The sequence below is a fragment of the Natator depressus genome, chromosome 7, assembly GCF_965152275.1.
Source record: "Natator depressus isolate rNatDep1 chromosome 7, rNatDep2.hap1, whole genome shotgun sequence".
NCBI classification, from domain to species: domain Eukaryota; kingdom Metazoa; phylum Chordata; order Testudines; family Cheloniidae; genus Natator; species Natator depressus.
Genome location: NC_134240.1, coordinates 53,118,456 through 53,406,813, shown reverse-complemented (window position 1 = coordinate 53,406,813; position 288,358 = coordinate 53,118,456). Strand labels below are relative to the sequence as shown.

Here is a 288,358-nt window from a genome sequence, read left to right as displayed (position 1 = left end):
AATGCTCTAAGTGCATTAAGTGCATTAACTCGGCGGAGTGCTTCCACAGTACCGAGGCTAGAGTCGACTTCCGGAGCGTTGCACTGTGGGTAGCTATCCCACAGTTCCCACAGTCTCTGCTGCCCATTGGAATTTTGGGTTGAGATCCCGATGCCTGATGGGGCTAAAACATTGTTGCGGGTGGTTCTGGGTACATATCGTATGGCCCCCGTTCCCTCCCTCTCTCCGTGAAAGCAAGGGCAGACAATCGTTTCCTGCCTTTTTTCCTGAGTTACCTGTGCAGACGCCATACCACAGCAAGCATGGAGCCCGCTCAGCTCACTGTCACCGTATGTCTCCTGGGTGCTGGCAAACACGGTACTGCATTGCTACACAGTAGCAGCAACCCATTGCCTTGTGGCAGCAGATGGTGCAATAGGACTGGTAGCCGTCATCGTCATGTCCGAGGTGCTCCTTGTCGCCTGTGTGAGGTCAATCAGGAGTGCCTGGGCAGGCATGGGCGCAGGGACTAAATTTGGAGTGACTTGATCAAGTCATTCTCTTTAGTCCTGCAGTCAGTCCTATTGAACCATCTTATGGTGAGCAGGCAGGCGATATGGATTGCTAGCAGTCCTATTGCATCATCTTCTGCCGGGCAGGCAAGAGATGAGGATGGCTTGCAGTCGTATTGTACCATCTTCTGCCGAGCAGCCCTGAGATGTGGATGGCATGCAGTCCTTCTGCACCGTCTGCTGCCAGCCAAAGATGTAAAAGCTAGATGGAGTGGATCAAAACAAGAAATAGACCAGGTTTGTTTTGTACTCATTTGCTTCCCCCCCCCGCCCCGTCTAGGGGACTCATTTCTCTAGGTCACACTGCAGTCACTCACAGAGAAGGTGCAGCGAGATAAATCTAGCCATGTATCAATCAGAGGCCAGATGAACCTCCTTGTTCCAATAAGAACAATAACTTAGGTGCACCATTTCTTATTGGAACCCTCCGTGAAGTCCTGCCTGAAATACTCCTTGATGTAAAGTCACCCCCTTTGTTGATTTTAGCTCCCTGAAGCCAACCCTATAAGCCGTGTCATCAGTCGCCCCTCCCTGCGTCAGAGCAACGGCAAACAATCATGCATCTGAGTTGAGAGTGCTGTCCAGAGCAGTCACAGTGGAGCACTCTGATGGGGCTAAAACATTGTCGCGGGTGGTTCTGGGTACATATCGTCAGGCCCCCATTCCCACCCTCCCTCCGTGAAAGCAAGGGCAGACAATCGTTTCCTGCCTTTTTTCCTGAGTTACCTGTGCAGACACCATACCACGGCAAGCATGGAGCCCGCTCAGCTCACTGTCACCGTATGTCTCCTGGGTGCTGGCAGACGCGGTACTGCATTGCTACACAGTAGCAGCAACCCATTGCCTTGTGGCAGCAGACGGTACAATACGACTGGTAGCCGTCATCGTCATGTCCGAGGTGCTCCTGGCCGACGTGGGGAGACATGGGCGCAGGGACTAAATTTGGAGTGACTTGACCAGGTCATTCTCTTTAGTCCTGCAGTCAATCCTATTGAACCATCTTATGGTGAGCAGGCAGGCGATACAGATTGCTAGCAGTCCTACTGTACCATCTTCTGCTAGGCAGGCAAGAGATGAGGATGGCTAGCAGTCCTACTGCACCGTCTTCTGCCGAGCAGCCATGAGATGTGGATGGCATGCAGTCCTTCTGCACCGTCTGCTGCCAGCCAAAGATGTAAAAGATAGATGGAGTGGATCAAAACAAGAAATAGACCAGATTTGTTTTGTACTCATTTGCTTCCCCCTCTCCCCCGTCTAGGGGACTCATTCCTCTAGATCACACTGCAGTCACTCATAGAGAAGGTGCAGCGAGGTAAATCTAGCCATGTATCAATCAGAGGCCAGACTAACCTCCTTGTTCCAATAAGAACAATAACTTAGGTGCACCATTTCTTATTGGAACCCTCCGTGAAGTCCTGCCTGAAATACTCCTTGATGTAAAGCCACCCCCTTTGTTGATTTTAGCTCCCTGAAGCCAACCCTGTAAGCCGTGTCATCAGTCGCCCTCCCTCCATCAGAGCAACGGCAGCCAATCGTTCCGCGCCTTTTTTCTGTGCGGATGCCATACCACGGCAAGCATGGAGGCCGCTCAGCTCACTCTGGCAATTAGGAGCACATTAAACACCACACGCATTATCCAGCAGTATATGCAGCACCAGAACCTGGCAGAGCAATACCGGGCGAGGAAGCGATGTCAGCGCGGTCACATGAGTGATCAGGACATGGACACAGATTTCTCTGAAAGCATGGGCCCTGCCAATGCATGCATCATGGTGCTAATGGGGCAGGTTCATGCTGTGGAACGCCGATTCTGAGCTCGGGAAACAAGCACAGACTGGTGGGATCGCGTAGTGTTGCAGGTCTGGGACTATTCCCAGTGGCTGCGAAACTTTCGCATGTGTAAGTGCACTTTCATGGAACTTTGTGACTTGCTTTCCCCTGCCCTGAAGCGAATGAATACCAAGATGAGAACAGCCCTCACAGTTGAGAAGGGAGTGGCGATAGCCCTGTGGAAGCTTGCAACGCTAGACAGCTACCGGTCAGTTGGGAATCAATTTGGAGTGGGCAAATCTGCTGTGGAGGCTGCTGTGATGCAAGTAGCCCGCGCAATCAAAGATCTGCTGATATCAAGGGTAGTGACCCTGGGAAATGTGCAGGTCATAGTGGATGGCTTTGCTGCAATGGGATTCCCTAACTGTGGTGGGGCCATAGACAGAACCCATATCCCTATCTTGGCACCAGAGCACCAAGCCGGCGAGTACATAAACTGCAAGGGGTACTTTTCAATAGTGCTGCAAGCTCTGGTGGATCACAAGGGACGTTTCACCAAAATCAACGTGGGATGGCCGGGAAAGGTACATGATGCTCACATCTTCAGGAACTCTGGTCTGTTTCAAAAGCTGCAGGAAGGGACTTTATTCCCAGACCAGAAAATAACTGTTGGGGATGTTGAAATGCCTATAGTTATCCTTGGGGACCCAGCCTACCCCTTAATGCCATGGCTCATGAAGCCGTACACAGGCAGCCTGGACAGTAGTCAGGAGCTGTTCAACTACAGGCTGAGCAAGTGCAGAATGGTGGTAGAATGTGCATTTGGACGTTTAAAGGCACGCTGGCGCAGTTTACTGACTCGCTTAGACCTCAGCGAAACCAATATTCCCACTGTTATTACTGCTTGCTGTGTGCTCCACAATATCTGTGAGAGTAAGGGGGAGATATTTATGGAGGGGTGGGAGGTTGAGGCAAATCGCCTGGCTGCTGGTTACGCGCAGCCAGACACCAGGGCGGTTAGAAGAGCACAGGAGGGCGCGGTACGCATCAGAGAAGCTTTGAAAACCAGTTTCATGACTGGCCAGGCTACGCTGTGAAAGTTCTGTTTGTTTCTCCTTGATGAAACCCCCCGCCCCTTGGTTCACTCTACTTCCCTGTAAGCTAACCACCCTCCCCTCCTCCCTTCGATCACCGCTTGCAGAGGCAATAAAGTCATTGTTGCTTCACATTCATGCATTCTTTATTCATTCATCACACAAATAGGGGGATGACTACCAAGGTAGCCCAGGAGGGGTGGTGGAAGAGGGAAGGAAAATGCCACACAGCACTTTAAAAGTTTACAACTTTAAAATTTATTGAATGCCAGCCTTCTGTTTTTTGGGCAATCCTCTGTGGTGGAGTGGCTGGTTGGCTGTGGTGGAGTGACCCACACCGCGTTCTTGGGCGTCTGGGTGTGGAGGCTATGGAACTTGGGGCGGGGGGCAGTTGGTTACACAGGAGCTGTAGTGGCAGTCTGTGCTCCAGCTGCCTTTGCTGCAGCTCAACCATACACTGGAGCATACTGGTTTGATCCTCCAGCAGCCTCAGCATTGAATCCTGCCTCCTCTCATCACGCTGCCACCACATTTGAGCTTCAGCCCTGTCTTCAGCCCGCCACTTACTCTCTTCAGCCTGCCACCTCTCCTCCCAGTCATTTTGTGCTTTCCTGCACTCTGACATTATTTGCCTTCACGCATTCGTCTGTGCTCTGTCAGTGTGGGAGGACAGCATGAGCTCAGAGAACATTTCATCACAAGTGTGTTTTTTTTTCTTTCTAATCTTCACTAGCCTCTGGGAAGGAGAAGATCCTGTGATCATTGAAACACATGCAGATGGTGGAGAAGAAAAAAGGGACAGCGGTATTTAAAAAGACACATTTTATAAAACAGTGGCTACACTCTTTCAGGGTAAACCTTGCTGTTAACATTACATACATAGCACATGTGCTTTCGTTACAAGGTCGCATTTTGCCTCCCCCCACCACGTGGCTACCCCCTCAACCCTCCCCCCTCCCCGTGGCTAACAGCGGGGAACATTTCTGTTCAGCCATAGGCAAACAGCCCAGCAGGAACGGGCTCCTCTGAGTGTCCTCTGAAGAAAAGCACCCTATTTCAACCAGGTGACCATGAATGATATCTCATTCTCCTGAGGATAACACAGAGAGATAAAGAACGGATGTTGTTTGAACGCCAGCAAACATACACTGCAATGCTTTGTTGTACAATGACTCCCGAGTACGTGTTACTGGCCTGGAGTGGTAAAGTGTTCTACCATGGAGGACGCAATAAGGCTGCCCTCCCCAGAAACCTTTTGCAAAGGCTTTGGGAGTACATCCAGGAGAGCCGCGAATGCCAGGGCAAATTAATCCTTTCACATGCTTGCTTTTAAACCATGTATAGTATTTTAAAAGGTACACTCACCGGAGGTCCCTTCTCCACCTGCCAGGTCCAGGAGGCAGCCTTGGGTGGGTTCGGGAGGTACTGGCTCCAGGTCCAGGGTGAGAAACAGTTCCTGGCTGTCGGGAAAACCGGTTTCTCCGCTTGCTTGCTGTGAGCTGTCTACAACCTCCTCCTCATTATCATCATCTTCTTCATCCCCAAAACCTGCTTCTGTGTTGCCTCCATCTCCATTGAAGGAGTCAAACAACACGGCTGGGGTAGTGGTGGCTGAACCCCCTAAAATGGCATGCAGCTCATCATAGAAGCGGCATGTTTGGGGCTCTGACCCGGAGCGGCCGTTCACCTCTCTGGTTTTCTGGTAGGCTTGCCTCAGCTCCTTAAGTTTCACGCGGCACTGCTTCGGGTCCCTGTTATGGCCTCTGTCCTTCATGCCCTGGGAGATTTTGACAAAAGTTTTGGCATTTCGAAAACTGGAACGGAGTTCTGATAGCACGGATTCCTCTCCCCATACAGCGATCAGATCCCGTACCTCCCGTTCAGTCCATGCTGGAGCTCTTTTGCGATTCTGGGACTCCATCATGGTCACCTCTGCTGATGAGCTCTGCATGGTCACCTGCAGCTTGCCATGCTGGCCAAACAGGAAATGAGATTCAAAAGTTTGCGGTTCTTTTCCTGTCTACCTGGCCAGTGCATCTGAGTTGAGAGTGCTGTCCAGAGCGGTCACAATGGAGCACTCTGGGATAGCTCCCGGAGGCCAATACCGTCGAATTGTGTCCACAGTACCCCAAATTCGACCCGGCAAGGCCGATTTAAGCGCTAATCCACTTGTCAGGGGTGGAGTAAGGAAATCGATTTTAAGAGCCCTTTAAGTCGAAATAAAGGGCTTCATCGTGTGGACGGGTGCAGGTTTACATCAATTTAACGCTGCTAAATTCGACCTAAAGTCCTAGTGTAGACCAGGGCTCAGGAAGGAACAATCCATTGCAAACATACAAAATGAGAAATGACTGCCTAGGAAGGAGTACTGCAGAAAGGGATCTGGGGGTCATAGTGGATCACAACTAAATATGAGCCAACAGTGTAACTCTGTTGCAAAAAAAGCAAACATCATTCTGGGTTGTATTAGCAGGAGTGTTGTAAGGAAACACAAGTAATTCTTCCGCTCTACTCTGCCCTGATTAGGCCTTAACTGGAGTATTGTGTCCAGTTCTGGGCACCCCATTTCAGGAAAGATGTGGAGAAATTGGAGAAAGTCCAGAGAAGAGCAACAAAAATGATTAAAGGTCTAGAAAACATCACCTACGAGGGAAGTGGGTTTGTTTAATCTGGAGAACAGAAGGATTGAGAGGAGACATAACAGTTTTCAAGTACATAAAAGTTTGTTACAAGGAGGAGGGACAAAAGTTGTTCTCCTTAACCTCTGAGGCTATCAATGGGCTTAAATTGCAGCAAGAGCAGTTTAGGTCAGGCGTTAGGAAAAATTCCTCACTGTCAGGGTGGTTAAGCACTGGAATAAATAAACTGCCAAGGGAGGTTGTGGAATCTCCATCATTGGAGATTTTTAAGAGCAGGTTGGACAAACACCTGTCGGGGATGGTCTAGATAATACTTAGTCCTGCCATGAGTGCAGGGGACTGAACTAGATGATCTCTCAAGGTCCCTTCCAGTCCTACAATTCTATGCAATACAAATAGACGAATGAATAATCAGACTAAGGGGTTACTTCAGGAACTGGCATTAAACTTAAATGACATAACATGGAATGAACTGGAGCATGGGATTATGGGTTTCCCAAAGAGGAGAAATAACACAGTAGGTGTTTTACTGATAAATTTGGACAAACATTGACTATCTCTTTTCAGTGGATTATATGCTGAGATATTTGCATGTTTCCACAATTAGAGAAAAACATTTTTTTCATGTCTTAAGAAAGAAAAGTTGAATAACATTGTTGGTATTCCACATAGAGAATCTTGCTGACTGCAAAAGAGATGAGGTGAGGAAACTGCATTTTGTTTAATGTCTGTATCGAAATAATTGTCTAAATAGACTCTAAGTAGCAGAGTAACACCTTTTACAAGGAGACTGCATTATCAATCTGTTCCCAATGGAATAATTAAATGAAGTTTCTAAACTGCAGCAGTGTTCTCGCACACAAGCTATATAGAACTGCAGAACCCAGTTACAATTAACAGGAAAAAAGATGAACTGAAGTGCTGCTTCAGGGGGCTCTTTAACACACCTTCATTATGGAACTGCTACTCATGCCTCCCTAACATCCTGCTGAGGGCAAAGCGAGCAGACTGGTTAATAAACAGCCACTATTAAAGACACACCAAACATCCAGTCATTACAGTTACCACAAAACCAGTAGTAAACTCTTAGTGGTTCCTGGCTAATTAGCAGTGATGAAAAACTAGCAAGATAGCAGATAGCCCTCTCTATGCCCTCATTATATGTCTAGGAGAGGGAGCTTTAAGTGCTATGAAATTTGCTTACTGTTTAAATAAAATCGGCCATAGCAAAATTTCCATTATGGCCCTGATCCAGCAAAGTACTTAAGCACTGAATTGGGCCCTATGTCATTCAAATCTTTTTAAACTGGACTGATGAGGAACCTGAGTTTACACTATTTTAGCACTTAGTCAGCTGTAAGGACTTCAACAGAGGGATATCAGGACAGTACAGGAAAGGAAAGGCTACTGTGAATGTTCAGGCATGGATCTATACAAAAATGATCAATAGTATTTTGAACAGGCTCTCCTAATTAGTAAAGGCTATAGCTCATAAGTGTAGGCTGCTCTCAGTTAGAGACTTCAAAGTTTAGGGTCATTATACAAACACAGAAGATGTTATCTCCAACAATTAATGAAGCTCCATATAAGCCACATGACTAATCATAAAGTATTTCCTCTTTACAAATATTGTTATTTCAAACTCATGTGAGCATTCAATTTAACAATATGTGCCTTCCCACAGTTTTTCCTGCTTTTAAGATTCAGAGATTTCAGTTCTTAAATAAAAGTTTTTGTTTAAACATGGCAGGGCTGCCGAATATATCTCAGACATCTTTCTTCCACTGTATAATGGGACAAAAACTAGTTCTCATTTTTGTTTGTTCCATGACCGAGTAAGTAGGATCTCATTCATGGTAGTCTGTAGCCTGTTTTTAAAATTATGTGGGTAATTGGAGATCAGTCTTGTTTGCTAAATTCCCTTTCCCCTGTAAATCTAGTAGCTATGATCCATTCAAGAAAAAGGCTCAGTGAATGGGAAGGGGAGGGTTCCTCTCCTTCAGGGAGATTCAGGAGTCCTAGATTTAAGTAATCTGTTTCTATTTTCAATATTTACAGCTCTCTCTAAATAGGCGGACTGTCTTCAGGAACTGAAGACAGGTGTTTGTAATTTGAACTGACTCAGTTGCTGCTAGCTGATTAGGAAATAAATCTCTCTGCTCAGTGAGTTGGGCTAAGAAGGAATGTAGTGACTTAAATTTCTGAGAACCTACCATCAATTACTATGGCTAAACTTAAGGTAACATCTTGCGTGCTTTTGGTAGGGTGAAGATCACTGGGTTCTGCAGAGAGAATGACTCCACCATTATGACAGTCTTCATGTTTTCCTCCCAGGTTTAGGTGGATGGGGGTGTGCCTTGGGGGAAGGGGTGGAATGGGGGCGGGGCCTGGGGCAGAGCTGGGGGTCGAGCACCCTCCGGCACATTGGAAAGTCAGTGCCTGTGCCAGGAGGTGTCCCACAATGCCCATTGTGACCGCTCTGGTCAGCAGTTTGAACTCCACTGCCCTGCAGCCAGGTAAACAACCTCTCCCCCTTAGAAGTCCCAGGAATTTTTGAAATTCCATTTCCTGTTTGCTCGGCATGGAGAGGTCTCATCACATCTTCCCAGGTGACCATAGCAGGTTATCGCACCAAATGCTCTCCTGCTTGGACCACGGTGGAGCTGCTGGATCTGCTCAGTATTTGGGGAGAGGAGGCTGTGCAGTCATAGAATATCAGGGTTGGAAGGGACCTCAGGAGGTCATCTAGTCCAACCCCCTGCTCAAAGCAGGACCTAATCCCCAACTAAATCATCCCAGCCAGGGCTTTGTCAAGCCTGACCTTAAAAACCTCTATGGAAGGAGATTCCACCACCTCCCTAGGTAACACATTCCAGTGCTTCACCACCCTCCTAGTGAAAAAGTTTTTCCTAATATCCAACCTAAACCTCCCCCACTGCAACTTGAGACCAGTACTCCTTGTTCTATTATCTGGTACCACTGAGAACAGTCTAGATCCATCCTCTTTGGAACCCCTTTTGAGGTAGTTGAAAGCAGCTATCAAATCCCCCCTCATTCTTCTCTTCTGCAGACTAAATAATCCCACTTCCCTCAGCCTCTCCTCATAGTTATGTGCTCCAGCCCCCTAATCATTTCTGTTGCCCTCCACTGGACTCTTTCCACTTTTTCCACATCCTTCTTGTAGTGTGGGGCCCAAAACTGGACACAGTACTCCAGACGAGGCCTCACCAATACCCAATAGAGGGGAAGGATCACGTCCCTCGATCAGCTGGCAATGTTCCTACTTTTACAGCCCCAAATTGCATTAGCATTCTTGGCAACAAGGGCACACTGTTGACTCATATCCAGCTTCTCGTCCACCGTAACCCCTAGGTCCTTTTCTGCAGAACTGCTGCCTAGCCACTCGGTCCCTAGTCTGTAACAGTGCATGGGATTCTTCCGTCCTAAGTTCAGGACTCTGCTCTTGTCCTTGTTGAACCTCATCAGATTTCTTTTGGCCCAATCCTCTAATTTGTCTAGGTCCCAATGTATACTGTCCCTACCCTCCAGTGTATCTACCACCCCTCCCAGTTTAGTGTCATCTGCAAACTTGCTGAGGGTGCAATCCACACCATCCTCCAGATCGTTAATGAAGATATTGAACAAAACCGGCCCCAGGACTGACCCTTGGGGCACTCCGCTTGATACCGGCTGCCAACTAGACATGGAGCCATTGACCCGTTAAGCCTGATGACCTAGCCAGTTTTCTATCCACCTTATAGTCCATTCATCCAGCCCATACTTCTTTAACTTGCTGGCAAGAATACTGTGGGAGACCGTGTCAAAAGCTTTGCTAAAGTCAAGGAATAACATGTCCACTGCTTTCCCTTCATCCACAGAGCCAGTTATCTCATCATAGAAGGCAATTAGGTTAGTCAGGCATGACTTGCCCTTGATGAATCCATGCTGGCTGTTCCTGATCATTTTCCTCTCCTTTAAGTGCTTGAAAATTGATTCTTTGAGGACTTGCTCCATGATTTTTCCAGGGACTGAGGTGAGGTGGACTGGCCTGTAGTCGCTTGATCCTCCTTCTTCCCTTTTTTAAAGATGGGCACTACATTAGCCTTTTTCCAGTCATCCAGGACCTTGCCCGATCACCATGAGTTTTCAAAGATAATGGCCAATGGCTCTGCAATCACATCCGCCAACTCCTTTAGAACCCTCAGATGCAGCGCATCCGGCTCCATGGACTTGGGCTCACCCAGCTTTTCTAAATAGTCCTGAACCACTTCTTTCACCTCCTCTCCATACTGTGTTGCCCAGTGCAGTAGTCTGGGAGCTGACCTTGTTCATGAAGACAGAGGCGAAAAAAGCATTGAGTACATTAGCTTTTTCCACATCCTCTGTCACTAGGTTGCCTCCCGCATTCTGTAAGGGGACCACACTTTCCCTGACCACCTTCTTGTTGTTAACATACCTGTAGAAACCCTTCTTGTTACTCTTAACATCCCTTGCTAGCTGCAACTTCAGCTGTGATTTGACCTTCCTGATTTCACTCCTGCATGCCTGAGCAATATTTTTAGACTCCTCCCTGGTCATTTGTCCAATCTTCCACTTCTTGTAAGCTTCTTTTTTGTGTTTAAGATCAGTAAGGATTTCACGGTTAAGCCAATCTGGTCGCCTGCCATATTTACTATTCTCAGTCCCAGCTGCGCTTGAGACATAGGTATTGGGATACCTACAAGCACATTTCTCGAGGCTTGTGCAAAAAGGGCTATGATCGGGACATGCCGCAGTGCAGAGCGAAGATAAAGGAGCTGAGGCAGGTGTACCGTAAGGCGAGGAAGGCGAACCATCACTCCAGTGTTTCACCTAAGACCTGCCAGTTCTATAAGGAGCTAGATGCCATCCTTGGTGGCTACCCCACCTCCTCCACCAAGAGCCCCGTGGATACTTCAGCAGGCCTGGAGGTGGCGGAAAGAGGACCTAACCCAGAGGATGAAAGAAAAGGAGTACTAGTGGCACCTTAGAGACTAACCAATTTATTTGAGCATAAGCTTTTGTGAGCTACAGCTCACTTCGTCGGATGCATTCAGTGGAAAATACAGTGAGGAGATTTAGGTACATACAGAACATGAAAAAATGGGTGTTATCATACACACTGTAAGGAGAGTGATCACTTAAGATGAGCTATTACCAGCAGGAGAGCGGGGGGGAGACAACCTTTCGTAGTGATAATCAAGGTGGGCCATTTCTAGCAGTTAACAGGAATGTCCGAGGAGCAGTGGGGGGTGGGGGAAATAAACATGGGGAAATAGTTTTACTTTGTGTAATGACACATCCACTCCCAGTCTCTATTCAAGCCTAAATTAATTGTATCCAGTTTGCAAATTAATTCCAATTCAGCAGTCTCTCGTTGGAGTCTGTTTTTGAAGTTTTTTTGTTCTAATATTGCGACCTTTAGGTCTGAAATCGAGTGACCAGAGAGATTGAAGTGTTCTCCGACTGGTTTATGAATGTTATAATTCTTGACATCTGATTTGTGTCCATTTATTCTTTTATGTAGAGACTGTCCAGTTTGACCAATATACATGGCAGAGGGGCATTGCTGGCACATGATGGCATATATCACATTGGTAGATGTGCAGGTGAACGAGCCTCTGATAGTGTGGCTGATGTGATTTTACAACCGCATTTGCTCCAACCCCTCAGACAGAGACAAACACCTATAAGATCTCTATCAAGCATTCTTACAACTACAATACCCACCTGCTGAAGTGAAGAAACAAATTGACAGAGCCAGAAGAGTACCCAGAAGTCACCTACTACAGGACAGGCCCAATAAAGATAATAACAGAACGCCACTAGCCGTCACCTTCAGCCCCCAACTAAAACCTCTCCAACGCATCATCAAGGATCTACAACCTATCCTAAAGGATGACCCATCACTCTCACAAATCTTGGGAGACAGGCCAATCCTTGCCTACAGACAGCCCCCCAACCTGAAGCAAATACTCACCAGCAACCACACACCACACAACAGAACCACTAACCCAGGAACCTATCCTTGCAACAAAGCTTGTTGCCAACTGTGTCCACAGATCTATTCAGGGGACACCATCATAGGGCCTAATCACATCAGCCACACTATCAGAGGCTCGTTCACCTGGAGGTACTCGGCAACCCTCTTCTGAAGGTTCAGTAGCAGAGCTGCTTTGTTCCTTTCCCGCGCCATTCGGCCATCACTTATGCAGGGACCAAAGCGACAAACAGGCGAGCAGCATAGGGAGCAGGGCAGAAGCCACAAGCATGGAGTAGATGTACCCTCGCTTCCATGCTTACCCTCAGCAGTGAGATGTCTGCTAGAATGAATTCTGCATGTGGAAAAGTGTGGGAGAATTTTAAAATTTTTTTCCCTAGTCTGCTGCAGCACGACCCTTGCAGAGTGTGCACTCTTTTTCCCCGTGTGGAGCACCACCCCTATGCCCACCAATGCTCACCATGCTTTGGATGTTTGCAGAGATGTGTGCCTGCCAAGGGTCAGTGAGAAAGTGATTGTTATGTTGCAAAAGGTGTATTTTACTGAAATGTTTCAATGCCGTGTGTGACTTTAATAATCCCACTTCTGTGCATTGTCCCCTGTACTTCGGCAGATGTGGCCTCCAGGAACACCCCAAACACCTTGGCCGAGCATCTCTGCCAGGTAAGAAAGAGCCCAAGATGCAGCAAAGAAGACATCTTCTGGGAGGTATTGCACTGCTCCAGTGCAGAGAAAAGGGAACACAAGGAGTGCTGGGAAGCCAAACGGCAGAACAGAAAAGAGAATCACGCGTTTGTTAAGGATGCAACTAAGCGGATGATTAAAGTAATGGAGGAGCAAATGCAGATGCTGAAGTCCTTAATAATGCTACAGACAGAATTCATGCCCGCCCTCCCCTAAAGTACATTCAGAACTCTTTTCCATGCCCCCGCAAACTCTGCCTGCACATTCCTTTCCACTTTCCAGGACTTCTCGGTTTCCCCTTCACTCTACCCCCTCGGACAACTTTCACAGTGATAGCTGGACCTACACACAGCTGTGAAAGTCTGCCCTTCCCTGGTTCCTCCTTTCCCACCAAGCATCTGTGTGTGTGCTGATTCTTGCGCAATAAAAGCAAAGTTTTCAAATGGTAACTCATCTTTATTTGTTTCCTACAAACTGAGATAGCCGGCACTACCAATACCTGCACAGGCAGTTTAATCATTTGCTTACTGGAATGTAAGGCCCCAAATGTCACCATTGCTTTCTAGGAAAACTCTATGTAATGTAACATTGCAGCACCAATCACAGAGATATACATTACTGGTTCTCATTTTCAAAGTGTTGCCTCAAATCCTCCCTGACTTGAATTGGGCCCCTCTGGGTTCCCCCACTGTAATCTTCTGGTCTGGAAAGAAAGTCCCCACTTGTAACTTTCTATACAGCCCGGTGTTCCTGAAGATGTGTGCGTCATGCACCTTCCTGGACCACCCTGTGCTGATGTCAGTGAAACACCCACGGTGATCCACAAGTGCCTGCAACCCCAGGGAGAAGTACCCCTTCCTGTTGATGTACTCCGTGGCAAGGTGGTCTAGTGCCAAAATAGGAATATGTGTGCCATCTATCGTCCCTCCACAGTTAGGGAATCCCATTTCTGCAAAGCCATCCACTATTTCATACACAATTCCAAGAGTCACGGTCCTTCATGGCCAAATGTGATTAATTGCCCTTAACACTTGCATTAACGCAGCCCCATTGGTCAACTTCCCCACTCCAAATTGCTACTGATGGGTAGCAGTCTGGAGCCGCCAGCTTCCACACAGCAATTGCCACATGCTTCTCTATCGATAGGGCAGTTCTCATTCTGGGGTCCTTGTGCTGCACCTGGAGCACGCTCTGCACACAGTTGCAGCAAGGTGGCTTTCCACATCCGAAAGTTCTGTAGCCACTGCTCATCATCCCACACCTGCATGTGGATACGATCCCACCATTCTGTGCTTGTTCCCTGAGCCCAAAAGTGACCATCTACCCTTTGCAGCTGTTCTGTGAATGCCAAAAGCAATCTAAAGTTGCTCCTACCCGGATCACACAGAATGTCAAGCACCTGGGAGTCTTCTTCAGTCAGGAATTTCATGAATAACTGCACAGCCATCCGTGATGTCCTCATGAGAGTTAACAGAGCACAGGAGAGCAGTGCAGGATCCATCCCTTCTCACAAAGATGCCGGAGTGCACAACAAACAAGGGCTGTTGCAAAAATGCCATGAAAGAAAGCTGAAAGCCCACGGAATGCTGGGACAGAAAGCAATGCATCATGGGACCTTGAGCCTGGTCCCAAGATCAGCCACGATCCGCTTCGCCTTCCCACAACACCTAGCGACAGAAGGTGTTGAACTGGACTGTGGGATAGGTACTGTGACAGGGTCGGGCCAGATGGCTGTAGGAGAGTAATAGAAGGCAGATATATTAGCCCCAGGCTAAGTAGGTCCCTTTTCCCTGGGTAAGGTAACATTGCTCTGGAACCTTCTGGAGACAATTAAGACAGGCTGATAATCACCTGCAGCCAATCAAGAAGCTGCTAGAATCAATTAAGGCAGGCTAATCAGGGCACCTGGGTTTTAAAAAGGAGCTCACTTCAGTTTGTGGTGTGCATGTGAGGAGCTGGGAGCAAGAGGCACTAGGAGCTGAGAGTGAGAATGCAGACTGTTGGAGGACTGAGGTGTACAAGCATTATCAGACACCAGGAGGAAGGTCCTATGGTGAGGATAAAGAAGGTGTTGGGAGAAGGCCATGGGGAAGTAGCCCAGAGAGTTGTAGCTGTCGCACAGCTGTTCCAGGAGGCACTCTAGACAGCTGCATTCCACAGGGCCCTGGGCTGGAACCCAGAGTAGAGGGTGGGCCCGGGTTCCCCCCAAATGCTCCCAACTCCTGGTCAGACACAGGAGGAGTTGATCTGGACTGTGGGTTCAGAAAAACGGCCAAGCTGAGGGCTGCTGTGAAGCTCCAACGCGAGCAAATCCGCCAATAAGCGCAAGACCCACCAAGGTAGAGCAGGAACTTTGTCACAGTACCCACCGTGCATTACTCACACTGTCGATGATAGTGCCCCCACTGTGGACACACTCTGCCAACAAAGGGAGTGAGTGTGAACATGATATTCTGATTTTTATTATGTCAATTTGAGTGTCAACATCACTTTTGTTGACAAAACTTTGTTGTGTAGTCAAGGCCTTAGCAATTGGAAAAGGATCTTCAGAGTTTAGAAAACTATTTGTGGTTTAACTGCTTGGGAAGCTAAAGGGACTCAGCTGACAGCTCACAGAAACTGTTCAATAGCTGGCAGCACACAAGACCTTCCCTTCCCTAGTCTGGCTGGAGGAAATGGGAAGCTCTCAGCTATTGAAAGCACTGAGTCTTTAATTAGTCTCCACATAGATGTTAAGGTCAGAAAGGACCATCATGATCACCTAGTCTGACCACCTGCACATTGCAGGCCACAGAACCTCCCCCATCCATTCCTGTCATAGACCCCTAACCTCTGGCTGAGTTACTGAAGTCCTCAAACCATGATTTAAAGACTTTAAGTTACAGAGAATCCACAATTTACAGTAGATGAGTTAAAGTAAGTTTGAATACACCCTGAGATCCATTTTTAAAGTCTCTGTGTGGAAATTGTGGCTCCTTTAGAATGTTCGGTAGTGGACACAAAGTGCTTCAGGGATTTTCTGAAAGGCTTAGTTCTATCGAGGTAGAATGCTAGTGCAGGTCTAACATCCAGGATATGTAGTACTGAGGTCTGTGTGCTCTTGTGAAGTTTGGGAAAGAATACAGGAAGGTGTTGCCTGGACTGGTGATCTGCTAGGTCACTCCTATCCTTGACTCTGGGAGTCAGCCTTACCCTGCTCTGCTCTGAGAGCCCCCACTCCTGGGCTGTTCACACACAGCCTCTGGCATGTAAGCTGCTCCCAACTACTTGCAACTGAATGACACTAGCCAATATTTCTGGTCCCAGACACAACCCTAGGAACCTCTGTCTTGCAGTGTTCAGTTATGCCCACTGGATGCTGCAAACTTGTACAAGTTCATCAATTTAACAAAGAAATTGATATGTACCAGGCTTGTTATCCCAAGGGGAGTCTGACACATTTTAAACCAAACACACTGCTTCAGATAGAATAAACAAACAAATTTATTAACTGTAAAGATAGATTTTAAGTGAGTATAAGTCATAATATAAGTCAGATTTGGTCAAATGAAATAAAAGCAAAATGTATTCTAAGCTGATCTTAACACTTTCAATGCCCTTACAAACTTAGATGCTTCTCACCACAGGCTGGCTGGTGGCTCTTCAGCCAGGCTCTCCCCTTTGATCAGCACTTCAGTCACTTGGTGTGTTGGTGTCTGTAGATGTAGGTATAGAAGAGAGAGGAAGAGCATGGAAAACGTCTCTTCCTTTTATCATCTCTGTAATGCTGTGAGACTCACCCCTGTGGCGCCTCCTGCTTGTCTCTCAGGGAATTAGCTCTTCTAGCCTCCAGAGCGCCCTCTGCAGGCCAGTGTCTCACTGCCGCTGGTCCTTGTGTTCCTCCGGGACCCTGGTGCCCCTTTCCCTGGGGTGCTGCCCCCTGGCAGTACCCCCACAGATCTGGGTCTGCCCCTCCCAGGGGAACCCCCAACCCCCTATCCCCACCTTGCCTCAGGAGATGGCTACTGCCCAGTCACCATCTAGTCCCCGTTCACTGGGGCAGACTGCAGTATATAAGACACTTATCACAGGCAAGGGGGGTTTGGACCTGCTGCCTCTGCCTACTCGTGGGCTGCCCCCTGCAACCCCAGTACCCTTTTTGGCCTTACACTAGGCCTGCAGTCTGTGGGGGTTTCCAGGCCGGAGCTCCCCAGCTCCTCTGGCCTTCCTCCAGCCCTGCTTCACCTGAGGTACCCAGGTACGCTTCCCCAGCAGCCAGACCCTGCTCCCTCTAAAGGCAGAGAGAGAGTCTGTCTGCTCCTGGCCCACTGCCCTCTTTTAAGGGCCAGCTGAGCCCTGATTGGGGCGTGGCTACAGCTGAGCCTGCTTCCCCCAATCAGCCTGGGAACTGCTTGATCCCAGCCACAGCCCTCTCCCAGGGCTGATTTCAAGCCCTTCAGGACAGGAGAGGGTGACCATCCCGCTACAATGTCCTTTCCTCCCTCTTGGCTTTGCCCCCTCCTTCAGAGTCAGGTGGATCAAACTGTGAGTGTCTGTCCAACACTGACATGGCATCTCAACGTGCCATCAGTGCTTAAAGTCTGATGAACCAGGCATAACTGAAAAGACACCAGTTCACTCCAAGGATGATCTTAGCTAGTCTCTGAAAAAGAAAAAGTGTTTTGTTTTTTTGTAACTAGGAAAGAAAATGGGGAAAAGGGTAAATAATCGAACTGATAAGCTAAAACTATGCTAAGTCAACTATTTTAATGCTAAACGAGCTAACTTCGTGACACTCCTGGGAGCTCCATCTCAGGCTGAGGATGGTTGAGAAGGAACTGAGGGGATCAAGTCACAGGCATGCTAGATGAGGCACCAATGGCTCCGTGAGACAGGGACTGTACATGTGTGACCTGGACGGGCACTGGTTTGGAAATTCTCTGATCAAATGCGCAGGGACGCACCAACCCCTGAAGTGCAGCACCCACAGGGATATCACTAGAAGAAGAAATGTAAGCTCTCTGCAGATGACTCCAGCAGGCCAATCCAGTCATCTAAAGATCCATCTTGGTAGCTGTTTTTACCTTCTTGCCACCACCCTACATCAGGGCAAGCTGCTATTGCAAATCTCTTTGCAGTGCTTGTTACCCTACCCAGAAGGGGAGGAATGCCCAACATCCAGCATGATATCTGATGCACATAAATACAGAGGAGCTGCTGTATGACCTTTATACAGCAAAGCACTTGCCAGCTACCTGCTGGCTCCTGACCCCTCCTGGGCTCGCACGGGTTTGGAGTTCCAATGTGTTCAGCAGGGATCCTTGTTTTTAAAAAAACCCAAAATTCTCCAATAAAAAGACATAAAAATCCATGTTTTTCCATGATTAAAATGAAATGCTGAACTTTAGTTTCCCTAGCCACAATATATATAGGTATCAGTTGAATGCAATGTTTGACATATTTACAATTTTTAAGCAAGTTTGAAGACTGCCAGTGCTATCAATCATTATAATACAATTAATAGAACTGCATATACCACATACTTCTGTGTCTGTCAGCCCCAGATGGGAGCCCGGCTGCCCGGGACTGACAGCCCGAGCTCTACTGCATGAGGCTTGGGCAGTCAGCCCTGGTTCGCTTAATATGGAGAGCTGGATAATGAAGGCTCAGATAAACTGGGTTCTACTCTGTATGTTTTTATTTTTTCACAAAATGTAAAAACTAAAGATTCTCTGTAAAAACACAAATTCTGTATTTTTCCACAGCAAACAGGTTTCTAGGATCCCTGGTGTTCAGCAAGGGCTTTGCAGCAGGCTTAATTTGTTGCAGTTTTAATTCAGGCCGGGGGAACCAGCTGGCAAGCTCCTTAATCTGAGTGCAGGCCTGAGTGACAGCTTCTTTCCAGCTCAGCTATTTGAGCCAAAGCCACCGTGATGCCTGTACCAGGGCACTGGCAGCTATGGACAGTAAAAGAAATAATCAGTCCTTATGCTTGGTTCACACTTTATGGTAATATAGCTTCCCTTTTGGTAAAGCTGGCAAACAGCAGCTGTTTGTTCTTCATGTCAGAAGACAGGCTACAGTCTTGCAAGGATAAAGAGGGGCCCCTTTCTCATGCTCCCTGCACACAACAGGTGGGTTTTCAAGAGGGGAGGGAGGCCAGGGAAAAGACTACACTTGTTTGGGTTTTGTCTCCCCACCCCCAGCAACTCTGAAGGCCACACACGTTTTACCAACTACTAGGATACGTAGAGGCACAACCCCATTGAGCGGATGCTCTGACACCAGTATAAAGTTGCTTATACCAGTATGTCTTCTTTTTACACAGGAAGGAGAATAAGCTAGTCTGCTATGACACCTTTACCTCAGTATAACTGTGTCCATTATAGGGGTTGGGCTGGTATTTTCTAACGGGAATAGCTATACTGCTACAAAAACTGGAGAGTCAGTGCTCCTGTTCTGCTGACTCAGGCTTTGGTTTCAACATCCACATTGAACATTCCACCAGCCATCTGCTTTGGCACTAAGCCCTGTCATAAATATAAAGGGAAGGGTAACCACCTTTCTGTATACAGTGCTATAAAATCCCTCCTGGCCAGAGGCAAAATCCTTTCACCTGTAAAGGGTTAAGAAGCTAAGGTAACCTTGCTGGCACCTGACCCAAAATGACCAATGAGGGGACAAGATACTTTCAAATCTGGAGGCTGGGGGGGAAAGGCTTTTGTCTGTCTGTGTGATACCTTTGCCGGCAACAGATCAAGGATGCAAGCCCTCCAACTCCTGTAAAGTTAGTAAGTAATCTAGCTAGAAAATGCATTAGGTTTTCTTTGTTTTGGCTTGTAAATTCACTGTGCTGGAGGGAATGTGTATTCCTGTTTTTGTGTCTTTTTGTAATTTAGGTTTTGCCTAGAAGGATTCTCTATGTTTTGAATCTGATTACCCTGTAAAGTATTTACCATCCTGATTTTACAGAGATGATTCTTTTACCTTTTCTTTAAATAAAATTCTTCTTTTAAGAACTTGATTGATTTTTCATTGTTCTTAAGATCCAAGGGTTTGGGTCTGTGTTCACCTGTACCAACTGGTGAGGATATTATTATCAAGCCTTCCCCAGGAAAGCGGGTGTAGGGTTTGGGGGAATATTTTTGGGGGAATAGGACTCCAAGTGGTCCTTTCCCTGTTCCTTGTCTAAATCACTTGGTGGTGGCAGCATACTGTTCAAGAACAAGGCAAAGTTTGTGCCTTGGGAAAGTATTTAACCTAAGATGGTAAAAATAAGCTTAGGGGGTCTTTCATGCGGGTCCCCACATCTGTACCCCAGAGTTCAGAGAGGGGAAGGAACCTTGACAAGCCCCCATTTGGTTTTGATGTATACTTTCAAAATGCTCTTGGGATGAATTTGGCAAGTTGGGAATGTACTGGAATTGAGTGTTTCCGTTAAATCAAATTACCTACCCCCTTCTCCTCCTCCCCCTCAAAAAATACAGGTCCATGGGGGAACCCTAAATTCAGATATGAAGTTGCTGAAGTGCTAACCACAAACAGGTTTATTCTCCCTTCAGTGCAAAACTCCCAATAGCAGCCTGGAGATAATAGATATGTGTAAACAGCCTGAAGCCATAACACTGTACTGTGAGTGGGACTTTGCTTAGCCCATGCAATCAAGCTGTATTGATTTGGGAAGGGGACTGTCTTTCCTGCTGAGTCACTACTGCATACGTGCCCCAGCAGGATTCTTACAGGTCTGGTGCTGATGCAGCTACTGTATTTCAAACAGAAATACTGACCCCTTGGAAGAGACCTCAGGACGTGTTTTGTAAAAATAGGAGTGTTGGCAACAGTGTCCTGGCCAAATTCAAACTGGGATCACTTCTCCCCTCCTTCCACTTCCCATGGAGCAGGGCAGTGGTTCTCCACCTGTAATACGAGTTGGTTTAAAGTATAGTATTAGAAAAAACTCAATTCTGACACTGACAGATTATGAAGGTGATTTAACCAAAACTTTCTGAGTTTTAGATGTAAGAGATTTCATTGTGAAGTGTGAGAGTAGCCTTCGCTCATTCTCAAGGGCTGCAGAGTGTGCTGCTGAAAGAGCTGTTGCATTTCATTTTGGTGGTGAATGAAGTGACACTGATCTCTTATGTTTGTAAAATGCTTTAGGTCCAAGCTGCTCTCTCAACGTAAGATTAACAGAAAAATTCAACTGGCTTAGTCTGGTGCTGATCGAAATACTGATACCCACACGTATCCAAAAAAGGCCAAAAAAAGCATTTGAAGAACAGCTAGCCAAAGACTCAAAAAGTAATAGCAGACATTTTAAAGTACATCCGAAGCAGGCAGCCTGCTAAACAACCAGTGGGGCCACTGGACAATTGAGATGCTAAAGGAGCACTCAAGGACAATAAGGCCATTGCGAAGAAACTAAATGAATTCTTTGCATCGGTCTGCATAGCTGAGGATATGAGGGAGATTCCCAAACCTGAACCATTCTTTTTAGGTGACAAATCTGAGGAACTGTCCCAGATTGAGGTGTCATTAGAGGAGGTTTTGGAACAAACTGATAAACTAAACAGCAATAAGTCACCAGGACCAGATGGTATTCACCCAAGAGTTCTGAAGGAACTCAAATATGAAATTGCAGAACTAACTGTAATTTGCAAAAAGAAAAGGAGTACTTGTGGCACCTTAGAGACTAACAAATTTATTTGACCATAAGCTTTCGTGAGCTACAGCTGAAGTGAGCTGCTTCACGACTGCTACTCTAATAACTGTAGTTTGTAACCTATCATTTAAATCAGCTTCTGTACCAAATGACTGGAGGCTAGCTAATGTGACGCCAATTTTTAAAAAGGGCTCCAGAGGTGATCCCAGCAATTACAGACTGGTAAGCCTGACTTCAGTACCGGCAAACTTGTTAAAACGATAGTAAAGAACAAAAAACTGTCAGGCACGTAGATGAACATAATTTGTTGAGGGTGAGTCAACATGGTTTTTGTAAAGGGAAATCATGCCTCACCAATCTACTAGAATTCTTTAAGGGGGTCAACAAGCACGTGGCCAAGGGGGATCCAGTGGATATAGCGTACTTAGCTTTTCAGAAAGCCTTTGACAAGATCCCTCACCAAAGGCTTTTAAGCAAAGTAAGCTGTCATGGGATAAGATGGAATCTCATGGATTGGTAACTGGTTAAAAGATAGGAAACAAAGGGTAGGAATCATAGAATATCAGGATTGGAAGGGACCTCAGGAGGTCATCTAGTCCAACCCCCTGCTTAAAGCAGGCACAATCCCCAATTTTTGCCCCAGATCCCTAAATGGCCCCCTCAAGGACTGAACTCACAACCCTGGCTTTAGCAGACCAACGGTCAAACCACTGAGCTATCCCTCCCTCCCAGAATAAATGGTCAGTTTTCAGAATGGAGAGAGGTAAATAGTGGTGTCCCCCAAGGGTCTGTACTGGGACCTGTCCTATTTAACATATTCATAAATGATCTGGAAAAAGGGGTAAACAGTGAGGTGGCAAAATTTGCACATGATATACAACTATTCAATATAGTTAAGTCACAGGCAGATTGCGAAGAGCTGCAAAAGGAGCCCTCAAAACTGGGTGACTGGGCAACAAATGGCAGATGAAATTCAATGTTGATAAATGCAAAGTAATGCATATTGTAAAACATAATCTCAAGTAGACATATAAAATGATAGCATCTAATTTAGATGCTATCAGTCAAGAAAGAGACCTTGGAATCATTGTGGATAGTTCTCTGAAAACATCCACTCAATGTGCAGTGGCAGTCAAAAAAAAGCAAACAGAAAGTTGGGACTCATTAAGAAAGGGATAGATAATAAGACAGAAAATATCATATTGCCTCTATATAAATCCATGGTACGCCCACATCTTGAATACTGCATGCAGCTGTGGTTGCCCCATCTCAAAAAAGATATACTGGAATTGGAAAAGGTCCAGAAAAGGGCAACAAAAATGATCAGGGGTATGGAACGGCTTCCATATGAGAAGAGATTAATAAGACTGGGACTTTTCAGTGTGGAAAAGAAATGACTAAGGGGGGATATGATAGAGGTCTATAAAATCATGACTGGTGTGGAGAAAGTAGATAAGGAAGTGTTATTTACTCCTTCTCATAGCACAAGAACTAGGGGTCACCCAATGAAATTAATAGGCAGCAGATTTAAAACAAACAAAAGGAAGTATTTCTTCACACAACACACAATCAACCTGTGGAACTCCTTGCCAGAGAATGTTGTGAAGGCCAAGAGTACAACAGGGTTCAAAAAAGACTAGGTAAGTGCATGGAGAATAGGTCCATCAATGGCTTTTAGCCAGGATGGACAGGGATGGTGTCCTGTTTACCAGAAGCTGGGAATGGGCGACAGGGGATGGATCACTTGATGATTACCTGTTCTGTTCATTCCCTCTGGCGCACCTGGCATTGGCCACTGTCGGAAGACAGGATACTGGGCTAGATGGACCTTTGGTCTGACCCAGGATGGCCGTTCTTATGTAGGGCTACCACCTTTGAAATGCAAAAAACCCAGCACGCCCTCCCACACGGCAAGCCCTCCATAACCCCAACCACAAGCCAACTCTGCAACCCCCCACCTTCAACAGCCACTGATAGTGTCTAGACAGAGAACACATATAGATAAGATTGATAACATTGCACGTCTCCTCACTCGTTCGTGATTCAAACCCTCTCTCACACACATGCAGTGCACTTGTGTGTCCGTGGGCAGCCAGCTGTTGTATTTTCAACAGTTTTGATCTGTTATTGTTTAAACAGTGGCAGTGGGAACACGGCAGCATCTTTAGCTGGACACAGAAGCTTTTACCATTAGCTACCCCCCGCCCCCCGCCGCCATATTGTGGTAATAATGCAAATCTTTAGACCCATGTAAACCCCTTCCCCAACTCCTGGCAGATTATATTATTTTTCTGGTCACTGGCAAATCCTTTAAAAAAACCAGCCAGGCCAGTCAAATACCAGCCAGGTGGTAACCCTACCCACATAGGAGAACTAACCACAAAATAACATACAATCCCACACAGTGACAGTGCAATCTGTTTATTAACATGTTTTGTGTGCTGTCATTGTTCATTCAGGTGGCTATAACAGTTTTAGCACTTAACTAATTTCAGAGGTACTCCATCTACTGCTGAGAGGAAGGACTCAGCCCCTGGATGGTAGAAGAGTGTTATAACAAGACCAGGTTGGCCCTTCCCCAAGTGAGAAGTTGTCCCTGCATCTGGGGATTTAAATTTTCTGTAAATGAGTAAAAACAGAGCCCACGGGGGGTGCAGTTGAGCATGTCACAACTGGACTGATTTCACAAGGAGCACCCAAGAAGCCGGGGCATTCTGTTAGCCCTGAGGCTGTTCAGTGCCTGTTCCCACTCATGTATCCACCTTCTCTGGCTGCAGGAGACTCTTGTGAACCTGTCAAAGTGGCTCAGAAAAAAAAAATCACACTGTAACCAATTGATCTTCTCAGGCTCACCCACGGAGAGAATCTCCCCCAATAGCCGCTGCATGTGAATGTAAACAGGCTGCTCCATGTTGTTACTGGGTCATAGCAGCTTCTTGTGCTGCAGCGGCTTCAACAGTACTTCAAGTAAGCCCACTCCTCTAATTTCCTTGCCCATTTCTATAGCCATGTATGTAACAGCTGTTACCCTCCAATACAAGGGTAATCATCCTCCTGCACAGGTTAATAAACAGCTACCTGATTAACTGTAGCATGGAATGTAATTCATAGAGATTATCTGCACAGCATACAGCTCAAAGGGATAGACATCTAACCCAGCACCAGCTGGTCAGAGTCTGGACTGGTTTCAAGAGAGGGCAGATAAGGACACCTGTGCAGGCATTACCGGTCAGAAAGGGACCGGATGTCAGGGCCAACCACTGACTGTGGATGGAGGTGTTGGATTCATGGAGGATTGGAACACTTCCCCCGATGAGAGGCAACTGTGCAGCATAAACTACCTCTCCTTAAACAGTCAAGCTGGCATAATTACCGCCTCCCAACTCTATCCAAGTGGGGCATGCGCTCCCATCCCAGCACCAGCTCTGTCATGCCGCAATGTGAGGTTGTTTCATGCACCATCAAAGTATAACTCCTCTTCCCATACTGCAAGCCCAGGAAATGTAGGACAGCTGCCAATCATCCAGGACAAAATAGGTATTGTTCTACTAGGCATGGAGAAGGTAAGAAGGGCCACCTAAACCACTAGAATAAACCAGCAGAAAAACAAACTTTAGTCAGTCAGGGATCTTCAAGAATTTGTATCCATCACAAAAAGAGAAATAACCTATGCAGCATCACTACCCCAAGTTTAAGGTTCAACCCAGATGACTATCGCTGGTGGTGAACCCTGACATTCCCACAGACATACTTTCTGCTCCTATAGCCATTCCCTTCAGCCCTTGTGTAAGGAGAAGCTCCTGATGGCTCTATTTTTAAAAAGGTGCTAAAAGTGCTACCTGGAATTACAGATCCGTGTGCCTCCCTTCTGTACCTGATAAACTGCTTGAAATGAATATTTAAAAACACAAATATAAACTCGTGGATGAACATCCTAGAGAAACAATGGGCACAGCTTCTGTCGTGGAAATTCCTGCCTCTCTAATCTACTAGAATTCTGTCAACCTCTGGAACTCCTTGCCAGAGGGTGTTGTGAAGGCCAGTACTATAACGGGGTTCAAAAGGGAGCCAGACAGATTCATGGAAGATAGGTCCATCAATGGCTATTAGCCAGGATGGGCAGGAATGGTGTTCCTAGCCTCTGTTTGCCAGAAGCTGGGATTGGGTGACAGGGCATGGATCACTTGATGATAACCTGTCTGTTCATTCCCTTTGGGGCACCTGCCATTGGCCACTGTCAGAGGACAGGATACTGGGCTTGATGGACCTTTGATCTGACCCAGTATGACCGTTCTTACGTTCTTATGACCATGTCCACAAGAGGGAGGATGAAGAAGAATGGGGTTGACATGGTTTAGACTTTCAAAAAGCCTTTAACAAAGTCACTAACAAGAAGCTATCAAGACAACTCATCAGTTAAGGGGTGAGAAGGTAGAGTGTTGTCATAGATTAGAAACTAGCTAAGGGATAAAAAGCAGTAGGCATAAATGGTCCATTTTCAAAAAGGAAATAAAAGGGTTCCCGCCTCCCTCCATGTGCTGTTTTGGGGGCAGTGACCAGTATTTATTTAGGATATGACAAAGGGGTGAGCAGCGAGATGGTAACATTTGCAAAAGGCAAAATTATGTAGATTAGTCAAGACTAAAGAAGGTTATGAGGGACTTCAAAGGGACCTAAGAAAGCTAGGTGTGTGGGCAACGCAGTGGCCAGTGAAACTCAATGTTGACTAATGCACATTGTCCAAGTCCATTTCTTGGGTTCTGAAAAAAGCACTGCCACTGAGACAGAGATGTGAGCCGTGGTGAGGACCCCACTATGACAAAAACCTCTGCTCAAATGCAGCAGCCATCAAAACAATGGGCAAAGTTTTAACATAGCTAAAAAGTAGGCTAGAAAATAAACTGATGATACAGCCTATCCTGGCGGACTGTTCAGTTCTGGTTACCAGAGCTCAAAGATTTAGCAGACACAGAAGGCATGAAGGAGACAGGTAACAAAAGTTACTAGAAACATGGATAGTTTTGTATGAAGACCAACTGAAAAGACGGGGACTGTTTAGAGAAGAGGCTACCCATAAAATAATGGATGGTATAGAGCAGTGGTTCTCAAAGCCCGTCCGCCGCTTGTTCAGGGAAATTCCCTGGCGCGCCGGACTGGTTTGTTTACCTGCTGCGTCCGCAGGTTCGGCTGATCGCGGCTCCCACTGGCCGCGGTTCACCGCTCCAGGCCAATGGGGGCTGCAGGAAGGGCGGCCAGTATGTCCCTTGGCCCGCGCCGCTTCCTGCAGCCCCCATTGGCCTGGAGCGGTGAACCGCAGCCAGTGGGATCTGCGATCGGCCGAACCTGTGGACGCGACAGGTAAACAAATCGGTCCAGCCCGCCAGGGGCTTTCCCTGAACAAGCGGCGGACTGGCTTTGAGAACCACTGGTATAGAGAAAACAAGCACTCCTATTTACACTAATAAGTAAGAACACAAGAACAGGAGCCATTCAATGAAACTGAAAGGCATACATTTTAAACCAATACAAGGAAATTACGTATTGTGTAGCATCAAAATTAATATGTGGAATGCATTGCCAGCAGAGGCCAAGAGCTTAGCTGAATTAAATAAAGTATTAGACATTTCCATGGGAAGAGGGGAAAGTCACCTTAGCCAGGAGTCAAAAAAAAGTTATGACCCCTCAACCACCTTCAGGCATAAACTACCCACTAACTGGGTACAAGAATCAGGCACAAGCTTCCCTAAGGAGAGGTTATTCAACTAATTGCCCAGCACAGAGTTTCTTGCACCTTCCTCTGAAGCATCTGGTACTGGCCACTCCTGGACATAGGAGACTGGACTACACCACGGGTCTGATTCAACCAGGCCATTCCATTACTCCCCTGTGACAAGGTACCTTAAGTCAACGTGGAATTATAGGCCAAATTAACTAGCAAGAGAGCTGTTCTGAAACAGGCAAGTCAGGAGAATTAAGAACGGTATTTATAGACTTGACTTGTCTCTGGGTACTGGTAAGGAGCGTGGAAAATGAATGAGATGATGTACAAGTGATACCCCCTCATTCATTCTGCTTTACGTAGCATCCAGGGACTTATTGAAAGCTTCTCACAACTTCAATGGTGACTGTGAAGAACAGGAGAAAGACCAGTGTGAATGTGGTAGGCTCAAAGAGGCGATGCTGGCCTGTGTCTGCTAAATGGTAACTTTTTACTTGGGTCACCTGCATCAGCCCTGCCTGCTAGCTGGACAAGTCCATGGAGCTAAATACAGAGACTTTTGTTCCCTTCACAAGAAAAGCTCTGCCTGGTGGGATTCTGGGCCCAGATGGTCAGCTCAGCAAGGCTGTGAAGTAGAGGTGTCAGCAGCTGGAGAAGCAGAAACTCCACGTGAGCTAAGAAGTGTATTTCGTCAGCCCCAAGTAAAAGCCAAGCCAAAGTGTGTGCCTGTTAGCCGATGGCCAGGGATGTTTGGTGAGGTGCCAGCTATGCCCGTTTATACCATCCGTGACTTTAACCGCTAGGACGCACTGTCCCTTCGCGGCGGGCAGCCCGGGCTAGGCTGACGGATGCCCCAAGGTCCTAACCACCCGTGACTTTAACTGCTAGAGCTCAGAGCTCCTTCGCAGCGGGCAGTCAGGATTGACTGACAGGTGCCCCAAGAGTTTGCCCCGTGGAGGCGGCACAACTCAACGCTAGGCTCTTAGTACTCTCACCTAATGGCCAGGCTTTATAGCCAAAACGGCTGAGGTTCTTTAATTGTGTTGGCTGCTTCACAGTAAACCAGAGAAACAAGTCAGGCTTATGCATAAATGGTTACCAAAATTTATTAAACTAGATTCTAATCATGTGGTTACAAAATTGCTAGTGCCTACTTATTTAAGTGTAGAGATGTTACACACACAAACAAGTTACAAAACTGAAGCTACAATCCCAAAGAAAGAAAACAAAGTATAGAGCTCTATTTCAAAATATGTGTACACTAAAGATAGGAGATCAGGTGTGGGTGCTTCTTACCCTCCTTGCATCTCTCGATTCCAGCGGTGCCAAGCCAGGATCGGTCACTCAATTCCGCAGAAAGACGAATAAGGGACAAGGCTCAGGGACCCTCTTAGCTGCAGAAGCCTTGGGAGGCTGTCACTTATCTGACCAGCAGATAGATAGTGAAAAGCACTCAAAAATCATGGTGCTGTAGGTCCCCTACTTATACCTCTGTACTCCTTTATTCTCTTTCTCCTTTCTATGCTAAATTGGGGCTGGTCTGTCGGGGTGACGCCAGCTCTCGCAAGAGTAGTTCACACTTGCAAGGGAGAAACAATAAGTTTCGACTACTGGACACTTCTTTTATCAGGGTAAATATTTTCCCACCTAGGATGTTGGTGTGTGTGCATCATGCTGTTTTAGTAGGGGCTAAGAGCCATGTCTGTCACAGCGCCTCTGCCTGCTGTGAGCCCAATTGTTGTATACGTTCCCAGAGGCACATTGTCGCAGCACACCTGTGCTTCTCTCAGCTTCAAAGGCTGTGCTGGAATTCATGTTAAGTGCCCTGTGGTTTTTGGCTCCCGTGTGTTTCCAGCAATGCTGGTCTGAGAGGGGGGGCTGGCTGTCTGGCTACATTCCACCCCCTGATGCACCACACTACATCCCAGATTGCAAGGTGGCGGTGATGCCAGCACCTCTTGCCCTCCTTGGGGAAATCTAGAAATACCCAACAACCAAATTAGAGGATGAGGGTTCGCAGAATTGGTTAGGATCCCTTTTTAGCTCTAGGTATCTGATTTGTGTGGAGGAAAGAGCAGTTTGAATCAAACGCTTCATAATACATAAAGTTACACAAAAAACAATTACAATAATTAAAATGGTTAAAACAGTATTTACAACCGAATGTAAAAACGGGGAGAGGGAAAATCCCAAGTGTTGAGCTAACCATTGCATCCATGAGGTTTGTCCATTCTCAGCCACTGCATGTAAAATTTTAACTGCACCTTTAATAGCAACCACATCTTGCTCTATTTGCCCTGAATGATTTACATAAACTTCTTTAGATGATCCCGTTACATATTTCACAGGCCGTCCCCAAACAGTGCGATGCCATTGTCCCACCTCCCCCAAGTCAATGCGAGGGTTGTTGGTGTACCATACTGGTCCCCACTGAAAGATGTTGCTTTTGTTCCACCAATCATTTAGGCTGAGTGGTACAAATTCAATTCCCAGTCCATTGGTTGAATCTAGCAAGGTGCACATCCAGCAATTTGTAGCACCAGCAGCTGAGGCGATGGTTTGGATTGCTCCCCGAAGAGGATGTTCTGGTATTGCCAAGGTGACTGGAGCCAACAGAAGGATCATGAGGGCTTGCAGGAACATATCTCTGGTGGGTCGTGGTCTAGCTAAAAAACTTATTTTAAAACCAAAAGCAAAAATTACACCTGCTATTATAAGTAATGGCAAATATATCAACAGTCCATAGTAGTCTCTAGTGATCAAACAGGTCAGCTGCATGGTCCATTTTGCTGACAGGTTAGCTGGCAGGTTGCTCGGAACCATGGGACCATTCCTGCAATAAATCACATGGTCAGCCGGTCTTGGATGCGATCCAAGCCTCTGTAATGGTTATTAGCCTTTTATCAGCATTTAAGGCACTCCATACACCTTTCTCTTTATAGGCGTGCAAAACGCAGGTAAAGGTTCCCAGGGCTGGGTGTTTAATCACCACAGTGTCTCCGGGAGCATACTTGGAACTGTGCAGTGGTGTTCTGGCAGGGGAGATAGCTTTCCCTGTAGGGAAGAATCCCCTGCTGATTGGACTTCCTGTAGGAGTCTGTCTGTTGTTTAATCTCTGCACCATTTCGTCCAGTCTGTCTCCCCATGTGCCGTCAGTAGGCTTCAAGTGATTCTTTAGCAACCCATTCCAGCGCTCGACCATGCCATTAGATTGAGGTCGATATGGAAGGTGGAAGGTCCATTGGACTCCATGGTTAAGGGTCCATTCCCTTACAAGTTTATTCTTAAAATGCGAACCATTATCTGATTGGATTTCTTGAGGCATTGGGACAATTGCTGTTAAGCGGTTTAGTCCCATAATTGTGGACAACCCTGTTGCCAATCGGGTTGGATATGCAAAACCAATCCCTGAAACAATTTCTACCCCAGTCAAGATGTATTTCCACCTCTGCCTTGTAGTGGGCAGCGGTCCGACATAGTCGACCTGCCAGGTTGCCCATAGTGTTTTCCCATCTCTTAGCCTGGCAAACCTTTGTCCTTCTGCTATATGTTTTCTAGTCTCAGCACAAATAGCGCAGGCTTGCACCAGGTCTCTAGCCTGTCTGTGGGTGATAGGCCACCCCCTGATATGTGCTTGCCGCACTAACTCATCACTTCCTGTGTGTTCTAAATTATCATGTAACCATGAATATAAGCGTTCCCATTCTACTTGTGTGGTAAAGAGCTGGGCAGCTGCATCGGCTAAATTGTTTAACTGTGCAGCTGGGGTATTATTCCTCTGATGAGCTGAGACATGTCCTATAGACAGGGGTTGTTGCAGGGCATGCTGATATAACCACTTCCAGTATTCCAGTCCCCATACTGGCTTACCTCCTATTTCCCAGTGGTTATTTTTCCAGTTAGTGATCCACTGAGTGGCACCTGCCCATACCGCATAGGAATCCGTATATACTGCGGTGGCTCCTGCTTCACAAGCCAGTTTAATTGCAGCCAATTCTGCAAGTTGTGCTGACTCATCAATTTCAGCAGTTAGGGGTGCTGCAGAGGTGTCTGCAGGCACTGCTGCAGCTTTTCCCTTCCATTTTCCTTTAACCAGCCTGGCACTGCCATCAGTGAACCATACTCCCTCAGGCTTAGAAGGATCAAATGGGGCAGCATCCTTAATAGGAGACTGCTGTGGAGGTAGGCGGTATTCATCAGGCATTCCTACTTTCCATAGGGATTCCTGAATCATAGTGGGGTTTTGTGCAGTGTCTGCACTACCTACCCTGTGGTGTATGTAAAGTGCCCATCTTTGGATAGTCATTTTTTGTGCTACACCAGGTGGTAACTCTTTCCCTTCCAATATAGGTTTAATGATTGGAAGAGGAGTGTGAATTGTGATGTCCTTATCCTGAGTTAATTCCTCAGTTTCTCTCAAGGCTGTGTAAGCTGCCAGAAGCACCTTCTCATAAGGCGTGTAGTTAGCCTGTGACCCTTGCCATGACTTGGAACCAAACTGAATTGGTCGTCTGGGAGCAGTGTCACTTTCTTGCCAGAGAGCATAAGACATTCCAGTGGCTCCCACAGTTATGTACAAATGGAATGGGGCTTCAGGATGTATGGGACCCAGAGCCTGATAGGTGTGTATCTCCCCTATCAGTTGCCTGAGGGCTTCCTCATGGGCAGGAGCCCATTCCCAGGCAGCACTTTTATTTAACAAATTGTACAATGGTCTGGCTATAATGGCAAAGCCAGGTACATGTTTTCTCCAAAACCCCAGGGTTCCCAAAATCTGTCTCAATTGATCTTTACTTTCAGGGGAGGGTGCCTGATTTAGCTCTTGCACAGTGTCATTAGGCACAGACCTCCTACCTCCCATCCATACAGTACCTAAGAATTTTATCTCTTGGGAGGGACCTTGGCATTTCTCAGCTGGTAACTCTAAATTAAGGGCTTCTAGTGCTTCTTTGATTTGATTCATAGCCTCCTGTACCTCTTCTGAGGTTTTCCCACCTATTAAGATGTCATCAATGTATTGCACAGTTTGTACATTGGCTGGCAGTATAAGGTCATCTAGGACCTTTGCCAGTGCCCCATGGCAAATAGTGGGTGAGTGTTTAAACCCTTGTGGCATTCGGGTAAAAGTGTATTGTACACCTCTCCAAGTAAAAGCAAATCTTTCCTGGTCAGCTGGTTGCAAAGGGACCATGAAGAACATGTCCTTTACATCTAATACTGCTAGCCAAGGTTTATCCCAGGTTTGTATGGTGTTTACAATATCTGTTATGCTAGGGACTGCTGCAGTTAATGGTCCAGTGTTACTGTTTAGCTTCCTATAGTCTATAGTGAGTCTCCATTTGCCATTTGGCTTCTTGATGGGCCACACAGGAGAATTAAAGCGAGAGTGGGTACGAATTAAAATTCCTCGCTGTTCCAAATCTTTGATCAGGTCAGTAACAGGGCTTATGGCCTCAGCTGGGACATTATACTGCTTTATGTTTGTTACTGTTGAGGGCGGGAGAGCAGGCGCGCTGCTAAGTAAGTTTACAGAATAGTGGGGAGGGCTTTCCTCTTCCAGGTGGGTGGCATGAGGAACAGAACTGACTCCAAAAGCCCATCTTTCCCCATTAATCCTTCCCTTCTTTCCTCTTAAAACGTCCATGCCCAGTATGTTGGCATTGCCCAAAATCACCTCATATTTTCGGGGCTGATGGTGGGGTTGCAATGGGATATCCAGTTTTATCTTAACTAATGGGTAAGTTATGGTACTGCCATTTACTCCTGTAACAAGTACCTGCTTTCGGCCAGTAAGTGGCAAGCCCTGAAAACTTTCTCGCTTAATCATGGACATTTGAGCCCCTGTGTCCATTAAGAAAGGAATAATGTGTTTGTCATTTACAGTTACATGTATCCGGGGGTCTTTTGCTGTTGTTTTCTCCTCTTTGGATTTAAGCTGGTTTATTAGGAGAGGAGATTGACCCCCGCAAGCTAGTTTCCCTGCTCTGGTAACTCTTGCAGTTGCTGGAGCAATGGAGTATACAGAGTGTCTGTAGGAGGGGGAGGGGGAGGAGGAGAGAGCTGCAGAGGTGCACTGGGAGTAGCATTAGTTGTCTCCCAGTCAGCTCTTTTGAAGGTGGTGAATAATTTTAGCCGCTCTGTGGGCAGTCCATTTATCACCTCTCTGGGATAACCTAAAGCCAGACATTGTCTCCACAACTTGGCTCTAAGCTCCTTTTCCTCCTGGGTTGGCTCTCGCTTGTTTTTATGTCCTTTAGATGGTGCCCCCTTGTTTCCCTGAAGGGAACGCATCTTAGCTTTGCCTGTCAGTGCTCTGATGTCTCCGAATTCTCTAAAGTATGACACCAGAAGGTTTAGCAGTGCCCGAAAGGTACTGTTATGTGCTGCAGCTTCTGTTCTAAGGGACAGTGCCATAGCCCTATGGTTACTCGGAGCTCCCTTAAGCAGGGGTCTGAGATCATCTACATTTACCTGACCCTCCCATGGACTTTCATAGTTTAACTCTTGAGGGTTTTGGCCAAGCATGCTAATGACAGCCACAGTTAATAGAGCTGCTTTTACCTCATCTATGTTGGTCCAGTGCATTACTGTGGGTTCATCTCGGTCTGCTGGGTAAATTCCTCTTGCCCATCGACAAGCCAGAGACCAAAGTGTTTTAGGGGTGTTCCCCTCTGAATGTTCCAGGAATATTCCTGCACCTAAGTTAAGGCGCTCAGTTTCTTGGGCTGTCAGGCGTATATATCCACCCCCAGTGTCCCAGAGGCGGACCAGCCACTCTATTATACCTTCCTCAGGCTTTTTAGCAAAATCTCCCTGGATTGTTTTTAACTCCATGGGAGTATATTGGCGGGTGGTAATTTTGGTAAAGTGTGTTGGAGCTTTATTCCCTTTTCCCTTTTTACCTCCCCTCTTTGTTTTTGAAGAGGTGGATGGATCATTGTCATCCCCTTCTTCATCCTGCTCTGCCCCACTCAAATTTCCCTCATGTTCTTCTGATTTGTGCTGTGTGATAGCTGGTCTTAATTTTACAGAGGGACCTTCCTCCTCAGAGGAGGGGGACTCATCTGCTGAATCCCAAATATCTCCATCCCATTCCTCAGGGTCTAGCCAGAGAGCAGTCTCAACTTTAGCCCGGTTGATTCTGCGTGTTTTAATCTCCAGCTTTTCCCTTCGTTCTATCCCTTCTTTCTCAATTAAGGGAAGTAATCTTTTCTGAAGATGTTCCATATCCCTATTCAGTGTTCTTACACTGGTATCTAAATTCTGGCATTCCTTGCGCAGTGTGTCCCTTTCCTGTTGTAGCCTATTAAATTCTATTGCCAGACTATGATAATCCTTACAGGCAGCTTGCAAAATGTTAGTAAGCAGCCATATACAAGCACCTTTTCCTTTCCCTTTCTTCATCTTGCAGGCAGTTCTCCAGTTACAGAAATGCTGCCAGATCTCTGCTGGTTTTCCCCAATATTTCTCCAGCAGTTCTTTGCTCCACAGAGGATTTCCCCATCCCTCTTGGGTCAAACTTTTCTCTAGCTCAGGGAATTCTGTGGTGTTTATCATGACTGGATTCATTGTGTTACTGTAGTGCAGCCTATATCACAATCCTGTTCGTGACGCCAAATCTGTTAGCCGATGGCCAGGGATGTTTGGTGAGGTGCCAGCTATGCCCGTTTATACCATCCGTGACTTTAACCGCTAGGACGCACTGTCCCTTCGCGGCAGGCAGCCCGGGCTAGGCTGACGGATGCCCCAAGGTCCTAACCACCCGTGACTTTAACTGCTAGAGCTCAGAGCTCCTTCGCAGCGGGCAGTCAACACTGACTGACAGGTGCCCCAATGGCAGCACTAAGAGCCTCTCCACACCCGTGACTTTAACTGCTAGAGCTCAGAGCTCCTTCGCAGCGGGCAGTCAGGATTGACTGACAGGTGCCCCAAGAGTTTGCCCCGTGGAGGCGGCACAACTCAACGCTAGGCTCTTAGTACTCTCACCTAATGGCCAGGCTTTATAGCCAAAACGGCTGAGGTTCTTTAATTGTGTTGGCTGCTTCACAGTAAACCAGAGAAACAAGTCAGGCTTATGCATAAATGGTTACCAAAATTTATTAAACTAGATTCTAATCATGTGGTTACAAAATTGCTAGTGCCTACTTATTTAAGTGTAGAGATGTTACACACACAAACAAGTTACAAAACTGAAGCTACAATCCCAAAGAAAGAAAACAAAGTATAGAGCTCTATTTCAAAATATGTGTACACTAAAGATAGGAGATCAGGTGTGGGTGCTTCTTACCCTCCTTGCATCTCTCGATTCCAGCGGTGCCAAGCCAGGATCGGTCACTCAATTCCGCAGAAAGACGAATAAGGGACAAGGCTCAGGGACCCTCTTAGCTGCAGAAGCCTTGGGAGGCTGTCACTTATCTGACCAGCAGATAGATAGTGAAAAGCACTCAAAAATCATGGTGCTGTAGGTCCCCTACTTATACCTCTGTACTCCTTTATTCTCTTTCTCCTTTCTATGCTAAATTGGGGCTGGTCTGTCGGGGTGACGCCAGCTCTCGCAAGAGTAGTTCACACTTGCAAGGGAGAAACAATAAGTTTCGACTACTGGACACTTCTTTTATCAGGGTAAATATTTTCCCACCTAGGATGTTGGTGTGTGTGCATCATGCTGTTTTAGTAGGGGCTAAGAGCCATGTCTGTCACAGCGCCTCTGCCTGCTGTGAGCCCAATTGTTGTATACGTTCCCAGAGGCACATTGTCGCAGCACACCTGTGCTTCTCTCAGCTTCAAAGGCTGTGCTGGAATTCATGTTAAGTGCCCTGTGGTTTTTGGCTCCCGTGTGTTTCCAGCAATGCTGGTCTGAGAGGGGGGGCTGGCTGTCTGGCTACAGTGCCCCAGTCAGTTACTGTCACTGCTGCTGTGGAAATCAGTGGCAGAATTCACCTCACTGTAAACACCAGAATTCTAGGAAATATTCACCCCCCATTCCCTAGGGCCTCCCCTCCCCCCAGCATGTCATTTAAATTGAGGGAGGAAGCAAGTGGATCTGTCTGATGGGGATTTTCTGCCAGCAGTTGCGGGACAGCAAACCCACAAGGAGCCGCACACCCCATTCTACACAGGTCAGGCCTGGTGGTGCAGGTCACATGGTAACAATACTGTGGATGCACTTCATATATATGGCACTGCAGACACTCAGCCCTTAACAGGGGCACTGACAAATCAGATCTGACTCAAAGTCAAGTTCTGTACGAAGTCCCATCCCCCAACCAACAGACACAGTTTAACAATCCCAGCAGAAACTTGTTTGAAACATTCTGCCGCTACAGCATTCACAACCCAACCACCATGCAAACCTGGGAGAGATTGAAAGAGAACTCACAGGTGGGGAAATCTGCTAGATTTTTAACCTGGTAGGTTCCCTTTACACTAAGGTCTCTCGGTGGAGCTAAGGCAAATGTGGTATACACAAACCTAAAACGTGTCTGGAACCCCACCACTATGTGCCTTGAGATTTACTATTGTAACACAGCGTTCATGCACTGTGACACTAGCAACACTTGTCTTGTTAATTCACCCACTATGTGCATAACCCCTGTGTCAGTCACCTATTCTTGCACTGAGGTGTGAAAATATGGACACTGCTATTGTACAACTGATAGTATATTTACATGCAACATGTGCAGACACCCTCCCAGGCGTGATGGCAGCAGGTACGTGCATGTGACCCCCGTAAATGCATACCCTCCAATGTGACACTGAACCCAAAGCATGCGCAGCTGGCACAAGAACCACAGGTCCCATCCTCTAGCCTTATGCTGAAGGCATGGATATATGGCACCATCTTCAACTCCTTGGTCAGGTATTATTGCTTACCATCTGTGGCTCTAATTTGTTCTCTTGCTCCTGGCTCTGCTGTGTGCAGCCTCAACTACGGGTACACTGAGCCCTCCTGTCTGTCTTCATTTGCTTCCACCTACTCAAAAAGCATAAGTTGACTCCAGTAAAGAAATGAAGTCCTAGGATTTTCTTACATTCGTCACCCGCCCCAGGGTGGGAGAAACAGAAAACAAGGAAGAGTTTTGGTGAGTATCACAACCCCTCTTTTCTCGTAAGATCACATTAATTCTGTTCATAATGAGACCACAGGCCAGATCCTTAGTGTGTAGCTACAGCAATACAGCTACATCAGTTTATACCAGTTGGACATCTGATTCCTGAGGGGCGTGAAAAGGGTCATGTTACAAAGGCAAGCAGAGCTGGTCCAGTGGGTAAGGTACTAGGTGGAGCTGCAGGAGACCTCAGTTCAAGTCCCTGGTCTGCTACAGATTTCCTGTCTCACTTCCCCCCCATAGGGATAACAGGCTTTCCCTACCTCACAGGGGTAAATACACCAAAGACTGTGAGGTGCTATGGGGATGGGCATTTACCTCAGGTAGACAGAGGTATTGCCAAAACATGACCCAAACATTTGAGAGAGGCTTTAACAAAAGATAGGGTGGGAAGTTGTTTACCTTCTGGGTTTTCAGCCTTTGGTGGTCACATTTTCAAGTTTCTCTTTGCAACCATGATGGCTAGATACTTTGGGGTATTTTTAAATGAGGAAGGATTCTCATGTGATCATCTGACTCCAAGAGCTGGAGCTTTAAGAAAAAACACTGAATATTGCCAGCTCTTGCAATTTTATCACGAGTCTCACAACACTGAGAGAATTTGGAACATATGGGGTCAGGGGAAGGCTTTGAGTCTCCTAGCAGGGATAGAACTGTTCCCAGGGACAATATGGGAGTGGAGCTCATATTCAGAGAGAGCAAGTCCCTCATGGGGATATGGAAAGGGAGAAAAAAACCTCTTGGGGATGGGAGGGGAGAGGAAAACATGTGCAGCCTCCTCGTCCTGCTCCTCCCAACCCAGTCCTGCTGCCCAAGAGGTAGGGTCTGGGAAGTGGCTACAAGCAATCCACTCCAAAGATCCCTGCAGCAAAGACTGGTGGCATTTCTCGTGGATCTCATCTTCTCTTGCAGTGCCATCAAAGGACTGGTCTACACTAGAACATTAGATTGACCCAGCTACATTGCTCAGGACTGTGAAAAATACACATCTGAGTGATGTAGTTAAGCCGACCTATGTCCCCGTGTAGACAGCGCTATCGCCTCTCGAGGAGGTGGATTCCTATGGCAATGGGAGAACCCCTCCCGTCGGCGTACATAGTGTCTACACAGAAGTGGTGCAACGGTGCCGCTATAGCATTCCAAGTGCAGACAAGCCCAAAGTGTGTGAGCATGCAAAAGTTGTAGGTGATATTGACAGAGCCATCCCCCCAATCCGGGAGCAGAGGGACAAGTATGATTTTTCTACAGGATTTTGATAGCTACAGGAGCAGAGCTATCTGTCTTGCCAGCTCATATCCACTTCCCTGCTTCAGAGATTAGGGCCAACGGTGAGAGGAAATACTTCCAAGAGACAGGCATAATTATTTTCCCCGGTGGTTAAGTCTCTTCTCAGTGTTCAAGGTCAAAACAAGTCTCTGTCAGGTACACACAGAAGCAGCAGCCCCCCGCGGAGGTAGAAGGAAGCTACATTTCCCAAGTGTGGGCCAAAGTTTTAATTCTGTAGGGGCAAGAGGGATTAAATGCTGAAGATCTCAATGCTCAGGGACTTGAATTATAGCTTGGTCACTTTCTTGATCCAGGGCACAAATTTGCTGACCTTAGTGTAAACTCCAGGGGAGTCCTTCCGGCCACACCCATAGCCCCAGGAAATGATCCCCAGAATGACCCAGCGTCCAGTTGATCTCTGACACATGAGTGGCCCACCGCTGTCACCCTGGCAGCTGTCCACCCGCTTATCTTCAGAGAGGTTTCCAGCACAGATCATGCGGTTAGTAAACTTGCCCCTGTAACGAGCCTCACAATCTTCTCTTGGGAGAAGGGGCACTGCCCCCTGAAGCAATGTTCTTGAATAGGACTTCCCTGAAACATAATAGAACAGAACAGCACAACTCACCGCTTGGGCTATGTCTACACAACAGACCTTACAACAGCACAGCTGTACCGCTGCAGCTGCGCCACTGTAAGGTCTCCCATGTAGCCGCTCCATGCCAGCGGGAGAAAGCTCTCCTGCCGGCAATTAAACCACCCCTAATGAGCAGCGGTAGCTCTCCCACCGACGTAGTATCTCTTGCCAACAGTGCTGTCCTCATCAGTGCTTCTGTCAGTGAAACTTATGTTGGTCTCTGTGGCTCACAGCTCCAAAGGAGGCATTCCAGCTGAGGCTCTGAGAGACCCCAGAAGAGGAGAATACAAAATGGCACTGGGCACAGAAAGCGAGTAAGAGAATCAGGGACACTGCCTTGAATTGTATCTAGAAATGAACTAGTAGCCAGTGCAGACTACTGAGTACAGGTGTGCTGGGTGAGCACGCTGCCTCCATCTCAGCGCATCCATTCTGTTCAGGTTCTTATACCACACCATGGTATCTGCCCATCCCTTCAACCGCTGTATTGTCTGGGCTCCTCCCTCACAAGTCCTTTCACCTGGGAATATCCCAGCATTTGAGCCCCCGCTCCCTTGAGGCTGCTCCCATGAGCATCATCCACCTCTGACTCACCTGTGTCTCCCCAGCCGGAGATAATGCAGGCCTGACTGTTAATGGCAGCCTTCTCCTTCCTGTCAGGGAGGCAGATGGGCAGGACGTGGCGATTGAAGGAGAGGCAGTGGCTACCCCTGCCCCGCATCCTGACCAGGGCAATATCATTGTCATTGCTGCTGGACCGGTAGTTCCTGTGAAGGATGATCCTCTCGATGGGCATCTCCCTCTCAAACGCCTCCTTCACGCCTGTGTGGTAATCGCCTACCCGCAGCCGGTAGCGGCGCACATCAGTGCCAAACCTGGCCAGGCAACAAAGAGCCACCTGAGCGCTCATGTGGTGACCGCCTGAGGCGTGAGCACTGCGCTGCTGGATCCAGGGCCATGCCACCGGCAGAAAGGCCTCAGTACCACTACAATGCCCACAAGCACACCAGGTGAGAGCACTGCTGTCTGGCCACTTCACAAGCTGCCTCAGAGCCAGCTCCTCCCAGTCCCCAGCAAGTCACTGCTAAGCAGGTTCCCATTAGCAGGGAAGGGAACATCTGCTCATGCAGCCACCAAGCACCCCAACTCTCTGTCTGACATAAACCAGGCTATGAATGATCTTCCGGACCCTCTAGATCAGCAGTCCCCAAACTTTTGAGGGTCGTGATCCCCCTTACCCCTGTACGTGCCCTTCCGCCCCCCCTGCCCCCCTCACACCGAGCCAGGGCCGAGAGCGGAGCTGTGGCTGTGGCTCTGGGGGTGGGGGGGTGGGGTGCAGGCAGTGGCCAGGGGGCCAAGGTTGGGGTCACATCTAGGGGTGGGTCTGGGTCTAGGAGCAGGGCCGCGGCTTGGGGCAGAGGCTGATGGTGGGAGCAGAGACGCAGCTGGGCTGCAGTGGGGGCCGGCAGCCAGGCCCATGGCTAGGTGCAGCTCTGCTCCCGGCCTTGACCCCAGCCTTGGCCCCAAGCCGGGAACAGAGAAGTGGCCAGCTGCCAAGACTGGGGGCTCGCATGGGGCCGGGAGCAGAGCTGTGCCGAGGCTGGGGCTGGGGTCAGGCATGGGGCTGGGGGATGTGGCTGGGGGCGGGACCGGAGTAGAGCTGGGGGTGGGGAGGGACTGGGTGGTGCTCCCTCCCTGCCCCTGTGGGGGCTATCCCAGGCCTGCTGCAGCCCCCCAAATGTTCCTCCACACCCCCCTAGGGGTGCACGCCCCACACTTTGGGGACCTTTGCTCTAGACTGAGGCAGCAGGAACATGTGACTGGACCAGAGCCACTCCAGGCTCCTGACCACCCCAGTTTACTGTTCCTCAAACTATAGGCAGGGTGCTAAAGAGCTGGTTTATTCCACATTATAGCACTTGGAAGTTACAGGCTGAGCATGAACGAATGCCAAGGGATAATGCAAAGCTGTCCTGGGGCTATCCCCTCACGTGCCCCACACAAATAGCCCAGTAACCCCTGGGTCATGGCTTCGCTCTCAGCAGGCCTCTCTAGCAGCAGCAGTGCTGGGAGTGCACAGAGCTCATGGCTCCTGCAGCTGTTTCCAGGAACCCCGCTCCTCAGAGATCTCATCCTCTTTGGATGGAACTGCTGCTATACGTGGGGGCAGGGCAGTGACTGAGTCAGACAGGATTATTTCCCCTGTCCCTTGCTCACGCCCCCCTCAACCAAAACTCCCCCCCCCATTACCTTTTGAAGCAGTGCGCTGCAGTCACGACCCAGCAGCTGTGGATCAGTGTGGCTCCACACAGCAGACGAGTGTCTCTGTGAAACCCCTTTAGCCGCAGTGAGGCCTGCCATGGCCAACCACCTCTGAAAGAGAAACAGAGGAATGATGGGCAGCACGTACACAATGGCATGCTGCTGTCCTCTCTTGCGCCACCCACACTGCCCCATCTCTCCTCAGCCACTTCTCATCTTCCCTTAGTGCGGCTCTTCAGTCAAGGTAACGTCAGGAATCACCACTGGAGGGAGGTAGTTAGTGAAGCTGTACTCACCCCTGGGAGCACAATGAAAATCAAGGAGCGATTCCAGCAGTATTGCCTCCAGCTTCTGCAGCATTGACAGCCACTGCTTTGGGGCAGACAGGAAACAAGCCTAGGATCCCTGTCCTCAGCTTTGAAAGCAGAAACCAGCATTCCAAGTGACTTGGTGGGGACAGGTAACGAGGACTGGAGTCCGTGATGGACTGTCCCACAGGCACTTTGGAATACACACAAGTGGCAAAATGCAGAAAATAGAAACCAGTATTGCAATGCCTTTCGGCTCGCAGCTAGAGTCTGGGCATCACTGTTGCTTTAACACACATAATGTGGTGGTGGGACTGAGCATGAAGAACCTTGGACTTCAGAGAAAGTCTCCAGGAGCCCTTAGGGAAAGGGGTAATAGAACAATTGCAGCCCAAAGCTGGCAAGGAAGGACAATTGTTAGTATTTTCCAGTTGCTTGTAGATGGAACAAAAGAACTGCCATACCAGATCTGACTAATGATTCAACTAGTCTGGTATGCTGACTCCAAGAGAGGCAGGCACCTGATTTGTCTGAGAAAGGTGTAAGATCCCAACCATGAACAATAGGCAATTATATGTCCATGGCTGGATGTGGGCTTAAGTGTGGTTGCTGGAAAGAAGCAAGGCTAGGTACTACTCAGTTCAACAGTTTATGTAGAGTTAAAGATCAGTGGGCATATTCTTATATACAGATAGTTTATCTCTGTTCCCCACATATGAAGGTGTATCCCTGGGTAATAGCATTCCTGCTGATTTGTAGCAATTATTCCTTAATTCAACTGAACATTAGAATACAGTAATATATTATTATTGCCCCTGTCCTTGTGACAGATGGCGCTTAGGCTAATTTCTTATATAATCCCACATAACTAACAATGATCCACTCTTGACAACTGTGATGCATGGCCAGAAAGGGTTAAACATCCTGCAAAATAAATAACCCTCAAAAAACCTGTGGAGGGATAATGTTTGTGTATTTACATATGTATGAGTAGGGTCAATGATATAATCAACAGTCCCTGTCTATGCTGTATTCTGATAATTCAGAGATCAAAAGAACATTCTAGCATTTAAATTAATTGTAAACACGGGATATCTCTGTATTCATCTCTCTTTGAGATGTATAGTAACTAACCTCTGAATGGTGGAGGAACAAGCAACTTACCTTATATTAATTCTATAGCTAAGTACCGGTGATGGACCTCCTTCAAAGTCATACTCATTACCTTTTGAACTCCAACTTCTCAAAAAGGACATGAAATTGGATAAAAGATCCTTGGGTTCTGATTCTGTCATCTCAGATCTGCTTAGGCTTCGTCACGGGAAGTTTGAGTTGCAAGACTGAGTTCCCAGTTATGCTGCTACACCCTGAATATGATATTTGGACATCGGACTATAACCTATGAACTATTTCTGAAAGAACTCTTTTTGCAACTACAAATCTATGGTATGAATCTGAATCTCAATGAATTGAACTCATGTCTGTATGTATATTGATCTTTTAACCATACTCTCTCTCTGTTGTTTTTTAATACATTTTAGTTTAGTTATTAAGAAATGGCTGTAGCGTGTATTTGGGTAAGATCTGAAACATTCATTAACCTGGGAGATAATGTGTCCTGTCCTTTGGGATTGGTGGAACCTTTTCTTTATATGATGAAATAAAATTTACAGAAATTTTCATCATATTTGACATGGGTACTGGATAGAAGCCTGAGGCTGGATCACTTTAAGTGAACTCTGTTGTTTAGACTTCTGAGTAATCAGTAAGGTAATAAAGAAGCTGTTTTAGGCTGGCTTGGTAAATCTAAGTATTGGACTATCCACCAGCTTTATGGGGATTGTCTGCCCCATTCTTTGATGTTCACCCTAATTGAGTGACCAGAGCTGGCCCCCACTGGGACCCTGGGCACAACAACATCCCCGTACTTTTACAGCTAGATACTGCATTGCGGGATAAGGGAGATTATTCCCCTGGTAATTTGTACCAACTAATTGGGCGCTGATGGCAGCTTAAACATATATCAATAACACACCTTGCTCCAGGCTGCTTTCTGTTAGGAGAAGTTGGCTGAGAGAGGCATCAGTTAAAATCTGGGCCAGATCATCAGAGACCCAGAGTCATCCTGGGTGTTTCTGGGTGGTCTGTATATAATGAGTTAGCCCAGTGGCTCTGTTCCCAGGCAGAAAGCATCCCCGTCACTGAGAGCATTATCACAACTGGCATTAATTGCCCCCCATGATAGCCTCAGCAGAGGGGCCTCAGACTGAATTGGCCATGGAGACTGAACCACTCGTACCCAGGTAGCAGGGGGAAAGCTTGCACGGCTGCAGCCCCTATCCTGTGGGTACACAGAGTTCAGTCTCCAGGGCTGTTGGGCCAGCAGCACAGAACAGAAAATAGCAGCATCCCCATTCTGGCCCCCTATGGTATGTGGCTGTCCTAGGGAAACCTGCATCCTATGGGAAGAAAATAGGGTTCTTCAAAGCACCATTGGCTCTGGCATGGCCTGACACATCCCTGCCTCCTTGCAGGCAAGTTGGTGCCAGCTCTGTTCTCCCCAGCCATCAGAGGACAGTACCTGAGGGACTTGTCTCCACCAATTATCCTTTTCTTGCGACGGTAAAGCAAGCGCCTCCCACACGTGCCAGATGCTGAACCTGCATAGCAAAACCAGAGCGGTTAGGCAGCCCCCCCTTTGCTTAACTGACAAACATCAAGCCACCCCCCCCCTTCTCCCTGGAGGCCCTCATCCTCCAGGAAGTGGACTGGTCTGATTAAGAACTTTGCTGTGAAAGCCATATGTGCAGCACGCTTGTTTCTGTGGGGATGGTGAGAATGGTATTTGACCAGTTTACCAGGTTTACAGTGGTGCCAGACCCATGCTCAGAAGGGGCCCCAGCCCGCTCCGCTTGTGCTGCACTCTGACTCTGCTGTCCCTCCAAGGGGGGGAAGCGGAATAAGCCTCCGCCTGCCTGCTGCCTCCCCTTCCACCTGCCAGCCTGTCACGGCCCGCCGGCTGAGGCCTTCTCTCCACCCCTTGGGAGACCAACAAAGTAGGAGCCAGCATGGGGCGGCGGATGCCAGAACCTGTGCGCACTGGAGAGCAGCATCTCCTCCCAGAGCTGGGTGTGCAGGGGGCCCCTGGCCAGAGCTTCCATCCCCCAGCAAGGCCGGACGCTGAGCCCTGTTTACCCCAGCACCACTCGGGCTGGGGACGGGAGTTGGATTGTGAAAGGGCTTTTGGAATGCGAGCTGCTCTGGGTCCGCTAGCCCTGGGGGTGCAGGGCACGGGGGATTGGGTCTGTAGCGGGGTGCTGGGCTCTGTGATGGGGTGGAAGGTGCTGGGCAGTGGGGGAGATTTGTGTGTTTTGGGGTGCTGGGTAGTGGGGGGGTCTGTTGGGGGTGCTGGGTGATGGGGGAGGGTTGTGTGTTTTGGGGTTCTGGGCAGTGGGGGGTCTGTGTAGGGTGCTGTGTAGTTGTGGTGGTGGGTCTGTGGGGAAGGACAGTGGGGGATGGGGGAGATCTGTGAGTGTGTTGGGGCACTAGGCAGGGGGCGTTCTGTGTGGGGTGCTTGGCAATTGTGATGGGGTTGTGCGGGGGTGCTGGGCAGTTGTGGGGCTCTGGGCAGGTGGGGGCGCTGCGCAGGGATGATGGTGTGCAAGGCACTGCATTTGTGGTAGGGAGTCTCTGGGGGGGGTCTCTGGGCGGGGGGGCACTGGGCATAGCAGGTTGAGGGCACTGGACATAGCGATCTGGGGGGGTCTCTGGATGGGGGGCACTGGGCATAGGGAGTTGGGGGCTGTTGGGCAGGTGGTGGGCTACGTGGCGTGGCATGGCATGAGCCCACCCCCGAGGGGAAAGGGCACACTGGCAGCACAGGGCTGGGTGGGGCAGTGTGCATCTGGCGGCTGCCGGTTTGTAAAGCGTGCCCTCACATTGGCCTGAGCAGAGCGAGGCCACCCCCACCATGCCCCATTGCCCCTGGCAGACCCATAGCTCCAGGGACTTGACCTCTCCACACCATGCTCCATTGCCCCCATGGGGACCCACAAATATGTTTGGCGCCAGGCCCACAAAAGGTTAATCCGGCCCTGCAATTGACTGGAGGTGGTTACTCGCTGGGATTCTAGCTCCAAGCCTGGGGCAGGAGCCATTCAGCCCTTGCTGCAGAATCCACTTCCTCAGCCTGCTAGAGACCAAAGGGAGAGCACAGTTACTGCCACTCTGCATAGGAGGGTGCACTGCAAAATGGGGCAGAAACACTGGCTGCCTGGAGTTCCTGCAGGCTCAGAGGCACTATAAGGGGTGGAGCAGCAGTGCTGGCTGTGGGCAGCGCACAGTGACTCCAGGCCACATTTCTAACAGAAGACACTGAGACAAGGAGAATAGCTGCACTAGCTGCTGGGAAGCTCACATCTGCTCAGTCCCAGCTTCTCCCAACCGGAGACACTTCAGGGCAAGGGGAAGGAGCACCTGCGTGTCTGGTGTCTTGGGCCTTCTCTTCCATATAGTCGCAGATCACACCAGCATCTTCACTGTGCCAGCAGTTGTGAATCCCACTATGGGGTTTGGAGCATTCCCCCAGTGTGCGCTCTGTGCCACTGCACTCCACGTTGTCTAGATGGATCGGGCCATGCCCCTCCCCAAAATATGCCATCGTCCTGGCTTTTGCTGCGCCGCTGCAATGAGAGAAGGGATGACCCAGCTTCACAGAGGGTACATCTACGCTGCAGCAGGGAGGCGTGGTTCCTGCTCGGGTAGACAGACTCGCGCTAAAAATAGCAGTGTAGCTGGGGTAGCAGGAGCAGTGGCTCAGGCTAGAGGCTCAAGTATGGACCCAAAGGGTTCAGGCAACTCTGTACCCAGGTGACTAGCCCAAGCTGCTGCCTGTGCAAACCCTGGCTATGTGGTTATTTTTCGCACACTAGCTTGAGTGGAGCTAGCCTGTGTCTGTCTAGTCAGGCTGGGAAGACCGGTCCCAGCTGCGCTGTAGACATACCCTGAGTATGAAGCAAAAGACTCTTGTGGCAATAATATCGGTTTCTCTGCATAGTCGTACACTATTCCAATCCAGCACCCCACAGCTGCAGGGTGTGTGTGAGAGTACAGTTCTCCTGTACACACAGCAATGCTCAAACATACAAAACAGCCCAAATCTCCGTCCTGGTGAAATGACCCCTGCTTACAAGTTACACCTACTGATCCTCTTACCTGTAACCCAGCTGCCTGCAAACCACAGCTGCATCCCTGTCTGTCCAGCCATCGTCACAGACACTGCCCCACTGCCCATTCAGGAACACCTCTACCCGCCCCTCCTTGGTGCTCTCTCCATCCGCCAGCCGCACAGGGGGCCCTGCACGAGAATAAGCCCAGTGATCATAACAAAGGGAAACGCATTGAGTGAGACTTGGGGACCTGGACAGAAAGCTGAGATCCACAGAACTGACATCAGAAACCAGGAAACACCAATAGTTCAATTTATAAAGCAGCGTCCACCCCCTCCACCCATCACCACATCCCTGCTAAATAGGTAGGGCACTGGGCATAAGAAATTAATTTACCATACATGGAATAACCATGAAGAGACTATGTTCTGAAAGCTGAATAAAGAGGGGAACATGAAAGGGCAGAGAAGGGGGGAAAGTTAATAAATATGGAGCCAACACTGGGCAAGTGCACATGCACCTTGGAAATAGAATGATGAGCTTATGTCAAGTGGGGAGAGAGGCTTCCTCCCCCTGGGAAAGGCCAGAAATCCTGCTGTAAAGCCAAATGACAAAATCCAGCTGAAGAGTCAGGGTATGCCTGCTGTAGGGAAGACCATGGGGAATCAAGCCTTGTGTACATGAGGAAATTGAACCAACTTAACTAAATTCATTTACATACCAATTTCATTAAATGGGTGTAACCCCCTTGCATGGACACTGATTTCAACTTAACAGCCCCTGATATCCATTTAGCCTAAGTCCATTTTTCTTTGAAAGCACTGATTTAACTAAGCAGTTTCTAAACTGGTTTAGTCAAAAGGGTACAATGTTCCTCTGTAAACAAGGTCTAAGCGTCCCGCTACTGAGCAATGGGATTCTGGGCAGCAGCTCCTCCTTCCGCAATTGCGGCTCCTAGGGTTTCATTTCTGTTTATAAGGTGGAGTCACTGCCAGCAGAATTCACATGGATTTGCAAAGGAAAACTGCACATAGGGAAGGGGGAGATAGGCCAGCACAGTGGGGAGGAGAGGTGTGAGGGTGGGATCAAGGGATTGGTGGGGACATGAGAAGAACAGACCAATGGCCATGCGGAACATGCGTTAGAAAATGTAACCTCTTAGCGTCAGCAGGAAATGGTCGCACTGTGCATCACGTTTAGCATGTGGGAACCATCAACTCAGTGGGATAACTGGGACTCTTCACAGCAGGTACATAATCATAGCAGGAAGGCCACTGGAATCCCTTCCCCATAAGCAACCCCCTCCATGGAGCAGTCCACAGGCTAGGAGTGCTCTTGCCCCTGCCTTAATCTCCAGAAGGGATGGAACAGTAAGCCATTCCCCGCACCCTCCACTGGAAGAGGCAGAGCAAGGTACCAGCAGTGCCTTCAATGATCTTGTTGGTTTCAGGGGAGCATCGGACCCCCACATCCTCGGCATGTGAGCAGTCATGCTGCCCCCAGTTGCTGTGTGGACAGTCCAGGAGAGAGAACTCTGTGCCTGTACAAGCCATGTCGTCCAGAAGGATAAAGCCTTGGCCAAGTGTGTACTCCCCCTCAGATGCCAGGCTGGCAGGGCCACTAGGAGAAGGAAATGGAAAAGCACGTCAAACACACCACTCCCCAGAACCCTGCACGCTGATCCAACTCCCAGATCTAGCTGGAGTCCTGTTTCCTCAAGAACCCACACAGCCAAGGAGACCAACATGAAGAAAAACTCAATGGTAAAGGAGACAAACCTTCGTAACCCATTCCATTGACTGACGGTCAGTGACATGGGAGAGAGTGAGGGAGGAGCTGGGACATCTCCATAGGCTCAGCTTCCCGGGGGACCTGATAAAACCAGTCCACTGCTTGGTGTCCATCGGTCATACAATCACACTTGCATGTGCTCTGCAATTCTCACTAGGGGTTGCTAGACTATTTTAGTTCTAAATCTCATCCAAAAGACAGCACCTCCTCACACCCCTTTGGGGCATCAGTTCAGTACTGGCTTAAAGGGAAGCACCATCTCCACAATCACAAACACCACTGCAATTTTCCTTGCAGGTCTCCCATTCAAGTACTGAGCCAGCTGAACCCATCTGAACTGAGAGCTGATGAGCCCACACAGTCCAAGGTTATATGGCTGGAAGCGTAAGGAGTATCCTTTAGAAGCACAGACCTTTCTTTCTTTAATGGGAGGAATCCATGAAGGTGGCAACAGGCATGGACACTCTAAGTGGGCCAGGGACTAGGGTGACCAGACAGCAAGTGTGAAAAATCAGGGCAGGGGATGGGGGATAATAGGAGCCTGGTCACCCTATCAGGGGCAGAGATGCTCATGCTTAGCATTGCCTGGGAAGGGGCACTGGCACTTGCCCAGCTCTCTAACCCGGAAGGTGCCCGAGAAAGGATTCACCATTTCCTGGGAAGGCTGGTAGCAGGGAGATGAGCTCTCTAACAAAGCACGGGCAGGAGATGCTAAGGCCCAGCTTTCCCAGTGAGGGGACATGGCGCCTAAACCTTGCCAATAGGGAACTTAGCCACCTGTAAAACCAGCTCCTCTATAAATACCATCATTCCAGTACCTGAAGCCCAGCTGCCTGCAGACCACCTGGGCACTGAGAGCCGTCCAGCCGTCATCACACACCGTGCCCCAGTCTCCCCTGTAATAAACCTCCACCCTCCCTTCGCTGGGGGTGCGGCCTCCTGCCAGCCTGACTGTGCCCTCTGGAGAGGATGGAAGAGGAAAAGGCAAGCAATTAGTAAAGGAGAAAGGAACCAATCCCCAGCCCCTCCTCTGCAGATGGCTGTGTGCAGTCTGAGAGCGGGAAGAGAGAGAGAGTGTGTGTCAGACTCAGCAGAGGAACACCCCATTACTTTGCACAAAAGCCTTGCAGATGTGTCGCCCACAAGGCACAGTCTAGGACTCCCCTTGGCCTCTGCTGCACCCATGCAAGACAGTGGGAAGGCTACATTGTCTGGCTCTGAGTTGCTCCTGCCTCTGCCCCACTGTCCACCCAGGCCCAGCAGGAAGGAGGTGCCTGCGCTGGAGGGAGGACAGACTATACCTGTTGAAAGGATTGTGGAATACAAGAGTGGGACAAGATGCACAGGGAGAGGTGAGGTGGATCTGTACCTGTGAAGGGGTCACAGGACACTCCTGCATCCTCAATGTGATCACAGTTTTGCTGTCCCCAGTTATTCTTCTTGCACTGGTCCAGTGACAACTCGTTCCCTGAGCACTCCACTTCATCCAGCAGGATTGGGCCGGATCCCTGCCCGTAGTGAGCCCAAGACAAGGCCTTTGGAGTGCCACTACAGAGGACACAGACACACACAGAGGGAGGGAAGATACACCCTCCCCCCACTCTAGCCTATGTGAGACACAAAGTCTTGTGCATAGGGATGCTACTTTGGTTGGGGCCCTAGCTACAGCACAGGGGCTGGGAGTCCGGGATCCTCTAGCTCATTCCACAGCTCATCTGCATTTCAGTCACAGTGACCTGCCCATTCACTAGCCCAATGTGAAACCTCAGTATCTCAAAGATGAGTTTGCAATTGGTACATGACAGTAAATAAGTAAAATCCATTTATTCATGTCTGAACAGTGGTGACATGATTACATCATATCCTGGCAATTTTCTGGCAACGTGGATGACCCAGAAACATGGCAGGTCAAGGGGATGATGACATTTCAACAACAGGGAGGGGCAAAACTCCAAAGGTTTGATGGTTCCATCAATATTACGCCTCAAACTCCCAGGGCCAAGATTTTCAAAAATCAAATCTACAGTTAGGCTCTGAAGTCCCTATTTAGGCACCTCTATGAGTGACCTGAATTTCAGGGGTGCTGAGCACCAAGCAGCTCCCATACAAAGCACTGAAAAGTCTAGAGGAAGGTGAATAGGAGCTGCCTCTACCTCTCGTGTGGCACAAGGACAAAGGGACAGTCAGTGAAATTGAAAGGCAATCCAATTAAAACTGATCAAAGACAATATGCACCTTTCACATGTGGCAGGTGAAGTGCATTTCTGAAAGGTATTACTGAGGCTAAGTGACTGGAAGGATTCATCAAAGGACTAGACATTTACATGGATGACAAGAACATCTTCCCTCTGACACAGCTGCTGCTGGCCACTGTGGGAGATGGGATCCTGAGCTGGATGGACCATGGGTCTGATTTACTCTGGCAATTCTTACGTCCCGAAGTCTCCCCGAACTCCATCACCAGCCAGAAGGGGACTTACCTGAACCCCAGTTGCCTGCAAACCACCTCGGCATCCCGGTCGTCCCATTGGTCATCACAGATGGTGCCCCACTTGCCGTCGTGGTAGACCTCCACTCGCCCCTCGAAGCTCTCCTTTCCCCCAGCCAGCCGCAGCGGGGCCCCAGCACCTGCTCTTCAGAAAAGGGAGCAAGCAGAAGAGAAAGAGTGCATCTGATGACTGGGGATGCAGACCCATTACAGGGCTTCAGGATGAACCAGCCTCTGCCCTGGCCTTTCCCAGCCACCTCTGACCACTAGTGACCGTGCTGTTAGCCCTCCCCTAGTGGTGGTGGCGGGGCTGTTTGCCAAGAGATGGCTCACCAAAGGCGAGGCAAGGCACAGACATTCAAGGGACGTCGATGAGCAGGGGCTACGCTCCCTGGGGCAGAGGCCTGGCTCAGGGAACCCCTACCGAGGGTGAGCTGCTCACTGATGACTTTTTTCATTGTTTAGGAACAGATTGTGGGAGAAGTGGGGCAGCTTCCTTCTCCCCCCACATGCCTCCCCTCTGCGTGCTCAGGGCTGGGAGGGAGTGGTTGATCCTCAGCTGGAAACTGGAGCCCATTTTTACTGCAGTAAGTAGACCAAGCCAAGCCTGCGTCATCTTGTCCATCCCCGCAACTTTGCCAGCTGAGATTTTATATCCTGGTGGCAACGCTGTGAATTGGGACACTTGGCCCTGAGGGACGGGGGTCCCAGCTCCTTTCCCTGGGGATTTACCTGCAGGAGGAACGCACTCTGCTGCTGCGATTCCCTGGTTACAGGCTCCGGACGCAGCCTCCTGGTAGCCACACTGCAGCAGGGCCTTCTCATCCCCATGGCAGTTTGCCGACTGCAGATGGAGGGGAACCGGCCCCAAGGCAGCATGGAAGTTCTTCCTAGCTGTGCCTATCTCACTGAGCACAGAGAGGAGAGCACAAGGATAATACTAGCATCTCTGGCACTATCTGAGTCACCATCCCCCCTCTCTGTCACTCCCACATTTTCACATGGTGCCTGTGACCTGAACCTACATCGGACCCCGGCCACAATGTACTGTATATGCACCAAGCCCAAAGAGGCGGGCATGCACCCAAGGCTGCCATCTGAAACCAAGTGGCAAGCCACCAACAGGCACAGAGGCCTTCCCTATTCCCAGCAGCTGCTGTGGAAGACATAAGGAAGTCACACAGAGAAGATCACGTCTCAAAGGCAGAAAGTAGTGAGAGCAGGTGGGTCTAAAGGACGGATATGCTCGTCATGCCAGCGATAAAGAACGAGGCACAGAAACAAACAGCAGGGAGAGAAGCAGGGCTGATTCTCTGCAACATGGGTTCGCAAGGAGGCACATGAGGACCCATCCTCCCCCTTTGGAGAAGATGAGTCCTGAAACTTCTACTATTAGTAAAGTGGGGCCTGGGCTGGAAGAGGATTCAAATCACTGCTCTTAGGGAAGGCTTGGCAAGCAGCTTCTCCAGAGGACACTGGCAGCTCTGTAGGACAGTGTTACAGGATCCTGACTGGTTTTGCTCTTTGTGGAGCTTGTCAGCTGTAGGCAATGTCTTAAAGTGCAGCTGCACTCATTTCCACTGGCCTCAGTTATCATAAACGCAAGGCTGGGGGTAAGTAATTAGCCAGTCATGGGCCTTCCTTTTATTTTCATGGTCACATGGACGTTAGTGGCTCCTGATTGACCCTCTTCTTTTCCTTCCTTCTTTCAGGTAGAAGCCCTACCCGCAGCTCAGGTAGACTCATACATCACCAGGGAGTGGGGCCAGCTGCTTGAAGGGAGGGCAGCAACCTTTGAGACGGGGCAAGTTCAGGAGGAGACAAGAGCATATTTCTCCTCCCCCTGGAGAATCTGGGGCAGTGCTGAAACACCACCCCGAAGGAGGCAGATCGGCGGGCATAGTGACCTTGACCTCCAAGAATCCAGGAGAGCCCCCTTCGTAGGGGGAGAACCTCCCCACTTCCAAAGCAGGGGGCAGCTCAGCAGACTGACTGTTGAGACCCCAGAGCTAAGCATGAGCTCCTGGCTCTTCCCACAGAACTGGTGGCACTGTGTCAGCACTCCCCTTCTGGGGGCCCTTTGAGCTTTTCACTGGGTCCTCCAATGTGATGAAAACTGCTTTGCCAGGTCACTAGCCAGCACCACTCCCAGGGGATACAAAATTCAGTAGAAACCTTCCAGCCCAAGGCCAAAACCGTCCTGCTACACAGGCAACCTTTGTGCCAGGTTGCTCCTTTCTCAGGAAGCCTGCAGGTTCCAGAGGGAGGGACCAGGCCGCCCTGGCAGGAAGAGGAGCCAGTCTCTCACCTGCTGTGGGAGCAGAGCCAATGGGATTTTCACCGTTATTTCATGTTGTAAGGCAGGTGCGGGTGCCAGTGTGAATTAGCAAAGCCTCTTCCTTCTCTGCAGACTCTACCCCCTCCCTGTTCCGGTGGGAGGGGAAAGGGATGGGGCTTGGGAGGGAATCTCTCAGAGAAAGTCACTGAAGTTTGGTAGTCTAGACTCTCTTCTTGCAGTGGTGACTGGGGGTCTGGACAGGGGATGGGCCATGGCCACAGAAGGAAAACAGCAGCGTACATTCAGCACTGCTCACTGGGGACAGAGCAAATTCAGACACCAAGGAGGCAGAGACTGTTCTCCTTTGTGGGTGATCCCTGGAATCTGCCTCTGAAATTCCTACCTGACTCCCAGCTGCCTGCAGACCACGCTGGCATCCCAGTCTGTCCAATGGTCAGCACAGATGGTGCCCCAGAGTCTGCTGAAGTACAGCTCCACCCTGCCACCTTCAGACAGCCGCACAGCACCTTCCGAAAGAAAGACTCTGATGCCAAAGTGCTCCCTGCTGCACTCTCAGTAGCCAATGCATGCTGCTCAGGCGCTGTGCAAGATGGCTCTGGAAACGGACTGGACACCCTGATTTCCCATGATGCGGTTGAGCTGCAGCCAGCCTCTCTCACCCCCATTTTCCAGGGCTATTCCTCAGGCAGCGCTGTATGGAGAAGCACCACACCGGCATCTTCCCCACTGGGGTGACAGCTGTTTGGGAGGCTGGCCTTTGCCACCTTCTTTTGAGAGCCAGGGCTGTACAATGGATAGAGCAGGAGACTGAGGAGCCAGGAGGCCTGGGATCTGCCTTTAGCACCATGCCTCAGTTTCCCCATCTGTGAAATAGGGATAACTCCACTTATCCATCTTTGTAATGAGCTGTGAGGTATAGACTGTAAAGGGCTTTAGGTATTATCAATCTCTGAAACTCCTACACTGAGACACTTGATTGTGTAACCAATCAGGAATTTTGAATGTGCACTAGACTGCCCCCAAGGTCAATGGCCCCACAGGAAGCGGTACGACTAGAGGGCCAGTAACAATGGGCTGTTCCTCTGCAATTGCACCAGGAAAAGGAGGAGGCAGGAATTCACTCCCTTTAAATTGCTACAATAGAACAGATCTCCATCAACACCTGGAAACCTCCTCACCCCACCGAGAGTTACTGGGAAGGGCCTTCCCCACACCTCCACCCATGCTTTGAGCACTGGAACAGAAACACACAGCTATACTCTGCTGGCCTCAAATACAAATGGCTTTGAGGAAAAAGAAAGTGACACAGGAGGGACAGGCAGGCACACAGGCCCCATGCATATGAGGCACCTCTCATCTGGAGGAAGCCATATTTGAAAGTGTTTGTGCCAGTGAGGGGAGGTGGAGCCTAGTTTTGTTGAAATGGTGTTTTTAAAAAGGGGTTGAAATACCATTTCCTAACACATTGCAAATAAGGCTGTGAGGCCAAATGTTCAAGGGATCGGCACCCACAACTGGGGCCAGATTTTCTAAAGGGCTCAGCTCTCACTGAGGCACTGAAATAAGGGGCAGATTGTCAAACAACAGTCACTTCCCTTGCCACACTAATAGCCAGCTTCTCACAGAAAGCCAGCTTCTACATATTTCTTCTATACGCTGCTATAGTTACACCGGTATAATTATAAACTGCTATAGTTATACTGGTATAGCTCCCATCTGGCCACTCAGCCCTGGTCTACGTTACGAGTTTAGGTCGAATTTAGCAGCATTAGGTCAATTTAACCCTGCACCCGTCCACATGACCAAGCCTGTTTTGTCGACTTAAAGGGCTCTTAAAATTGATTTCTGTACTCCTCCCTGGCAAGGGGAGTAACGCTAAAATCGACCTCGCTGGGTCAAATTTGGGTAGTGTGGATGCAATTCGATGGTATTGGCCTCCAGGAGCTATCCCAGAGTGCTCCATTATCATAGAATCATAGAATCATAGAATATCAGGGTTGGAAGGGACCCCAGAAGGTCATCTAGTCCAACCCCCTGCTCGAAGCAGGACCAATTCCCAGTTAAATCATCCCAGCCAGGGCTTTGTCAAGCCTGACCTTAAAAACCTCTAAGGAAGGAGATTCTACCACCTCCCTAGGTAACGCATTCCAGTGTTTCACCACCCTCTTAGTGAAAAAGTTTTTCCTAATATCCAATCTAAACCTCCCCCATTGCAACTTGAGACCATTACTCCTCGTTCTGTCATCTGCTACCATTGAGAACAGTCTAGAGCCATCCTCTTTGGAACCCCCTTTCAGGTAGTTGAAAGCAGCTATCAAATCCCCCCTCATTCTTCTCTTCTGCAGACTAAACAATCCCAGCTCCCTCAGCCTCTCCTCATAAGTCATGTGCTCTAGACCCCTAATCATTTTTGTTGCCCTTCGCTGGACTCTCTCCAATTTATCCACATCCTTCTTGTAGTGTGGGGCCCAAAACTGGACACAGTACTCCAGATGAGGCCTCACCAGTGTCGAATAGAGGGGAACGATCACGTCCCTCGATCTGTTCGCTATGCCCCTACTTATACATCCCAAAATGCCATTGGCCTTCTTGGCAACAAGGGCACACTGCTGACTCATATCCAGCTTCTCGTCCACTGTCACCCCTAGGTCTTTTTCCGCAGAACTGCTGCCTAGCCATTCGGTCCCTAGTCTGTAGCGGTGCATTGGATTCTTCTGTCCTAAGTGTAGGACCCTGCACTTATCCTTATTGAACCTCATCAGATTTCTTTTGGCCCAGTCCTCCAATCTGTCTAGGTCCTTCTGTATCCTATCCCTACCCTCCAGCGTATCTACCACTCCTCCCAGTTTAGTATCATCCGCAAATTTGCTCAGAGTGCAATCCACACCATCCTCCAGATCATTTATGAAGATATTGAACAAAACCGGCCCCAGGACCGACCCCTGGGGCACTCCACTTGACACCGGCTGCCAACTAGACATGGAGCCATTGATCACTACCCGTTGAGCCCGACAATCTAGCCAGCTTTCTACCCACCTTATAGTGCATTCATCCAGCCCATACTTCCTTAACTTGCTGACAAGAATACTGTGGGAGACCGTGTCAAAAGCTTTGCTAAAGTCAAGAAACAATACATCCACTGCTTTCCCTTCATCCACAGAACCAGTAATCTCATCATAAAAGGCGATTAGATTAGTCAGGCATGACCTTCCCTTGGTGAATCCATGCTGACTGTTCCTGATCACTTTCCTCTCATGTAAGTGCTTCAGGATTGATTCTTTGAGGACCTGCTCCATGATTTTTCCAGGGACTGAGCTGAGGCTGACTGGCCTGTAGTTCCCAGGATCCTCCTTCTTCCCTTTTTTAAAGATTGGCACTACATTAGCCTTTTTCCAGTCATCCGGGACTTCCCCCGTTCGCCACGAGTTTTCAAAGATAATGGCCAAGGGCTCTGCAATCACAGCCGCCAATTCCTTCAGCACTCTCGGATGCAACTCGTCCGGCCCCATGGACTTGTGCACGTCCAGCTTTTCTAAATAGTCCCTAACCACCTCTATCTCCACAGAGGGCTGGCCATCTCTTCCCCATTTTGTGATGCCCAGCGCAGCAGTCTGGGAGCTGACCTTGTTAGTGAAAACAGAGGCAAAAAAAGCATTGAGTACATTAGCTTTTTCCACATCCTCTGTCACTAGGTTGCCTCCCTCATTCAGTAAGGGGCCCACACTTTCCTTGGCTTTCTTCTTGTTGCCAACATACCTGAAGAAACCCTTCTTGTTACTCTTGACATCTCTTGCTAGCTGCAGCTCCAGGTGCAATTTGGCCCTCCTGATATCTTTCCTACATGCCCGAGCAATATTTTTATACTCTTCCCTGGTCATATGTCCAACCTTCCACTTCTTGTAAGCTTCTTTTTTATGTTTAAGTTCCGCTAGGATTTCACCATTAAGCCAAGCTGGTCGCCTGCCATGTTTACTATTCTTTCGACTCATCGGGATGGTTTGTCCATGTAACCTCAACAGGGATTCCTTGAAATACAGCCAGCTCTCCTGGACTCCCTTCCCCTTCATGTTAGTCCCCCAGGGGATCCTGGCCATCTGTTCCCTGAGGGAGTCGAAGTCTGCTTTCCTGAAGTCCAGGGTCCGTATCCTGCTGCTTACCTTTCTTCCCTGCGTCAGGATCCTGAACTCAACCAACTCATGGTCACTGCCTCCCAGATTCCCATCCACTTTTGCTTCCCCCACTAATTCTACCCGGTTTGTGAGCAGCAGGTCAAGAAAAGCGCCCCCCCTAGTTGGCTCCCCTAGCACTTGCGCCAGGAAATTGTCCCCTACGCTTTCCAAAAACTTCCTGGATTGTCTATGCACCGCTGTATTGCTCTCCCAGCAGATATCAGGAAAATTAAAGTCACCCATGAGAATCAGGGCATGCGATCTAGTAGCTTCCGTGAGTTGCCGGAAGAAAGCCTCATCCACCTCATCCCCCTGGTCCGGTGGTCTATAGCAGACTCCCACCACTACATCACTCTTGTTGCACACACTTCTAAACTTAATCCAGAGACACTCAGGTTTTACCACAGTTTCGTACCGGAGCTCTGAGCAGTCATACTGCTCCCTTACATACAGTGCTACTCCCCCACCTTTTCTGCCCCGCCTGTCCTTCCTGAACAGTTTATAACCATCCATGACTGTACTCCAGTCATGTGAGTTATCCCACCAAGTCTCTGTTATTCCAATCACGTCATAGTTCCTAGTTATAGTCATAGTTATGACTGCTCTGGACAGCACTCTCAACTCAGATGCACTGGCCAGGTAGACAGGAAAAGCCCCGGGAACTTTTGAATTTCATTTCCTGTTTGACCAGCATGGCGAGCTGATCAGCACAGGTGACCATGGAGTCCCAGAATCACAAAAGAGCTCCAGCATGGACCAAACAGGAGGTACTGGATCTGATCGCTGTATGGGGAGACGAATCCGTGCAGGCAGAACTCCGTTCCAAAAGACGAAGTGCCAGTATATATGCCTAAATCTCCAAAGGCATGATGGACAGAGGCTACAACAGGGACACACAGCAGTGCCATGTGAAAGTTAAGGAGCTGAGGCAAGCCTACCAAAAAACAAAGGATGCAAACGGTCGCTCCGGGTCAGAGCCCCATACATGCCACTTCTATGATGAGCGGCATGCAATTCTAGGGAGCGCCCCTACCACTACCCCACCACTGTCTGTGGACACCTGCAAGGGGGGAGCCCCACGCAACAGGGATGAGGATTTTGTGGCTGAGGAAGATGATGATGAGGAGGAGGTTTAGGATAGCGCACAGCAGGCAAGCAAAGAATCCCTTTTCCCCGGCAGCCAGGAACTGTTCATCACTCTGGAGCCAATAACCTCCCAACCCTCCCAAGGTGGATTCCCAGACCATGAAGCAGGAGAAGGCACCTCTGGTGAGTGTACCTTTGTAAATATAATACAGGGTTTAAAAGCAAGCGTGTTTAATGATTAATTTGCCCTGAAGACTTGGGATGCATTCACGTCTAGTATAGTTACTGGAAACGTCTGTTAACGTGTCTGGGGATGAAGCGGAAATCCTCCAGGGACATCTTCATGAAGCTCTCCTGGAGGTACTCCCAAAGCCTTTCCAAAAGGTTTCTGGGGAGGGCGGCCTTATTCCATCCTCCATAGTAGGACACTTTTACCACACCAAAGCAGTAGCAAGTAGTCTGGAATCATTGCAGAACAAAGCATTGCAGCGAATGGGCCTGGGCTTTGGTGGCATTCAAGCAACATCCATTCTTTATCTCTTTGATAGCCTCAGGAGAGTGATATCATTCACGGTCACCTGGTTCAAATACAGGAAATTTGTTTAAGGGGACATTCAGAGGTGCCCGTTCCTGCTGGGCTGTTTGCCTTTGGCTGAAAAGAAATCATCCACGCTGTTAGCCACATGGTGGGGGGAGACCTGATCATGCTGAGCTGTTCACCTCTGGCTGACAGGGATCTTCCCTGATACTATCCACGCAGTTGTGGGGTGTGTGTGTGAAGCGATCATCCCAGAGAGTTGGGGGGCTGGGGTTGGGTTGTGCTGCACATTCACCCCAAAACCACAGCCCCTCCTTTTAAATGGCCAACCCAACAGTCTTTGCTTGGTATGGGAAAGGAGGGCGCTGCTGTTTGAAACCATTCCCATGTTTTGAAGGTTGAAGAAGCCGAAACCCTTTGCCTTACCATGGCTGCCTGCAAGCCAAATTCTGTTGTGCAGCTGAGTGTGTGTGATGTCTCACACCAAACTGGCAGGCACTCAATATAAGAGGCAAAATGCGATCTTGTACCAAAAGCACATGTGCTATGTAATGTGAATCGCTTGCTTCAGTGTGAAATAGTCTTCCCTTTGTTCTCTAAAATGTATCTTTTTAAATACTACTCTCCCTTTTTTTCCTCCCACAGCTGCAAATGTTTCTAAGCTCCCCCTGTCATCTCCGTCCCAGAGGCTAGCGCAGATTAGAAGGTGAAAAAAACGCACTCATGACGAAATGTTCTCAGAGCTCATGCAGTCCTCCCACACTGAAAGAGTTCAGCAGAATGCATGGAGGCAACCAATGACAGAGTCCAGGAAAGCGTTAAATGAATGCGATGAGAGGAGGGAGGAACACGATGAGAGGAGGGAGGAGCGTGATGAAAGGAGGCAGGATGCAATGCAATGAGTCTAATGGGGAAGCAAACTGACATGCTCAGGCGTCTGGTGGAGCTGCAGGAAAGGCAGCAGGAGCACAGACCGCCGCTGCAGCCCCTGTATAACCACCTGTCCTCCTCCGCAAGTTCCATAACCTCCTCACCCAGATGCCCAAGAACACAGCGGGGGAGGCTATGGGCACCCAGCCACTCCACCCCAAAGGATTGCCCAAGCAACAGAAGGCTGGCATTCAATAAGTTTTTAACTGTAGTGTGGCCTGATCCTTCCCTCCTCCCCTCATCCACCACTCCACACCGTGCTTCCCTTCTCACCCACCCCTCCTGGGCTATTTTGCAAGTTTTCCCGCTATTTGTGTGAAGAATTAATAAAGAATGCATGATTTTGAAACAATAATGACTTATTGCCTCTAGAAAAGGAGTACTTGTGGCACCTTAGAGACTAATAAATTGGTTAGTCTCTAAGGTGCCACAAGTACTCCTTTTCTTTTTGCGAATACAGACTAACACGGCTGCTACTCTGAAACCTGTCTTTATTGCCTCTGAAAGTGGTGATCAAAGGAGGGGTCGGTCGGTTGACTTACAGGGAAGTAGAGTCAACCAAGGGGGCGGGTTTTCATCAAGGAGAAACAAACAGAACAAACAGAACTGTCATACTGTAGCCTGGCCAGTCATGAAACTGGTTTTCAAAGCTTCTCTGATGCGCAGGGCACCCAGCTGTGCTCTTCTAATGGCCCTGGTGTCTGTCTGCGCGTAATTGGCCACCAGGCGATTTGCCTCAACCTCCCACCCCGCCATAAACATCTCCCCCTTACTCTCACAGAGATTGGGGAGCACACAGCAAGCAGCAATAACAATGGGAATATTGGTTTCGCTGAGGTCTAATCTAGTCAATCAACTGCACCAGCAAGCTTTTAAACGTCCAAATGCACATTCTACCACCATTCTGCACTTGCTCAGCCTATAGTTGAACTGCTCCTGACTACAGTCCAGGGTGCCTGTGTATGGCTTCATAAGCCATGGCATTAAGGGGTAGGCTGAGTCCCCAAGGATAACTATAGGCATTTCAACATCCCCAACAGTTATTTTCTGGTCTGGGAAGTATGTTCCTTCCTGCAGCTGTTCAAACAGATCAGAGTTCCTGAAGATGCGAGCGTCATGCACCTTTCCTGACCATCCCATGTTGATGTTGGTGAAAAGCCCCTTGTGATCCACCAGTGCTTGCAGCACCATTGAAAAGTACCCCTTGTGATTTACATGCTGGCTGCCAAGGTGGTCCAGTCCCAAGATAGGGATATGCGTTCCATCTATCGCCCCACCACAGTTAGGGAACCCCATTGCAGCAAAGCCATCCACTATAACCTGCACATTTCCCAGAGTCACTACCCTTGATAGCAGCAGCTCAGTGATTGTGTTGGCTACTTTGATCACAGCATCCCCCACAACAGATTTACCCACTCCAAATTGATTCCCAACTGACCGGTAGCTGTCTGGCGTTGCAAGCTTCCAGAGGGCTATCACCACTCTCTTCTCAACTGTGAGGCCTGCTCTCATCTTGGCATTCTGGCGCCTCAGGGCAGGGGAAAGCAGGTCAAAAAGTTCCATGAAAAAGTGCCCTTACACATGCGAAAGCCACTGGGAATCATCCCAGACCTGCAACACTACGTAGTCCCACCAGTCTGTGCTTGTTTCCCGGGCCCAGAATCGGCATTCTACGGCCTGAACCTGCCCCATTACCACCATGATGTCCAAATTGCCAGGGCCTGTGCTTTGAGAAAAGTCTGTGTCCATGTCCTCATTACTCTCGTGATCGCGCTATCATAGCCTCCTCGCCTGCTTTTGCAGGGTCTGCACACACTGCAGGATAATGCGCGAGATGTTTGCAATGCTCACAACAGCAGTGGTGAGCTGAGCTTGCCGGAGTATGGTGTCTGCAGAAGAGCAGGAGAGCAGAGTTGCAGCGGAAGCGATGGATGATGATGGTTGCCATGAGAACAGATATTTATACAGAACGACAAGAAGACCTGCGAGGTGGATTCATGGCACCAGGAGAGCAGAGTTGCAGCGGAAATGGTGGAGGACGACGGTTAGCACCACGCACATTTCCCAAGGAAGAACACAAGTACCCGGGAGCACATGACAGACAACATGGAGAAATTTGTTATTGAGACAAGAGTAGCAGAGCAGAGTTGCAGTGGAAGCGGTGGATGGCGACAACGGTTAGCAGTTCTACTGCACCGTCTGCTGACAGCAGTATGGCGTCTGCACAGAAAAAAGGCGTGAAATGATTGTCTGCTGTTGCTTTCACAGAGGGAGGGACGACTGACGATATGTACCCAAAACCACCGCGATAATGTTTTTGCCCCATCAAGCATTGGGAGCTCAACCCAGAATTCCAATGGGCAGTGGAGACTGCGGGAACTGTGGGATAGCTACCCACAGTGCAATGCTCCGAAAGTCGATGCTAGCCACGGTACTGTGGACGCACTCCGCCGACTTAATGCACTTAGTGTGGACATATGCAATCAACTGTATAAAATCGATTTCTAAAAATCGACTTCTATAACATCGACCTAATTTCATAGTGTAGACATACCCTCAGGCTTCATCTACACTGGCACTTTTGTTGGTCAGGAGTGTGAAAAAACACACCCCTGACTGACATAAGTTTCACCAACAAAAGTGCAGGTGTGGATAGCGCTGTGTCGGCAGGAGAGGCTCTCCTGCTGACATAACTAATGCTGCTTGTTGCGGGTGGTTAAATTATGCCAGCAGAAGAGTTCTCTCCCAGGCGTGCTGGAACAATTTGTATAGTGGAGGTACTGAGAGTCATTAAACCAAACTGTAAACCCTGGATATGATGGGAACCACTTCAAGCCAGGGGATGCAGCAGCACCCCTAGTTCCAGTGCCTATGCTTTCTTCTGCTGGTGAAGAGTGGCTACAGGGGAGCTGGTACAGCTGTGCCATTGTAAGGTCCATAGTGTAGACATAGCCTCAGACTCCAGAACAAGGGCTTGTCTATACTTAAAATGCTGCAGCACCATCACTGTAGAGCTTCAGTGAAGATGCTACTTACACCAACAGGAGAGGTTTTCCCGTCGGTATCGGTAATCCACCTCCCCAAGAGGCCATAGCTAGGTTAATGAGGGAATTCTCCCATCGACCTAGCGCTGTCTACACCAGGGTATAGGTCAGTTCAACTGTGTTGTTCAAGGGCGTGGATTTTTCACACCCCTAAGCAACATATTTATAGCGACCTAACTTCCTAGTGTGGACCAGGCCTACGAGTGGCTTCTTTTGACTTTAGCTTATATCTCTTTGGAAGCAGTTTAAGATAAGCCGAGAAAGATGCTTTTATACTGGCATAAGAGTGTCCACACTGGGGTTATAAATTCACACCTTACCTTATACCAGTATAAAGGACCTAGGGGTGACAGTGGACGAGAAGCTGGATATGAGTCGGCAGTGTGCCCTTGTTGCCAAGAAGGCCAATGGCATTTTGGGATGTATAAGTAGGGGCATAGCGAGCAGATCGAGGGACGTGATCGTTCCCCTCTATTCGACACTGGTGAGGCCTCATCTGGAGTACTGTGTCCAGTTTTGGGCCCCACACTACAAGAAGGATGTGGATAAATTGGAGAGAGTCCAGCGAAGGGCAACAAAAATGATTAGGGGTCTAGAGCACATGACTTACGAGGAGAAGCTGAGGGAGCTGGGATTGTTTAGTCTGCAGAAGAGAAGAATGAGGGGGGATTTGATAGCTGCTTTCAACTACCTGAAAGGGGGTTTCAAAGAGGATGGCTCTAGACTGTTCTCAATGGTAGCAGATGACAGAACGAGGAGTAATGGTCTCAAGTTGCAATGGGGGAGGTTTAGATTGGATATTAGGAAAAACTTTTTCACTAAGAGGGTGGTGAAACACTGGAATGCGTTACCTAGGGAGGTGGTAGAATCTCCTTCCTTAGAAGTTTTTAAGGTCAGGCTTGACAAAGCCCTGGCTGGGATGATTTAACTGGGAATTGGTCCTGCTTCGAGCAGGGGGTTGGACTAGATGACCTTCTGGGGTCCCTTCCAACCCTGATATTCTATGATTCTATGATTTTCTCATCGAGACAAGTCCTTGGTTAGTGGCCTAAACAGAAGCCAAATTTTTCTGAAAATTCTGACCAACTATTGTGCTGTGCTCATCGCCCTGGGTCCAACACCAAGCTGTATGCATCTTGGCACCTCCACCTACCCTCTCCCCCCACCCGCCTATGGATAAGGTCTGAGAGCATGCAGCCAAGACCCCCAAGCCAAGCGATGCTGAGGTGTACTTACCCTGGTTACAGTCACAGCTGGCCCAGCCAATCACTCCAGAAGCAAGCCGGTAGAAGCACCAAGGCGTGGCTCCCCCGTCTGGATTTCTGCAGTAGTTGTGGTTCCCTAAGCCCCTGTCTGGGTACTGCTGGACATAATCAGGGAACTCTGCCCAGTTCAAACACTCCGACCCAGACTCAGTGACAGCCAATGAGCCATTGTAATACCCGAGGGGCCCAATGCCACACAAGCTGGACCCTGGAGACAGAAAGGAAGCTTTCAGGATGGCTTGCTGCCAAGAAGGGCTTGGATAAAGCCAGTATGTGTCACATAACAGCCCTCTTCTGCTGGCGCCTTCCATTTCTGCAACATTGAACCTTCATTTTCTTTTACAAATCAAGACTCTCTGCCCTGGGGTTGTGAAGAAAGCCTTGTAAATGTGATCTAATCAAATGTTTCCTGAAAAATAATAGCACTGAGAGTTGTGAACTCCCCCATCATCTGAAATGAGTGTTAACTCTGGACCCTAATGAAGACACCCAGCTACTCTGGGATGGTAGGCAGAACGCAAGCTCCACTAATACTACTTCTCACCCCACCCACTCTGACTCCTGAATAAGATACCCCTACATTTGGACATAAGCCTACTTGAAAGCCACACTTTATCTTTCAGCTGAGCCAGACCCAGGCCCCTGTGAAATCAGATTCTGCAAAGGAGGGGGTGAATTTATAGTCCCCCCACGTGGAGACTCTTATTCCAGCATGCACTACATGCATGTTCTTTATTTACATGAGTACATCAGCTTGTCTGTTTGAAAGCAGTGGGCTTACGGGGAGTACAGCAAACCCATTCTAAGCAGGCACAAAAATCCAGACCATTGTTTATCCAAAATTCCTGCCTGTGAAAAAAATGTCAGTAAATTAAATATGTAGTTTTTATGACAGATTGAAATCCTCCTTCATTCATCTGGAATAAGAGAGGGAAAAACAGAATTGGCTTTCTATACCAGATAGGTCTCTCCAAGTGAAACATGTGGGAGAAGACCCTGGAATGAATTTCAGTATAATAGCTCTATTCATTTAATAAACAAACAGAAGCCAATACCCTTAGCAAACCCTTCTGCAACAGCAAGGATAAATATGTCCTGTACGACAAAGAGCTGATGTGTACAGAAGAATTACACTGTGCCATTGACCTTGAAAACAACAGAGAGGTTTGCAAGCCCAGCTGGAATGGGCTGTGGTGCCATGTATATCAGCAGGTACAGATACACTGTGAAGAAAGCAACATAAATGTCTAGAGAGAGTCACTTGGAAGACGATCTGTAGCCTGACTTGGATTCACTGACAAAGCCATGATGAGGGGTCGGTAAGACCTCAATATTTATTAAAATGGATTAAAGAAGGAGACAATGTGAAAGAGACAAAGAGAGAGGAAAGGGAAAGAAAATGTGGGATGAAGAGAAAACTGCAGCAGTATTGGAGATGAAGAAAAAATGAGGCTGGAAATGTGAAGGAGGGAGAGAAACAGAAACCCAAGCATGCAACAGAGCAGAAAATGGCACGATGATGGGACAAGACAGAGGATGAGAGCAAGCCAACAGTTTCCATTCTGCTCATGGTCTCAGGGCACAGTGAGGCATCTGACTGGCGACTGAATTAATAACTTCTTGTTCTTACCTGCACTCTGCAAATGGTTTTGGCTGGGCTGCGATCCCAGGAGAGCCTGGGAAAGAAACACAAAGCAAAAGCAGAGATGATTATCCTATGAAATAAACATGGGCAAGTCATGAAAGCTGCTCAGCCTCTGGCTGCTCTGGAGAAACACACCCTAGTAACCACCTCTTCCCTGATTCCCCTATTACTCCTCTTAGAGCCCAATCACAGCTCTGCCCACGAATAACAAAATGAATAATTTGTAGGGTGCAGAGGCTTACCCTTCCTACAACAACCATGCCGCTAAAGGGCTGCTGCGTGTCATTTCCAGGCTTTTATCCAAGTTCTCTGAGAGGCATGGGGAGCTGGAGCAAGCAGAAGAGGAAGGGAGAAACAGGGGCCTGAGCAAGATGTAGCGGGGAAAAGGGGAGACTGAAAGAAATGGTCATGCCCTCTAAAAATGTATTAGTAGTCCCTCCCTCTCTCCCTGCACAAACCATGGAAGTGGCTTCCTATGGCTGTGACAGTGAACAGGTCTGAAGATAGAGCATCTACCTGATGCGGTGGTGCCCTCAGGAGTCAGTGTTCACACTCAGAGAGGGTACCCACACACAAAACAATGAGTGTCTGTAAGAGGGAACTCAACAGGGCCTTTAAGATTTTGCCTTTAATACAGTTCAGGGCTTGAAAAAGTGTAATGATACCTCACACCACACCACACCAAACAGGGCTTGACATATTAGGAACAAGCACAAGGGATATGAAACAAAGCTCTGAGGTTTCTGGGGCTGCTGCCTAGCTCCCGCTGCATACCGTAGCATGAGCAGAAGCTTTCTGATGGTATCCACACCATTGCTGGCTGGGGAAGGGCGATCTCCACTCTGACGTGACCTCGTGCTTTCACAGGATTTGCAGGCAGGTGTAAGCTCTTCCCAGACCAGTGGCAACAGACTGAGGCAAAGAGTCTGAAGTATATCTCCTAGCTCCTCACACTTGAGTTTACTTCTAAATAACCAGCAGCTTTTTACATGTGCAAGGATCACTAATTTACAGAGTGGGGGCACGTATATCTTTAGAAGTCTAGCCATCGGAAGCTGTTCTCACTCTCTCTTTTTACTGGAGCTGCCATGATTTTGTCTCTCTCAGCTTCATCTCTTGTTCTGTAAATGGGGGAGAGAACAATTTGGGATTGAAGCTAATTCTTTTCCTGTATTAAAGACTGTGGGCCACATCCATCTCTGGAGTAAACTGAGGCAATTCCCACTGGTTTCAACAGGGGTCAGACCTGCTTATGCCAGAACTGAATCTGATCAGCAGGTGCTGTCGACAATGGGACAGCACCAAGATCATCCCAGAAAAGCCAGACCTGAAATTCTAGAGCAGAAATGTATCAATGACATTTCTGGAAATGCCAGATCAGCTGGGATGAGGAGGGGCATGTGTTTCGGGCGGGTGAAAGGGGGTACATGTGTGTATGTGTGTGTAAACAGCAGTTAGATTTTTACACTCTATTGAGCAGGGAGCCCCTCTCTCTGTGTGTATCATACAGCACTGAGCCTACACAATGGAGAGTAAACCAACAATTCTTTGCACTTTTATAGCCACAGTCATCTGAAGATCTCAAAGCACTTTACAGAGACAGGAATGCCTCTCCCCTTTCAGAGCCGGGCAAGCTGAGCCACAGGAGTCCTGTGCTTGCCCAAGCTCCCACAGCAAGACAGGTGACAGAACCAGAATCCATGTCTCCCAACTCCCCACTCCCACAGGATGTGCATGCCCCAGTTTCCACAGTATGCATCCGATGAAGTGAGCTGTAGCTCATGAAAGCTTATGCTCAAATAAATTGGTTAGTCTCTAAGGTGCCAGAAGTACTCCTTTTCTTCTCACCAAAGATTGGTCCCCTTAGCCCCCTCACATTTTAGCACCAGTGCAAACAGCCTGTCCTACATCCTTGGCCCCAGGTCCATGTAGCTATAAATTATCAGTCCACAACAGCAATAGGGGAGATTAATCTATCGGCAATAGGCAGAGACAAAGAGACCCTCCTGCTTTGGTCACTGCAGTGCTTGAGAAAACATGAGCCAAAGCAGCTGCACCCCATGCACCCTGCTCAGCTTCCTGTGGGTTGTGTTTTCTGATTATGCTTTTTCATACGCAAAAGAAGATACATAGCCCTCCTCCCAGCATAAACCCTCTGGTCCAGGGACAGAAGATAGCAGGGTGCTTCAGAGAGCATATTTGCTAAGTGCAAAGTCCCCTTGCACAGGATATTAAAAAGCCATGTTACATTACAAGGGAGATATATTTTTAAAAAAATCTCCTACCTCCACACATCTGAGGCAGGGTAACAAACGCAGCAGCAGGGTCAGGCACTTGAGAGCTTTGGGAATCTCCATCCTTCTTCCTGAGCAAAGTGGCCAGAAGCTTCTTCTGCTGGGCTCAGCTGCCTCCTTCTCTCCCTCCTTCCCCTGTTCTATTTCCCAGGGGGCAGGGCTGGAGCGGCGCAGCACTGGAAGGATCTGCACAGCACAACTCTGTCGTTTCAGTGCAGAGAAGGGAAGGAAGGGGATAAAAACTCACAGCAGCTGCTTGTGATTTTGCTTTCTTCTCTCTTCTATTTCCTTGTTCTGGAGTGAGGGGAAGAGAATGTGCCCCGAGAATTTCTGACCCACCTTCCAAAACAACAGGAGGCAAGTGCAGACGGGCAGGGTACAGCCTTCAGCCTTCCAGGCTGCTTCCTCACCTCATCTCTCTTTGCCTCCTACCCTGGCTCTCTCCCCTCCCTCTTGCTTGCTGTCCCAGCCTCTTTTTTTGCTCTAGGTTTGTATCTCCCTCTAGTGCAAGCCTCCTCCTCTTCCCCTGCCTACCTTGCTGCCTAGCCCAGCAGTTCTCTCTTCTCTTAAGTTGACACTTCCCTCCTTTCCCCAACTGATTCTTCTCTCTTCCTATCCCTCTCCTGCCTGCAAGGGACTGCTGGACCTGGGAGGTGCTGATTTGTAACTCCCAGCTAGAAAAGCTCCAGCAATAAAACTGAAGGTGTGGGGGGAAATCCTTTGTGTGTTTGCAAGACATTATGTCTCCAAGGAACTGGACTTTATCCTCCAACCTCTGTCTTCTTGCTCAACCACCTGCAGCTCCCTGAGAACCTCTTTTCTGGTCTCTGAACCCAGGAGAATAAGAGATGGAGCATTTCAGGTTAAGATGTCTCCTAAGAGAACAGAGTAGGTGATAGGGCACTCTCAGTGGATACCCCCCCACACCCCAACTCAAGGGTGTTCCCATTGCTGCTCTGCCAGATCCTGATCGCCTCCAAGGTTCATCTTTTCAGCCAAGCATTTCTTTAACCTTGGGCTAAGGCTGGAAAGTTGTTTCCACTTGGTGGGTTGGGATGCTTGGTAAGGGATAAGACCCAAAGAGCATCCCTAAACCAGAAGTGTCAGCTGGCCTGACCAGCTCAATGTTCCCCAACTTGCTACTGTTACCATCTGCATCTATAAGGTGTCATGTAATATGTCATTGGAAATCTAACAGCTCACTGATGATTAATCTTCGTGTGTGATGTATGTATGGTCAACCCACAAATAATTACACAGAGCTGCTGGAATTATGATTAAAATGTGTTTAAACCAGGCATGTCGGGGGAGTTAATAAAGAGGGTTTTTCCAGACACAGGAATGCAGTTCTGCATGGGTCTCCCAGTAAATGGAGCAAGGTGTGACCAAAGACAATGAAAAGCACATTGGCATGCCAAACTCACTTAAAAACTCCCTGATTATGTAAATTTGTTTTACTTTTTATCTAAACCAGCCCAGTACTCTGACTGACGTGAAGAGATTGTTAACTCCAGCCAAGCTCACAAGATGGTGTTTCTGGCTCTTTAAAGGAGCAGCAAACTAAATAACTTTGTTGAGTATTCCAGGAGAAGGCTGGACACTGATGGAGCCAGTTTTAGGGAAATCTAGGACTGCAGGAGGTGTTGGGGTCACTCTGCAAGCAGTAACTGGGCAGGGGAAGCCAGGGTAGGACCTGCATGCTTATCTGCTGGCTGTTGGAGTTTGCAGCAGCACAGTATTGAAGGTATCCAGAGTCCCAGGGCAGGCAGTGACCAACCCCTCACTGGTCTGGGTGGAACCCCAAATTGTCACAGGAGATTGGCTGTTATTGCTGTCCACTATGAGCAGTGCTAGTTGATTTATTTATACACCCCTTAATGTTTATCATTAATAAATATACGCAGCGGGCCTGCTTCCCTGTCCACTTCCTGGTTTCTGTTGAGTGGATGCATTTGACACAGTTCAGGAATTTTAAGGATTTTTACACCTTCTCCGTGCTGCTCTCAGCCCAATTCAATGGACATTCCCTATAGCTGTACTTTTTTATTCCTGGGGAATTACCTCTTTTGGGATTTTGCAGCATGGAAATGTGGAATTCGCCTTGGAAAAGAGGTCATCTTGCATATCAGAAAGGGAAAGTCCACTAGTCCACTAGGTAAGATTTCCAGGAGACCTTCAACACAAAAACATGGAACAGACTGTTGAAGTCCTTCTTGACTGGATGCAAGGCCCCTTTCTCTCTCCCAGCTTATTACCAGCAATCACTGATTCCAGTCTTGCTGGTTTGTCTCATCCACAATTGCTTATCAAATGTAATTCAATGCTGTTAGAAGATGGGAGGAGGGAGCAGTTGTTATTGGGTGGATCCTACTGCAGTGTGCGCTGGGCATTGCTTGTCTGGCCAAGAATTGCAATCATTTAATTAGGAACAAATCTCTGAACTGACAGCACTAAGCAAGCAGACAGGGAGGCAGAAGGGCAGACAAGAAGAGAGGCTAAAAACAGAGCCTCACCCCAGTGGGCTTTGCCTCTAGCAAGGCCCTGTCACAGAAAGCAGCAGTGGCAGGGAGGGGAAGAGAAGAAAGGGATTTCAGCATGGGCGGCTGGTGAACCAGCCGTTGGGGGCGGCTAACCCCCAGCCCCTCCCCTTCAGCCTCACTTCCTCCCCTTTTGCCCCTTCCTCCCCCACAGGAGCCCCGAGCACCCCCACCGCAGTAGACAGTGCCCCCCACCCCGCCCCAGCCCAGGGCCATCCGAGCTCCCCCAGCCCCGGAGTGCCATGTGACTGGGCATAGGGTTGCCAACATTCTAAGTGCACAAAACCGAACATGCCTGCTCTGCCCCTTCCCTGAGGCCACACCCCCTTCCTCGTCCTTTCCCTGAGACCCCACCCTCCACTCACTACATTCCTTCTCCCTCGGTGGCTTGCTCTCCCTCACCCTCACTCACTTTCACTGGGCTGGAGCAGGGAGTTGGGGTGAGGGCTCTAACTGGGGGTGTGGGCTCCGGGGTGGGACCAGAAATGAGGGCTTCCGGTGCAGAAGGGGGCTCCAGGCTGGGGCAGGGAGTTGGTGAGTGGGAGGGGGTGAGGACTCTGGCTGGGGGTGCAGGCTCTGGGGTGGGGCTGGGGATGAGGGGTTTGGGTTACAGGAGGGGGCTCCAGGCTGTGAGGTGGGGCTGAGGGATTTGGAATGTGGGAGGGGGCTGTGGGTTGAGGCAGGGGGTTGGGGCATGGGAGGGGGTACGGGCAGTGATGAGCTGCCAGAAGCTGAAGATCCGGTTCCTTCAGTCGCTCCGGGTCTTCGGCGGCACTGAAGGATCTGCCGCTGAAGTACCTCCAAAGACCCAGAACGAGTGAAGGGCCCACTGCCGAAATGCCGCCGAAGGCACACAGTGCCGCCAGGTAAGTACAAATTCACAGCAGGAGCCGAGAGCTGGCGCGGGATGGGCAGGACAGGAGTTTGCCCACCCCTTTAACAACCGGTTCTCAACCGGCTGCAAAATTTAACAACCGGTTCGCGCAAACTGTTGCAAACCGGCTCCAGCTCACCACTGGATATGGGCTCTGGGCTGCAGGTGCGGGCTCTGGGGTGGGGCCGGGAATGAGGGATTCGGAGTGCAGGAGGGGGCTGTGGGTTGAGGCAGCGGGTTGGGGTGCAGAGGGAGTGAGGGCTCTGGCTGGGGGTACAGGCTCTGGGGTGGGGCCAGGGATGAGGAGTTTGGGGTGCAAGAGGGGGCTTCAGGTTTGGGGGGGCTCAGGGCTGGGGAGGAGGATGGGGCTCGGGGTTAGGGTGTGGGCTTACCTTGGGCGGCTCCTGGTCAGTGGCACAGTGGGGCTAAGGCAGGCTCCCTGACTGTCCTGGCTCCGTGCTGCGCCCTGGAAATGGCCAGTAGGTCCGGCTCCTAGGCAGCGGGGCAGGAGGCTCCGCGCGCTGCTCTCACCCGCAGGCACTCCCCTCCCAGGTCCCATTGGCTGTGGTTCCCAGCCAATGGGAATCTGGAGCCAGTGTTTGGGATGGTGTGTGGAGTGTGTGGAGCCCCATGGCCCCCTCACCTAGGAGCCGGACCTGCTGGCCACTTCAGGGGTGCAGCGCAGTGCCAGGACAGGTAGGGACTAGCGTGACTTAGACCCGCAGCACTGCTGACTGGACTTTTAATGGCCCGGTCGGCAGTGCTGACCGGAACCACCAGGATCCCTTTTCAACTGGGCATTCCAGTCGAAAACCGGATGCCTGGCAACCTGAGCCGGGCAACGCGGCTGCAGAGCCTCCAGCCTCGGAGCACGGGGCAGGTGGTGCCGCCCCAGCCCCAGCCAGCCTGGGCCACGGAAGAGGGGGTCTGGGGGTAGGGTGTGGGTGAGGCCACACCAGACTGGTTGGGGAAGTTCAGCCTCCCCAGCCTATAATACCCAGTGCCCATGGATTTCAGAGTTCTAGGGCTGCTTGTCCTAATGCAAGCTGAGGGGAGGAGTGGCTCAAACTGAGAGAGTAAAATGGCAACGCAGTGACAATGACTGAAAGTTCAGGCTTTGAAAATCCTCCACACCACAAGATCAACCGGGGAAAGTTTATCAATGCTCATTGTTAGGTGACAGCGAATATTTTGATCTGGGTCTCCCTTAAACGTGTTTATTGTTAGACAACCTTCAGACTAAGTCCTTCTCTCTGAGGAAAAGGCAGAGCAACAGCTGGAGACAGCCAGACAGCTCATCTGTTACAGCAGCTGAGGGCCTGGAAAGGACCACCTCTATTCAATCCTGCCTTCCGATGGAAATTATTGTGGTTGATGATCTGCAGCAAGAGCCCTTGTTTTGGGCCACTAGCACACTAGCTAGTGGCTGCTGCTTTCTTCCACTCAAGACAGTTTCTGAGGTAGTTCAAAGTGCCTCACCCTCAAACAGGAACGCAGGGCATGCTAAAAGCAATCAGCAGTCCATCAACTTCCATACTCGGTCTCTGGAGAAATAACAGCTCACACTCACACAATGAGACACTTGAACTTGCAACATGTGCCCCTCTGCAATGGGCTGTTATCCGGGCTATAATTTCACTCTTGTTGAGACCTGACACTATTTCAGTTTGGCAGCTGCATCAAGGAAACAAATGTGGTAGCAAGTAAAACTGACTTGGGCAAAACCCAAAGGGTTCCAATGGCCAGTCTGCCCTTTCCCTCCCCACCAGCACACACCATTTCGTACTCTGCTGCTGTCTAAGTGAGATCAGGGCTTGTTCATACAGGAAAGTGCTACCAGTTATTCCATGTAATTACAATGGTATCATTAAACCACTACAGTATTTCAGGTTTCAGAGAAGCAGCCGTGTTAGTCTGTATTCGCAAAAAGAAAAGGAGTACTAGTGGCACCTTAGAGACTAACAAATTTATTTGAGCATAAGCTTTCATGAGCTCCAGCTCACTTCATCGGATGCATTCAGTGGAATATATTCAGGAGTGCAGGAGGGGCCTGTGGGTTGAGGCAGTGGGTTGGGGTGCAGAGGGGGAATATTCAGCCCTCACCTTACTTTATAACTTTTCCCCTGAATGCATCCGATGAAGTGAGCTGTAGCTCATGATAGCTTATGCTCAAATAAATTTGCTAGTCTCTAAGGTGCCACAAGTACTCCTTTTCTTTTTATAGTATTTCAGTATTACTTCCCCTGTGGACACCTTTATTCCAGAATAAGAGTGGCTTTTTCAGCTTGGTTTAAACTGCTTCCAAAATGACAAACTAAACTGAAAAGGGCCCTTTTATACTAAAATAAGTGTCCACCTGGCGGGAGAGGGGGCTCTACCAGTTAAAGTCCTCACCTTACTTTATAACTTTCCTGTGTATACAAGACCTAACTAGCTGCAAATCACCTCAGTCCAGTGTGTATCTGTAGAGAAATTCCCTCCCTCCTCTTTGATTAAAGCACATCCCTTGGTCCCTTTGTGGGACAAACCTCTTTCAGCCATAGCCAGCAGATCAGAATCCCCCCCGAAGTCAACCTACCCATGCTGCTCCTATGTGATCTGCACTGACCCCTCTGAGCAAGGAAAAGCTTTCCCTTCCCCTGCAGTGCTATTGGCCTGAGGAGTTGATCCTTGTCTCCTCCATAGTAGTGGCAAGCTGTAACCATAGCATTTCTCAACTGCCTCCACACCGCACATGGCTCTGCCACCACAGAGACAGAGTTATCCTTCCCTTTGACCTATTTGTGGGCAATGAATGAGCACAGCTCAGGATTAAGGTCTTCCCCTTAAGAGGTGCAACATCCTTGTGATGGGTTTCCCCTGGGGTGCCACTTGGAATTGGGGTACCACTGAGCCCGCTTGTCCCACCAGCCTGGGCTCCCTTCATATTGTATTGCTGAGACAAATCAGACAAGCCCTTAGGCTTTACCAGCACACAAACAGGTAGGAACACACCCAGCTGCAGTTTCACACAGATGCAGAGATCAGGTCTGCATGAGAAAGCTCAGTGAAGGAATTGCCCAGCACTCAAGTGCACACCCCCTCTGGGGTGTAAACCCAAAATTGTATCATCTTCTGAGGCACAGAGAACTATGCAGCATAAGCTCATTGAAATCCATCCCCTTCCTCAACGTGGAGGAAGATATGCACAGCTTTTTGCCCCCCCCTCCCCGTTATGAATTCCACAAACTGGTTTTAGAGAAAACAAAAACAAGTTTATTAACTACAAAAGATAGATTTTAAGTGATTATAAGGGATAGCAAACAGATCAAAGCAGATTATCTAGCAAATGAAACAAACACACCAGTTAAGCTTAATATACTAAAGAAATGGTTGTAACTAGCAAATTCTCACCCTAAATGTTGTTTTAGGCAGATTGCAGAGATTCCTGAAGGCAAGCTGCTCTTGCTTGCAGCTTAAAACTCCAGGTATTTCTTTCACAGACAAAACACCCTCCAGCCTAGGTTCAATCCTTTCTTCCCCAGTTCAGTCTTAGATGTTTACAGCAGTCATCTTGGGCAGGCAGACGGTGAAGAAGGAACCACGATTATGTCACTCCCTGGCCTTAAATAGGTTTTACATATGGCAAAAGGAATCCTTTGTCTTCCAGTGTGATTCCCACCCCCCACCCCCGGACAGTGGAAAAGTACTAATTTTATCATGGAGTCCAATATCAGATGATATGATCACATGGCCCTGCAGCCATAACTCAAAGTCTATTTACAGCGTACACAGGAAGGCTTTCCAGGAAGGTGGGAGATTAGCATCTTCAAAGACCTATTGTTTTTCCTGATGGCCCTTTCCAGCCAGCAATCTAGACTGATTGTATTCTGTCCAGTGGGCGTTCACCAGGTGTAAACACATTTGTAACAGGTGCATCAACAATATTCCTAAGTTCAGATACCAAAATGATTCATGCATACAAATATGATAATCATATTCAGTAAATCATAACCTTTCCAATGATATCTCACACGACCCATCTTGCATAAAATACATCTTAGATATGCCATAATCATACTATAACAATATTTCTCTGAAGAACATGGGAATTTGTGTCACAATCCCAATCTCCCTTTGTCAAGAAGCAGGAAGGTGGAATTGCTTTCTGCTGCTGCTGTAGGGTCAAATCCTGCTCACATGGAAGTCAATGGCAAGACTCCTGAATTCACTGCAGCAAGCCTTGGGCCTTAGGCTATGTCTACGCTGGCAATTGAATGACAAAACTTTTGTCTTTCAGAGGCGTCCTCCCACCCCCACTCCCACCCTAAAAAGACAAGTTTTGCCACGACAAGTGCCAGTGTGAATAGTGCATTGTTGTCAGGAGCACTCTCCTGCTGACAATGCAAACTCCACTCGTTGGGGGTGCAAGTTTTATGTCAGCAGGAGAACAGACAAACAGTGGCTACACTGCATGACTTTTAGCAGCACAGCTGTAGCAACAAAAGCTGGGTAGTGTAGACATAGTCTTAGTCCCTCATCCTTGTGAGCTCAGCACAGAGAACAGCATTTTTTTAAAGATCAGGAAGTGACACTGACTTCGTATCCTTCAGGAGAGGCAATCTTTTACTTCCTCAGTAATGTGGAGATCACACACCCTAACACAGGAACAGTACACGCCCCCGCCACCTCCTCATCTACGTGCTTGTAACTAATGGAGCCAGTTAATCCAGATCAGCTTTGCTGCCTGAACCATAACTGTAGTGCAGTGGATTTCCCTGTGACTGTTGTTTGGGTGGGTGGACGGCAGGGAGAGAAGAGACTGTTTAGCAGCCAAAGGGTCAAGTTACTCTCTTCCTTCTAAGACTCTAGTGACATGAATGTGATGTGGGGATGTCAAAGGATATCCCTTCCCCCAAGAGAGAGGTTGGAGAGCGAAGGTATTAAAACAAAACTGAATAATCACACCCATTATTTAGCAAATCCACACTAGATCAATCCAGACCATGTTGGCACTGTGCCCAGAAGTCAGTGAGCCTACAAAGACACAGGCATTACCATAGGCCATTTGTTTTTCTCCTTTTTTGATATTACTCACACCAATCAAAGGTAGAATGGGTGCAAGAAGAAAGTTATTCCATGCCTTCACATCTGTGTATGCCTCAGGAATTCTGAATGATTTCCTGCCTCCTAGGAGAGCACCGTTTGTGTTCATGGAAGTAAAGAGAGAATATTGTCTCCTCCACACTTATATGATAAAATGATAAGAGAGGGATTTAAGAGTGCAATCATGCCCAGAGCTGGTGATAGCCAGGCTGTAAGGTGAGTGGAAGAAACAGGGAGAATAAGATCAAGGAATTCTAACAGGTTTGCTTAAATCCTATAAATCCTACTTAGAGAGGGAAAAACAGCTAGGTAAACTTTCATTTAATTAACACTTTCCCCACTTCGCTATTATGAAGGTACAGCACTCTTGAGAAAGGCTGTGGTGCTAAATGGAGCAGCAGGATCTAACAGGTACATCCAGCTTCCAAGATCCAGCAATATCACCATGTACATCATCCAGCAGTGCTCCCACAGAACTCATTAAGAGGAGATAATTATCCTCTGCACAGTTGCACAGAGTAAGCATCCCAGGGACTGTTTCTGTTAGTGAGCGAGTAAATGTCTCAACACCCCAGACTCTCTGCTTAATTACAAGTGTAATAGTCAGACAGAGAGTGATCATAGCAGCTATAACTGCCCAGGACACAGTCAGCATCCACACTTAATGATCACAGCATGAAATCCAGAGTCAAGTGAACTGTCAAAGTAGTTTTTAAACAAACAAGTATTGTAATGCCTAAGTGCATTAATGGAAAAGAAAAAAAACAACAGAGCACATTCAGTGCTTTAGCAACTGTAAGACCCAAGTATGGCATACTATAGCTATGGTAAAGATATAGCAGAGATTTAAATGATCAGAGAAGGCAACTAAATCAGTGAGAAGCACTGCATAATTTACTAATGCGACTGTAAAACCGGGGATTAGTTAGCATGGAACATACAGTTAAAGGGACTCCAATGAATTATTTGAGATGAAGGTTGAAGAAAAAAAAATGGATAGTTCCCTCTTTTTCTCCCTATCCTATAATACGAGACTATTTGTTGATGTTCATATCAGATACATATAGAACAAGATACTTGTCTCTCCACCTGAGTAAGGGGCATGAGGCTATGCTCAATGCTAAAGGTTTTAAAGTACAGAATAGACAGAGCAGTCAGTGGGAGAGGTGATCTTAGAATTCACAGCCTCCTTGCTCCCAGCTTAGTGCATATTCTATTTAACCAAAGGGTATTTGGCAAGTCTCTCATCCACAGATCATCATCTGGCTTGGCAGTGCTGTGGGCCAAGGAGACCAACCCTGAAATGCAGAATGCACCACAAAATCCAGGCCCTTACATGCAGAACTTCCTCCCTGGACCAACAGGTAGGGACATCATCCTCTTTCAGGTTCCTCTTCAAGACCCATGATGCCACCAAGAAACGTCTGCCATCTTATATTGGCTAGGTTGTGGGACAATCCAATGTAACCAATGCTCATGAACTTATAGTTAAAGAAAACCACAGATAATTTGGAACTATCAAATTGAACAAAAATTCTCCTGTGGATAGGGCACCAGACTGGGAATTGGGGACCTTTTTCAATTCCTCACTTTCCCGTGTTGTGTCATCTTTGATAAGTCACTTTGCCATTCTGTTCTTGCTTCCTCTCCCACCACTTGTTTTGTCCTGTCCACGTAGAGTGTAAGCTGATTGGGGCAGGAACTGTCTGTAAGTAAACTGTATAGCACAACAGGGATCCGATCTTGGTTGGGGCCTCTAGGCACTACTGTAATACAAGTAACAGAAATGAATCCAGGTAACATTATCTTATTACTGTTACACCCATGCCATGCCATGCCCCCCTCCCTCTTTCTATTGTCCACTAAGGCCATGTCTATACATACAGCGCTGCAGCGACCCAGTTGTACCGACACAACTGCGTGACTGCAGCGCGTCTGGTGAAGACGCTCTATGTTGATGGGAGAGCGCTCTCTCATCGGCATAAAAAAACCCCACCTCTGTGAGCGGCAGAAGCTATGTCTGTGGGAGAAGCTCTCCTGCCGCCACAGCACTGTGCATATGAGCACTTATGTCGGTGTAACTTATGTTATCAGGGGGGTGGTTTACTCACACCCCTGAGTGACATAAGTTATGTCAACTATAATAAGCTATCCAGGCCAGGTAGTGGGTCTTCTTGTGTGATGTTACCATAGTACAGCTAAGGAGAACAGAGCATGGCAAACTCTTTGTCCGTCCCGTCCGTCCCCCCCGAAAAGCAGGTGGTCTAAACTAGAAGTACTTCGGAGGACGTCACATTTGATATCTCCCCCACCAATGTATTCTGTGGTAAAAAGGATGCTACTCTGGGAGTTAGTCCTGAATTTCTACCTTTCTTGGTCGTTCTTCATAGATTAATGGAAGGTCCAAAAATGTCAAGGACTAAGAGAAGAAAGATTAATACACATCTGGTGAAGCACACCTTTACCATTATAATCAATTGTAAGTTAACTCAATTTTGGGTCACGAACCAGCAACTCAAGTCAGGCAGGAGGCTTGCTGTAGAGTCTGCATGTGTTAACACACACAAGCACTGTTCACATCCTAGTTGTGAAAACAATTTATTTCATTCCTTATAAGGCTTTATTTCACAACGAAGCAAAACTCAAGACCACATTATGGCTGACTGAGTAACACTTAGCAAACATCCATCCTGTTATCACAAGACCCTGCGACCCCATAGAACAATCTCAGCTAATGAAGAAAGTGACCCCACCCCAAAGAAATGTTCAAGTCAAGAACCCCTGAGGAATGCTGACAGCCACCATCACTACTTTTAACTTCTTCTCCAAAGATGACACCAGCTTCAGCTACTGGTCTCCAGTTACTTGGGAAAAGCAAGTCTTCCTTTAAAAATCATCTGTGATATTAGGGAACCTTCTCAGTAGTTTGTTCACTGTCTTTGGAGATAAGTTTCCCATCTGGCCCAGGGCCTCCTGTTTAAGTCTTTTCTTGTGCTCCACCTGAAACACAAAGAATTAACCTCTTTTATTTGCTGAAGTGATTCATGCACATACCCCAGCAATACTTCTAATGATACAGTCATTTCAAAAGCATACCATCCACCCACTGAGAGTTATGGTACCAATTGCCTGGATAATCCTAAGGATTGCTTTCAGAAGCCAGTGACTACTGCCTATTTGAAATGCAGCATAGCTGAAGTTGTGTTGGTCCCAGGATATTAGAGAGACAAGGTGGGTGAGGTAATAGCTTTTATTGGACCAAACTTCCACAGAACTGTTTTTCAGGTGTGGGGAAAAGTACTCTGAGCATCACAGCTAAATGCAAGATGGAACAGTTTGTTTAGTGTAAATAGTTAGCATATAATCTAAGGGACCATTCAAGGTTGATTCAATGATCAACACCCCCCACATGCACCTTTCAAGATCCATGGATCCTACACATGCCAAACACAACATGTGGTGTACCTCATCCAGTGCACTAAATGCCCCAAATAAGACCTATGTGGGTGAAACCAGACAGACAATCACTACACTCTCGAATGAAGTCACACAGGAAAATGATAAAAGACAAAAGCACCCCATCACCTGTGAGTGAACACCTTCCATAAAGCAATCACTCTATATCTGACCAGTGAGTCCTCACCCTCAAAAGGAAACCTGCACAACACTTTCAAAAGACGAGCCTGGGAGCTTAAATTCATAATTGCTAGACACTAAAAGTCATAGATTGAAGAGACACACTGGATTTATGGTTTACAACAGCAGTTCTCAAACTTTAGTAACCCGAGGATGCCTATTTTGATCAAAAAATTTTCAGGGACCCCCAAAGCCCCAGCTCAGCCCCGGACTCTGCCCCCACTCCACCCCTTCCCCCAAAGGCCCTACCCCACCTCTTTCTGCCCCCTCCCCACTCCTCCCTCCTTTCCAGCACCTCCTGCACACCAGGGAACAGTGTGCAGGAGGCAGTGGGAGGGAGGGGGAGAAGTTGGGGGGGGCAGGGGAACAGTTAAACAGCGGGGGCCTGAGGACCCCCTGGAGTATCCTTGTGGACCCCAGTTTGAGAAATGCTGGTTTACAACAATCTGTAACCCACTAACCCCCCTTTTAATCCTGTGACTGCAGAGGTGTTAATGGGCCACTCTACCTTGAATGCAAAAAGGATGAGAAGTACTTGTGGCACTTTAGAGACTAACCAATTTATTTGAGCATAAGCTTTCGTGTGCTAAAGCCCACTTCATCGGATGCATGCAGTGGAAAATACAGTAGGAAGACACACACACACACACACACACACACACACACACACACACACACCATGAAAAAATGGGGGTTGCCATACCAACTCTAACGAGAGTAATCGATTAAGGTGGGCTATTATCAGCAGGAGGAAAAGAACCCAAAACTTTTGTAGTGATAATCAGGATGGCCCATTTTTCACTACAAAAGTTTTTTTTTTCTCTCCTGCTGATAACAGCCCACCTTAATCGATTAATCAGCAGGAGAAAAAAAAAACTTTTGTAGTGAAAAATGGGCCATCCTGATTATCACTACAAAAGTTTTGGGTTCTTTTCCTCCTGCTGATAATAGCCCACCTTAATCGATTACTCTCGTTAGAGTTGGTATGGCCCCATTTTTTCATGGTGTGTGTGTGTGTGTGTGTGTGTGTGTGTGTGTGTGTGTGTGTGTGTGTGTGTGTGTGTGTGTGTGTGTGTGTGTGTGTGTGTGTGTGTGTGTGTGTGTGTGTGTGTGTGTGTGTGTGTGTGTGTGTGTCTTCCTACTGTATTTTCCACTGCATGCATCCGATGAAGTGGGCTTTAGCCCACAAAAGCTTATGCTCAAATAAACTGGTTAGTCTCTAAAGTGCCACAAGTACTCCTGTTCTTTTTGCTGATACAGACTAACACGGCTACCACTCTGAAACCTGTCTACCTTGAATGGTTCCTCAGAATATGTGCTAATTACTTATGCTAAACAATCTTCTCCATCTTGCATTTAGCTGTGACACAGAGTACTTTTTCCACACCTGAAGAAGAGCTCTGTGTGGCTTGAAAGCTTCTCTCCCCCGAATAGAAGTTGGTCAAATAAAAGATTACCTCACCCACCTCCTCTCTCATTTGAGATTATGAAGTTAAAGGACACTGTCAACTTAAAAAACCCCCAAACATCTTTCAGTTTTTTAGTTTACTACTGTTATAAGTAACTTCTAGGTTTACTGAAACAGTACCAGTGTGGAGTTAAAAATACTGTTCTTTATTTTTGCAATTTGTTTACTTTGTAATTTGACAATGCTTCATATCTAGTCAGTTTCCTGTTTATGCAAGTCTTTCACACAGTAGAGTAGAATGACAAAGGCAAATGTAGTACATGAAACTATTTTTAGGAGGGTTTTTTAAATTTGAAATCTAGTCAGTATTAATGTGTTCCTTTAAGTAGGAACACAGTCTTACTGTGTCTATGCTTTGCTTTACTACTTTTGGATCCTCCTCTTTCTCCAAATGTCTCTGTTTTCACCTCCATGGGGTCTTCATCCTGCGAAGTACTTTTTGGCTTGTTCCCCATGATCACAAGGATGGCTCTATAAGACTTCTGAATTTTCATTACCATTTTCAATACCAGAAGGTTTGGATTTCCATTGCTCTCCAGTGACAGATTAAGACCACCTATCCCACCACTAAACATGTAAGTGAATGTTTCTGAAGCCCAGGGTCAGACTGAGCAGGTACTGTCTGGTACGCTGTACGAACACCAGTTGTCTATCAGCTCTGGTATTTCTGAAGTATCAGAGGGGTAGCCGTATCAGTCTGTATCCACAAAAACAACGAGGCGTCCGGTGGCACCTTAAAGACTAACAGATTTATTTGGGCATAAGCTTGAATCTGAAGAAGTGGGGTTTTTTTACCCACAAAATCTGATGCCCAAATAAATCTGTTAATCTTTAAGGTGCCACCGGACTCCTCGGTATTTCTGAAGTATCTAACCTTTTTTTAAAATAAAATTTCTAAACATAATAAACCTTCCACCATAGTTTATCTGAATCTGAAGACAATTTGGGCATAATGGTTTTAATAGACATAACTGCCTTATGCATCCCAGTGGGTTGTTTACTATGAAGACAGTCAAGCAGAAAAATCCAGCTATTCTGGGATTCATGGGAAGAGCTTGGAGTCCAGTCCCACTCCCCTTCTCAATCTGGCCCCTGCCTTGCACAGACATTCACCCAACTTTAGGAACCAACATTAACGCACAAGTTTAAAAAGCAGATTAATCAGTCTGCAGCTCACTTTATTAGGGCTAATGGCAAGCCCAGAACTAATAGCACAGATTACTGTACATCACTTGATCTACTTGCACCAAGAGGTTTACACCCCCCATTCAAAACTCTTTTGGTGTAGAGGGGAATAATGTTTTCTGCATCTCCACCACAGCAGAGTCCATAATTATCAGACTATAACTGACATCAACCCCCCATTTTATATTTTACTCAACCTCTGTTTAGTTTGAAAGTGCACCTGCTGTACTGATCAGAGGTTGGTAAACATGTAACTACTCACATCCAAATGCTCTCCGACACTACAAGAAGCAATGTGTGTCTGATCTAACGTGGATCATCTCCCTCCCCCAGATCAGTACAATACAAATTAAATTGCATAGTGAGTGTCCTTGGCACTACTAAAAGAATAACTGAGGGCTTCCTCCCTCCCTGCTACTAATTTAAGATGACCAAAGAGGCTTTAATTACATCTGTCTTTGCCACACAGTCATAGAATGTCTGGATCTCCTTGGCACAAGCTGCATCGCTGAACTCATTCTGCTTCCAGCAAGCCATCAGTAATGACATCTCTGTCGTACACGTTGCCTCTGGAAGGAAGAGATACTGCAGTAAAAAATCTCAGTTACTCAGGAATATTTCACATTAACAGCCTCTGTGTTGCATAACTCTCAGGAGAGAGGGATAAAACAAGTAGGTGGAGAGAGGGGAAGAGCAAAACAAAACAAAACAAAAAAAACACAGGAGAGAAGAAATCTCAGCATCACTTTGCTCACAGCAAGATGCTATGCACCCTTTCAGTCCAAAGATCTGAGCCATTGCAGTTATCAGATATCCAATCAGTCTTAATGATGTCTAGCATTTACATAGTGTTTTGTGCATAACATAATTTACAAACACACATCACATTTCAGGATACCCCAGAAGCTGCCTGAAATTAGGGCCATGATTTGAGGAAGTAACAGTTTGGCCTTTTGCTATCTATCCAAAAGGGGGTTCTTACCAAGTTTCAAAGACACTTTTCTTATACATATTTTATAAACACTGAGTGAGCACCTTAGGGTATTTAATGATCCAAGTGTGGAATTTGCTCCCTCTGAGGCAAACTGCTGCTCCGGTGCTTCCCCTTCGACCTGCCATTTCTACAAAGAGCTGAACGCAATACTTGGGGTTGGGGGGCAGGAGGGGAGACGACACCCCACCTCCACTCCAAAGACCACAATGGACACTTCAGAGCCCAGTTCAACAAGGCAGGAGGAGGAAAGCGGGAGCGAGGGTGCTGAGCAGGAGGAGGACAGCCCGTCATTCCTAGATGCATGCAGCCGGGAGCGGTTTTCAAGCCAGGAGGAAGGTAGTCAGTCGCAGCGGACGATGCTTGGGGAAGAACACACACCAGAGGAGGTGCCGGGTAAGCAGCTTTTATTTTGGGCGGGAAGTTGTTTGGTGCAGGCTCTTGGGCCGAGGAGGGTTAGGGCTGCATGTAGGATTAGATGTGGAATAGAGCGTTGATGTGCTCTCTCACATCGCGGTAATCGGTCTCAGTGATCTCTTCAAAGGTCTCATGCAGAAGCTGGACAATCCACTTGAGCAGGTTCCTTGGCAGAGCTACTGTGCTCCTTGTCCCAGTAAGGCTAACATGTCTGCGCCACTGTGCCGTGAGGGGCGGGGGAACCATTGCTGCACACAGGCAAGGTGCATATGGGCCACGGCGGAAGCCGCATTGTAGTAAAAGACCCTCCCTTGCTTCCCAGGTCACCCTCAGCAGCGAGATATCTTCCAGGACGAACTCATTCTGTGGAAAATACGGGGACAGTGTTCAGTATAGGGGCCACCTGCAGCTGTTGGCTCTCCCAAAGGCACAGAACCGAGAGGACAGTACGGCCGTGAAACCATAAGTCTCCCTTGTCCCTGTGCTTACTCACCATTTTAGGGCTCCTGTGGGTAATGTGCGCTTGCTTTGGTATGGGCAACTTCTACTATTGTGTACACTGTACTTGTCTTTAAGTACGGCCGAATCATTGCTCTGTCTGGTGTGAACAATGCTGCCTCTGTTAAATGTTGCATTTTGGCTTTACAGATGCAACCTTGAGATCCCAGCCGTCCTTATCAACGGCCGAAAGACTCCAAAGAATCAGGAAGTGTCCACGAAGAAGCAAAGAGGACATGCTGCATGAAGTAATGCAGCAGTCCCTTAATGAAAATCAAAAAGTGCAGGAGTGGCGGGAGAGTGAAATGAGGGTCTGCCAGCAGAATGCGGATCGCCGGCAGCAAAGCACAGAGCGGCTGCTAAGCACCATGGAGTGCCAAGTGGACTTGATACAGGTGCTTGTAGCAATGCAGGCGGAGCACTTCTGCGCCCGCCTCCCATTGCAGCCCTTGTCCCAAAACTCTTTCCCTTGTGCCCCCTTGTCACCGCCAACCCACTTTCCCCAACATCCAGGTTCTTATCACCACCAGGTGCCTCCAATACCTGTAGTTTCACCATCCAGCCCTGCAAACTATGACCCTTACCCACTGCACTCAACCCCCATCACCATGCATTTTATCCAGCCTGAAGTGCAGCACTCATTGCATGGCACTCCAGACAGGAAGACTGAGTATGATAACAGGACATACGCACGTCTATGACTGTCCCGTTCCTCACCCCATCCCCTTCTCTCATCCCACACAGCACAGATGTGTCATGCCCTTTCTGTTTCCCAAGCAGTTGTGTTTCTTTTCAAAGGCAAAAATTTCATTTATTGAAACATTTCTTATTATTGCATTAAGTAAAAGATACCATAGCCCAGGAAAGCAATAGGCACTGCAAGTCAGTGCATCATATGTAGCAAATACAGATTCCTACTAACATTGGAACCACTGCACTTCACTCCCGTGCTAGGCACCAAACATTAGTGGTGGCTTTCAGCCTCAAATTACTCCCTCAAGGCATCCCTAATCCTTGCAGCCCCTCCCTGGGCCCCTCTAGTAGCCCTGCTCTCTGGCTGTTCAAATTCAGCCTCCAGGTGTTGAGCCTCCAAGGTCCATGCCCTTCCCTTCACAAGTGTTATGGAGGGTACAACACGCAGATATAACCGTGGGAATGTTGTCATTGGCCAGGTCCAGCTTCCCATACAGACAACGCCAGTGGCCCTTTAAATCACAGAATCATAGAATATCAGGGTTGGAAGGGACCCCAGAAGGTCATCTAGTCCAACCCCCTGCTCGAAGCAGGACCAATTCCCAGTTAAATCATCCCAGCCAGGGCTTTGTCAAGCCTGACCTTAAAAACCTCTAAGGAAGGAGATTCTACCACCTCCCTAGGTAACGCATTCCAGTGTTTCACCACCCTCTTAGTGAAAAAGTTTTTCCTAATATCCAATCTAAACCTCCCCCATTGCAACTTGAGACCATTACTCCTCGTTCTGTCATCTGCTACCATTGAGAACAGTCTAGAGCCATCCTCTTTGGAACCCCCTTTCAGGTAGTTGAAAGCAGCTATCAAATCCCCCCTCATTCTTCTCTTCTGCAGACTAAACAATCCCAGCTCCCTCAGCCTCTCTTCATAAGTCGTGTGCTCTAGACCCCTAATCATTTTTGTTGCCCTTTGCTGGACTCTCTCCAATTTATCCACATCCTTCTTGTACTGTGGGGCCCAAAACTGGACACAGTACTCCAGATGAGGCCTCACCAGTGTCGAATAGAGGGGAACGATCACATCCCTCGATCTGCTCGCTATGCCCCTACTTATACATCCCAAAATGCCATTGGCCTTCTTGGCAACAAGGGCACACTGTTGACTCATATCCAGCTTCTCGTCCACTGTCACCCCTAGGTCCTTTTCCGCAGAACTGCTGCCTAGCCATTCGGTCCCTAGTCTGTAGCGGTGCATTGGATTCTTCCATCCTAAGTGCAGGACCCTGCACTTATCCTTATTGAACCTCATCAGATTTCTTTTGGCCCAATCCTCCAATTTGTCTAGGACCTTCTGTATCCTATCCCTCCCCTCCAGCGTATCTACCACTCCTCCCAGTTTAGTATCATCTGCAAATTTGCTGAGAGTGCAATCCACACCATCCTCCAGATCATTTATGAAGATATTGAACAAAACCGGCCCCAGGACCGACCCCTGGGGCACTCCACTTGACACCGGCTGCCAACTAGACATGGAGCCGTTGATCACTACCCGTTGAGCCCGACAATCTAGCCAGCTTTCTACCCACCTTATAGTGCATTCATCTAGCCCATACTTCCTTAACTTGCTGACAAGAATACTGTGGGAGACCGTGTCAAAAGCTTTGCTAAAGTCAAGAAACAATACATCCACTGCTTTCCCTTCATCCACAGAACCAGTAATCTCATCATAAAAGGCGATTAGATTAGTCAGGCATGACCTTCCCTTGGTGAATCCATGCTGACTGTTCCTGATCACTTTCCTCTCATGTAAGTGCTTCAGGATTGATTCTTTGAGGACCTGCTCCATGATTTTTCCAGGGACTGAGGTGAGGCTGACTGGCCTGTAGTTCCCAGGATCCTCCTTCTTCCCTTTTTTAAAGATTGGCACTACATTAGCCTTTTTCCAGTCATCCGGGACTTCCCCCGTTCGCCACGAGTTTTCAAAGATAATGGCCAAGGGCTCTGCAATCACAGCCGCCAATTCCTTCAGCACTCTCGGATGTAACTCGTCCGGCCCCATGGACTTGTGCACGTCCAGCTTTTCTAAATAGTCCCTAACCACCTCTATCTCCACAGAGGGCTGGCCATCTCTTCCCCATTCTGTGATGCCCAGCGCAGCAGTCTGGGAGCTGACCTTGTTAGTGAAAACAGAGGCAAAAAAAGCATTGAGTACATTAGCTTTTTCCACATCCTCTGTCACTAGGTTGCCTCCCTCATTCAGTAAGGGGCCCACACTTTCCTTGGCTTTCTTCTTGTTGCCAACATACCTGAAGAAACCCTTCTTGTTACTCTTGACATCTCTTGCTAGCTGCAGCTCCAGGTGCGATTTGGCCCTCCTGATATCTTTCCTACATGCCCAAATGGCCAAACGCACACTCCACAGTCATTCTGCACCGACTCAGCCTGTTGTTGAACCGCTCCTTGCTGCTGTCAATGCTCCCTGTGTAGGGTTTTCATGAGCCACGGCATTAAAGGGTAAGCGGGGTCTCCAAGGAACACAATGGGCATTTTGACTTCCCCTACGGCGATCTTCTAGTCTGGGAAGAAAGTCTTGGCTTGCAGCTTCCTGAACATGCCTGTGTTCTGAAAGATGTGTGCGTCATGCACCTTTCCAGACCAGCTTGCGTTAATGTCAATGAAATGCCCATGGTGATCCACAAGCGCCTGGAGAACCATAGAGAAATAGCCCTTCCGATTTAGGTACTCTGAGGCTAGGTGGGCTGTTGCCAGAATTGGAATATGCATCCCATCTGTTGCCCCTCCAGAGTTAGGGAAACCCATTTGTGCAAAGCCAGCCACAATGTCATGCACGTTACCCAGAGTCATGGTTCTTCTGAGCAGGATGTGATTAATGGCCCTGCAAAATTACATCAACACGATTCCAATGGTCAACTTTCCCACTCCAAACTGGTTAGTGACCGATCGGTAGCTGTCTGGAGTTCCCAGCTTCCAGATTGCAATAGCCACCCGCTTCTCCACCAGCAGGGCAGCTCTCAATCTCGTGTCCTTGCGCTACAGGGTGGGGGCAAGCTCAGCACACAGTCCCATGAAAGTGGCTTTTCTCATGCGAAAGTTCTGCAGCCACTGCTCATCATCCCAGACTTGCATGACAATGTGATCCCACCACTCAGTGCTTGTTTCCCAAGCCCAAAAGTGGCATTCCACTGTGGTGACATGTCTGTGAATGCCACAAGCAATCTCATGTCAAATGCGTTACGCGAGTCGACATCATCGTTGGACTCCTCACTGTCAGTTTGTAGCTTAAGGAGTAACTTGATTGCAATTCGTGACGTGCTGGTGAGACCCATCAGCATACTCCTCAGCAGTTCGGGATCCATTCCCGCAGACCGAAAGGGAAGACAGAGCATGCAGTACAAAAAATGTTGAAAGATGGCGCCAAACGTGGATGGAAACACAGGGATTGCTGGGATGTGAACCGATGCATCACATGGCGTTGGGACAGGACCCAGAATGCCCCACACCCACCCACCCACCCCCTTCCCACAAGCCACAGCACCAGAATGGGAAGAGGTGCTCTGTGGGATAGCTTCCCACAATGAACTGCTCCCCGTGCCACTGCAAGTGCCACAAATGTGGCCATGCCAGTGGGCTTGCAGCTGAAAGTGTGAACACACTGCAGCGCTTTCCCTGCTGTGGTCTCCAAGGGCTGGTTTAACTCACAGGGCTCCACATCTGCAAGTGTAGCCATGTCTTTATATTATGCTTCTCTTTACATGACAGCATTTAAGAACATAAGATACCAGATCATTCTTATGGAGCCCCAGCATAGATCATGCCCTACATAAATTCTTCACATAAAAATACCCCGTATTCTCTACCCAGAGACAACTACACTGCACCAGCAGCAACCTCTTCCGTCCAAAGGGGGTTTCAGAAAGATTAAAAGCGAACAGCCTCTGGAAGAGGGAGCATCACCACCCAAACCGGTGTTTCTCCACATTTTCATGCTAGCCACTCCTTCAAAGCCAAACATTTTCAGACACCGTACATTAAAAACTTATGTTATAGTAAATGGATCAACAAGCAGCTTCTCTCCCGTGTGTGTGTGTTGTGTGCGCGCGCGCAGGCGAGCAGCAGCTCACAGACAACACTCCGCGCCCCCGCCCCGCCCGGCCCCGCCCGGCCTAGCCTGATTCCAGGCCAAAGACGAGCCCCGTGAGCGCCGCATGGAGCCCGCCCCCGGGGCTGTGTGACACCGGCCAGAGAAACGCCCCGCAGGAAGCCCTGGGCAGACACCCGGTCTCCAGGGAAAGGCTGCCCGTGACGCCGCCGCCCCGGGGCCCGTCCCCGGAGGAGCGAGGTTTACGTCGCCTTGGACCGTGACCCACTTTTCAGCGCCTGGCGCCCCCGCCCGGCCCGCGGTCCCCGGCCCCGCACTCACCCCCCAGGCGCAGGCGGCGGTTCGCCACCTGGTTGGCCAGCACTAGGGGGCGGGTGGGGCGCACGGCGGGGGCCCGCCTCTGCCGCCCGGCGGCCAAACGCCTGAACCAGGCCGGGTACACGGGCGCCGCCATGGCCCTCGCGATGGGCCGTAAAGTGACAGAGGCCCGGCCCCACGTGACCCCCGTTCCGACTCGCGAGAAGCGACAGACCCAGCTCCGCGCCCATCCCCCCACCGGGCAGCCGGGCCTCGCTCCGGCCGCAAAGCCCCGCCCCCGCCTCGGCGCGCCGCAGCGCCCCCTGCCTGGCCTCGGCGGGTCCCCCCACGGGCACCCCTCCTCCTTGCCCCCCGCAGCCCTGCCGTGTCCCCACGTGCACCCCCGCCTGCACCCCCCGCAGCCCTGCCGTGCACCCCACGTGCATCCTGCCCCCTGCAGCCCTGCCGTGCCTCCCCGCCTGCACCCCCCAGCAGCCCTGCCGTGCCCCCCACGGGCACCCCTCCTCCCTGCCCCCCGCCTGCACCCCCTGCAGCCCTGCCGTGACCCCCGCCTGCACCCCCTGCAGCGCTGCCGTGCACCCCACGTGCATCCTGCGCCCCGCCTGCACCCCCCGCAGCCCTGCCGTGCCCCCCACCTGCACCCCTCCTCCGTGCCTCCCCGCCTGCACCCCCCAGCAGCCCTGCCATGCCCCCCACGGGCACCCCTCCTCCCTGCCCCCCGCCTGCACCCCCCGCAGCCCTGCCATGACCCCCACCTGCACCCCCCGCAGCCCTGCCGTGCACCCCATGTGCATCCTGCCCCCCGCCTGCACCCCCCGCAGCCCTGCCGTGCCCCCCACGTGCATCCTGCCTCCCTGCCCCCCGCCTGCACCCCCCGCAGCCCTGCCGTGCTCCCCACATGCACCCCTCCTCCGTGCCCCCAGCCTGCACCCCCCAGCAGCCCTGCCGTGCCCCCACGTGCATTCTGCCTCCCTGTCCCCCCCACCTGCACCCCCCGCAGCCCTGCCACGTGCATTCTGCCTCTGTGCCCCCCCGCCTGCACCCCCTGCAGCCCTGCCGTGCCCCCCACGTGTCCCCCGCAGCCCTGCCATTCCCCCCCACGTGTCCCCCGCCTCCGTGCCCCCTGCATCCCTGCCGTGCCCTGCCACCTGCATCCCCCCACCTCCCTGCCATGTCCCACCACGTGCATCCTGCCTCTATGCCCCCCGCCTGCATCCTCATGGAGTACCCCCCCATCCCATTTCCATGCCCTTCACCTGCATCCTGCATCTTCCACAGCCCTGCCACTCCATAGCCCCCTTCATTTCCCTTACCTGCACACCCACCCGCTGCAGCCCTGCTGTGGCCTGCCACCCTCCTCTTCTGCCCTCCTCACCCGCCTCCCCCTCTCTTCCTGCTCTGTTGTGATCCCACCCCTCTCCACCCCCATGTCAGAAGGTAACACAAAGCCCGCTATGTGCAAAGATTGCCACAGAGCAAGGTCACAGAAAACCTCACCCCGCACCTGTGCTGTTTCATGGAGACAGTGCGTCAACCAGCATCATGCCTCAGTGCTGCAACAATGCCACATTAAGTCTTCCTGCATTGCAAAACCCCATCATGTTCTACTGCTAATCCTGTTGCACAGCCACATCCCTTCAGACCCCACCAGGTAGCAGAACAGCTGTAGTAATGTCATGTCAAACCCACCATGTGTCCAGGCTGTGCAGTGCTGTGCTACAGAGCCACATTAACATCTCACCAAATAAATGCTGCTTCCATGAGGGCTATGGGAACTTGTAGTGCATGTATAGAGGAGGTTGGAGTGTGTGAGCCAGCCCTTGAGGCTAGGATATTACATGTGCAGTTGTGAAGAACGTGGCTGCAACTGTCAGTAAACTGAATTGATCCTCTAGCTAACCAGTGAAGTTACACCAAAAATTGATTCATTCCAGGGCATGTCTGTCTTTCTGTCTCTCTCCCATCCCTCCTCCCAAACCATAAGTACATACAAGATAAATAACTGTGTGGTATGTTAGTAGCTTTAGAAATTCACATCCAATCTCATCTCCTACAGCAGACCCAAAGTCTGGCAAAATGGAAGCATTTGTGGTTCAACTGGTGCAAAACAGTGCTCTTTCAAATGATTCAGTTGTCCAGTGCAAACAAGGCCTTAAAGATGCATTCCCATGATTCAGCCTAGAGCGCTGTGAACATGTTTCATGCTGCTGCTGGAGGTCAGTGCTCACTCCCCCTCCTATTCTACCTGATTCCCTCTGCTACTCAGACCTTTCCAATAAAATCCATTCCTGCAGCTTGCTGCTCACAATTAGCACAGCAGCTGGTGTCCTTCTCACACTCAGGCCAGTACACCCCATATGCTCAGCAGAGAATCAATCCATCTATTCTGAGTAACTCGGGCTCCTGGTGGGTAGTTTAGATCACTGGAACCCCTGACCCATTTGCCTGGTTTTGGAGCACCTGCAGTGGGTCAGCAGGTTCTCTCCTAAAAATGCAGTTCATGCAGGAGGTATGTAGTGGCTTTGTGGTAGGTTATTGAGGCCCCAGACAGATATACTGGGTTCTGCACTGGAGGAGGGACAAGGTAGAGGTGGAAAATGGTAGAGCAGGCAGAGGAGATGGGGACATACAACTCTCAGATGCATCTCTGTCACACACAGTTCATCGTCAGCATTAGTCATCTCCCCTCACCCAAAAGCTTCCTTGGGGCAGCATCGGAATTTCCCTGTATTACACTTTAGAGGATGGAGAAGGAATCAGTTTATTCCACATGGGGAACATGTTTGCGGTTTTCTAAACCCTTCACTTGAGCTTGCCCTGAATATATTGGGGGAGGTTTTATTTGCCAGTGAAGATAGGCAAACTGCTTTGGATAAAATTCAAGCTATTGGTTATGATCTATAAAGTCCTAAATGCTCAGAGACTGAGTTATCTCTGAGATCTTGGTTCCCTTGCTAAGGCTAGTCAACACAGTTAGGAACTGCTAGGATGTTCTTGATGTTTGTTCCTGGGGAGAAATATCTCTGCAACCATGGCAGAATAGCTCATTGGAGAGCTCATGCTTCTAGAACCTACTCCTTCCAGCAGGGTCAGATTAAGCTGGTACTGGCAGCTGTATCATTCCAGCCCAATTTTTATTTTAAAAAGAGAATTTAAGTTTATGACTCTTCAGGTTATGAAGAAAACTTCCAAATACGGTTGCCAGTCCTCCAGGATTGTCTTGGTGTTTCCAAGAATTAGAGATTATGTCATGTGATGAAGACTCCAGGAATACTGTTAGTATATAGGTCTGTTTGTTAGCCTGGGATAGAATTTTGGGTTTGACTTTTTGATAGTCTCTTATACTAATATGTATAAACAAAGGACAAAGATACTGTGATGTTGCTTCTGCCTAGTCAGATGGATTTGTTAGTACAATGGGAACAGATAAGAGCAGTTAAAGTGTTACTTGAAAGAACACTTTAAGATTGCTTCAACCCCTATCTCAAGGCAAAGTCAAGCAACCAGTCACAGCAGGAGGGATAAAACACTAAAAGATGAAAGAAATGCCTGTCCCTGACCGCAGCACAACCTCACTCCTTACCCTTCCCATGGGGTACAAAAGAATCATAGAATCACAGGGTTGGAAGGGACCTCAGGAGATCATCTAGTCCAACCCCCTGCTCAAAGCAGGACCAATCCCCAATTTTTGCCCTAGATCCCTAAATGGCCCCCTCAAAGATTGAACTCACAAACCTGGGTTTAGCTGGCCAATGCTCAAACCACTGAGCTATCCCGCCCCCCAAAAGAGGTGGGATGAAGACCCGAGACCCAAAATGGAACATGACCCTAAGTTGTAAGGGGTGGGACTGTGGGTGTGCATTGCAGGTATATTTGGGCCTGCTAAGGAGGAGGCGATGGGAATGGGAAATGAGAATGGGGAACGTGGACACAGGCAAGGCTCTGCGGTGTCAGAGCTGGGAAGGGGGACATGGGGTAAATGCTCTGCAGTGTCAGAGCTGGGAACAGAACACTGGGAAACAGACTGTGCCAGAGTGTAGAGCTATGGATATGCTTGTTTGGAACTAACCCCAATAAACATCGCATTGCCTGCACTTCGGACTTCTGGTCTTTTGCTTTCTGTCTGTGTGACAAGAACTGGGGAGAGTGTGAAGGGAAAGCCCTCTAACAAATACAACCAACCATAACTCCTTGTCAACCATAACTGGCAACCTTACTTCCAGATTGGCTCCATCCCTTGCTGTCTAAATCACTCTGTAGCTAGAAGGCCTGACATAACACCTCTAAGAAGGGCAAACTGCCCCATTTGTCTCACTACTGTGTTACCTAAATCTACCAATTGCTAACTCGAGCTCCTGCTTTTCAACTAGGACAGGAAGCAGAAGTGGAAAGATAAATGAGACTGTTCCAGTAGTGTTTCTAGCCTGGCTAGGAGTACTGGAAATCTTGTGAGAAAGCTGTGAGGTTTGTGCAGACTCAGAAGAGTCAGATATTTTGAAGATGCTTGATGCACAGGCTCAGATATTCAAAGTATTCTAGATGATTTGGATGCCCATCCTTTAATAGGATTCTAAACCCCTTAGACAGCTTTGCAAATGTCAGTCACAAACTTTGGAGTGACTCTCTGAACTCCGAGGTGTTTGAAGTTCACTTGCTCATTTGCTGATGTTTTCCTGCCTTGTGGCCTGTTTTCCTCATCCACTGCAGTAACTGCCTGGCCTTGCATGGGAGAGCAGAGGAAGAGATGGCCTGTTAGAACAGAGGGGATGATGGACTATAATACTCCCTGTAAATGGGCAGCTCTTATTCCAAACCCCATTAGCTAATTGTGACACATTCATCTTCAAAATCTAATCTCAGTTTTAAACAATCCCAAGAAAAGTGGGGGGAGAAAGCTCCACAGAGAGAATTTTAACAGCTTCCTCTCAGTTATTATACTCTCTTCTTGGCATGGAGCCTGGGATGAGCTGAGCATTGGCCTGAGGAATTCATGAGCAGATAGAAGTACATACATGACAGCGTCTGCATGCACCATGGAGACATGCTTGCAGTAAGAAAAGGAACTCAGTTTTGAGGCATGCAGTGGAACAACAGAGGGGAACATTCAGGGGTCAGAACATTCAGGATGAGCTCCAGGCTGTACACCACCCCAGTAATAACAGAATCACAAATGGAAGGGGTAGGAGAAATTCCTACTTTTCAGATGGACTCAGAAGGAGTCTGGTCTATTTGGCAGCCTTTCTGAAGAACCACAGCTGCAAGTACCACTGTAAATCCTGGCTGCACAACCCAAGAGCATATAAAATTCAAATTGCATTTGCAATCTAATGACTACAAATTTGAATAAACATGGTTAGGAGCTGGATCCTGGCCTAAGTCTCAAACAGTCAAGGATATGATGAACTAACTGGGCAAAACGATTGGGCTTGAAAAGAGGCATAAGAAATTTCAGCTCAAAAGATAATTTTGTTTTCAGGAAATTATATGTGCCTGAAACAGGCTTAGATTGCAAGAACCACCTCCATCACAACTACAGTGATGTTAGCACATGCTATAATAAATCCACCCTTCAGATGAGACCATGTTGTCATCTACCTATTTAACAGGTGAGAAATTACATTAAGGTTTCTTCTGTCTTGAGCATCCATCCATGAGGAAGTTAAAAATCCTAGGGCACTTTCCAAAAGGAATAAGGGCTGACTCATTTGCTCAACATTTTGAGGCCAGCATTTTGAATGTGGCACAAACAAATAAATTCATGAAGAACACAAGAGCTCTTGAGCTGCCCTGAGCCAGCTGCTTCAAGACCACCCAACCCATTCTAAGACTTCAAAATCCATTTTGAACTGCCCTGATCCGTCTCAAGGAATCCAACTTGTTTCTAGCTGTTCTACTCTGACCCTTCCTGATCCACCATGAGATATCCCCAAGCTATCCCCATTTGTCTACAGCTGCCCTAACTTTCCCCAATAAACTCAGTTTGTGTTGATCTAATCCAAGATGCTTAGAGAATCAATTCCGCCAAGCCCAGAACTACTCCCATCTGCCCAAGCTATTCCATTTGACCCATATTGACACTTGGATACCCACCGTGATAGAATAGAAATCTAATCTGAGCTGCCACTACCTATCCCAATCTTTTTCTAGCAATCCCAATTAGATCCCAGACCTCTGTAATTCTCCCTGTACTACCCTGAGCCCCCCTGATTTGTTCTGAGCTGCTCCAGGCTATCCCAATTGATCCTGATCCTAAACTGCTCAGAACTATTTCTATCCAGGCTGATCTACTCTAAACTATTCTACGCTATCCTTGATGCACTCTCATTTTTAGCTGAACTCTCCAAAGTTATCATGATTTGCTTTGATCTATTCTGAGATATCCAGATTAGTCTCTAGCTGTCCTGAGCCACCTCAAGCCTACTCGCTCTCCAGTACAGGCTTTTATACTGTTGTAGAGAAAAGTTTGTGGACAGAAATCTGAGTAACCATACAAATTAATATACCAGTCACATCATGGCTTTGGAAAAGAATTCCCTCAGCCCTGCTCGTCTCACCCCCTTCCCTGAAGCCTGCAGTGCTTCAAGTGCCAGCTCTAAGACATCGTCTGAGTCATAGAAGGAGAAGTGCAGTTTGTTAAGGCATGACACATGCCTTGGCTCAGCTGGTCATATAATTAAAAGGGTTTTGTGTCTGATTAATTTCATCCGGTCAGTAGAGGTCTCCGAGCAAAATGAGACGAGCTGCCTCCTTGTACACTTCTGATGAATACATTTTCTAAGGGGGCCTAGGGAGCTATCAATCATCCCAGTCAAAGCAGCCTTTAGGAATTAGAAGACAGGTAATCATTAGGGGAATGGCTCTGCCTTGGGACTAGTAAGTAGGTGGCAAGGGCAGGTGTCTTTTTGTCTAATAGGAGACAGCTGGTTCAATCAGTGAAACCCTTGTGGAATGGATTCCAATTCTATCTACCCAGGTCCTAACGCCTTGGCAACTGTTCGTTCACCCAGTAACTAATGTTTCCCAATCCAGTTAAGACTGCTCTCTGTCAGGGAGGGAGGAGGGGCATCTGGACAGTGATTCTCCTGCTGTTTCACTCGGTAGACCACTTTGTGTGAGCTAGATCATCACAGAGAAATACCTCACACACCCCTGATGTCCTAATTGGTGGTGCTCAGAATGTTTCATTCTATTTACCCTCATGAAGGACTCCACAGACCATTGGTGGCCCATCAATCAGTTTGAGAATGACTAATCCACTACTTAGTACTTCAAAGGGGGAAAGCCACCCCCATTTGATCAGTCCTGGAAATAGATGTCACTGTGTCAGCCAATCATATTTTTCAGCGTGGTTATGTCCTTCCTAGAAATAGTGCCTCTGTGAAGGATGGCAAAACTGATCACCAGCTAAAGAGATAAAATACCCAACTTCCCCCTGCTATCACTGTTTCTTCCATGAGACAAGAATTATTTTAGTCTTCCTTACACCATCAATTGTCTTGCAATTTCTTTAACCCTTGGATGGACACTGCCTTCTCCACAGAGTTCAAGATAAAGAGGCTTCAAGTAGCATTGACCTGTGCAGAGACATTGGGTAAAAGTTTCAAAAAGCTTAGGTGACTTTGGGAACCTAAGTCCCATTTTCAAAGGCACCTAAGTCACTCAGAAAGAAGCCTAGGTTCAACTGACTTTCAATGAAACTGAGACTCTCAAGTCAGTTTTGAAAATGAGATGTGGGCACTTTTGAAAATATTACCTGTCAGCCACCATAGCTGCTGCCACTGCAAAAGAGAATACCGCAGAGTCAGACCACAGCTCCTCTGACTCCTACCTTGAACCCCCACAGATCCCAAATACTGTAGATCACCAGGGTTGGGAACACTGCAGAATAATGATGCAAGGGGAGAAGCACGCTTCTGCTGCCATGACTTCATCTGGGGGCGCTTTGCCCACTTGCAGTAGTGGAGGGGACCATTGGGATTTTTTTTTTTAAGTTCCCTTTGGCTAAGGTTCCCAATGGCCTTTGAAAGTTTTGGATGCCAATTCATTCAAATGAGATTTAATATAATGTATATAATACATTATTTTATTTTGCCCTCAGGAAAAAAGCCAAGTCCTTAAAATCGCCCATCCCCACAGAACAAGCCTTAAGCAGATACAAAGTGTGTGTGAGGGGGAATAAGAAAGTTATCTCTAAGAGGTGGAACCTGAGATTATTATTCAAGGTCACAAACAATAAGTATAACACCTCCCAGGCAGTGAATATAAAGCCAATGAATTAGAGTCATTCTAGCATTCAGATATCCAGAAAACACTAGTTATAAATTATAACCGGCACAATGTCTATAAATCAGATTATGTTTATAATAGACAAATCCTGCAGCTGTCTCTGCTGCTGTGAAGGCTCTTCTCACAGCACAACTGATGCCGGTGGGTGGACAAGGGGCAGAATGATTTGGGGATGTCATACAGAGGATGCACATGCCCCACATGGCTCCGCTGCATATTGGCAGACAGGGGGTTGGAAACAGGGCTCTGATGGGAGAATCACTGCTATTCAAGGTCTTCTAGTCCTGCACTATGTTAGGGGAACTCAGGGCCTCGACAGTTATTAGCCTGGAGCAGAAATGACAACAGCTCTTCAGCCTAGGAGGGAGAATTCTTTCGCCTCCTCCCATCTGCAGCGTTTCCCTTGCAGCCAACCATATTACTCAGGCTAGGCACTGAAGGGAAGAGTTTAGGCACTGCTTATTACACATGACAGATACACCTCAAACACTCTGTTGATAATCCACACCCATATTAGACCAGAGAAACTGTGGCAGTTACCATTAATCCAATCTCTCCTTTTACTGCTATGGGTAGCTTGGAAGTAGATAAGTGTACAAAGGACTTAGAGAGCTAAAAACAAGACTTTGGAGAATGCCACAGTGTAAGGGAGTAGAGAAGTCATGACATGTAAAGCAACAGGAAATATAGTTCCTTTCATTCAATTTTTGCAAGTTCATCACTATGTGACTGCAATACAAAAGAGGATGATTCTTACAGCACTTAAAATGAATGCAAAATACGGGGGAAGGGGAATCTATTGAAAGAGGCTCATTAAAGCTGCTTTTAAAGCAAAACAATTGCATTTAGAGAACTTCGAACAAGAGTTAGGGAAAATGTTTATGATAAATCTGCATACACATAAGGAAACACTCTATTATTAGTTCTATTAAAGAAATACAAGCTAAGTTACTCAATGCTAATGGTATATGGCCCATATGCAGTTATATGTTAGCAACAATAGCTACCCTCATGCTGAGGGATATGGCAGTCAGAAAGGCACTATCTTCAACAGTCATCATGCCCGAAGACCTATTCTAAAAGAATAGAGGTCTAAAAAAATCACTAAGATAGATCTCTACCTATGCCATGCCACATACATGCTTATGGTTGCTGTTTCCTCCTATTATCATTTTGATGACTCAATATCATGGACTGTTGCATATTTGCTCCTGATAAGTTAAAAAGTAGCTAAAAGTGCAACAACAAAGTATTGGAAATGTATTTACCTGCCTTCCCTGACTTGGGACATAATCGCATGAATTCTGAAAAAGCTACTCAAATTACAAGACAAAACATCTAAAGTATATTCTGTTGCTATCTGGTTTTTATTTTTCACCTTTGTTATAAAAACAAGACCAACATTTTCCATCCAGACCACCCATCGAGCTTTGTTTATATGAAAAGCGTACAGAGAATCAAAAAGCTAGCTCGAAAAAAGGAGCCTCACATGAGACAGGCTGAGTAACTAAAGAAGTGACTTAAGCTAGTGTTTATGTTTCGGTTCAAGGGCTATTTATTTGTTCATGTACTGCAAAGAAGGTACCAAAATATGAATGAATGTCTCCTTAAGTATGTTAAAAAGAAAGACAAGAGGACAATAAATGTATGTAGCAACCAAACCTATGCAACTTCCCACCAACAGATGTTTGTAGGTCTGAAGTCTGACTATATTGTGTTGCTACAATACTTTGCATTTACACAGTGCCTTTCATGTGAGGGTCAAACAGAGAGATAGGTATTATTACTCTAATCTACTAGGATTGAGAAACTGAGCAACAGAGTGGTTAAGTAACTTGTGCAAGGTGAATCAACAATTTAGTGGCAGAATTAGGAACAGAACCCTGATCTCCTCACTGCCAGTTCCCTGCTATAACTTGTAGACTACACTGGCTTCCTTTCTCAATCTATGGAATGGCTCATAAAATGTATTTAGCGGATGTGTAGATAAACACCACACAAACAGGGTTTAAGGTGCACAGCATACAAGGCTAAGTTTTCAAAAGGAAGCACTCATACTGAATGTGTTAAAATTGACAGAGCAATGTTAAAGATAACAAACACTTTCACGTGGAATGGAAGAAATAGGGATAGCAAGTGTGGATGTATGAATGTCCATTACCACTGTTCTATTTCAGTCATGGACCTACCAGCTCCGCTGAATGAGTGTGTGGCTTCGTTCAAAGGGGAAGAGAAAAAAGGCCCTGTTAGAAATATTGGTGCCCAATTTCTTCTGCTCCTGCAGGAATCACATTAAGTGAACTATGCCACATTCAGAAAAGTACAATCATCCCAAGAAGCCCCTAGACACAGCACAGATCAATGGATTTTTAGTAGGTTTAGCACAATTTAATTTTTTTAAATATATAATTTCTATGGATAATATCAATATTTATTTTAAAGCATTTTTTCAGTTTTATCAAATTAAATTTTCACAGTTACAAGAAGTTATGGATGTGTGTGTGTCAGGCAATAGAGTGAGGTCAGACAAAAATCATTTAATGACAACGAACATTGAGATTCCAAAAGTTACAGTTTTATAACCATTAAAACACAAATTGTCAGCATCACATATCAAAAATATACAAGGTAAATATTCTTAAATCAAACTCTAATAAGTTATCCAGGAGCATTTTTCTTACTTTATCTAGGTGTAAATGTCAGTTATTACCAATAGCAATACCTTTTCTTCAGTTTGTGTGGGTAAATTGATGTTTACTGACATTTACAAATAAAAATCGAATCCTTCAGGTCGGTTGTGGAGCCCGCTGGAGTGGTGCCTTCATGATGCTCACTATATGACCCTACTGACTCGGCACCTCCTCGTTCCTTCTTGCTGGTTACTCCGACAGAGGGGAAGGCGGGCGGGCTTGGAATGGATATGAGCAGCACATCTCGAAGAACAACAGTTATGAGAAGGTGAGTAACCATTTTTTCTTCTTTGAGTGGTTGCTCATATCGATTTCAATTAGGTGACTCCCAAGCCTTACCTAAGCATGGGGCCAGAGTTATTGAATCGCTGATTTGGGCACTGCTCTGCCAAAAGCTGTATTATCTCTGGCGTGCTGGACAATGGCGTAATGAGAGATGAACGTATGTATTGAGGACCAAGTTGCTGCCCTGCAGATTTCTTGTATCAGGACCTAGGCCAGGAACGCCACTGATGAGGCCTGACCTCTCATGGAGTGTGTCATAAGTGCCGGGGCTGGTATTTTGGCAAGCTCGTAGCATGTGCAGATGCATGACATGATCCAGGAAGATATTCTTTGAGATGAGACCGGGAGTCCTTTCATGTGGTCTGCCACCGCTATGAACAAGTGGTTCGACTTTCTGGATGGCTTAGTGCGCTCAATGTAAAAGGCTAGTGCTCGCTGAACATCCAGGGAGTGCAGCCTCTGCTCACAGCTACTGGCATGAGGCTTAGGATAAAAAACAGGTAGGAAAATGTCCTGACTAGCGTGGAAGTGTGACACAACCTTAGGAAGAAAGGCCGGGTGAGGTCTGAGTTGCATCTTATCCCTGTGGAAAACCGTATAAGGTGGGTCTCAGGTCAGAGCCTTTAACTCAGACACCCTCCTTGCTGATGTAATGGCGACCAGGAAGGCTACCTTCCACAACAGAGAGAAGGGAGCAAGTCACCCGCGGTTCAAATGTGGGCCCCATTAGCCTGGAGAGGACCAGGTTATGGTCCCATGTGGGGACAGGCTGTCTGATCTGGGGATGTAGACGTTCCAAACGCTTGAGGAGCCGGCCAACCATGGTGTTGGCAAAGACAGAGTGCCTAGATGCTCTCTGGTGGAAAACCGAGATAGCAGCAAGGTGTACCTTTATGAAGGACGCTGCCAGGCCTTGCTGTTTCAGATGCAGAAGGTACTCTAAGATGAGAGGGACAGGTGCCTGAAGAGGGGGTGCATGACATTGGTCACATCAACAAGTAAGTTTTTTCCACTTTGCCAGATATGTGGCTCTAGTGGAGGGCTTCCTGCTACCGAGTAGGACCTCCCTTACTCATTCCAAGCACAGAAGCTCCATGGGGTTCAACCATGAAGCTTCTAAGCTGTGAGGTGGAGGGACTGCAGGTCAGAGTGATGAAGATGATTGTGGTCCTGAGTGATCAGGTTGGGAAGGAGTGGCAACGTGATTGGGGCATCCACTGACAATTCCAGAAGCGTGGTGTACCGGTGTTGTTGAGGCCACGCTGGTGCCACCAGAATTATCTCGGCCCTGTCCCTGCGAACTTTGAGTAGGACCTTGTGCACGAGAGGGAACAGGGGAAAGGCATAGAGCAGGTGGCCTCCCCGGGGTAGCAGAAATGCATCTGTGATTGAGCCTGGGCTGCGTCTCTGGAAGGAGATTAAGGCTTTAGTCTGAAGTAGACTAGGAATGGAAGATCAGAAGCTGGTGTCCATACAAGGGTATACTTAACACTGTTTTAATGCTTTCGTGGGCTAAAACCCATTTCATCTGATGAAGTGGGTTATAGCCCACGAAAGCTTATGCCCAAATAAATTTATTAGTCTATAAGGTGCCACAAGTACTCCTCGTTGTTTTTGCTGATATAGACTAACACAGCTACCCCTCTGAAACCTGTCACCATGTTACAGAGCAATAGCAAATATTTGCATTGTAAACCTCTAATAGTGTAACTCACCAAACAGCAAAGAATTATGAATTAAAGTGCTCATCATGTAAAAAAGAAGGCCCATTGAAAGCAAATGAGCCATTGTGAAGCATCGAAGGACAGAGACCTTGTTGATTGCATTCCTTATCCCCTTTCCCCCACCCCTCAGGAAGGGGAGACCTGCAGATAAACTAATCCATCAGCTTGGATTCTGGGGTGAAGGGAATAAAAATCCCTGACAAGGAGAAACTTGGTTCTTTTTGCTCCTTGGTCTCTAAAGGGGCAAGAATTGCTAAGTATAAGCAAAAGATCCCCAGCTGTTTTGCCTCGGTTAGCCCGACAGTACATATAGAGTCTGCTTATGATAGAAGTTGCTCTTATCTTTTGAAACTCAAGACTGATAGTCACTTGTGTATGCTTTAACCTTGTAAATAACATTTCTTAGTTAATAAATTTTAGTTAATTTATTACAGGACTGGCTATAGGCGTTGCCTAGTTTGAAATCGAAGATAAATTGCCCTGGGGTACAAGTGACTGGTCCTCTGGGACTGGGAGTAACCTGAATATTACTGAGATTTTTGGTGTAAGTGACCATCTATCACATAGTCAAACTGCCTGGGTGGTAAGATAGACTTGAATGCCTAAAGGGACTGTCTGTGGCTCCATGGTAAGACTGTTACAGTGCTTTAGGAGTTCATAGTTTTTACTGGGTTGATGAAATCTAATTATAGAACATACAACCAGTTTGGGGCTTTTGCCCTGCTTCATGATAGTCTGTCCTGAGGTTGACTCTCATGCTTGTGAGCCACACCAGACAGTCGGATATACATATAATCTTAATATGGTTTCCACATGTTTAATGTTTGTTGCTGTTCAATCATGCGCTGTATAGTGTGTGTGTGTGTGTTTGGGGGCGGGGGGTTGGAATTGCAACTTTAACTGCAATTTAACCAGGTAATTTTTTTGTGATAAATTACTTCAAGGCTTAAAAGCCACGTCGTAGTGACAATAGCTGAGAATGTAAGGTCTAAGGCCTTTTTCTGCAGCCACATTAGGCCCATGAGCCAAGAAGCAGAAAGTCACATCCTTACATTCCATCTAAATTATATTAAAATAATGTAATATCAGGCTTGTGACAGGTTGCTGGACAAGAACTCAGCCCTCTGTCACACCAGCTCCCATTAAGGGAAGTAAATTGGAGCTGGCTAGAGAAAAACCTGCACCAAATTGGTGAATGGGAGACAGCTGCCAGTGTACCCTCTAATTTTTTTACATCCATGTGCGGAATTAATTTTATGTGCACCAATATGGAGGTGATGTGTGGTGGGGGTGGGGCAAAGGGGTTCGGAGCATGGGAGGGGGCTCAGGGCTAGGACAGAGTGTTAGGGTGTGGGGGAGTGAGGGCTCTGGCTGGGGGTTTGGTGTGTGGGAGGGGGCTCAGGGCAGAGGTTTGGGATGCAGGGGGGGGTGGGGTGTGAGGGCTCTGGGGTGGGACCAGGAATGAGGGGGTTAGAGTGCAGGAAGCCCAGGGGCTGCAGCAGGTAGAGACGACTCCTCCCGGTCCTCTCTCGCTGCAGAAACTCAGGGCCAGGGGAGAGGCGCCCCTCCCGGGCCGTGGCAGTTTCAGTGGGCCTGGGCTAGGCCGGGCCAAACCGGGGCAGGGGCGTACGTACTGTGTATAAAGATGTACTTTATGGTTATTGCCCTTCCGTCTATGGCCATGACGTACTCCTGTCCTATGACAGGTCTTGGTACCTCGTGGATGAGTCAGAACAGACAAGGCAGTGATGAGTGGGGACGGGGGAGACACTGCTGCGCTGCACATAAGGGGAGACATTCAATAGACACTCGTTCTACCCTTGGCCGGTGGCAGTTAAAGGACCCGTGGAACTTTTCCAAATCATTGATACTGGGCATTTCGCTCCTCCCACCCACAGAGTGCACTGGTGTACTACACCCCCTGTCCTTCTACCCCCACTTTACGTAGAGCAGTCCCACCCCTGGAAACAGACTGCTTGGAAAGAGGACTTACCCCACAGATTCATCTCCTTACCTGATCGACTTTAAATTTGGGAGAGAAAGCCTAACCTCCACTCCATCCTCAGTGTTTAGTGGTCCCACTTCTTTCTTTGTTTTCTTCTTATTTATATGGCTATAGAACCTTTTACTATTGGTTTTAATTCCCTTTGCAAGGTCCAACTCTACTTGACTTTTAGCCTGTCTCACTTTATCCCTACATGTTCTGACCTCAATAAGGTAGCTTTCCTTGCTGATCCCTCCCATCTTCCACTCCCTGTATGCTTTCTGCTTTTTCTTAATCGCCTCTCTGAGATGCTTGCTCATCCAGCTTGGTCTACAACTCCTGCCTATGAATTTTTTCCCCTTTCTTGACAGGAACAGGGTCTAAAACAGAGCTTGTAGGTACAGAGAACAGGACCCCTCAGCTGGGTCCATTTTCGGGGGCAGTGAGCCAGACATCCACGTCTGCACTTCACGTCCCCAGCCAGCCCCCAACTGACTCACTCTCCGCCCCCTCCTCCTCCGGGCTTTGTCCCTTTCCCAGGCCAGGAGGTCACCTGATTCCTTTGTTCTCCAACACCTTTAGCTATCACCTTGCAGGGGGTGAAGGGCCCAGGCCACCAGTTGCCAGGAGACAGAGTGTTGGCCATTTATGTACACTGGCCATTTGCCCTGCAACAATTACACCCCCTTATCCCACCACCTAGAGACTTAAGAAATGCATAGGGGAAACTTAGGCACCCCTACAGTATTCAGAGGAAACATTAAGAACAGTCCCACTTTGTCACACTGTGAAAGGCTCTTTCACTGGTAAAAGGTCCTGCAAACCTGCAGGTTACGCCCTGAGCCCAGGACAAGTAAGGGTGGGTGCCTTATACTCCGAGCCCAGGACGGGAAGGGATAGAGTGCCTAAATTAACAGGGTTATGCCTTGAGCCCACAGAAGGGTAAAGGTGGGTGCCCTAGAGTGTGCAGGTAACAAGAAGGATGAGAAGGCAGGCCTCCTGGATGACAAAACACCCAAGTATTCTTTCCAAGACAGAACTGTTAGTAACTACATCTGATTCCATATTTGCGCCTGTACAGAGCCCTACTGAAGTCAGTGGAACTCTGCAAAGGTGAGTTTGCTCACATGGATACTGTAGCAGGACTGCAAGCTACAAGTTCATTCTCCTCACCCTCGCTCCCATGACAAGCTAAACCGCATGCAAACTCACAGACAAAACAGATTTCAGCTGGAGTCACATCTGACATTTTAAAAATGTCTATTTTTACAGTTGTGAGCACAGGAACTGATTTAGTGCTAGTGGCTGGTTTTTGCCTCATTTCATTATTTGGATATTTCCCTTAAGGCACATACAAAATTAAAATGGGGGAGGAGGGGAATCACCACGTGACACATGAGAGTGAAGAAATTATTTGAAGCCTAAAGGAGAGCTGTGCAACAGGAATTTAGTACGCCTGGTCATATCAAAGTATGTAACTGAATCTACAAAAGCAAATTAGTCAACTAATTGCTTGACCAAATACTGCCAATACATTTACATGTGTCGGTAATTATGATTTCCTGCAATGTACGGTTTGTAATGCTTTGATGCCTATGCTCATCAAGTTAGGTTACTGAGTGGCAGAATTCTTCTGCAAAATGTTTTCTTAAGGGGACTGGAGTGGATGTTTTCAATGCTAAGAGACAACCACAAAAAGTTAACAGTTGCAAGACCGAAGTGAAAAGGAAAAAATTAGTGCACATGGATTTGTATTATAGACTTGAATCAAATCTGCACCAGAATACCCAGGTTTTGTGAAGGGAGTTGTTTCTTGGGGACAGACCCATGCAGATGGAAGGAATTCAATCTCACCAAGCTGCTGAGTAGAAGCTGAATCACTGTGCAGCCATTACTGCAACCTTAAGGCCGCAGTTAATCCTGCTGCTGCTCCCACATCCCTACTCTACATGGAGTGATGACTGGTGGGTCCACATTGGATAGTGGATCTGCAACTGTCTTGCTTCTTTCCATGCCTACCCCTCTGCCTCCGTACCCCAAAACCTTGCTGCATAGGGATGCAAAGGGAGTCTCAGAGAATGGGGTTCACACTGTGCAGTGGTTGCAGATCCAATGAATAGAGCTGACACCCATCCCAAAATCTGCCCCATAGCCTATGCAGCAGAACCATAGTAGGTCTGCTACAAGGTCTGTTCCATTGTAACAGAAGACAGAAGTGGATTTTCTCCCTAAAAACAAGTATATATGAGTTTGAGTGAGAAATCACAGGAGATAAGATCAGGGACAGTAAGGCAGATGCAGGGGTAAATTAGAGCCAAAGACATAACATAAGAGGCTATTACTAAAGGATGCAAAAGTATGCTGGATAAGAAGCAAATGGATGGCCAAAGAGTGTGTTTGGGTCCCTCACTTAAAGCCGGGGAGGACAAAAAGAAATTCTTCAGTCTTCAGTAAAAAAACCACAACACTAACAGAAGATTTAATGCAGTACTAGTTAACAGGAAAGGGAAAGGCCACAGGGCAGAATTACTTAATACATTCAATAAGCAGGGCCCAGGGAAATTCAACCCTAGTAACTGGCAGAAGTGGTATTAGAACTGGCTATTATTTTTGACATCTTATGGAGGCAGGCAAGGCCCTGCTGAATTGCTGGAAGAATTAAGGAGGCAGAGGATTTGTAGGCACCTAAGAAAAAAAAAAGGTGAAAAATGGTAGGCAACATGAGTTTGTTAAACAAATCATGCTAAGTTTGTGTGTGACTGGATAACAAGTTTAGCTGCTAAATAAAAAAAAACAGAACATATCTCCAGTTTAGTAAAGCGTCCGATATGATTCCATGTGGCAGTCCCTTAAAAAACAGATTAGATGGAATTTACATAAAATGACTGAACTGGATGAAAAAAATTGAACACCAATCATCAATGATTTAATGTCAAGTTAGGAAGAGATGCTGTCTGATGTTCCTTAGAGGTCTGTTCCGGGTCCAGCACTATTAATACTTTCATTAGGGACTTGGAAGATGGCAACAAGAGCAAGCGAAATAAATTCTGATTATATGAAGCTAGGAAGGAGTGTAGATAGTTTGGAGAACGGAATTAAAATACTCTACTGATAAACTGAAAAAAGGGCTAAACAAGCGAGATAACTGCAGAGAAACACATCTATGAAGGATTAATCAACTGCACAAATACAGAGCAAAGATACACTGCATATAGAATCATAGAATCATAGAATATCAGGGTTGGAAGGGACCCCAGAAGGTCATCTAGTCCAACCCCCTGCTTGAAGCAGGACCAATTCCCAGTTAAATCATCCCAGCCAGGGCTTTGTCAAGCCTGACCTTAAAAACCTCTAAGGAAGGAGATTCTACCACCTCCCTAGGTAACGCATTCCAGTGTTTCACCACCCTCTTAGTGAAAAAGTTTTTCCTAATATCCAATCTAAACCTCCCCCATTGCAACTTGAGACCATTACTCCTCGTTCTGTCATCTGCTACCATTGAGAACAGTCTAGAGCCATCCTCTTTGGAACCCCCTTTCAGGTAGTTGAAAGCAGCTATCAAATCCCCCCTCATTCTTCTCTTCTGCAGACTAAACAATCCCAGCTCCCTCAGCCTCTCTTCATAAGTCATGTGCTCTAGACCCCTAATCATTTTTGTTGCCCTTCGCTGGACTCTCTCCAATTTATCCACATCCTTCTTGTACTGTGGGGCCCAAAACTGGACACAGTACTCCAGATGAGGCCTCACCAGTGTCGAATAGAGGGGAACGATCACGTCCCTCGATCTGCTCGCTATGCCCCTTATACATCCCAAAATGCCATTGGCCTTCTTGGCAACAAGGGCACACTGTTGACTCATATCCAGCTTCTCGTCCACTGTCACCCCTAGGTCCTTTTCCGCAGAACTGCTGCCTAGCCATTCGGTCCCTAGTCTGTTGCGGTGCATTGGATTCTTCCATCCTAAGTGCAGGACCCTGCACTTATCCTTATTGAACCTCATCAGATTTCTTTTGGCCCAATCCTCCAATTTGTCTAGGTCCTTCTGTATCCTATCCCTCCCCTCCAGCGTATCTACCACTCCTCCCAGTTTAGTATCATCTGCAAATTTGCTGAGAGTGCAATCCACACCATCCTCCAGATCATTTATGAAGATATTGAACAAAACCGGCCCCAGGACCGACCCCTGGGGCACTCCACTTGACACCGGCTGCCAACTAGACATGGAGCCGTTGATCACTACCTGTTGAGCCTGACAATCTAGCCAGCTTTCTACCCACCTTATAGTGCATTCATCTAGCCCATACTTCCTTAACTTGTTGACAAGAATACTGTGGGAGACCGTGTCAAAAGCTTTGCTAAAGTCAAGAAACAATACATCCACTGCTTTCCCTTCATCCACAGAACCAGTAATCTCATCATAAAAGGCGATTAGATTAGTCAGGCATGACCTTCCCTTGGTGAATCCATGCTGACTGTTCCTGATCACTTTCCTCTCATGTAAGTGCTTCAGGATTGATTCTTTGAGGACCTGCTCCATGATTTTTCCAGGGACTGAGGTGAGGCTGACTGGCCTGTAGTTCCCAGGATCCTCCTTCTTCCCTTTTTTAAAGATTGGCACTACATTAGCCTTTTTCCAGTCATCCGGGACTTCCCCCGTTCGCCACGAGTTTTCAAAGATAATGGCCAAGGGCTCTGCAATCACAGCCGCCAATTCCTTCAGCACTCTCGGATGTAACTCGTCCGGCCCCATGGACTTGTGCACGTCCAGCTTTTCTAAATAGTCCCTAACCACCTCTATCTCCACAGAGGGCTGGCCATCTCTTCCCCATTCTGTGATGCCCAGCGCAGCAGTCTGGGAGCTGACCTTGTTAGTGAAAACAGAGGCAAAAAAAGCATTGAGTACATTAGCTTTTTCCACATCCTCTGTCACTAGGTTGCCTCCCTCATTCAGTAAGGGGCCCACACTTTCCTTGGCTTTCTTCTTGTTGCCAACATACCTGAAGAAACCCTTCTTGTTACTCTTGACATCTCTTGCTAGCTGCAGCTCCAGGTGCGATTTGGCCCTCCTGATATCTTTCCTACATGCCCGAGCAATATTTTTATACTCTTCCCTGGTCATATGTCCAACCTATAGGCACAAGACAGCATCTGGTCACCATAATGGATGATAAATTAAACAAGTCAACAATACAATGCTGTTGTAAAAGAGGTTGTATTAATAGCAGTAATAAATGTAAAACATTATTCCACTTTCATCCACACTGATTATGGCTATGGTTCAATTCTAAATACTTTTAAAAAAAGACAAACAAGAGTGTTCAGAAGAAAGTGACATGAAGACTAAATTATTTTAAAAATGGGACCTTTGAGAGGAGGTTTAGGAAGCTGGATATGTTGCCTCTGAGAAAAGACCACCAATCGTCCGCGAGCTCCATTCAGATGGTCCGTGAAAAGTTCCCTCTAAGGGGCGTGTCTGGGTTGCCGCACATGAAAGAATGAAGGGCCACACACCTAATTAGTGGAGCCGTGCAGGCATGGCTCCACTAATTAGGTACCTGGACCCTGGAGAAGACACATGTAAGGTGAGGTGATAGCCTTGGGAGGAATAGGGGGTAGGTGGGAGGGGGCAGTGGGGTGAGAAGAGGGGCTGCGGCGGCCAGAGAAAGAGGTGACATTTTCCAGCTCTAGGGCTACTGCGGCAGGGGAGAGACCCCGCTCCTTCCCAGCCTCAACTCAGGGGCTGCTGCGGCAGGGGAGAGAGGGCACATCCATCACATTAGAAAGGTAAGACTGATGGTATTAAAATAGGAGTTGTGTGTTTTTATCTGTAGAACCAAAAAAAAAGTTTATTATTAAGTTTGTCTTTTATATAGAATTTTTATCCAAAGCATTTTACAATAGTTAGCTAACGGTACAAATAATACTTGGAAAGATCATTAAGTGGTCCGCCGGGACCCTCAGCAATTTTCAAGTGATCCGTGAAAAAAAAAAGTTTGAGAACTACTGGGTTAGAGGGCTGGTCTAAGATCAGTTGTCATTAGTTCACGGAACACAGGATAAAGAGTGAATTGGACTCACACAGCATGTAAATCGCACATGTGCTCATGCCCACACAGTGTGGGGGTATAAATTGCAGAGTTCTTTCCATATCCTGATCATTATGAGATTTACAGGAGTAAGAAATACCACATCTGAAATGATGTTTTTGCCAAGACCACTAAGATTGTCATCATTTAACAGACGTGAACTCTGTTTGATGGAGGGGATGGGAAGGGAAGGGAAAAAACTTCCCGAAATTTACTATGTTTGAGGCATATTCACTTGAAGAGGGAATGCTTTATCACTGAAGTTTCATAAGGCATAACCCTTCTCCCCAGATATAATCTATCATAATTTCCTCACTGGAAAAATTACTTGTTCATAAAAGCCGGGCATTTACTAGTATCCCTGATTTTAAAAAAACACCCATCTTAACGGGAGGGATAAGTGCCTAGTGAAATAAAAAGCCTTTACAAAAATAATACTGAATATGTGGAATTAAATTCCTGAAATGAAAAACTTAGGACACCTCAGTTCAGCCTCAACAGGCCCATGTTCCAAGTCATTTGGCACAAAGTGTAATACTTTTTTGGTCAGAGGAAATTACACTGAAAGCACAAAGAGACTGAATTCTTCTCTGACCCCAGAAGACAGTGCCTCCAGAACAGGGATGGGAAACCACTGCTGAAGTAGCGTCTGTGTGTGTGGTGAACTCAAGCCTGATCAGAGACTGACTGTCCTCAGATCCCATGAAGGAAAGGTCTCCAAAGTTAGAATGAGATACAAGATGAGCAATTCCTCTTGCATTCCAAGACAGCGTCTTCGGAGACAGGTAAAAGTCCCTACCCTCCCAGCCTTCTGTGTAACACTGAACCAGGTGCTCATGACGATGGTCATTGCTGTCTGGTCCTCTTCACGAAGATCTCATGCATATAATCCCAAAATCTTCCCTGATGAGACTCGTTGTGGTGAATCATGGTGGTGAGAGCCTCACCCTGGTCAAGACTCTGCCAATAATCCTGTAGCCACATCTCCTTCCAGCTGAAACATAGAAGAGGGAAAGCGCAACAAGCCATTAGAAAGTGAGGGGGTCTGAAGCTGAACCAACAATAAGACTGAATTCCTCTCTCACCTAAGAGAGGACTATGAAGGACAGAGGTTGGGGAAGTTCATTATTAAATATTGGACTTACTGAGCCACTGTGCTCTCTCTCTCCCTCTCAATCATTGATTCTCAAACACTTTCTATTGGTGACCCCTTTCACAAAGCAAGACTCTGAGTGCAACCCCCCCCATAAATTAAAAGCAAACTATTTTTAAGTGCTCAATTTATCACATTTTTATTTAATTATTGTTATAAATTATTTTTTTAACTAGTTACTGTTTCATACTGGGGATGGGCACGAAGAAACTTTGTCAAAGCAGACTTAGTGCGCCATTGCCACCTTTACTTCTGTGCTGCTGCTGGCAGCAGGCGCTGCCTTCAGAGCTGGGTGGCTGGAGAGCGGCAGCTGCCGGCCGGGCACCCAACTCTGAAGGCAGCACAGCCACCAGCAGCGCAGAACTGCAGAAGTAAGGGTGGCATTGCCACACTATGTCACCCTTACTTCTGTGTCACATTTGACCTTTGCACTATGGGGGGCAGGGACTAAAGCAAATTTTGGGACTATAGCCCCTGCAAGCCACCCCTCCCAGCACTGCCCCTGCCTGTGTGTCTGATTGTTAAATTATAAATTATAAATTAGCCTTTTTTTTTTTTTGGCCAATCTCAGTGTTCTGATTGATCTGCGGTTTAATGCAGCTCTTCAGCTGCTGAACAATCAAGCCCTCCAATGTTGTCTCAGTACCATCCTTTTAGTCTCAAAACAACAAATCTGTGCACATGATACAATCCCCAGAGTTCCATTTCCTTAAAGCGGTGGGGATAAAAAAATATACTTTGTTTAGGAACAACAATCACTGCATTATACATTTACAATACTTCTGAAGTAAATACAGTACATTGCAACAGAAAGGGGTGTGTAATTTTCTAAAATGCTAGATTTAAAATTATATATTGTATAGCAGTTGCTCTGTTTCATGCAGGTGTTTGTGACCCCCATGTAATAACCTCGTGACCCCGTTTGAGAACCCCAGCTCTAAATGTATTCTAAGAAATCTGCTACGTAAATTCCCTTCAGAAACCACAACACCTCAGTACTGGCTTTGGAACTTGTTTAGATTTTGTGTTTGTGAATTTAGTGTTAGGGTAAGATACAACATCAACAGCCTTAGAGAATGTAGTCCTCCAATAAAATAAAACCTTGCACATAATCCTAACCTGGAATGACCACCTCTAGGAGCATCGAAGTAGCTCTCCATGGCCCACATAGAGATAACTGGAGATGGGGTGAGACCACAAGTCATAGCAAACACTAAACAGCTATCAGATGGGAACAGCTTTTGGTCATAAGAAGCCTAGGCTGTATTTGAATCAGTAATCAAGAGAGGAAAGGCTTTGAATCCCATCAATCCCCTGAGCCTTCCAGTTACTCAGTTTGGGGGGGGGGGGGGCGCTGGGGAGGGGTATACTAAGGTTCTCAAACTTTGTCATAGCATGGACTACATCTTAACATAAATTGTGTGTATGGCAGCTCCCTTCCCATTCATGGTCATGTGGAGCACCTCCTCTCCCATTCATACTGTGACAGAGTACGCCAAAGCTTCATGTAAGTTGTCACTGAGGTCGTTCCATGACTAGCTAAACCTGGCAGGTTGTTCTTGATGATCCCTAACATTCAGCCTCTCATGGAACATGTTCCCTCCTCAGCCAAGCAAGACCACCACAGATTCTGGCCAGAAAAACTGAGTGGGATGCCATTTCAAACCTGTCCATATCAGCTACGCAGTACTTACTGCTCATCCACAATGCCACGTTCATTTGTCGTCCCCCCCCCCACAAGATAATGAGTACAGCACTTCTGGCACCAATTCTACTCATCACAGAATGAAGAAACCTTCAAGGCTGTGTTGCCCAGAAGCAATCCTCACATATATAGTACAAGAGTCCCAAAGGAAGTGTACAGTATGGTCAGAGAAATGTTCTTTGTGAACATTCAAATGTGTATGTACATTCTAGACCAATAGAATTAGTTTTCCCATTATCAGTAATGTCACTTGTTAGGATATAGATATTCAGACCTTTCTGTAAAGGCCTATACTCTAAGACTTTAGGTGTATTCTTATCACTTGGCTAGTTAGGGGTATAAAAGAAAGAATCAAAATCACTGTCTGCCAGTGTAAGGTCCTTCTCTTACTGTGACAGTCTGAGGCCCTGTGCTTAGGCTAAGATCTTTGGCTAAGCAACAGAGGCAGCCATAAGCTGGGAAACAACCGGTCACATCCTCACATTCCAAACTAGTCACATTGAAAGAAGGTGCTATTGGGCTGTTAGGAATACAATCCTGTCCCGATAGTGCCTATCACCTCCAGAGAAAGGGAAGTGCCTAGAAGATGTAAAAGGAAACTTAGTTTGATAGCATCCTGTCTGGCAAGAACTCACTTATCAATAGCTGGGATGTGAAATCCTCACTTCTGTATTGTTTTGTCATCATAGTTCCCACTTTGCTATTGTTTGTCTGTATAATCTCTGTCTGGTTCTGTGATTGTTTCTGTCTGCTGTATAATTAATTTTGCTGGGTGTAAACTAATTAAGATGGTGGGATATAATTGGTTACATAATCATGTTACAATGTGTTAGGTCCAGTCCACACAAGAGATCCACTTCCTGGACACTACAGTGCTAATAAACGATGGTCACATAAACACCACCCTATACCAGAAACCTACTGACCGCTATTCCTACCTACATGCCTCCAGCTTTCACCCTGACGACACCACACGATCCATTGTCTACAGCCAAGCTTTGCGATACAACCGCATTTGCTCCAACCCCTCAGGCAGAGACAAACACCTATAAGATCTCTATCAAGCATTCTTACAACTACAATACCCACCTGCGGAAGTAAAGAAACAGATTGATAGAGCCAGAAGAGTTCCCAGAAGTTACCTATTACAGGACAGGCCTAACAAAGATAATAACAGAACACCACTAGCCGTCACCTTCAGCCCCCAACTAAAACCCCTCCAACGCATTATTAAGGATCTACAACCTATCCTGAAGGATGACCCAACACTCTCACAAATCTTGGGAGACAGGCCAGTCCTTGCCTACACACAGCCCCCCAAACTGAAGCAAATACTCACCAGCAACCACATACCACACAACAGAGCCACTAACCCAGGAACCTATCCTTGCAACAAAGCCCGTTGCCAACTGTGCCCACATATCTATTCAGGGGACACCATCACAGGGCCTAATAACATCAGCCACACTATCAGAGGCTCGTTCACCTGCACATCCTCCAATGTGATATATGCCATCATGTGCCAGCAATGCCCCTCTGCCATGTACATTGGTCAAACTGGACAGTCTCTACGTAAAAGAATAAACGGACACAAATCAGATGTCAAGCATTATAACATTCATAAACCAGTCGGAGAACACTTCAATCTCTCTGGTCACGCGATTACAGACATGAAAGTTGCGATATTACAACAAAAAAACTTCAAGACCAGACTCCAGCGAGAGACTGTTGAATTGGAATTAATTTGCAAATTGGATACAATTAACTCAGGCTTGAATAGAGACTGGGAATGGCTAAGTCATTATGCAAGGTAACCTATTTCCCCTTGTTTTTTCCTCCCCCCCCCCCCCCAGACGTTTTTGTTAAACCCTGGATTTGTGCTGGAAATGGCCCAACTTGATTATCATACACATTGTAAGGAGAGTGATCACTTTAGATAAGCTATTACCAGCAGAAGAGTGGGGTGGGGGGAGAGAAAACCTTTTGTAGTGGTAAACACCCATTTTTTCATGCTTTGTGTGTATAAAAAGATCTTCTATACTTTCCACAGTATGCATCCGATGAAGTGAGCTGTAGCTCACGAAAGCTTATGCTCAAATAAATTGGTTAGTCTCTAAGGTGCCACAAGTACTCCTTTTCTTTTTGCGAATACAGACTAACACGGCTGTTACTCTGAAACCTATGATAGGATTGGTTAGTTAAATTTCAGGAAAATGATTGGTTAAGATATAGCTAAGCAGAACTCAAGTTTTACTATATAGTCTGCAGTCAATCAGGAAGTGAGTGGGTGGGGAAATTGGAATCATGTTTGGCTAAGGGCAGGAATGGGAACAGGGACACAGGTGCAAGGCTCTGTGGTGTCAGAGCTGGGAAGGGGGACACTAAGGAAGAAAACTGGAAACATGCTTGCTGGAAGTTCACCGCAACAAACATCGAATTGTTTACACCTTTGGACTTTGGGTATTGTTGCTCTCTGTTCATGTGAGAAGGACCAGGGAAGTAAGTGGGTGAAGGAATAAGCACCCCTAACATCACTTGAAGTGGAAGGTTTCTTCAGAGATCTCAGAACTTACCTTTCAGAACTGATCAATAAGCACAGGACTGGGGGCAGAGAAGCTTGCTCTTGCAGTCAAACTGCCTCAAATCTCATTAGGAGAAAGCAGCATTCAGACGTGCTGTGAGCCCTTGTCAGTCAGTCCAGGTTTGTCTTTTGTGGAACTGAATGTGTGTGTGGAAATGCAGAACAATCATTTGAGATATTTCCTCCAAGCCCTGAGAAGTAGTGGGGGGGATAATGGAAAAGGAAGCATTCTGAGCCTGAATTTTGGGGAAATGAGGTCGGAAGTTAATCAGGTATCAGAGTTAATGTTTCATCCTTTTTCAAAAATGATCCATAGATCATTTTGGTTTATGATTAGGATTAAAATATATAAATTTATATACTTTTCATGGGTTACATCATTTTATCAGCAAACAGTGCTAGTAACAGTTCTTCAAGGTCCAAACTGAAGCTGAGACTCAATGAACATCTCATGGGCTTCCTACAGGAATTACAGCCTTGATAAGGACAATCTGGCATTTTTCTTTTTACACACCATTAACAGTTTGTGAGTGAGGAACATAATAAATTTCGCTCTGACACTTCAACTCTCTCCTTTTGGAATATTAAAAAGCTTGTGCTCCAGCATGATAAAACTAGCACTGAACCGTACATATACATTAAAACAAACTGAAACCTAAACACTCCAGAAACTGAAACCAGAACAGCATTAAAATCAAAGAAACCTTTGACTTTAACACTGTTGACCACTGGTAAACACCTTTATAACAACAAGAACAATTCTACTAACCTAAATTATGTTATATCTATCCTTGTGTGGGTTTGAAATTGTTCTGGTCTGTGCTTTTCCCACCCTGAATTAAATTCTAGTGTGTGCATGTAATAGAACTAGTGTATGTCTTCATCACCCCACTAGCATATTTCACTTCCAGCTGGAGTATCTTATACTACCAAACATTTGTAACCTTTGGCTCCTCTCCTCTGAAATCTAAGCATTCTCCCCATGACAGACATAACATTCAGATTTTAGCATTGTAGCCGTGTTAGTCTGTATGAGCAAAAACAACTAGGAGTACTTGTGACACCTTAGAGACTAACAAATTTATTTGAGCATAAGCTTTCGTGGGCTAAAACCCACTTCATCAGATGCATGGAGTGGAAAAAAACATTAGGCAGGTATATATACACAGTACATGAAAAGATGGGAGTTGCTTTACTACGTGGGGGGTCAGCGCTAACGAGACAATTCAATTACAGTGGAAGTGGGCTATTCTTAACAGTAGAATACCGAGGCAGGAGAAATCACTTTTGTGGTGGTAACGAGACCAATGTAAACAGGGTAGCACATTTCAAACAACTGACAAGAAGGTGTGAGTACCAGTAGGGGGAAATTAGTATGGGGGAATTAGAAAACTAAATTAGAAAAGCAGTTACATTGCTAGGATGCTAGGAAGTCTGAGATATGGGTTGTTGGACTTAGACCTGCATAATGCAGTGTAAACGCTGGAGCCCCAGGTTGGGACCCAGTGTTCAACAATTCCTATTCTATGAAAGGTCTTCTGGCAACAGAGCTGCCAAGACAACACCTTTCAACAGCACTAAAGTCACTGTACTCATGTGTTTAAAAAGATAAATGTATACCAAGTATGATTGTAAATACAAGCCTCACACTTGTACATAATTATTGCAAATGCAGACACACACTGTATGTTCTAGTAATATGGGAGAATCCCTTTAAATAGTTTGTGAGCACTGTTGCTCCTGCTGTTGTTTATGTTCAGCAGTTATCAGATCCTGCCAGGGCAGCAGTGTATATATGTAGCTAGGCTTTGCACGTTGTATATAGTTAGCAAACAGCTATGTGGACCCAATTGTGTTTCTGTAGTTCCTACTTATTACATATGTAATAAGCAAAAGACAACATACACATACTGACAGGCACAACAGGGTATCAGCCAAACTGATTTTGCTGGCTTGTGATACTATAATCAGATTCTGAAGCTTCATACAACTGTAATTATGAAATTACAGAACCATGGAACTAAACTAAAGTTTTGCAAAAGAGAGTGGCAATTTTGTGTTTCTGTCACTCCACTGATAGCTCTTTACCATTCTTCTATATTTTGTTGGCACAGATGGTTAAAGCCCAAATTCTCATCTGGAATCCTGCTGGTCACCTCATGGAAGATGGACTGTATAGCATACAGATATCTTTCTGCAGCAGATGGCCAGGAAGCATGGAAGTTTTGTGTTGTGTGATCTCACCATTTTCCTCTTGTCTGATGGCCCAGATACAAGTTATCTGTAAATAATGGGTGAGGGGTCTACTGTTGGACAGTGAGACACTAAGAGACCTCTCCTCAGAGTAGCAGCCGTGTTAGTTTGTATTCGCAAAAATAAAAGGAGTACTTAGTCTCAAAAGTGCCACAAGTACTCCTTTTCTTTTTAAGAGACCTCTGTGTAAGAGACCTACAACTTGGAATATGGAGCTATCGTATACACATACACTCAGATTGATGATCCCCTGACAGAACCATACATTACCCTAATTTCCATCCAGAAAATCTGGCACTCTCACCATGCCTACTCAGTAACAACTGTTACTTGCCTAAACTAAATCTCTTCTGCCACCTGCTGCTCAAGAGGTCACCCTAACTAATAAAGTACAAGGAAAGAAAAAAGACCACCACCAAGGAAAGTAGTGAGTACTCAGTTCTATTGACAGTGGTCTTGCACAGCTTGTCTTGGCAGCTGTTTATAATGGGGGAGTGAATCTTTCTACTAAGAAAACACATTCCAAAAGCCCCTCAAAACCACCAACAGAAGATAAAATCATTTTAAAGCTTTTTGGAGCTCCTTTACTCAGGAGTTTGGTTTTGCAATTGGTCCATACATGGATCACTTGTGGTATTCTGAAAACAATAATGAAAAGGATATTAAATTTAAAATGAGATTTTTTTGTGCAATGAGCTTCATAAGGAATTATTATGACCTCCAGGTGAAATTTTGGGGGAGGGGAGATGGGACAAGGAGAAAAAGACATTTGTTAACATTTAATTTGGCCACTTTTAATAGTATTGAAATGTAGAAGAACAGATTCTTTTGAACAGTTAAGAAATTTCAAACACTTCTTTTGCACTTGGATAATTTAAATGCTTCTTTTTAAAACTTCAGACTTGCCTAAGACTTTGTCCCCAATGACAACACATACCTCTGACATGTTAAGAAACTATTTGACAGATCAGGTTAAAGACTACTTAAAATGATGGAGTGCACATTTGCAGTACAGGGGTCTCTACTAACATTTTAACATTCCAAAATACAGAACTCCAGATGCATGAAGGTATCAGGAGACCTGTTACTAAAAATCAATTGAGATAAAGCAGTGATGAGTTCTTCCTAGGGAGTGAGTCTTCTGATATTTGAATCAATCATTCTGTTTTTTTACATTCATAGTTTACCCAGTGGAACTGGCAACAGGATATGGAAATTTTCAGCAGCAGGTCATGTTCAAGTACAGCCAATGTCTGCAGTGGCTGGAAGGTTTTATTGTATGATGGCTGACAGCTCACGTAAAATGGGTTGGGTAGACTCAGACCATTTACTAAGGGGCAGGTGTCTACAACACAAATATCATCATGACAAATGCCTACCTGACCTAATTATTAGCCATCTTAGCAGAGATACAAAGGACTAAAAAAAACCACGAGGAGTACTTGTGGCACCTTAGAGACTCACAAATTTATTTGGGCATAAGCTTTCGTGGGCTAAAACCCACTTCATCGGAGGCATGCAGTGGAAAATACAGTAGGAAGATATATATATATCTTCCTACTGTATTTTCCACTGCATGCCTCCGATGAAGTGGGTTTTAGCCCACGAAAGCTTATGCCCAAATAAATTTGTGAGTCTCTTAAGGTGCCACAAGTACTCGTTTTTTTTTTTGCTGATACAGACTAACACGGCTACCAATCTGAAACCTGTCACAAAGGACTAAATGGACTGTGGAAATTTAAATGTTTCTCATGACTAGCAGTGGTTGCTTCAGAACAGATTTGAGTTACATTGCTGGTAAAGTGGAGGGAAGCTTACACTGCCTCTGCCCATGCTGAATCTGGCCTGTGGACAGAAGACTCCAGCCTTTAGGACTGCCAGTCCAGTACCTTTCACCAGCATTGTGCAAAAGCAGGGACGGAGCCCATTCGTCCTGTTCTGAGAGGTCAATCCCTTGCTTTAACCACTAACCAATGCTCTTTACGAATTCCCCCCACATGGCTGTACACAGCATACATGACTCTTGCTTCCACCTCAGGGGTGTCATACATTTCAGGGCTGCTCTACATATGTAGTTTGAGAAGCATTTTGGGATCCTTCAGGGTGAAAAAGTATTATACAAACCTGTATTAACTGGGCTTTTAAAAAAATGATTTTGTAAAAACAACATTCATAAAATACCTGTCTCCTGCAGAGAGATCCTCAATGTTTCCAAAGCCAGGGGCTGGCATGGGACATCCCATGTGTGTGAACTGAGCTATGTGGGGTTCAGGAGCTGGCACTTTCCCACGAGATTTCTTATGATCCCTCTCACCAGCGACTCGGATGTTCTCCCTGTCACAGATGAAACACTCAAAGCCATTCAGGTAATTGGGCAAAGTCATGTCATTCACTCCCCACTCACGTCTCTCCATGTTCTCCAGCAGAAACTGGTTCGTAATGCCTCCCGGCTTCTTATACTCTAGATATTTCAAATACTCCTCTCCATTCCTGTCCAGGAAGTCAAGGAACTGTGCTAGTTCTTGGGGGCTTCCAAAATCATCCACGAGGATGATGGAGAGGTCATCAGGCATCCAGTCCCGCACAGATGGGGAGCCTCGGTATACAGGGATGGCACCCAAATGCATTGGACGCCACAGCTTCTCGGTCATGTAGTCATTGCATATGGCATTCTCCATGGCAAGATGAAACTTGTACCTGGAGATAAAGGTCATGAATTCAGAATCCTCTGTTGTGGCTGTAGAAGTGTCCCTCAGCCTCTCACTGGGAAGCTCTCGGTTATTCAGGCATTTACCATAGGAGTCTACCTAAAATAGTAATAATCATCTTTACAAAAGTAATTTCTCTGTTTTAAGCTTATTTTCAGTGGACAGTTTCCTTATATGATTCCTTCTGACCAGTTCCTAAGAATCTGAGCTTGGCCTCTCTTTCCAACATCTTCCTTCTCAACAAGTGGAGTAAGCCAAAAAATTCTAAAACATCTAATATTCATTGGAGAATATTTTTACATTTCAACCCTCCTTCCTCTTCCAAGCACTCAATTCCTTTCCCAACAGGTTAAGAGGAATTCCCCAAGTCAATCGCACCTCCTTGTGTCCTGCAGCAGAACTGTGCCTCAGATGTTTAACCACAGCCGACAGACACAAGATGCAGAAAAACTTGGAGAAGTAGAAACGTTAAAAAACGGTATATTTATGTAGTGGGCAATGCAGAACAGGAGCTGGTGAGGGAGAGGATGAGGCTCATTTTTCCTGTAATTTTTTTCTTAATATAATACTGTCACAGCACTTCCCAAATGCTGTATAGACATCAATTAATCCATATCAATCTGTAACCCACTAACCCCCCTTTTTTATCCTATGACTGCAGAGGAGTTAACAGGACACTCCACCTCGAAAGGTCCCTTAGAATATGCGCTAACTAGGTATGTTAAACAATCTGTTCCACCTTGTATTTAGCTGGGTCTGTGACGCTCAGAGTACCTTTCCCACTCTTGAAAAGCTCTGTGTAGCTCGAAAGCTTGTCTATCTCATCAACAGAAGTTGGTGTCTGATCTCCTGGGACAGACACAGATACAACACTGCATACAGTCTCAAAAACTGAGTTAACAGCAGATCTTAGGTCTACAATACAAGATGTAATCCTGTCCAAACACAGTGGTTAGTAATTCTATAATTGAACAAGTGCTGAATGTTATTTCTCCTTGTTTACAAGTACAGCTAAACTGTGTTCAGCTAACATGATTGCTGGCAAGAATGTTTATGCATTATTTAATCTCATAGGGTGACCCTGATTTTGACAATAAGACAACTAGTTTTACCCTCAGGCTGGTCCTCAGTGTGCTTCCCTTCCCATTACAGCCCAATTACTTCATCAGTATGAGGTCAGATATGGGATGCTCAATGCCAGGTAGGCTAGACCTCAGCATTTTTTCTTCAGCCTGAGGGTCTAGACTGCTCCCCCTCATGTCAACCAGGTTACTAACTCAAGTTTAGTCAGTCCCCACAGACAGTCATAGCTATCAGCCCCTCTTGTGTCTCCAGGGTTTAACTTGTAATGACAGAGGTGCTGGAGCTCAAGCAATTTTTACACATTCGTAACTCATGCAGCAAGCCCAGAGGTGCCAGGGCTAAGAACGGCCAAGCCTAGAGGTACCGGGGCTCAGCCCTGGCACAAATTAAGCATTGAGCGTCTCCCCCACTCCTCTCGCTGCCTGCCCCGCAGGAGCCCGAGCAGTTACCTGGATGTGTTTCATGAGCTCCCGCACGTATCTGTCCCTGTCGGAGGGGACGTCGCAGTGGGACTGCATGTACAGCACCGGGGCATAGCCCTGCTGGCGCCACCGCTCCTTTTCCGCCAGCGGCAGGGCGGCCCGGCGCAGGTAGGCCAGGCTGGGCAGCCACTGCAGGGTCAGGGGATAGTCCGACTCCCTCCGGAAGGTGGCGGTGTAGTTGAAGAGGCGGATGCCGGGCCGGTGGGAGAGCAGGTAGTTGTTCATGGGGGACTCCTCGTGAAACAGCGCCCAGGTCTGGTGGGGCAGGCGCGGCAGCGGGGCCTCGTAGGCCCGGAAGTCCGTCCCGTAGAAGATAACGGCCTTGGTGCGCCGGTGCAGCGCCACGCGCCGGCGCCGGGTCACCAGGCAGGAGCGGCGCGCGCAGTCGATGCGCTCCGTGTCCCCCGGGAAGTGCGGGAAGAGGCCCGGGCTCCACCACAGCAGGATGGGCAGCTCCCGGTTGCGGCGGGTGTCGCCGTTCCCAGGGCCCCGGTACGAGGCCGCAACCACCGCCCCGAACTCCACCGGGGGCAGGCCGGTGCTGGGCTGGAAAGGGGAGCGGCCGCGGGGCTCGGGCGGCCCCTCCGCCGGCTCCCACTCTCCGGCTGCGAGCGGCCCGGCCCCCGCGGCCAGCACCGCCAGCACCAAGCTCGCTGCAAGGCAACAGTGCAGCCGGGACGCCCGGCCCTGCCCGCCACCCCGAACGCCCATGGCTGGCGGTTCCGCGCGGGCGCCTGCCAACCCCCCGCCTCGCGCTGCTAGCCCCGCCCCTCTGTCAGTCCCTCGCGCCCTCCAGCCCAACTGTGCTGTGGCCAGGGTTGCCAACTGTCCAATCACAAACCCAAACACCCTTTCCCTGGCCCCGCCCCTTCTCTAAGGCCCCGCCCCGTTCCTTCCGGCGCTCGCTCTTGCTCCACCCTCACTCATTTTCGCCAGGCTGGGGTAGGAGGAGGGGCGCAGGGTGCAAGCTCCGGGAGGGGGTTCAGGGCTGGTGCTTCAGGCTCCGGCCAGGCGGCGCTTACCTGGGGCGACTCCCAGTCAGCGGCGCAGCAGGGCTAAGGCAGGCTCCTGTGCCTGACCTGGCCCCAAGCTGCTCCCAGAAGTGGCTGGCCCGTCTCTGTGGCTACTGGGGGGGCTCTGGACACTACCTCTACCTGCAGGCAGCGCCCCCGCAGCTCTCACTGGCCACAGTTCCTGGCCGCCAGGAGCTGTGGAGCTGGTGTTCAGGGTGGGGGCAGCATGCAGAGACCCTCCCCCTGCCTCGCCTCCCCTTCCCCAGGGGCCACAAGGATGTGCTAGCTGCTTCCGGAAGCAGTGTGGGGCCAGGGCAGACAGGGAGCCTGCATTAGCCCCGCTGGACTTTTAGCAGCCTAAAATCTCCCTGTTTGGCTTCAGTCACCTCCGGGAGATAAAGATCCATATTGGGAGACTCCCAGCAAAACTGGAAGGGTTGGCAACCTTAGCTGTGGTGCCTGCTCAAGCATTCGGGGCAGCCCCACCTTGGTGCCTACTCGCTCCCTGTCCAGGTGTGGCCTGTCTATGCTGAGTTCAGCAGATCAGTTGAGCCATCGCTCCTTGCACAGCCTGCAACCCACACTGCCCTGGCACACCAGTGCTGAGGGATGGCCCCTCGCTCCCACATGATAAGCCTGGCTGGGCCATGAGAAGCTGGATGTAGGTTCCTCTCCAGATACAACAGGAGAAATAGGATCCCCTCATAGCCCAGGACAGGCAGCATCCTGGTGCCATTCGCTCAGCAGCAGCCAGGAACAAATTGCCCATGCCAGTGCTGTGACACTAGGAAGCCAGACAGCTAGTCCCAACCCAGCCTGCATGCTCAATGGATCCCATGCCAGGCGGTGACAGCAGGGCTCACACTGGCAAGGGAAAGGTGGTAGTCTGGCCAAGGCCATCCATCATCAAGATCTCCAGCCTATGGGCACACGGCACTGTAGCATTCGCATAGTGTGTGGCCATTATAGTCCCTTTGTCACTCACATCCACCCACCCCCATATGGAAAAAGGGTATATCAGAAGTTGAGGTGGTTCATGACAAAACTGACTGGCGTCAGAGAGATTCTTGCATGAACATACGGGGTTGGTCCCAGGCTATGAAAGAGACATCATGGGCAAGGTAATCATCTTTAGATGCAAGCATTGGAGCTACACCAAGCTCTTCTTCAGGTTTGGGGAAGGAAATCTGAGCCCTGGTCTATGCTACAAATTTATGTCGGTATGTCACTCAGTGGTATGGAAAATCCACACCCCTGAGCACCACAGTTATACCAACCTAACCCCCAGTTTAGATAGCACTATGTTGACAGGGGGCCTTCTCCTGTTAACATAGCGACCACCTCTTAGGGAGGCAGAGTACCCACACCAACGGGAGAAGCTCTTCCATTGGTATAGGTAGCGTTATCACTAAGCACTGCAGTGGACAATAAAGGTTAGACTGTTATGCAAAAGGGGCTTGAAAGGGGCCATTAAGGGTTAGCAGGCAAGTGTGTGTTACAAATTGTTGTAATGAGGCATGAAACCAGTGTTGCCCTGAGTCTGTGGTTTTTAGTATATCACGGTCTGCCAACCCCAGACCTCTTAATTACTAATTGATGGTCTGTCCAACAATGATCCGTACTTCTCATGGCTCATGTTATACAGACATCAGTGTAATCTCAGGCTTTGACTATAACATAATCAAGGAGGTTCCAGTGTTTGGCCCAGGGATGTTTCCAAGTGGTCTTAAATTTGTTACTCTGCCTAAAGATGTTATTTGTGATGAGCAGGTCATGCTCCACACAGTCGCTGAGGAGGAAAATACCTTTGGGGTTTACATTTCCCTCCCACCCCTTCTTTGCCTACTGGGCTGCTCCGGAGGTGGAAGTCCTGTCTAATTCTGGCATTGAAATCTCCCAGGAGGATGAGTTTGTCTGCCTTAGGTGGGGCTGTAAGGACTGCATTGAGAGCTCTATAAGGCTGCTCCTTGTTGTCGTCATCATCATCGATTGTTGGTGTGACATTACACTCTATATGATTTTATAAAAATATGCTAATGAGTGTGAATATAATGTAACCAGAATATGCTTCATGCAAAAGGTCTCTTGTAAAGTATCATTACAAAGCTTACAATCTACTGAATGTGGTCATCCTATTTGTATAAATGTATCACTCTTGTAACTGAAACTAGAAATATGAAATATAACTCTGAGGGCCTATTGTAGTTATGCAGAGTGTGGGCCATTAATGGTGGTTTGCAATCTTAATGGTTCCCATTAACCAGGACAATTGAGTGTAGCTGGCTCTGTCTTACTTGTAAGTCTTCTTGTATACCTGTGGACTGGCAAGTGGGTAATGAAGTCTTACAGTGACATGTGATCATGGCACCTGAACTGGAATCCATCTTTAACCTGGTGCTTTTCCATTGAGAAGGAGGGGTGGGAACCCAGAGGGACAAAGGATTCCTGCCTTATGCAGAAGATATATAAGTGGGTGGAACAGAACAAATGGGACATCCATCATGAGCTGGAACAAGGGCTGTACCAAGGGAAAGAATTGTGCCCAGACTAGGAAGGCATCCAGTCTGTGAAAGAAACTTATTGAAACAGCGCTGAGGGTGAGATTTTATCTGTATTCAGTTTTATTACTGTACTAGGCTTAGACTTGCGTGTTCTATTTTATTGTGCTTGGTAATTCACTTTGTTCTGTCTTGTATTACTTGGAACCACTAAATCCTACTTTCTGTATTTAATAAAATCACTTTTTACTTATTAACCAAGAGTATAAATACCTGGGGGGGCAAACAGCTGTGCATACCACTCTAGCAGTGTTATAGAGGGTGAACAATTTATGAGTTTACCCTAGATAAAGCTTATAGAGGGTAAAATGGATTTATTTGGGGTTTGGACCCCACTGGGAGTTGGGCATCAGAGTGTTAAAGACAGGAACACGTCTTAAGCTGATTTCAGTTTAAGCCTACAGCTGTTAGTGGACGTGGTTCAGACCTGGGTCTAGGTTTGCAGCAGGCTAGCGGTTCTGGCTCAAATCAGGCAGGGCACTGAAGTCCCAAGCTGGGAGGGCAGGGAAAGCAGGGGCAGAAATAGTCTTGGCACATCAGTTGGCAGTACCCAAGGGGGTTTCTGTGATCCAACCCGCCACAGTTGGGGCATATGCACTGATGACCCTGGCATAGTGGTTGTTGGTGAGCTTGAGCCAAAGAGTCATAAGATATTCCTGATACCAATGGGAAGATCCAAAAGCTGACTTGCGATCTTATTTTTGATGGCAAAGTCAATCCTGTGAATTAGTCTCTCTTCAGGTGGCCTTCCTTTTCTAAAGACGGTGTAGCCACCTCCATCCTCTTTTAATTGGCCCTCATTGGCCCAGTGGGTCTCACTCAAGGCTGCAATATCAATGGTGAGTCTTGCCAGTTCTCTGGTAATTATGGCAGTTCTTTCTGGGCATTCACTGTGCTGAGAGTCCAGAAGGGTGTGGATATTCCAGATGGCGAAATTCCTTGTCTTTTATCTCTTGTTTTGGCCATGGAGTTGAGTGATCCCACTGGATCTGGCCATCCAGTCAGAAGCCTGCAGCTTGCTCCACAACACCGCACACGCCCAGAGTAAACCAAAGCAGTACAATGTCAAAGCACTTCAAGACCAAGCCAGCTAAGAGACGTTCCAGCAACACGTTTCTGAGAAACTCTCCAACTTGCCTAACATCGTCATTGACATTCAAGAGCACTGGCATCAACTTAAAAATACCATTCACAGTGCATGTGCTGAAACCATAGGATACTCCAATCATCATCAGCACCAAGACTGATTTGATGAAAACAATGAGAAAATCCTAGCATTAATTCAACAGAAAATAAATGCATTCTGTCACTGGCAAAATGATTCCTCTATTCAATGAAAACACAAGGCCTAGCACCTGCTCAAAGCTGAAGTCCAAAGAAGGCTATGTGACATCAAAAACAAGTGATGACAAGAGAAGGCCTCTGAGATCCAGGGTGTGACATTATTGACATGAACTGTGACCACATAGATCATTGTTGCAACCAGCATCCTATAGTTACACCAAATCTTGTACGAAAGAGGTCAAGTAAGGTGTCTATGAAAAGGTTAAGATTTGCTGGTTATGATTATGCTACCTGTATGTATGTATCATTTTTGTATTTCAAGTTATGTATTGGCTCTATATCTGTTTCAAATGTTGGCTTATGGGGTAACACCCACAAAGTAATCAGCCAGATATACCATGTAAGATATCTGGAAAAATGTTATTTCCCAAATATGATAATCTTGTTTATATGTTTGTATCACCTTTGTGTTATGAGTTATAGGGCTTGGCTACACTTACAAGTTAGAGCGCATTAAAGCAGCCCTGGGCGCCCTAATCCCTGACACGTTCACACTGGCAAGGCACGTAGAGCGCCCGGACTCTGCAGCTGGAGCGCTCCTGGTAATCCACCTCCACGAGAAGCATAAAGCTTGCTGTGCCCCAGTTGAAACGCCCGGGCGTCAGTTTGAACGAGGTGTTGCATTACTGCGCTGTGATTGGCCTCCGGAAACGTCCCATAATCTTCCGAAGTCAAGTGGCCACTCTTCTCATTGTTTTGAAATCTGCAGGAATGCGGATATCCTGTTTCAAAGCTCCATTTCTGACAGCTGTTGCTTATCTGCTCTGGGACAAAGCAAACCATTACTGTGAAATGCTGTGTGAGTGTGTGTGTGTGTGAGTGAGAGAGAGAGGGGGGCAGGGGGAGGAAGGTCTGCTGCTGTCTCAATTTACAAGACAGCATGCTGACACGCTCTTAGCCTCCCCAAAACCCACTCTCCCCCCCCACACACAACACACTCCCTGTCACACTCCCCCCCTCATTTGAAAAGCATGTTGCAGCCACTTGCACGCTGGGATAGCTACCACAATCCAGTGCTCTTTGTGGCATTGCAAAAGCTGCTAATGTCTCCACGACAGGGCACTTCCAGCTATGAGTGTAAACACACGGCAGCATTTTCCCTGCTGCGGTCTCCGAAAGCTGGTTTAACTCCCAGCGCTCTACATCTGCAAGTGTAGCCATGCCCATAGATATGTATGTATGTCTGTATTTGAAACTTGTGCTATGCTTCTGGGTGACACCCCAGACAGTTTGGTGTTAGCACTTCTGAGCCTGCTTGATGGCCTATTAAGGACCATCAGCTATACAACTGACCCATTAAGAAAAGGCAGATACACCTTATGACTCAGCAAGGTATGCAGGAACATGCCTATGGAGAGAACTCTTAGGGCTTGGCTACACTTGTGAGTTAGAGTGCATTAAAGTAGCCCCAGGTGCCCTAACTCATGACGTGTCCACACTGGCAAGGCATGTAGAGCGCCTGGACTCTGCAGCTGGAGCGCTCCTGGTAATCCACCTCAACACGAAGCATAACGATTGCTGCGCTGGAGTGCCACCAGCATGGATGCTCTGATCAGCCTCCAGAAGTGTCCCACAATGCCTGTTCTAGCCACTCTGGTCATCACTTTGAACTCTGCTGCCCTGCCTTCAGGTGACCAACCATCAGACCCGCCCTTTAAATTATCTGGGAATTTTGAAAATCCCCTTCCTGTTTGCTCAGCAAGGCGTGGAGTGCTCTCAGCCAATCTTTCCAGGTGACCATGCCTCCATGCACCAGGCGATCCCCAGTATGGAACAATAGCGAAGTGCTGGACCTCATCAGTGTTTTGGGGGAGGAAGCTGTCCAGTCCCAGCTGCACTCCATATGTAGGAATTACGATACCCTCGGGAAAATATCAAGGGACATGATGGAAAGGGGCCATGACCGGGACGCACTGCAGTGCAGGGTTAAAGTGAAGGAGCTGCAGAATGCCTACCACAAAGCCCGCGAGGCAAACCGCCACTCCAATGCTGGCCCCACGACCTGCCGTTTCTACAAAGAGCTGGATGCAATACTTGAGGGCGATCCCACCTCCACTCCCAAAAACACTACGGACACTTCAGAGCCCAGTTCAACAAGGCAGGAGGAGGAGGAAAATGGGAGTGAGAGTGCTAAGAAGGAGGGGGACAGCCCGGCATCCCTAGATGCATGCAGCCAAGAGCTGTTCTCAAGCTAGGTGGAAGGTAGCCAGTCGCAGCAGACGGTGCTTGGGGAAGGACAAACACCAGAAGAGGTGCCCAGTAAGTGGCTTTTATTTTGGGAAGGAAGTTGTTCGGTGTGGGCTCTTGGGGCGAGGAGTGTTAGGGCTGCATGCATGACTAGATGCGGAATAGAGCGTTGATGTGCTCTCTCACATCATGATAATGGGCCTCAGTGATCTCTTCAAAGGTCTGATGCAGAAATGGACAATCCGCTTGCACAAGTTCCTTGGCAGAGCTACTATGCTCCTTGTCCCAGTAAGGCTAACATATCCGCGCCACTGTGCCGTGAAAGGCAGGGGAACCATTGCTGCACACAGGCAAGGTGCATATGGGCCAGGGTGGAAGCCACATTGTAGGAGAAGACCCTCCCTTGCTTCCCAGGTCACTCTCAGCAGCGAGATATCTTCCAGGATGAACTCCTGTGGAAAATGTGGGGACAGTATTCAGTATACGGGCCCCCTGCAGTTGTTAGCTCTCCCTAAGGCACAGAACCCCAGAGGACAGTACAGCCATGAAACAATCAGTCCCCCTTGCCCCTGTGCTTACTCACCATTTTAGGGCTCCTGTGGGTTATGTGTGCTCGCTTTGGGATGGGCAATTTCTGCTATTGTGTAGACTGTGCTTGTCTAAGTACAGCCAAATCATTGCTCTGTCTGGTGTGAACAATGCTGCCTCTGTTAAGTGTTGCACTTTGGCTTTACAGATGCAACCTTGAGATCCCAGCCATCCTGATCAACGGCCGAAAGACTCCAAAGAATCAGGCAGTGGCCACATAGAAGCAAAGAGGACTTGCTGCATGAAGTAATGCAGCAGGCCCTTAATGAAAATCAAAAAGCGCAGGAGTGGCAGGAGAGTGAAATGCGGATCGCCGGCACCAAACCATGGAGTGGCTGCTAAGCATCATTGAGCATCAAGCGGACTTGATACAGGCGCTCGTAGCAATGCAGGCGGAGCACTACCACCCCCACCCGCAGCCCTTGTCCTAAACATCTTTCCCTTATGCCCCCATGTCACCACCAACCCACTTTCCCCAACATCCGGGTTCTTATCGCCACCAGCTGCCTCCAACACCTGTATCTTCACCACCCAGGCCTGCAAACTATGACCCTTACCCTCTTCACTCAACCCCCATCACCATGCATTTTAGCCAGCCAGAAGTGCAGCACTCATTGCACAGCACTCCAGATAGGAAGGCTGAGTATAACAACAGGACATATGCAAATATGTGATTGTACCATTCCCCACCCCACCCCCTTGCCCTTTCTGTTTCCCAAGCAGTTGTGTTTCTGTTCAATAAATGAATTTTTTGGCTTTGAAATCATTCTTTATTATTGCATTAAGTAAAACATACCTTAGCCCAGGAAAGCAACAGGCACTGCAAGTCACACAGATTCCTACTAACATTGGAACCACTGCACTTCACTCCAGTGCAGGGCACCAAACATTACTGGTAGCTTTCAGCCTCAAATTGCTCCCTCAAGACATCCCTAATCCTTGCAGCCCTGCACTGGGCCCCTCTAATAGCCCTGCTCTCAGGCTGTTCAAATTCAGCCTCCAGGTGTTGAATCTCAGAGATCCATGCCTGAGTGAATCTTTCACCCTTCCCTTCACAAATGTTATGGAGGGTACAGCTTGCAGATATAATTGTGAGGATGTTGTCATCAGCTAGGTCCAGCTTGTCATATAGACAGCGCCAGCAGTCCTTTAAACGGCCAAAAGCACACTCCAGTCATTCTGCACCGATTCATCCTATTGTTGAACTGCTCCTTGCTGCTGTCAAGGCTCCCTGCAAACTTGCATCTACACGATTCCAACAGTCGACTTTCCCACTCCAGATTGGTTAGCAACCGATCGGTAGCTGTCTGGAGTTGCCAGCTTCCAGATTGCAATCGCCACCCGCTTCGCCACCAGCAGTGCGGCTCTCAACCTCTTGTCCTTGCGCTGCAGGGTGGGGGCAAGCTCAGCACACAGTCCCATGAAGGTGGCTTTTCTCATGCGAAAGTTCTGCAGTCACTGCTCGTCATCCCAGACTTGCATGACGATGTGATCCCACCACTCAGTGCTTGTTTCCTGAGCCCAAAAGCGGTGTTCCACTGCGGTGAGCATGTCCATGAATGCCGCAAGCAATCTCGTGTCGTAAGCATTATGCTAGTCAACATCGTCTGACTCCTCACTGTCAGTTTGTAGCTTAAGGAGTAACTCGAATACCATTCGTGACGTGCTGGTGAGACCCATCAGCATATTTCTCAGCAGTTTGGGCTCTATTCCCGCAGACTGAAAGGGAAGACAGCATGCGCAGTACAAAAAATATTGAAAGATGGTGCCAAATGTGGACGGAAGCACAGGGATTGCTGGGATGCGAAGCGATGCATCACGGGGTGTTGGGACAGGACCCAGAATGTCCTGCACTCCCCTGCCCCCTTCCCACAAGTCACAGCGCCAAAATGGGAAGAGGTGCTCTGTGGTTTAGCTGCCCATAATGCACCGTTCCCAATACCACTGCAAGTGCCGCAAATGTGGACACGCCAGTGCGCTTGCAGCTGACAGTGTGAACATAGTGCAGTGCTTTCCCTATTGCACTCTCTGAGGGCTGGTTTAACTCACAGCACTCTACATCTGCAAGTGTAGCCATGCCCTAAGGCAGAGGTGGGGAAACTACGGCCCACGTGACCATCTTACTCAGTCCCTTAACTCCTGGCCAGGGAGGCTAGCCCCTGGCCCCTCCCCTGCTGTCTCCCCTCCCCCGCAGCCACGCGGGCAGCATTCTGGGCAGCAGGGCTGTGCACTCATGCAGGGCAGCATGGCAGTGTGTCTGGCTCCAGCCAGGTGGTGCGGCAGCTAGACTTGCTGCTCTGAGCGGCATGGTAGGGGAGCCGGGGGGTTCGATAAGGGGCAAGTGGTTATGGGGGGGGCAGTCGGGACAGGGGGTGGTTGGATGGGGCGGAGGTTCGGTGGGGGGAGGGTGGTCGGGGACGGGAAACAGGAGGCAGTTGGATAGGGCAGAGGTTCTGGGGGGGCAGTCAGGGGATGGGGAGCAGGGGGGGTTAGATAGAGGATGGGGTCCTGGGGGTCCCAGGATGGCTGCACCCTCAAGAACAATGCAGCCACTAAACAATGGTGGAAGGAGCACTTTGAGAGCCTACTAAACTGCGAATCCAGTCTCTGAAGACACCATCCAGTTTATTCCACTACGTTCAGCAATGGAACACCTTGCTGATCCTCCATCTTCTGAGGAAGTCCAGCATGCCATCACCCAGACAAAAAAATCACAAGGCACAAGGCCCAGAAAGCATCCCTGATGTGGTTTTTAAAGCTGGTGGAACAATACTCCAGCAAACTCTGCCAACTTCTCAACAAAATCTGGACCTGCGAAGAAATTCCACCTGACTTTAAGAATGCCAATATTGTTACAATATTCAAGAAAGGGGGCAAATCTGTGTGTGGGAACTACAAAGGTATTGCCTTTCTATCACAGGAGAGATCCTTGCCTCCAGATCCTACTAAACCATCTCCTTCCCCTTGCCAAGGAACTCCTCCCCGAATCACAGTGTGACTTCAGGCCATCCCGAGGCACAACCGACATGATCTTCGTGGCATGACAGATTCAGAAGTACAGAAAGCAACACTAGGAACAGTTCATGGCATTCATTGACCTAACCAAAGCCTTTGACTATCGATCTTGATGCCCTATGGAAGGTGCTGTCTAGGTTTGGCTATCCACAGAAATTCATCAGATTCCTCCATGATGGGATGACTGCCACCACTCTGTGCAATGGCTCAGAGACTGAACCATTCATCATTTGCACTGATGTCAAGCAGGGCTGTGTCACTGCTCCAACCCTCTTCTCTGTTTACCCTGCCATGATCCTGATTCTCTTCCACAACCGCCTTCCTGACAGAATCAGGATCGAGTATTGTATGGATGGTCAACTCCTCAATCTCAGTCTCCAAACAAAATCCAAGATCACGAGAACTGGCATCACTGACCTTCAGTATGCAGATGACAGTCATTGTTGCGCGCACAGAGGCCGATTTGCAAAGCACCCTAAATCTTTTTGCATATGCCTATCACAGCCTGGGTCTTCCTCTCAACATCAGGAAAACCAAGGTACTCTACCAACCTTCACCTGCACAAACTACTCTTCATACTCCACAAATCACCATTAGTGGAGAACCCCTGGAAAATGTGGACCATTTTCCATACGTTGGCAGCCATCTCTCCCAAACAGCCAACATTGACACAGAAATTGAATACAGGATCCACTGTGCCAGCACATCCTTTGGAAGACTACTCAAATGAGTCTTCAATGATCAGGATTTGCAAGCAGGCACCAAGATCTTGGTTTACAAGGCAGCTGTCATCCCCATCCTTCTTTATGGGTGTGAGACCTGGGTAACCTACAGACGACATTTCAAGCTGCTGGAGTGGTTCCAGTAGCACTGCCTCAGGAGGATTCTCAGGATCAGCTGTGAAGACCGATGCCCTAACATCAGCATTCTCTCTGCAGCCAACCTCAGCAGTGTAGAAGCGCAGGTCATGAAACACCAACTCCACTGGGCTGGCCACTATGTACATGTGCCTGACACTCGCCTCCGAAGCAAATAATCTTCTCAGTTAAGTCAGGGAAGAAGGGCTTGTGGAGGGCAGCAGAAGCACTTCAAAAACATATGGAAAATACACCTTAAAAAGGGAGGCATCAACCCAACAAACTGGGAGGACTTGGCATGGAACAGAACACAGTGGCGCCACACCATACACCAAGCCAAAGCTCACTTTGAGGAGAGCAGACGTGCTCATGAGACAGAGAAGCCACAAAAGAGAAAAGAAAGGGCACAACACTCCAACCAACAATTATGTCTCCTCCAAGATTACACCTGCCACTTCTGTGGGAAAATCTGCAGGGCATAAACTGCGCTCCTCAGCCACCTAAAAACTCACCAATGAGCCCCCCTTGGCAGACATCATCCTCGCATCGAGGGATAGCCAAAGGTTTTTAGTATCTAACAGCACTATGAATTTAAGTTCCCAGTCTTGTCTTTTGAAGGCATTGTGCAGGGTTCCTTTGAGGACAAGTATTGAAAGATCAGATATAAAGTGATCACTTTGTGAAAAGTGTTTGCCTACAGGTAAAATGTTTTTGTCTTATTTTTGTGTATGAATTTATTACCTCACCTACTTTGTCTCTGAAAATAGATGGGCTGTTTAGAAAGGAGACTAATAAAATGAGGGGATATGTCCAAGGTTAAAATAAAAAGACTGGTACAGAGAACAGCCAATCAGATCCTCTTTTTTTGATCTCTGATAATACAAGAACAATTTAATGGTTCATTACAACAATCTGTAACCCACTTAAACCCTTTTTTTCCCCCCTTCCCTCCTATGACAGGACATTTCACCTTGAAATATGTTAACTACATCTGCTAAGCAATCTGTTCCACCTTGTATTTAGCTGTAACATACATTTCCCAGACCTGAAAAAGAGCACTATGTAGCTCAAACGTTTGTTTCTCTCACCACCAGAAGTTGGTCCAATGAAAGATATTACCTCACCCACCTTGTCCCTTTAATTTAAAGGCAACACATTTACGACCCATTTAAAAAAAACCCACAATGCCATCTCTTATCACTGAGGCCAAAAGCTTAGTGGGATTCACTAAGGATTAGACATTTTTATTAACATCCACACTTACATAGGAGCACTTGAAATTGTATAAAGGGTGTAATGCTCATTTTTCAGGGTATACATCAACCCCTGTCTCAGGATAAGAAAATTCATCTGCTAGCAGTGGATTCCATAATTGTTTCTTACACTTTCTTCTGAAGCAGCTGGTACTGGCTGCTGTTAGAAGATAATGGGTTAGAGCAGTGATACTCAGACTGAGGCTCACGAGCCGTAAGAGTCTCATTAATGTGTCTCCTGCAGCTCTTTGCAGCACATAACATAAAACAGATTGGATAATAATTTATATCAAAGTTATTAACCAATCAGGATGCTTTTACTATGTTATTAACATACTATAGATAAAATAATAATACTTGGTCATTTTGCTGTGAGAATAATTTATATATATAAAAATACAAACTAAATATTTCCCATTATACTGTTTAAATATGAATACATAGTACTATAGTAAATGAAACAATGAATTCACACAATTCTTTTGGGTAATGTTGAACGCTAATTTGGCTCCTGAACCACTGAGGTCTGAGTATCACTGGGCTAGAGGGTCTGACACAATGAGGAAAACAAATTGTTACATTGTAACAATGAAAAACAAACAATATACTGTGGTCAGAGGTCCATCACTTTCTCAAATGCTTTGCTAATGTTAGAGATTGGTTTGATAGCGTATTAGTAGCCAGGAAATTTTAAAGAAGGGAGGTACCAACGGTAGATTTAAAAGTTAGAGAAAGTGCCAAGGGCAAAGGAGTTTTTAACAATGGTAGGAAGACTTACTACATAATAGGTTATTAGAGAGACAAGGTGGATGAGGTAATGTCTTTTATTGGACCACCTTCTGTTGGTGAGAGATATTACCTCAGGCACCTAGTCTCTCTAATACCTGGGACCGACATGGATACAACTACACTGCATACATAATAGGTTAGGAAGAAGAAAAGACCATATTAGTTTTCTTAAGCCACTCATGTCCTGATACAAAGAAGTGACAAGGAGTAAAAAGAAAGGAAGGGAACAAAGAAAGGAGAAACTCATGAATAGGGAGATTATAGGACTTGCCTACACGCAAACTGGAACCAAAACAAATCTGGTTTAATTCACACTATTAGTTATTTTGGTGCAGTCCCATCTGTGGACACAGAGTATGACTGCCCTATTTTGATTTAGCTTAAGTCAGTACAAAAAACTGACCTAAATTAAAATAATTATTCCAAAACAAATGTCCACCCTCAGACTTGCACCAAAATAATAGTATGAATTAAAACAGATGTTATTTTGGTTCCAGTGTGTGGGTTGACAAGCTCTTAATTGAGAATTAGGGCAAACAAACTGAAAGAGGTAGGCAAAGACAGAACAGAAATTACAGCTCTGCATTCTAAGGTCCACTTTCAGATGTGCAAAGGCAATGATTCTCAAAGTGATCTGCTGAGCTGTTTCTAAATAATGGTCAAATGTTTCAGTCGTCAGGGAGCTTTGACTTAGACTTCTAGGATTTTCACATTCTTTAAAGAAAAACACTATCTGAAACCCACTTTCTGCCCATTATGCAGCTGCTACATGTGTGCCTGAAGTTTCTTTAGTGTCAATTCAACAGTGATGAAATTTATGGATAACCAAGTGTGGTAGGGTAGCGCACACATACAGGAGGACAAATCCAAACTGCAACTGTTAAAGCATTGGGAAGCTACAGCCAAGGAGGGATTTGGTACTATAAACCGAGTTAGAAGCTTATGAAGAGGAAACAAAACAGCAAAGATACAGAATTGGTAGAACTAACTGAGCAGCGGTACTCATGAAAGCAAATGCATTTTCAGCCTCTTGCCATGCTACCCTCCTCATATTATTTTGTGACCATACACTAAGTGTTGCAGAGAAAGACAGAGGGGAATGTGTCTACATCATCTTTATCTTCTGACATGATCCACAAAAAATGGGAAAAAACATACAATTATTGCTTTAGGTGACAAAGATTAAAAAAAATTTTTTTTTGCCAACCTGCATGGTTGACGTTTCCATACAGCTTCCTTATACCAACTTGAAATGATATAGGATGTCATAGGGTCAGATTGATACAACTCTTGTCTGCTTTTTAACCAACACAACTGAGTTAGGAAGGGAGGGTAAGATTCTAAAGTTTCTTTTTTCAGCCTTCCTTTGACTGCAGAGGTGTATGACCTCATGTCAAACTGCCTTTTAGTATTTAGTATTTGTATTACCATTGTGCCTAGGAGCCTCAGTCATGGACCATGGCCCCACTGTGCTAAGTGCTGTAGAGACAGAACAAGATGACTGTCCCTGCCCCAAAGAGCACCCTGACTTTAAAGAAAGAGTAGATACACTGATCAGAACACTTGTAGTGATGAGAAATCCAATGTCATAGCTTAGTATGTAAACTAAATGCACCTTTACCTAGTATGTAAACTTATGCACCTGCATAAGACAAGAAAAACTGTCTTTTACACCTACAGCAGAGAATAACAGGCTAAAAACACTGTGGGATCTTTTTTGCCTTCCTTTGAAGCAGAAGTCCACTGGAGTAAATCTTATGTGCGTATGCCATTTCCTTCTCAGGGACCATCCGCTCATTGCACTGATATGTAACAATCCCAGCTAAGTATATTCAAGGTGGTAAATGTCGGTTCAGCTAGGTAACTTCCATAAACATTGAAAGGGGTAATCTCACAACATTCCTGCAGGCACAATTTATTCCAGATAATTAATGCACAAAGCCCATCACTTATCTCAAAGTATCAGTTCAGCAGTGATTTTGGATATAACAAATGTAGGAACATGCCCTCTGTAACAGATTGGAATCTCTCCAGAAAATAATGATGGTTATTTAGCAATGACTGGCTTGTGTTTTCATATACAGATGGCTGAAAAGATTATTTATCAGTGTTAAGTGTACAATATCTATGTTTTAAGCTACAGTCAAGTGTATAGAGGAGACAATGAGATTCAAATTAAAGTGCAATGCACAGATTACAAGTTTAGCCTAGACTTGCAAGAGTGCTGTTGCCAACTGCTGTGTTTAATTTGAACTTTATTTTTGGATTCCAAGAAAATCAGAAATTATTCTGCCATATTAATGGAGTACTCCAAGAAAAATGGGGTCCTTGAGATTCTAATTGTAGCTAATAATCGTACTCTCTCAAAATATCAACTAGAAATGGTTATGGAAATAGACCAAAAAGCAGTCATAATTTAACCCAAGCCATCTCAGAGGAAAGGGAATGTTCTTAGCAAAACCAAGGTTCAGAAAGAGTGGAAAGTTAAACACATCCAAACAGGAAATATTAAAAATACAGAACTTGATTGGCAGCAGGTTGAATTGATTACTCACCTAGACCCCAGGCTTCCCCTTCCTCCCTCCCCCCCCAAAATACAGGGTTTGGAAAAATAATCAGCAGTGTTTATTTACTAACAATGACATAAAATACATCTTAATATTTTTTTTTTATTTCTTTACAAATTAAAAGATGCATTGGAAAAAAAACAAGAGTGAAGAAAATGAAAGGTTCACTTATGAGCTTATTTTCCCCTCTTATATTAATACTAGAAATTAGTATTGTGAAAGTCTGTGGTTGCCAAGCATTGTATTCTTGGGAAGCTCTCTCTCCATCAGTTTAAAAAACCCTCTACATTTTTGGTTGGAGGCAGTGTATGGGGTAAAAAATGTCAGCCACATACATACAAAAAATGCTGAAGAACTGTCTGCTGTATTTTAAAGGAGTTTCTTCATTACCATTCTCATATTCCCCTTTGTGTGTAGTGATATGAGGGAAGACAAACTAGCGGCAGTAGAAGAAAAACAGATTCACACACACTACAGGTCATGGGACTAAAACCACAGAGCCAAGTTTTTTGTTTTAAAACTAAACAGGTCTTCTGCAAAAGGATCCTATTTTGAAAAGCTGAGGCCAACTAAAACATGTCCTCTAACTGCATCCAATCTGTTCACCCATTATTCTGCATATTCTCCCATTTTTCCCCTCACATCTTCAGTGCTGCTGTCCCCTCATTAAATCCTGGGTATTGTAAGAGCTCTGTCAGTGTTAAAGTAAATTACCCCCCTTTCAAAAATTAATGAACAAGCCCTTAGAATTCTGAATCTGATTTAAACTCATCACTCCCCTTTGCAGGAGTCCTCTCTTCCATCCTTACAGAGTGGAGAGGCAGAGTGGCCAGCCACAAAGTGGATGGGCTAATCTGACTGAGGTATCTTAGGTTAACAAACAGACTTAAAAAAGTTTTCTATGCAGATGGATCAGTAGGTAGAACGAGGGGTATAAACATACAGTGTTGAAAATATTCTTTCCACTATGGCACCTTCCCAACAACTGAGGTCAAGTACTTGGTATTACCTTGTGCAGTGCAGTTTAAACTCTGTTCTTGTTCCTTTGCATCCCCTTCCTTGAACTCTGGGGTACAAAGCAGTCTCAAGCTTGCACCACTAAGATTCAGATCCTTGCTTATTTGCTGTGATTCAGCCTAGTCTGAACAGAAAACAGCTACCTTGCCACTCAGATCCTGTTCCCTACAGCCCTATGTCACCTTGCTAAAAATATTTCCTATTTAAACTGAAACATGGAGGCAGTGGGCATGATCACCACAAATAGACCAGCGTAGGTAGGCTCTAACAAAAGGAGCGAGTGATATGAGGCCATAGAACGTGGCAGGCGTAAGACAACGCTGCACAGAAAAATAAGATGGGGAGGTTGCTTTTCCCAAGGAAGGGAAGGTGGTTGCGGGGGTGCCATTCATGACAACAGAAGGCTCTTAGTCTACCCCTCTCCCATTCAGCAGCTGTTGATTGTTGCTCACTGTTTAAAATTATTTTATTCTTATTATTATACCGTTCTGCACTGCAACTCTTACCACAATAAGATGTGGAGATACGGGAAGGATTTGTCCTGCTAGCCCCTTGCTCACAGCTCAGTTGATGAGTAGTTTGTTTTTTTCTAAATGAAGACTCCTGGGTCCAGAGGGCCACAAGTTGCAGTTTGTGCTCTGCATGTTGTATTTTCCCCTAAACTAGGAAGGAGATTTAAAAAAAATGCTTAGGTGCTCCAACTCCCACCATCTGGCAGGATGGCCTACCTCCTGTCCTCCCCCACCTGGCTCCTCTTCACTCTTGGAGCATGCGCGCGCGCACACAAACACACAGCAACGACTAGTAGTTTTGAAGAGTTATCGCTTTTTCACCCAATGCTGAATCATGTACAGTGAACTGAGAAACTACATTCATTACAACAGGATTAGCGAGCATAGGGGGGTAGATTCCTGCCAAGTACAGGAAATAACTTAGAGACAGGTAAAAGACCTGGGTTCGAAGGCCTTTTCTCTGCCCTCGCCAGGAAATTTTGCATCTCTCTCAAATGGGGCTGGGAGAGGTTGAAAGGATCTTTGCTTATGCAATGTGTATTAAAAATTACGGAATTGTACAGGTTTCTATGTTGTCCTTCTTGAGGGAGCTGGGCCCATGGATCAGGTGGTTAGCGGAGACTGAAATGTCACTGCTGAAGTCCAGCACCACTCCCTCCTCTAGCTCAGTAGCTGCCGAATCTCCTTGTGCATATGACAGAGGAAGTCCACATATGAAGCCCCCCCACTCATGCTCTTGTCCTCCACCAGAAAGTGTTTGAATAGCATCTCCAATTTATCTTCTTGCTTCACAATTATTAGCTATAAGCAAACAAAAAAGATTTGTGAGTAAGCATCAGCTAGTGATCTTAGTACATAAGAAAACATCGAAGTGAGATAAGAAGGTTGAGCAATTAAGAATTCCAGAACAAGAAATCACTGAAGCCACCTACTCAAAACATCTTAATTTCTGTTTCTAAGATTAAACCTCAAGCAAGCTTAGAAGTACTAGAGTGCACAGGGTTGCCTGTACATTAAAGGGGTTCTAGAAATTCCAGTTTTGGCTAGGTGACCAGCAAAGCAGAGGAATTCTACTCTTAAGCAGTGGTCCAGTGAACAGAGCACAGGACTGGAAGGCCAGGAGACCAGAGTTCCATTTCCAGGTTGGCTACTTTAAGAAGTAACTTAACATTTGGTCTTCAGTTTCTGCATCTGAACACGGGGACAGTGATGTTTAATCACTTCATACAGTATTTTGAGATCTGTGGATGAAATGGACTATATAATCAAAATACAAAAGGAATTTAAGTGTGGCTATACCCAAGTGACTAAATATCCAAAATACAGGAGGAACGTAATATTAAAAACCCCTTTTCTGTGGTCATGGAATGTTAAGCCAGTCAGTTGTCCACATGGGCTGAGCATCAGGGCTTTCTAACACAACACCAAGCAACGCAGGGGTCCTTTAGCCAACTATGTGCGTATGGTCAGGTGTGGTGCAAGGCTGAGGGCAGAGCACCTCCAGCCACCTGACAAGTACATCACTAGCCCAATGTACACCGGCTGTGCTACTAGCATTTGGCTTCCTAATTTTGTATTTCTTGTTTCAGAAAGCCTTTTAAAGGTTTGCTGGGGGAGGAGCAGTAATACATAGAGCCCTGCAAGTCTGTGGATATCCACTTTATATCTGTGAAAAGAAAAGGAGGACTTGTGGCACCTTAGAGACTAACAAATTTATTTGAGCATAAGCTTTCGTGAGCTACAGCTCACTTCATCGGATGCATTCAGTGGTAAATACAGTGGGGAGATTTATATACATAGAGAACATGGGTGTTACCATACACACTGTAATGAGAGTGATCACTTAAGGTGAGCTATTACCAGCAGGAAAGCGGGAGGGGAAAAAAAACCTTTTGTAGTGATAATCAAGGTGGGCCATTTCCAGCAGTTGACAAGAACATCTGAGGAACAGTGTGGGGTGCGGGAGGGAATAAACATGGGGAAATAGTTTTACTTTGTGTAATGACCCACCCACTCCCAGTCTTTATTCAAGCTTAAGTTAACTGTATCCAGTTTGCGAATTAATTCCAATTCAGCAGTCTCTCGGAGTCTGTTTTTGAAGTTTTTTTTGTTGAAGAATTGCAACTTTTAGGTCCGTAATCGAGTGACCAAAGAGATTGAAGTGTTCTTCAATGGTCACATAAACACCACCCTATACCGGAAACCTACTGACCGCCATTCCTACCTACAAGCCTCCAGCTTTCATCCAGACCACACCACACGATCCATTGTCTACAGCCAAGCTCTACGATATAACCGCATTTGCTCTAACCCCTCAGACAGACAAACACCTACAAGATCTCTATCAAGCATTCTTACAACTACAATACCCACCTGCTGAAGTGAAGAAACAGATTGACAGAGCCAGAAGAGTACCCAGAAGTCACCTACTACAGGACAGGCCCAGCGAAGAAAATAACAGAACGCCACTAGCCATCACCTTCAGCCCCCAACTAAAACCTCTCCAACGCATCATCAAGGATCTACAGCCTATCCTGAAGGACGACCCATCACTCTCACAGATCTTGGGAGACAGGCCAGTCCTCGCTTACAGACAGCCCCCCAACCTGAAGCAAATACTCACCAGCAACCACACACTACACAACAGAACCACTAACCCAGGAACCTATCCTTGCAACAAAGCCTGTTGCCAACTGTGTCCACATATCTCTTCAGGGGACACCATCATAGGGCCTAATCACATCAGCCTCACTATCAGAGGCTCGTTCACCTGCACATCTACCAATGCGATATATACCATCATGCGCCAGCAATGCCCCTCTGCCATGTACATTGGTCAAACTGGACAGTCTCTATGTAAAAGAATAAATGGATGCAAATCAGAGGTCAAGAATTATAACATTCAAAAACCAGTCGGAGAACAGTTCAATCTCTTTGGTCGCTCGATTACAGACCTAAAACTATTTCCTCATGTTTATTCCCCCCCGCACCCTCCACTATTCCTCAGACGTTCTTGTCAACTGCTGGAAATGGCCCACCTTGATCATCACTACAAAAGATTTTTTTTCCCCCAGCTCTCCTGCTGGTGATCGCTCTCCTTAAGTGATCACTCTCGTTACAGTGTGTATGGTAACACCCATTGTTTCATGTTCTCTATGTAATAAATCTCTCCACTGAATGCATCCAATGAAGTGAGCTGTAGCTCACGAAAGCTTATGCTCAAATAAATTGGTTAGTCTCTAAGGTGCCACAAGTACTCCTTTTCTTTTTGCGAATACAGACTAACACAGCTGCTACTCTGAAACCTTTATATCTGTGGACATCCACATCCATGGATGCGGTTATCTGCGGACCATGTTTGTGCCTCCTGGATGGATGCAGATCCAAATTTTATATCTTGAGCCCTGTGACTCAGCGGATATCCATGGACCATATTTGCAGATCAACGCGGATACAAAATTAGTATCCGCACAGAACTCTAGTAATACAATATGTTTTGCGTCCACTAGAGCCAGAGCAGAAACTGAAACGGAAAGGTTATAAACCCACTTTTAAAATGAATTATTTAATTTTCCCCTTATGTCTCGCATGGAGTAGTCAGGCCCTTCTGCCGCTCCTCATGAGTTCTGATACCCTTACAGCAGCATTGTGAGACCCAATGGCTACTTCCCTGTCTTCCTTTCTATTACAAAAGCTAAACTGAGCACCCAGTTTTTACAATAGTACAGAATATAGATTTTAGCAAACCCAAGACTGGAAATCAAACATTGGTAAAGGCACAGGCAGTCTCACTGATGGGGAGAGACTGTTTAAACTTGCCATTTTCATCTCCCCTCCCAGCTTACCTGGACTGGACATCTATAAACTTTTCATCTTAAAAATAGGTCAAGATTTCTAGGACAGCTCCTAATTCTTTTCCTTAAGACTTTGAAAGCAGCCCAGCTGCCCCTGGGCTCCGAGTTTCACAGCTGAGCTGGAAGTAGAAGTGATGTCCTGCCTTTGATATATCACTGCTATCACTGCTCCAGCAGCAGGGCTTCACAGGAAAATCATTGCTTCACCTCCATGTAACTGATGGGTGGCTTATACCATCACTACCAAATACGGCCTAGTGACTTCCATGGGAATCGCAATAAGATACTCCATCTGACCCATGAGGCATAATGGTGTTGGTGATGAGGTCCCAGGCATGTTCATCTGAGAGTTCATGTATCGCTAGATCACCACCAAGGCGGTCCAGGCTAATAGTGTCCAGTGCCTATATTCAGAGCCCTGAAAATGCGTGGATATCCACAAAAATCATCTGCGGATTGCAGTTTGGATTCAGATACAAATTTTATATCTGCACAAGGCTCTACAGCACGCACTCGCCCGAAAGAGCGGCTGTCACTCAGCCCTCAGGCTCCAGCTCGGTGCTCTGATTCACAAAGCAGCAGCAGCAGCAGCAATAGTCCACTGGGCATTCTGGGAGTTGTAGTTCCCAGCTTGTGCAGACAGAGGAAGTAAGCTACAAGTCCCAGAAGGAAGCGTGACTCTGTGCTCCTGAGCAGTGAGCCAAGTGCAGCATGTTAGAGCAGCTGCATAGGGGTGTCCAAGTCCCCCACTGGGAGGGTGGTGCTGCACACAAGGGCTCAAGATTGTAGCCTTCCTGCCCAGAGCAGGGAAGGCACTATGACAGGGCGGAGCAGGCGGTGGGAAGTCTCGGGGGGGGGGGGGGGGTAGATGAGGGTTTGGCACAGCCCTGCATCACTTTTGTGCACTGACCTGTGGAGCTGTTAGTAGAGCCTTTCAAATCCATGGATATCCATGGACAATTTATGCGGATCATGGATCGGATACAGATAAGATTCTATCCACGCAGGGCTTTACGTATATGACTACCCCTTGGGACACTGGAAGAAAGTAGGACCCCAGCCTAATGTCCATAGTAAATGCAGTGAGCCAGAAATGCAAGGTAAGGTTCCAGCAAGACAACAGCTGTTATGCCACAGAACCTCACTGCCAACAGCATGATGATACAGACACGTTAATTTCAAGTAATAGAAGGCTGAGAACGGGTTTGATATTACAGATTATGAGAGTAGGACTGGTGTCACCTGCTCAGGAAAGGCAGTGGAAGGAGATTAAAGAGCCACAGCTAGGAGCCAAGTTCTTTACCTTCATGTAGCGGGATCTTTGTGCCTGGAACATGTCAATGATGGATCGCACTCTCTTAGAGAAGGGGTTTTCCAAGACTGGCAAGGTACTCTGGAATGCAAAAGACCAGATCCCCATTACACACACAAAATTACAGTAGTGCCAATAACCAGTTTTGCTGCTTTCCTCATCACACACACGTTCAAGTCCAGGCTTTCAGGCCAGTCTAGCTACTTGCTAGCCATGAATAGGTGAAGTCATTGGAAAGACAATTTTTAAAACGAGATTGTTCAACAGAGGATAGAAATACAGAACTATTACCCTATTTGCCTGGCACATACTGGCAATGCTCTCCTCACTGAATGGCTTGGTCAGATAAGCTACAAAAATAACTTGCCCAGCTAGGCAAGTGGCTAGAAATCAGACTGAAGGAACTCAAAGTGAATAGTTTAGGTATAGCTAGCCTCTTAACTGTCCTCAATGTCACCAGCTAGGTAAAACAACAGAATAACACGCTAGCCAGAAGGAAGGTCCTGGGTTTAAAGACAGTGAAATGGGCTTGAGGTCTCACCTAGAACACAGCATATGACCATATTATTGGCCATATTGTGACCATGCATGCATGTGTTCTTCCTCTGAGTCCAGATCAACCTCCACCTATTTGTGCTAAAAGGGAGCTCTAACCAGCTCAGAGGCACTGTCTGCCCCAGACTCCAGAGGTCTCTGTGCCCACTCCTTCCCTGGACTGCAAGCTAGTTATTGTTCCTCCTCTGGCCCAAACTTACCAGGAAAAGCTAATATAACCCCAGGCACTAGAACCGCACTGCTAGGGAGACAAAGGCCAAAGCACAGGTACAGATTATATACAGATGGCCCTGGGATCTGCCAGATTGGAGGGTGGGAGAACAGGCCCTGCTGTTAGTAAGCCCCTTCCCACACTCCTCAAGGGATGCGGTGGGAGAATCTCTGCAAAAGACTCTTAAGATTTCTAAATAAAAAACATCTCTCACAGTCTCATGCATGTGGCCCTATGCTGGGCTTTGGCCAGCTTTCCCAGACCTGCTTTCGTGAACAGGGATATAAGTAGAGTTCTGAAGTTGATGTTCATGCCAGCTAAATCAAATGGATAAAATGTTCTTTCCTATGGGCTATAATGAAAGTGCTCAATGAGATTTTAGGATGACGACCTTCTGAGCTGGATGCTCATTGCTCCAATTATTGAAAGTCCTGCACACATCCTCCTCCTAGACTGCTCCCCACTATCCAGCTCACCAGAGTGCTGCTGATGTGGTTGAAGGATGACACTCCAAAGAGGTTCTGGATCAGGCCCTGCTGCACATTCACTCCTACCCACACGAAGATGTTCAATCCATTCTCTAGGAGGTACAGGTCACCCTTAGAGAGTCGCTCTTCAGAGTTCCGGATTGCCGCTGGTAAGGTGTCACTGTCAACATCTACTTTGGTCTGTTCAAATATTAAATGAATCGAGCCCCTCGTTAGACATTCTTACTTAGTAATGTTTAGCCCGGAATCAGTAGCGTTTCGCTGGGAATTACAAATGTTACAGAGCAAGGACTACATGAATGCCCCTAAGTCTTGCGAGCCACACCAATTCTTGCCTTAAGGGATTTTCAGTTTCTCTGACTCATAAGGTACCTGCTCATACATTTCCTTCTTCAAAAAAAGGACATTAAATCATGTACCAATCTGCAATGCTGCACCAATTGGAAACAAATTGCACTATTAGCTATAACATGCTTCCTGCTGAGTATGGTGTGATACAGATTAGAGACGATTTACTGCTAATGAGAACAGATAGGCCTCATATCCCTAGCAGCAATACTCCGCAATCCCAATACTGACCCCTGGGGTGGGAGTGCATTCTGTAGCTACTGTTACTCCAGGGGTCTTCCCATTTAATTAAGGAGCAGTGTCAGAAAAATCCCATCCAGTCCTCCTAGGTTGGAAGGATTGTGGCTGTCATGTAGGATTACAAGAATGCAGCAAGAGGATTTTCCAGACTGCAAAAGAGCACATAGGACCCTACTCACCCATTCCCACAGGGTAGAAGGATTAAAAACCTTGTCAAATCCACAGTTTGTGGTAGTAAACACAACATATATGGTATTAAAAAGGTACCTGCTGGATGGCACATCTCAACTCCTCTCCCATGGGGGGAGGAGAGAAGAAGAGAGAAGAGGAGAGAGAAGGTGGAGTCTCTGGAATAAAGACTACTTGTGGTGTGTAACAAGGCCCGAATGTACTCAGAACAGAAGCACTTACCAGAGGCAAAAGTCTGGGGTAAAAGAAAACATTTGTTTCCGCTACATCCATGGAGCTGACTAACTGGCGGATGTAGGCCCGGTCATCAGTGGTGACTTCTGCCCCAGGCTGCAGGACATCACTCTTCAACACACAGTTCAAGTACACAGGAAGCAGCTTCATGCATTCAGGGAGGATCAGCTACAAATGGTAAGATGGTGAATAAAGAGACAGAAGTTAATCAGCCATCTCACTGAATGAGATAGCAGGTAATTTCAATGACCACAAATAAAAAAGAGGGGCAAACTTAGAAAGGAAATCACAGTGGATCACAGTTCCAATTCCTTAGAATTCTGGAGGCCTATTAGTTTTGACATGTGTGTAGTTCATTCAGACAGGAACACACTTTGGATTATTATGGCATCCTTACTTCTTTAAGGTGTCTGATGCTGAGATTCAGACACCCACCCTGTGGTTCTCTTACATCATAATAGTGCTTGAGAAATACTGTAGTAGCAGAGCCATACAAAGGAAGCTTGCCCAACACTGGAATAAATCTGAAGAGGCTCCACCCAAAACATTTAAAAGACCCATGATTAAACTTTAACATACTGAAGTGTTATGTCATTCAAAGAAACCTACTACCCAAGGAATGGGATTCCCTGCTATGGAGGCCTCTATTTAAGAGGTCAAGTATCACATAAGTTACCGGTTGCTAAGAATCACAGGGCTCATGATATTCTAAGTTTCTCCCGAGGAGGTGGTGACTGGTGTGCCTCAATGTCAGGGAAGTCTACCTGAGAAGTCACTCTGAACAGAGTTTCTCTTCCAAACTATCTGGTTATATTTCTGCCCCCAGCTGCTAAGTAAACCACTCCACCCAGATTAAAATGGGACAGGAGGAGTTCCCTCCTCAAGCTGAACCTCCCAAAGCTGCCATCCAAACCGAAGCACGAGCAGTCACCTGGCCAGCAGAAGAGGGGCTAGCACAGTTTTTTCTGTAACATGCCAGAATCTGTGCGCACTGGTTGATCAGCGTGTCTCGCACTGTCTTGACTGGATTATTCAGAACCCCACGATATGCTGCACAGGAAGGCATGAAAAAGAAACTCAGCAGGGAAGTTAAATCATTATTAATGACATTTAACTTATAAAGTGGTCTAAAATCTTTACTGCAGCCATGTGTAGAAACCTAGAGCAACCTCAGATAGTTTACATTATAGAATGAGTTATACTTAATTTTTTTCCTTTGTGGGAAAGAGTCTACACATTCTTACTGGAAACTCAAACAATCCCCATTTACCTTGTTTGAATGCATACTCTCCATCTCCCCATTCCACACACACCTTCAAGGCCCTACAGCACAGCCAACCACACTTCTGGGCAAGGACAACTGGCGAGACTCCTCGTAGAGTCTGGCAATGCCATTCCCTAAGGGGCCAGCAGGGGTCACTGTGGAATGCAAGTGACCCTCTCTTCCTCTTGGAGAGGAGAGCACAGATGGCTTCTGCAGTTCCTCAAACCCTATTTAATTCGTATACTTTTAATACACACTGGTTTGGCACTATGAGGATGTTCATCGGTTTAACTACTGTGCCTGGATGTGGGAGCAACTTTGTGTTTTTCCGTGCCTGGAGCAGAAGAACTCAGGAACACTAACGGCGGGAAAAGCACTTTGGAACCAGGAGTGGACGTATGCAGGTGGCAATAGATACACACGTACGCATGCCTCCTTTTGTTCAGCCAGTCCACCGACCAGTCTTGGCATCTGACTCAACAGGCAGCAAGGCTGTGCCTTCTGTCTGCCCCCTCCTGTCCAGACAAAGAGTACTATGATCACAGCTGTCTGTGGGACAGACAAGACTGGAGGAGCACAAGGATTTGAAAACTCTGACCACGACCTGGCCAAGACTTTGGTGCAAGAAGGTAAAAAACAAATGTCACTAGCTGTGAAAGAGATCTATAATGTAATAGGAAGACTAGCTCTCTCTCAAAGACAGTTTCTTACCAAACTTAGCCAAGTAATTGATGAGTGTGTCTGTCTCGCAATTCCGGTAGAGGTCAGCAAGTTGCGTGCAACAGTTCAGGGAGAGGTTGTGAATGCGGAGTCGTCGCTGTCCTGCACAGCTTGTGTACAACAGAGCACACTGTAAAAGAGACATGTATAGAATGACAGAACAGTTAAATAGAACTCAGTCCTACTACAGTAAGCAAATCAGCACATCCCATTTTGTTAACATCCAACCCTTTAATCTGAGTGTAACCTCAGTTTAGCTACCTGAGCCTGAGAAAGGGGAGGTGATTTAGGGTTTGGCCTGCTGTACCCCAGAGCTAACTGTCCATCAATCCTTTTGTTGAAAAGCTAGTGGTTTTTCAACCAACACACTGTGCCTCTTCCTTCCTATATAAAAGCCTTCATGTGGTGCACTAGAAGGCACTTAACCTATTGAGTCCCTCCCATGTGTGAACTTCCACTATTCCAAACACAGCTTTTGGATAGCTGGACAGACAATTAAGATGATACTGTTCTAGTTTTAAAGGATTTACGATCAAAGCCAAGAGCATGTGGACAAAGAATAGGGGATAGGAGGCAACAAACAGAAAGAGACTGAACTTCTTTATAGTTCCACATATGGGGGAAAATGACTCTGTAGGGAAGACTGGCTTAGAGAGTCTTGAAAAATGTATTGCCTGGAGGCCTTTGAAGAGGAGGTGGAATGGGAGAAGGACCCAAGGGAAACAGCTAGTTGTGTGGCTTGGGCAGAGAGGAAAGGAACTGTTTGTGAAAGTTTCACCATGAGCCAATGAGGGAGGATGGAAGACTTGTTCTTTCAATATGCCATCAGCATTCAAACTGGAGAGCGCACCCATCAAGTACGGAATCTAGCAGAACCCCTCAGCAATGCAGCCTTATAGGCCAGTGTATGAACAGCTGAGAAAGTGATTTTAATTCCAAAAGAGGGAACCTTATAGCAAGTTACACAGGGGGATGCTGTCACTCCGAAGATCAATGGTCCTGTAACTCCATCTGGAGAAGGTCTGGTCGCATGCCAGCACATTTTTTAGTTTGAAAGTTCTCACCCCACTCCCTTCCCTGCAGACTGTCTTCTGCCTCACCTGAAGAAGCGCCCCACTATCTTCACTCAGTTTGTCATCATGTCTGAATTCCACTGTGATGGTTTTATCACAGTCCAGACCCGCCAGCTCCACATCTGTCGTGTTGCTCATGTAGAAAGCGCCAAAGAAGTCAGTTGCTCGAATACCTAAAAGAAAAAAAGGACACTCAAAGGTGAACAAGCCACATTTTATAGCAGAGTAGTCTAGCAGGCAGCATTTGGGAAGGTGCGGCAGATCTTGTCTATCAGGGACACTAAGTTACCTTGAGATCTCTTGCTACAGCTTTTCATTCAGTTTTGCCATAATCCCATGGATTTTAGAGCTTTACAAGGGCGGAGTCCGCAGGCTAACCTTGGGACGTTCCAGGCTCTGTGTATGTGTCTGACCCTTCCCACTCCCTACATGTTTACTGGCCAGTTTATTAAGTCTAGGCAATGCAAATACCCACCCGTGCTTGTGCGCACCCTCATCACAGCATCAAATCCCACTTCCTTCTGGACATCTTTGCGCAAGTCATTCAGGAACCGCTCTTGGTCTGTCTCCAGCTAGAACACAAAGCACCAAGTCAGGCCTGACGCACCAAAAAAATCTGAGTTGCTCTACAGGCTTCAACGCACATAGACCAAAGGTATCTCAAATCCTCCCTTCCCTTCCCCCCAAAGAGCCTTCTCACAGATTTCAACATCCCATTCCCCTAAAAGCCCTAGGAGCCACTTCTTTCAAAAGCTTTCTAGTGAGTAAAAAATATCAGACTAGGATTTTAAAAATCCTAGTCTGTATACATATTATTTCAAAGTGTGTGTAGGGAACCCCGCTCCATACAAACAGCTGGTGACCACTGCACCAATGACTGCTAATGAGAGGGATTCAGAAAACCTTTACCACAGAATGCCACAGGGGATACACTAGGTAAGAGGAGCAGAACTCTGGCTAAGAGTTCCTGCAATCCACTGTGATGGAATCAGAAATCTCTGGCCACTGTACCCCACATATAGAGGATTACAGTCAGTTTCTGAAGTGCTGAATCCCTGATATTATTTAATATGAGATTTTCAAGACATGACAGATTTAGGCCTAACTACAGACGAGTTTCATGATGTGAAGCCTGAGACACTGTATACAACACTCATTTCAGAGCACAACACTTGATCCAGCTCATCTTGACAAAAGAAGCCATTAAGTGTTTATCTGGAAACTTGCCAAAACCCTTTGAAGTTTCCCTCTTCCTTGAGAGCTGCCAGAATATGAACTCATTCCCTATTCCTCCTGTGCAGTTTTCCTTCCAGATTCTCCCCATCTCTCCCACAAACATTACATCCATTTGGAATGAACATCTATTATGAATGAAGCCTAATTTAGCCTCATAAGTAAGCCTTAGACATACATTTTTACAATGCAGAAACTTCAACGCTCATCTTAAACTGCAGAGCATTCTGATGTTTTAACTTAAAAGCAAAGCTTTCTCCATCTGGTAATTTAAGGAAGATAGCATTCCAACTTGTGCTAGTTCAGGTAAGTGTCTCTATGCAGCCAGCACTGCTGGGAGGTTCTGCCCTGTAGGCAATACACTGGGATGACTGTTATAGGGCTGATAATGGTCTTCACTTTTTATTGGCCTTTTCTTATAGTTAAGAAACTATATAGCACAGGTTTATTTTTGCCCTTGGTACAAATAAGTCAGAAATATAAAGCAAACAAAACAACGTAAATTATAATCTTGAGTTTCAAGTATAAGCGAAGATCCTCACTAATGGCCCATATCCCATGAAAGAAAACAGGCAACTAAGTGATGGGTTTTGTTCACCTGTATAGAACATGTGCTAGCCTGATCCAAGAAAGCACTTACCTGGAAATAGGCGTACTTATAAATGGAGCCACCTGTCTGGTAAGGAACCACTCCCAGTGTTGCCACATCCAAATACTGGTTTGGAAAAAGGAACAGATCTACACAGCAGCCCTGGGCCACACAGTCCTTGGCCAAGTTGTTGTAGAAGCTCGTCTGAGGCTGAAACAAAGTCTAGGGAAGACAGACAGAGTACAGCGATTGAAAGGGAATGGGAAAAAAAAGGAATGAGAGACCAATGTAACTGCTACAGACAACATACATATTTCTTCAGGGCATTAAGGTATGTGAGGCACCTTCCCACATAGGATTAAATAGATATTAGGTGTAAGCCTTCTACAGTGACGGTGCAGAGCTTCTTAGTAATACAATTATTCCCCCCCCTTGGGTTCTGGATTCTAATACTACCCACTCGTGTCTCCAACACAGAAGCGTTTTCTGTCCTTATAGTTAACACATACTCTGTTCCATATGGCAACCCAAGGGGAACAGGGCAGCCATTAGATAGAAGATTTTCAGTTAGCTGCTATGGAGACTTTACATCTCTTCTTGATTCTTTCTAGGTTACCCCAGAGCAATACAAACTCTCTTCTAAGCAACATATCAATTGTTACCTTTTCCTTATCTGTGTTGATTAGCTTCCTGTCATCTCTGTTCTTCAGCTTCCCTGGGGCCTCTGCAATGGGCAGTGAGGTATGAAAGATGAAGAGCTTGCCAGCACACTCTGCCGCCTACAGGGGAGGGGACGAAATTGCTTAGGTGAGAAAGAGCTGATGAGGGACAGTGGGTTTCTCAAGAAGAATATCTCTGGGACTATATTAAATGCCTATATCATCACTGTCTGGTTCCTCTATACTAGTTAGGTACTTAATCCTTCACTGATGTGACCAAGCAGTTCATGAGCCTACCTGTCTGAGATTAATAGCTCCCATGTTTTGTGGGTGAAACAGAAGTACAGTCATAGGGAATGCAGTGGATTTTGGAAACAGCTTCCTCAGCTTATTATTTTTGAATCACTATCCCATGCCTGAGATATCTTTTTAATGGTTAAACTGCCAGCAGGTAAATCCCCCAGTCCTTAGATACCCCATGAGCGGGATACTGAATGGCTTATCTTTGCTTTTCCTCTCAGTGTAAGTGAATATGGATCACAATTCTCATGAACAGGTATCAGCAGTGTTTTCTAGGGAATTCTCACATGATTAGCCAATGGATCAACACATACAGGTTTGAGCTGGGTCAGGTATTGGGATGGGAAATCTTCCGAAATGGTCTAGGTGCTTTGCAAAAGTGATGTTGGCAAGCTAGTGGTGGTGTCCTCTCTGAATCAGAACTAAAGCAACTGCCAGAGCAATCTTTCAGAGGAGACAGAAAACCAAGGTCCTAAACCACTTCCAAGTTCTGATGGCACTTTTTGTAACAATGTGCATATCAACCCCAGGGACCTGACTGAATGTCATCTCAGGCAATTATTCTAAACTGCAGTTAAAGTCCTGCACAGTTTCAGTTGCACAGGGTATTCTTCACTTTCTAGCCTAAACAATTAATTGAGCAGGTTAAAGAGCTGCTAACTTGAACCACACAGGTGCTTGCCTTTCAGTGGTGGGTTAAGCATTCCCCAGCGACTGAATACACACCTGAGGGGAGCAACAACCTCGTTTACAAACAGCTCTGAGATTCTCTAAACAGAGGTGCTTCCCCTATAAAAACAGAACTTTTAACAGAATGAACCAACTCCCCACGACAGCATGTCAACAAACCTTCAGTGCTTCCATTCCTGCCTGAATCACTGGGGCAAAGACAGTTTCTGTTTCTCTTGTGTCCGCAAACATTTCCGGGATCTGGTCCAGCAAACTGCCAGGAAAGAGGGAAAAGGAGATCATCAAAAGGGATTCAAAGCTCACCTTCTAAATCTGCAGCTGGTGACTTTTGGGACTGAGGTGCATTGTAAATAGTGATTACTAATCCTTCTCTAACCTGCATGCTATTGAGTTTCTTTAAAAAAAACTGATCTTTAGTCATCTCTCCATCCACTTCCTCTGGCTGCATTTGTCTCCTCAGTGCACATTCTATGGCCCCAACTGATGCGTCTTCTAATAACTTCCTCTTCTCCTTCAAAGTTATGATCTGAGCTTCCTCTTCTTTGTCCCTCAGGAACATCACAGGCAAGACAGCGAGCAAACTCTAGTTTCTAGCTTAAAGGTTCTATGGTCTTCTGTTCATTCCCCTTCAGTTGCTTCACTGTGCTGCTTTCTAAATTTCTGGGTAATAAGAGTAAGTCCCTGTCTCACTCAGTCCAGCCAAACAGCGCCCATCAAGTACTCAGAGCTTATTAGTTTTATGTAAGCCACTCACTCATCTTTCCCCACAGAATCAATTTAGTCAGCACAGTCACCTCAACTCTCAGCTATGAAGCAGTAACCTCAGATAAACTGACTTTGTGAACTCCGTTATGATCGCCTGCTCTCAGTGACACAGTCTAACAGATTTTTCTCTAAAGAAGCCTTTCTCTTAAGCTCCCATTTTGCAGCCTCCTGCCAGTTCAGTCACAGTTCTAGTGGAGCAAGCTCAGACAACCCCGAAAATGAAGTGAAGTGCAGCTGTATTCCAAGGTGTGCATCAGTTGCCCGTATATCATGTGCTGATTATTGTCTTTCAGCATTTTCTAACAAACTGGTGCATATAAAACTTTGTAGAGGCTATTAGAGTTGCAGCATCCTGGCAACGTAAGGATACCCCCAATCACAGTGCACCTCCCTGTTCTTGCCAGCTCCATTGTGGGCATACTTAACATTAAGTCATACCTAAACACTATTAAATGTATGATTCAGAAATACTATACCGAAGCATTGCACAACTGGGCATTATCAGAGTTGGATCCTATTTCAACACAGTATGGGTCCACCTGACAAGCCATTTACTGCACATTTCTACCCCAGTCCCTGTTACCTGACAATAACTGTCCTGGACTCGTTCACGTTCACCAGGAAGCCATCAAGCAGCGGCACAAACATATCAGCTACGTCCGACACAACCATCATTTGTGGCTGTGCCAATGAGCTCTTCACATTATAGAAGTGCAACACTTTGTTGTAAGTGACAAAGCCCACCCGAATGGCTGACTCTTCCATGTTGCCTTCCCTGTAAAATAAAGGACACTTACTGCATCACAGGGGTCATTGAAAGCACAACTGCTGCAATATTCTGAATCAAACAGAACAAACCAGGACCGGAGAATGGATAACTGTACCATCATTCCTAGTGGACAGGTATCCACAACCGGTACTAAGTGGCTCCTTTGTTGGGCACAGACTGAATGGCCTTGAAGGCGACCGCCCTCAACGCCATCCCTTTAGGACAGGGCTGAGTCACTGCTGGGCCAGGATATGGAGGCTTGCAATGCTACTTGCCAGGCTCATGCATGCTTGTCAACTTTCACTTTTCACCAGCAGTAAAAGCATTCTAAAGGGAGCGTCCCCTCTGAAAAGGCATAGAGGGGTGGCGGCTTTGCTCAGGTTACTGGCTGCAACAGTACAGAACAAAGGAGCTAGTTACCTGGGCAGGTAATCCAGGAGTGACTTCAACTCTTCACAGATCAGCCTCACCAAGCCACTCTTTACAGCGTTGTAAGACACATCAATCATGAAAATGAAAGCAGGTGGGTTGGGAAACTTGTTATTCTGTGGGAAAAAGGAAAGAAAAACATTACACCATGCTTAAGAGGAGATCATACAAAGGCTCTGCTACTCAGACAAACTGTCATCTTCAAAACCACAGTGACCTCTATTTAGTAATCAGTCAAGAGCAGAAACTAAGATACTGGTGTTTAATTTGCTTCTCCACTCCCACTCAATTAATTTAAAAGTATGTCTGAATTCTAGCATCTGACACATCACAATCATGCATGGGAGAGCTTTAATGTCAAGCCCTGGAAGGAATGTAGCAGCACTGAGCAACTGAGCAGAAAGAACAAGCTTGGTATAAAGGAAGCTCCTATTTACGTGGACCAGGCCTGATGGAGCGGGCAGCAGGCAGGAAGGATTTCCCAGAACTCTCATGCTCTAGAAGGCTTTGGAAGCTAGTGTCTTGCACTGGGAACGAAGACCTTCCTCCCACAGAGCTGGGAGTCCTTATTTCTCAGAGCACTGATTCTGCTTTGAAGAGGCACTTCCTTTCTTTGCAGTCTACAATCAGAATGGAAAGTGAAGCACAGGACAGACGGACCACTGAAGCAACAGGGTAGTGAATGCCTCACTACTGGCATAAATGGAATTTTAAGCTATTAGAAGAGAATGGAGACACAGATTCCTTCCAGGGAGGAAGGGAAGAAGGAGAAGGAGAGAAAGGACTTTAAGAGGGTGGCAGAACAGGTGGCAAGAATCAGAGAGGAATATGGAGAACAGAGATGCAAGGAGGATGGGATAGAATTAAGCTGGGAAAGAGCGTGGGGAAGGCCTTCTACCCCACGATCCCAGTCAGCTGTTTTGTCTGAAATGTGGAGATGTGTTTGAAGGCTGTGTTGCCAGCTCTCAGTAAAATCAAAAATATGGTCATGGTCACTAAAAAGCTGCAACATTTAGAAAACTATTTTCCTATCCTTTTCAGCAAACAGATGAGTATTTTTAATATAGAACTCTAATACATGTGTCTTTCCCCAAAAAAGTGTCTGAAAAATTAGGATACTGTTTAAACTGACAAATGTGTAGAATCTGAAGCAGGTGAGTTTTCCAGACTATTCCAGTGTTTCAAATATGTGATCAGATTTACTGGACTTGAGTCTTTGAAACCCTCTTTACAAAGTGCAATTACTGCCAGTAACTGCTGTAGGGCCTTGCTCTATCGCATTAGTTTCCATCTCTACCTGCTCAATTCCCGATGACTATCAGGCAACAGAAACTTGTCTTCTCTAGCAGATGGCAGGCAACATGCAGCTGCCACTGTGGAGAGACTGCTTGTACTTTCCTACATATGGTTTTAGTTACTGGTAACAATTCCTGATATTATGGGATGTGCGATCTGACTTACTTTACAGTGGAAAGCAAGTATGTAAAATCTAACCTGCTTCAGATGTATAAGGAAATGCCATCAATGGACTTTACCAGCTAGAAAGTCAATCCAGCTGATTCAGCCTCCGCTTAGTTTCTCAGAGGAGATGGGATTTATTTAACATCATAGCACTGCACTAACTGTACATTATTGTACCTTACAGTAGCTGACTGTTGCCAAAAACTCATAGGAGCCCAAAGATAACTCAGGTCGATCATAGAAATCCACTCTCTTGCCGGTATGATCCAAATGCTGGAAGTAGTGAGGAGGCACTAGGGACAAAGACATCAAATTTTACAGACACATAATTTGTCTACAACAGTTAATACTTTGACTGTCAAGAGACAGAAAAAATCGTGACAGCTGCAGTTGGTGTTCAACTACACCAAAGGAAAGCTGGTCAAGTGCTTTGCACTAGTGTGCACGTGACCATGACTGGGGAATCTTTACTGGCAGTCTAGGAGCAGCATTAACAGACTCAAGAGCTGTGCTCAGTCAGAAATGTCACTACAAAACAGCACCTTGTAACAGAATCTGGGTTACTTCAGAGGATTTCCCCCAAATAAAAGATTGAGTTAAAGGTAAAAGGGGTGCTGACATCAAGTGATTGAAAGAGGACTTTGAGATAAGTTAGAGGTTTAGTGCTCACTGAAGCAGTTAAGGCTCACCAACAGGCTGAGTTCATTTACCATGTGCATCTCCATAAGAGGGGAGACAGCCCCACCATGCTGCACATACAGCCTCATAGGGCAGAATCTGCTACAGCAATGCTGCTAGCATGAGAAGGGCAGCTGTTATGATAGGCCGGCACCATTATGGGCAAAGCACTGCTTGTGAAGCAGTCTGCCTAGCCTTTGCTACTCACAGTGTGCCACCAAAGGCTGCAACATACACGCAAGGCTAATTGAGCTGCAAATTAAAAAGTTCAGATGCACATGTCTGTGCCCAAATGCACTTTGGAAGCAGTTGAGCAGGTACCTAATGTGTGTTTGAGGTGGCATATGAGAAGAGAGGAGGTCTCTCCTAACAGACATTAGCTGCAGAATTGTGGAAAGCTCTCTTTTCTTAAGATTCACATGTAAGACACTCCCCTGCACTATTCCTACGGTGACCAGGACAGTGTGTGCAGCATGCAGGACAGAGGTACCTAGCCAAATGGCTGCAGATAATGGAATTTCTTTTTTCTATTTTTATTTAAAAACTATATTGAGTATTTTGAGAATTTTAATGTAGGACAGTTCACTACTGTCAGAAATAAAATTACAAAGACTGCCTAAGCAACCTTACTCTGCCCCTTTGAGCATAAGCATGACCACTATTTCTCAAATAATAAGACATGCAATTTGTTTTACAGCCTTAAATACATGTGTAGCATCTTGTAGTTCTAAGCACTACTCTGTGCATGCTAGAGTTCATGGAAGTCATTTATATGAGAAGTACACAGTAAATTATACACTATATACTCCAGGTTAAATGGTATCAATTCAGAGTAACAGTGAAGATTAAATAGCTTATATAGGCCATTGCCATTTACAGCTGTTAATTGCCTCGCCACTGAATGGCACTTAAGTAGGCTGCAGTGTTGGTTGAAAAGAAGCTACAGTACATGCTGTTGACTAAATTGTTGAGAGAAGAACATTAATCTATTTAAATGTAAGTCATAAGAATGTAAGAACGGCCATACTTGGTCAGACCAAAGGTCCATGTAGCCTGTCTTCCAATAGCGGCCAATGCCAGGTGCCCCAGAGGGAATGAACAGAACAGGTAATCATCAAGTGATCCATCCTGTCACCCATTCCCAGCTTCTGGCAAACAGAGGCTAGGGACACCATCCCTGTCAATCCTGGCTAAGAGCCACTGATGGACCTATCCTCCTTGCATTTATCCAATTCTTTTTTGAAACCTGTTATAGTCTTGGCCTTTACAACTTCCTCTGGCAAAGAGTTCCACAGGTTGTCAAAAGCATTCTGGACAATGGAAACAGAGTAAGTAAACAAACTAACAAATATAAGATACTATGTGTGTCTTCAATGATGAGAAATGTATATTCTAGTTTGAGAAATAGTAGGCGATCAGTATTGTGAAGGCAAACACACAAAGGGTATGGTTCAATTTACTTGTGCAATCTTAACTTTAGCATTTCAGACTTGACCACTTAACTGTGTGCCTCAATGTACTTTTTATGGAATATTTTGAAGAGTAAAGAATTGCAGCGCAGAAGCCAACAAACTGTGCTCTACTCTGCTCTACGGTTTTCTGTGCCATGAAGACACCTCTAATGAAATTATTTCTTTGCACCTCCTTGAAACATCTTTCAGATTCTAGAAAGAAGGCTTACCCTCAGTGACACAGCTGCAGAAGCAACACTGGAATCTCCTTCCACCCTCAATGAACTGCATAAAAGGACACATGTAGGCCTTGCACCGATTGCACCGGATAGGACCAGGTTCTCCATGGTCTACCAAATAGGGAGGGGCCTGAGGATAAAAATAAAGACAGGTCACATAGTGGTGGGAGGGGAAGTGTATATAGCCATCACAGAGCTTGAAACGTCCTCCTGGTAGACTATGCAGGCCTTAGCATTTTAACAGTTGTGGAGTCCAAGAGTTTGGAATACATTTCATAAATGCCTTATTGTCTCAAGCTCCTAGTGCAGGAGCTCTTCAGTGGGTTGCAGTTGTTAATAGTCAGAAGAATGCAGCGAATAGCAGAAGTGGAGAACGTTTAAGTGCAGGAAACATTTACTTAGATGCTTTTGTGCAATTGTGGGAATTAATTTTGTATACCCAGATTAGCTGGCTTGTAAGTGTTTGGACTTTGGTCAGTGCTATTCAAAGATAACTTCTTTCCTCACCCCCAAGCTCATGTGCTGATATCTAACAGCCTGCCCTCTGCACTTTACCCCAATGCCCACAGCAGTAACATGACAAGCTTCTTTCTACACCAGCCCAGTAACAGTAAGATCAATTATGTGAGAGTCTCTCAAATGCCTTATTCCCATTTTCTCATAGAAAGTAACTCTAGGGAAACCCACTGCCAGAGACAGAAAGGCTTACAACTGCTAGAATTAATTCCACTCCCAAAGGTGTAAATATCAGCCACTTCACTTTATGAAGCACACTTAACCCCTTGAATTCTTTGCGAGAGACTGGGGGAAAATTCTGTTTGTGCATCAAGCAACCAAATTTGAATTTAGCTGCTCAAGGACAAGAAAATATGGATGCCTTAATTTTCAGGCTGCAGTCTCATTATCTCAACTAAATTAAACTAAACTATTGTTGCTGCTGTGATTGTCTAACATATTTCGCTGCATTCTGCTTTGGACTACTGGGCCAAATGCACTAATTTTTTGTGAGACTATTACATACTCAGCTTTGTCCCACCTTTAATATAAAATTAAAATACCACTGCCACCACCAATCTGAGAGTCCGCACAGAGATCATTTCAAGTAAACAGTTAAATCAGTATATGTCGGGGATGACGTCCATCTGGTTTGAAACCTAGGTCCCATCGTGCTGAATAGCACTAGTTAAGGCCTCCCCTACTGTTGCATGCTCAGTGTGGCTATGCCCACAAATCTTTTATTCCTGGTTTCTCTTCAAGCCAGTAGAGAATTTCTTGATGGGGCTGGAAACATCTACATTTGGGCCATTCACTCATATCTGCATCAAATCCTGGAGCGTGCCTCGCTGCAGATGGGTGCATGGGCTTACTTTGATTAAGCTCAACGTATCCCAAAAGGCATGTAGTCTAGTGGTTAAAAGTCTATGGCTTGGTCTATACTTTAAATTTAGATTGACGCAGCTACATTGCTCAGCAGTGTAAAAAATGCAAACTCCTGAGCATAGGCATCAACTCTGTGGGAGTTTCAGGGCTGGAGCACCCATGGAAAAATAGTGGGTGCTCAGCACCCACCAGCCATAACTGTTTGGCAGCACTGCGAGGGGTTTGAGGGAGGGCGGAAAGCAGAGAGCGGGCGGCTGTGGGGAAGGGGGTGGAGTGAGAGCAGGGCCTTGGGGCACAGCAGGGGTTCAGCACCCCCAGGCAACAATAAAAGTCAGCACCTATGCCCCTGAGTGCCAGGGCTATGCTGACCTAATCCCCACTGTAGACATGGCTAGGTTGACAGAAGAATGGTGAACCCCTGTTCAGGGAGGTGGGATACCTAGTAACAGAAAAACGCCATTCATCCCTGTAGGATGCATCTACACTATGGCACTATAGCAGCATAGCACAGCACTGGAGCTGTACAGCTGCAGCACCCGTAGTGTAGACAAGCCTTCTTAAACATGTATGTGCATCATCATTGTTTATGGATTTAGTAGTATTTAAGTGTAATACTAAAAAAACAGCCACTGATGTATGGCTCTCTGCTTTTCCTCCTCATTCATTATCTGTGTAAAGTGGTCTAGAGACAGTGCCAGTTTGTACATTGTAATAACAGGCAAATTGTATCACACCACTGCGTGAACTCAAAACACTGAAGCCATGCGATAAGTGGTTGCTGTTGCCTCGTGAATCTGACATCCATATGCTCAACAGCAACTTCAAGCACAGATGTGATTTTTCTGTAGCTGAGGCTTTAAACAGACAGACATTTTTTACCCCTTGCAATGTGCCACCTTATTCCAAAGGATATGTTTTCTGACACAAGGGCCAGGATTGTCTTTCACTGCTTTGAGTTCCTGCATAGTGCTTTTCAGCTTTTCAAAACCTCAAACAGTAAGATTCCATCCTAGAAAAGTTAGAGACTCCAATCACAGTGTATTTGTGGGCAATTCTATTTCATAATGCACCCATAAATCTGCATATCTCTATGAATGTTCTTAATTCAAGCTGTAGTCTGATAATTTTTAATCACTGCTTTCGATGCTCATATGCAAAGAAAACATTCTTGAATTACACACATTGATAAGCATCCTATCTTTTTTAAAGCCAAGCCAGAGTAGGCAGTGTAGCAACTTTCAGAGATTAGCAAATTTAGCCACAGTGGGACAGTCTGATTTCATTAAGAGAACACCTGCAAGCTACAGGCTGCATTCATAGTTCAAAGTGCATCTCACAACTAGGAGTATCCACTGCTTGACTTTCTGGCCTTTAAATTATGCAACTATAGCTGAAAAAGTCAGACCTCCTCTCTCCAATCACGGATCACAGCCTTAACCGACAGCATACCCTCTTGGACTGGTGGTTGAACTCTGCCCTTTCCTGTCCCTCTTCATCCCCTCGAACAGCTCAGTTCTACTGCTTTACTCAGCCCATTCTCCTCCCCCTATCCACATAGTTCTCTAGGCTATACTTCCATTCAGCCCCTCCAACCACCCTCTCTTCTGAAAGTTCAACACTGCTTGTGTCCCGATATCACTCAGCCCACCCACTGCTTCCTCTGGTGGCCTTGTCCAGCAGCCAAGAAATCCAGCGTTTTCTTTGGGCACACAACACTTTGACCTGTCTCAGGCTTCTGGGCGATTGGATTTTTCTCAGACTGCGTACTACCAGAAAAAAAAAAGCACACCCCACAGGGCTAAGGAGTGCTCTGAGTGCTGTAAAACACACACAACATACACTATTGAACACCACACATGACTCATTCCTCGAGGATGCAGAGTGCAATAGTTATTTCCTGGCTGCACAGAGGTGGGAGATCACTGTGCAGCTCCTCCCTGGGACATGGACTCAGCAGTGAGGCTGCACCCAACCCTGTCACAGCGCAAGGACCGGGCCTGCCCCAGAAACACCGCAGGGCCCTGCCTCTTCATGCCAGCTGCACCAGATGTGGGACAGGCAGGCTCACCAAGGCACGATCCAAGTGCAGAGGGGCTTAGTGGGGGTGGGGGGGGCAGGGAGACACACCAGGTGTGGGTTGAGAGGGTTGTGTGTGGGGCAATCTGAGTGTGGGCAGCTCAGTGGAGAATCCGGGGGGGGGAGGGGAGAAGGTCTGGATGCACAGGGGCTTGTTCAGGGGTTTTGGTTGCAACGGTAATGGGACTCTGCAGGGGGGTCCAGGTGAAGGTGGTTGGGGCTCAGCGGGGGTGTGGGAGGGGGAACTGGGGGTGGGGCTGATAGAGCTTGGCAGGGGGGTCTGGGTGTGGGGAGCTCAGCAGGGGTGGGAGGGATAGAGCTCAGCACGGGGGATCTGGATGTGGGGAGCTCAGTGGGGGGGTCCAGATGCAGCTGGTTGGGGCTCGGTAGGGTGAGGATCCAGGTGGAGGTGGCTCGTTGGGGTAGTGCAGGGGGAGTGGAGCTTGTCATGGGGGGTTCTGGGTGTGAGCGGGGTGAGGCTCAGGGTATGAGGGGGTCCGGATGCACGGGGGTTGGGAGGATGAGAGAGCAGCTCCCTGTACAGTGATCCCTTCCCCCTGCAGTTGAGGAGCAATGTGTGGAGGAAGCATGCACAGGGAGCGCAGTTTGCAGAGCTTCCTACAGCCAGGGGAGAAATCTGGGGGTGGGGCTGACAGCCCTGGATGCTGTGGAGGGGAATAGGAAGTCGTACCCCCCCCCGGCCCAGCCAGGACTAGCAGCTGTGCCCAGCGCACGGTAGGAGGCACCAGGCAGGATTGGGAAAGACCCCAGCCCCTGCACCACAATGATTTACCTCCCTGCCAGCTGCCCTGGGCACCCGAAACATGCTGCTGGGGAGGGTCATATGACCGGTCTTGTGGCTTCCCTTTCCTTCCCCATCAGAAAGTCATTTTTCTGCAGGGAAGCAAAGAAATCCTCAGGGGACATAAATTCTGTGCATGCACAGTGATGCAGAATTTGCCCAGGAGTAAATATTATTGCAATGGTCAAATTCTTCAGTTCTTTCATAGAACATAGCATAGCCCACTCATGCCTAACAATTACTTGACACTGTACATTTGTTGAGAACTGATGCTTGCTTAGTCTTCACCCTCTAAACTCTCCTTTCACAAAAATTTAGATGATCTGGCTCCCATAGACAGACATATACTGAAGAAACATGCTGCCAGGAGTTCAGAGTCTCTTAACTGCTGATCCAGGATGTTGCTCTCACCTCATCTGTGGGTAGCGTAGCCAGTGGTTTTATGACAGCAGCTAGGGGAACCTGGGATTGTTTGGCCATATCTGAGGTGCAAGGAATATTGTAAGATGTGCATCTTATGTAGCGGGGGCTTGTGTTACCTGGAGGGGAGAACAGAGATACAGATCTTTAATAAAGGTTATATTTCTATATTAACTTAAGTATCATGGGCAACATGTGAAGTCATAATGCAGGCTTTCCAGCTCTAAGGTTTGTAGAAATTCCATTTTAATGCAAACAGCCTCTATGTCCGGCAGTATAGAAAAAGTGACAACTGCAGAATTGGATTCTATAGCTTACAAGGTAATTTATACACTTTTGAAAATGTGGGAGTGATAGCTGTCCCTGTAGTCAGACATAACGCAGGCAGATATAGGGAAATATTTCCCCTCTTCACCCAACCCCCAGATCAAGCAATGCCTCTCTTTCATGAGATTAAACACCATAATTAAGGCTAAGATTTTGTCATGGTTATTTTTAGTAAAAGTCAGGGACAGGTCACGGGCAATAAACAAAAATTAATGGAAGTAGTAACCTATCTGTGACTTTTGCCGCTACAGCTCCATGGTTCCCCCTCTGCCCATGGCAGCTGGGAGCTGCAGGGTGACCATATTTCCCAAAGAGAAAATGGGACAGCCCAGCCGCTCGCCCAAGGTGTCCCCCTCCCATCGCTGGAACCCTGAGGGCGGCCCCCTCAGGAGTCTGTCACCTGTCACTGGAACTATGCAGGGGGCCCTGTCGCTTGTTGCTGCTGTTGTCTGTCGCTGGAACCCACTGGGCCCCACTGGCTGTCAACTCCAGAGTCCTGCAGCCCCTGAGGCTGAAGCAGGGAATGTCATGAAGGTCTCTGGAAGTCACGGATTCTGTGACTTCCATGACCTCTGTGACATAAACGTAGCCTTAACCATAATGTATTTCTATTCCTAGACCTCTGTGCTCCCAATGCACCTCACTCCTGATGTGTAACACCCCTGCAACTCCAGTATGGGTGCACCTCTCAGTTGTACCCATGAAACATAGTTCGAGTGCTCCCACATGTCCATTCCAACATAGCTTGTGCGTGCCCCAAGTACAGTTGCCAGAATTTTTTCCCTTTGTAATTCCCATTGGGTCAGCTTCAGCGCTCTCTGGTGCCATGTGCTCATAGTGCTGGTATAAAAGGTCCCGCCGACCACACGCCCCTTCAGTTCCTTCTTACCGCCTATGACGGTTGCTGGAACTTCCCATATTGCTCAGGTAATTTCTCCCAGTGTTTTTTTCTTCTTTTCTAGTGCATATAGTTATTGTAGTTTACTTAATGAGTTTTGGACACCTCCACACTTGGCTGGAGAGACTTGTGCGCGCACCGGTACCAAGGTATGTCTCAGCCACCAGGCGTCAAGCCCTGCGCTTCCTGCGGCAAGTCTATATCCTTAAGTGACCCGTAGTGGAGCTGTCTCAAGTGCTTAGGGGAAGATCAGAAAGACTGCTGCCAGATCTGCAGGGACATTAGACCCTGCACCAAGAAAGACCAAGAGGCAAGGCTGAGGGTCCTCCTCATGGACACAGCCTTAAGACCAGCACTGGAGTCGCACTCAGACTTGGCACCAAGCACCTCAGTTTTGGTGCGGAGAGCTCTTCTCACCAGTTGAGAGTCCTGGCACCAATTCTCCTCCCTGGCACCTCAGAGCAGCACTGTAAGCACCCAGAGAAGAATTGTTCCCCAGTGCTGAAAGGAAGCAGGTCAGGGGATCTCGACAGAGTGAGACCTGCATCGAGCTGTTCTTCCTCTCCAGCACCGCAGCACCCACCTCCGCCAGCCTCAGTACCCCCACAAGCTCCACTAATTCCAGCGCGGAAAGTGTCATCCTCCAGCAGACACTGTACCGGTCCGTTTGTGGTACCGTCAACCCTAGAGGCATTTGCGGCTGCTAGAGACCTGCTCACTCTCCCAGTCCCAGAGTCCCTGGAGATTTAGGACTGCACCCCTGGTACCGATGAGCGGCAGAGAGCCATCCTCCAGCTTTCATGTGGCACCACGAGGGGAACCTTGGCTCAGACTTCTCTGCGACACCGTTTGCCAGCACTGATAGGGTCAGCACTCCCTTGGTCTCCCCACCACAGCCTGTCTTCCCCATCAGAGTCTAAATTGGGGCCCTACTCTCCCCACTGTGAGGATCACCCGCACTACTCCTTGCACTATTCCTATTCTGCTGTGATCTCAGTTGCGAGGGTGCCCCCAAACACTTGGCCTCCAGGACCATGGGGACTGGCACTCATGCAATGATCTTTTGTGGAACCCATGGGGGGTCCCCCCAGGCCAGGGCACCATTTTGAGGTGTTCGTATTCTGTGACCTCGGAAAGTAGGGCATCTCCAGTACCACACTGCGAGACCCCAGACTCCGGTGCTGAGCTCAGGGCCAAACCTGAAGAGGAGGTCCCACAGGTCTCGGAAAGGCAGAGTCCCTTCAACAAGCCTTAGCCTCTTCCTTCTCTTCCCCAGAAGAGGCAGTGGTGGCTATTGTGTTTCCCTACCTCAAGATGACCAAAAGGCCCACCAGGAATTCTTAAAGCAGGTGGCCTCAAACTTGGCCTTAGGTCTACTAATGAACTATCTGAAATCCATCTTTATACCTGTACAAAGGATAGAGTTCATAGGGGCAGTTCTCAACTCCATATGGGAAAGGCCTTACTTCTGGAGGATCGTGTTCCCGTCAGACACATCCGGTCACCACAGTCCAGATGTGCTTGAGCCTCCTAGGCCACACGGCATCATGCACATATGTGGTGCAACACGTGAGGCTATGTCTCAGACCTTTCCAGGCCTGGCTGGCCACTGTATATTCACCTTTGTGACATCATCTGGACATGGTACTCACTGTCCCCCACTAGGGCCTTGATTTGTTGACTTGGTGGTGGAACCAATGCACTGTCTGTGCAGGAGTACCTTTCACGGCCCCAACCATCTGTGTCCCTGGTCTCCGATGCCTCAGCGCTGGGTTGGAGAGCCCACCTAGGGTGCCTCAGGACTCAAGGCCTATGGTCCCAAGAAGAGCTCTTTCTTTCCATCAATATCAGGGAAACTCGGGGTAGTCTGCCTAGCCCACCAAATGTTCCTGCCCCACATTACAGATAAGGCTGTTTCGGTTCTCATGGACAATACAACTGCCATGTACTACATCAACTGTCAGGGTGGAGCATGTTCTTCCCCGCTACGTCAGAAGGCAATCTAACTGTGGAAGTTCTGCATCACACTCCATTTATCTAGAAGAGAGGGTTACTCATCTTGATGGCAACTAGAAAGGCCACTTTCATGGAAAGGTGTAGTAGAGAACACATAGCCAAAGGTTTGAATAGGGCAGTTGTGAGGAATCAAAGCACTAAACTGAGGTCCCACAGGGGCGTTGGGGTTCTGGATCTGGGAAGAGGTTGCGCACTCCCTGGAGAAATCTTTTGATAATTGGGTAAGCAAAGACTGAAACACCGTCCACTTTGTCACAGAATATTGTAATGGCAGCCAGATGTGCTCATACTGAACTCATTAAAAGGCCAGATTTCTTAAGGTAAAGCATGTAGTCCAGGACCAATGGTATGGTTGAGGTGATGGCCTCAATTTGTTTGTTTAGGCACCTCATGTGGAATCTCTTTCATTTGCGGAAGTACATAACTCGTGTAGTGGGCCGCCTGCCGTTTAGCAAGATGTCTTCAACGTCCTCCGAACAAGTTACCTCCTCGCCTTGGAACCACTGAGGAGCCAGGCTCTGAGATGGAGCGACTCCAAGTTTGGATGCAGAGTCTGACCTGCTTCCTGAGAAAGGAGATTTGGAAGAAGTGGGAGAAAACATGGAGGCATAAGGACATCTGTTGCAGGTATGGATACCAGGTTTGCCTGGGCCAGGCAGGTACTATCAGAATGACTTTGGCTTGATCGATCCTGATCTTATGCAAGACTCTGGACAGCAATGGGGTGGGGGTCATGGCATACAGGAAGGGTGTATCCTATAGGATGAAAAATGCGCCACCTCTGGATCTTGGCTCCAGACCCACTCCGGAGCAAAAATTTGGGCATTTGCTGTTCTGTTTTGTGGTGAATAAGTCTAGCATGGGAAACCCCCACAGTTGAAAAATGCTCTGGATCACACAGGTGTTGATTTCCCACTAGTGATCGTTAGAGAACCTTGGACTTAATGCGTCAGCTGTGACCTTCTGGGACCTCAGCAGGTAGATGGTGCATCCAACACAGCATCACCATATCAGCCATGTCCAGAGCTTTATGGCCTCCCTATACAGTGAGGAACCGAGGTCACACTCCCTGTTTGCTTATGTGGAACATTCAAGCCACACTGTCCGTCAGAATCTGTATGTTTCTGTTTTTGATCAGAGGCATGAAATGTGGACAGGCATTGCAAACTGCGAGCAGTTCAAGTACACTGATGTGGAGTGTTGATTTGGAAGGAGACCATCTTACCTGTACTGTAAGGTTGCCTAAGTGGGCACCCCATCCCAGTAGAGGCATCTGTTGTGGTTACCATTTCGGGAGGAAGCTGTAGGAAAGGGACGCCTACGGAGATGTTGCACAGGTGATTCCACCATTGTAGTGAGGCCTTGACCTTTACTGGCATGCTTAGAAGTTTGTTCAAACTGCATTTCTGTGGGGTGTTCACTGTCTTGAGCCAACCCTGCAAGCAGCGCATGTGCACCCTGGTGTGTTTCACCACGTACGTGGTCGACACCATGTGACCTTGTAGTTGAAGGCAGGCTCTGGTGGATATCTGTGGGCTGTGCACTAAGGTATTGATGAGGTTCATTAGAATGGCGAATCTCTGAGGAGGTAATGATGCTGTTGCTTCTAGAGAATTTAGATGGGCGCCGATTAAGTCCAGTTTCTGACTGGCATTAGTGTGGACTGTTGGAAGTTTATTAGTAGACTGTGACTTGTGAAGAGTGACATTGTCTGTTGCACGACTGCGATGGCTTCTTCCTGAGTGAGAGTCTTGATCAGACAATTGTTTAAGTGGGGGTGTATTGTGACCCCATGCTTGCAAAGGAGGGTTGCTGCCACAGCAAGGACATTGGAAAATACCCAGGAGGCTGTGGAAAGGCCAAAAGGTAGTACCGTATATTGGAAATGATTCTGTCCCTGTATGAATTGAAGAAATTTCCTGTGCGTTGGACGTATAGCAATGTGAAAGTGTGTGTCTTGAAGGTCAAGGGCTGCAAATCAATCCCCTTGTTCCAGTCCTGGAATGATTGTAGGTAACATAACCATCCTGAATCGTGTGTTCTGACGAATTTGTTTAGCTTCCTGAGATCAAGGATGGGTGACACCATCCTCCAGACATCTTCTGGGTTAAAAAAAAAAAGGGGGGGAAATAGAAGCCCTTTTCTCTGAGGTACCGAAACTGGCTTTAGCACCTCCAGGTGTAGATGATGTTCTACTTCCTGTCTCAGGAGGGGTTCGCGAGGGGTCCCTGAAGAGGGACGGCATAGCTGATTTTGATGATTTCCAATTCCTGTCTGTCAGAAGTGATAGTTTGCCAAGTTGGATAGAACGCTTTAGACAGTTAGTAAAAGGATGGTTGGTTGGAAGTGGTGTTGGCAGCAAAAGTTGGGGGAGGTTTGTCAAGCACTGGACAAAACCTTCAAATCTGCTGTTTAGATGTTGATTGTTGGGATGTGGTGGGTTGGGAAGAGTTTGATCTGCATCTGGTCGGTCTCTGCCTATGTCTCTGGTTATCGTATTGTCTCAGTTGCTCTGTGTATGGGGCCTGTCTGGGACGCTATAATGTATAATACCTGCCTTGTTGTTCGTTTTGTTGCAGGTATATAAATATTAAGATCTGAGAGTGGCCCTTGAATCTTCCAATGAGTGGAGTGACTGGTCAGTCTTGCCAGTAAACAGTTTTGGACCCTCGAAGGGAAGGCATACATCAGAGTACCCTACCAGGGAGCAAAAAGGCATCTGACAGGGAGCCTCTACCCATTCCCCGGATTGAACAGAATGCATGGCATTTCCTGTTCTGACGGAACGCGAACAAGTCCACCTGGGGAGTCCCCCACCACTGGAAGATTACTCTGTCAGCCTCTGGATGGAGCGACCACTCATGGCAAGATGAGAAGATTCTGCTGAGGTGATCTGCTAACACATTCCTCGCCCCAGGCAGATGTGTGGCTACCAGGTGGATGGCATGCTGCACACAAGTCCCAAAGGCTGAAAACTTCTTGGTAAATGGCCAACAACCTGGCTCGGTCCTGCCTGTTGATATAATACACTGCGGTGGTATTGTCTGTCAGGACCTGCACCACCGTGCCCTTCAGGTGGGGCAGGAACATCTCTCAGGCGAGACGAACCGCTTCAAGCTCCCTGACATTTACGTGATGGTTCCTGAAAATGCACCTCCAGAAGGAAGGCTGTGGCTTGAGCGAAGTCGAGAGCCGCCCCAATTAACTCTATTCATTGCACCAGCCATAAGGTCAAATTCTTTTAGTTTACCAACAGGCCCAGGTCATGGCAGGTGGAAAGTACCAGATCGAGGTTCCACTGCACCAGTTCCTGAGATCTGCCCTTGATGAGCCATGGCGTGCGTATACAAGACCACTGCCTGATCTGGGGAGGAGGCGGACTACTGAGTTACCAGGGGAGGCCCCAAGAAATCATTCCTCATGGGGGAAGAGGGTTTTGGGGTGGGCGCTTACTCCTCTACCCTAGCCTCCGAGTGCACCTCGCACACTGTGCTCGGTGCCGCCTGTTGCTGCTCTGAGGCAGTGGCAGAGGAGTGGATTGGAGGCATCGGCATCACAGGCATGCCCCACGTGCCTCTGTAGGGCTACTGCGCCAGCCACTAGCCTCGCTGCCATAATGGCTGTCAATGCTGTCGCAGTGAAGGGCTGAATTCCTTTTCCGTACTGGAGAAATCACCTTCCGGTGACCACAGAGAGGACATAGAAGCTTGCGTCTGATGGCTAACCATTGCCACGGGAGACCAGTGCCTCGGGTAGATGGATTAGGGACAGGGGGCTCAGTACCATGAGGCAGACAGCTCCCATGGTCTACGAAACTGAGATCTGTGCCGAGCAGACAGCCAGTGGAAGGATGATCGGTGCCGGTGGTATAATGACCGGTGCCTTCCTCTAGGTGACCCACGTTGAGAGGGCAGAGACTGCAACTGCGGTGCCAGTGATCTAGGACATCCTGTAGAAGATGGAGACCTGGGGCGTGGAGATGGAACACGCTGTCTCTATTCCGGAGACCAGCATCATTTGCCTACCCTCAGAGGGGTCTTTACCACTGGCTTGCCTTCACTGTAAGCCTTTGCCATGACCTACGACACGTGGGGCTGGCAGCACTGGTAGAGGCCTCTGCTCTCTGGGCGCCGGGAAAGCCTGTGAAGGCATAGTCCCTGTCACCAATCTGGGTCTCCTAGCACTTTCTGGAGTCAGTGGCGGATGCCTCGGGGAGCAAGGGGGCCCCATTCGGGGGGGGAGAGGAGGGAGGTCCCTGTGTGGCTCCGGTGTGAGCTGTCGGCCCAAATTGGGTCCTTTGCCCTTCTTGCTCAGTGCCGGGGCATCACCCTTCTTTGAGCTCCTCTCAGACACCAGTGGTGTCGGATGGAGCCCAGTGCTGGGGTGCGCTGTGCACCGAGGCTGAGGTGCTCAGGGCAGAGTCTAGCCAAGAAGGCTTGAATGCCGGGTGGGGAGCAGCCTAGATGAGGAGGGTCCTCAAACAGATGTCTCGCTTCTTCTCAGTTCTGGGACAAAAAGTTCTTACAGATGCAACACTTACAGATGCTTCACATGTGTGATTCCCTCAAGCCTTTGAGGCAGCTGCTTGGGGGTCACTAACAGTCAGAGCAGAGCTTAAAACCTTGAGACTGAGGCATGCCCTGCTTGGGGCAAAGTCCCCACTGGGACTCTCTATAACTAGACTATTTAACAACTACTTACTAATTAAACTATTTACAAGGCCCTAAGGCTCGAAGACTGGAGTAGAAGAACCACTAATCCTTGCTATGCAAGGGAAAGGCGCTTTAACTGACCACCATGGGAGGTGAGAAGGAACTGGGAGGGCGTAGGGCTGGCGGCGCCTAATATACTGATGCATGAGTGCAGCACTCAAGAGGGCACCGCAGCTGACCCTACGGATACTGCTAAGGCAAAAAATCTCAAACGGCCGCACACTTGGGCGCATGCACACCTAGAATGGAATTGACATGAGCGAACACTTGAAGAAAAACTGTTTTTTCCTGGCTTTTTAACACACTTTGCTATGTTGGTTCTTATGCTTTCCCCAAGGAAGTGTCAATTGTCTTTACTTGTTGATTAGTTCTAGGTGGCCAAAACATCCACTGGAGTACAAGTTGGGGCTCTACTCATTTCACTTGTGACCTGAAACAGAATTTGAACTCACGCCTCCACTGGTAAAAAGCTAGTGCCCCTGCACCATAAAGGGAACGTTCCTCAGACTTCTCCATTAAGAATGTCTGACAATAATGTAATTGGATCTTTGGTAATGTGCTTTTTTTTTTTTTTGGCGGGGGGGGGAGGTAAGAGGAGGACTTACGGAGGGAGTGAACAGTATTTTACCTTGATCTTTCACCAGAAAATTGGTAGTAACGAGGGGTGGGACCTGCCCTCTAACTCCAGTGATGAATGGCTCTGATCCGCGGTTATTTCTGTCATCTTCAATTACCTGGATCTAGAATGGAAAGCAGCATGTTAACCACAGCAGGCTCCATTTCATGGAGGGGGAACACAGAATCTGGAGTTACAGAGCAATCAGACAGGGATTGGGACAAACATTACTAGCTCTAAGAATTGAGAAGCCTAGACCTAGTTTAAGCTTTACCAAGCAGTCAACTCTTATGGTTTCCGAACTGAGAATAAGACAAGAGATGGGTTTATTTCAACAACAACAAAAAAACCCCACCACATTTTAACTCCCTTCCCAGTTTTCTATTGTTTTAATTATTTTGAAGATTGACATGTTTTACATTTTAAGATCTGATCTGGACTCAAAGCAAAATTTGGCCCAAGAAAATAATTTCTAACAGTATTCTGCTCTTTACTGCTCCCCAGTATGCTCTGTTGCAACTACAGTCACAGAAAGCTCTCTCTGGCAGCTTTGTTATAATTTCCAAATATCTTTCAGCTTGCACTTCCTTTTTTGCCTGCCTTTTCTTTCTGAGCTGTTAAGTTCCCAGTATTTTCACAAAGTGAAGCTATTCCACTGTATATCTGATTAGACTGTGACCTAAAGTAATATGAAAACTCAGAAGGAATTTGATCACTTCTACACAGTGCTCACACTAGTTCATACTTTGAGCTTTTGGGACCGAGGCCAGTCTGCAACTCAGACTGTTACAGATCATTCAAGCTGAGCTCGACAGGATGGTAACAGTGTTAAATCCACTAGTTACCGGGACAAACTTGTTTAAAAGAATACGCCTAATTAGAGATTATGCATTATGAAGTTCAACAGCACTTTTGGATTAAAAGTATCCAATGAATTCTGCCACAGAATGGGAGACTATAGAAAGAGAATTGAGCCCTTTTAACTACCTTTTCAGTACCAATGCCAAATCCATTTTAAGCATTAATCTAGCACTGATCATACTGAACAATCCATTGCCCCCAAATTATATCCCCCAATTTGCAACCTATTTTAACATGCAGAGTGTTATACAGCAGAGTTCTTGTTACCCTTACACAGTACATGTTCTAAATTGTGCGAGTGGAATGCTCAACCACAGAATCAGACTGTGACCATTCCAGGAAAAATCTCTTCTCAAAACTCTACAGATTAACTGAAGTTGGTGTCATCACTGATTAGATACGAGTCATGTGACCAACTTTAGCCAATCACCAGTAAAACAGAAATGATATTGGGGTAATAGAAAATCTAATCCACCATTTTCCTCCAATCCAAAGGTAAATACTTTTCATTTTAAAAAGATTCTCAAGGCACATTTCTAATTTACAAATGTAACATTTTAATTTTTAACAGTGGTGTAGGATCACAGATAATGAAAGAATGTTTATAGCTCCCCATGCCTCAGAGGAAGTCTGCTAAGGGATTCAGACAAGGAATTAATGTCAAAACAAAATGGTTACTTCAAAAGTGAGACAATGCATCAAACACTAGCCCAGTATTGGCACCTCAAGAACAAACAGTAATCAAATTCAATTTACACAGGTGGAAAAGACTTCCACTAAGGAACAAACTGTGTGTACTTGTAATGCATATGGTATGCAGAGAGAGTATGTGTAACTACTCATACTGCATTTTTTGTGTTATAGACATTCCAACTGGAATCTGATGTAGATAGGTATTTTGCTTTTAAAGGTCAGGCAGACAATGTGGAGGGGAGACATTCTTCATAATCTGCTTCCAAAGTGCTGTCCACTTTCTATTGCCCCTTATTTCATGACATAGGAAGTGATTTCATGACCATTCCCCATGTGGTGTTTATTTTATTCATTTTGATGAAGTAAGCAGAAAGGGATGGGAAAGAAGGATAAAAGATTAACACTGAAGGGTTAGTAAGGTGAAGCTTATGCCGCAAGCATGCACAGGTGGTCACCAACACACAGATGATAGAAGACAGACACCGCACTTACTGGGCTAGGAATTGCATCTGGGTCTATTCTGTGCCTGGGTTTCTGCTGGGGAGGCAGCTCACTGAGTTGCTTTTTTTTTTTTTTTTTAAAGTAACAGAGTGCCACAAAAAGAAAAACAAAGAAAGAGTAATAAAACAAAAAGTAACAGTGTTACTTCTCTCTGCCCAAATTTATAGCACTGGAGTTAGATATATACATTTGTACAATCATGCAACAAGAGGAAAAGAACACATCTGCTTCCATACTACACATTAATCCCAGAATCTGTCTTGCCATTGAACTGTTCTTGGGTTCTGAGCATTATGTTGGCAGAGACAATGGCTCACATGCTTGTTTTGTTAGAATTTGGGGATTTACGCTTTAAGAACATGCTGCAATGGAGGCACTTGATGCAAGTTTCTTGAGATTTAATTTAGTGAAAGAGGAGAGAAGCAAGCAAAGGTATTAAAATGCCTCCATTCCTTCCAAAAAGCAAGTCCTAAAACACACACAAACATCGAATCAAAAACCAGAAAAGCCTAGGACTTCAATACCGTTAGCTAGATCAGGTGGTAACATAAAGCCGGATTAAAGCCAGGTATAAAATTTAAGACGTGACTAAAATCACTGCCCTGAAAAAGTTTGTCAGCATCAGAAGCAATTGTGGTCTTTGGAAACACCAACTCAGCAGAATCAGGAAGAGTGGAGGACGAGCCTAAGAGGCTAGTGGTAGGAATTACGAGGGACTGTCATTTCACACTGTTGCTTGTCTGCACTCCCCTGCCTGCTTTTTGGAACCTCCCTTCTGCAGAGCATTAAAATTTGAGAAATAGCTCATCCTTCAACTACCAGTGTCTCTCATGATTCTGCATAGAACGTTCTTGGCAACAGAGTTAACTAGCTGTTTTGAAGTTACATCTAGCGGGACAGGAAAGACGACACATTTATGGCCCATACATTAAACAAACAAAATATCAGCAGAGCTGGATTAACTGCTATGGTGTTCTATATTCAATCAGTTCCTGTCATGATTGAGAACTGTACACCTATAACGAATGGCCCACCATACTATAAACTAGCTCTTCAGGCCTCCTCAAATTGAGCCTTCATTGGTTTCTAACTCCATTGTTTATATCCCTCTTAGAAGCTGGATAATCTCAATGTCAGATAAAATTAATGCAGTTTTGGGACCTGTGTCAGTCAGTCAACTGTTTCAGACAGAGAACTTATTTTGTTCTATCAGTGAAGTGGGAGGGTTTTCAAAATTCAGGTGACAATCCCCACAGGACATTTGATCATTTTTAAGGCAGGTCATGTGTTGTGCCTAAACCAGCACATGTTGGCCCTTTCGAAGAGCCACTAACAGAAACATCAGCACACAATGATCAAATTCTGTTCAGGGGGAGTGACAATACGCACTACTTTGATAGATCAATGTGCACTTGAAATACCCCCATACTTCTGCTTTTGGGTCTGAGGCAGGTAAGTATCCCATTTTTACAGACAGAGAAACAAAGGGAGAGAGAGGCTCAGTAATGTGTTCAAGACCACACACGGAATCAATGACAGAGTTGGGAATAGAACTCAGATGGCCTACACCCAGTTCCGTGCTCTAATCACTAGACAATACTGTTTCTGGTAAATCAGAGGTTATATTCCCAGAACCTCCATTCATGGGCAGAAGTATGAAGAACAAAGCCAACAGATAGAGCATTGGGACCAGTTTTTGGCACCCGTCAGTTTGATTTATAAGAAGATGTTTTATGTGGAAGTTCATGTTGGTGAGAACTGAATTAACTTACAGGGCTAGGAATGGAGTCCGGATCCAAGCGTTTTGGCGGGGGAGGTGGTGCAGGTTGACTCCCGTAATTTGATGTTCCTGGATAAGCACCGCCATAGTTTGGTTGTGGGCCCCTAACCTGTCCAAAGGAACCTGAAAATGAGACAACAGAATGAAAGCATATCTAATTGTTCTGTATTTGTACAGCGCCTTGCACAACGGGGTCCTGGGTCTGTTAGTAGGGCTCCCTGGAGCTACTTTAATACAAATAATACTAAACACTTTCTTTCTTAACCAGTTTTTCTAGTCATCTTAATCCAAAAATGGACAGCTACCTGCCCTTCAAGTAATTAGGATTGAAGAGATTTACCAAAATTCTTCAATTGTAACCTGTCTCTCTATCAGAGTAGTCCAGATTTAATAGTGATCTAAGTAATCCATTTTTGGAACCCGTTTCAGAAATGGGAAGAACTGGTCCTTTAAGAGAGTAGGCAATGGGTTAGATCTGCATTAAAGCCTCTATGAAAACACAGGCTATGCCGCAGATCTGGCTAATATAAACTATGACCAAAGCAGTCCAGTACCCCATACTGCACCAACAAAATAAAGAAATACTGATAGAAGCGTGTCAGACAGCTTTTGTGTTGCCCGAGATTAGCACAGATTAAAACTCTGCTATTTTAATTTGTTTAGTTTTTAAATTGCATATATTTCATTTTGCTTTACACTTTATTAATGGAAATTCCTGGGGTGGTACACGGTTGTTTCGGCTGCAAAAGACACAGAAGGCAGTATATAGGTAGATAGCTAAGTACCTGCCACTGTTCTCTTACAAAATGGATAGTTCTACCCAGCAGTGTCTTAAACACTTAGGCCATGTCTATACTACCACTTCCATTGGCAAAATTTAGGTCCCTTGGGAATCTGGAAAAAAACTAACCCCTTGAACAACATGTTTCACCAGCATAAGCGGTGGTGTGCACAGCGCTATGTTGATGGGCAAGCTTCACCCGCTGACAAAGCTACTGCCGCTTGTTGGGGGTGGTTTTATTATGTTGATGGGAGAGCTCTCTCCTGTCAGCATAGAGGTGCTAGACAACTGATCTTATGGCAGCACAGCTGCATCAATACAGCTGTGCCCACTGTAAGCTCACTAGTGTAGACATAGCCTAAGTGACATGGCCAATAACAAAAACTACACTGGGCAGATAGCTTTTAAGAAGTAGGTAATTCACCTAGCCAATTGTAAAATGCTGCAGGGAACTTCTTTCTGATCCTTGCAGCTAGCTATCAACATTAAGGGTCACAATCATTCAGTGCTTTCATTCAACAGAAAATGTAATAGATATTAATTCATCCTCAATACCCCTTCTAAGGGAGAAACAAATTCAAAGGGATAAAGTAACCTGATCAGAGAGAGAACGTCAGTCAGGGTTAGAACTCACGTGTGCCTCGCTCTAAACCCCCTGATCAGCAACTATGCCACTCTACAATGCAGTGATCAACAGCAAACATAACAGGATGAGAACTGTAGATCTTATGTTAAATACTTCTTTTCATACGTACTAAATTTACTGCTCTTTAGTTCACTAAGGCAGACAAATCAAAGCATAAGGAGATGGAAGAAGGAAGCGTCAGAAGGAGGGAGAGTAGCAATCCATTCTCAACATGTTACAATACTTTCCATAAACATGCAGGGTGTGCACATTTTAATCCCCAAGCACCGATATTTAATTTTTGTAAATTCTCTACTTCTGAATATAGGAGAAAGCAAATGTCAACTTTACCAACCAAAGCTCAACATATTTAATTTGAATTGCAAACTCTTCAGGGCAGGGGACCATATTTTATTCTTGTAAAGAACAATGCAAACATACGGTGCTAAACAGTTAGAAATACTTTTGTACCAATGCAAGCCAGAATAAATTTTTTTCTAATTCAGTTTAACTCAGTTAGTATCTACATTGACCAAGAAGAATGGAGTAAACACTAAATCTTCATTAGGGATACATCCACCAGAGGTGATCTCAGGACTCTCCTCTAAACTCTGAACAAGCTAAAGGGAACACTAGTGAAAAAAATGCAGCCAAGAGACCAGACAGACACAAATCAGGAACCAGACCACTCTTGCACCTAACTTAGACAATAAGTCCATACTCTCCTGCAGTGCAAAGAGATCATAGAAGATTAGGGTTGGAAGAAACCTCGGGAGGTCATTCAGTCTAACCCCCTGCTCAAAGCAGGACCAACACCAATTAAATCATCCCAGCCAGAGCTCTGTCAAGCAGGGCCTTAAAAACCTCTAAGGATGGAGATTCCACCACCTCCCTAGGTAACCCATTCCAGTGCTTCACCACCCTCCTAGTGAAATAGTGTTTCCTAATATCCAACCTACACCTCCCCTACTGCAACTTGAGACCACTACTCTCTGTTCTGTCATCTGCCACCACTGAGAACAGCTGAACTCCATCCTCTTTGGAACCCCCCTTCAGGTACTTGAAGGGTACTATCAAATCCCCCCCTCACTCTTCTCTTCTGCAGACTAAACAAGCCCAGTTCCCTCAGCCTCTCCTGGTAAGTCACATTCCCCAGCCCCTTAATCATTTTTGTTGCCCTCTGCTGGACTCTCTCCAGTTTGTCCACATCCTTTCTGTAGTGAGGGGCCCAAAACTGGACACAATACTCCAGATGTTGCCTCACCAGTGCCGAATAGAGGGGAATAATCATTTCCCTCGATCTGCTGGCAACGCTCCTCCGAATGCAGCCCAATATGCCATTAGCTTTCTTGGCAACAAGGACACACTGTTGACTCATATCCAGCCTCTTGTCCACTGTAATCCCCAGGTCCTTTTTTGCAGAACTGTCGCTTAGCCATTCGGTCCCCAGCCTGTAGCAGTGCATGGGATTCTTCCTTCCTAAGAGCAGGACTCTGCACTTGTCCTTGTTGAACCTCATCAGATTTCTTTTGGCCCAATCCTCTAATTTGTCGAGGTCACTCTGGACCCTATCCATACCCTCCAGCGTATCTACCTCTCCCTCCAGCTTAGCGTCATCCACAAACTTGCTGAGGGTGCAATCCATCCCATCGTCCAGATCATTAATGAAGATGTTGAACAAAACCGGCCCCAGGACCGACCCCTGGGGCACTCCGCTTGATACCGGTTGCCAACTAGACATTGAGCCATTGATCACTACCCGTTGAGCCTGACAATCTAGGCAGCTTTCTATCCACCTTCTAGTCCATTCATCCAATCCATACTTTTTTAACTTGCTGGCAAGAATATGGTGGGAGACCATATCAAAAGCTTTGCTAAAGTCATCCACCACTTTCCCCATATCCACAGAGCTGGTCATCTCATCATAGAAGGCCATCAGGCTGGTCAGGCATGACTCGCCCTTGGTGAATCCATGCTGACTATTCCTGATCACCTTCCTCTCCTCCGAGTGCTTCAAAATGGATTCCTTGAGGACCTGTTCATGATTTTTCCAGGGACTGAGGTGAGACTAACTCGTCTATAGTTCCCCAGATTCTCCTTCTCTTTTTTAAAGATAGGCACAATGTTTGCCTTTTTCCAATTGTGCGGGATCTTCCCCCATCATCATGAGTTTTCAAATATAATGGCCAATGGCTCTGCAATCACATCAGCCAACTCCCTCAGCACCCTCGGATTCATTAATCTGGACCCATGGACTTGTGCATGTCTAGCTTTTCTAAATAGTACTTAACCCGTTCTTTCACCACTGAGAGCTGCTCACTTTCTCCCCATACTGTGCTGCTCAGCAGAGCAGTCTGAGAGCTGACCTTGTCTGTGAAGACTGAGGCAAAAAAAGCATTGAGTACTTCAGCTTTTTCCACATCATCTGTCACTAGGTTGCCTCCCCCATTCAGTAAGGGTTCCACACTTTCCCTGATCATCTTGTTGCTAACATACTTGTAGAAACCCTTCTTGTTACCCTTCACCCCTTGCTAGCTGCAACTCCAATTGTGCTTTGGCCTGCCTGATTATACCCCTGCATGCTCAAGCAATATTTTTATACTCCTCCCTAGTCATCTGTCCAAGTTTCCACTTCTTGTAAGCTTCCTTTTTGTGTTTAAGCTCACCAAAGATCCTGCCTTGTGCGTACCTAATGCATCTGGAAGAAAGACATTCTCTTCCTTCAATAGGACAGGGAAATACTGGAATCTTCAATTACTGCCACAGTCCTGGATGACTGCGACTCAGTAACCAATACCACTGGTTCACTCAGACTGCACATTACCTTATATCAAGTACAGAAGGAGCAACGAGATGACTTACCATTCTGCTGCACTTGGTATCCTGACTGGGAAGGATGTGTGAGAGGAGGTGGGCCCTGGAGGCCAGTCATTGCAGGCCCAGACATGGCTGGATGAGGTGGTGGTGAGGACACATGATTAGGCTGGGATGTTGGTAATCCAGTTAGAGCATGTCCAGGCAACTGTGAGCCTTGTATTGTTGAAGGTCTTGGGGCCCCAGTGGTAGGAGGGTAACTGGAAGGTCCAATCCCTGTGGAGCAGGGAGGTGGGACAAAACCAGGGGCTTGAGGGAGGCGCTGGGTTGACAGTGGTGGACCAGAAAAAGCAGGTTGTGCCAGGGAAAGACCCTGAGACAGGCTGGTAGGAGGCAATACATGGGTCATGGTAACAGGAGGGGGTCCTTGGCTTGGAGAGTAAGATGTGTAGAGACCAGATCCTGTCGCAGTAAAGCTTCCTGAGGCTGGAGGAACTGATGTTGGGGGACCTGACAAGCAGAAAAGTTATTGCCATTATTTGCTTTCATACAAACAAAAACCACCTGAGTTAAGAGAGCACAAACAAAATCCATGCCCTCTAACCTACCTTGATCTCTACCTTAAACTATACTCTGCTCCTAAATCCAGACAAAACCCCGTAATGAAAGCCCTTCTGAAACTGGAGTCGGAGAGGCTGAGGAAGATGAAGTTCCTAAAGAGGTCCTGAATCATGATCACTCCCCCTCCCCGAAAAGGATCTTTGATTCCAGGAACATTTGTAATTCATTTCATGCTGTTTAACATTGTGAGTCTTTTCATTAACGTGAAGGCCATTATGCAGTGGCCAAGGCCAGATTGAAAAGCTACAGTGAACTTTATCTCCTACCATTGATCCTTCTCCTTGTAAGGCTATGTCTACATAACGGGCCTTACAGCTGTAAAGTCTCCCATGCAGCCGTTCTTTGCCAGCAGGAGAAAGCTCTCCTACCAGCATAATTAAACCACTCCTAACAAGTGGTGTTAGCTATGTCAGCAGGAGAGCCTCTCCTGCTGACACAGTGCTATCCACACCAGCACTTTTGTTGGTGAAACTTATGTCGGTCGCGGGGTGTTTTTTTCAGAGCCTGATCGACAAAAGTGCTAGTGAATATGAAGCCTAACAATGCAAGACAGACGATATCCTTAATGCAAATTTCCTGTCTTTTTTCTGTGTACCAAAATATGTTATTATCTAAAGGTAATTACACCATACTATTTATAGTGGGAAATTTGAGAAAGATATTTCCTTAAGCGTGTACAGTAGAATTTGTATACTTAAATCCCACTTGTTTTTCTCCTAACAATACGAAGTGTGATTACGCTATATTACAGAATAGGCTTAGCAAAATTAAGTGTGTTAACTAAAAATTCAAGTGCAATAAAAATGTCTACACGCAGAGAAGACCTAGTTTTACTGCAATCTCCAACCTTCTTTATAAAGGCAATGTCTTGCCAACTACAGGAATGACAACAGAAAAAAGGGTGCCTGGCTTCAACGTTTTCTGCTGTAGAAGTCTTCTGATGTCAATTTAGTTTACAAAGCCCCATGAAACCCTTCAGTGCAGGACAATACAGTCTTTCATCCACTTATTGTTCACACAAGTTCAGCACTTTGTCCCTTTGGTAGCTCCAACAGGCTTTTTCCCCCCTCCTTTTTTAGACCAGGCTCCTGCCCAGCATCAAAGTATGTAGAATCTGCAACAGCTGGCTGAGAAAATGGTCTATTTCTGCAGTTTACGTCCAGCTAGTGCAGCTGAACAGTAGAACCAGTTACACTTTTCTTCCTCAGTTCCTACAATCTGTTCCCAGGATCACCATATATAACAGGCTCAGTGCTAAGCTTTCTCAAGTAACTTCCTATGACTATAAGATCTACCTGTTTACTACCATGACACTCAATGTCCAGAAAACACTATCTCTTACTGGAAGAGGGTCACTGCCATATGAAAATGGCTCCACTACCAAAATACGACAGAAAGAAAGCAATTATACATACACAACCCTGTGTGCCATAACAACTCACCATAGCCCAGTCCAGCTGGGGGAGGCGCCGAGGTTGAACTGCCTATCTGCATTCCTGCCATGTGATTGGTCAGTTGCTGCGCACTGATTGGGGGAGAGCCATATTGCTGGAAGGTAGCTAGTTGGCTAACAGGTGTGGGTGCAGTGCCTGGTATGAATGGCTGAGATGCAGAGGGCCTGTGAGGGGAGAGAAGGAAAGAATACAAATGTTATTAAGGTTTCAGAGTAACAGCCGTGTTAGTCTGTATTCGCAAAAAGAAAAGGAGTACTTGTGGCACCTTAGAGACTAACCAATGTATTTGAGCATGAGCTTTCATGAGCTACAGCTCACTTCATCGGATGCATACTGTGGAAACTGCAGAAGACATTATACACAGAGACCATGAAACAATACCTCCTCCCACCCCAATGTTATTAAGAGTGCCCTGTTATGTGAGGAATTACAGTTTTCCATGCTTTACAAACCACTTGAGTGTTCCAACACACACCTTCTTGGTTTCAAGTTCTCACAAAACCCGAGAATTAAGCAGTACATGAAGTCTGAAACACAATTACAGTTTCTGCACATCTTTCAATATTCTGTAACACTTCTGCTATCAGAAATCCTGTGTTTCTTACAATATAAATACTCTTATAGATTCACCTCACCAAACACTGTGCTTTTGTTTTTTCCCATGTTAGGCACAGCACTGTCCTAGACGTACTGCTGCAATCTACTGGCATAGTAGCAGTGCTTTGCATTGCCAAGTGGGAGACCTACCTTGTACTTCTCAGTCTCACCCCACAGTTAGTTTGAGGCTGGAAGAGCTGTCAAGATAGGGTGGGTCAGCCATTTTGGAGGGCGAGTGGGAAAATGAAGTGCTTAAGTGTCAATCAATGGAGACTATTACAGCCAATTAAAGGAAATGCTGTCTGACTCCAAAAATGATCTATGCCCAGCCATCCTCTAAAACCTACTGGCATGACAGGGGGGCCCTTGGATGGAGAATTCTCAGAGTTCCAAAGGGACACAAAGAAGCCAGAAGGGCATCGCACAGAGCACCGTGCCCCCCCCCCAGGGGCCACAGGGGCACACTGTCTCCTTCCAGGAGCAGCATGGGGCCAGGGCAAGCAGGGAGCCTGCCTTAGTCTTGCTACACCACGGACCAGGAGCCACCCACAGTAAGTGCCGCCCAGCAGGAGGCCACACCCCAACCCCCAGCGTTCTCCTGGAGCCAGCACCCAAACCCCCTGCTGTGCCCCGTGCCCCAAGCTCCAGCCCTGAGCCCCTCCCAGAGCCAGCAGCCCCCTCCCACACTGCAAACCCCTCTGCCCCAGCCCAGAGCCTGCACCCCTCCCTCTGCCCCAGCCCGGTGACAGTGAGGAAGGATGGGTGGAGGAGAGCAAGCGGGAGGGGGTGGGAAATGGCGTGAGCAGGGCTTCAGGGAAGGGGAGGGGTAGATCCGGGGTTGCCCTTAAATTCAAAAAGTGATCTTGGGCATAAAAAGGTTGGAGACTACTGTCTTAATAAAATAAGGGGGGGGGGGGGGGAGGGCAGGAGGGAAGAGAAGAGGAGTTACTCCCTAAGCTCAGTGACTCAAATTTGGTTTGTTCAAAGTTTGGACTCCTTCCTACTCACCTGTATTTTAAGCATATGAAATTCTGTAAATATGGTCTGCACCCAGGTGTCAATGTTCTCACCTAAAAAACCCAAAGACAACAGCCCTGCACTCATGAGCAACCCTGACATAGGTAACAAGAACAGAATGTTTCAGGAAGTAACATTACAGTTGCAAGCTCATGAGATATTCTATAGGAATAAAAAAAAATTTTTTTTAAAAAAGGTTTCTAGCCTGATTTTCAAAGTGGCTGAGAACTCCCCGGCCACACTGATGCCAAAGAAACTGGGAATGCTCAGAACCTCTGAGAAGTCTGCTCATTGAGTTTCACTGATGTTTTGGTTGTATTCCTTTCCCTTTACATTGTTTCACAAGTGGCAGTAAGACAAAAAAAAAATCTGAAGCCACTTCAAAACCTCTTTGCTACCTAAAGCACAAGTTAAGAGACCATAAGTATTTTTGCCCTTCTTTGGAGGGTGGGGGGTGAGGGAAAGGTGTGGGGGAGGGTAGGAAAGTAGTACGGTGCTCTAGTAGCTTGATAGATTTAAGGTGTCTGAAGCCTTTCCTATGACCTCCTCTTCTCATAAGTACCTTTGCATCTGGACTGCTGAAGTTGCAATCCCATTCTGCACATCTCCTTGCCCAAACTGACTATACACTGGCTGGCCAGCAGGAACAGGTGCTCCAGAGGTTGGTGGAGGCGCTCTTAATGTACCTAGGGATACACAGAGAAATATTAATTGCACAGATTACCTCACAGAAATCTACCAGCACTGACCAAGTACCCACAAAACTAAGGGAAACAAGAGGAGATTAATGATTTGTGAACAAAAGGTGGCATCTACACTGACCTTTCACCATTGCTGAAGCATCAGTGCAGCTCCATTCATAGCAACAATGAAAGACCTAGCATGAACAGGATGCCAGCACTTTTCGCCACAGTGTTGTCTACCCCAACTCAGAAGAGGTTTAGATGATATTTGGTTAAGTCTCAGCGGTGGAAGTTCACCAGTGGTAGCATTGCCCAAAGAGTCAACTAAAGACAAGGCCCAAATGTCCATCATCCTTTCAGTAACAGTGGTGTGACCACCTTTATGCTAGTGGACAAATTATTTTCAAACCCAAGGAAGGGAAGTGGTCAGGTGGGACCTTATGTCAACATTGGGTCACTTTCCTGTACACACTGGCAGATGAAAAGCATTTGCTGAAACCATTTATAAAATTGTTTCCTGGCACTATATTTTCTGTAATATAACTGGGAACAACATGTCCAAACTGAATGTTAGTAGTTAATAGACTTAGTTTCATTGCAGAATTATGTCCACACTGCAACTGAAGCAGTTTGATCTAACAAATGTGAGTTTAAGTCTGTCTTTCCTATCAGTCCCCCAACACACAGGGCAATGCCAAAGACGTGCTTGCAGTGTCTACTTCCAAAACAGAACACACCAACATAGGTTTAGTATGATCACATTGACAAACATACTTATGGATACTCAGTAGCACAATCAAGACAACTATCCACAAAAAAAGTGTATGTATTTGTATTATACATATGACTAGATGCAGATGACTTAAAACACTGAAATTACTAGATCAGATCGGACCACTGGTGGTATCCTGACAGTGGCCAGTAACAGATATTTCATAGTATGCTGCTAGTATCCCCATAATGGAGTTATGAAATAAACTGCCATAGGGGAAGCTATTTCTCAATCCCAGGAAGTTGGTTTTTGCACACAATCGAGAGGGGCTTATACTCATACATTTTATTCTGCCTATATAAACATAGTCTTATTTTAATTTACTATGCACCTGGCCTCAGAGATAGCATGGAATAAGTTCTATGAGCTAATTATGCCTTGTGCGAATAAGGTTTTCCCTTTATAAGTTTTAAAGGAGTTGCCAAAATCTCACTGAATGCCCTATTTGCCTTGCCTCAATACCAAGAACAAAGGGACATTTACATCTTTCTATACCATTCGTTTTTTAATATACCTCCAGTAAGTCATATCTCATTTGTCTCCTCTTTAAACTAAACACGTTATCTTTTCTTCCTGTACAGAAGTCCCTCCAGGCCTCTAATCGTCTGAGTTGCTCATTTGAGCCCCTTCTATTTCTGCTATATCTTTTTTTGAGATGGGTGACTATTGCACTTAATTTCATTTAAGAAACTAAGGCATTTTTGGGGTCTCCTTCCCATAATGAAACAGTCTCCTTGCAAAACGGTTAGGAATTGTGGGATACAACCTTACCGTGGGTCTATCCCATGAATCTGAAAAGCATATCTAGACTGATTCCTAGAAGGGGATAGTGGGACTGCTCTAATGTTAGCATAGTTTAAAATGCATAAACACGTGAAATGAAGTTTTCAAAGGTGATTTAACTTTGCTGACAGAACTCAGACTCTTGCAAATACATCAATGCTAGTTATGAATGCATTTCTTTAATTGTTTCCTTGCAATTGCTCCAAGAAATCACTGGAAATATTTATTTTAAAATTGTTGTTGGTCAATATTATCAGGAAATATTAGTGTCACTGCTAAAGCCCCTCTGTTCACCTTTATCCTCAGCTGAAGACATTTCCCTTTTGCAACATAGACCCCATTGGGGCATTTCATTTACCAGCTGCACTGTCCCGAGACGAAAGATACTGCGACAAAAATCTCAATCTCTCTTCATAGTGAAATTGTTTTAGTGGGTTCACCCCAATTTTGACCTCATAGTGCCCTAAACTAACAGGATAGACAATCGAACATAGCTGTAGTTAGGTTTAAATCAGGCAATCATCAGGAATTTCTACTAAGATTCTTTCTTTATACCCTGTATGTGTTTCTGGAGGGCTGCCAGGGAGAAGAACAGGGACAATACCATCAACCTGCAACTGAGTAGCAAAGTGCATGTTCACCACTTCCTCAAAACAAAAGGATCAGATCAAATGTGGATGTAACAGATTTCACAAAGACACTTAGCAGAGAAACTATGTTTTGCTGAATGGACAGCAGGACACCAACATCACAAACACTCCCACACAGAAAACTATTTACCTATGAAGTTAGGTGCAAGAGTAGGAGTATCAGAGTTGATAGAAACAGGAGAGCCCTTCGAAGGGAACCCCAAGGAAGAAAAGTAACCTGGAAAGACAAAACATAGCAGCAAGTAAAGCCTGAGAGACAGTACTCAGAGGTAAAGTCGACGCCAGCTGAAGTCAGTTTGCTTTAGTGCAGAGAAACCCATGGAGATAGAGCCATGCTACATTTGTTATACCCCACAAATCCCAAAATATTCCCTATACTCTGCTTGCTACTCCGTATTACTATGCCATTGTCTAGAAAACACCTAACCACTGTAGATAGTGCAGGCTTAACAAGTATTGAGCCTGGTCAACATCAAGTATTCCAGCAGCAACATGGCATTCAGAGAACTCTGTAGGACTGCTTTTCCCAGGAAAAACCTTGTCAGAAAAGCTACTATCTCCTATGAAACATTCATGCAAGCTCAGCCCATGGCAGGTTTATTCCACATTTCACTAACAAGAACTAGCTATTGCTCAGTCAATAGTGTGACGTCATGTCTTTATCCCACTTACAGTGAAAACTAGTGGCATGGCACCTCTTCTACTCTGCTACCAACTGGGACTATCTCTACCATAAAAGTCAGATCAGAAAATGGGATTTCTCCTCTAAAAGCATGGCATAGCAGCCACCTTTTTTAGATCCCTCTCCACTGTTTTTTAAATGTCGTCCCAACTGCAATTCTAAAGTTACATGGTGCTAAATTTCTGCCAGCCCCTTACGATTCTGGTCTGAACTATGGCCTCTACATCATACAGAGCAAATGAATCCTACCACCATTATGTGAGATACACCTTTGTATGTGGTAGGGAGGAGAAGAGATGGCCAGACAGCTGGCCGAAAAAAGGAAGAACAAAAGAAGGAAGTTGGCCAGCTCCAGAAGGTGATGCAAGCAGCAGAGCAAGGGAGAAGTTGCTCCACCCCACCTCCTGAATCCTTTTAAAGTTGCCTGCATTTAAAGTAATATATATGGCTGCACATTTATCAAGTCCCTGCACGTTTATCAGACAATACCAAGAAAAAATAATTGATGAAGTACTTAACCCTTAGCTGAAATTTTAGAAATATATGTCAGTAGTCTCATGTCCCTCAGACTAAGGCTCCGTTCATCTAATTTAAATTCACTATAACTTCATCTGTCCTCCCCTGATGCTGTGTTGCTTGTCTCCCTCCATTTCCCTCCCATATCTGGCAGTCATAAGAACAAATGTCCACTTCTGGCGGTTATGGTAATACTCAGAGCATCCTACATTTCTTTTCTCCTCTTCCCCAGTCATATACAAGCTTTTTAAAAGAGCTAGTCAATTTCATTCTGGTGAGAAGTGCTGGACTGATAGATTAAAGGCTTTGGTCCCTGGAACTATCTGCACAAGTGGTACAGTACACACAATCAGGTAATTCAAGCATCCTCCACACCATCCCACTAATATGCTTCCACTATAACCTGAGTGAACCACCTCTAAGCATGACATGGAAAGTAGGCCTCATGCCCCATTTAATCACTGGTTTTATCTTTATCGTAAAATGGTATTTTGCGATGTGGGCCTCAGTCCACTGGGAACAGGTCAGACCAAACTCACTGCACTTAGACCAACGAACCACCACCAGATATTGACACCTTTCAGTCACTATTGACCTGAGCTGGTTTTGTTCTGGTGATCTAGAGGCAGAAAGGTTCATATCCCATTGCCACCAATTTACTGAGGCACTCAGTATCTTAGATTTTTGTGAATAATATTTCAGCTACATCTGTAATTGAGCAGTGTTTTATTGCTAGTGCAACCAAAACAGAACTCAGAGGAAAGGGGTAAAAATAAAAACAGCCACTGGTCGTGAAAAGAGAAGTATTTTCAAGCCTTACAATCACTGTAGTATCAAAGGTTTCAGAGTAGCAGCCATGTTAGTCTGTATTCACAAAAAGAAAAGGAGTGTTTGTGACACCTTAGAGACTAACAAAGCGAAGTGAGCTGTAGCTCACGAAAGCTTATGCTCAAATAAATTTGTTAGTCTCTAAGGTGCCACAAATCCTCCTTTTCTTTTTATAATATCAAACAGGAAGCCACTTGGCAGTTTCATTTCATAGACATCAAAAGGAGTGAACAGAGAATATGTTATCTTCCCCCCAACCCAAGAACTAACTTCCAGACACTGATTACAGTAAAAAGACAAACATTAAACTTTCCATAGTGGTCCCTAATGAAAATCTGAACTACTGTCACCTTAGCAGAAGTGATTCAATCATGCACACCACGTGTTACACTATTAAAAGGTGAAGGACTGAAGGCGGTCAGTGGTTGATATCATATGAGGTGCCTATGCCCAGAGTGACAGAATTTTAGCCCTAGGAGTCCAACTCTTTACAGGCATTAAAAGGTAATGTTTTTAAATTGTTTTATGAAAAGCAAATTAAAAACATTAAAATTAAGCCTCTTTTCTTATTCAGTTTCTTCCGCTCTACCATACTATATAGCAGAGTTGCTCTTTAGTTGCCTACCTGCTGACACTGAATTATTTTGTTACAACAGCATTTGTTTTGAAGATGGAGAAAAACATTAGATCTGCCTTGCAAATAGATGCAAAATAAAAGCAGATCTAATTTTGATGATCACTGACAGTATCCACTTAAATTGGTAACATCTATTTATTAGACACATGGCCACAGTAGTACCAGTCATTTCACCAACACTACCACAGATCGCATGCCCTCATCTTTCAGGAGTGAGAGTGAGCCACAGGTCTTTTCTGCAGATGAATATGGAGCTGCCTCAATCACATGGCCTGTTATCAGCCTATTGCTGCCCTCAATCCAAGCTTAGCATGGAAACTGTCTGTGCATTCTTGCTCCTGGACTACGAGTGGGGAACTATAGGGAACAAGCTGCCATTGGGCCTTCTCAACACTTAATTTGTGGGCTACTAAAAAAGTTTAAGTCCTAGTGAGCTGGTCAAATGGCTTCTATGCAACCAAATGATAAGCAACACTGAGGCTGCACCACAACAAAACCCACTTTTTACCTTGACTTCTGAAGAGTTAGCATAGAGTATCATTCATATTAAAGAGAAGTTATACAATAAAATATTCATTTAGCTAACAGTAGGCCATCAGCTCTGGAAAAGCATTCCCAATGCATTCAAACTCACAGGCTATTAAGTTGCGAAGTCTTGATTAAGAGTACCTTGTGAAGGGGCTGGCTGCTGATATCCTGGCAGCGGACCATTGTAAGCTCCATACTGAGAATGATGAACTCCAGGCATTTGCTGCCCTCCATAACCGGATTGTTGGTATCCCTGATATCCAGGCTGAGGCTGCCCATAAGGAAGCCCTGTGTGAGCTTGCTGGTTTACACTCATTGTGTTCACATCCCCAAACTAGTCTCACCTGCAAGGAGGGTAAAAAAGAACACAATTAGAAAACAATAGTCCAAATAGCATCCCTTGCTATGAAAGCAGCTGCGCGGGAGCTGGCCTGCTAGTAACTGTGAGATGCTAGAGAAGGAAATGCAAAAGTAAAAGTGTCTCACTTGCCTTCAGGGTTGATAAAAATCAATGCTTTTTTTAATTTAAATTGGATTTTTTTGATAGATAAAATGTTTTGATGAAAAAACCTAAAGATAGTTTTAATTAAGATATCTTTGAGCTATAATGTATCTCATCATGGAATAGGGATTATAAATTTTAATTCGATAGTATGAGATAATATATTCATGTAACGTTTAAGAAAAGTTTTGTAAATGAGTTCCAATAGTTCATAGATTAGGGACCCAATCTTATGGGTTTGCAGGGGCTTCTGTATAGATTTAGATTAATCTTTCTATCTACCCAATGGGACTCAGTGCTCAGTCTAGAAGATACCATCAGAGAGGCTTAGTTTTGAAGTTCTCAAACTGTGGATTTGTGTCTCCAGAGAAAATATGCTTGTTAACAGCAAAAATGGCTAGTTTTTTTTTTAAAGTTTTTTTTTTAAATATATTTCATTTAACTATTTTAGTTAAAAACAATTTTAACAAAAACAAACCTGGTTTTAAAAAACTTGAATGTTTAAATTCAAAAATTCATATGCTTGTTTTGTTAAAATATTATGTTTTCTGTTGAAGAAAAAAAATCCAGAATACATAACGTCGTCGTTTTAGTTAAATAAAACAATTTAAATGTCTCTCTGGTGATGTTCTCCTAATACAGCATGGCAAGAAAATCCTCCAAATATTAATATCCTGTTGGAGATATTTATGAAGTCATTGGGAGGTAAACTATCTGCTTCAATTACCTTTGGTAAATGAAATAAACAATCATTCATTTTCTGATACAGCTGTAAAACTAATCTGAAAAGTTTTCAAAATAAATCACTCAAAAATGTATAGCGTGTACCTTCTAAAAATGAAACCTACATCTCGGAGTTGTGAAGAATATGTCTTAAGGTTATAACAACCAATAAGAATGCACTTTTATGTAGAAATCCATGATTAAATTGAGTCTTCCTGACTAGTGATTTAAATCATGATTTAAATCAATTTGATTTAAATCAAATCCACCCTGCTTGCCTTCCAGAAATTACCTTTGGAATTACTGGGAGAAGAGAATTATCTACCTAAAGAAAATGCTTCAAAATGGACATAAGTACCATCAACCCACAACCTGCTTCAAAATGCCTCAAAACAATACTTAGCACTTCTGTAGCACTGTAGAATTATTAAGCCTCACATCACCGACAAGAAGAGATAGGTATCCCCCCATTTCAGATAGAGAAACTAAAGGAATACAGGTGTCATCCCAAGATTAACTAATCAATAGCAGAAATGGAATCAGTACTCAAGAGTTCCTGGCTCCTAGCCCTGTGCTCAGTCGGTTAGATCTTGCTTCCTTGACACAAATGGATGTACACTAATTACCTCAGAGTACAAAGGATTCAGAATCCAGTATAGGGTCAAGATGACATTTTAAAATAAACTGGACAGTAATTTAAATCCTAATTATCTCCATAATTAAATAAGAAAATAACATTTAAAATGACAAATGCTCAAGGGAGACCTGAGACTGAAGCTGAACCAATCTCAAGCTAGTAGAGGTGCATGAACAAAGTTACATGAAGGCCAGAACAGGAAGGGCAGAGAACGACCGGAATAAGAGCATGGTGCTATGATGGAATTGTGAGAGGAAGCTTGCAGAATGGAGGGACCCTTCATTCCTCTCTTTCATGCGCATTAAAAATCCACTAACTTTCTCTTAATACAAATACAAAGTACGCAGCACTTCAATACTCTGGTGACAGACACAATGCACAAATCAGAGCCAGGCATGCTGGTGAGAGCTTGCTCCAGAGAGAGCTGGTGGACCATAGAATATCAGGGTTGGAAGGGACCTCAGGAGGTCATCTAGTCCAACCCCCTGCTCAAAGAAGGACCTAATCCCCAATTTCGTGCTTGGTTCACAAACAGACAGCAGAGGATCCCCACTGTTATTTTACATTAATATACTGGTTGTGTTACCTGCTTAGATATACCATATTTGCTACAGGACCTTGTTTACAGCCTTACAGTTAAGGTTACAATGACTTAGCAGTGTGCTGTTGTGAAAAAAATACAAGTGCCTGAAAGCCAGAAGATTCAAAGATAAGATCACACTTACATAAAAACCGTGGAAAGTAGATTTGGGTATACCAAAGAGCTTTAGCTCTGCCCCTCATATCCTTGCCATCCCATGCCCTATCTGTGTGAGGGAGTACTATATCTGTGGTCACGGCTACACTAGGAAAAGAGATATTTTAAACACGTTTTAGCTAACATGTTAAAAATCTAGACAGATGAGGCAGATGTAATTTTAACACGTTAGCTGGTTGAGGTAAACTCTAACGGGGAACGTAGGGATTACCTCAATCAGCTAACATGTTGTAACTGCAACTGTTTTGATTAGCTAACGTATATCAAAATCGTAGGGTAATCTGTTTAAATACCTATTATCCTAGTGAAGACAAGGCCTATGACAGCTATCACAGCTTGCTGACATGTTAAATCCAGGGTCCCTAAACTCAACCAGGAAGCCAAGTGACTGCGGAGAGCTTAGATGCCACATGCAAAAATATTTCCTGAGAAGTAACTGTAGTTCTTTAAGTAGAGCATCTGTATAGATACAAATTCTTAAAGATCCACACAGACCATATCCAAAGGAGAACTGGACATTACATCTGCAGTCAAGCCATGTGCACAGTATAGTTAGCCTGATCACAATGCTGTACTAGATTTTATGTATTTGTGGCTGCTGGGAGCCCACCACTGAGAATGAACATTCCCATTTTAATGCTTGATATGATGAAAACACTAGGTAGCAATTTAAATAGGAAGTTGGCATAGGAGTTGGAAGGCATTTGGTTTGTATATGAAGTATAAATAGTACTATTGTCATGCACCTTCCATCGAAGAAACTCAGTTCTCACTTTAACATTATATAAATCTTTCCCTCCCCCTAAAAAGATAATCCACAAAGGCAAAAAATTAGCATGTACTTTTTTTATTATTCTTCATGTTTGAAGGCAGCCTATAAGGTTTTTTTAGGGAAAAAACTGCACTTGTTTTTTGTACATTGGAAATCTGCACTAGCAACTTCTGTATCAAAAACACTTAAACATGGCTAAACATCACTTTGCTACTCGCTACACAGAATTCCATTACGTAGCTTTGATGCTAACGTGCTAACACTGTCACATCTAAACAGTGGTTATTACTGACAGTCACTAGGCTACTTCAGTTACTTGTAAGACATCCCAATAAATGCCCCAATTAAGCAAAGTCCACTATAATAAGTTCGTGCACATTAGTATCTTCCATCCCAAACCTATAGTTTATACAGCATTGAACTGGTAAAGGCTATAGGATTCAGGGGCAGAAGACAACCAGAGTGCACAATATACAATCATGTTGCTGTGTAACAGCAGATGAAGGAGAAATGTAGAGTGACTTGGTGGTCAAATCCCTCTCTGTTACAATTGATCATGGATTCTTTAACATCTGCACAGAGCAGACTGAAATTCAGTTTAAGTTCTCGTCTAAGAAAAATCTACATAGTAAACTGCATGAAATGGTTTTCATCAACGAGTCCCTTACACTGGTTATTGAAAAGTTTATGTATTGGTCCAGAGGAGACAAAACTATTGTCAGTTCCCTTTCAGAACTGAAAACGGACTTGGTCTCACCAGTCTTGATCACCTTTCTGAAAGGGATGAAGGGAAAGGAAATAGCAGGAATAAAAGCCCTTCCTTCAGTAAGGCTCTGGCACCACTTCTGTAGCTCCCATTTTCAACAGGGACAAGACCCCTACTTCCAGCAGTTTCTTGTGAGAGGGATCCTGAAAAGGGAAAGGGAAGCCAAGACTGCATTTTGGCCTGGCCTTGAACTGAAGGGAGTATTCCCACTCAATCTTCAAGACCCAGCGGTCCAAAGAAATTGCTTCCAATGTCTGAAAAACTGGGACCACAGTGTTCTCCAAAAGGAAGAAGAGCGAGGATCTGGATCTTCAGAGATTGATTCAGAGGGTCTCTTGAACATTCTCAGGCATGCTGCTTTGGTGCCGCAGTACTTGTCGCTGAAAAAAAACACACTGTGAAATGTTTGCCTCCTCCAAAAAGGTCAGAAAGGATTCTCGGACTGCATAGGAATCAGGACTACAGAATCATAGAATATCAGGGTTGGAAGGGACCTCAGGAGGTCATCTAGTCCAACCCCCTGCTCAAAGCAGGACCAATCCCCAATCAAATCATCCCAGCCAGGGCTTTGTCAAGCCTGACCTTAAAAACGTCTAAGGAAGGAGATTCTACCACCTCCCTAGGTAACGCATTCCAGTGTTTCACCACCCTCTTAGTGAAAAAGTTTTTCCTAATATTCAACCTAAACCTCCCCCACTGCAACTTGAGACCATTACTCCTTGTCCTGTCATCTTCTACCACTGAGAATAGTCTAGAACCATCCTCTTTGGAACCACCTCTCAGGTAGTTGAAAGCAGCTATCAAATCCCCCTTCATTCTTCTCTTCCGCAGACTAAACAATCCCAGTTCCCTCAGCCTCTCCTCATAAGTCATGTGTTCCAGACCCCTAATCATTTTTGTTGCCCTTCGCTGGACTCTCTCCAATTTATCCACATCCTTCTTGTAGTGTGGGGCCCAAAACTGGACACAGTACTCCAGATGAGGCCTCACCAATGTCGAATAGAGGGGAACGATCACGTCCCTCGATCTGCTCGCTATGCCCCTACTTATACATCCCAAAATGCCATTGGCCTTCTTGGCAACAAGGGCACACTGCTGACTCATATCCAGCTTCTCGTCCACTGTAACCCCTAGGTCCTTTTCCGCAGAACTGCTGCCTAACCATTCGGTCCCTAGTCTGTAGCTGTGCATTGGGTTCTTCCGTCCTAAGTGCAGGACCCTGCATTTATCCTTATTGAACCTCATCAGGTTTCTTTTGGCCTTCTGGTCAACCATATCAAATTTGACCCCTTGTTTTCAGGGCTGGGTTGACACTTACTCAGGCATTAGATATAAACACTTGCGATCAAGATATCAGGCAGGCTTGGGCTAGAAATCTAGAAAAAACTATTTAGATACCTCTCTCAGGACCCAATATATAGAATCAAGCTTCCTAGAAACTGAAGCAGCAATGGCAGAAGGATTTCAGACTTCTCTGGCCAGTTTAAGCAAGTCCTCTGACAGACAGAACTACTTTCTCCTTCAGCGCCAAGTTGTCAAATAAATATGGGACTTCCTGGTCAAAGCCATTAGTGTAATTGCCAGAGCTACAGTCTGTATGCTTCCAGAGCTATGTTCTGGAAAATCTTGGTCTCAACTGGAGGAGAAAATGAAGCGGCTGAGAGCTTCTTCAAAGGATGAGGTAGAATGGGCACTTCCTAGGACTATCCTACTAGCTCCTCAGTAAATATCTGACTGCACACAATATAACTACTGATCCAGGAAAACATCAAGCGGTCCATGTAAGAGCCTTCACTTTCTTTGGAGGAAAGTATGTGTGTGTCTTATATTCACCTCTAGCTGTAAAAATTGCTAAAGCAGGTGTAGGACAATAAGGGCCAAATATCTCAAGGCAGACCATGACTAGAATGTTCTCCATCTGGGTATGATTTAAAGTCTAAGGTGGCACCAGAGGATCCAAAAATGCTCATGCATGCCTGCACTAAACCACACTTGAGGAACAGAGGTGACAGAGTTAAGGAACTGGTTCTCCTCAGATCAGAGAAATCCATGGCGCCAATCTTTATCCCACAGAAACAGTGAAATTCACAGATTTGATAACAGCATAAGTTTGCTTCAGAACTGATGTTTCCATGGTGCCAATTGCTCATCTGCAGAAAAGAAAACTTTTCTGGAGAAAATCTTGAAAGAAGAGATCCGACAGATCCTGAAATTCTAGGCTTAACAGCCAGGAAGGTTCCAGGTCAGTTGACAATCCCCTCCACTAGAGCCTTGAGAGGGGGTCGGCTCCTGTATATGTCTGGTCAGACAGATTTGACCAGCCCAGATCCATCCAAGCAACCAGCTGCATCTTTGTGGCAGTATCTCTTTTTCTTATTGGGCAGCTTATTGGAATTGCTGGAATCACAGATGGTGTTTTCTCCATCCAAAGATTCTGACCCTAAATCAATGGAACTTGTTACCTGTTCCTTTAGAGGCACCTTTATAAGAGGACACAACCCCTTTCAACCTGGGACTTTACACTGCAGATCCAAGGAAGGCGTAGAAAGTACCCTACTCATGTTGACACTTTTGCGGGGGACAAGGTACACCAGATTCTTGATGCATTAGGTTCTGGAGCAGAGTTTGGCATCTTTTTATGCAGTTTTTGAGAAGGCCTTGCAGACATTATAGACTTCAGCCAAGAGCTCTTCCCTGAGGCATAAAAGGCATATTCATGCCCTTCTAAAGCAGAGATCATCACATGGCAAGTGAAGCCATCTCCAACCCTGGTTTGGTCAATTGATCCATCAACTTGGGCAAGACCCAAGACCACCTACAAATTGCAGTAATGTGACAAAAATTGTTGAAACATTCAAATAAAACTAACTTCTCAGCCTAAACCTAACTTTAACCACACAGCTATTTTTGCTATTTACAATTAGATTTTTGTTTAATGCAACAGAAAAAGGAAGAGGATGGCTCTGTGATTGATCAAGACAGAGGAGGGAGGAGAACTAAAGGACTGCTAATGGGGTCTACTTACACCCTTAATCTATGGAATGCAGGGCTCAAGAGACATGCATGGAACCCCAACTATTTCTCAAAAAGGTTCCACAGCGACTTGACTATATATGTAACTACTTCACAGGTCATTCTCACATCTTACAGCCCAGGAAATTATCTGGACTTGGTTCCCTGAACTTTGCACACTTTAGTGCAGTTGATAAAAAGTTGTAATACGGTTTAAGATTTGTAGATGAGGGTAGGGTCAGGAAGAGAGGACATGTTGAAGGGTAGTTATGGATACAGAAATGTAAAATCAAAATATGCAACTTACTAAAATTATACTAGCCATACCTCTAAATATTCTGCTTGTATGTTGTATCTCCCCCGCCCCCCCCGCCCAGACTATGCCTTCCTATATTTTGGCACAACACCAACCATTTTTTGAGTACTACCATAAAACACACAATAAATGATCACCTTTTGCAAGATGGGAAACTTCAAATTAATCATTCTTCTAGGCTTCCCAGTGATTCACATCTTCTCCATGTGGCCTTTTAGACAGTGAGTTCTTCAGAACAGGGACTGTCACTATTCTGAGTCTTGCTCAGCAATGAGGATATCAGCCTTAAAAATATATTCTCAACATATAAACTCACTTCTAAAGGAGCTAGACACTGAGTTCTTCCCTTGTCTTTTCTGTGGAGGTTTTGAGGTTGACAACTTTGGTCATTCTTTGTACCCCACGCTTTCTCAGTTACCATCAACTAACTCTAGGATTACTGACTTTCCTTCCAACAACAAGAATGCTACAGAAAGAAAACAGTCCTTCAGTCAGGAAATAACAAAGTAGTACTAATGTCACAGAGGTCATGAAAGAAGTAAAATAATCCTTCAGACACCTTCTTACCACTAATGCCCAGAACACAACACGTACATGGTGAAAAGCAATTGGCGGTCCATGCCAGCTCCACCACCCAATGGCAACCGCCCTTCCAAGTCAATTCCATCCTAGTACTCTGGCCATAGCAACAAACAGGTCCTTGCAGCTACAATGAATTCTAAACAGACATGTCAATACATAAATCTGCTCCTTCCTTTCTTACCTCTCCATCCCAAAACAAAATAAGATGTACAGACAGGAATGTGTGCATTTGCATTTTCAGAACAGTTAGTAAGAAAGGACATGTTTTCCCTTATGCCACCAATGTGTATGGACGAATGAAGGAAAGTCCCCTCCCAAAGCAGTGATTCAGAGTTCCTACCCAGTATGAGGTCTCTCTCAACCCTTCAACCAAAATACCTACCACTTCCCCCTGAAGAAAACAGACTCTGGGAGCTTGGGATTTGACTATCTACATCAGGGGTTCTCAAACTGTGGGTCACAAGGTTTTTACATGGGGGGGTCATGAGCTGTCAGCTTCCACCCCAAGTCCTGCTTTGCCTCCAGCATTTATAATGGTGTTAAATATACAAGAAAGTGTTTTTAAGTTATAAGGGAGGGGGGCACACTCAGAGGCTTGCTATGTGAAAGGGGTCACAAGTACAAAAGTTTGAGAACAACTGATCTACATGGGACAATTTTGTATTACTGAGCAGTGAAGACCTACCAGAACATCCTTGGGAGAGCTCACATCATTTTTTAGGGTCCCCATAAACTAGACCTCAACTAATAGATCCTCTCCTGGACGACAACAAAAAACAGTAGATCTGGACAGAATCTCCTTTCCAGGTAAAAATACTTTTTGTCTTGTGACTTTGAAAGCTCAGGTGCAGATGAGCCACCAATATTTCAATCATTATGTCAATTGCTTATACTCTGAGCAAGTTTAAAACAGCAGTTGCAACAAGAAGCCCATCTACATTAGGGCTTCCAATGTGGTTATCACCAGGGAAACTGGACTCCTGACTGGTGTTAGCAAGAATGGGATATGTTTTTGCAAAACTTTCCTAGTGGAGACAAGATTTCTGGAGTTGTCCACACTTGGGAAAACTTGTAAGAATTTTTCTGTGCCGATGCTGAAAAATATTTACAAAGCATCCTTAATGCTGAAACATCGCATGACAAAACCAAGTCACAGCAACCACTTCCCTGACCCAGAAACCAGTTTCAAGGAAGTGAAAGACAAGTGCATCTTAGCAACACAATGCAACCAGATTCCAAGCCCCATTTAAGATGATTCTCTTCATTCGATAGAATCTCCTCCTTAGAGACCACGTTAGTTTTGGTTGACACTTGTATTAGCCCTTTTCTCCCTGCTTTCCCAAAATGAGCCTAAAAAACAAACAACAAATAAATCCTATTCCCAGATCCGGACAGCTAGGGTGTCTACTATACAGTACAGTGGAGTCTACTGGGTATCAGACACTTAAGAATTGTCAGGTCCCTGCGTGGGTCAATTGCCCCTCACAACCCTAAAAGGCCCGGCAGCTGAACGGTGCAAATGCAAAGTGCTGCAGCAAGAGACGTGAGGATTACAGGCGATTAAGTGTTTCCGCCTGAGCTCTTGCCTTTGCAGCCGGTGAGACATTTGACAGTGAGCATGTAACAACAAGGCAGCAGCCCGAACTGATGGGCCTGAGCCCGGGCCTGGGCCTGGGCCCGGGCCCGGCCCCCGCATGCGATCGGGGAGGGGACGGCGCCCCTTTATGTAGCACCAGCGGGGCCAGGGGCCGAGCGGCGCATCGCAGGGCAGGCACCGACCAGCCGGTGCGAGCTCAAGGAAGGGCGAGGAGTGACGGAAGCGGCTTGGCAAGCGGGGCCCGACGTGAGCCACTGCCGGGGCGCGGCGCCTGTCAGCCGTCGGCACAGCCCCGCCAGGCGCTCATGGGGGCCGCCCAGGCGCAGGGAGCGAGGCCCCAGCGCCCCCCAGACAGGCCGCTCCCCACAGGGTGAAGGGCCAGTTACCCCCAGCTGGCCCCACGGGCATGGCCCCCCCACCCCGTGCCGAGCTCTGCCCCGAGCCCGCCGCACTCACCTGGCTGCGCCTCGCTCGTCCCTCCCGGCGCTGCTGCCCCGGCTGCGCTCCGCCGCCAGGCCCCGCTTCCGGTTCCCGGGCCTGCCGCTCCCAGCGGAAGTGCCCCCTCCCCGACCTGCTCTCTGCCACGTCCTCACTCGCGGCCAACCCACGGCGGCCGCGACGCCCAACCTCGCAGGACCCGGATGTTGCGCAGGCGCCATGAGGCCGGGAGAGGGCGGGCGGCTTCCGGGTCCCTCTCCCTGACATTGACGTCACACGGTTTACATGCCTCTGCGTCTACTGCCTCCTGGGGGAACGCCCATGTCAATAACGTCATGGGGAAATGGAGCCAAACACAGCCACTCCTGGGGCGGGACCCATGGGTGCTACAAGCCGCTCACTCATTGGACCGCACCTATGGGGTCACCAGCCACACAGCCAATGGGGTCACTTGCCCAGTGGTAGTCATTCACCCATTGGGGTCACCAGCCACACGGCCAATGGGGTCACTCACCAAATGGGCCACATAAGCTGACTGGGGTCACCAGTCGCTCAATCAATTTGCCACAAGAACCATGTCATTAGTCACACATCCAGTTGCAAGCTACTCATCCATTGCACCACAAGCTCAATGAGTTCACCAGCCCCAGAGCCAATGGCCTCACTCACCCAGTGGGTCAGAAGCCTGGTGGGGTCACCACCCTCTCACTGAATTGGCCATGAACTAACTCGGTGGGGTCACCAGCTGGTTAATAGGCCACAGCCCAGTGCGTTATCACCAGTCAGTCATACAATGGACAACAAGCCCAATGGAGTTACCAGCCTCTTATCCTATAGGCCACACAAGTCCCAGTGGGGTCATGGTGGCCATAAGCTGCTAGCTGAATGGGGCCAAGGGGAGCTGGGAGCCGCTCACCCAATGAAGTGACAGCAGCCATGATCTCAAGTGGCTGTGATGGTCATGAAAACGGTCATGGCAGCCATTTTTATGGCCTCAATTATATGAAAGTTTTTGTTGCACTGATACACCTTACCAAAGAACTGTTGTATATCCCATTATATGATCACAACACAACATGGCATTGCACCAAAACAACAAAAGGGTGTGCTGATTTTTTGGCACTATAATGTGTGGGTGGCACATTAAAATATCATACAAAAACACACTGTGCCAATTTCACATCAAAATGTAATTGCATTGCAAACAAGAGTCATTACATGGCAGCACAGTTTGGCATTGTTGCAGCACACAGCAACACAGTATGGCAAAATCACAGCAAAAGGTGACACAAAGTGATAGTTTTAGCAAAATCTCATCACGCTGTGATGCAATGTGAAGCTATCATGTCAAAATGCCATCATACAGAACTGTAAAACACTTACTATTTATTATATATTGAGAGCTAACAACGTGCTCAGTACTGTCCAGAATACAGATGAGACAAGGTCTCTGCCCCAAGGATCTTGCAGAATTAAGAAGTTCCTGCTGGAAGACAGGGGGAGATTCACATGGTACTAGAGAGAGACATAGATTGTATTTCTCCTTGTTTGTTTTCCCAGGCACTCTCAGACATGTCCTTCATTTCATTCCTTCCCCATTCTTCATATCTCTCTAATACTGCTGGCAGTTTGGGAAAGCTACACACATGCACATTTTCAGCCTACTCGACTCCATCGGTCAATCCAAATATCAGCACTCTCCACTCCACCTGAAACCTATGGCCAGAGGGAGGATTTCAGCACGTGTTAAAACAAAGATCCCATCTGCACTTGGCTCCTTATTCTGATTTATGGGTGCAAACACTTGTGAGGAGGGGAAGGAGAAACGGAGGCAATATGCTGTCCTCCACACACACTTTTTAATATCCTAGTGATGTCCCTTTCAGAGCGGCCACAGGTCCCCTGCATTCTCATAGCTATGTGTAGCTGTAAAGTATAGGAGAGGGAGAGACTGGAAAACGGCAACAGAAGGCTCTGGCAAGTAGATATGAGATTAAGAGGTAGCTTTTATAAGAATGGGAGAAAAATCCCAATTAGGAGTTGAGGGTGCTCACACCTTGCCAAATCAGACTCCATAAGTGCTTGTAGCCGCATCAATGGTTCAGTAATCCCTTTAGAGAAAACATCCCCATTGGGCTGCTAACTGTTGTGTGCTCAGAAACCTCTGTATTCTGAAAAAAACGCCATACGGACTCTGCATTTCCTGTGTTTTCAGAAGCCCCCAGCCTCCCTTGTAGGCTTATTCCGGAGCTGTCTGGGGACCCATTTGGTCGGTGGAAGTCAGAGTAGCCTCAGCGTTGTTCTTATTTATGATTGGGACTCTGGGCATAGATCTACACTGCAATTAAAAACTCACAGCTGGCCCATGCCAGCTGACGGGCTCACAGGGCTCAGGCTAAGGGGCTGTTTAGTTGCAGTGTAACTGTTTGGGCTCTGCAGCCTGGGCTCTAGGACCCTGCAAGGGGGGAGGCCAAGCCCTAACACCTGCACTGCAATTAAACAGCCCAAGTCAGCTCTCATGGGCCAGCCGTGGGTGTCATATCCCCACAATGGAGGCTGCAAGGAAAGGTGTCACAGAGCCATTCTGTCAGCTCCATGCCAATCAGGAACCCCCCCCCCCACTCAAGGGTATTCCCCAGAAGCCACGGAGAGGAGAATTAGAACCCCATATATGCGGATAATTATATATAGTGTAGTCATACCATTTAAGAGCAGGAGTAGTAGGCATGGCTGGCTGTGGGGAGAACGCTCTGGCTGTTGGGGAATGTACAGTAAGAGGAGATCCTGCCAGGGTTCACAGATATAAGGAGAAAGTGTTTCTCCAAAAGTGATCTTATTCAAATTCCCTGAGCCAGGTGCTACAACTGAGCCTGCTGTGAGGAAATTGATCTAGTGTCATATCTCTTCCTGCAGCTGTCATTTTAATGACTCCTGAGTGCTGTGTGAACCCAGGAGTTCTTGTGGGAGTGAGAGGTAGATATATTCATTTTAACTGAAATGCTTAAATGAAATCCTTCCAGCTTTAAGGGCGTGAGACAAAGCTCTAGAGACAGACAGGAGGTGAGCTATTTTCAGCCACACAGCGGTGAGAGATCCATGGTACATGTGGAGGGGCAGAGAGGGTGAGATTGACGTGACACATGTGAGGGACAACTCTGGCCCCTTACCAAAAGCAGAATCAAATACCTAATCATAGGCAGCACAGCAGCTGAGAGTGCAGAAGAGCAGGGAGGGCTGGGCTTATCGGTCTGAACTTTCCTCTCGTGTGTCTGAGCTTGAGGGAGAAAGTGAGGAGAGGGCTTTTCGGGGGACTCCAGAGGCAGTGGATTCCATTTGTGGAGATGGAAGGGGGAGCCACCGCCCCGTAAGAGCTGAGGTTTTGCTTTGAAGAGTGGAAGAGGTTATCAGAGAAGGAAAGAAACCAAAAGTGCTGAAGTCATGGGAGCTGAAGAGGAGGTGCTGGTCACGCTATCTGGAGGGGCCCCCTGGGGCTTCAGGCTGCAGGGGGGCTCTGAGCAGAAAAGACCCCTTCAGGTGTCAAAGGTAGGACTGGAGGATGTTAATTGTCCAGAGCAAGGCTATGCAGTTGATCCCAGATATGCTAGGAGAGTCAGGCATCTCCCACTGTCATTAAGGAATGCTCTATTAACATTGTGGATCTGAAAGGAGATCTTGGGTGGGATGGTCTGGCAGTGCCCAGGGAAGGGTGCGGGTTCTGAAGTGTGTGTTACTGAGCTGGAAATAGACAGGCAACTGGCAGGCAAGGATCTCCTTTCTTCCACTGATGCCCATCACTGCTCTCTAGAGCAGAACCTTGATAATCCGGACACTTTCTAATCTGCACAATTCTCCTCACTTGTAAACAAAGATATAACAGGAGCAACAGTGCAGGAGTGAGAGCTCATATTACTGAAGCTTCATGACTTGTATAATACATCCAGTGGCACATTATGAAGTGTGAAAATCATTACAACTATTTGACAATAATCAAATGAAAGGAACAAAAGCCATTTTGTGATGCAGTGTTCATGCTTTTTCTTTAGCTATATTTGTCCACTAAACTGCAGAATTCTACCATCACAATGGGTCTCACAGCCATCAGTGCAAATTACTGGGGGGTCTCCTGTATTGGCAAAAGCTATATAGTTGCTTTCTAAGCTGAATGTGAGCAGCAGCTATTGGTTCAGGTTCCAAGAAACTGAGGGTAGGAGGGGGGAGGAAAAAACAGGAATCAAGACAAACCTTGAATTGCATTCTTTCTGATCTGCAGTTCTCTTTTCTCTGTTCAAAGTTATCATTGAGCAGTGTTGAAGAATGACAGCTAGAAAAAAAATCCCTCTGCTTTATTAATTCACAACTGCTGCCTTAGCCTTGACCCAAGGATATTTGAGGATGCCATGGCAGTGTCACCAGCAGCAAGGGCAGGAAGGTGCTATAACCAGCAGCTTCTGGTTTCTTAGGAAGCCTGTCCCTGTGGAAGAGCATTGAAGAAGGGCACGTTCTGTATAAGTTCAGCCAAATGGCATAGAATAGCTTAGCTTGGTCCCCAGGCACAGGTCTCTAAAATAGGGAAAGATGATGATCACCAAAGAGAGAACTTCCTCACAAACTCAGTGTGCTGTGGAGAAACAAAGCCAACACCCGTAGGCCTAGCTATCCAGAGGTTCTGTGAGAATAGGATTTTTGGCATCCCCATAAACTATGCAGAGTCTGGAGTTATTTCTGTTGCCAAATTGCATGGCACTTGGGAAGGGACTATCAATGCAGCTGGGCCTGTCACATGCAGTCAGGAAGAGAGCTGTCATTGAAGTCAGGCCTCCCCAGGTTGGATGGTATGGCATTCAGATAGTGCAGTGATGAGTGTGGCACAGAAACACAGATAGATAGGAAGGAATTGTCAGTGAACTCAGAGCTGACAAAGAAAGGAGGTCTCTGAGAAAGTGGGGTGCCAAGATGAAAACAGAAAAACATTGTATTAGCATACAAAAAATATGATTAGCGTTGTGGCTCACACAGCAGAGACTGTTTGGATGGGGAAAGGAAGGATAAAGCAGGAATAAAACAGGAACTTTGAGATGGTGCTATAGATGTTATGGATATGACTGTACTGTAGATACTAGGAAATGTTTGTGCAGATAAAGGGGGAGGCCTACAAAAAAGTCCAGTGCTGTGATCATAGGGGATTTCAGTGATCAGATACTGATTAGGAAAACCATTGTAGGAACCCTACAGCAGGATTCATACCCATGGAGATAGTATCAGATTGCTTCTATATACCAACACACTTTGTAATGAAGTGGCAACTAGGTCAGAGACAAATCTGGGCCTAATAAGTGGAAATGAGCCAAGCATGATAAATGAATGGAGGTTACACAGGCACATAGGAATTGCCATACCAGGTCAGGCTGATGGTCAGTTCAGTCTTATATCCAGTTTCTTGCAGTGGCCAATGTTGGATGCTTTATAGGAAGGTTTAAAATGGCCATAGTGCATCTAATTATCTAATAGTGTACGATGGAGAAAAACTCTCTCATCTCAGTTGGTGATCAGCTTATGCCCTGAGGTATGAGAATTGATAGTCCTTTTAACTATACCCTAACTATAAACAACTGATTATTATGAACATCTAATTCTTTACTTGTCCGACTAAAACCTTATTTAGTTACAGTATTTGTCCCATTAATATCATGCAGCAAGAGGTTCCACACACTAATTAAACATTGCATGAGTAGTTGTGATGTTGCACTCCATATGATTTTATGAAAATATGCTAATAAGTGTGAATATAATGTAACTGGAATATGCTTCATGCAAAAAGTCTCTTGTAAGGTATCATTACAAAGTTTCAGAGTAGCAGCCGTGTTAGTCTGTATCCGCAAAAAGAAAAGGAGTACTTGTGGCACCTTAGAGACTAACAGCTGTAGCTCACGAAAGCTTATGCTAAAATAAATGTGTTAGTCTCTAAGGTGCCACAAGTACTACTTTTCTTATTACAAAGCTTATAATCTACTGAGTGTATTCATCCTATTTGTACAAATGTATCATTCTTGTATCTGAAACTAGAAATATCAAATATTCTGAGGTCCTATTGTAATTATGCAAAGTGTGGGCCATTAACGGTGGTTTGGAATCTTGATGGCTCCCATTAACCAGGACAATTGACTGTAGATGGCTCTGTTTTCTTGCAAGCCTTCCTGTGAGTCAGGCCAGAAAAAATGAAGGCTTGGGGGGGTCTCACAGGACATGTGACCATATCACCTGGTACTGGAATCCATCTTAAACCTGCTGCTTTTCCATTTAGAAGGAGGGGTGGGGACCCAGAAAGACAAAAGATTCCCACCTTATGCCAAAGGTATATAATGGGGTGGAACAAAACAAAGGAGGTGGCAGTCATGATAAATCCCCTAGCTACCACCTGAGCTGGAAAAAGGACTGTACCAGGGGAAAGGATTGGGCCCAGACTAGAAAGGAGTCTAGTCTGTGAAAGAAGCTTACTGAAACATCTCTGAGGGTGAGATTTCATCTGTATTCAGTTTCCTACTGTATTAGGCTTAGACTTGGGTGGTTTATTTTATTTTGCTTGTTAACTTTCTTTTTTCTGTCTAAAAAACAACAACAAGGAGTACTTGTGGCACCTTAGAGACTAACAAATTTATTTGGGCATAAGTCTTCATGGGCTAAAACTCACTTCATCAGATGCATGGAGTGGAAAATACAGTAGGCAGAATATATATACACAGTACATGAAAAGATGCCTTACCAAGTGGGGGGTCAGTTCTAACGAGACAATTCAATTCAAGTGGAAGTAGGATATTGTAACCCTTCTGCCCGTCAGAGTTGGCAGCAACAAGGGCCAGGTTCAGTATCTAGCAGTTCCGTTCCAATAACACAATGCAAAACCGGCTCAAGCCCCCATCCAGTGACCTGGGACAAATATATATCACCCACTCCCCCCCGGGCGCCTCTAAGAGGCAATACTTCCCCTCTCAAGCACAGAGTCTGAGTGTAGCAAAAGCCTTTTAATAACAGAGAGAAACAATGTGGCCTTATGTTGGGGAAACACCACCAACAGGATTCATAACACAACCCATGAACAAAAACCCACCCTAAGCAAATTGAGTCATGTCCTTTCCCTTTGGTTCTTGAGTCCAGCAACCCAAAGGTCACCCAAAGTCCCAAAAGTCCAACAACCCCAAAGTCCAGCAACCCAAAAGTCTCAGTCTCTGTCCTTGGTGAGTCCAGAGTTCAAAAGTTCATCTGCAGAGTTTTAAACCCCCCACCCCCACCAGTCTATGTGGAAATGGGGGGGGAGGAGTAAAGGGGCGCCTTACATGCTCTGACAGCTGACTGCCCCGCCTCTCCATAAGTTTCTACTACAGCTTTCACCACCAGCCGCTCCTCTCCACTAGCTGCTCCTCCCCAGTAGCCATCAAGCAAGCTGCTCACCAATATATCTTCAGGCCCCCTACTACTTAACACAGTGCTCAGTGATTTCAGCTCATAGTAGAGAAGCCCCAGTGCTGGTGTACCATTAGCCTAAAGCAAATTCAGCTCTGCAATCTATAACCAGACTCCAAGTAGAATCAAAATTAGCTCTGCTATTACACAGTGGAGAAAGGAGGTGCAATTAGTATTTAGGGCCCTCAGAAGGGACCCATACCACAAAATATAAAAGCCTATCCCCAACCTCTCTCTAGTCACTGAGTTTTGGAACCCATGTCCCTTGCCTAGCGAGTGCTACTTAGTTGATGGTGAGTCCCTCCATCATAACAAAAAGCCAAGTACAGCTCCACTGTCCACATAATTGATTCACATAATTAGGATAATAACACTTTATTCTTCCTGCCCCAATAACAGAGAAACTGGGGATCCCACAGCAGCCAAAGTGACCATCTAGGCTGGGTGGGTGTGCCTATGCAAATGAGATCAGCCCCTGAAGTTCTTTTCCACAACCCGCCACAACTCACCACCAGATGTCAGCGTCATCCTGACTCTGCTTACACTATTATCAACAGGAGGAAAAATCACTTTTGTAGTGGTAATCAGGGTGGCCCATTTCGAACAGTTGACAAGAAGGTATGAGTAACAGTAGGGGGAAATTAGCATGGGGAAATTAATTTTTAGTTTTTGTAGTGACCCATCCACTCCCAGTCTTTATTCAGGCCTAATTTGATGGTGTCCAGTTTGCAAATTAATTCCAGTTCTAAAGTTTCTCATTGGAGTCTGTTTTTGAAGGTTTTTTGTTGAAGAATTGCCACTTTTAAATCTGTTATTGAGTGTCTAGGGAGATTGAAATGTCCTCCTTCTGGTTTTTGAATGTTATAATTCTTGACCTCTGATTTGTGTCCATTTATTCTTTTGTGTACATGGCAGAGGGGCATTGCTGGCACACGATGGCATATATCACATGGTAGATGTGCAGGTGCATGAGCCTCTGATGGTGTGGCTGATGTGGTTAGGTCCTATGATGGTGTCCCCTGAATAGATATGTGGACAGAGTTGGCAATGGGGTTTGTTGTAGGGATAGGTTCCTGGGTTAGTGTTTTTGTTGTGTGGTGTGTAGTTGCTGGTGAGTGTTTGCTTCAGGTTGGGGGGCTGTCTGTAAGCAAGGACTGGCCTGTGTCCCAAGATCTATGAGAGTGAGGGATCGTCCTTCAGGATAGGTTGTAGATTCCTGATGATGCGCTGGAGAGGTTTTAGTTGGGGACTGAAGGTGACGGCTAGTGGCATTCCATTACTTTCTTTGTTGGGTCTGTCCTGTAGTAGGTGTCTTCTGGAAACCCTTCTGACTCTGTCAATCTGTTTCTTCACTGCACCAGGTGGGTATTGTAGTTTTAAGAACACTTGATAGAGATCCTGTTTCTCTCTGTCTGAGGGATTGGAGCAAATGCAGTTGTATCTTAGAGCTTGGCTGTAGATAATGGATCGTGTGATGTTGTCTGGATGAAAGCTGGAGGCATGTAGATAAGTATAGCAGTCAGTAGGTTTCTGGTATAGGGTGGTGTTTATGTGACCATCGCTTATTTGCACTGTAGTGTCCAGGAAGTGGATCTTACATGTGGACTGGTCCAGGCTGAGGTTGATGTTGGGATGGAAATTGTTGAAATGGTGGAATTCCTCAAGGGCCTCTTTCCCATGGGTCCAGATGATGAAGATGTCATCAATGTAGCGCAAGTAAAGTAGGGGCGTTAGGGAACAAGAGCTGAGGAAGCGTTGTTCTAAGTCAGCCATAAAAATGTTGGCATACTGTGGGGCCATGGGGGTACCCATAGCAGTGTTCTGTCTGTTATTACTTGGAACCACTTAAATCCTACTTTTTATACTTAATAAAATCACTTTTGTTTATTAATTAACCCAGAGTAAGTAATTAATACATGGGGGAGCAAACAGCTGTGCATATCTCTCTATCAGTGTTATAGAGGGCAGATAATTTATGAGTTTACCCTGTATAAGCTTTATACAGAGTAAAATGGATTTATTGGGGGTTTGGATCCCATTGGGAGCTGGGTGTCTGGGTGCTAGAGACAGGAGCACTTCTTACGCTGTTTTCAGTTAAGTCTGCAGCTTTTGGGGGACGTGGTTCAGACCTGGTTCTGTGTTTGCAGCAGGCTAGTGTGTCTGGCTCAACAAGACAGGGTACTGAAGTCCCAAACTGGCCAGGAAAATGGGCTCAGAGGTAGTCTCAGCACTGGGTCTCTGTGACCCAACCTGTCACAGTGGCACAGCGAGCAGAGTCTGTGCACAGCTGATTGCTTTGAAATGCTGGTAGTGATTTTAAGTGAGTTTTAAGTGTGCTGGCTGGAGAACAGACAGGTTACCGGTTTGTTATTTTCAGTTTGCTTATTTTGAGTAAGGGAAATAGGGACAAAAAAGTAAGCAAAATAAGTAAGAGTGAAGATCAGAAGGTGCTAGAACTGCACAGGTTGCAGATTGCCCGGAAGGGCTGAACACGGGCCACTGGGAAAGTCTCTGTTAACTAAGAAGCCCCTGAGCTGAATGGATCTCAGTTTCAGTGAACTGCAGTGGGGTGTGGCCCAACCTCTGGGTCTGTGCTGAAGCTGACTGGAGTGTCTAACTCAGCAAGACAGGAGTGGAGGGGTGCCTGTTCTGGCAGGAGGGGGTTCTGAGGGGGTCCCAGCCCATCAAGTGACAGTCTCAAGGGAAGACAAATGGAAATTGATGCACAATTTGCCCGGGAAAACGCTGCCCTGGAAAAAGAAAAGGCTGCCCACCAGCAAACCCTGGACTTAAAAGACAAAGCAACTGAGGCCCAGAGAAAAGCACAAATTGAGACCCAGATGCATGAACAGGCTGTCATGGAGGTGCACAGAGATCTGTATCCTGGAAGTGGAAGTTGGGGTCCTGGGGACAGCTGCAGTGAGAACAGACCGCAAGGACTCTGTAGCTGGAAGTATGACCAACCTGAGTGAAAGTGGGGGCGGGATTTTGCTGGCCATTAAAGGGTCTGTCAAAGCTGGTAGCTGTGAGCCCACAGCTGGATCAGAGTCACCTTCCCTTTTGGGGGACACAGGAGTGTCTGCCCCAGAGGGGAGCCCAAAGAGGAATTTTAGGTATACTGCCTCCACCCTGGAGAGTGTCCACATCTCTGGCAGTAAGTTCAGGAAGACGGTGTGACGTTGCACTCCATATGATTTTATAAAAATACGCTAATAAGTGTGAATATAATGTAACTGGAATATGCTTCATGGAAAAGGTCTCTTGTAAGGTATCATTATGTCGCTTATAATCTACTGAGTGTGTTCATCCTATTTGTATGAATGTACCATTCTTGTATCTGAAACTAGAAATATGAAATATAACTCTGAGGTCCTATTCTAATTATGCAAAGTGTGGGCCATTAATGGTGGTTTGGAATCTTGATGGTTCCCATTACCAAGGACAATTGATTGTAGATGGCTCTGTTTACTTGCAAACCTTCCTGTGAGTCAGGCCAAAAAAAATGAAGGCTTGGGGGGGGTCTCACAGGACATGTGACCATGTTACCTGATACTGGAATCCATCTTAAACCTGGTGTTTTTCCATTTAGAAGGAGGAGTGGAGACCCAAAAAGACAAAAGATTCCCACCTTGTGCCAAAGCTATAAAAGGGGGTGGAACAGAACAAGGGGGGCTGTGGTCATGAGAAATCCCCTAGCTACCACCTGAGCTGGAACAAGGACTGTACCGGGGAAAGGATTGGGCCTAGAAAGGAGTCTAGTCTGTGAAAGAAGCTTATTGGAACATCACTGAGGGTGAGATTACAATGCATTTAGTTTCCTACTGTATAGACTTGTGTGTGGTTGTTTTATTTTGCTTGGTAACTTACTTTGTTCCGCCTGTTATTACTTGGAACCACTTAAATCCTACTTTTTATATTTAATATAATCACTTTTGTTTATTTATTAACCCAGAGTAAGTAAATAATACCTGGAGGAGCAAACAGCTGTGCATATCTCTATCCATGTTATAGAGGGAAGACAATTTATGAGTTTACCCTGTATAAGCTTTATACAGAGTAAAATGGATTTACTGGGGGTTTGGATCCCAAGGGGAGCTGGGTGTCTGGGTGCTAGAGACAGGAGCACTTCTTATGCTGTTTTCAGTTAAGTCTGCAGCTTTTGCGGGACGTGGTTCAGACCTGGGTCTGTGTTGCAGCAGGCTAGCATGTCTGGCACAACAAGACAGGGTACTGAAGTCCCAAGCTGGCCAGGAAAATGCGCTCAGAGGTAGTGTCAGCACCTCAGGTGGCAGTTCCAAGGGGGTCTCTGTGACCTCAACCTGTCACAGTAGTATTTCCTTGTCACCAGTTCCTGTTTAACTTGAGTAGTCCTTTGCTCTTGCTTTATAAGGCAAGGTAAATTGGTGTGCCTGGCTGACTTGCACTGCACTACTCATTATTTTATATCATAGAAGCACCATTCTCATAGTTCCTCTTAATCTTCTGCTTTGTCAAGTAAACATCCTAGTTTTTTTTAATGTCCTCTGCATATGGAAGCCCTTGATATGTTTAATCATTTTTATTGCTGTTCCCTGGACCTTTTTCATATCTACTGTGACTTGAGACAAGATGTAGAAAACTGAACGCAGGCTGTATCAGACATGTATTAATGGCATTAGAATACTTTTCATATTATTCTCTGTCCCTTTCCTAATACATCATACAATCTTATTTGTTTTTTTTTTATTGTTTGTTTGTTTGTTCTACCATTGCCGTACCTTGAACCAATATTTTTGTTGAGCTGTTCTCGGTGATGCCAAGAACTTTCTTTAAAGCTGCAACTAATTTAGAACTCATCAGTGGGTACACATGTTGTAAACTGTTCTTTCCAACATGCAGTCACTGAGTTTGCCTCAACTGAATAAAGAAACAGGTTAAAAGTGGGATTTGAAGCTGCTTCTCCATACAGAGACCAAGTCGTCTTACATGGAGAATACATAGCTTGAGTAGGTGTTTTAAACCTCGTGGCTATATGAAGGGCTCAGTTGTGAGCCCCACTCCAGGCAGCACAAAGGGGGAGAGAGCAGCTGGCTCCCCATGCTGGGCCTAGCTGATGCAGAACTGGCATAGCTGGCTTCTATGCCACCCCATCTTCCACAGCTGGTTTAAGGGATATGTTCAGAGTGAGCTGCACTCTGGCAATCAGCCCCTGGGGACCATAGGCAGTCTGATGTAATTTAAAGCAGCCCTGAGACTGCTCTAAACTATACCAAGGGGCAACCAGGCTGGTCTCAGGATCAGGGAGATGCACATGGCTCCCTCTACTCAACTGTGCCCAGGATCCAGTGACCCTAATACAATCAGCCGGTCTGAAGCACCAATATTAAATTGTGACAGGGCCAGCTTTAGGGTTGACTCGTACCATAGGTTAACTGGCAGATATCTGCGCCTAGCAGCTCACAGCCAAGCACAGAGACACTTAGTGACTATTTTGCTCCACATAGGCAATCAGCTGTAATGCCTATATGGTAAAGCCATACGTAAGGTATGGCCCTGACGTGGAGGAAGGGCAGCATCACAACTCTCAAACGTGGCAGAAATGAAGAACGAGTTAAAGGAAACATGTTGGAATTCAATAATGCCTGGGAAACCCACAGTAGAAAAGGGTAAATGTTTTAACATACAGCTGGGAAAGCTGCACCAAAAGTCAAGCTAAAGAGGCAACCGATTTTATTAATGAGCTAAACAGATGGATGCCCTAACACAGTGGTTCTCAAAGCCGGTCCGCCGCTTGTTCAGGGAAAGCCCCTGCCGGGCCGGACTGGTTTGTTTACCTGCCACGTCCGCAGGTTCAGCAGATCGCGGATCCCACTGGCCGCAGTTTGCCGCTCCAGGCCAATGGGGGCTGCGGGAGGCGGCGGGGGCCAAAGGACGTGCTGGCTGCCCTTCCCGCAGCTCCCATTGGCCTGGAGTGGCGAACCGCGGCCAGTGGGAGCTGCCCTAACACACTGTGGCACAGAAACAATGTTGCTGGCAGTATAATAGATAGAAGCCAGAAGCTCTGGCCTCGACATGCCTAATACATCCAGGCTGCACAGTGGAAAGGGCCCAGTTGCCCTTACCAGCTTTCAGAGTGCTCCTGAACTTGTTTTATGGCTTTTCAGCAGTTAGGCAGGTGCTGTGGCCACCACTCAGAAGGTATTTAGGAAGCAGGCTTGTGGAACTCAGTTCATGGTGTATCTACAGAAAGCTCAGTCAGCCACGCAGGGTGTGTGGTCACACAGGCATCTTGAGTATGAGAGCACCGCAAGCTACGCACCCAGCATGAGGGTAACACCGGGTAGGATCAGCCCTGCTGCTGAGCTTTAGGAACAGAATGGTTTTGCAGGAGACTCCTGGAATAGCTCCGTTCCTCCCAGATGAGGTAAAGAGTTAGGATTGTCAGGCCCAGGGCAGAAGGTGAACTGTACACGGAGAACCAGATCCACAGCTGGTGCAAATCTGCATAACCAATTTACCTCAACTGATGGTCCAGGTCTCGATTCCCTGGGCATCACCAGTGCTCAGGATTAAGGGCAAGGAAAGAGCATGCACATGGACCACACCATCTCAAAATGGAATAAAAAGATTAGAGGGATGGCTGGACAAGGATATGCAAAATCGGAGAGAGACTGTTCCATGCTCTTTGTGTTAGTTTTGCTGTGAAATCAGGACCAGTTCTTAAATCATATAAATATGTATTCAGTGTCATGATACAGCTGCTCAGTAACTCCCACTAATGCACCTAGTTAGCTCCTCACAATTTGCCCTCAGGGATAATTCCACTTCCAGGTCTCTTTCTCAAACTCTTCCGTTTTGAATCCCGTTCCCCTCCCTGTAGGATCCATGCTGACTGTTACTTCTTAGTTTTTTGCCCACTGTCTAAGAACTATCCCAGCTTTGTGCTGAAGCAGTCTCCAATGGCTCCATCCCTTATAGCCTGTCCACTCACAGCCAGGTAGATGCTACTATCCCCTAGGAGGCCCAGAAGTCCCTTTAGTGGATGACTGTCAGCAATTGTAGTGGAAGCCCCCAAAGGCTGATCTGATTTCCTCCATGAATCCATACCTAATGCTGCCAGCCAAAAGGTCATGAGGCACCTGAAGGTTCCTGCCAGCTCTGTGTACCAGGAGCCATCCTGAGTACTAGAGATGGATGTTGCCTTTGCCTTATCGCCCGCATCTGGGAAAGAGTTTTTGATGGGTTCCTCACCACCGCTGCGCTACAGATCCACACAGTGTGTGCTCCAATCAAAGCAACCATGTCCCTTCTCAACAGGTTCTTTATTTAGGTGCTCCACTAGGGCCAGTGGCGCTCTGCATTTTGTTAGCCTTGTGGTACACACAAGAGCACTGTGAATTTGCAAGGTGATTTTACCACACCTGTGTTCATCTCCTGGGATCACATCTTCATATTCTACTAGTATGATTGGTAGAGATGTTTTGTTCTCGGCCCTCATTGTCTCTCAGACTAAAAGTATTGTGGTGGTAAACTGTGATCCGTGCCGCTGCCTGTGTTGCTGGTGGATGCCAGCTGAAAGCAATTTTGTTTGCAAGGATTGTGATTTTAAGCTTGTATTTACCTATTTGCTGCAGAATGCTTTTACTATGTGGCACCAGCACTTGGTGCCATTTCTGCAGACTAGTTTTTCCTCTCCTTGTTGTTCCTGGCGTTATATTAAAAACTGGGGCACCAAGCTAGTAGTTGAACAGCGAAGCATTCTCATGGCATTCTTGGGAAGTGCAGGTATTGTCTGGGTCCCTGGGCTGGCTTTGGGCACACAGGCATGATTTTATTGTGTTTGGTGTAATCCACCCTGTGCTCTTCTGCCTTTCCCTGTACTGCACCAGCCTGTGCTATTTATAACATGTTGTGTTAATTTAGTGCTGGCAAAACATTACATATTGACAGCTCTGGAGACTGAGGTTACCAGTTTATCCCCAGAATACGTGTGGCATGTGGCAATGTGATGTGTCTCACAATGCTTTATCACTGTGCCCCCGGAGGAATCACCCAGAGAGTAATTTAAGCTTAATGACCATTCCGGCTTTGGCCCCTCTGCTGCCAGAAAGAAGAATCATAAATGACAATTGTGGTGCCTGTTTCTGCAGTCCTCAGGCCCTGGGCTGAAACCACCAGACACTTTCCACGTAGGTCACCAATCAAAGGCCAACAACTTTTGGCCCCTCTTGTCATGGGCCTTATTACTCCACTTTTACACCACGGTAACTCCAGTGTGTTCAGTGCAGTTATACTGGCATAAAAACTGTAGTAACACAAGGCGCAATCAGACCCCAGAGCTGCATTCCAACCAGCAACTGACAGGTGAAAGTCTGTTATATGAAACTGCTACCAGTCCCTGGAGCCATTGAGTTCCTCCAGCTTTCGTCTTCCTGCTGTAAATGTGGCACTGACTCAGAGTGGTTCTGTGTCCCACACTTCTTGCCCATCGATTGGGCATTTTCCCCACCCCTTCTCATGGCATTCTAGATCTCTCATATTCCTGTTCTCACTGTACTCTGTCCATCTCAGGTTCAAGTTTCCCTCACCTTCTCTTTCCACAGCAGCAAAGTCCTGCTCCCTATGAAGAGACATTTATCTGGGGCTAGATCTGCTTCTCTGAGCAATAGTCCTCTGAGGGTTTGATCCCGCCTCCACTGATGTCAATGGGAGCAGAATCTGGCCTGCAAGTGGATCTTGGGAATGCCACACATGATCTGGTTTCTGCTCAATGAATCGTTTGTATTGCAAAAGCTGGGGCTCTCAGCTTGCTGACATATGCATTTGACTCCAGCCTTCATATAAAAACCTGATATCTTGCTGCTTCGTTCTGTTTCGGGTCAAGTACTTATCTAATGCCTTCAGTAGCTATTCTAGTGTAAATGGCATTCTTGCTTGGCAACGTTGCTGTATCTCACTCAGTTCTCATCTTCTCTCCCCAGTGAAGTAATCGAAAACCTTTATCTTCGGAGCTTTCTTTCGATCCTCTGAGGTTAGCTCCGTGTACAGATCTGTTTTCAGCTTCCAGGCTTGAGCTGAGCTTTTGGCTTAGAAGACCAGAGATTCTGGTAATCTCAGCCATCCATACTGTCTTCTCAGAGTGGCCTATGCCTGCTGCTTTCTGTTTGAACGGACTGTCAGACTAAATAAAAACAATGGGACTGATTCTCCTACCGTGCTGCCAACCAGTAGAAATCAGGGGTGTATGTGAGATCAGAGTCAGGCCCTGTATATCACAAAAATTCCCTTGCTCATGTCGCTAATAAGACCTTCCATTACTAACTCGGAAATAACTTTACAAATGTAGTTCACTTTTCACCATTGATGCGCCTTGTTTTATTTTTTGCTATCCCTCATCTTGGCTACTGAAAGCAGGCTGGTCAGTTTCACTCCCTGGTTCGCCTGCTCTAACACAAGGCTATTTGTGTTTCCAGTGCTGTAGGGGAATACTTCAATTTAAACCAACATATGTTCACTGAAATTTAACACAACCACCTTGTGGCAGGACCCACTCGCTCCTGCCTCTGCTCAAGTCCACAAACTGCTTAGAGACCCTTGTGCTGGTAAAACATCCGGTGCAGTTTATTTATAATGTCGGTTCACATCACCCTTGTACAATATACAGCCGTATTCTTACAGTCTTAGGGAGCTCTCAGCAGGTCCTGAGGTTGCCAGATGCCCAGTTTTCAACTGGAAAGTGTCCAGATCTACTGACCGGACACCACAACCACTGGCTTCCTCTTTTTCCTGGGAGTGCTCAACCCCCGCTCAGCCCCAGGTCCCACCCCCACTCCACTCCTTCCCCAAAGCCCCACCCCATCTCTCCCCGCCTTTGCTCTGCCCCTACCGGCATGCCTCATCCCCGCTCCTCCTCCTCCCCCCACCCCAGTGCCTCCTGCACACTGCAAAACAGCTGATCACGGCAGGCAGGAGGCGCTGGGAGGGAGTGGGAGGAATTAATCGGTGGGGCTACTGGCGGGCAGGAGGTGCTGGGTGGGAGAGAGAGAACTGGCTACCTGTGGGTGCTAAGCACCCGCTAATCTTTTTCCAACCCTGGAGCACCCATGGAGTCAGTACCTATGCCAGACACCCAACGTCCAGTCAACATGGGGTAGGGGGAGGCGCCAGGTTATGAACCACACTAGCCCCCAGCTCCCAGCTCCCAGCCCAGCTCCACAGGTGAGTCCCTTCCAACCCAGGCATGGGTGGGAGTAGAGGGGGAAAGTGGCAAGCAATGGGGGCCGGGGTGAAGAGAAGCAAATGGGGGCGGGGCTTTGGGGAAGAGGCGAGGCAGGGTGGAGCCTTGGAGGAAGAGGCAGGGCAGGGCCTTGGGAGGCAGGGGCAGGGCCAGGTAGATTCCAACACTCCTGATGGAGTAGGGTGACCGTACATCCAGTTTTGGCTGGGACAGTCCCTTTTTTAAGCCCTGTCCTGATTTTTTTTGAGGGGGGGGCAAAAGTGGGCATTTGTCTTATTTGTTTTTGCTAACTTGGTCAGTTGATACGAGAAATTGGGACAAATGGCCACTTTTGTCAAAAAAGTGGGGTGTGGAGGAATGTGCAGGAGGATGGGGACCAGTGATGCCAGCCTCGTGCGGGGGGCAGGCAGGGCTCGAGCAAGCAGCAATGCCAGCCCTACGCGAGGAGGTGGGGGGGGAAGGCTCAGGCGTGTGGCTTGGGCCAGGAAAAGGGCTCGGGCGAGTGGTTCAGGACAGCCCTGCACGGGGAGAGGGTGGCAGGGAGGCTCAGGCTAGCCCCACGCAGTGTCCTGTTTTCCCTTTGGGAAATATGGTCACCCTATGCTGGAGTGTCTGGTTTTTAAATATTACAAAGTTAACAACCCTACTCTCTCCCTCTTACTAACTTCCTGTACCTCTTTGTAGGCTCTGCCTAATGGCTTAATTAGCTTTCCAGCTCTCCTCCACCCACGGCTTAGGCACAAGCTCTTCTTAACCAGGGCTGTGCAGTGTTGGATTGGAGGTGCAGTGTTGCAGGGAGCTTGGGTGAAAGGCTTCGAGAAGGGCCCTTGGCCGTGATCAGTTTAGACACGAAACTGCTGCATTTTAATCAGGACATCTCCATTATTAGTGCTCCAGCTTGTGTCACCCCACACATACCGCTATCTAAATATAGTTCACACTGAAGGACAGATGCTGCCAATCCACATCTGACTCCCTCCTACCCCCCGCTTGCATTCTGTTCCCAAAGCCCTGCCGAAATCCACAGTGACACATCCAGCAGTCACTTGGTCCTTTCATCTCCATGGGCCTGTAAAAGGAAAATTCTCCTGATTCTCCTCCCTGCCCTACCTCCATGCTCTCCTTCTCTGCTCAATCACTTCTCCCCTCCTGTCTTCCTCACTTGCTGCCTTCACCAGTTTTTCTTTCATCCCTTGCTTTCTCTTCCTTCTTAACTGCTTTCCTCTCCCACCCTCCTGCTGATGAAATGTGATAAATTAGAGGAACGGGCAGCGTAATGAAAGAAAGAAAAGATGGGGTATATTCCTAGGGCTGTTTTCAGAGTAGCAGCCGTATTAGTCTGTATCCGCAAAAAGAAAAGGAGGACTTGTGGCACCTTAGAGACTAACTAATTTATTTGAGCATAAGCTTTCGTGAGCTACAGCTCACTTCATCGGATGCATGCAGTAGAAAATAAAGTGGGGAGATTTTATATACACAGAGAACATGAAACAATGGGTGTTACCATACACACTGTAACGAGAGTGATCGGGTAAGGTGAGCTATTACCAGCAGGGGGCCGGGGGGAACATCTTTTGTTGTGATAATCAAGGTGGGCCATTTCCAGCAGTTGACAAGAACGTCTGAGGAACAGTGGGGGGTAGGGAGGGGGGAATAAACATGGGGAAATAGTTTTACTTTGGGAGTGGATGTGTCATTACACAGTCTTTATTCAAGAAACAACTCTGACATCGTAATCAAACAACTCTGACATCATAATCAAAAAGGCCGACAAAGGAGGTGCTGTTGTCATCATGAATAGGTCAGAATATGAACAAGAGGCTGCTCAGCAGCTCTCCAACACCACATTCTACAAGTCATTACCCTCTGATCCCACTGAAGGTTACCAAAAGAAACTACACCATCTGCTCAAGAAACTCCCTGAAAAAGCACAAGAACAAATCCGCACAGACACACCCCTAGAATCCCGACCAGGGATATTGTATCTGCTACCCAAGATCCATAAACCTGGAAATCCTAGACGCCCCATCATCTCAGGCATTGGCACCCTGACAGCAGGATTGTTTGGCTATGTAGACTCCCTCCTCAGGCCCTAAACTACCAGCACTCCCAGCTGTCTTCGAGACACCACTGACTTCCTGAGGAAACTACAATGCATCGGTGATCTTCCTGAAAAAACCATCCTAGCCACTATGGATGTAGAAGCCCTCTACACCAACATTCCACACAAAGATGGACTACAAGCCGTCAGGAACAGTATCCCCGATAATGTCACGGCAAACCTGGTGGCTGAACTTTGTGACTTTGTCCTCACCCATAACTATTTCACATTTGGGGACAATAGATACCTTCAAATCAGTGGCACTGCTATGGGTACCCGCATGGCCGCACAGTATGCCAACATTTTTATGGCTGACTTAGAACAACGCTTCCTTAGCTCTCGTCCCCTAATGCCCCTACTCTACTTGCGCTACATTGATGACATCTTCATCATCTGGACCCATGGAAAAGAAGCCCTTGAGGAATTCCACCATGATTTCAACAATTTCCATCCCACCATCAACCTCAGCCTGGACCAGTCCACACAAGAGATCCACTTCCTGGACGCTATGATGCTCATAAGCGATGGTCACATAAACACCACCCTATACTGGAAACCTACTGACCACTATGCTTACTTACATGCCTCCAGCTTTCATCCAGACCACACCACACGATCCATCGTCTACAGCCAAGTCTAAGATACAACTGCATTTGCTCCAACCCCTCAGACAGAGACAACCACCTACAAGATCTCTATCAAGCGTTCTTACAACTACAGTACCCACCTGCTGAAGTGAAGAAACAGATTGACAGAGCCAGAAGAGTACCCAAAATTCACCCACTACAGGACAGGCCCAAGAAAGAAAATAACAGAACGCCACTAGCCATCACCTTCAGCCCCCAACTAAAACCTCTCCAACGCATCATCAAGGATCTACAGCCTATCCTGAAGGATGACCCATCACTCTCACAGATCTTGGGAGACAGGCCAGTCATTGCTAGCACACAGCCCCCCAGCCTGAAGCAAATACTCACCAGCCACCCACACAACAGAACCACTAACCCAGGAACCTATCCTTGCAACAAAGCCAGTTGCCAACTGTGTCCACATCTCTTCAGGGGACACCATCATAGGGCCTAATCACATCGGCCACACTCTCAGAGGCTCGTTCACCTGCACATCTACCAATGTGATATATGCCATCATGTGCCAGCAATGCCCCTCTGCCATATACATTGGCCAAACTGGACAGTCTCTACGTAAAAGAATAAATGGACACAAATCAGAGGTCAAGAATTATAACATTCAAAAACCAGTCGGAGAAGACTTCAATCTCTCTGGTCACTCAATTACAGACCTAAAAGTTGCAATTCTTCAACAAAAAAACTTCAGAAACAGACTCCAAGGAGAGACTGCTGAATTGTGATTAATTTGTAAACTGGACACAATTAACTTAGGCTTGAATAAAGACTGGGAGTGAATGTGGCATTACACAAAGTAAAACTATTTCCCCATGTTTATTCCCCCCCCCCACTGTTCCTCACACATTCTTGTCAACTGCTACAAATGGCCCACCTTGATTATCACTACAAAAGGTGTCCGTCCCCCCCCCCTCCATAACTCACCTTACCTGATCACTCTCATTACAGTGTGTATGGTAACACCCCTTGTTTCATGTTCTCTGTGTATATAAAATCTCCCCACTGTATTTTCTACTGCATGCATCCGATGAAGTGAGCTGTGGCTCATGAAAGATTATGCTCAAATAAATTTGTTAGTCTCTAAGGTGCCACAAGTCCTCCTTTTCTTTTATTCCTAGGACTGTGGTAGAAGGGAGGTCACTTTTACCTTTCATGCTAATGATCACAACTAGAGGGAGCACAGAGAGCAGCAACTAAGGGCTTATCTACATGGGGATATTTAGGAAAGTGAAGACAAATTAACTAAAGCTGTGAGATTAATGCACATATGCTAAAGCACAGTAAACCCCTGGATGGATGCACTCATTCAGAAGTGGCCTTAGTTCGTGCCGTTCTAGGATCAAGGTACAGGAACTAATACTTGAGCTTCTGTGTGAGAGTGTCCACACTGGGTTTAACACACTTTTGTTTATGTGCATTAACTTCACAGCTTTAGTTAATTTACCTTAACTCCATGGACAAATGAGCCCTCAGAGAGCAAAAGATTTGGAGGGATGGCCCATGAGTAAGATTGTGATTTTTGGCTTGGAAATTTTTCATATCTTTCATGGCAGAGGTGTGAGGGAAAAAAAGATAAGTCACCAAAAAAAGGTCACTAAACAATGTGGTTTTCACTATACCCTTGCGCCAGGTAACAATGCTACTCAGTTTGGGGGCCTAATCAAGTGTGTTTTTACAGCCATTTCCAAAAGTTCACAGACTTTATTGAAATTCATTATTTCCTTGACCTCTGGGACAAAATCATAGCCCTACTGATGAGCAAGTAGGAAAGGAACATGTATGTGTAGACTGGAAAAATGGAAGCTGGGGAGATAGTAGAAGGAAAATGGTCCAGTGGTTAGAGTGCTAGTCTAAGGCTCTAGAGACGTGCTCTGCCACAGACTTTCTGTGTGACCATGGCCAAGTCATTTAGTCCCTCTGTGCCTCTGTTCCCCCACTGCAATATGGGGATAATGGCACTGCCCTGCCTCACCGTGGTATTGTGAGGATAACTGTATCACAGACGATGAGTCACTCAGATCCTGTGGTGATAAAGGTCTCTAAGTACTTAAGACAGAGAGTGGTGGGGATACAGTTAGGGTGTGAGTACTGTGTATAAGATTTTTTTCAAGAGAAGGCATTATCATTAATTAGCATTGATTTAGATTAGAAATATCAGTCCAAATTCTGCCAGTGACATTGATTTAAATGGGAATTTCACCCTCATATCAGAATTAATCCACGCTATTGAAAATAAAACAGAAAAACAATCAGTGTAAACAGCAGGAAAACCATGAGCTATAAAAACCACTCAGAAATGTAACCAACTTCCATTTGAGTCAGTGGGTTCAAAGATCAACTTTAAATCTCCGCTTCCTAGTTTCACAGGCACCTAATGGAGATAGTGATAAAAATAAACATTTATATCACAGGGGCACCCAGAAGTTCCAATCTGTGTCAGCCCCCTCTCTTTGTGCTAGGTGCTGCACAAACACACAAGTTTGCTCCCCAAAGAGTTTGCAATCTATGAGGAATACAGTCATATGGGGGTAGGGGGGGAATCAAACACATCCCTGTTTTAGTCATGTTTGAATTTCTTGTATTTTCATTTGCATAAATGAACAAGGCCCTGATTTAGGAAAGGCCATAAACATGCCTCAATGTAAGCATGTGTGTCATCCCACAGAAGCGAATGAGTTCTCCAAATGGAGACTCTGAGAGGAATGAAAAACTGCTCCCCTCTGGGGACCTCCAGGTGTCGTCTGGTTTTGGAATCTACTCACAGTGCTAGCTGCTGGTGCCAGAGGGGGCTGAATTAGCCCTTTGGATGGTGATCCCAGTTCTAACGAAAATGTGAGGTGAACAGGGCGGGCAGAACAGCAGGCCAGGAAGATACATGATGCTCAGAGAACTGGTGGGAGGGGAAGATTGTTCGGGGTTTGTTTTTCTCCAAAAGGAGGAACCATGGTGCCAAGCATAGTGGCACCCCAAAGAAGCCCGCACACAAAGGGGTCCTCAGCATTGAGGCCATGATCCCTGGGCCCCCTCCTCAGAGCTCACCAAAGTGGCTTCTGAAATTGACAAGAAAGAGGTTGCAAGGGGCTCCCACACCACAATGCCAGTGGAGGGTTCAGAGAGGATTTCCCTCAGGTTCCTTTAAAATTCCACTTTTCCCATCATTTCCCATTTCCAGCTGCTGTCCAACACCTTTCTCTCCTAGTCAGGACCATAGGCAAACACTCCTTCCCAGTTACTGGTGTTGCGGTTCCTGGCTGGCTAGCAGGGGGTGTTATTTTGACAAGATGAGTAGGTCCTGCAGCCTGCATGGCAGCCTGTCCCGCATGCCTGGCCTGTGACGTCTACTGACCTCCCACTGAGCGAGACGCGCAGGCTGTGACTTGGCCAGTCTTGGCATGTTTGTGCCATTCCCTGTCCAGAGATGGATGTCAATGGCATAGTGCACCACACTGGCATGGCTGCCAAATAGCCCCATCCTTTCTGCAGCATGTGCATATTTCCTCCTCTCCACATAATAGCCTCTGCTGTCTTCAGCCCTGGGCTGCGCTCTCACAGAACTCCCAGAAGAATCCAGCTGCTCTGTGAATACACTGTTCGTAGCTCTGCTCTGAGAGGTGATTGATACACCCGTGTGCAGCTGGACGCAGGAGTGCTGACAGCTGGGAAGCCTTTCATCCTATTTTTTGGCTCTGTATTTCTCCACCTGTGCTGGGAGTTGGCTCCTTTTTCCAGGGAGGAGGGAGGATGGGAAGGCGCTGGAGCCCCCTTGCTGGCCTTCACGGGCTAGCACTGAAATATCTGTCTCTTCTGTTTTTCTGGTGCATGCCTGTGTGCAGCCCAGGCCATAGTCTCCAGGATCCTGTGCTGGTGGCTGAGTGGAAAGTCCCTCCCAAGCACAGCTGAAGCCTGTTATTGAATCATGGCCCTCAGCCTGCTCGTTGCAGATCTCGCTGTCCGTCCTGCCTCCCCCAAGTCCAAACCTGACTAAACTGAGAGCATGAAATGCACCCGAATCCATGCTCACCCACCCTGGCCAGCACAGTGAGTGAGGGCCCTGTAGGACCCTAAATAGGCCAACAGATCAATTCACTGGTTCTGCCTGTCTCCACCCCATCTCTGCATCCAACTGGCACAAACTGGCCTGTAGGAGCACAATGGGATGGGAAGAGTGACCTCTTTGATGCTGCTGTCAAAGCTTACCTCTATGCTCTCTCTCCAACATCGGAAACAACTCAATCTGAGGGCTATCCCCCACCTGGTGCCGAGCAATGGGTGGCATTTCTCTAATGAGAGTGATAGAGAGAGAGAGATAGAGATTCTCTAGGTTTTAGTCAGGAGGAGAGGATGGAAGAGGATAAAGTATGGGCCAGATCAGACGAGAAACATGCACATAAAGAATCTGACACATCAGAAAAGGACAGACAAATAAACAGTGACAAGTTTTTAAAGTGCTTGTACACATGCTAGAAGTCTAAATAATAAGATGGGTGAACTAGAGTGCCTCGTGTTAAAGGAGGATATTGATATAATAGGCATCACAGAAACATGGTGGAGTGAGGACAATCAATGGGACACAATCATTCCGGGGTACAAAATATATCTGAAGGACAGAACAGGTCATGTGGGGAAGGGGAGGTGAGTGGCACTATATGTGAAAGAAAATGTAGAATCAAATGAAATAAAAATCTTAAATGAATCCACATTTTCCATAGAATCTCTATGTAATTCCATGCTCTAATAAGAATATAACAGTAGGGATCTATTATTGACCACCTGACCAGGACAGTGATAGTGACAATGAAATGCTAAGGGAGATTAGAGAGGCTATTAAAATAAAGAACTCAATAATAGTGGGGGATTTCAATTATCCCCATATTGACTGGGTACATGTCACCTCAGGACGAAATGCAGAGACAAAATTTCTCGATACTTTATATGACTGCTTCTTGGAGCAGCTGGTACAGGAACCCACAAAGGGAGAGGCAACTCTCGATCTAGTCCTGAGTGGAACGCAGGATCTGGTCCAAGAGGTAACTATAACAGGACCGCTTGGAAATAGTGACCATAATATAACAACATTTAACATTCCTGTGGTGGGAAGAACACCTCAACAGCCCAACACTGTGGCATTTAATTTCAGAAAGGGGAACTATGCAAAAATGAGGAGGTTAGTTAAACAGAAATTAAAAGGTACAGTGACTAGAGTGAAATCCCTGCAAGCTGCATGGACACTTTTCAAAGACACCATAATAGAGGCTTAACTTAAATGTATACCCCAAATTAAAAAACACAGTAAAAGAACTAAAGAAGAGCCACCATGGCTTAACAACCATGTAAAAGAAGCAGTGAGAGATAAAAATGCATCTTTTAAAAAGTGGAAGTCAAATCCTAGTGAGGTAAATAGAAAGGAGCATAAACACTGCCAAATTAAATGTAATGGCCAAATTAAATGTAATAAGAAAAGCCAAAAAGGAGTTTGAGAACAGCTAGCCAAAAACTCAAAAGGTAATAACAAAATGTTTTTAAGTACATCAGAAGCAGGAAGCATGCTAAACAATGGGGCCCCAGGACGATCAAGATACAAAAGGAGCACTTAAAGACGATAAAGTCATCGCAGAGAAACTAAATGAATTCTTTGCTTCAGCCTTCACTGCTGAGGATGTTAGGGAGATTCCCAAACCTGTGCCGTCTTTTGTAGGTGACAAATCTTAGGAATTGTCACAGATTAAAGTGTCACTAGAGGAGGTTTTGGAATTAATTGAGAAACTGAACAGTAACAAGTCACCGGGACCAGATGGCATTCACCCAAGAGTTCTGAAAGAACTCAAATGTGAAATTGAGGAACTATAAACTATGGTTTGTAACCTGTCCTTTAAATCAGCTACTGTACCCAATGACTGGAAGATAGCTAATGTAACGCCAATATTTAAGAAGGGCTCTAGAGGTGATCCTGGCAATTACAGACCGGTAAGTCTAATGTCAGTACCGGGCAAATTAGTTTAAACAATAGGAAAGAATAAAATTGTCAGACACATAGAAGAACATAAATTGTTGCACAAAAGTCAACATGGTTTCTGTAAAGGGAGATCATGTCTTACTAATCTATTAGAGTTCTTTGAGGGGCTCAACAAAACATGTGGACAAGGGGGATCCAGTGGACATAATGTACTTAGATTTCCAGAAAACCTTTGACAAGATCCCTCACCAAAGGCTCTTATGTAAATTAAGTTGTCATGCAATAAGAGGGAAGATCCTTTCATGGATTGAGAACTGTTTAAAAGACAGGGGACAAAGGGTAGGAATAAATGGTAAATTTTCAGTATGGAGAGTGGTAACTAGTGGTGTTCCCCAAGGGTCAGTCCTAGGACCAATCCTATTCAACATATTCATAAATGATCTGGAGAAAGGGGTAAACAGTGAGGTGGCAAAGTTTGCAGATGATACTGTCATAAATATAAAGGGAAGGGTAAACCCCTTTAAAATCCCTCCTGGCCAGAGGAAATCTCCTCTCACCTGTAAAGGGTTAAGAAGCTAAAGGTAACCTCGCTGGCACCTGACCAAAATGACCAATGAGGAGACAAGATACTTTCAAAAGCTGGGAGGAGGGAGAGAAACAAAGGGTCTGTCTGTCTGTCTATATTCTGTCTTTGCTGGGGATAGACCAGGAATGGAGTCTTAGAACTTTTAGTAAGTAATCTAGCTAGGTACGTGTTAGATTATGATTTCTTTAAATGGCTGAGAAAAGAATTGTGCTGAATAGAGTAACTATTTCTGTCTGTGTATCTTTTTTGTAACTTAAGGGTTTGCCTAGAGGGGTTCTCTATGTTTTGAATCTAATTACCCTGTAAGGTATCTACCATCCTGATTCTACAGGGGGGATTTCTTATTTCTAATTACTTCTATTTTTATTAAAAGTCTTCTTGTAAGAAAACTGAATGCTTTTTCATTGTTCTCAGATCCAAGGGTTTGGGTCTGTGGTCACCTATGCAAATTGGTGAGGCTTTTTATCCAACATTTCCCAGGAAACGGGGGGTGCAAGTGTTGGGAGGATTGTTCATTGTTCTTAGGATCCAAGGGTCTGGGTCTGTAGTCACCTAGGCAAATTGGTGAGGCTTTTTACCAAACCTTGTCCAGAAAGTGGGGTGCAAGGTTTTGGGAAGTATTTGGGGGGGAAAGACGTGTCCAAACAGCTCTTCCCCAGTAACCAGTATTTGTTTGGTGGTGGTAGCGGCCAATCCAAGGACAAAGGGTGGAATATTTTGTACCTTGGGGAAGTTTTGACCTAAGCTGGTAAAGATAAGCTTAGGAGGTTTTTCATGCAGGTCCCCACATCTGTACCCTAGAGTTCAGAGTGGGGGAGGAACCTTGACAGATACTAAACTGCTCAAGATAGTTAAGACCAAAGCAGACTGTGAAGAACTTCAAAAAGATCTCACAAAACTAAGTGTTTGGGCAACAAAATGGCAAATGAAATTTCATGTGGATAAATGTAAAGTAATGCACATTGGAAAAAATAACCCCAACTATACATACAATATGATGGGGGCTAATTTAGCTACAACTAATCAGGAGAAAGATCTTGGAGTCATCCTGGATAGTTCTCTGAACACATCCATGCAGTGTGCAGCAGCAGTCAAAAAAGGGATAGAGAATAAGACGGAGAATATCTTATTGCCTTTATATAAATCCATGGTACGCCCACATCTTGAATACTGTGTACAGATGTGGTCCCCTCCTCTCAAAAAAGATATACTGGCATTAGAAAAGGTTCAGAAAAGGGCAACTAAAATGATTAGGGGTTTGGAACAGGTCCCATATGAGGAGAGATTAAAGAGGCTAGGACTTTTCAGCTTGGAAAAGAGGAGACTAAGGAGGGATATGATAGAGGTCTATAAAATCATGAGTGGTGTGGAGAAAGTGAATAAGGAAAAGTTATTTACTTGTTCCCATAATATAAGAACTAGGGGCCACCAAATGAAATGAATGGGTAGGAGGTTTAAAACAAATAAAAGGAAGTTCTTCTTCACTCAGCACACAGTCAGCCTGTGGAATTCCTTGCCTGAGGAGGTTGTGAAGGCTAGGACTATAACAGGGTTTAAAGGAGAACGGGATAAATTCATGGAGGTTAAGTCCATTAATGGCTATTAGCCAGGATGGGTAAAGAATGGTGTCCCTAGCCTCCGTTTGTCAGAGGGTGAAGATGGATGGCAGGAGAGAGATCACTTGATCATTACCAACAGGTTCACTCCTTCTGGGGCACCTGGCATTGGCCACTGTCGGTAGACAGGATACTGGACTGGATGGACCTTTTGGTCTGACCCAGTATGGCTATTCTTATGTTCTTAAATGTCCATGGGACTTTCTTGCATCTGTGTCTGGTCTCTGATGTATCTTGTGTCTCAGCTGGGAGGTGTGGAGTTTTTTTTTATTGTCTCTTCATCTGGCTGGCTAACAGCTGCCCCTGGAAGCAGGAGGGGGCATGGGGTGGGGCTCTGATAAGAGCAGAGGAGTTGTTCTCTCTCCAGACAGGGTTTATTTTGGGCCCTCACGTTCTCATCCCCTCATCTCTTCATGGTTGCGGTGGATGAGGAGGTGAAGAGCCAAGGTGAGGAGAGATTGGAAGCTGGACTGATGGATGTGACAGCTTGGATGATCCAGCCCCTAGTTTAAGCCTGCAGGCAAAGCACAGGGCTGAGACTCAGAGGCTGTGGCAAAATAAAGACAAACAACTCCCGACTGAATGGGTCCCTGTGGTGAGGGGGGCACAGACCACCCACAGCAGCACCCTCCACCCCAGCCAATATCCCTGCCCAGTGTGGAGGGGAGGCTCTGGTGGGGTTGGAGAGCTGCTCAGCACTCACCACACCACAGTGGCTCCCATCCTGTGGGGCTGGGCCCAGCTCCCCGTTCTGGGCATTGTGACCTGGCTGCTCAGGTCTGGTGCTCTTGGTTCATGATTTCCGTGGTGCAGCTAAAGCCAGGAACCCACGCTAAAGCTGCTGCCCCTCCTACCCCTCTGCTTTGCTGATGGGACAGCTGCAGGGGTGCTGCTGTGGGTGGTTGGTGCCCCCTCGACCACAGGCCCACTCCAACTCTGACTGGCAGACAGGAGTCCTTGGAATGCACCCACTAGACCTGCAGATGGTCTGAGTCTGCATATCAGCCAGTCCCGAAGGCCCTTCTCTGGGCCCCTACAACTGTCTCCCCCAAAATGGGAACTGAGCACCTTGTGCAACCCCATCACATTTCCTAAGGAGTGTGGCTACCGCCAATCTTAGGGAGTCTGGCTGATGAGCAACGACACACTGGGAGAGGTGGGAGAATGCATCTTTTCAGTGGAGATGGGGGTGACATTAAATGTCTCAGGCCTGTGGCTCACTGTGGGGTTCCCCCCACCACCACAAAGGTGCACTAGATCTGGTATAAAATACTCTGCATGGACTTCATTTCTTGCTCCCCGCCACTGCAGGACCCAGAGAAATTCATGGGAAATATTTGCAAATTCAGCTGTTGGCTATTAGGTTAAAAATCACTGGCCTGAGTCCCCACTGCCCTGCATCTTGTTTTATCATTCACACCTGTGCTAAGTGCATGCAATGTGGGTCTCCAGTGCTACCAGACCAGAATTCTCCTCTTAAGCCTACTGGTAATAGTGGTTTGGACCCTCTTGGAACAGCTGTGTATGTGTTTTGTTTGCTTGGGGGAATGGACCAATTCAGACACAAATAAAGCTGTTTTCATTTGGGTTTTTTGTTCTGATTTTATGGAAAAATGCCTATGAGAGATAGGTTTTATAAAAGCTTTCAGGGCCTGATTCTCATTTACACTAAGGCCCCTTTACACCACTCTGGCAGCATAAAGTAGCTTTAAAATGGGTTTCGGAGTAACAGCCGTATTAGTCTGTATTCGCAAAAAGAAAAGGAGTACTTGTGGCACCTTAGAGACTAACCAATTTATCTGAGCATAAGCTTTCGTGAGCTACAGCTACTGCATCCGATGAAGTGAGCTGTAGCTCATGAAAGCTTATGCTCAGATAAATTGGTTAGCCTCTAAGGTGCCACAAGTACTCCTTTTCTTTTTAAAATGGGTATTATTGTAATTTACTACAACTGTAGGGCCGCTTTCCACTGCCACTGTAGTGTACTTGGGCCCTACTGTAAATGAGAATCAGTCCCTTTATGTTTTTAACTTCGGGCCGAACTACCCGGCAGTTTCCATTTAACCTTACATCCCTGCCTTTAAAGAATGAGCCACTTTTTCAGTCTACAATGCAAGTGAAGCTTCATAGTGTTAAATGAAGAGGTGATAATCTAAATAATGCAACATCCAGTGGCACAGGGAAAGCACGTGCTCGATGATCAGGACTCGGACTTCCACTCCCCAGAGCTGGCCCTGTCCAAGGCTTGTACTCAGCATCTGGAGTAAGGTGTAGCGCTTGTCTGCCCAGCCCCACTTGCCAGATGGCGTGTAGAGCAACTTACAGCCTCTCACTCAGCCTCTGGGCTGAGGAGCCATGACACATAGCCACAGGCCCCTGTGACTTTGTAACTGACACTGCCCACTAATCCACAAGCAACATGCTACCTAGTAACAGTTATAGCGTTGGAGAAGGCTTGCTAGAGGTAGGAGCAACACAGGAAGGAACGCCACCAAAGCCACAGGAGAAACCTTTCACTCTGTGACACAGCAGCTCCCAAGGGAGGGAAGCCTCTGGGCCAAATTCAGAAGTGATGTAAAAGATGGTAAACTATCCACTGGGTGTAAGAGAGCCTTAGGCAGCCAGATTCATCCCTGCTGTCATTCTGCTGCAACCTTGGAACCAGACACCAGCCTCAGTTACATCAGTGGAGATCCAGAGTAGCTCCAGTGCCCGCTAAGGGGTTACTCCAGATTTGCATTAGCATAACAAGGCAGCATTTGGCCCAAGGCAGGTCTCAGTGGATGTAAGTGATAAAGTAACGTAACTAGCCCAGACGTGGCCCTCAGAGCCCAACGCTAGGTGGTGTTGGAGCCTTCTCCTGGAAGCACGTGGGGCCCTCCGTGACTGGCACAACGGGTGTAAATTACATGCTGAGGAGGCAGAAGCTGGGGCGTGGAGCAGGAAATGCCTCCAGCAGAAGCACAGAAGGCCATGCCCCTTTCTACTTTAATTCATGCCTGTACCAGCCCTAACACTGCTGGGGGCAATTCAAACCTGGCAGAAGCAGGAGCAGCTCCCACTGATTTCAATGCGTGCTATGTCCCCTTGCCCCAGGGGCTGTATTTGGTCCCACAGGATCCTAGATCGATGAGAGCTTCACTTATTTTGCATAACCACTGAATGCCACCTCAATGCAGGTGACACCTGCTAGCAATACCTGCTTGCTAAACAGCTGGCTCCTAGGGCCTGGTTCTCTTCTCTCAGCATTTGGCTGCAGGGGAGTTACTCCTGACTCATGCTAGTGAAAAGGAAGTGAAAACCAGGCCCCCAAATAAAAACAATTAGGAGTCCTTGTGTCACCGTAGAGACTAACAAATTTTTTTAGGCATAAGCTTTCGTGGGCTAAAACCCACTTCATCAGATGCATAGAGTGGAACATACAGTAGGGAGGTATAAATACACAGCATATGAAAAGATGGGAGTTGCCTTACCAAGTGTGGGGTCAGTGCTAACGAGCCAATTCAGTTAAGGTGGAAGTGGGCTATTCTCAACAGTTGACAAGAAGTAATGTGTAACTTACCCCACCATGGTACCACCACTATGTTTGGTCCTACCATATGGACATTTCCCTTGGGGCATGTGGCACAGAGGCATAATGGGCCGAGAACAGGGTGTCTTATGGTGCAGAGATTTCAGGGACACTTCTGTGAGACTCTCCTTCGCCACCCAAGCATCATGACACAGGCATCCCTGGCTAGGAATGGAGCTCTCCGAAGATGTTGTGACCCACCATCCAATCCATGCTAATTACTATTCGTTGCTCCGTGCCTGTCCAGTCTGCATTACAAGTGCCCCTCGCAGGGGTTCTCACAAGAAATTTTTTGGTGGCGTCAGAGTGAGGCCACCAACTCTTGCTGGTGGCCGCTCTGACAATTTTTCCCTTAAATACTTAATTAACTTTAGGAAAAACAAATAAATATGCACATATACATGTCCAAATCATTGTAATTTATTTATGTAGGGTTTTTCTGCAGACTCAGTAATAAAAATAAGATACAGTTGTCTCTATTCTTTACTGGACCTAAACAAAATAGAAACAAAATAAGGTGCTTTGCACATTCGTGTCTATTTTGTTGTTTCTTTTGCTTTTTTGGCTGCCTTTTTTTTTTTTTTTTTTTTAAAGATTTGCTAGCTAGTATGGCTGCTGCTGTGAAAACTGATTATGTATATATCACTTTTCACAGCAGACTTACTAGCTAGCTGGGAGACAGTGAAAAGTGATATTAACACACATACAAATATCGCTTTTCACAGCAGACTTACGCATCCTCGGAAAGCCATGGATGGAGAGGTGGGTTGGGAAGCAGTGGGGGCCAGGAGAATGGGGGGGGGCGAGCCTGGGGCTGGAGCCCAAAACCCCCTGGCTGGTGGATGGCGCCTGAAGCCCTGCGTCTGGAGCCTGGCACCCGCCACCCCAGGGCTGAACCTGGAAGCCCGAGCCCCACCACCCCTGGGAAGGTCGGGAACTCACACCAGCGGCCTGCTCCTCTGGCATTTGTGTCTGCAAAGGAGGGCAGGGCCCAGCCCCTGCTGGCAGCTCTGTGGGAGGGGCCACTGCTTTCTCCCCCACCATCACTACCCAGGAGGCTGTGGCAGCAAGAAAGGCCTCTGGTGGCCGCATGCAGCCACATTTGAAAAACACTTCCCTACAACGCAGGTGTCATTTATTCTGGCCCTATCCCAAGGGTCTAGAGGTGAGAAAGGGAAAAGCCACTTATGCACAGTGCACATTCTATTTGCAAGACCACCGGAGAGATGGCTTCAGCCACCCCAGCCAGGGAAGCTGAGACACAGCCGGATTAACGGTTAATTGTGAAAGTGCCCCTGCTCCCTCCCTGCAAGCACAGACACCCTTTGAAACCAGGGGGAGAGGTGGGGAATGAGAGGCGGGGAGAGGAGCATCGAGGTGTTAATTCACACTAAGAGACTGGAATCTGGCTACTGAAGAGCTCAGCTCTGCGCCTAGCAGATCGGAAGGACCCCTTCACGGGCACTGAGATTCATGAGGATTGACTGAGGTCTTATGGGTCAGCCAGGATTGGACTCCATGGCCCTCCTAGTAGCCCCTGGTGCTTTGCTCTGAGTGAGCAGCACCCCCTGCCCTCATGTGGCTTATCTGGGGACAGTTTGCAGAGCAATGTATAAGTCAGTTGCTGAAAGTCAATTGAGTTAGACAGTCTACTTCCTTCCCTCCCTCCCCGCCTCCCTCTGCTTTCCCTCTTCCAGATCCGCAAGAGAAGCAAAGCCTGCCGGGGGGGCCTGTGGGAAAACGACGAACTGGTGTCCATCAACGGGAAGCCATGCACCGGCCTTTCCCACGCCAGCGCCATGCACATCATCGACTCCTCCAGCGACACGCTCCACATCTGTGTGAAACGGTAACAGCCAAGTGCAGGCTCCAGGCAGGGAGCGAACTGCAGGGATACAGACCCCCTGCAGCGCAGCTTCATTCTGCACAGCAGCTGTCATGCAGCTGGATGCGGGTATCACTTTAGCTAACACAAGGCAGGGCAGCCTTGTCCTAGTTCACTGGGGCATGAAAACAAGTCAGAAAAACAGACCTCTGGAGGACTTTGCATTCAACAAGTGTATGGCCTCTTAGGGCTTCCTGGTTGTCTCTATGCCGTACTCCACGGCCCATTAGACTGCATGGCAATAGTGGGGAACAGAACTCAGGTCCTCCTGCTCCTATTGCTTTAGCTAAGGGAATCAATGTTAGCAATGTAGGGAATATGACTCATAGATGAGCAATTATGATTCCATTCTGCAGCAGGCAGTGTTTCACACCAGACAGTTCATCACAGTCATAAGTAACATTAGTGACATTGCTTTACTTTGGATAAACGAGTATTCTGTACAACTGGGTTTGATTACACAGGGGCCAATTACATTAAAGGAAACATGGCATGGTGCATTAATGACAGCATTCCATAGTAAGGCCAATAATGGGATGGAAACAGGGGCATAAATAAGTCAGAAGCATACATCCAGACATGTTCCCCCCTCTGGCCTGCAAGAGGTCCAGCTGGCTAATGTCCTGATCCAGCAAAGCACTGAAGCAGGGGACTAACTTCAAGCACTTGAGTAGGCTTCAGTGGGACTATTCCTGAGAAGTTAAACAAGTGCTTTAGGGTTTGCTGGATTAGGGTCCAGTCCAGGTCAGGAGTAAATCCTGTAGGTTAGAGATAGAAAAGCCCTGGGAAGTCCCATCTCCTCCCTCTCCATGAGAGTGCAGAATTCACCCCTATTGTACCCAAGACTGGACAAAGCACTAGTGAATGTCCCTTCCACAGCGATAAAGAAACACACTGGCTGATGGTCTCTGCAGAGTGGGGCCAGAGGGTGGCTGTGCTCACGCAGGGAAGAAAAGGGCAGGATGACCCCACCCACAAGGAATCAGTACCAGGTCTCCATCTAGTGCAGGGGAGGGCAAACTATCGTTCACGGGCCGGATCTAGCCTGTCAGGGCTTTCAATCCAGCCCGGGGGATTGCCAGCCCCATGACACAGCGGGGCTAAGGCAGGCTCCCTGCCTGCCCTGGCCCCGTGCCCCTCCTCCAAGTGGCCAGCACCACATCCCTACAACCCCTAGGGGAGGGCTCTGTGTGCTGCCCTCGCCTGCAGGCACCACCACCCCCCCCACAGCTCCCATTGGCCGGGAGTGGGGAACCATGGCCAATGGGAACTTTGGGGGTGGTACCCACAGGTGAGGGCAGTGTGCAGCAGAGCCACCTGCCCCACCCCTTCCCCAGGAGCAACTGCCAGACATTCTGGCAACTTCTGGGAGCAGTGTTGGGCCAGGGCAGGGAGGGAGCCTGCCTTAGCCCCGCTGCCACCCCGGAGCTGCTCGAGGTAAGCAGCGCTGGGTCAGAGCACCCAACCCAAACCCCTCCTGTACCCCAAACCCCTGCCCTGAGCCCCCTAACCTCCTGCTGCACATCTCCTGCCCTCCAATACCCTGCCCTGAGCCCCCTCCTACACCCCAACCCTTTGCCCTGAGCCCCTTCCTGCACACCACACCCCCTTCCCACACCCCAACCTCCTGCCCCCGCCCTACATTCATGGCCCTGCATACAATTTTCCCACCCAGATGTGGCCCTCAGGCCAAAAAGTTTGCCTACTCCTGGTCTAGCGGGAGCGAGCCAGGGCACTGAGACATTCTGCTGTGGTCACCTGTGGTTCTGGGCTCTTATCAGTGCTTAAGTGTGACAAGAGAGGCCTGCGGAAGGTGTCTAGAATAGCACTGGCCTTATGTCACCACATTGGAGACCGCCTGCAGGCAGCAGGTGCTGGGACAAATTTCACTGGGACAAAAATCAACACACTTTGAATTAGCAAAGTGACACAGGCAGTCTCCCCACTGGGGGTGTGAATCAGCTGTCCAGAGGCCAGCATTAGATGGCTTTGGGATAACATAACTAGCTGGCCTTACTCTTCAATGGGGCTTGCCAAATGCTGCTGCCTGTTAAATATGGCTCAAGGAGCAGAGATGCATGTTCCCATGCAGCACAGCCTTCGTTTCCTTCCCAATGGGAGAGTCAGCGTGCTGATTCCAGTGAGTGCGAGTGAGAGATGGGGCCTAACAGCCAGGACTCCAGGGTACTGTTCCTAGCTTGGATTCCCACAGCAAGGAGTAATGCTTGGTTATTTTCAAAAAAAGCAGCAGGGGGAAGGAAGGGAGTGAGACAGGCATCTTTTTATTTTAGGGATTCAGGGATGCTGAAAGAGTTGGTCTGGGAGGCCATGTGAGGGAGGGGATGGTGGCCCGCACAGCTATGAGTGAGAGCGGAGGTCATCCTAATAACCAGCAGTGGGAAGGAGTGTGTGAATGAGACATCCCTTAGTCAAGATGTGCATGTGGCCCACACCGTTGCAATGTTTGAGAAGCCTCGAACTAGACCATTTCCAACAGAACCAAATTCCAAGACTGCCCTGCACCCTCAGCAGTTCACATTTTCATTCAGAGCTCTCTCTTGCATGATTTGCACGCATGGTACCCCCCCAAAGGTAAGCAGTTGTGGCAATGGGAATTACCTTGTGAGTTAGCCAGATGGCACTAGAGTGCATCATGGGGGTGCTGCAGGCCCTGAGAGCGCCAGAGTTCCTGGAGTAAACAAGGCTGGTTAGCTCTATGGTGCTACTGCTCTGATCTAATTAGACTGTATAACAATGATACTTGGTGCTACCACTTCTTCCCTTCCCGATAGCCCAAATGGAACACTGTCACAGCCCCCTTGCCCACTGCTCTCACATTTTATCCCCTTTGCGGTCATTGAGAGGAAGCCAAGTGGTACAATTGTCAAAAGCACCTAAGACCCAGATTTTTAATGGTATGTAGGTGTTGCTGCGCTCAGCATTGCAACAGTTAATTGACTGAGAAGCCTAAGACTCATCTTCAAAGGGATTTAGGCACTTAGGAGCCTAAATCCAATTGACTTTCAATGGGATTTTGGCTCCTAAGTACTCCAAACCCTTTTGAAAACAAGGATGTAGGTGCCTGTCATTCCAATTTTTTTTTTTTACTATACAGCCAAGCAACAAATTATCCTTCATGAACCCTTACATTTAAAAGAGACCTGCCTGCTCTGACCACTTGCAGTACAAGCATACACCCAGCCCCCGCCTCCCTTAGGGCTCACAGTGAAAGTTTCCCTTGCCGCCATATGAGCTTTTCTTTCTCAAGCGTTTATTGGTTTGAAAGATGAAGCATAACTGCTTCTGAACCACCTTTTCCCAGACCACGTGCCAAAGTGCCAAGTCCTGACTCAGGGCGTACCTGACTGAAGGCGCAGCTGCACGTACAGTGGCGTGTAGTGTACGGACACTGCACACCGAGCTAGCACAGGTATACACAGCAGCGGAGACAGTGAGGCACGGTTTATGTGAGTAGAATGCCCTACACGCCTGAACCCTGGAGATGTACCCTACGTGGCTCTCCACTTGCCCAAGCTGGGCCTCCCACATCTAATGCTGCTATTTTTAGCAGTGTAGCATCCCGCTACCTCCCTGCTGCCAGAGCCTTGCACTGCGCCATGTAGCTATGCACCATAGCAGCAAGTGTGGATACAGCCTGGCTTCTGCTGCAGGGTGTAGCTACATGTGTAGTGCCTGTACTGTGCGTGCCGCTGTAAGTGTAGACACAGCCTAATGGGAGTTCTGACACAGCAGGTTCTAGGTAATAAGAACGGCAGAATTCGGCCCCAGTGAGAACCCAAGGGGCCAAATCATGGAGTCCTGACTCAGTCTTTTGCAAGTAAAAGTACCACTGATTTTTGCATGGCCAGAACCCTCAGGACTGAGCCCATGGGATATACAGTCAGACACCAGAGTACAGGGCTCAGTTACAGCTCTCACCAGCCAAACTGGGATGGTCACAGGAGGAGAAGGTGCCTTTCCCCTGCTGTGGGGCCTGGAGACTGTTAGGGGGCTTATTCCTTCACCCGCTTCCTTCCCTGGTCCTTCTCGCATGAACAGAGAGCAACAATACCCGAAGTCCAAAGGTGCAAACAATTCGATGTTTATTGGGGTGAACTTCCAGCAAGCATGATTCCAGTTTCCTTCCTTAGTGTCCTCCTTCCCAGCTCTGACACCACAGAGCCTTACACCTGTGTCCTTGTTCCCATTCCTGCCCTTAGCAAAACATGATTCCAATTTCCTCACCCCCATTCCCTGTTCCCACCCCCACCCACTCACTTCCTGATGGACTGCAGGCTATATAGTAAAACTTGAGTTCTGCTTTGCTATACCTTAACCAATCATTTTCCTGAAATTTAACTAACCAATCCTAACATATTGTAACATGATTATGTAACCAATTATATCCCACCACCTTAATTAATTTACACCCAGCAAAATTAATTATACAGCAGACAGGAACAATCACAGAACCAGACAGAGATTATACAGACAAACAATAGCAAAGCGGGAACTATAATGACAAAACAATACAGAAGTGAGGATTTCACATCCCAGTATTGATAAGTGAGTTCTTGCCAGACAGGATGCTATCAAACTAAGTTTCCTTTAACATCTTCTAGGCACTTCCCTTTCTCTGGAGGAGATAGGCATTATCAGGACAGGACTGTATTCCTAAAAGCCCAATAGCACCTGATTTCAATGTGACTAGTTTGGAATGTGAGGATGTGACCTGTCGCTTCCCAGCTTATGGCTGCCTCTGCTGCTTAGCCAAAGGCCTTAGCCTAAGCACAGGGCCTCAGACTGTCACAGTAAGAGAAGGACCTTACACTGGCAGACAGTGATTTTGATTCTTTCTTTTATACCTCTAGAACTAGCCAAGTGATAAGAATACACCTAAATTCTTAAAGTACAGGCCTTTGCAGACAGGCCTGAATATCAATATCCTAACAGAGACAATATGCCTTTTGAGAAGCATAGCAGCTCCCAAGGTCTGGGGGAGGAGAAGACGGGGTGCAACTTGCTATTCCTGTGTCGCAGGTATAGCCAACACCCTTTCCAGCACAGCCAAGCTAGGAAGCAGAGAAATGTCAGTGATGAATTGGCCCTGATGTAGCCATCCGAGTCGCACCTGCAAACGGTGGGTTTGAATTTGGCCTGTATCATCCGGATAGGCGAGACACTTACGGACCCTGTCCCTCCCCTATGCTGAGGGCCAAACCCCCTGCATCCTAGGAATTCCTCCACAGACTGAAATTCACTGAGTCACTCCTCCTTTTCTTCACAGGGCGGCCGGCAGAGACCGGTCTGGCACACGGCCCCTGCACTCACTTTCCCCTGGGCAGCTGCGAGTGCTCTCCCCACCCTCCCCAGTCAGCCCAGAGCCAGCTGGTCCCCCAGCTACCACCCCACCAGAGCCGCAGCGCAGGCGGCAGCAGCAGCTGGAGAGTCTGACCTCGCCCCCCGACAGCGAGGCGTACTACGGCGAGACGGACAGCGACGCCGACAACATTGCCCAGGAGAAGCACCGGCGGGCCCGCAAGAAGAGCCCTCGTTCTCCACCTGGGGGCTCCAACAACAAGCCAGGCGAGCCACAGGACGAGGTGTCCCTGTCCGAGCTGAGTGGCTATGACAGCACCCTGGAGGCAGCAGCACAGGCCGGAGAGAACATGAGTGGCGTGGCCAAGAAAGACATCGTGCAGCAGCCTGGCAGCCGCACGGACACCTCTTTCTCGGAGAGTGAGGTGCTGCTGCAGCCACCCCCAGCAGACAGCAGGGAGCTCTCCCCAGAGGCCATGCTCCTGCCCCATGCCACCAAGACCATCCGAGCTGAGCGCCACCTCATCCCCATGGTGGGGCCAGTAGAACACCCAGTCGATGAAGATTTAACCACCACCTATGCAGAGAAAGCCAAACAAGCCAGTAAGTGCCCCCAGACACACCTATCTACACCCCCGCTGCAACCTGCCTGTGCTAACTCCCCTTCCCAGGCTGAAAGGGCCTTCACCCAGCTTCTCTCGCGTGGATGGAGGCAGGGCCAGGCCAGCCCTGCAGGGATCTGAGCTGGTAGCTTAGGTCATTCAGGGTCTCTTCTGGCAGGCGCTCAGGGAATATGTTGGGAGTCTAGAATTCAAGCACAAAAAGTGGCAGGACTCCACTCATCCCCACCCTGATTTCTGTTGAGAACAGGAGGGAGATGGCAGGTACTGGAACTGTCTGGGTTCGAGAGTGTGCTGGTAACACCTGCGCTCCAGAAAAGTGGCTCGGGTGAGAGTCCTAAGCCTGGTCTCTCACTGCCTAGGCTGGGGACAGCACCTGGGGACAAAGCAACCCCATTCACTCTATAGCCACCGCTGTGTCCAAGCAAAGGAGCAATATGGATGGACTCCAAAGGGGTCACACCCAGCCCTCATAGTGAAGGAGAATTGCTGTGAGACAGTTTGAGAACAGAAAATGGAGACAGTCTCCACTCAGAGCCATCCCAAAATATTGTTACCAATGGCTTACATCTCCTTAGGGCTGGTCCTCCCACCCTGTCAAAATCAAGGGGGCCTGTCCACTTTCCTCCCCCTTTGGAAGGTGATTTTGCTGCAGCCTTGTTTGCATCAGCAGGCATGGGTGTGTCTGCATGTGGCGCTAGCTGGCTAGCTCCAGTAGAGGAGATTGCTTTTCATGCATGGGCATGCCTGTGAGGCGAAGCGAGGGGGGAAAAAATCTCAGTCAACTCTGACAATGCCCTGTGGTGGGAGCCCCCTCACTTAAGATATTTAAACTGGGACAAAACACCAGAGAATACGCTCTAGGGAACAATCCTACACTGGACTCTGGGTGATGGACTAGAGGAGTATGTCTACACTGCACACTAAAGCCTGACTCTGACTCATATTTGAGCCCAAGCCCCCTTCCGTCCACACACAAATCAGTGTGAATCAAGTCACCAAGCACTCAGGAACCAGGATCGAGGACCCTGCTGGGTCAGAGCCGGAGTTCTACTGTGACTTGGACCCAAGCCCTGTTGGTTTACGGTGTGGACACAGCTCAAGCTGCAGACCCTAGCCAGAAGGTCTGTGCAGTGCAGTGTGGACACATTAGCACGGCTGTGGAAACCCAGGTCCAGCAATTGTAATCCCAGGTTTACAATGCAGTGTGGATGCTCAAACACAGGCTTTGACGTCCCCAAGCCTGAGTCCCACAGAGCTGAGTTTACAATGCAGTGTAGATATACCTGAAGTGACCTAACAGGACCATTGAATCTCTTACTTCTGTGGTTCTATAATTCTGTGTCTTTCCACTCAGCCTCCACCTGCTTTGTAGATTTAACTGAGCAGTTGTTAGGGTTCATGGAAATCAGGGCTGGAAGAGATCTTGGAAGTACCAAATGTAATCCTCTTGAGCCAGCTATTCCATCCTCCTTTAATGTTTTTGAACATTTCCATAGGTAACACCTCTGTGATCTCCTTTGATTGCTGCTCTGCTAATTGCTCTTACCACGAGGGTATTTTTCCTTATATTGAATATAAACCTGCCTTTATTCATGGTTAGCTTAAGACCATTACTCCTTGTATTACATTCTTGGCCAGCTTTCCCTGCCTATCATTTCCCCTCACCTATCATTTCCTCTCAAGAACTTGTAGCAAGATGTTATGGGGAAGGAGAAAGCTGGGTCCCACCTCCCTTAGTCTTGGGCATCTTACCTGCCTCCTGCTACCCAGGCAGTATTTTAATGCCTTACATGATGACAGGGCAAGAGCCATCCTTTCTTTAGAGTTGTGACCTATGCAGCTCTATCAATATTTTGTACAATAGTATCTGTCATCCAAGGACCATAAACAGCTGTACAAACAATCAGTTCAGATTACAGCCCCACTGTGAGGTAGGTCATTCATATTATCTGAAATCCTCCAATCACAATTTAAAGATGTCAAGTTAGAGAATCCACCACTGTCTCTAGTTCAGGGGTGGGCACACTATGGCAGTGTGCCATATTACAAATGGGGGGACTGATGCACAGAGAAGTTAAAAGACTTGCCTGTGGTCACACAGCAAATTGGGAATAAAACCCAGGAGTCCCAACTCCCAGTCCCCTGCTCTAACCACTAGACTTGCCTCCTGCTATTAGCAAATATTTCCAATGGCTGGAGAAAGGACACGAGAAGGGGAAGGCTCTGAGTTACTACATAGAAATTCTTTCCCAGGTGCCTGGCTGGTGGTCTTGCCCACATGCTCAGGGTCTAAGTGATCGCCATATTTAAGGTTAGGAAGGAATTTTCTCCTAGCAGATACCCTAGAGTTTTTTGCCTTCCTCTGCAGCATGGGGCCTGGTTCACTTGCTGGTTTGAACTAGAGCAGGGGTGGGCAAACTTTTTGGCCTGAGGGCCACATCTGGGTATGGAAATTGTATGGTGGGCCATGAATGCTCACGAAATTGGGGCTGGAGTGCAGGAGGGGGGTGAGAGCTCTAGCTGGGGGTGCAGGCTCTGGGGTGGGGCTGGGGCTGAGGGGTTTGGGGTGCAGGAGGGTGCTCTGGGCTGGGATTGAGGAGTTTGGATTGCAGGAGGGGATCAGGGCTGGGACGTGGGAGGGGCTCAGAGATGCAGGCTCCAGGCAGCGCTTCCCTTAAGCAGCTCCCGGAAGCAGCAGCAGCAGCAGCAGGTCCCCCCTCTGGCTCCGACGCGGAGCCCCCTGGCTGCCCCTACACATAGGAGCCGGAGAAGGGACATGCTGCTGTTGCTTCTGGGAGCCACGTGGAGCCATGGCACGCGTGTGCGGAGCAGCCCACGAGCCCGCTCCTCGGCTGGAGAGCAGGAACGGGGCAAGCCCCAGATTAAATCGGCTGGCGGACCGGATGTGGCCTGCAGGCCATTGTGTGCCCACCCCTGAACTAGAGTGAATGGTGGATTCTCTAACTGGATGTCTTTAAATTGTGATTGGAGGATTTCAGTAACTCAGCCACAGGTATGGGGTTTGTTACAGGAGTGGGTGGGTGAGTTCTGTGGCCTGTGACATGCAGGAGGTCAGATTAGATATTCACGATGATCCTTTCTGACCTATGAATCTGTGAGTCAATGTTGTAAGGCCACTGCTACAGCCGTTTTCCTCCCTTTCTCGGAGAGGATACCACTCTCTCTCCTTGCCCAAAGGAGCTTTGGAGACTGCTTCCAAAGCTAAGCTCCTTCCTCATGGCAGGGCACTGAGCTATTGCTCTGCCCCATGTCGCAAGGCAGACTCAGTCCCACAGGTGCTATCTTAAATCAGACCCAGCTTGGCAGTACTGATGATGCAAGGCCAGGCCTTGGCTGGTTCTGTTTGTCCCACAGCCTGTTTAGAATTCACCCCCGCTTAGGACAGCAGCAAAAAGAGCAATTTCCATCTCCCCCAGGCTGAAGCTATTTTTTCCCCTTTGAATAATGTACAAGTATGAGGTGAATGCTGAGAAAGGCATGTCCAGCTGCTCTCTGCCACCTGATAGTCCTAGAACTGGATGAGCAATTGCTTTACATCAGGGCTTATTTCCAAGGACCAAGTCAGCACAGAAGGCTCCCAGGAAAGCCACATATTTCAATCAAAGCATTTCTGATGGCAGAATAATCTCCCATGGCCGGAGGTGACATACGGATGTTGCTAGCTAGACGGGGGGTTCCTAGCATCATTGTGGGCTGAGCTAGTACTTTCCTTTCCTGGTATACTCCCTTTTGGGCGAGGCTTCTCTCAGCAAGAGCCCTGGTGGAAGAGTCCCCAGTAGCGATTCGCAGGCTGATGGCACTCCATGGCGGTTCACATGGCCTTTTACTAGGCTGCAACTCTCTGCTGCCTGCGAGGGTGGAGACAAACCTTTCTGCCCTGGTCAGGCCATAGCACAATGGTCTGGTCAGTGACAAACCAAGGAACAACAGAAAAGAAACGGGGGGTGGGGGGGGGGGAGTGGTAAGAGGAGCAAAGGCATTCCCATGCTATGGCGAAGAGAGCTAGAGAAACTCCTGCACCTAAATACACCCATTCTGCACTTCATGGCTTTGACTGAAGTCTGGGATATGTTGGCTGCCATGGGAGCCCAGCTGGAGGGGCACTAGGGATGTGGTGCTGGTTTGGAAAGGGGTGTTACTATAGTGCTTGGGCCTGGATTCAGCACAGCCTCTGCTGGCTCTGGTGGAGCCTATGCACAATTTAAAGCTGCCCTCCCATTGAGAAGCCCTGTAGTTCCTCTTGAGCAAACACCACCTGCCCTTTCCTGGTGAAGGATCTCCCTGATCCATGCCCACAGAGATGGTGAGGGTGCTCTCTAGAGTTTCCTGAGCCAGAAGGGTGAATCAAGATTGTGGTTCAAAACCAGCTGCTTTTAAAAAGTGGACTTGATTCTGCGCGGGGAATGGATGACTCAGTGGGTCAGTAATGGGAGCACAGTGCTGGATTTATAGGCCATGAGACCATTAAAGACCATTTAGATCATCCAATCAAATCCCTGATTTTTGCAGAATATCACCCTGCCTCATTCCCTCAGTGTTATAGAGGGTAAACTCATAAATTGTCTACCCTCTATAACACTGAGAGAGATCTGCACAGCTGTTTGCTCCCCCAGGTATTAATCACTTACTTTGGGTTAATTCATAAACAAAAGTAGGATTTAAGTGGTTTCAAGTAATAACAGACAGAACAAAGTAAGTTACCAAGCAAAATAAAACAAAACATGCAAGTCTAAGCCTAATACATTTAAGAAACTGAATACAGGTAAATCTCACCCTCAGATGTTCCAATAAGCTTCTTTCACAGACTAGACTCCTTCTTAGTCTGGGCCAAATCCTTTTCCCTGGTACAGTCCTTGTTAGTTCCAGCTCAGGTGGTAACTAGGGGCTCTCTCATGACTGCAGCCCCCTTTGTTCTGTTCTACCCCCTTTTAGAGCTTTGGCCCAAGGCAGGAATCTTTTGTCTCTCTGGGTCCCCACCCCTCCTTCTAAATGGAAAAGCACCAGGTTTAAGATGGATTCCAGTATCGTGTGTGTAGCAAAGCAAGGTCAAGACTCACTGGCATGGCACCTCCTGCTAGTCATCTGGGAATTAGCTCTTTTCCAGCATATGGAGCACCGCTGCAGGCCAGTGTCTTGCCTGCCGCTGGCCCCGTGTTCCTCCCAGACCCCTGTGCCCCTTTACCTTGGGATTCTGCCCCAGCAGTACCCCCACTCTCTAGGTCTCCCCTCCAGGGGAACCCCCAATCCTCTAAGCCCACCTTGCCTCAGTGGCTACTGCCAGTCATCATCTAGCCCCCGCTCACTGGGGCAGACTGCCTTTGCCTCTCCCTGGGTTGCCCCTCTGTAGCCCCAGTACCTTTTTGGGCCTTTAACAAGGCCTGCAGCCTGGGGGTTTACCAGGCTGGAGCTCCCCAGCTCCCTTTGCCCTTCCCCAGCACTGCTTCGCTTCAGGTACCTTGCTCCCAGGCAGCTAGCCCTTCCCACTCCAGGGCTAGGGTGGGACTCCTCCAGCTCCTGCCCCCAGCCCTCGTAAAAGGGCCAGATGGGCCCTGATTGAGCTGGCCAGAGCTGTGGCTGCTTCCTCAATCACCCTAGCTTGGCTGCTTTTAACCCCAGTTCTCCAGCAGTGGGGCAGCCACCCCACTACAATGTGACATGGTCACATGTCACTGTAAAACCTCATTCTTCATTACCTAGTAGCTGGAAGACAGGTACACAGGAAGGCTTGCAGGTAAACAGACCCATTCACAGTTCATTGATTCTGCAGCACCCTTAATGGCTTCCACTTAATATGTTTACATCAGTAATACAAGTGTATAGCTTATTCTCCTAACCCCAGACATAGAAATAATACATGCAAACAAATGGGATGAACACACTTAGTAGATCGTAAGCTTTGTAATGATACCTTACAAGAGACCTTTGCATGAAGCATATTCCAGTTACATCATATTCACACTTACAAACATATTTCCATAAAACATATGGAGTGCAATGTCACACAGGCCTGTTATGGGGTGGGAAGTCAATAGGGAGAGGAAGGTTGGGCAATGAATGCATTGCAGTGGTAGCAGAGTCAGCAGATCAAGTGGAACTAAGAAGCAAGGGAGGTCTATAAGGAGCAGAGAATGAGAACAGGATTTCAGCGGCTGGCACTAGCAATCTATAAGGTTACATGGCTCTCCAAAGCTGTCTGATAGGCAGAACTGGGTGAAATTTTTCAACTAAAGATATTTTGACAAAAAATGCAGATTCAGTGACACCAAAATGTTTCAAGTATGTGTCATTTTGCCAAATTGTTCACTGTAGAGAAAAAGAATCTGGAAAAAAACCCCAAAACATGGATATTTTCTAAATAAATGTTTTTGACAATTTTTTGATTGAAAATGACTTTTTGTTTTGAAATTTCCCTTTAAAAAAATTTAGTTAAATCATTAAAAATGCTGAAAATGGAAAACAATCAACTTTCTGATGCGCTGAAAAATTTGAAAACCGTTTTCAATTTAAGCTGAAATTAATATTTTTTCTATTTTTTCAGAATTGCTAGCAAACTGAAAAAATTGTTATTCACCCAGCTCTAATGGTAGGTACATATGGTGTCCCCAGACCATAGGTAACCTCTGCACCATTCTATTCTGTTCTGAAATCCATCTTTTACCAGGTTTGTTTCCTCTCAGTCATCTCATCAGAACAGTTTGTTTTATTTTCAGCAACAGTATAGATGGACTCAGATGTGGAACAGGTTCAAACTTTCGCACCCTTCCTCACAGAGGTGCCAACCCCAGGCAGAAGACAGATAAACCGGTTCAGAGCTCTGGTCCCAGCTTGTTATCTTGTGGTAGGAATTTAAGTCAGTGCAGAAGTGCTTCAAAATATCTCAATTTAAAGTATCTGCTGGACTATTTTTAGCCCCTGGAACTCGAGTCTTTCTATATATGGTGCGGAGGAAGGCGGGGGGTGGGGGTGGGGAGAATTTCCTCCTCTGCTTGACATGGACCCAGCTGCCTAAGTGGATGCACCAGAATTACAGCATCCTGCACTGGAAAAGGAAACCCTTTTATTTTAAAAAGAAAAGGAGTACTTGTGGCACCTTATTATGCTCAAATAAATTTGTTAGTCTCTAAGGTGCCACAAGTACTCCTCTTCTTTTTGTGGATACAGACTAACACGGCTGCTACTCTGAAACCTTTTATTTTAAGCCATCGTTCGGATATATAGGCCACACCAGTCAGGGTAAGGCGATGCTTATAAATAAATACCTTATACAGTGGAGAGTGTGTAAAATTCCGTCTGGATGGTAATTTCTGCCTCACCTCTCTGCAGTGAGGGTGAGCCTAGTAAAGGTGCTATCTGACTGCCGCTGGAGTGTAGGCAGTGGGGGTCATGATGAATATTGACCATCTGACCAGCACTTTGAACTCTGAATCTTTTGCACCACGGTCTGTGCTTTGCTACTTGACCCCCAGCTTTGGCAGCTGTTACTCTTAGATGACCATATTTATATGGTCACTAATAAGACTGAGAAGTGCTGCTACTCACTGGGGTTCTGAAAGACCAATGGGCACAGTTTGGGGGTGGAAGGCGTTAACCAGCTATGGTTCCAATCCCTGTCCTGTGGATCTCAGCTGAGGTCTGTTCCCTGCCATGTGGGTCAATGATGAGCAGTGACCTTTGGCCCATGTTGGTCAGTGTGCAGATGGCCACTACTAAGAGATTTAATCATGGTGGAGGTGCCCAACCTCACTAGGGCCCAGGCTCCCAGGGGGATTGTTCCTGTTCCCTTTGGCAAGTCATAATCCCTACTTACCACTTGTAAGCAAGCTGTGAGTAAGAAACCATCATTTAATCCTAGCCATCAGTTTTCACCTTGTCTTGGCTCTCCATGTTCTGGAAGGAGGCTATTGGGAAGATGTCAGTGAGATGACTACAGCTATGTGTGGATTTCTATCAGTCAGAGTCTAGGCTTGAGGACGGCATAGAGAGTGCATGTATGTCTGTGGCTGATGATCTTTTTCTGATCCTGGGCGGAGGTTATGTGTCCAGGCTGATTTCATTAGCTGCTTTGCAGACTTTGCTCATGAGGCTTTGTTGACTCTCTGAGTCCTGGAAGACCTGGCAGGAGTGGAAGGGGACACTACATTGGCTCTGTTCATTCTTTTCTGAGCAATCTCAGAAGTTGTTCCGGGCAATTGCTTATCTGGCTCTGGGGCTCTGACCTGTGAGATCCTACATGTTTCCTTCTTGGCATTCTTTTTTTTCAACATGTATGTGCAGCTCTTATGAGGCGGTACAAGGTGATTTGGCCTGCCACACTGTCAGTATGTTGATGATATTGTGCTCTGCATCTGACACATATCCCACATGTTTTCCATCATCACCTAAGATAGGGATCTGGATGTGAGTGAGCTGACTTAAGGTGATGCTCTTATGGAGGTGAAAGTACTGTGAGCCTCTTGTGTTGTTGGGGGATGTGTTTGATCACTTTACTGAGGGGATCTTCTCACCCTTCATCTTAGTGGTTCAGACTCTAGGCAGGGGGTTGGACTAGATGACCTCCTGAGGTCCCTTCCAACCCTGATATTCTATGATTCTATGATCTTATTGGATTCACCACTACTCCCAAACTCCCAGGTTTTAAAGATGGCCTGAAGTGCCTTTTTTCATCATCACTTGGTTTAGGCATTGCTAGAGTTCTCCATGCCTTTGTCACCTCCAGGCTGGTGTACTATAATGCACTCTTATTAGGATCACCCTTAAAGATTACTCAGAAACTTCACTCAGTGCAGGATACCGCCACCTACTCCACAGTGACCACTGAGGTAATCTCATCATAGCAGAGCTCTGTGCTTTGCAATAGCTTCCCATTCTCTTCCATGTGCAACTCAAGCTATTGGAGATCCAACCCCTTCAGAACCATTTTTCTTCCTATGCTCCATTGTGCTATTTATGATTGGGCAAGGGGTTCCTGCTGCCTAGTCCCCTGGGCTGAAATCCTGGTGTGGAGGTAGGACCCACTCAGTGGAGGGACTCTGTCTCTGGAACTCAGTTACTCATATACTGCCTGATCTTATGCTTACTGAAGTCAGTGGGAGAACTTTCACTGATTTCACTGCTTCAGGATCAACCCCATGGTCCTTGCAGCATGCAGCTGTGGTGGTTTCCAGGGCATTATTGCCAAGTGAATGTAATTAATTTAGCGAGTCCCTGATTGAGACACGTATCAAAGGGGCGATGTGGTTAGCTGATGGTTGAAGGGTGGAGATGAGTGTGATTAAATTGACTTGTTGCCAGTTACTGGCAACATTCCATGGTCTATTTTTAGGTATGTAATGTGCTCAAGTCTTAAGTTGACAGGAACAATAATTACCTTAAAATAAACACATACATACACCTCTGAGTCCTTCTCCTTGCAGTGAATAGTTTCTTGGCTCCAGGGTCTCCAAGGCCCAGTTGAAAGCAATCCCACTACAAATGGAAAATAGGAATCGCAATCAGTGACTCATGTTGTCTCATCAGGGCTGAAAGGGAAACTTATAGGGAGATAATAAGGAGGCATAGGAACAAAGTCAAAGAGAGGGTCCAAACTGAGGTGCTGTTAAGAAAGGCCATAAACAGGAACCAGCAGAAGGTTTATATAAATCCACTGGAAGTATGAGGATGATGGGGGAGGGGAGGGCTGCTGCTCAACAGGGAAGGGGAGCAGCTAATAGATGGCAAAGAGAAAGCTGATATGCTGACAGCTACTTCGCTTTAGTCTCCATTAAAACTGATAATAGTAACAGGAGAACAAGAAAGGCCCGGTCCTCCCCTAGTGTAATCGGCATAGCTCCATGGAAGTCGATGGAGTTACGCTGACTTACATCAGCTCAGGATCTGGCCCTTAATAGCAAGGAATGGGAGCATTCACAAGACAGGATCGGAGCGAGCAGATTACAGATAACTTGTTACACTGAGTATATTGAAAAGAGCAGGGCTTGGTCACATTCACCCTCAAGGTTTAACCTGAGGAACTAGGGGAAGATGTGTCAGACATTATTTCTGAGTGCTCCTGGAGGACAGGAGAGGTCTCCGAGGAAGAGAGCAAACATAGCGCCGATATTTAAGAAAGAGGCACGGAGACACAGAGAACTACAGAGCAGTATGTTTAGCTCTAACAAAGTCACTGAGGCAGTCAGTTTGAAATCACCAGCAGAAAATTAGGTGATAAATAATAAACAACATAGATTAATCACAACCAAAGAGGTCAGACAGCCATGTGACAAGATAACAGGCTTAGTCACTGAAGGAAATACAGTGCACACAGTACACGCTGACTTCAGGAAGATACTTGATATGGTTCCCCATGACATTCCCATAAGGCAACGAAAGCCATGTGTATTAGGTGGAACCACTGTAGAATGCTACACAATTGACTAAGAATAGAATAGAGAGAATAGTTATTAATGGTTCGTGATGTCTCACTGGGAGGAGATTTTGACTGGAGTTCTGCCAGTGTCCATTCTGGGTCCAATAGTGCTACTTCTGCCTTGTCTCCCTTGTGGCCAGCAAACACTAATCTATGTCAATCGCATGCCCTCTCCACCTCCATGTTATGTGACTGCAGAAGAGAGGAGGATTTGAAACAAACAAACAGAACTTAAAGTCAGCACTTCCCCTCTTCTCCCAGCATGTCTTGCCCTATGTGGGTCTGTCTATGGTGGAGCTGGAGGTGTAATTTACAACTCACATAGACATACCCATGCTAGCTCTGATCTAGCTAGCGAGCTAAAAGTAGCAGGTTAGCCATGTCTACACAGACAGCATGACAGGCAAGCCACCCTGAGTAAGCACCTAGGGTTTCAGAAGGGATCATACTTGGGGAGGCTGGCTCCTCATGCTGCCTGCGCAATGGCAGCTATGCTGCTATTTTTAGCACAGTAGCTCGATCAGAGCCAGCGCAGGTATGTCTACCCATGCTGGAAATTACACCTCCAACTCTAGTGTGGACATTTCAATCTCCTCAGGGCAGGGGCTAGTTTTATTTGTTTCTTTTGCAGTCCTGAGCTCATTGTGGTTAACAAATAAGGACAGTCAATAACACTAACACTCATTTTAATGAATGGCTTGGAGGATAGAGTGGAGATTATGGTGCATTTAGCAATATGCAGCTGATATAAAGAAGGGAAGAAGTTGCACAGTTGGTTCTCCAGAGGATGGGCTATTTAAATGTAGTAGGAGCTTGATAGATGGGAGAAATGGGCTGAAGTCAATCAAATGACAAAGACAAATGCAAAGAGATTCAGGACTAATCAAATGCACAGATACAGACAGTGAGTATAGCTGGCTATAGTACCACAGAGTAGGTACTGAGGGTTACAGTGAATGACACCCAGAATATGAGAGAGACAAGGTGGGTGAGGTAATATCTTTTACTGGACCAATTTCTGTTGGTGAAAGAGACAAGCTTTTGAGCTACACGGAGCTCTTCTTCAGACCTTCAGCTTTGTGTCTTGAAAGCTTGTCTCTTTCACCAACAGAAGTTGGCCCAATGAGAGCTATTCATAGAATCATATAAGATTAGGGTTAGAAGAGGCCTCAGGAGGTCATCTAGTCCAGGGGTGGCCAACCTGAGCCTGAGAAGGAGCCAAAATTTACCAATGTACATTGCCAAAGAGCCACAGTAATATATCAGCAGCCCTTGATCAGCTCCGCCCACCCGCACTCCCAGCGCCTCCCACCCACCCACCGGCAGTCCTGCCAATCAGTACCTCCTCCTCCCTCCCCACACCTCCCAATCAGCTGTTTCATGGGGTGCAGGAGGTTCTGGAGTAGGGTGGGGTGGGAGCAAGAGCATGGCAGGCTCAGGGGAGGGGGCGGGAAGGGGTGGAGTGGGGGCAGGACATGTGGCAGAGCCAGGGGTTGAGCAGTGAGCACCCCCTGGCACATTGGAAAGTTGGCGCCTGTAGCTCCAGCCCCAGAGTCGGTGCCCATACAAGGAACCGCACATTAACTTCTGAAGAGCCGCATGTGGCTCCGGAGCCATAGGTTGGCCACCCCTGATCTAGTCCAACCCCCTGCTCAAAGCAGGACCAACCCCAACTAAATCATCCCAGCCAGGGCTTTGTCAAGCCGGGCCTTAAAAACCTCTAAGGATGGAGATTCCACAACCTCCCTAGGTAACCCATTCCAGTGCTTCACCACCCTCCTAGTGAAATAGTGTTTCCTAATATCCAACCTAGACCTCCCCCACTGCAACTTGAGACCATTGCTCCCTGTTCTGTCATCTGCCACCACTGAGAACAGCTGAACTCCATCCTCTTTGGAACCCCCCTTCAGGTAGTTGTAGGCTGCTATCAAATCCCCCCTCACTCTTCTCTTCTGCAGACTAAATAAACCCAGTTCCCTCAGCCTCTCCTCATAAGTCATGTGCCCCAGCCCCCTAATAATTTTCATTGCCCTCTGCTGGACTCTCTCCAATTTGTCCACATCCTTTCTGTAGTGCAGGGCCCAAAACTTGACACAATACTCCAGATGTGGCCTCACCAGTGCCAAATAGAGGGGAATAATTACTTCCCTTGATCTGCTGGTAATGTTCCTACTAATGCAGCCCAATATGCCATTAGCCTTCTTGGCAACAAGGGCACACTGTTGATTCATATCCAGCTTCTCATCCACTGTAATCCCCAGGTCCTTTTCTGCAGAACTGCCGCTTAGTCACTCAGTCCCTAGTCTCTAGCAGTGCATGGAAGTCTTCCTTCCTAAGTGCAGGACTCTGCACTTGTCCTTGTTGAACCTCATCAGATTTCTTTTGGCCCAATCCTCCAATTTGTCTAGGTCACTCTGGATCCTATCCCTACCTTCCAGAGTATCTACCTCTCCCCCCAGCAAAGTGTCATCCGCAAACTTGCTGAGGATGCAATCCATCCCATCGTCCAGATCATTAATGAAGATGTTGAACAAAACCGGCCCCAGGACCGACCCCTGGGGCACTCCGTTTGATACCGGCTCCCAACTAGACATCGAGCCATTGATCACTACCCTCACCCACATTATCTCTCTAATATCCTGGGGCCAGCATGGCTCTAACAACACCACAAACAATGAGAATATAAGTCAGTGATGGAGTGCTATCACAAAAAATGCAAAAGCCAGACTCACTGGTATGCCCTGGCTGCTTTGTGCTGCTCCAGTGAGCCAAAGCAGTTATGAACCTTGCAAGAAGAAAGTTTCCCCAGTTGTAGCCTTGTCCCAGAAGGCTACGTAGGGGACACTTAGCATGAGGTGTTGGGGAGGCAACACTGATTACACATGCAGTTTTCCCGAGTCCATCTGCCTGGGGAACATTTTGCCATCCAACCCATCCAGATGAGCACTTTCTGATGGAAGGGAACTTGCCTGAGGGAACAGCCTCTCCCTCAGATTGTTCAGGGCTCCAGGAGGAAACAGTAAGGCTCACATGACTTTGCAAAAAGTGGAGATGCCTCCGCTCCCTCTCTCCTTGGAAGAACTGTTAACTATCGGCGCAGTAGAAGGTCAGCCATGTCTTAAGTCTTCATAGCCAAGAGTTTCCAGAGTAAGTAATAACTTGGGCTATACTTGAAAGAAGCCTGATTTGCTGAAAGGGCTGAGCATCTTGTCCCTGAAAATCAAGGCCCTTTAAGGTGGTGTCTCAAGTTGGGCTCCCAGAATCACTAGTCACTTTTGAAAATCTTGGCCCCTGACAATATTAAGGACCTGATTCAGCAAAATACTTAAGTATAGACTGAATTTTAAATATATGCTTAAGGATGACTTCAGTAGGAGTAAGTACTTTCCTGAATAGGGATGGACCTAAGCACAAGCATAAAGTTAAGCATGTGTTTAAATTCTTTGCTGAATGGGAGCTTACATCAGTAAACCACCTTTCAGAGGTGATGGTTGTATTCCAATGCCTAGGATTGAGGAAAGAGCTTTTTTTGTCCCAAGAGTTATGCCATTAATTAAAAGAAAATAAAATATTCATTATTTATAAACTTATTGTTTGCAACTCCAACACTAGTTGTGGGTTGATAAGCTGGCTTTGAATAGGGAAATGCCTTGGAGTCCAGTGGAACCTATTCAAGATCTTATTTTGAAAGGACCTCAAATCTAAAGAACATGAAGTTTCCATAATCTCTAATGACTGACCGAGTGAGTTATCTGCAACATCAGCTATGGAAAAATGACCTTCTGGAACAGAAAGAGCTGGAAAAATAGAATTCCAGGTGACACCATATGAAAGAGCAGCATTCCACAATTATTTAATCACATAGGCATAGATTCTCATTTCTGATCCTAGCAGTTACATGCCTTCTTTTATGGAGGTTGCTTCATAGAGCTTTTTAGGACTTGGGTCTTTATTAATAAAAGCTCCCACTAAGTCTAATTGGTCTGTAGCAAACAAATGAGCCCGCAGTATTAGATATGTGAGTGGCTCAGCTATTTTGTGTGTCCACTTGTTTTTGTTCTTGTCTTAAGTCCCGATCCTGCAATAATTTCTGCATATGCTTAACTTTACTACAGTAAGTAGTTCCACTCATTTCATGTTAGTAAAGATAAGCCTGTGCATGAGTTTTTCTAGGATCAGTGCCTAATTGCATAAATTACCCCTTATGGATTATTTCTACAGAATGTAATAGGGACAAATCAGCATTCTATAGAAATTAACTAAAAGGTTTCTATAGAAATTACCCTCAAAACCTATAGAATTTAATGGAATTATATCCTTCCTGTAGAATTTTTAAACTGCTTGTTTGAATGTGATAGAGTGATATCCCTGCTATAGACAGCCATAGGTGGGTTTAAAATAATTTTACCATGTTCTACTAGGTTTCAGAGTAGCAGCCGTGTTAGTCTGTATTCGCAAAAAGAAAAGGAGTACTTGTGGCACCTTAGAGACTAACAAATTTATTTGAGCATAAGCTTTCGCTTGTAGCTCACGAAAGCTTATGCTCAAATAAATTTGTCAGTCTCTAAGGTGCCACAAGTACTCCTTTTCTTTTTTCATGTTCTACTAGATTCTATAGGACTTTTCCCTCAGGTATTTTATTCTTGAATGTATAAATATTCATAATGAAAGATGACTAAACTCTTTTGTTTTATCACGCTCTGAGAGCCCATGTGTGCAAGAGCAGATCTGTTCTTCTGGGATATTACCTGCCGAGCTCCCATTCACTGTAGTAAGGCAGTGACTATTGGATTTCATGGGCAATGTCAGACTTTCACTGGCCAGCCTCTACTCTAAATATGCTAACCTTGGAGAGGAGTTGCCTGATTCATGGGGCTCTGTGTTTCTAAATCTCTGGCTACTATGAAGGGAGGATCACCTGACAAGGCCACTTTTAAAAAGTTGTGGGGTTTAATTGAGAGTGACTTTATTGTTCACAGACAGGAGGAGCTGTTGGTACAAACCCAGCTAGACACAGTGTAGAGAGATGCTGTGCAAGCCTCCACCACATAGGTTTGAAAACAAACTCCAGCTCTGCCTTGCAAATCACTCCCTGCCCACCACCACTACTCATCCCCAGGTCCTCACATCATTCAAACACAATTCTGTCTTGCCTCCTCCCTCCTCTCTCTGGTGCTGGGCATCCACACAGCTCTGTCAATACACCCCAGTCTTTGCATCCAGTGCCCACCTTCTAATACCATTCCTCAGCCCTTCATATGGATGTGCCAACAAACCTTAGCCCTGTAGGTAACATCCTCTGCAGTCCAGTTGTGGGTCTCCCATACTCAACTCAACCATGAATGTACCGGCACTCAGTAACCCTAACACACCTCTGTCAATGCAGCCCTGAGTCCCTGTCCTGGATTGGGTCTCCTAGAACATAGAATAAAAGTGACACACATAGGAAGAGAGAATCTCTCCTCCACATATCTCTTCCTCCTTGTCTTGATCTGAGAACTGCGTGGTCCCTAAGTGTTTGTGCTGAATGGACCCCCTCCTTTTGTGTGCATTTCTCCTGCTCCCCACAGTGGGACAGGAGACATCAGCAACCCAAGGGTATGGAAAGAAACAAGTACTTTTGCTCTAAACGCTTTACAACGAGGGTCTGGAAACACTGTTTATTGTCTGACGCTTGCACTGCACAAAGATTGCTGGTAGCCAGCATATTTTCTTATTTTTAAACCCAGGCTACAGCGGGAGGAGAGAGGAGGGGGAAAGTGTTTAAGTGACAGGTGACAATGTCCATCACACTGCCCAGTGATGAAGCACAGAGGATAAAAATAGAGAAAATGACCTCACGGCTTTTGGTAGAGATGCCTAAGAGACAAAAGAGAGGCTTTAAAAGGCTTGTGGAGCTGATAGCAAAGGGCTTGGTGCTTGAGAGTTTTGGTTCTGCTCCAGCCAGGAGCCACTCTGCCTCTCTCTCTCTATGGAGAGCTGTGAGTTAAATGGACTTTGTGACATGCCCAAGTCTCCAGGCCTGGACGCTGCTTTCAAGAGCTTGGATCAGCCCTATGCAGGTACAGACTTCCTTCCTTCCTCTGCTCTCCTAGCCAAACTTTAACGCGTCACCAGAGGAGCATTTCCCTCTCTCATTTGTCTCAAATTGCTGTTGGCCTTTGTGACTTGAATACTTTGAACCTTGTGCCGGGGCGGGGGGGGGGAATTAAAGTGCAAGGAATAAAGTGCTTTCTATTGGTGAGCTGGGGAGTAGGAACTGGGGGATGGGCAGGAAGCCAGAGTGTCAGGAAGAGACTTAGCAATTGTCTGTAAAGGGCCAGGGAACCTCAAAGCACAGGGAGTCTAGTTCTAATGAACACTGAGGAGGCTGGAATTTTGCAACGATGCGAGATGCTGGGGGCAAACTTGTGACTGGTAGGGAGCTGCATCTGGGTATTGTTACTGAGGCCAGGGCCCAGTGCTGGTGGAATAGCACTCTGGCTGCCTTTAAGCCTCCTCTAGTAGAGATCTGCAAGTCCCAAACTCCAGAGCTAAGATCCTTCCCGATGCTCTGCTGCCACCTGTGCCTGCACAGACCTTAGCATGTGAAGGCACTGCTCCTTAGCCACGGCTTGCCAATGCCAGAAGTCTCCCCCTCACAGCCCCCAGGGCAAATGTTTCTGGACAATGAGGCTGGATTCATCTCTGGGGCACTGCTTTTCACCCCAACAAGTTTGGAACCAGAACTTGAGCCAGGCAGGGTTCCTCTGACGGGGTGCGTGAGTGAGACTAGCCAGTGGGGGTCTGCTCTGTGAGGGAAATCTCACTGCTCTCCCCTAATGTGCGCTTGAGATGGACTCATTTCCTGAGAAAAAACTGAGTTATGACTGTAGCCCTGTGGCCCCGCTCCCCCACAGCTGAATCCAGAAGGGCAACGCCAGGGGAGCACCAAGTTGCAGTGAAAGGATGTGAACTACGAGTCTTGGTTCAATGATGCTGAACTGACCCACTCTGTAAGAGTGTGAGGAGGGGTTCCTAGCTCAGCACATGCCAGTGCAAAAGGGCCACCCGTTCTTTTCCCATTAGCATACTGGCATTTTTGTTCATTATTTCCAGCCCTCTAGGTGCAAGGGGAGAGGGCTGGCTCTTGTGTACGGAGTGAGAAGTAGCTGACCTTTTCCTTGTTGGATCTCTGTCCAGAGCTGCCTTGCTTTAGCTAACCTGGAGCCATGATGTTTGTTATGAAATGGCTCCAGGGAAAGCCTGGTGAAGGGTCTTTCATTGGATTTATTGAAAGCTTCCTAGCATCACAACCCCTCTGACATTCTAGAGCCTGTTTTAAAAGCCTGGGGTGGGAGTGGATGATATTCCTGAATGGGGTAACCTGGAGCCGCAGGGACCAAATGACACATGCTACAGCTTTGTGACCTTTGCAGATGGGCTGCTTGAGGGCGGGAAGTGGGAGAGGGAAACTACGGCCTCAGGGGAGATTCAGAGGGCCCAAGAGGATTCATTGGTATCATGGTTAGGTAAGCTCTGTGGCTGCTGCTGCCCACCCCATTGTGGGCTAACTTGGCCACAACTGTTCTTCCCTGTTGCAACAATGCCCTGCGGTAAAGTGGCCTAAGGTGAGATCTGTGAGGCTGCACAGCTCAGGTCCTGGGGAGAACTAGCAGCATTCCTCAGCAGTACATTGGTGATTTCTCCTATTCCCACCCCCTACCCCCCCCACTAGATCAAGTGGGGGTCGCCTTAGCAGGGCTGCGTGTTGTGTCTCTGCCGCAGGAATGCTGGGGCTCGAAGGACGGGGAAAGCGCTATGCCGTTTATTGACGAGCGAGTGGAAGCTTACTGAGAGCATTTTTGTCATGTCTCCTGTGCTGCTCGAAGTGCAGAGGCTGCTGTTAAAGGGATGCAGGGCAGACAAGAAGCAGGGAAAGGTCTTTTCCCCCAGTGAAAAGGGTCAGAAACAAGAAAAAGGAATGAGAAATCACTTGGGAATTATTTTTTCTTTCAGGTTTCTGTTGGTTTCAGAGTCCGAGTCTCTAGTCGTGCCTGTGAACTCTCTTCTCACAGCTGCCCTTGGGTTCACCCTTGACTCTTTCAAACGTCCCCCCTCACCTTGCACACTGGGCAGAGAACACACTGTCCCATCCCATGGGGTTTGCTGGTCAGCAGGCTGGCAGAGGCGGTGGAAAATGATTAGCCAGTGTTTTTCAGCCAAGGCCGCGACAGGTGTTGGCTTTTCCAGCAGCGAAGGCCATGGGAGAGCCTGTGCAAAAGGATTCTTTCTGGCCTGGCTGACCAGTTCTGAAGGGCAGGCAGCCTGGATTCCTGCTCATGTGCACAGTGACTCTGTCCTGGCTGGGCACAGGCAAGAGGTTATGCAAGAGCGTGAAACATTGCTCTCACGGCTGCAGGTTTTGTGCTGTCCTTATCACACCTTTCAGGGGGCAGTGAATGTGCCCACAGCACTCAGCACTGACACTATCCAGCCCAGTTCACAAGCATCCCACGAGGGGCTAGGGAGGTGGGAGCAAGATGCTTTCCTGCCCCTGCACAGCTGGGCGGGGCCTGCTCACCCTAGTGGTTGCTGCATTCTGGGGAGCACTGGGACTGCTTATTCACGCTTCCCCCAGGAAGCAGGGCTCTGAAAAGGGAGGGACATGTCTCTGACCAGCCCTCCCAGCAGGGCTTCCCAGGGGTGATCACAGGCTGTTCCACCCCAGTGCAAATTGCAAAGTGGGGGATTTAAACTCAGTGTGAAATGTCCTGATGAGTACCAGGAACAATTTTCTGCAGACACATATCCACAACACAACCCCCCAGGAAATTCAGTCAGACCCTTGGCCATCTCTGCTGAGAGAAAGCTCTGGGTCTGAGCAGGTAGCAGGGACTGAGCCATCTCTGACCCCTGCCACAGGCTGGCTGTCTGAAAGGTGAGGGTCCCTGGCAGTAGGTGGGGAAGCCCGTCCCACAGTGTGTGCATGGAAAAAGAGAGGGCTGCCATTTTCATTATGTTCAAGTCATTTTTTCCTAACTTTCTCATCAGGGTGAGGTGGGAGTGACTCTCATTGTATGGACACCAGAAACACTCAGTCCAGTTGTTGCTAAAACTTTGTAAGCCCAATCCTCTACGGAGCCCTGAACTTGCCTCCTTTTGTCCTTTGCAGAGCTGCACCGCAGTGAGAGCACACAGGAGAAGAATGTAAAAGAAGCCAAAACCAAATGCAGGACGATTGCGTCCCTGCTGACAGATGCGCCAAACCCCCACTCCAAGGGTGTGCTGATGTTCAAGAAGCGCAGGCAGAGGGCTAAGAAGTACACCCTGGTCAGCTTTGGGAGCGTTGACGAGGACCGCTGTTACGAGGAGGAGGATGGTGTCTTCCCAACCAGCGAGTCAGAGTTTGATGAGGAAGGCTTCTCAGATGCCCGAAGCTTAACCAACCACTCGGACTGGGACAACACTTACCTGGACATTGAAAAGCCTAAGCTGGAATCTGAGCAGCAGCTGGGGCAGACGCAGCAGGGTCTGAGTGAAGCCTCCGGCAGAGGAGCACGGTTATTTGAGCAGCAGAGGGAGAGGGCTGGTCAGTATACGGTGGAGAAAGCTCCAGCTGAGAAGCCAGAGAGGCATCAGCCACCACCAGGTGTCGTGCCAAAGCAGAGCATGGTGAACGGGGGAGTGCCTACTCCACAGAAGGCCAACACGGCCCCACTGAGTATCCATGTGGAAGCAGTGCAGTTATCCAGCAAGCTGCCGTCATCTACCTCTGCTCAGGTCCAGTCTCCACCGGGCAGCATTGGAGGAGGTGCCCAGTCGTCTCCAGGCACAGAGGGCTTCTTCAACAGATCCGCACGGCCCTTCACTCCTGGCTTTTCGGGGCAGCGTCCTGTGACTTCCTCCGTCATCTTCAGGCCTTTGGCTCCCAAGAAAAGTGGTGGCAGTCTGGGGGAGCAGAGCACCACTGCTCCACCTTTCTCACCAGTAACTCCTGTGCCACCTCCCACTGCACCAGCGATGGCTCACAATGGTCCAGCAAGCTCCTCAACGTCTCTGTATATTCCAGCGCCAGGCAGGCCAACACCACCAGGGGTACCACAGCCAGCCGCAGGCAGAAGTGCTCCTGAGACTAAGACACCCACAAACCCAGCCATGACCTCCACGGCTTCCATTGTTCTAACCACTCCCTCTAAGTCAGCGGGGGCTGCAGCAACACCTCAACCACGAGGGACAGCTTCTTCCTCCTTGTATATCAGCCCAGCACCACAGCAACCCAGCGTGGTGAGCGGCTCTCTGCTACCAAGCCAGCCGTATCCTATTGTCTCCCCGGCTACTCCACAACCTGCTTCTGAGCCCTTAACATCCAGGGAGCAGCGGATTGCAGTGCCAGCCCCCCGAACTGGCATCTTGCAGGAAGCTCGCCGGCGGGGCAGCAAAAAGCCCATGTTCAATACCATAGAAGAGAAGAAGAAGAATTCACCCAACCCTGAGCTTCTGTCTCTGGTGCAGAACCTGGATGAGAAACCCAAAGGCGACCACCCAGGTGCGGGCTTTGAGTCTGGGCCTGAGGAGGACTTCCTCAGCCTAGGAGCTGAGGCCTGCAACTTCATGCAGTCCTCAGGCCGCAAGTTCAAGGCCCCTCCTCCAGTGGCTCCTAAGCCTCAGCAGCAAGGTGCCTCTGTTGGACTAGTAAACGGTGCCCATGACATGCCACAGCTGAAGGGCAAAGGGGCAGAGCTTTTTGCCAAGCGACAGAGCCGCATGGACAAGTTTGTGGTGGAGGCAGCACCGAGGCCAGGCTCCAAGCCCAGGGCACCCTCACCCACCCCTTCTCTACCATCATCCTGGAAGTATTCTTCCAACATCCGTGCCCCACCCCCAATAGCTTACAACCCCTTGCATTCCCCCTTCTACCCCCTGGCAGCAAGCAAGTCTCAGGCTAGCAAAGCAGAGAGCAAAGTGAAAAAGGCACCCAGCCAGAAATCGGGGATCAAGGCCATTGATTTCATGCGCCACCAACCCTACCAGCTAAAGTCAGCCATGTTCTGTTTTGGGGAGCCCCCGAGCGCTGACACACAAAACCCTCTGCCCCAGCCAGCCCAGCAATCCAGCTTGTCTTTCACTCCAGCCAAGCAGGCGCCTGTGAAAACAGCCAGGACCTATGAGATCCGGCGGTTTTCCACACCTGCTCCCATGCCCACTTTGAGCAGCCTGGCACCCACAGTCCTCACTCCCCGCTCTGCCACCACGCTGGACGAGCCAGTGTGGAGGACGGACATGACCTCCTCCGCACCGTCCACCCCTGCCCCTTTCCAGGCCAGTCCCAGCCAGACCCCAAAGCTGTATGAAAGCTCCCCAGAGCTCAGGCAGATGGGCCAAGGGACTCCCCCACGCCCAGCCTCCTCCTCCGGGTTCCAGGTAGCTAGACCCAGGTTCTCAGCAGCCAAAACTGGGATGCAGGCGCATGTGTGGAGGCCAGGCTCTGGGCACCAGTGAACCAGGACCTGTCCCCCTCCCCGCCACCCCCCTCCGCATCCCTTCCCCCACGGGCACAACTGGGTGTCCAACCGAGATAGTTTCCTTGGGCTTTCTTTAAAGTGAGCTCAATAAATTGGGGCGTGTGAAGCAAAAGGCAGAAAGGGGGAGGGGGTTTGGGGGGAACTCCCTTCCTGGCCCCCCATCCCCCTTTGTTTTCAGCCTGGCAGCATCACTATGAGCTTTCCCAGCTGTGGCTAGAGCCAGAGGACTCAGGAGGAAAGAAGAGATAGGGCAATAATCTCCAGCCTGCTTCTGCCCACAGCTGCACGGCAATGAAACCCAGTTTCTGGGGCCAGGGGAATGGGAGGGGCAGTCTGTCATGGTAAGGGGTGGGTAGCACTCCAGTGGGCTTTAGAAACAAGACCCTGTTAACCCTTTCAGTGCCCCAGTAAGGCAGGTGCCATCCCATCACTGCAGACAACAAGGCACTGCGCGCAGAAGGGTCCCACCCAGGCTCACATGGGAAGTGAGTGGCAGAGACATGACTGAAACCCAGGGTTGCCCCCTACCCCAGTGAATTGAGAAATGAGACAACGTTCCCCAGGCCTGCCTCTGCAGGGGAGCAGCAGGTGCTTTAGGGGACACTGGCATGGGAAGGGGATGTGGGCATCTGCTCAAACTCACAGCCCTCTGCTCGCCCTGCTCAGGACAGCCATGGAGTGCACATGCTCTTCCAGCAGCCAGGGCTGTGTTTGAGAAGCCAGCAGGGTCCCCCGCTGCGATTTTCAGCTTCCTGGAGCCCTTCACGCAGGTAGATGATCCCAGCTGGCTCCAAGCAGCAGGGGGCAGTTTGCGGGGCTGAAAGGTCGATGTGGGCCTGTGGTAAGTCTGGAGGAATGTGAGAGGGAAGGAGAGGTTTCCTGGGAAGCCAGAAGAGCAAAGCAAGGCCCAGCTACTGACTGTTTCGTTCAGACGCTGTATGTGGGAGAGATGGTTCTGAGGGAGAGTGCAGAGCTGGCTCGTAGTGGAGCCGGGGCTGACTTTAGAGTCACACACCAGCTTTTTGGGTCAGTCTCCGCTCTGGCAGGAGTTGTGGCTGCTGGAGTGGAGTCGATGAGCAATGTGAAGTTCCCCTGAGGACTCTTTGCTCAGCTGGGAAGGTCGGCCCCTCGTGGGCTGACCCAGCCCAGCTGGAGGAAATGGGGAGAAGAGGAGTAGTGCATGAGGAGTCACATTAACCCAGTTAGAGCTTCTCCAGAGGGTTTGATAGTTACAGAATAGCCTAAAATCCCCTGGGAAGCATCAGTCACTCACCTGCACAGCTCTCCCCTGCTGGCACCGGGGCCACGTGGTTAGCCATCCCTTTCATGGCTTGGTTTAGGGTAGGATGGCCTCAGCCACCTGAGCAGTGCATGGACTCTTCCCTACACCAAGGGCATGTGACAAGTAGGGTAACCAGATGGCAAATGTGAAAAATCGGGACGGGGGTGGGGGATAATCGGTACCTATATAAGAAAAAGTCCCAAATATCGGGACTGTCCCTATAAAATCAGGGCATCTTGTCACCCGAGTGACAAGGAAGCACTCCACTCCCCCAGCATGCCCACTGCATACTGCTGAAGCTAAGGGGGTGGGAGTGGGGTCACCACCATTCAATTCACAAACCTTCCCCCCTCCACACGTCCCCAGTGACCTCCAAGGACTAGGGCCATGACTGCACTACAGTGGCCTGGCTACAGCGCTGTAGCCGTGCCGCAGACTACTGCAGCAGAAGAGGGTTTTCTATTGCTGTAGGAACCTCCCCAGGCAACAGTAGCTAGGTTGACAGAAGCATTCTTCCATCTTTACCAGAAGTTAGGCCGGCATAGCTATGGTGCTCAGGGGGTCTGGATTTTTCACACCGCTGAGTGGCTCAGCTATGTTAACATATGTGTTAAGTTTCAGAGTAACAGCCGTGTTAGTCTGTATTCGCAAAAAAGAAAAGGAGTACTTGTGGCACCTTAGAGACTAACCAATTTATTTGAGCATAAGCTTTTGTGAGCTACAGCTCACTTCATCGGATGCTGTAGCTCACGAAAGCTTATGCTCAAATAAATTGGTTAGTCTCTAAGGTGCCACAGGTACTCTTTTTCTTTTTATATGTGTTAAGTGTAGACCAGGCCTAAGCTATGAACGCCTAGCCCAGGCTGTGAGCTGTCTCCAAGTCAGCAGACATGCTCCTTCCTTTGAATTCTGATCCGAGATTAAGGGAGACTGATCTACAGTTTGGGATCAGCAAAACTGGGTTCAGTTCAGGCAGAGAAGTGAGCTCATAGGAGAACACAGAACAGCCCTGTTTCCACCAGCCAACCAAACTCGGTCTGAAAACAGTTTGGCTGGAACAGCACTTAAACCAAAACCAAACCCAAACTCGCTTTCTACACATGGTCTCAAGCCCAGTGTGGCCAGGCACGATGATGTAGACCCCTTTGCAATGAGAGACTAGAGCTCCTGCATGTCCCATTGGTATGTGGTTCTAGAGCTTTCTGGTACCTCATCCCAATGGTCTGCTGGGACAGAGAGAGTGGGGGAACCTAACACAACGAGAGGCAGCTCCATCATTGGGATGGATGGAACAAAATCAAAACAAAATAAATGTATCCTCATGCCAGCTCCATTCACATTCACCCCAATCCAGCTGGGCCACTGTGTCCCAGGCCCAGAGCTTGTAGTGCACGTTCCACTGGGGCTCTGGGGCAGAAGCAACAGGACTGGAGGCAGTGGCAACCAGACTTCACTCACCAGCCCAGCAGCCACCAGCAGGGCTGAGGGGAACTTCCCAAAGGGCCCTTCGTTAATGAGCCCTGGTGCAGTTCAGGTGATTTGCACCAGGGTCAGAGCCCCCAATATTAGCCTAGGCTGGGTGTGAGCAGCCATGCTGTGAGGCCTTACCTGAGTTAGTGTTCTCAGTGGTACTGCACTCTCCCATGTGTGTTGTTAGGACTTCAAGGGCCAGAGCTCATGGCTTTCTGTGTGGCAGTAACCTGAGCTGCTGTGTGATGCTTTCCCAGAACATTTGGGGAGAACTTTTCTCTCCTTCTGGGCACACAGGAGGAACTAGGGGAAGGTGCTGGAGGACTATTAATAATCAAATGGTTTGGTCCACACTGCAAAGTGAAAGCCTGACCTGGGCTTTAGTTTATAGACCCACAATGAGTTAATTAGCCCCGGTGGGAAGCACCATTAAACTCAGATAACAGCCAGTGTTTTGTGTGTGGACAGGAATGAGGTTGGGGCAACAGCTGTGAAAAGCTAGAGTTAACTCCCTCATGAAGACAGACCCTTAGAAAAGCAAGGGGTTGCTCTAATACCACTGGCTGTCAGAGAATTACCCAGAGGAGAGTGGGCATGTTTTCAGGGAGTGACTGTGTTGGGAGCTCCAGTTTGGCACGCAAGGGTCTCAGGAAGAGGGAGTATCTGAAACTGGGATTAATGATGACTTGATCTGACCTAGCTGGAGACCTAATATGGAACAATGTACTAATGTGAGAGTAAGAGATGAGAACAGGGAGGGTGGGGGTTGTGCATTGGATTAGGATTTTCACTCCTAGCAACCTGGAGTCAAATCTGTATTCAGAACCAAGTTAGAGGAGTCTCAGATGGCTCTCAGCCTAGCGTTTTGCTGACATCAGTGCACATCACACCATGACCCCACCATTGTCCACCTGTACTAAGGCAAGGACCAGGAGTGGAGCAGCAAGGAAATCTGCCGCCAAGACTGAGGGCTGTAATAGACAGGAGGTGTGAATCAGGACTGAGGTACATGCATCAGCTGAGCTGTACCTGGGGCCAGGAAAAAGTCTACACAGTGCCTGCCTGCACCATTGCTCTACTGCCAGCATCTATGCAGGAGAGACCTAGGTGTGTCGCAGGACAGAATACAAGAGGTGCATTTTTAGCACGAGGTGGGATTCAGTGCAACTAAAGTGAGTCTCCTCCCGGGACTGCAGCTGGGAACTTACTGCTGTTATTTCACTACCTCACACCAGAGCAGGGAAAAAAAACTCCCTCAACTAGAACAGGAAGTGGGGTGGAGTGGTTCATGGCTCCATCCCATAACCACTCTGGGGAAGCCAGTTACCCCTCTCATGACCACTTGCCGAAAGCAGGGAAGCTTGCTGTCACGGGGGGCGGCTCTCTGAAGGGCCAGGCACCAGCCTTCCTGTGACAAGCTCTGCTAAGGAGAATAAGCCAACCCAGATCTGCCTGGGGATGGTTATGAGATGAGTACCTGTGTGGTAGTTAATTACTACCCAGACACCGAGGCCTGCAAGGGTTAGGAGTGCCCCCTTCAAAAATTAATGACACCCAGCTAATCATCTTATTAACCAGCCCTAGGTGGATCTGAGTTGGCTTATTCTCCTCAGTGGAGTTTGTTGTAGGAGGCTGGTGCCTGACCCCTCAGAGGGCCAGTCCCTGTGACTTCTGCCTGGTGCCTAGCTTCATTGTAAAATTCTCCAGTTGTTAGAGACGCTGGGTATTTAGGCAGAAAGTTTGTGTAAAGTTCCAGCTTGCCACCATGCTAAAGAGACAGGCCCAACCCTCACTGAGCATTTGGATACGAAGTGAGGGGTCCATTTTATAGATGCCCATGGTTTCCCCTTCTCTCTCTAGCATGTTTGTAGGTTACAAAATTACAGGGATTGCAAGATGGGAAAGCTATTTAGGTCTTCCTGTATTCAGGATAGGAGAGCCCACTGTAGCATCCACCAGCAGAGATAGTACTAGCCCATTGGGGGCCCTAAGCAGGAATATTTGTGCCCCCCAACACATAATAAAAAGGGAATAGGGAGCCCCCTTGAGCTGCTTTGGGCCCTAAGCAATTGCTTAGTCTGTTTATGCCTAGCGCTGGTGGCTCTGACCAGAAGCTGTGAGCTAATGGGCTGGCTGAAGTGGAGATGTCGCATATGAGTCTGGTAAGAAGAAGCAACTGCCTTTGGCCATCGCAGCTGCTCCCCATTCCCCTCCCCTGAGTCTTGATGATAGGAGAGCAGGAACAAGACTAGGGAACAGCTGTGTGTGCCAGTGGGAAAGTGAGGATAGGCCGAGGACAGGCTTCCAAACAAGGATGCAGGGGTTCCTGCCTACAGATAACTAGGGCCCTACCAAATTCATGGTCCATTTTGGTCAATTTCACGGTCATAGGATTTTAAAAATCATAAATTTCATTATTTCCATTATTTAAATTTGAAATGTCATGGTGTTGTAATTTTAGGGGTCCTGACCCAAAAAGGAGTTGTCGGGGGGTTGCGGTGCTGCTACACTTACTTCTGCATTGCTGCTGGCGGCGCTGCCTTCAGAACTGGGCAGCTGGAAAGTGGCGGCTGCTGGCCAGGAGCCCAGCTCCGTGAAGGCAGAGCCGCCAGCAGCAGCAGCGCAGAAATAAGGATGCCTGGTGTGGTATTGCCACCCTTACTTCTGCACTGCTGCTGGGTGGGGGCTGCCTTCAGAGCTGGATGCCCAGCCAACAGCTGCTGCTCTCCGGCTGCCTACCTCTGAAGGCAGCACAGAAGTAAGGGTGGCAATACTGCAACCCCCATAAAATAACCTGATGACCCCCCATGCTACTCCCTTTTGGGCAGGACCCCCAATTTGAGAAACACTGGTCTCCCCTGTGAAATCTGTATAGTATTGGGTAAAAGCACACAAAAGACCAGATTTCACGGGGGGAGACCAGATTTCATAGTCTGTGACGCGTTTTTCATGGCTGTGAATTTGGTAGGGCCCTACAGATAACCCATCGCCTGCAGCAGAGCAGGTCTGTTCTCCCGTGGGATTCAGCGCCCCCTCTCTCTCCATAGCAGGAGTATTTGGGACTAGATAACTGGAGGACATAGCCCCCTGAAGAGGGGTTTGGGGAGGGGGTGGCAATGGGGTTTGTAGCTGCTCTTGATGGATAACAACTGAGATGTTGTTAGCTGTGCCCTGAAGGTAAGCAGTGTCATCTCCCTGTCACTTCCACACACCCCTGGCCTAGGCACCACCGCACTAGGGACACCTGTAGGAATGCCCCCTTTTGTTTTCCCATTTGTTTATCACCCACTAGTCCGGTACAACCAAGGATTGTTCCCTAGCTAGATTTTGCTCCCCTCCTCCTGAAGGGTCTAGCAGTTCCCCTGTGCTCCTGGGAAGAAATTTGTCAGTGTTCAGAGAGGGGAAAGAACTGAGGGGTGGTGACCCTGGAAGGAGAACCAGGTTTGGCTTCTATATGTATGGAAATAGTTTTCTTTTGTGTTTTTGACTTACAGTCACTTTACACTTGTTTGTGCAGAGGAATAAACTTCTGATATGCACTTTACTCATTGCCTTTGTCACTTGATTTGTTCAGATACTACAGCTGCCAAACCACGCCTACCTTCCCTGCATATTCCATTTGATCTCAATGTACAGAAAAACCACACAATGAAGATGAAATTATATTTTTTATTCCCTTTTATTTATAAAAGTCCAAGAGATGCCCACTTAATACTCTAAGCAGCACATTTAAAACTGATGGAAGGAAATGTTATGGTCACAGAACCCACAATTAGCCTGTGGAACTCATTGCCACAAGATATTGTTGAGGCCAAGAGATTAGCAGGAGTCAAGAAAAGGGCTGGAGATGTACGTGGATGATGAGAACATCCAGAGTTATAATAGGATTTAACACTTACATACATTTTAAAATAATAAAAATAACCTTGATACTTCAGGCTTTAAAACCAACCACTGCCTGATGGGGGTTGAGAAGAAACTTCCCCACCGGGCAGTGTCACAGTGTGGGCTGTACTTTAGGAGGATTTGGAGTCAGTCCCACTTGTATCTAGTTTTCTGCCATCTAGGTGGTGGGATTAGGTCAGGCAGCCAGACTTCATGTGATGGGAGCCTTGAACTGGGGCTTCCTGGGAACCTGGTCCCCCAGAGAGTGGAGCGAGACACCAGAGACTAAGACAAGCATGGGGAGCCCTGGAGTGGGTCTGGCAGTGAGATCAGAGAAGTGTGGAGAGCATGTGCTAAGGCCTAATGTCCTGATATGAGGATAAAGAGGAGAGAGAAATCTTCAGGGAGGCATCTGCAGGAGCTCTGGGGTCAGGGAGGAACAGGGAAGAAGTTATCACTAGCAGCCTGAGGGAAAGGCCTGGCTGGAGCTACCTGCAGGGGGCAAAACCCTTAAGCAGGACTGCTGAGCCAGAGAAGGCGAGGCGATGCTAACTTTGGGCTAATAAACCACATCTCAGAAGGAGAGAGCACTTCAATAGTGTAGCCAATGATTTTAGTTTAGTACCCATTTATCATGTGATGTTATGATTAATCAATGTTATGTTACATATATTCGCTGTATGTTAATTAGAGTTTATTTGTAGGATTATAGAAGTATAAGATTAATCAGTGTTTAGAGGAACTATGTAGTAGACATGACTAAGACAAGCTGAAATGCAAAAGCCTGTAGGCCAAGGCCTGCAGGGCTCTAGCTGAGGTATTTTAGGCCTTAGAGACAAGAAATGACGTCTCAAGACAATGACTGAGAAATAACCGAAAAGATGGTGGGAAAGAGGTACTAACCAGTAATATTGCAAAAGTATAGCAGGGAAGATTAAAATTCAATCATAAAATCCTGTAACAACAAATATTGTCTCTAACACGTGCCCTAACCTAAGACAAAGGTGGTACGTCAATGTTGACAAGAACCTACCCAGCCTATAGAATTTGGGGTCCCTTGTGTTTCCAGGGGACACAAACCAATAAGAAAGCAAGGGTTGACACTTTCATGTACATGTGCAGAATGTAGGTATAGAAAGACTCACAGTATAAAAAGGGGTGCCCAGAGCAGGGAAATTGGGCTTCCTATGGGAAACTCCAGCAGGAACCACTCCCATATTGATGGTCAATCCATGAGAGGGCCAACGGACTCTAACACCATCTAGGAGGATGTGAGTATGTCTGTAGGTATAACTAGTTCACCGTATGTATCTATAGGAATTGTATATGCTGTGACACTTATAGCTTTGTTAGTAACTTTAATAAAATTACTAAAAGATCCCAGATACTCTTGTAATTGTATGTGTTATTTGCCTATGGTTTCCTGTGTTCCTATGAACTCTAAATTTAGAACAAACAGAGGTAACTCTGTTGAACTTGAGACTGTAGCCGCCAGAGCCGAACCCACTTAGATACGATTAACATTAAATAGAATAAAATGCTACAATAGTGCCAGTTATGGAGGTTTGGTTTCCTGGGCAAGGAGAGAAACATAGGCTGAGACAGGATCTGATGCTGGATGAGGCAACATGTTGTTACAGGGAAATTATTCCAGAAGTGCCCACTCTGGGATTTTGTGCCTCTTCCTCCAACAGCTCTGGTGGTGGCTACAGTCAGAGAGCAGATACTGGGCTCGATGGCCTTTGGGTCTGCTCTGGCAATTCCTGTGTCCTCTCTGGCTGGTCCATGCTGCTCCCCATAGTACAGTTGTGGGATACATTCTTTTCTCCTGTTCCAATATTAAAGGTGACCTGCAATGGAGTTTTTTAAATGGGGCTTGTGCACTTGTGTATGTGGGCGTCAAGTCTTTAACAAAGGCTTTCTTCATTCAAAAAGCTTACGTAGGCATTGAAGTTAGATGGATATTAGTGAAAACAAACAGTCCAGATAGAAATCCCTTCCCCTTTGAATTGCTCAGCTTCCTCTCTCTTGGCTCTTCTGATATCACCCTTTTGCTAATTCTCCACTTAAATAGGATGTGAATTTCTAGTGCTCAAGGATGATTATTTTTTAATACGCCTCTTTCAGCCTCTTCTTAAAGCAGCCATAAAGAAGCAATCAAAAATCAGCTCAACTCATTTTTCTTTGCAGATCACCTTTCAGGCAACCTTTGAAGGGGTTTTCATGAGCATTTCAGCGAGTTACTGAGCATCTCCCTCGCCATATTGTCCCATAGAGTGGAGATGCACAGACAAAAGAGCAGAGGTGAGCTCGTCTCTGACACACCTCCGCGGGGAAGCAGAATGCCTGTAGACCACTCCCCCTGTTATTAATGGTGGCAGCCTCCATGACCCTGGGCAGCCACCTGAGAGCAATGCCTTGTGATGACTGCACATACAGATTAACTCTTGTGTGGATGTTTTAATGGGCAGGGGAACTGAGCAGCTGCTATTAGAATGAATGATGAAGGGCGGAGGGTGCGATTGGGTGCTGTATAATAAAAGTGGATGTCTAGCACAGCAGGGCTGGAATCGTCATTATCTTTATCTTCCCACCCCCTCAGGTGTGTAGGGCGTCCACCAGTTTCCATAATTTATTCTGGTCTTGTGTGTTCAGGCTTCTGAGTGTCATGTTGATGGATTTAGCTCCTTTCTCTACTGTTCTGTGTAATGTTTCTTTAGGTTGCTTTCCTCCTATCTCCAGGGCTTGTCCATATTATCACTTTCTGTGTCAGTTGCATTGGTGGTATCCTTACGTCCTAACAATGTTCATTGTTGTTGTCTTATTATATTTGATGGTTTAGATTGGTTTGCTCTACTTAGAATTTCTGATGTTGCAAAACCTCTTTCCAATGGACTCTTAGGCTCTTTCATTTACTTTGGAATGAATTGATCTTATTAATTTCTGTGGTAGATTTCTGTGACTCTGCTCCATAAAGGAGGACAGACATGATGTTGGTATTAACAATTCGTATTTTGTCAGTGCCAATTATGCTGTAATGCCTCCTTAGAAATCCCCAAAGGAAAGGTAATATTGAAATGTCTGGCTTTTTTAATACAAGGGAACAGGCAAGTTCCCAAAACACTGGCCTCCCTTTGCACCCCCGGGCATGGATTCCCAAATCTCTGCTTCTTGCATACTCTGTTGTGTTACTTCATGCTCCTCAGGCCTGATCTACAGTACGAGTTTATGTCCGATTTAGCAGCGTTAAATCAAATTAACCCTGCTCCCGTCCACACAACGAAGCCACTTTTTTCAATATAAAGGGCTCTTAAAACCGATTTCTGTACTCCTTTCCAACAAGGGGATTAGCGCTGAAATCGACATTGCCCTTTCGAATTAGGGTTAGTGTGGACGCAATTCGAAGGTATTGGCCTCCGGGAGCTATCCCACAGTGCACCATTGTGACCGCTTTGGACAGCACTCTGAACTTGGATGCACTGGCCAGGTGTACGGGAAAAGCCCCGGGAACTTTTGAATCTCATTTCCTGTTTGGCCAGGCGAGCTCATCAGCACAGGTAAACATGCAGTCCCAGAATCAAAAAAGAGCTCCAGCATGGACTGAACGGGAGGTACTGGATCTGATCGCTGTATGGGGAGAGGAATCCGTCCTATCAGAACTACGTTCCACAAGACTAAATGCCAAAACATTTCAAAAAATCTCAGAGGCCATGAGGGACAGAGGCTACAGCAGGGACACAACACAGTGCCACGTGAAACTTAAGGAGCTCAGACAAGTGTATCAGAAAACCAAAGAATCAAACGGATGCTCCGGGACAGAGCCCCAGACATGCCGCTTCTATGCTGAGCTGCATGCAATTCTGGGGGGGCTGCAACCACTACCCCACGCCTGTCCGTGGACTCCGAAGATGGGTTACTCTCTGCCATGCCTGAGGATTTTGTGGACGGGGAAGATGAGGAGGACGAGCTTGAGGAGAGCACACAGCACACCATTCTCCCCGACAGCCAGGATCTTTTTATCACCCTGACTGAAATACCCTCCCAATCCAACGAAGCCAGAGAAGGGACCTCTGGTGAGTGTACCTTTTAAAATAGAATACATTTTATAAAAGCAAGCGTTTTTTAATGATTAATCAGCCCTGAGGACTTGGGATGCATTCATGGCCAGTACAGCTACTGGAAAAGCCTGTTAACATGTCTGGGGATGGAGCGGAAATTCTCCAGGGACATTTCCATGAAGCTCTCCTGGAGGTACTCTAAAAGCCTTTGCAGAAAGTTTCTGGGGAGAGCAGCCTTATTCCGTCCTCCAGGGTAGGATACTTTACCATGCCATACTAGTAGCAAGTAATCTGGTATCATTGCATGACAAAGCCTGGCAGGGTATGGTCCCGGTGTTTGCTGGCATTCAAGCAACATCCGTTCTTTATTTCTCTGTGTTATCCTCAGGAGAGTGATATCATTCATGGTAACCTGCTTGAAATAGGGGAATTTAATTAAGGAGACATTCAGAGGTGGCCGTTTCTACTGGGCTGTTTGCCTGTGGCTGAAAAGAAATCCTCCCTGCAGTTAGCCATGTGGTGGGAGGTGAGGGGCATTGGCGCTGAGCTGTTCGCGTTTGGCTAGCAGGGATCTTCCCTGACACCAGCCACACGGTGGGGGGAGGGGTAAAGCAATCATCCCAGAGAACTGGATGCTGGCTGGTTAGTTTGGTTTCTGCTGCTGCATGTTAACAGGAAAACCGCAGCACTAAATGGCCAACTCAACGTGCTTTGCTTGGTATGGGAGAGGAGAGCGCTGCTGTTATGAAGGTTGCAGAAGCCAAAAGACTATGGCTTACCATGGCCGCCTGCAAGCTGAATTCTGTTGCCCGGCACTGCATGTGTGATCTCTAACACCAAAGCCACAGACACTCAATATAAGATGCAAAATGTGACCTTTAATGTGAATAGTATTGTTCACCGTGAAAGAGTATAGCCATTGTTCTGTAAAATGTATCCTTTTAAATTCTGACAAAGTTCCTCCTCTGCCTTGGTGGGTCCTTCGCTTATTGGCGGATTTGTTTGCCTCAGAGGTTCACGGCAGCCCTCAGTTTGGCTGCAGTCTCTGCTGATCCACCTAGTGGATTGGGGAACAGGCCAGAGACCTTCCCCTCTGGTGGAACGCACAGTCCAGGTCAACTCCTCCGGTATCAAGTAGGGAGTTGGAGGCATGGAGGGATGGAGGGAACCCGGGCCCGCCCTCTACTCCGGGTTCCAGCCCAAGGCCCTGTGGATTGCAGCTGTCTACAGTGCGTGACAGCTACTACTCCCTGGGCTACTTCCCCATGGTCTCCTCCCAACATCTTCTTTATTCTCACCACAGGACCTTCCTCCTGATGTCTGATAATGCTTGTACTTATCAGTCTTCCAGTAGTATGCCTTCTCACTCTCAGCTTCTTGCACCCCTTGCTCCCAGCTCCTCGCACACACCACAAACTGAAGTGAGCTCCTTTTTAAACCCAGGTGCCCGTATTAGCCTGCCTTAATTGAGTCTAGCAGCTTCTTGATTGGCTGAAGGTGTTCTAATCAGCCTGTCTGCCTTAATTGTTTCCAGAAAATTCCTGATTGTTCTGGAACCTTCACTGTTACCTTACTCAGGGAAAAGGGACCTACTTAACCTGGGGCTAATATATCTGCCTTCTATCACTCTCCTGTAGCCATCTGGCCTGACCCTGTCACAAAATACTTCACTCCCTTTTTTTTCCTCCAGCAGCTGCAAATGTTTCAAGCCTCCCTCCTCCATCCCAAAGGCTATCTCAGATAAGGTGGTGAAAAAAACGCACACGCGATGAAATGTTCTCTGAGCTCATGCAGTCGTCCGGCACTGACAAAGCTCAGCAGAATGTGTGGAGGGACACAATAGCAGAGTAGAGGAAAGTGGCCAATGAACATGAGGAAAGGTGGCGGCAGGAAGATCAGAGGAGGCATGATGCAATGCTGGGGCTACTGCGGGATCAAATGGACATGCTCCGGCGTCTGGTGGAGGTTCAGGAACGGCAGCAGGATCACAGACTGCTGCTGCAGCCCCTGTTTAACCACCATCCCTCCTCCCCAAGTTCCATAGCCTCCTCACCCAGACGCCCAAAAATGCGGTGGGGAGGCTCCGGGCACCCAACCACTCCACCCCAGTGGACAGCCCAAGCAACAGAAGGCTGTCATTCAACAAGTTTTGAAGTGGCCTTTTCCTTCCCTCCTCCCCTCCTCCCACACCCCACCCGGGCTACCTTTTGAGTTATCTCCCTATTTTTATAATCAATTAATAAAGAATACATGTTTTTTAAACGATAGTGACTTTATTTCCTTTGCAAGCAAGCTGTGATCAAAGGGGGGAGGGCGGGTGGCTTACAGGGAATTTAGAGGCAACCAAGGGGGTGGGTTTTCATCAAGGAGAAACAAACAGAAGTGTCACACAGTACCCTGGCCAGTCAACAAACTGGTTTTCAAAGCTTCTCTGATGTGCAGCGCTTCCTGCTGTGCTCTTCTAACTACCCTGGTGTCTGGCTGCGTGTATTTAGTAGCCAGGCGATTTGCCTCAACCTCCCACCCCGCCATAAACGTCTCCCCCTTACTCTCAAAGAGATTGTGGAGCACACAGCAAGCAGCAATAACAATGGGAATACTGGTTTCGCTGAGGTCTGAGCGAGTCAGTAAACTGTGCCAGCGACCCTTTAAATGTCCAAATGCACACTCTACCACCATTCTGCACTTGCTCAGCCTATAGTTGAAAAGCTCCTTACTCCTGTCCAGGGTGCCTGTGTACGGCTTCCTGAGCCATGGCATTAAGGGGTAGGCTGGGTCCCAAAGGATAACTATAGGCATTTCAACATCCCCAACAGTTATTTTCTGGTCTGGGAAGTAAATCCCTTCCTGCAGCCATTTAAACAAACCAGAGTTCCTGAAGACGCAAGCGTCATGAACCTTTCCTGGCCATCCCACGTTGATGTTGGTGAAATGTCCCTTGTGATCCACCAGTGCTTGCAGCACCACTGAAAAGTACCCCTTGCGGTTTACATACTGGCTGCCCTGGTGGTCTGGTCCCAAGATAGGGATTTGCGTTCTGTCTATAGCCCCACCACAGTTAGGGAATCCCATTGCAGCAAAGCCATCCACTATGACCTGCACATTTCCCAGAGTCACTACCTTTGATAGCAGCAGCTCAATGATTGTGTTGTCTACTTGCATCACAGCAGCCCCCACAGTAGATTTGCCCACTCCAAATTGATTCCCGACTGACCAGTAGCTGTCTGGCGTTGCAAGCTTCCAGAGGGCTATTGCCACTCACTTGTGAACTGTGAGGGCTGCTCTCATCTTGGTATTCTTGTGCTTCAGGGCAGGGGAAAGCAAGTCACAAAGTTCCATGAAAGTGCCCTTATGCGTGCAAAAGTTTCGGAGCCACTGAGAATCATCCCAAACCTGCAACACCATGCAGTCCCACCACTCTGTGCTTGTTTCCTGGGCCCAGAATCAGCGTTCCACGGCATGAGCCTGCCCCATTAACACCATGATCTCCAAATTGCCGGGGACCACGGTTTTAGAGAAATCTGTGTTCATGTTCTCATCACCACGCTGCCGTCGCCTCCTTGCCTGGTTTTTCAGGCGCTGGTTCTGCATAAACTGAACGATAATGTGCAAGGTGTTTACAATGGTCATAACTGCTGCGGTGAGCTGACTGGGCTCCATGCTGGCAGTGCTATGGCGTCTGCTCGGGCAATCCAGGGAAAAGGGCGCGAAATTATTGTCTGCCATTGCTTTCACGGAGGGAGGGAGGGTTGACTGACGACATTTACCCATAACCACCCGCGACAAATATTTGGCCCCATCAGGCATTGGGAGCTCAGCCCAGAATTCCAATGGGCAGCGGGAACTGTGGGATAGCTACCCACAGTGCACCCTTCGGAATGTTGACGCTTGCCACGGTACTGTGGACGCACACCGCCGAATTAATGTGCTTAGTGTGGACACATACACTCGACTTTATACAATCTGTTCCCAAAAATCGACTTCTGTAAAATTGAAGTACTTTCATAGTGTAGACATGGCCTGAGATGTATTACCAGTGCCACTCCATTATCATGTCAGGGCCTGGAGTCGTCTTAACAGCACAAACATTACGGTCTTAGGGTTATTACTAGTGATACTATGGTAGCCCCAAAGGCCCCAGCTGGGGCTGGGCCCCATTGTGCTGGGTGCGTCAGAAACAGACAAGCCATGTGCTGGGGGGCGGGGCAGGAGTTACAACTAAAGATCAGAAAAAAGGGGATAAGATACAACATACTCGCAAATGAACCTGTCAATCGGTTAGTAGTTGCAGCAGCTATGGAAGCCAAGGAAATATTTTTCTCAGCAGCAGTTAGGGTGCAGCCTTCAGACTAGAGGCTGAACTCACTCCTGGCATAAGGAGGTGTAGCTCTAATCTCATTAGTTCAGCACATGTTTGTCTCTTCCTGAATCACACTCCTTTCCCCAGTGCCCTTCCCTCCCCACCCCCTGGCTAATCACACTGTGTTTCTACACTAATTGTAGGCACCCATGGCTGGCCCTTGCCAGATGACTCAGGCTCCTGGGGCTGGGGCTAAGAGGCTGTTTAACTGCAGTGTAGAAGTTCAGGCTCAGGGTCTTGGACCCTGCAAGGTGGGATGGTCCCAGAGCTTGGGCTACAACTGAACGTCTACATGGCAATTAAACAGCCCCTTAGCCCCAGCCCCTCAAGCCCAAATCAGCTGGCACAGGCCAGCTATGGGTGTCTAATTGCAGTGTAGCCATACCCACAAGGGCCAAACACTGGTTGCTGCATCTCAGATTAGGGAGAAGTGTCAATAGTGTGGTGTGAATTCATTCCAAGGTGCCCAGTTAATATATTTCTAACTGACTTGTAAGAGGGAGGGTGCAGGGAATAGTGCAGCTTGCAGATGGCACTAGAAGCTTGTGATTTTTGTCCTGGCATATGCACAGTCCTTGCTGGAGTCAAAGTTCTGCATTTGTGCCGACTGCAAGATGGGGCTGTGACTTGTTTTGCTTAATAAAGCTGAGTGAGGAAGATTATGAGCAACTCCAGATGGATTTAAACACACTGGAAGCCAGTTGCTATGTCCATGGCTCTGATTAAATTCGCTGTTAACCTTCTCAAGTGAGGGTCATTCCTCTCAACACAGCAGATCACATCAGTGGGACCCAGACAAACAGACTTTACAAGGCCGGGGGTGGGGGTCAGGACCAAGCTAATGAGCCTAAAGCAAAGCCAGGGGATTACTAATGGCTAAGAAGGTAGATGAAGAGGAACCTGAACTCCAGTGTACTGCCTACAAGGGGAATTGAAGACCAGACGTTTTCTAAGGTGCTTGATGGGAGCATATACCTAAAGCAGCCTAGGTCAAAGGAAGGACAATGTAGAGTGTCGTAAGATAACTTATGATGCAGTAAAGTATGGTGTACTCTTTTTATGGTGTGCAATAAACCACAGGCAATATCAAGCTATAATTTAAATAGCCACTAGATGTTGCCACTGTTCTTCTCAACTGCAGCTAGAGATCTTGCATTCAGCTGCTATGGTGTTAAGTCTGGAGGATTTAAAATCTTATGGCAGACTTATCAAATCCTCCCCTCCTAAGCTTTTGCCCCCAGGAGTTCACAGATCACATGTGACAATTACTGAGCCACATATATGCAGGGAGGGCTGGTCTCATCCCTGAGTTCTGTCAGCAGGTGGCTTGTTACCACTTGAAGAGGGCTCCTGGGATACCGGCTCCCTGGGAATAAGGCCTCATGGAGAGTTCTTCCCCCTTCATTAAACAAAGTACTAGAATCCAATGGCCCTGGCTTCAGTATATTATAAGTTCACAGTGGATCTCCAGGGGATAGGAGTGCAGCCTGCCTGTAGCAGGGCCTGTCTGCTCTAGCAAGCTCACCTGCTTCTCTGGAAATGGTCTTGGGAGCTAACAAGCTTTTGGTTTGTGGTGTACAGTGAGGTCAGGGCAAAATATTTTTGAAAACAAAGTTATCAGGAGGGCTGCGAAGCTCCATGCAGGCTGCTCCGCAGTCCATTCCAACAAGTGCTACAGTTGGGCAACTGTGCCTAGTAAAATGCACATCAGCTGATCCTTTGCAAGGTGTTCTAACCATGCAGGACTCAAGGCTCCCCTCAGACTCTCACGTGTGCTGTGCCTGCTGACTTCAGTGAGAGCTGCCTGTACAGACGAAGGGGGTGAATTCAGATCAAACTCTCACCACAGCTCAGAACTCGAGGAAGCAGAAAGTCCAAGGCACTTGGACTAGCCAAGCTTGGTACTGGGGATTTCTTGTTAAGTTTCTCCCTTCAAACAGTTCTCACTAGTATGATGCAGGAGGGACAGTGGCGAGACCCCTTTCCTAACTACCTGTTGTCCAAGCTGACTTCATTCTGGTAGTGGATGCAAGGTGTCAACCTTCGTAAACTATTCTCAGGAGAAAGAGCATTTTACCCTCTGGTGGCACCAATGGGCCCTAGATGGTGTGACAGGCTGGACCCCCCTTCTGGGGTGCCACCTGATGTACTGGGATCCCACTGAGCCCGCTCAGTCCACCAGCCTGGGCTCCCTCATCCTGTCCTGCTGCACACACACAGGTAGGGACACACCCAGCTGTAGAATCACACAGAGTCTGCAATCAGCTCTATGTGGGAAGACTCAGCTTGGGGATTGCCCAGGAGTCAAGCGCACACGCCTTCTGGTGTAAACTCAAAATTATGTTGTCTTGCACTGTGTACAGATCTATTCAGCCTCAACTCATGAAATTCCCTCCCTCCCTCAATGTGTAGGAAGATATGCACAGCTTTTCACCCCCCACCCCTGTTATGAATTACACAAACTGCTTATAGGATAAACAGAAAACAAGTTTATTAACTACAAAAGGTAGATTTTAATTGATTATAATGGATAGCAAAGAGATTAAAGCAGATTACTGAGCAAATAAAACAAAACATGTAACCTAAAATTATTACACTAAATTAACAGGTTAATATTAGCAAATTCTCACCCTAAATGTTGTTTTGTGCAGGTTGCAGAGTTTCCTGAAGGTAAACTGCACTGTTTGCAGCTTAAATCTCCAGGTATTCCTTTTACAGGCTAGATTTTTCTCACCTGGGCTCAGACCCCCCAACTTAATTCCTTTGTTTCTTCAGGTGTTTTCAGCAGTCTTCCTTCTTGGGCAGGGAGGCAGTGGAGAAGAACCTAGATTAACTCACTCCCCAGTTTTAAACAGGATTTGCATATGGCAGGAATCCTTTGTTTCCCAGTTTGACCCACACCCCCTCCTAGTGGAAAAATACCAGCAGTCCAAGGTGGTGTCCAGTACCAGGTGACATGATCACACGACCCTGCAGTGTCAAAGCAGCATCGCAGGAAACTTCTCAGGAAGGAGGGAGATTTGTATCCTCCTATTTTCCTTCCTAATGGCCCATTCCAGGCTGATTGCATACTGTCTGATGGGCGTTCCCCAGGTGAAAACACAGTTGTAATTGTTACATAGTCGATATTCCTAACTTCAGATATGGAAATGATACATGCATACAAATTGGATAATCACATTCAGGAAATCATAACCTTTCCAATGATACCTCACATGACTGATCTTACATAAAACATATCTTAGTTATGCCATATTCATATCATAAGCATATCTCTATGAAGAATATGGGGCTTAGTATCACACATGGATGTCCCATTCCCCTCAAGAGAAACACTTCAAGGTGAGGAGTAAGGAGAAGGCAATGACCCAAACTGTGAATTAAACATGGAGGAGATTGAAAATCTGTTCTTAAATCACCTCACTCTGTGGGGGGAGGGGAAGGGGGAAGTGAGAGGGGATGTGAGGCAAAGAAGTAGTTTTATTGTGTAAGCTCTCTGGGGCAGCAGCCATGCCTTCTGACCAGCCTGGAAAACCCCTAGCACTCTGCTGGTGCCACACAAACCGAGACATAACTAACAATTGGGCAAGACTTGCCTTGTGTCCCTCCCCCATGCCTGGTGCACATAGTCTGGGCAGCGTGAAGTGTCCTTCCCCAGCAGCTCTTGGGAGATTTGCTTGGCACTCTCTCTCTCTCTCTCTCTCTCTCTCTCTCTCAATAGACACACGCAGAGGGAAGATAATCTCCCCTGGACCGGCAGTTACGAGGGCAGAACTAGACTGCACACAGACCAGAATGAGGGCTGCCATGTTACCTTTCAGGCTGTGCGAGGCTCTTCAGCAAGCATAAGGCTAGAGATAGAGCCCTGCTTCCTGACTCGTTCACACTGATGTAAGTCAGGAGAAATTCCATTCAAGGCAAGGGAGTGACACTGGTGTAAGAGTAGTGTGAGAGGAGGATTGGGCCCTGGCAATGTAGTGACCCGCCTGAGCCCCAATAGCTGGCAGGGGATAGAGCCTGGTGAGACAGCCTTGTGGGGACACAATGGGCTGTGTGCAGGGAAGGAATGCTGGCCAAGACTTTGCCCCATGCTCACCAGCACCTTTGGGCCTGTACACTCTAGGAGTCAGATGATGAGCATCTCCTCAGCCTTCTGAGATGGGGCCTGGTGGAAGAACGTACTCCAACTGAGTAACTGCCCCTACTCATGGCTCCTTGCACCATGAGCCAGCCCCATCATCTCCCAACCTCGGTGTCCTCCCCTCCACCCCTGCCTAGCTTTCCTTTAGCCCCCAGTGAGCATTTGTATTTGTACTTCCAGCAAGTGGGGAAGCCGCCCATTCACTGCTGGCTGGCCTGCTTGCACCCTGTGCCATGAGGCCAGCGATCCTCTGCCCCACTCTCCATGCACTGCTGCTTCCTGGCTTGTAGGAGCAGTCAGGAGCCAGTGGGAGGGTAGGCTAAGGAAGGAGGTGGGGGAAGGTCGGTCTTGGGGCAGTCAAGAGCTTCCCTTCTCCCTGCTACAACAGCCTTTATGGCCACCCCATGCCTCAGGAAATGGGTCAATTCCCAGGTGATGGTGGCCATCTGGGTCTCATGTACTTCCCTAAGGGTTAACTGCTGCCGGGAAAGCCACTGGAGATGGGTGGAAGTGGCTGATTTTAGCATCACACTGGTGACAGGAGGAAGGAGTATGGGTTAAATTGTTTGTATTTCTCTTCAGAGGAAGCAGAGACCCCAGCATCAGCCCTGAAAAGATACATACCAGGCCAAACACAAAATCCACTCAAGTCAGTCTAAGAGGGGAGGGGGATGAGGGAGTTACAGGTGGTCAGGATGGGAAAGGGGAGAGGAGAAAGTGGGCTGGGGGATTTGTGAAGAGACAGGAAAGGGAAATGGGAGTTGCACAGACCAGGGGAGAAGCAGACCCCTGAGAGATCTAATGGGGACTAGGAAGACAGCAGGGGACAGATGAAACTGATTTTACATACACACTATACTAAAAGGAAAGTGGCTCTGTTTTGCAGCCACTATCTTTCTCTTCCCACTCACCAGCATAGCTGACTGGTAGGGGTGGAAGGAGAAACTGCTCTGGGCTGCAGGATGTAACTGCTACAAGCCTTGGGGAAAGAGAGGCAAAGGTCCCTGGGCAGGACTGCCCAGGTCTGGGCAACTTCATTCAGCCAGGCCTGGAACAAATTCCCATCTGTGCTCTCCTTATGACAGTGCTGGTCCCTAATGTAACTCATGAGACAAGCAGGATCTGGCTGGAGTAGCACGTGGAGGGAGTGCTCCAAGGCATGCTCACAGTGCTGCAAGCAGTGGCACTGTGATTCGGCAGTGGGCCTTGGGCCCTCTGGGGCAGACCTGAGTGACATAAGGCCGACTGAACGCCCGGTGCAGACAGTGCTGCGTGGACAGAAAGGAGAGAAGGGAGTTACACTGGTGGTCAGGATTGGAAAGGGTGTTTATATGGGGGAGGAGGTGGAAGTGGATTAACCCCTCCTGTCGCTGTAGCAAGTGTCAAGCCTGAAGAGCTACATCAGCGCCACTGCAGCATTTCTAGTGAAGACACAGCCTTAAGTAAATGCCTAGCATGGGCCTGGCCCATCCACTTTTCGTGGGGTGGACCCCAACCCCCTTCCCCTCCTCTTCTCCCCGAGGCCCCACCCGGGCCATCCACCGGCCAAGCCAGCGTGGAGGCTGGGCAGGGAGGGGAGCCCAGGCAGTTGTGGGAGCCACACGGACCCTCTACCTGCCTGTGATGCGGGGGGGGGGGGGGGGGCGGGAGAAGGGGCTGAGAGCTCCAGCTGGGAGGGGGCCTCAGAACCGTAGCCCAGCCCTGGTAAGAGCCGTGCTGCAGGCAGCTGTAGGAAGCCATGGACCCTCCACCTGCCCTGGACGGAGAGTCCAGGGGGGCAGGGACATGGGCTGGGGGCTTCCCTCGCTGCCCCCCACCCCAGGGCAGGTGGAGGGTCCACTGCAGTTTCCCACAGCTGCCCGCAAAGCTCGCATCATGGCCGGGCTGTGGCTCTGAGGCCCCCTGCCCCCATCTAGAGCCAGGTCAGGGAGAGTCGTGCGGGCAGCTGTGGAGCCTGGGTCCCTGCACCTGACCTGGGGGGGAATACGGGAAGGGGGCTGCTTTTGGGGTGGTGAAGGGGGTGGGATGCCCAGTCCTGCTCCTGCTCTGGCTTGGCTGGTAAGGGGCCTCCAGTGAGAGAGGAGGGGCAAGTGTGGGGTCTCAGGGTGGTGGGCCTCAGGGGGGGGGCATTTTTGGGAAGGCTCTGGGGCCCCTGGTCCCAGAGTTTCCTGTTACCCTCAGGAGCGTCCCCGCTTTTCTCACTGCCCAGGCCTCTCCTTTACCTCTCCCAGAGGCTGATTGAGTCACCTGACCCGTCTCCCCACCCCAAGAGCTGGCTGTGTCAGAGTGAGGGCTTTAAAGTTGCTAGTCCCTTATCGTCAGAACTTGGCTTGCAGCACTCAGCTAATGGAATCCCAAATGGCCTCTGGGGTTTGCATTCTGCTCACTGACACCCAGCACTTTGGTTAGTTGTTTGCACCTGTGCCAGACTGGGAGTGTTTTACACCTACTTTCCACTGCTGTGAACAACTGGGCAAGGTGCAGGGCGAAGGGGAAATCAACCCAGGCTAAGGAGCTTCCCTGGCACTCCTTTGCCTTGTCCTAACTCTGCAAGAGGCAGCCCCCTGCACAGCCACCTCTCTGGTGCATCCCCAGTTTGCTCCCCGTATGGGAGGCTTGTTTCCAGCTGAATCCAGCCATGTTCTTCCATGACTGGATTGCTCAGCTGCCATGGCATGTCTCTCTCTTGTTCAGAGATCCCCCTGGTCTATGGGGCCAACACAAAGAGGCCCATGACACCCTAAAACAACTCCCCCTGCCCCTCTCCCCACATTCATGAGGATACCTCACCGCCATCCCCACATAGCTCCCAGCACCTGTGCCCTTGTAAACCCGCAAGTCCTTTCCATTGCATCCATGTAATTCCCCTGGGTGAGAGGTGACCAGGGAGTTAGTGATGAGGAGAGGTGGAGCGGGGTGATGTGGGGTGGGGAGACAATTGGAGGGATACACAAGCATAATGAGGAGGGTCATGTAGGCACAGAGGTTACTGACCAGTCACAGGGTCATGGGGAGAGGGGACCAATGTGGGCATGAGGAGAAGGGAACCAGGGAGTTGAATAGACATTGGAAAGCAGGGGATTGGCTGGGCATGGGGAGAGGGGAATTCAGGAAATACACATGCATAGTGATAGGGGTAGGGGTGTTACATGAGGGGAAGGGGGGAGTTATGGGTGATGTGGTACACATGCATTGTGGGGTGTAGAAGGGAGTCTCACTGCTGGCACACATCCACTGACAGCTGCCCCAGTCCTGCAGTGGTCTGGCCAAGTCACTTCAAAAATCTTTCTTTCCAAGGTATCAATATCCCACACAACGCTAGTCCTGGCTGGGCTGGGGAGGACAGGACTTCCTCTTCCCCTGCACAGCATCTGGGGCTGTAAGACCTACCCTCAGATTTCTCCCCTGGCTGTAGGAAGCTCTGCAAACTGCCCCACCCCCCGCGCTTCTTGCACCCATCACTCCTCAGCTGCAGTGGGAGGGATCTCTGTACAGGGAGCTGCTCCCCCATCCACACAACCACCGTGCATCCAGACCCCTTCAAGTCCAGAGTATGAGCTCTGAGTCTCATCCCCCACACCCAGAACCCCCCAACAAGCCCGACTCACCCTGCACTTGGACCACCTCAATGAGCCCCATCTTCTGCCCCCCCCCATGGCTCCTCTTCTGCCCCACTCCTCTGTCAGAGCAGTGCTCCAGAATTTCTTCCTGGGATCTCTCACCGAAGCAAGACACAATAAAAGTAACTTCTGCCTCTCTACCCAAGCTTGAACTTTTAATCCATTCTGGGTCTTCCCCTGCTCTCTGTCTGCAGAACGCTGACTCTCAGGGTTTACCTCCTGTCATCTGGTCCCTAATCTGGAGCCTCCAACTGTTCTCTCAGGGTTTTAAGTCATCTTTTATTCCTGAGGGCATTCTGTGCCCAAAAATTAAAAATTGTGTGCAAAAAAATTAAAAATTCTGTGCCAAAATTCTGCAAATTTTATATGTCAAATAAATGTGGAGGCTCCAGCATGGCATTGGGGAGCACAGGCCATTGGCTGCACAGAGGTGGGAGATCACTGTGCAGCTCTCCCTGGGACATGGACTCAGCGGTGAGGCTGCACCCAACTCTGACACAGCGCAAGGACTGGGCCTGCCCCAGAAAACACCCCAGGGCCCTGCCTCTCCATGCCAGGTGCACCAGGTGTGGGCAGGCAGACTCAGCAAGGCAGGATCCAAGTGTGGAGGAGCTTAGTGTAGTGGGGTTCAGGTGTGGGCAGAGAGGGTTGTGTGTGGAGCTATCTGGTTGCAGGTGGCTCAGTGAGGGATCCAGGTGCCAAGGGATCTGGACACAGGAGCTTGTTGGGGGGTTCTGGGTGTCACTGTAATGGGACTCTGCAGGGGAGTCCAGGAGAAGGCGGTTGGGGCTAAGCGGGGGATGGAGGGGTCTGGTTGTGGGGGGAATAGAGTTTGGCGGGGGGTCTGGGTGTGGGGAGTTCAGTGTGGGGGTCCAGATGCTGGGGGAAGTGGGGCTTTTCAGGGGGGTTCTGGGTGCAGGGAGGGGGTGAGGCTTAGAGCTCATACTCTGGGTGTGAGGGGGTCTGGATGCATGGGGGTTGGGTGAATGGGGGAGCAGTTCCCTGTACAGAGATCCCTCCCTCTGCAGCTGAGGAGCAATGCAGGGGAAAAGGAAGTACCGTCCTCCCCAGCCCAGCCAGGACTAGCAACTGAGCCCAGCTCAGGGTAGGAGCCAGCCAGGTCTTCCACAGTCCCGCCCCCTGCACCACAGTGATTTACCTCTCTGCCAGCTGCCTTGGGCACCCGAAACATACTGCTAGGAAGGGTTGTTTGACCAGTCTTGTGGCTTCTCTTTCCTTCCCCATCACAAAGTCATTTTTCTGCAGGGAAGCAAAGAAATCTGTGGGGGACATAAATTCTGCACATGCACAGTGATGCAGAATTCCCCCAGGAGTAATCTTTATTCCCTGGTATCAGAGGGCTTCACACCACTTTCCCAAGGGCTGGAAGGGGAATCCAGCCCCACACCCTACACGGAGTTATAGTCCAGGGATCTTCGAATGAGCAGCCAGTGTCTGCTCCATCAGCCACCTTGCTGCTGCCTTCCTGGGCCACTTCCTACCATTCGCCTTTCTTCAGGCCTTTTCTCCACACTTTCCATAGCTTTTTCCCCAGAGAGATGGTTCCTGCTCATGTATGAAGGTCAGCCATAGGAGCTGGTTCCAATCTTGCATCTTCCAGTTATCTTGCCTCCCCTCTGAAGGTAAGAAGTATGCACTCCCCTCTGAGCTTCCCCCTCACCCTGGCAGAGCCTTCCTCTTCCCCTCAGGTCTCTCTAGTACCAAAAGGCAATTGCAAAGTTCATCTCTCTCCCCCCGGTACT

At 47.3% G+C, this 288,358-nt stretch overlaps 5 protein-coding genes across 8 annotated transcripts; 1 reads left to right on the top strand and 4 right to left on the bottom strand.

Annotated features, from left to right (window-relative positions):
* Positions 1–36,684: 36,684 nt before the first annotated feature.
* On the bottom strand, positions 36,685–68,949 carry LOC141991552 (neurotrypsin-like). Of its 2 annotated transcripts, XM_074959881.1 has the most exons (15): positions 68,408–68,949; positions 66,108–66,153; positions 64,449–64,685; positions 53,828–53,951; positions 51,879–52,054; positions 51,139–51,286; positions 50,028–50,206; positions 49,477–49,618; positions 48,285–48,487; positions 46,914–47,055; positions 46,176–46,381; positions 44,281–44,359; positions 41,380–41,502; positions 39,724–40,004; positions 36,685–39,086 (listed from the first exon to the last, which is right to left on the bottom strand). In XM_074959881.1, exons 1-15 carry the CDS (start codon positions 68,477–68,479, stop codon positions 38,779–38,781), a joined length of 2,466 nt encoding a protein of 821 aa, XP_074815982.1. In that variant the 5' UTR covers positions 68,480–68,949; the 3' UTR covers positions 36,685–38,778. The 2 variants fall into 2 exon arrangements, with proteins under 2 accessions (XP_074815982.1, XP_074815983.1); XM_074959882.1 differs by lacking the exon at positions 64,449–64,685.
* Positions 68,950–75,203: 6,254 nt separating this feature from the next.
* On the bottom strand, positions 75,204–90,426 carry CHCHD1 (coiled-coil-helix-coiled-coil-helix domain containing 1). Its single transcript, XM_074958447.1, has 3 exons — positions 90,238–90,426; positions 83,652–83,770; positions 75,204–79,912 (listed from the first exon to the last, which is right to left on the bottom strand). Exons 1-3 carry the CDS (start codon positions 90,368–90,370, stop codon positions 79,799–79,801), a joined length of 366 nt encoding a protein of 121 aa, XP_074814548.1. The 5' UTR covers positions 90,371–90,426; the 3' UTR covers positions 75,204–79,798.
* A 19,783-nt stretch (positions 90,427–110,209) lies between these two features.
* POFUT4 (protein O-fucosyltransferase 4) lies at positions 110,210–123,965 on the bottom strand. 2 transcript variants are annotated; one of them, XM_074958446.1, is made up of 4 exons: positions 123,222–123,965; positions 121,163–121,788; positions 112,089–112,283; positions 110,210–110,331 (listed from the first exon to the last, which is right to left on the bottom strand). In XM_074958446.1, the coding sequence occupies exons 1-3, from the start codon at positions 123,963–123,965 to the stop codon at positions 112,136–112,138; spliced, it is 1,518 nt and encodes a 505-aa protein (XP_074814547.1). In that variant the 3' UTR covers positions 110,210–110,331; positions 112,089–112,135. The 2 variants fall into 2 exon arrangements, with proteins under 2 accessions (XP_074814547.1, XP_074814546.1); XM_074958445.1 differs by having other exon boundaries at positions 110,292–112,283.
* A 15,619-nt stretch (positions 123,966–139,584) lies between these two features.
* Positions 139,585–201,996, bottom strand: SEC24C (SEC24 homolog C, COPII coat complex component). Of its 2 annotated transcripts, XM_074958449.1 has the most exons (25): positions 201,896–201,996; positions 191,917–192,119; positions 188,715–188,801; positions 186,259–186,382; positions 184,071–184,246; positions 182,056–182,517; positions 177,780–177,910; positions 175,999–176,067; positions 173,965–174,076; positions 165,375–165,502; positions 160,697–160,835; positions 158,515–158,630; positions 156,868–156,992; positions 156,262–156,453; positions 155,073–155,166; positions 153,927–154,043; positions 153,316–153,486; positions 151,918–152,014; positions 151,470–151,615; positions 150,361–150,499; positions 149,317–149,435; positions 148,374–148,553; positions 147,363–147,554; positions 146,112–146,201; positions 139,585–141,755 (listed from the first exon to the last, which is right to left on the bottom strand). In XM_074958449.1, the coding sequence occupies exons 2-25, from the start codon at positions 192,089–192,091 to the stop codon at positions 141,615–141,617; spliced, it is 3,522 nt and encodes a 1,173-aa protein (XP_074814550.1). In that variant the 5' UTR covers positions 192,092–192,119; positions 201,896–201,996; the 3' UTR covers positions 139,585–141,614. The 2 variants fall into 2 exon arrangements, with proteins under 2 accessions (XP_074814550.1, XP_074814551.1); XM_074958450.1 differs by lacking the exon at positions 175,999–176,067.
* A 3,079-nt stretch (positions 201,997–205,075) lies between these two features.
* On the top strand, positions 205,076–263,785 carry SYNPO2L (synaptopodin 2 like). Its single transcript, XM_074958451.1, has 4 exons — positions 205,076–205,420; positions 235,720–235,871; positions 241,195–241,829; positions 261,430–263,785. Exons 1-4 carry the CDS (start codon positions 205,316–205,318, stop codon positions 263,754–263,756), a joined length of 3,219 nt encoding a protein of 1,072 aa, XP_074814552.1. The 5' UTR covers positions 205,076–205,315; the 3' UTR covers positions 263,757–263,785.
* The last annotated feature ends 24,573 nt before the right edge of the window (positions 263,786–288,358 follow it).

What these genes read in the sequence shown, in the direction of transcription:
- SEC24C (XM_074958449.1), bottom strand. Translation starts at nt 192,091, where the DNA reads ATGAGTGTAAACCAGCAAGCTCACACAGGGCTTCCTTATGGGCAGCCT. An exon ending in TTTTCTGGTGAAAGATCAAG is followed by an intron (nt 165,503 to 173,964) that starts GTAAAATACTGT and finishes TCTCCCCTCCAG; the next exon opens with GTAACACAAGCCCCCGCTAC. An exon ending in CTGCAGCTGTGTCACTGAGG is followed by an intron (nt 158,631 to 160,696) that starts GTAAGCCTTCTT and finishes CTTTGTCCCTAG; the next exon opens with TGCCTCCTCACTACTTCCAG.
- POFUT4 (XM_074958446.1), bottom strand. Translation starts at nt 123,965, where the DNA reads ATGGGCGTTCGGGGTGGCGGGCAGGGCCGGGCGTCCCGGCTGCACTGT. An exon ending in AGCTCATGAAACACATCCAG is followed by an intron (nt 121,789 to 123,221) that starts GTAACTGCTCGG and finishes TTACTATTTTAG; the next exon opens with GTAGACTCCTATGGTAAATG. An exon ending in GATCTCTCTGCAGGAGACAG is followed by an intron (nt 112,284 to 121,162) that starts GTATTTTATGAA and finishes TCTATGTTTCAG; the next exon opens with CTGGAAGGAGATGTGGCTAC.
- LOC141991552 (XM_074959881.1), bottom strand. Translation starts at nt 68,479, where the DNA reads ATGGAGATTCCCAAAGCTCTCAAGTGCCTGACCCTGCTGCTGCGTTTG. An exon ending in AGAGTGCGTTCCTCCTGCAG is followed by an intron (nt 51,287 to 51,878) that starts GTAAATCCCCAG and finishes TCTGAAGAGCAG; the next exon opens with GTGCTGGGGCCCCGCTGCGG. An exon ending in TGCAGGCAGCTGGGTTACAG is followed by an intron (nt 46,382 to 46,913) that starts GTAAGAGGATCA and finishes CTCTCATTGCAG; the next exon opens with CGGCGCAGCAAAAGCCAGGA.
- CHCHD1 (XM_074958447.1), bottom strand. Translation starts at nt 90,370, where the DNA reads ATGGCGGCGCCCGTGTACCCGGCCTGGTTCAGGCGTTTGGCCGCCGGG. An exon ending in CCGCCGCCTGCGCCTGGGGG is followed by an intron (nt 83,771 to 90,237) that starts GTGAGTGCGGGG and finishes TCTTCCTTCCAG; the next exon opens with AGGCAACGTGTACGACAGAG. An exon ending in ACTGTGTGGCAAAGACAGAT is followed by an intron (nt 79,913 to 83,651) that starts GTAATTAAAGCC and finishes TTTGTGTTTCAG; the next exon opens with GTGGAGCACAAGAAAAGACT.
- SYNPO2L (XM_074958451.1), top strand. Translation starts at nt 205,316, where the DNA reads ATGGGAGCTGAAGAGGAGGTGCTGGTCACGCTATCTGGAGGGGCCCCC. An exon ending in CTCCACATCTGTGTGAAACG is followed by an intron (nt 235,872 to 241,194) that starts GTAACAGCCAAG and finishes TTTTCTTCACAG; the next exon opens with GGCGGCCGGCAGAGACCGGT. An exon ending in AGAGAAAGCCAAACAAGCCA is followed by an intron (nt 241,830 to 261,429) that starts GTAAGTGCCCCC and finishes TGTCCTTTGCAG; the next exon opens with AGCTGCACCGCAGTGAGAGC.